General features: G+C 40.9%; 6 protein-coding genes across 7 annotated transcripts; all 6 read right to left on the minus strand.

Moving 5' to 3' along the window:
• Positions 1-1,883: 1,883 nt before the first annotated feature.
• On the minus strand, positions 1,884-11,436 carry cldn7a (claudin 7a). Its single transcript, XM_088912279.1, has 4 exons — positions 10,744-11,436; positions 4,173-4,337; positions 3,966-4,050; positions 1,884-3,755 (listed from the first exon to the last, which is right to left on the minus strand). The coding sequence occupies exons 1-4, from the start codon at positions 10,964-10,966 to the stop codon at positions 3,590-3,592; spliced, it is 639 nt and encodes a 212-aa protein (XP_088768405.1). The 5' UTR covers positions 10,967-11,436; the 3' UTR covers positions 1,884-3,589.
• A 14,737-nt stretch (positions 11,437-26,173) lies between these two features.
• Positions 26,174-46,348, minus strand: chrnb1l (cholinergic receptor, nicotinic, beta 1 (muscle) like). The gene is made up of 11 exons (XM_088911121.1): positions 46,282-46,348; positions 42,901-43,034; positions 40,795-40,839; positions 39,166-39,275; positions 37,354-37,462; positions 34,573-34,720; positions 33,348-33,533; positions 32,574-32,797; positions 31,966-32,138; positions 28,447-28,585; positions 26,174-26,314 (listed from the first exon to the last, which is right to left on the minus strand). The coding sequence occupies exons 1-11, from the start codon at positions 46,346-46,348 to the stop codon at positions 26,174-26,176; spliced, it is 1,476 nt and encodes a 491-aa protein (XP_088767247.1).
• A 6,501-nt stretch (positions 46,349-52,849) lies between these two features.
• chrnb1 (cholinergic receptor nicotinic beta 1 subunit) lies at positions 52,850-89,172 on the minus strand. Of its 2 annotated transcripts, XM_088912352.1 has the most exons (11): positions 89,035-89,172; positions 85,542-85,675; positions 74,012-74,056; positions 72,552-72,661; positions 69,020-69,128; positions 66,682-66,826; positions 65,819-66,004; positions 63,148-63,371; positions 60,784-60,956; positions 56,617-56,764; positions 52,850-55,840 (listed from the first exon to the last, which is right to left on the minus strand). In XM_088912352.1, exons 1-11 carry the CDS (start codon positions 89,084-89,086, stop codon positions 55,688-55,690), a joined length of 1,479 nt encoding a protein of 492 aa, XP_088768478.1. In that variant the 5' UTR covers positions 89,087-89,172; the 3' UTR covers positions 52,850-55,687. The 2 variants fall into 2 exon arrangements, with proteins under 2 accessions (XP_088768478.1, XP_088768479.1); XM_088912353.1 differs by lacking the exons at positions 85,542-85,675; positions 89,035-89,172 and adding an exon at positions 79,546-79,615.
• Positions 89,173-104,436: 15,264 nt separating this feature from the next.
• Positions 104,437-175,070, minus strand: fgf11a (fibroblast growth factor 11a). The gene is made up of 5 exons (XM_088911280.1): positions 174,878-175,070; positions 135,075-135,185; positions 125,727-125,830; positions 107,637-107,835; positions 104,437-104,688 (listed from the first exon to the last, which is right to left on the minus strand). Exons 1-5 carry the CDS (start codon positions 175,068-175,070, stop codon positions 104,558-104,560), a joined length of 738 nt encoding a protein of 245 aa, XP_088767406.1. The 3' UTR covers positions 104,437-104,557.
• A 30,920-nt stretch (positions 175,071-205,990) lies between these two features.
• On the minus strand, positions 205,991-219,596 carry tmem102 (transmembrane protein 102). The gene is made up of 3 exons (XM_088912367.1): positions 218,572-219,596; positions 214,664-214,874; positions 205,991-207,757 (listed from the first exon to the last, which is right to left on the minus strand). Exons 2-3 carry the CDS (start codon positions 214,863-214,865, stop codon positions 206,463-206,465), a joined length of 1,497 nt encoding a protein of 498 aa, XP_088768493.1. The 5' UTR covers positions 214,866-214,874; positions 218,572-219,596; the 3' UTR covers positions 205,991-206,462.
• A 7,649-nt stretch (positions 219,597-227,245) lies between these two features.
• Positions 227,246-235,461, minus strand: tmem256 (transmembrane protein 256). The gene is made up of 4 exons (XM_088912273.1): positions 235,351-235,461; positions 231,832-231,869; positions 229,703-229,783; positions 227,246-228,814 (listed from the first exon to the last, which is right to left on the minus strand). Exons 1-4 carry the CDS (start codon positions 235,430-235,432, stop codon positions 228,671-228,673), a joined length of 345 nt encoding a protein of 114 aa, XP_088768399.1. The 5' UTR covers positions 235,433-235,461; the 3' UTR covers positions 227,246-228,670.
• Positions 235,462-288,358: the final 52,897 nt, after the last annotated feature.

The raw sequence follows: 288,358 nt of genomic DNA on the forward strand, positions 1-288,358 counted from the left end.
AGACACGCGCAAACACCCCAGAATAGCCATGGATACCCCCAGAGCCCCACCCCAGTCCGACTCATGTGTATTATTATATTATGTGTATTAAGGCCACACTCCAGTGACCAGTTCTGTTAGAGGAATTGCGACCTCAATGGTGAAAAAAACACATTTTCATTTCTTTTTGATAATTATCAGATATCCTTCATAACCTTGGTTGTGTGAGAGTGAAGAACAGTTTTAAACTTTACACAAATTTAAATATTATACTTATAGTTTTACACTCTGAGTCTTTTGAATGAGGAGTGTATGATGTACGTACCAACGAACATGAAAGCAACAGAAAAAACTTTTTAATAAAACTTAAATAAGTAAAATACTCCATAAAGTTACGCTAAATACTGTACTGACAACACATAAGGACTGCTAATACAGTATAGAGTAATATTACTTAATTGATCTATCGATGTAGTCTGCTTGTGTATTTCGACGTTTCTCTTCTTAGGGTGCTTTACATTCAGAGGACATTAGGTCTCAAAGACATAAAAAATGTGCCATTTTTATATGCTCTGGACCTTTTCTGGTGGGGTTTCAGTGCTCTGGAGTGTTCCGTCCGCGTTTAGATAAATTGCGGAAATGTCAAGTAAGGCAGTGTCACGGATCGCGTGACCCCTAAATGAAGGAACTACACGTGCTCGATAGACAACTACGCCAATCACACAGGGTTCTAGACCCCTTCGTCCTTTCCTCTGCATCTCCCAGAATCACCGGCGCATATATATACCTGCAGGAGACACTGGTATGGATGAGGTGCCCCTTTCATCATCTAGTGATCACAACAGGTAACCGTCTACCCAGCACCTGGGGCACATTATCCAAAACCAACCCAAAAGACACATCAGACCAGCCACAAGCCCGCCACTGGACCCCACTTCCCAATGTCCCAAAAGTCTGCAGCCCAGCAGTTCTGTCCTCTGTAGTTCCATTGGTGGCTCCTGGGCATCGTCTCCGGATCTGGCTGTTCTGAACAATATGGTTCCCTCATGCTTGATTTCTCCCAGCCTAATGTCAGGAAGGGGAAGACGATGCTAGAGTCTTCCTCAGCTGCTCCCTGCTCCAAGCCACCTCCTAGGTCCTGCAAACCTTACTTCCTCCAGTCCTCCATTCTCTTCACTTCAGCACAGGCTCCTGACTTCTCCCCATCGGGATGAAAACGTCTCTCTCATGCTTTGCATGGGCGGAGCCAGCAGCCCGGGGCTCATTCAGGAAAATGGCCAGGTGTTACAACGCATTGTTCCACTATGTCCTGCTCTTAGGTCCCCCTCTTGATCACCGGTCCAGTCAAACCCACGAGTATGCTAACTGCCCAGCAGCTGTGTTAAGTGGGCAGGAAATACCGAGAAGGCATGAAACTGGATCAAGACTAGGGTGGCACTGGCCCAGCTGCTGAGAGAAAAGCTGCTGGTGGAGGCACTCCTCCAGCTCTAATGGAGATCTGAAGATCAAGAGGAAATATAGTTCAGTGTATTGAGCAAATGACTATTAAGAGGGGTGGGAGTGTGGAACAGCTATGCCAAAGAAGCAGACACCCTGGCTTTGTTCAAAAGCTGGGATCAATTAACTACCAAATGGCCTCCTCTTATTTGCAACTTGTGTTCTAACGAAGAAAAGGGAAAATATCCATAGTTCAATTTCTCTTGAACATCCCAATATTAAACATTTTACCATTTAAAACAGTTTAAGTCCAGTCTGAGTCTTTTTTTTTTTTTTAAATCGTAGAAAGCCTCCTTGCCTCCACAATAGAAGCCAGCAGACTCTTTATTTCATGGTTCCAGCTGCACACAAACGCAAAGCCTTTCACTATCCGAGAAGACAGCACGAGACACACAGAACAAGAGAAATGGCTTTTAGGCTTTATTTACACAATGAAGTTTTCACAATCCATCATCTAAAAATATAAACTTTAAAAAAGTTAAATAAATGGACTGAAGAGTTATTTTCTTAAAAAAAGAAAAACACCCCCTGGAATTTATCCAGACCCCTTTAGAAGACACCCATTTAACAGGATACAAACAATTTCAGAGCTACAGATATTTTTCAGGATACCCCAGCAAAGACCACATACTACTGCTGTATAAATAGCTCATGGTGCTCAGAGAATAAATGTTCCTTTCCATTTGGAATAGGTGTTGCACAAAAAACAGCACATAAGTCATCTTCCAGACCACACCAAATGGAATTTCACAGCACTGCATATTTTAAAGGCTAAGTGTGGGGGAAAAACAGATTTTGTGCCCGAAAGGGAGCATTTAATAAGAAGACTGAATACTCCCCCCCTCAGGAAAGGGATACTGAAGGTTTCAATTCCAGTTTAATAAAATGTATTCTAACACAATGAGCAGGTTTCCAAGATTAAAGACAAAGCAAAAATACATAGCTGCCAATCCTGAAGGTTTTGCCTTTAAAGATGGCAGATGTAGGTGTACTAGATCTAATAGAGTAGATTCTGAAGAGAGGGCAGGTTCCAAAGCACTACATTTCAGAAAATGGAGAATATCTATTATGTAAAATTATATCAAAATAACTTCAGCCAAAACTCAGGACTATATATTGGCAACATGAAATTGGAAGGAAATGAAACTTCAGCCACGTTCTCCAGAAAGTAAATGAAAAGAACGTTTGTGGCACAATATACATTTCAGGGCTTTCCCATCCTAGTCCTGGAGGGTTGACGCTGTTTTTTTTTTTATTTTCCAGCTCTTATAGAGCTAAGCCAGCTAGTAAAGGCCATTAACTGGACCAACTAGACGGCTTCGCCAAGATCTTCAGATGCAGCTGCTTAAACCTCACACCTGCCTTAAAGAGACCTAGAAAACCCACAGAGACACCAGCACTGCAGGAACAGAAGTGGAAAAGAAACATTTCAAACTCAGATTTTAGGATCCATTTGTAAAAGCACAGTGGTGGGGAGGCTATAATTTTATACAAATCCATTTCTAGTTACAACTTTGCAATACAAAGAAAAAAAATGGGTCTTCAGATGTCAAGCTAAAATGATAAATCCACATTTTAGTACAATGTATTCTTAAAGAACTACCTTCTACAAAATGAATAATTAATTATCCTTTTCTTTCTTGCCAGTTTTCAATGAGGACTCCAAGCACAGTGCAATTTCAGAGGACATAAGCACACTAGGGTAGCAGATTAAGAACAAGGCTCTAGTACAGCACAGCTCACAAAGTGCTCTCTTTCTCTTAACAAATCCAAAGGCCTTTTCTAACCTTTTGGGGGCAGATAAACACCTTTAACCAGACTAAAGCTGTGCTCATACCTGAAAAGGTATTAATTTTGCAATAAATACCAACTCAGTTCTATAATTGAAAGAACAGGGACAGGGGTACCAGATAGATTTTATCACTTGCCGCACATGTACCAGATTGGAAATCTTCACACTTGAATATACAGCAGGAGGGCACAATGGTTTAAAAATATTTAAATTTAAAAAAAAAAACACTAAAAAGTCTCTAATTGGTGTTGCACCCCACTGTGTGGAGCAATGCAACTCTCCTTCCTCGTGTAGTACTGGATCAAGGAGGACAGGGGACGCTCACACATACTCCTTGGTGTTGCTGGGTGGCCGAGAGCTAGGAACAGGGTATTTTCCCATTTTCCCCTGTTTTCCACCGGGACAGGAAGCCGACAGCATGCCACCGCCCAGGAGAACCAGGAAAGACCCTGCCCAGGCAATGAAGATGGCAGCTCCAAACTCATACCTGTAAAAAGACAAAATCCAAGCTGAAGCCAAAAAAAAAAACTTTATTCAAGCAAAATGTCCACTGTTCTAAGCATTTTCCAATGCAGGGCAACAAATGAGAAGTTGTTCACATTCGTAAAACTAAGTGAAGAATTAACTTCCAAGTACTTTTTAATAAAAAAAGCAGGAGCAAGCAAGATTCCGAGCACGAGACACAAGCACCACCTACTTGGTGTTCACAGGAGTGAAGGGGTCATAGAAGGCTCGGATGATTCTGTTTGCAAACCAGGAGCAGGCCACAATCGCGCACAAGCCTACAAAAGAAAGTTTTTTTTTTAAAATCTTACAGCAATTCTTCAGTGTCCTTTAAACTTTCTGAGCGCCACGCTATCACGGATCGGGACACGCAGGATGTCCACAGATGTATCGGACTCACCCCCGACCAGAAGGATGATGCCCCCCGCCATGGCGATCCGAGACTTGCGCGTCTTGTCATCGCCCCCACAGTTGGTGCACTTCATGCCCATGGTGGACACCCCCAGGCCGACCACGGAGACGACGATGCCGACAATCATGAGGGCGCGGGTGGCCTGCAGGGCCGCTGGACACAGAGAGGAAGGGAAGAGTTTAGCCCACAGAGCCTGACAAGGCCAACCAGCAGAGGGGGAGGAGGAGACTTTTTAAACCGACTCTGATAACTGCTGTAAGACAGCTGTCCCCTGCCCTTAGCCCTTCCTACAGCGGCCCCCAGTTATGGGATGCCTTCAGAGACAAACCTGAGAGCTTTGTCTCCCCTCAGCTGCTCCTAGAGTTTGCCAACTATATGCAAGTTTGACTATATGGCTGACTAGACTAGAACCAATGATCACAGATGGAAGATACGTTAATAGCAAAAGACCAGTTACATATCCTATTCAGTGTCCTCTGGAAACGTGCCATTGGCAGGGATGCCCGATTTTTCTTATCCTCCATGTGTACATTTTATACATTACAAAAGATGCGCATAGCTTCTGTACATTTTCTTTTGTGTTCCCCACGTGTGTGGAGATAACTTCAGCTTTCATTCTTGTGAAATGATTTTACATTTCAGTGTGCAAATCTGGCCCCATCACCCGATTTAGAAAGTTATTTAATGTGAGTTGGATAATAATACTTATTGTGAAATGTTTGATAGAAAAAAATACATGATTTTACATGGCTCGAAACCCTAGCAAACGCATTAAATATACCGAAAAAGCAATATAAATGCACTCTAACGGGCACCTATTTAACCCATCTCGCAATATGCAAAGACACAAACGTGCACAGCAGTCTGTACCGTTTAGCATCCTATAACGTTTTGTGCGGCACATGCGCATGACGACATGGGGGGGGGACTGAATAGGATAGGACGCCGGAACCAAACTGTGGTACAAAAAAGCGCTAAAAACGCTGTCTTGTCTTTATATCTATCTTTAGACATACTGAGAGAAGGTGCTCAAGGTAGAAATTGTAATATAACAAATGCCAGTCCAAAAGGTACAAGCAGTAATGGAAAAAGTAACTGAAGGAAAAACATTTCAGCGGCAGAGTGGCGTCCAGATGCGCGACTCAGTAGATTTTCTCAAACTAGGGGAAAAAAGTAATTCTCGTTATAGACTGTAGGCACAGAACCGGCCTGTTTACACTATATTTAATTTTGCATGTGGTGCAGTCAACAAATATGATTTCAAGGCAGATTAGTAAAATAAACTTGCACTAGAGCTATTTATTAACCAAGAATTAGTTTCTGTATGCCGAGTGATGTTTGGAATTATTGGGACATATGGAAAAAGGATCGCTTTACTGTTCTCGCTGCAGCATTTGTTGACGCTTAGTTTCTAGTATTGGATTCGGGGTGTATGGCTGTAGTTCGAGCTACTTTTAAATGCCCGATACCATGCTTTTATCGGGATCAATTGTTTTAGATATCATTATACCAGATTAATAATCGAAGTGGATTAAAAGAAGGTGAATAGTTTAAGCATACTGTACTTGAAACCAACAAAGAACACACTGGCGCCATTTCACGTCAGTTCCCACGCCTATTAGCCCTGCTACATATACTAACGAATTATTTCCTTTTACTTCAGGTGTTGTGCATTGTGCGATTTGCGGGTCTGGCTGAAACAGCTTCTAACGGAAGGACTCGCACAAAATATATTTTCAGGTGTTTTTATATATTAACAGCTGTGACGGACACGCTCATGACGATAGTAAAACTTTGTTCCAATTCTTGCTTTGCCAAAATATTTTAAAACGCGCCTCCTCCCTGAATTACCCCCCCGGGTCATAATACAGTTAACAACCCGCCATAAACGAATACGTAACCGACATTAACTTTAGCTCAAAGTAAAATTAAATACTGCCTTTGATATCGTTTTAGTCGATTTTACCTTTGAATGGTAAGGCAGGCAACGTTAAATTTTAAAAGGGTAAAACGTTGGTTTTAATTTCAATATTATCCATGTGAACTATTAACTTGAATATTCGTGTCACAGTTTAATTAGGTTAAAAGAGAAAAATACCGGCCTGTGTTTCGGGCGTTTTTTAAACAGTATCGTAGGAGTTTATTAGCTAATCCTAGAAGGTTTTCCTCTCAGGACAATAGAACTCCGGGTCACCACGCACATAAACGGGCCTACTCCGAAGTATCCTATACATAACTAGATCCGTGTATTGATCCTGCTCTTTATCGCAAATTAAAATATGAAAATCAAAAAGTTAATCAGTCGTGTCCGTTGGGGACATCAAGTAAAACAATTTGCGTTTCACAGCAATTTTACAGGAGGGACCATTTGTGCGTTCAGAAATCCACTGCGCCTGCAGGTTAAGTTCGGAAACATTTCCTTCGATACTGTACCACATTGAAGTTAATTTTTTTTTCCCCCCAGAAAGAAATATTCCGCACACAGCTTGTCTACAAAGGACATGTGGGGGACAAATACAGCTTCAAAACCCTCCTCCCCCAACACCAGTTACCATTGAACTGAAAGAGGCCGCGGCTGTACCCGTTACCAGGTGTATCAGGTGCAGCCCAAACCAGTTCTAACAAGAAATGCGCTTCGGGGAATCTGTGTGTGACGTCAGCACCCCCCCATCTCAGCAACACTCACTGAAACAACTGGCCGGGCAGGTAACCAGGAGAGCAGCAGGGTCGGGTTTCAATGCGCGATCCGCCACAGTAATTTACAGGAATTCACAGGAAAAAAAAGCACAGGAATTCTCTCGCTGATAAAAGAGCTAACAGATAACCCTCCCATATCTGCACTATGGTTACATGTTCCAATGCAATACCCGAGTAGTTTTATTCTGAAAGCCACTATTTGCTAAACAAAGCATAGTCCACGTCGCTTGCTTTCGTAGATGTAAAATAAACCGAAAAGCGTTGTGCAGCGTAAATAAACTGATCCTAAAAGCTAAGACCACGGGTGAGGGGAGTACCTATTCCTCATGATTTTCAAACCCGTTTTTATGAACACGGTCAGATCACAAGTTACGTCACTCCTCTCCAGCTTAATGACTGAAAGCCACAAAAATAAACGCGCAAACTTCAGGTGGCTCTCGTTTTGATACCGAAACATCTTTTCGGAGTAGAATTAACCTTTACTTGTTCCTTCGCAACCAATGGCGCAGCTCTCCACTTAAATCTCAAAGTTCAAATCTCAGGCAATAAGGCTCTTCGCCCTCGTTTCTTCGGTACAACACCCGACTGTACAAATGGATGTTTAAAAGTATCAACCAAAATGAGCAAATATGGATAGTAGTGCTTAGGAAAATTCGCAGGACAAAAAGAGGGGTGGAAGAATAATTCACCTTACTTTCTCTTTCCTAACCAGTCAGGTTACATACCAAAACATCCACGCTAGAGAAAAAAAAGTCAGGGCCAAACGAACTAGAAACCTCACCCTCTTTCATTTGCTGGTTTATCACAGTTTATTTATTCACAATTATGAAGAATGTTTTTACACTAAGATAGTGTTCATTGTTTTACAGTACTTTATCATAACTCGAGATAAGAAGGTAAACTCCGATAAGCTTTCAGTGGGCTTTTAAACAGGCTAATCATTTTATTGAAGTGTAGACTGTGCCAAATACACACCAGACACTGAGAATTGCAGTCATATAATGCCTATAACTTATCCTTACACATACAGCATAAATCTCCCCAAGAGTAGTGGATTGCCTTTGCTCCTCAGAAAAGAGAAAACATTGTAGATTTAAGAAAAATCTACAGACACAGTCCACCTTAATTTTTAATGCAAAGGCATTCTAAATATTCCAACCCTCCCTGGTCTACATTCTTCTGTAGCATAGTTCAGAAACCATACTGCTACATTGGTAACTAAGGTACAGTTTTAACAGACTTATGACCGAGTTTAAAAGATCACCCAAGAAATGGTGTTTATAATGAGCCAGCACTTTTTAAACTTTAAATATAGTCCATCTGATTTCCTAATATTATGGTGTATAATACATTTTGCACAGGACATTTAAAAACACATACTATAAAACATCTAAATCTTGTTTAATGTACATGACCAGAAGAACCCCTGTAAGATTTACAAGGTTTAGAGTCAGAGCGTGCCAGTGTTTGTTTTCTTACAAAATGAAAACCTCTAACAAGTTTCTTTTTTCAGCATCTTTATCACCAAGACAGACTCTCATTTCTCCAGAGCCATTGGATCAAGACTAGATCCCGGTAATCCAGAATGAGAACTCTGTTGCTTTACTGTCACATTGATTATATGAAGCAGTGGTTCCCAGTCTTGGTCTGGTGACCCACACACCTGCTGGTTTTCATTCCAGCCCACCTCCATTCGATACCTGAAGCCTTTTTTGATCTAAGACATTGCTTCAATTGAATATTTGCAGTTGTTTTCTAGTCAGATGTTTGGGTTTTTAAGGCATTTAGAAAATACAAAAATTAAAGCTCCAACATGATTAAGAGCTGTGAACAAACTTAATCTTAAATCAGTGAAGGTTTGTGTAAATGAGGGCTCAGTTGGAAACAAAAACCAACAGCTGTGTGGGTCACAAGTACCAGGACTGGGAAACCATGGATATAAAAATGTACTAAATGTAATGAATTTGTTGTACAATTCTGCAATTTCCTGCTTGTTGCTGGCAAGGATTGCAGCAATCCGGATCCCAGTCTGGAAGCACAGAGTTGTGCAAGACCACACGACAGATGGTGCACATGGACACGTAGGCAGTGACCCTAACCAGCATGAATGGGAGGCAGGAGCCTGGAGCACCCAGAGAAAATCCATGCGTGTACACAAGGAGAACATGCAAACTCCACACAATCAACCCTCCAAAGCTGTGGCACTGCTGTAGCCGCCCCGCCCCCAGCCAAAATGGGATGAATAACAATTTGAATTCAATTGAATAAACCACCATCTAGGACATCCTTAGATTGTTGACCAACCTGAAACTCACGTTCCCATTGAAATTATTCCGAGAAAATATTGAGAATAAATGTTTATGCCAATATCTCTCACCTGCTTCAGGTAACGGTTAACTAGAAGCGTGTGAAGAAGTTGTTGGTACAAGTTACAGATATTCTATACTACACCCTTATTTTGCCTTAACAGGTAGAGTTATAGGGGTGTGTTCCAGCACTGCGCAAGAGCGCATTCGAAGATGTGACATGTCAAAGCCACGGTGACAAACCCGCCTTTTGTATTCCAGCTCGCTCGTTAACACGGAAGCGCACCGAACCGGTACGTGCGGCCTCACAGTGTATAAACTGGATAATCTGTGAAATAAGCACAGCAGGCTAACCCACGGACTAGAAACTATCGCTATTAAACCATTTCTTGTACCACATCAATCGGTGCTTGGTCTCGCATTAACATTCCTCGATCGGCCCCCAAACCGGTCCTGGCGTCGAAGACAGGTGGCTGGGCGAGGTCGCGGAAGTCGCGAAAGCACGAACGGCTGGAGGAGGAGTCGTCGCAACTTCGCTTAGCCCACTCTCCCCACAGGAAAAAAAACACGGTAGAAAAAAAAATCTGAGCTCTTCAGAGTTTTCCCGCGTCACACAGAGCACACAGTCAATTGCACTCCCCCCCCCCCCCCCCCCCAACACCTGGCGCCACGGTGCGATTGAAAGATCCGATAAACTGGGAAAAGAAGGGACAGAAATGGGGGAGGAACCACTTCGGATTTCTTGAAAATCGTTTAAGGTTAATGGAAGAGCTATTTTAAAATGCCGATTAAACAGTGTACCAATGCCACCCCCCATACCAACTCAGTAACCAAGGGGTAAACACCCACGCACACCCAAACATCCACCTACACGGGTTATAAACGTAGAACTCCGGATTCTAATAGCATTAAGAGCCGATAGAAAACCACAGGTCCGACCCCCCTCTTGGGGAAAGTAGTCTCTAGTACGCTTTTTCTCTTTCTCTACGTTTCAAAATCAAAATTAAAAAAAAACTTGAGATTTTCCTATGTATTCCTACTTCTAGAGCGACGACGAAGACGGGGTGGATAAACTGTTGTGCCGGGCTTTGCAATGTAAATATTAAGAGATTGGCTTTAGGGTCAAACGCTTGGTTTGTCTCTCACCGCAGCGGAGACAATCGAAACGAAAAACTCGAACCCATCTACACACAGAGTTCACCTCGAAAGAGACTGGTATCTAGAGAACAGGGCAGTGGTGCTTTTCGACGACTGTGGGTTCAGATTCGGGCTTTAGAATCAAGAACCCCGCGTCTTTCAAGGATAAGAAAAGGCAACGCCAAAAATGGGCTACGAGTCCGACGCACCCAAAGGTGACCTTGCGCAAGAAAACGACAGTGGTTAAAATGCCGTCGTTTCCTCTTCGATCAAACTTCGTAAATTAAATCCGGAACGAAACAAGCGATTCCTAGTGAGGAGAGTCTATTCTGACTTATTACCACATGCTCTGTCCGTATCGACACTTTCCTTCCCTTACCTGAAGGCTTTAAAACAGACAAAGAGCGGTTCAGACTTACAGTCCAGCTGCAGGATGGAGTCGTACACCTTGCACTGCATTTGGCCGGTACTCTGGAAGGCACAGGACATCCAGAGTCCCTGATACATCGCCACCGCCGTGATGATATTGTCCCCCACGTAAGCCGACATCTTCCACTGGGGCAGAATGGTGCCGATAATCAGTCCGATCAGGCCGATGAGTGCCAGGGCGAAGCCCAGAATCTGCAGACCCGAATTAGCCATCCTGACGCAAACTTAAAAGTCGCACCGGCTGGAAAGCGAGAGAAAAGAAAGCGCTTCTGATGTGGAAATAACAAGCGGCTTTGTGCTTCTCGAAGGCCCCTTCCTTGATATCCTTCGTCGATCTCCAAACGCTTTCTCCTTCCAAAAAGCGGACTACAATCACTTCTTTTGACAAAAATCACCCACAACGTGCACTTTCTTTAAAGTTCAGGGGGAGCAATAAACAGGTATCTCCTTCCTCCCCGGTAGCGAATGAAAAGAAACTCCTCACCCGAGCTAATAACCACAGACCTTCCTGCTAATTCCTCTGTCTTACACCTGTTGGCAAAGCCGCACCTTGAATTTATAATGATGCGTCGGGGACGCGCGTTTTATCCGGCGGGGAGGGGGAGGGGGGCGAGCGCAGGAGTTTCGGCTGCCTCTTGCTCTTCTCTTTTCCTCCACACACAAACACGCAGTTTCGTGATGTCACTGCGGCAACGCTGGCTTCTGGAGTATGAGGGAGATCGTCAGTTTCTTGCCTGTTACGCTTAGGGAGCCACAGGTCGTACCTGCCCCGTTGTTCCGATTGGGTTAGAATTTATTTTCGAACCGTGAAAATGAGCTGTTTTGATTTTCCCAAACAACCGGAATGTCATGTTTACTGCCAAGGAAGCGCAAATTCCTTCCCACTACAACTGCCTGGGTTTATTTCTGTGTGGAGTTTGTTGTAACACAATCTAATAATATCCAGATTTAAGAATATGCCGAGGTTTGTAATTATCCGGAACCGTGTATGTGTTTATTAGATCTTTGGTTAGTAGCCGAGGGATTCCTTAGACCTGTTGTTTGAGGAAAAGCGCCTTGCTCTCACATGACATTACAGGTCTACGGCACACAACACCCCGTCTAGTTCAGAATGCATTAATATAAACTGTAAGATCCAACCGATCTGACGCATACAAATAGATAATAAATATTCATAAGAAGAGAATGGTTAAAAATGAGAATCTGTTTGGCCATTCTGGTGTTTTTGCTTGTACTAGCTATTTCACCCCAGGATCTCACCCAGCCATTTCTTGGTGTGTTAACAACTACAGTACATCTCCCTTGAACTCCTCAGCTTTAATCAGGACGAATTTTATTCCTGCCCACCTCCAGACCCAGGTCTAGAAACAAAAGATCAGGATCTCAATGGGACGACCTTGTGGAATATTTTTTTAAATTAAGTCTAATGAACCTTTTAGTCACGACAATGGCTGAGCACAGGACCATAGATGAGAAGAATGATCTGTGGTTCTTGCTGTCTAACCTTATACCTATCTGACTCATGTAGTTCTCTGTATCTTAATATTTATAGCACACTGAACTGCAGTGTTCACATAAAGACAAAGAAAAGGAAGTTTGTGTGTTGCGCAGAAAGAATATCATTGGTCTAACTATCCATCTGCCTGCCTTGAAGTCTGACAAACAGAACTTTCCAAAGCCGAACACACTTGGCATTTAAAAAAAAAACAGATAAATAATTAAACACATCCCTCAGAAAGCTCTTTGTTTTCCTCTCTTCCGTTTCACAGCCAGCCTTCCGCTCACGAGCACAAACAGTTCCACACAGTCGGATAACTGACCCACTCTCCACACACGGAGGCCATTGTGATTCACTGGGATAATGCACACACAAAAAATATAGCGCGTTTCACCACACAGAGCATCCCGAGCCAATTGAATATACAATGAAATACAATGTAATTTATGTACAGACAGATATTCTAAACATAAAGAGAATAACAAACGCACATTACATGTGAGTCATCCTGGCTGACTCAGTTGGTTTGTGCCTTGGTTGTGTCACATCGACATGTCAGGATTCCCTTGGTTCCTGGTGAAACTGAAACTTCCTGGGCTTCCACAGGTTTGTGGGGAGGTGTGTGTGACTTATCTCTCCTGCAATCAGAACGTGTCAGTGTCTGCAGTTTATTATTCTCTCTTCACTGGAAAAGGGGACATTACTGTCAGACAAGACAATTGGTGGCTTCACACTGGGTGGGACATTAACAATTCTATCCATCCACTTTCTTCAATACAGGGAGCCTGTCCTGGCAAGCAATTGTCACAAGGTGGGGTACACGCTGGACGGGATGTCAGTCCATAACATGGCAGACATACAGACACAAACAGCCACACCAGAGGCATTTTTTTACCAGAAGCCAAATAACCTGTGAGTATGTCTTTGCACTGTGGAAGGAATCCAGAGCATCAAATGGAAACTCATGTGAACATGGGGAGAACATACAAACTCCACACAGATAGTATTCCAGGAGTTGAACCCAGGGCACAAGTGCTCCAGTGCTCCAAGGCAGCAATACTAACCACTTGTACCATGATGCACCCACATAAGTAATTATGGATTCTATTTCTTTAACAAAAAGTATAATATTACTCTGTAACGTGTTATCGCTAACAATAATAATAAAGCAGGCTAGTAATAATGAGCAATGATGACTAGGAACAACCTTATACAGAATTTAAAGTGTAAACCATTTCCTGAATACCAGGTGTATTGTCATGATTTGTGAAGTAATTACAGTACATCTCTTTTCTTTGGGCTTGAACATACTGGGTTCTGTTTCTGATCGTTCAATGAATTTAAACTTATTTTGGCCTGGTCCTTTTCTTAATTGAACTATAACAGACTGTAAATCCCAGTGCAAGTTTTTTTTTTAAACTTTTAACATTTTTATCTTCAGGGTCTGTTTAGCCTTATTTTCCATTCAGGTCCACAGGTTACAGATCCTTGTTAGTCACCCACACACAGGTCAACCTTACAACTGTCTCACTAACCCCCCTGTGGGACAGGTTACAATTACATGGTTATCATTTTCCCAGTGAAATAAAAAGAGTTGTTTAGATACAAAGGAACAAGTAATAGGTTTATTCCCCCATAAACCAGCCATGAACACAGTGCAATATCAAGTAATTTCACTGTTATCTTAAAAAAGCATAAAGCTGAAATCCCTTCCGAACAAAGCGGTTTGAGTTAAGAAGTAATCAGGACAAAATTAGGACTTGATACCTCTTGGTGAGCACTTGATTAGTGATTAAAGAGAAGAATATTGACAGAAATTGAAACCTCAACAATTCAAGCCCTAATCATGCTTTTCAAAAAGCCCAAGACTGCCTGTATTATCATGTACAGTAAGCTGTGAACTGCAGTTATCAGTTCAGTTATTTTTTCTTAACAGGTAGCCAATGTCCACAAAATGCTTTCCACGAAATGTGCAAATTTGCATTGGAATGAAGGAGTTCTCAACCTGTCTTCTTGTTTGATTGAAAAATGCATACATTTCATAAGCGTTGTCACTTTTAAAAGTGGAAAAACACATAGGCTCATTGCACTGTATTAGATCCATCAGAAAACATTAGTTTCCATAATCAAACTGTACCTGAGGAAAATGGTAGTTCTAGTCAAAACATATAGAAACTATAGTGAATCACTCTTTTACTCTTAGAATCATGTCAGATGAGAAATATTTTGAATTCCATGAATGCAAAAAACAAGCATAGTGGCAAAAACGTGCACAAAACCAACATTCGATGTGAAAAAAAAAATCAGATAGAGTGAATATTGTGTATCTTTGGTAGAACTGAATGTTCCTCAGTCCCATCTCTTTTATCCAATGGACAGTAAAGAAACAGGCTCTGAGATGCACAGAGTCAGCCACAATGATCCAATTGTGAGGAACAGCTTCAGTGAAACAGAGGGAATTCAAGGAACACAATGAAGCCAACATGTTGTCCGAATGCTCTCGCAGTCTGCGAGTAGCTCTTGGTTACGAAATTTATGTGTCTGTCAGGGTTGAAGAGGAGGCAGAGGCCAAACTGTCTCATTAACCAGATGGGCAAAGAGACACAATCTCTTCGGGGATGCGACCACCAAGAACTGGGAGGACCAAGTCACAAATGTCACACTGATTTCAAAGGAGGCTTTTTTCTTTTCATTACAGGTCAGGCAACCAAAAAAAAGGGTGGTAAAATGGCAACTCTGAGATCTGGGAACGATATCTAAATATAAAAATGATCCCAAGCCCTGTGTGTAATCTATGGGTTGGAGTCAGTGCTCCAGTCTTCATCTCAGATTTTCCAGCATTTCTGGTTATTCCAATTTCTTTCAGTAACCCATCCATCCATTTTATAACCACTTCTTCCACTTTCAGGGGAGTCAGAACCTATTCCAACAAGCAACAGGCACAAGGCAGGGTACACCTTGAAGGGGATGCCAGCCCACTGCAGAGCAGACACACTGACACAGACACACTCACACCAGGGTCTTTGGACTGTGAAAGGAAACCCACATGAACATGGGGAGAACATACAAACTGCACACACATAGCACCCCAGGTTTGGAATCAAACCCAGGACCCCAGGCCTATAAGGTAGCGATGTTAACCACTGCACTGCTGATCCACCTTGAAAGGTTTAATTGAAATAGTGAATTCCTCAATTTGATCTGTTAGAATGTTATCATCTCTAAAACTTTACAAAGACAAGTTAGCTGTTAAGAGTTTCTAAGTTCTTAGCAGGTGAAAACAATTCTAAGTGAGTGCATGACTCTTATCGCCAGATTAAAATGAACACCCCATTCAAATAAGGGATCGTTAGCCCCTATTGCCTTGTGTGTAATTACAGAGATGGAAATTGAGAGCTGTAAAAAAAATCAGATCTACAATAGGAATGCCACGCACAGCTGGTACTTTTCACCAGAGGTCCAGTGGGGGGTCACTGGGAGCGTGGCCAGACTCAGAGCACCAATATTGTGAAGGTCGGTGTTTTGGAGGCAGCTTGTGAAAGCAAGGAGATGAGGAGACAGTTCCCCTGGCTCACAGGGAAGGTTTATTTTACTGTTATTTACAGTGGGGTGTACAAATCAGAGAGAGAGAGAGAGAGAGTAAAAGCAGGGGAGGAGAGCAGAGAGATACTGTAGGTTCTGCTCTTCACAAAATGGAGGGGTCTTTCAAACCTTATGTAGGGGGAAAAAGTAAGTAAAGGTGAGCCAGAGAGGAAAACGGAAAAGGCACAGGAGCTGTCTAACAGTCTATTCTGAGGAGGAGAGGATTGATACAATATATTTGTACATATCATCATCATATAGTTTAATAACAACTTTGCAGCTGTGTGTGTCTGTCAAGCATTAAAAAGCACAGTTATGGCAAAAAAATACAAGTCCTAGACTTAGATATAGCAACAGCTGTGTTAGTTAGCTCTTGGTGCTCTGTATTTATGTTGAGCCTATGTCCATATACACAGCTGAGTATAAATGTCCCCATTAAAAAGCCTTCTAGCTCATCCACCCTGACAGTCCTCCGTACTCCCAACATTTCATGACGCTGTTTTTTGGGGGGAAATCCTGGTCACAGGTGCAGAATGTGGAAATTCTTTAAAAAATATATTTTTTATTTTTCTGTGATACAAGAGTCATATCAGTATCGTCTCAACCAACAGAAATAATCTCCAGTCCAGTGGGTTGTGGAGGCTGTGAGTCATGAGAAATTCCTGTCTCAGTGACAGCAGGGCTCTAGGTGTGTCCATTTTGTGTTGCACCATAGGAAACCTTCTCACAGCGCTCTACACACTTGCTGACAGCTTTTCGAGTAAAACATACATCTGCTGAAAGAGCCTTCATACTTGGACACAGTTTGTGCTTTTTACAGTAATACTTGATGACTTTTATTTGATTAATGTTTTACTGTTCCATTAAAATATTCTCCAGCCCGCAATACCATCATATTAGTTACCCAGTAGTTAATTAAATCTCTCGAGGCGTGCTGCAATTATGAACTATTAATGAGATCTTTAGTACACCTCTTTCTAAGCAATGCTGAGTCCAAAAAGAAGGCTCTCAGGAACATTTAGGACTCATGATGATTTCTAGGTTTTGACTCTTCTTTTACTGAACTGTGTACTTTTCTTTCTGCTTTTTAAAGAGCTGGCATTTGTAAGTCCCAGAAATGTCATTGGTGAAACACCTGTTTTTTAGCTTTGTAAATTAAAAATAAACTGTTCCTGTGTAATGTGAGGAAATACAGACTGATCTCAAGGTGTGTGGTTAGCTGCTGTCCCCACGAGCTCCTTGAAAGGCAGTGTCTTTGTCCTGGAAGGGAAAGGCGGTTTGTTAACAGGGTGTGTCACACAAAAGGTAACCAAACAGGTTCTGAGAGGGCATATTTTGTTATTTTGTAGTCTTGCCGTGGAAAGAGCTTCAAGAACTTTTCTGACCCCTGTGAAACTCTTTTTGTTTGCTCATACTCTAAACGCTTGCACTTCTACTGACTACTGACTAAATCTGCATTTAAGGAGACAAGCATTGAAAATTGCAGGTGCCTATTTCACACATTTTAAATGGCCTTTTCAGTTTTTAATGTAAAAAACGCTTTCATAGTAACTGGGAGTTTCCCCCTTTACAGCTGGAAGTGGTATTTCATAAAAAAACAAGGCTCAGTCACCTCTTAACCAAAAACCGGTTAAGTATTTTCAGACACTTTGCAGTAAGCACCTCCAATTTCATCAAGTGCCAGTCGGAGAGCAGGGACTCTCGAGGTTTTGGTTAATGTTTATTTTGCTCCTTTTTTTGTTTCAGAAGCTCATTTGACAAAATGACTTTAAGCCATCAGTATAATGAATTTTGGTACAGTACAACTCAGTTTTGTTTTACATTACCAGTTGTATGCTGGTACATGTATTTGACCCAGGCACAGTGCTGTTATCACATAAACAGCTTGGCTTCAAATTATTATAGACCTGACTATTTTGCTAATACACATTCAAGGCACTCTTTTGATCAATTTCCTGATATTTCTATTTTTTCTTATTGCACATGACGTTACAAGTGTTTCACAGCCACCCAGAATTGCAGGCTTAGTAAAGCGTTCGAACATAGGATTTCCTCAAACCATTTCATATAACCAAGTTCATATAATCCAGTCAACATCTGTTTTTTGGAAGGTATCTGCAATAGACTGAAACGTTTCAGAACCACTTTCACCCTCCCTATCTGCCCCAACATGTTGTCCAGTTGCTTAAAATCGAGAAAGAGAGATAGGAAATTATTCATTTTTGGTAGACCCCCCCCAATTTAGAATCACTACTTTTTAACAGTTACGGCTCATTGTCCATTGCACCTTCCTACAAGCAAGGGGAAGATGAAGATGCCGTGCCCAGAGGAATGTCTTGGCACACTTGGCCAACTTTAGCTCACCCAAGCTTGACAGCAATACGCCAGCACAGGTAATGACATCACCATTTCTTCCTGAGCCATGTGGGAGCTTCACACTAGATAACATATGGCACTGCAACCTCCTCACCTTGCATTTTAACACACCACAACCCGTGTGATGCACTTCTTCACTGTGCGAGACATTTCACTTCTTTGGAATGTTGATAAAAAGACAACAGAGAAGCTCATTTAATATGAACAGCAGCCAACGCAAGGAGATCTTGATGAAAGCTGATCATAATAAGCAAATGGTTTTCAAAGAGGATACAAGGATACAAGCCTTGAAGCTGTTGATCAATTATTAGTCTGTCACCCGCTGTGCATATGTTAATGTTTTATTAGTGTACTTAGCATTATATATAATGTTTCAGATTTACATCTGGGACAGAGAGATTTCTGCATATCTTTCTTCCTAAGTTAATACTAGTTTATTGTCTATTGACTATTTTATTGACCTTTTTCACGCTGCTATTTTGCCAGCCTCAGTAAAACTAGGCTACCGAAACAAGGTTGATACGTGTGTACAACTCTGTATATAGTAGCATTTTCTATGTTGAGTCCGAAAACAGTTTTTCATAACGTCTCAATGCACTTCAGCTAAAGGAACCAAAAAAAAAGAAAAATCCCTTAAAATTTTGAAAGTCTGGAGTATGCCTGCTCCAAGCTGCTCTGCTACGTTTCGGAACCATTGGCCTGCTTTGTTTTTAAGTCCTGGTTCACTTAAAAACAAAGTCGTTGTATCTAAATTGAAACAAGTCCTTGTATCACTTTAAGTCCTTGTATGTAAACTGAAATTATGATCGTTGAAGCTAGAATCGAAACCAAAATTCAGTTGTGGAACTTTAGCAGCCGCTGTCTTCAGAGACCACAATTTATCAAGAGCCAAAGCAGAGACTTGTGCCCATCCCTAAAGTAAAGCAGTACAAATATTAGCCATTCTCACATTGTGCAACAAAGTGACAAAAGGGGTCACCTCAGCCTGACTGAGGCACAGACAAAGACTGACGCCTGAAGGCACACAGGTTCACCAAAAACCAGTTTTACTTCCTGCTGTGAGAAAGAGAAATGCAAAGTAAAGGATAGAGAGGGAGACACAGAGAGACACACACATCCTCCGGTGTACACTTTTAATCACTTTCAATACTGGCAACAGAGTGTCTTCCATTACTGTGCATTTTATGACATTAAATCAATAAATTGTACAATCAGACACTCTACTATGTAGATTTTAGAGTTTCAAAACACTGAGTTTTGCAGGTGAAGTTTGGTACTTTTATATCCAGAATATAGCATGCCAGAAGTACTGAGCAACCTGTGTTGTAGTCTATGCTATGCACAGTTATGAGCAGATCATTGAGTCAATGGGAATGATTTTAGAGATAATATATATGATTTTCGTTTTTTCTGAAGTAGTTTTCTCAAGAGTCTTACAGTTTGATTTCCTCTAGAACCAATAACCCACCTACTTGCTTGTGGGTGTGTCCCTGCCCTTAGTGTGGATTGCTTTCTGCAGCACAGCATCTCCAGCTCACATGGTGGAGCTATGCTTTGGCATCTCTGGTCCAGTACCACCATCCTGTCCCTCCCATTCTGCCACTGCTAGTTTCTAAAGAATGACACTTACTAACGATATTGGCTCTTCATTTTATTTCCACAAATTTCCATAAAGGTCTGGAAAATTAAATGTGTTTTTAGGGGTCTAGGCTCAGGAAAGAACTGGAGGACATAAAGGTTTTCTACATCTTACTGACATTCTGTTCTATATAGCAAACACAACACAACTATGCTCTGTTTCACAAAGCTCCCTGCATAATATTAAAAAAAATCTATCAACTAAAAAACAGTTGCCATCAGAGTTCAGCTTATTAGGAATCATCTAGAATGTTGGTGACTTCATGTTGTTTAAGACCATATCTAACATCCTTTCTCTGTTCCCTTTGATTCTGATGTGCCGTTTTTGACGTTGTATTTTAATGAATTTCCCCTTTCTGTTATTCTATAGTTCTACAATTTGTTTCTGGCTTATAGGGGTTTGACAATTGTGGATGTTCAGTTCAACATCCCTTCCCTTTCTGAATCCAGGCTGGCCATACCATCTGTTTTTGTAATAGCTCTCCCAATATACTTCTGTCTTTTTTTTAAATGCACCAGTTAGAGAAGTAACACTGGTTGATAGTTTCCTGGTTCAGTTCCGTCCGTCTTTTTGGAGACTGGTGTTACATTTGCAGCTCTCCAATCTGTGGGTACTGCTCCCTCCTAGTTAGGATGACATGTCCTAATTAGGGGGTCTATGAATAACATCCCCCATTCCCTGGGATCAATTATTGTTTATTAAAAATCCTAGTGAAGGGATTTGGGATCTTTTAGAAGTAAAAGTGCTAAAAACATGCAATGATTTCTTATTATGTATTATTAAACCTTAATTTCTCCTATAACTTCATAGTCCTAGTTCCTGTAGTAGCTTCAGGTTCTTGCATTGTATTCCTTATGCTTTAGGCATTAGGTATGAGCATGTAAAAACGGATCTTATTTGTTTGGAATTTGTTCTTGGTGTTGACCATGGCTATTCTGATCAGACCCGAATTGGGATTCTGAATCCCTAAGCCTCATCTTGTCACATAGCTCTGATCTGCTGTTCCTTCCCCGCTTTGCACTGGCACCACAGTAACTGTGACTCTCCATTTGTTTCCAGCCAAATGACTAAATTAGTTCTAAAAAGATAATTACCATTTGAAAGGGGAGCATCAGATCAGCAGATTCTGGCTTATAGATAGACGCAGTGACAAATGTGTTGACAACAGCAACCTGAGGAAAGAAAGACATTGTAAATGAGAGCCAGTGGGGTTCATGGAAAAAGTCTATTTACAGCAGTGCTGTCTCAAATCTTTGTCATAGCAAGAGAGGCTAGAGGAAAGAAGCCCAGCTCTTCTTCTAAAGGTATGATGTCATACCTGTGAATGAAACTCTCAGGTAGAAACCAGGCTCATCTCCTGGCAGAAGTGAAACCACCAATCGGATAGCCGAAACCATTTCCTTGGTAACAGCACTTGAGACTAGACTGACTTGCCCCTCACCCATCATCTCGCCTCTGATTGGTTACAAGTGCCCACTGTGGGTGGGGCCCACAGAATATGGGGGAGAGAGTCTACGTCAGCTCAAGTTTCTGTTAGGGTAGGCTGCCTGGAGAGACAATCACGTAGTATCATTGAAACAACACATCCATGAATGTTATAATAAAGGATGCAGTCAAGTGTGAGGCACTATGAGACAGGAAATGAAGTTTGTGTTTTTGTCTGTTATGTTTGTCTCAGACACTGGAAATGAACTTCAAATTATACCTACCGATACATTATTTGAGAGGCTCAAACATGTGTCTTATTGAATAAGTTTCTTATTAAACCAACTAATGATTGGACCCTACCTCATTTAAGTAGAGAAGTTATACATAGTCGATGAAGAGTGGTACACAGTTGAGGTTTTAATCCAGAAGCACATTCCAGATCTAGCCAGTTTGAACAACATGCAGAGGAACGGGACCCTTTCACACTTTCAAGCTTAAAACAGCATTCGGCCAGTGTCACAGATTCTTCTTCGCACTCACCACTCCTTGAACAACGATAAATTCAGAAACACTTGTTGTTGCCAATGGTTTGTCGGTGGAGACAAAATCCCCCAGTCAGGCCTCGAGCAACCAGAGCCATTAACATGAGTAAATCACTCTCTTTGCTAAGCATGCAAAATTGTCTCAGCCCAGCATGGTTACCCCTGGGAACTGTGAATGATCTCGAATGTACTGGCATAGACCAGTACCAGACACAAAGCCACACTCACTGAGCCTCAATATCTTGGAATAACAACTCTCTAGTTTTTGTGGCCCTAATAAACCATCAGGGGGTTCCTTATTCACTGATACAACCTGAAATAATTTTGAGAAAACCTTCAACGTTGTTAGAGGACATTTTGAAAATGCCCATTCTCAGTTTCTGAGAGACTAAAGAAGATGAGATAACCATGTCAGAGAAAAGTACCACCAACTCAGGTGGGTCTTTATAACATCCATCCATTTTTTAACTGCTTTATCCAAGTCAGGGTTTGTGGGGGAGCTGGAGCATATCCTGGCAAGCAACAGGCACAAGGCAGGATAAACCCTAGATGGGACACCAGTCCATCTCAGGGCATGCACAGACACAGACAGAAATACACACACCAGGTCTAATTTCCCCAGAATTCAATTAACCTACCAGCATGTCAATGGACTGTGGAAGGAAACCCATGTGAACCCAGGGAAAACATCCAAACTCCACATAGACAGCACCCCAGGAATTGATCCCAGAGCCTCAGCACTGCAAGGCAGCAAAGCTAACCACTGCGCCAGTGTGCCACCTATTCTTTATAGCATATCCAGGGAAATTATAATTGAAACACCACTGGAAAGAGTTCTGGAAAGCATACTACAGTGGTGTGAAAAAGTGTTTGCCCCCTTCCTGATTTCTTATTTTTTTGCATGTTTGTCACACTGAAATGTTTCAGATCATCAAACAAATTGAAATATTAGACAAAGATAACCCAAGTAAACACAAAATGCAGTTTTTAAATTAAGGTTTTTATTATTAAGGGAAAAAAAATCCAAACCTACATGGCCCTGTGTGAAAAAGTGATTGCCCCCTAAACCTAATAACTGGTTGGGCCACCCTTAGCAGCAACAACTGCAATCAAGCGTTTGCAATAACTGGCAATGAGTCTTTTACAGCGCTGTGGAGGAATTTTGGCCCACTCATCTTTGCAGAATTGTTGTAATTCAGCCACATTGGAGGGTTTTCGAGCCTTAACCGCTATTTTAAGGTCATGCCACAACATCTCAATCGGATTCAGGTCAGGACTTTGACTAGGTCACTCCAAAGTCTTCATTTTGTTTTTCTTAAGCCATTCAGAGGTGGACTTGCTGGTGTGTTTTGGATCATTGTCCTGCTGCAGAACCCAAGTGCGCTTCAGCTTGAGGTCACGAACAGATGGCCGGACATTCTCCTTCAGGATTTTTTGGTAGACAGCAGAATTCATGGTTCCATTTACCACAGCAAGTCTTCCAGGTCCTGAAGCAGCAAAACAGCCCAAGACCATCACACTACCACCACTATATTTTACTGTTGGTATGATGTTCCTTTTCTGAAATGCTGTGTTACTTTTACGCCAGATGTAATGGGACACACACCTTCCAAAAAGTTCAACTTTTGTCTCGTCAGTCCAAAGAGTATTTTCCCAAAAGTCTTGGGGATCATCAAGATGTTTTCTGGCAAAACTGAGATGAGCCTTTATGTTCTTTTTGCTCAGCAGTGGTTTTCGTCTTGGAACTCTGCCATGCAGGCCATTTTTGCCCAGTCTCTTTCTTATGGTGGAGTCATGAACATTGACCTTAACTGAGGCAAGTGAAGCCTGCAGTTCTTTGGATGTTATTGTGGGTTTTTTTCTGACCTCTTGGATGAGTCGTCGCTGCGCTCTTGGGGTAATTTTGGTCGGCCGGCCACTCCTGGGAAGGTTCACCACTGTTCCATGTTTTCGCCATTTGTGGATAATGGCTCTCACTGTGGTTCGCTGGAGTCCCAAAGCTTTGGAAATGGCTTTATAACCTTTTCCAGACTGATAAATCTCAATTACTCTGACATCTAGCATGATGTCTAGCTTTTGAGGATCTTTTGGTCTACTTCACTTTGTCAGGCAGGTCCTATTTAAGTGATTTCTTGATTGAGAACAGGTGTGGCAGTAATCAGGCCTGGGTGTGGCTAGAGAAATTGAACTCAGTTTTTCCAAAGATGCGATAAACCACAGTTGATTTATGTTTTAACAGGGGGGGCAATCATTTTTTCACACAGGGCCATGTAGGTTTGGATTTTTTTTCCCTTAATAATAAAAACCTTAATTTAAAAACTGCATTTTGTGTTTACTTGTGTTATCTTTGTCTAATATTTCAATTTGTTTGATGATCTGAAACATTTCAGTGTGACAAACATGCAAAAAAATAAGAAATCAGGAAGGGGGCAAACACTTTTTCACACCACTGTATATACAGCATATTGGACAGAGGAGAGAAATTTGTGATTAAAACTACATTATGTTATGTGACTCTAGAATTAACGCAAATGATTAAACTTTGCCAGACACTATTTTGTTTTTGTATTATATCTTTTTCTGTCTCTGTTTTGGTTTCAGGTTCTTTTAGGACTGTACTTGTGTCTCAGGCTCTTTGTCTCATTGTTATCTGTGGGTCTGTGACTCATAATGACTGAAATGCATAGAAGCCAGAGAGTTTGACAGAGTGCCTCAGGCAGTAGCAGGTGTATAATCAGGTAACACCCACTGTCACATAACCTGCAAATTCTGACATGCTGTATGCAAAAAAGTTGCAGTTCCAGCCAGTAGGACTCAGTCACAAACTGTGTCAGCTGACCTGTCCCATGGGCACTGTTGTTGACTAGATTTACCCATAATTCCTTTCAGGAAGTCTGGAACTGTAGACAGGAACAGATAAGGGAGGGAAAAGAATGGGGTTACCAAATTATCTCCATGAGCTGTTTGCTTTGTATCTATACCAGAAAAAACAAACCACACAACACTTGCGATCAAGCCTCACAGACAACCAAAACTTTAGTTTAAAACGATCCTTGTCTTCTATTTTTTAAAACCAAAGGATTCATTGGCCTTCTGACTTTATACACTTGGTATGTACTATACTACTACTATATACAAATGAATTAAATCTCTGTTGTTTTGTTTTTGCTGTAAGAAAAAGGCAGTTTAAATCTCATGTGTGGTGGAGCGCCTGCGGTGTTTAATAAAATAAACACTGATCCATCCAAATTAGTTTTATTGAAGCTGAATGTTAGTGAATGATGTCTGTTTTGAGAGAAGTCTTTGAGAAACAGCTGCAATAAACATACTCTTGAGTGTAAAAGCATTAGACGCACTCTGGGCTGGAAATGCCAGGTTACAATTTAATGGTATCAAGTTTAAAAAGTTGCATGCAAGTCATCAGAACACAGAGAACAGAGAGACATCCTCAGGACTGGGGCAGAGACAGAAAGCTAAAAAAATGTTTAGCTCTAGTGGACCCTGAGTGCAAAGCATTCAGAGAATGTTTGCAAAGCACTGCAACAGAAAAACATGTGACGGGCATTTGTGTCAGGCAACAGCTGGATACTATCAAAATGGAATCTGGGGGTGATTTCAAACTTTAAAAGAGCCATCCATAAAGCTACCAAAAGCAGTTGGAAAAAATGGACAGCTGTACTGCTGCTAAACTCTAATTAAAGTGTAAGGAGTACACCATGTGGCCACAATATTAGAAACACAAGCACAAATGAATATGCTCTCTTGTGTGAAGGGAATGTCTGGTCTCTCTGAAGGGCAATGAGAACACCTTCTTTGGGCAAGCATCCCAAGATCTGATATCTACAGCAAACCTGTGGAACCAGTAGAATGTGCCGTTCAGTCCAACACATTCCCCTTATCACCACCTCAGCTGAAGGCTAGAAGAATGGGTTTAGAAAATTTCAGATCTTCACAGGACACCTTCTGCTTCCTTCCCAAGGTGTTCTGTCTTCAGAGGCCTGACCCATTATTTTATAGGCATTTCTGGTATCTGGCACTGTGTAAATAGGACACTGAGGTACATATAGTGTCCAGCTATCTAGTGCTGCATGGGAGAACTTTGCTCATTTACTTCCAACACCCATGAGCCGAGCTCTTTAGCTCAGGAGACAACAGGACAAGTTAGCAGTATCTACATTGTTCATGTGCATTTTAAATTAGGGACAGAGTGGAGTTTAGGCAGACACACAGTATTCGGTTGGGAAAAGGAGTGTCTAGGCACTTTGTGTCCATCTGGACAGATGGGTAGGAGAGATGGGGATTACTTCTGTCCTTTGTCCCCTCCCTGGATATGTTGAAGATGATGGGAGGTCACCTCAGGAGAAAGGCTCCTCGGGGGTGTAGTTGAAGCTGGCATCCAGGAATATGGTCAAGGTGCCCAGGGAGGTGAAGACCACGAAGAGCCAGAGGAAGAGGCGATCCACCACCATAGCGATGTACTGCCAGTCTGCCGTTGTCTGAAATGAGAGTTGACCATCAGCTACTCAGCTTGAAATTTGAATCGGTTTCCTTTCCTCTGCTTGTGTTCATATACGTCCATCCTTCCTTTAACTGCATTACCCAGTACAGGGTTGCAGGACAGCTTACGTCTATCCCAGTAAGCAATGGGCACCAAGCAGGGTACACCCTGGATGGGATGCCAGTCCACTGAAGGGCACACACAGACAGAAACACAGACACCGTTTTCCCAGAACCCAGTTAACCTACCAGCATGTCTTTGGACTGTGAGAGGAAACCGGAACACCAGGAGGAAACCCATGTGAATACAGAATTTGAATCTAACCCCCCAGCTAAGCACTGCTCCTGCCCCAGTTCTAAAAACTAGTTTTGTCTTGTTGTATGTTTTTCCTTTCTCGTTATTGTTCTGTACAACATCCTGTGATTATGAAGGAAGCCTTCTGAATAAATCTTATTACAAAATGGGATTTTCTTTACAGTTACAGTGTCTGAGCTGCGTCGGAATGTGACGGAAAAATTAAAACATAGCATCCTTCTAGAACAAGTACACTGTCTCCCTCTAGTGGCCAAATTAAGCCCTACCCAGTACGTGATTTACAAAGAAGAGATGCACAGTACATTCCAGCACAAAGCAAAGCACCTCAGAGTGATTTGATATACATGATCCAACATTTTTCAGCCATGATCTTGGAGCTGTCCCAGTATCAAATTGTGCTTGATCCAAATGATCTCCTAAAGGTGTCCTATAATTGTTTCCACTTGGAAAATAATAATGAAAATATCTGGCTCAGTATGTACTGGGAGCTCGGGCAAGAAGAAAACTACACAGACTTGGAAGAACTTCCATCTGGATCTTTAAAACAACTGCAGGAAAGAATCATTTAGTTATTTTGCTAACAGCTGCTAAATGCTGGATTCTAATGAAATGGAATGACTGAACATTTAGAAAGGGAGATGCTGTAACTATACTATCAAAATCAGATTTACTGCATTTGGAAGGGAAGCTTTATTTTTATTAGAAACATCTTAGATGACATCTTAGTGAGTGCTTTCTTATGAAGAACTGTTTGGGTGATGGTACAGCTGAGACATTTACTGTAACTGTCTCTTAATTAACTATAAAAATGTTTGGTCGGATTGAATTGCACCTGAAGACGAAGACAACAAAGGCTCCAGGATCTGACATAGAAGCCCCAGGCAGAATTCATCTCCTGGAGGAAATGAGTCAACTGTGAGTACACATTATCTGGTAGTGTCTCACTGCACTAGGAAGCTGCTTTGCTGCTCTGCTGCTGTTCAGTCTAGTGTTTGCAGTTATGTTGCTTGCCTCCCCCACAGTGTATTATTCAGAGAAATCCATCCATCCATTTTCTAACTGCTTTTTCCGACTCAGGGTCGCAGGGGAGCTGGAGCCTAGGGGGGGGGGGGTACACCCTGGATGGGACAAGTAGTGCCAAGTTTCCAAAACTGGATGGAATGGATCGAAAATTACATACACAACAAAAGAGAATTTACAGTATTTTTCCTGTGTTGTTGATAGGCATTTAAGAGACCATTTATGCCGTAATAGACAGTTAAAATGATCTAACAGGCAGGGAAAGATTGAGAGAATCAGCCATACTAAACTGCAGTATGCGTTCACATGTCAACAGTACCATCCGTCCAGTTTCTAACCGCCTTATCCAGTACAGGGGACGCTGGTGAGCCACAGCCTGTGCAACGGTACCATTATAGCAGATATATACTGAACTTGAGAGGACAACCAGGAAGCTCATCAAGCTCCTTCTCGGTGAGAGCCAGCCAGTCGCAACATAGAACATTTTTTTTACCTCCAAGTTTTTGTAGAAGGAAGAGCCTCAGAAATGTTCTCATGATTTCAGCTCTGGTTGCTTTCAAGGGACAGAAAAGGTGCGTACCAAAAAGGTGGGTAAATCCAGCGAATGAAAAGCTTGCACCTTGGCTATTGTGAATAAACTAAACAAGATAAGAAGGACAGGACTACTGATAGGAATCCACATTTTCTGTTTGCATAAAACTGACTTTATTGTGCTCACCTACTACTCTTACACCTGAGAAATACTTGAGGGGGAATTTAATCTTAAACTTGTGCAACTGGGCCCCAAGAACTAACCGTGTCGTGCTCTTCCTGGCTCTTGAGCTGGTCCGCCATGTAGGTTACAGCAGAGACTGCCGATTTGAGGTCAGGTGGAAGAATGAGACAGTAATTCTGTCCATCCAAGTATTTCTGGAGTCGTACTGGACTGTCGCTCCTAAGTGGGCAGCAAAAAGAAAGAAGGACAAAGGTCTGGATTAAATCACAAGCTAGTCCACCTCCCACTGCTTCCATCCATCCATCCACTTTTTAACAGCTTTATTCAATACAGTGTTGTGGGAATTCTGAAGCATATCCCAGCAAGCAACGGGCACAAGGTGGGGTACACTCTGGATGGAACACCAGTCCATCACAGGGCAGATGCAGACACAATCTCGGATACCCAAACACTCACACCAGGGCCAGTTTTATAATAGTATTTAACAATAATTACTTAGCGTTACTGTTTTTGTTGTTTCAAATGTTTTTTTAAACATTTTTCTGTAAAGCGTTTGGATAAGATACTTTTAAAGGCGCTATATAAAATAAAGTGTATTATTATAGTCAAAGCAATCATAGCATACACCCCCTTCTTCCTAATTTTGCCCTGATCAGTTGAGGTCCTGCTGTTTGAAACAGAGAGCAGAATAACTGCCTGTCACCAGCCTGTTTCATGTTGCTTTTGTGAATGTGAATGTTTCCCTGTATTTTGGATTAACATCTCAAATTCTGTTTCATTGAATCAGAAATGGCTAGAATTTGAGATTTAAGAGTATTTTGTCTATTTATGGATTTTCTTAATCAAAACCTATTTGAGATATCATTGAGTAAACTATGTTTTTTCATTTCATACAACAAAGTGATCGTCTTCAAAAGGATCTGCTTTCTGCATAACTAAATAGCTAATGCACAAGATCAAATAATTCTAAATCGTGCGGGGTGATCTTGAAATTTGCAATTTGCATTTAGAAATCATTACACAGTCAGTTCAGTAACAAATGTCCCTCTCCGGTGCTTCTGTACAGGTGCAAATGTTTCTGCTTTTGTGAAAATAAGTTTGAAACACCATCAATATTCTTCCTCAAACACTCAGAAGTGAAAAACAATGACAATTTCAGCCCGAGATGACAAAACAAGAACATATAATTTGAGCACATATTAAAAACAAGAGGTCAATAGCTCATCTTTCTGGTCATGTTACTAAAAGCGTATTGATCCAAGATTGTTATGCATGTATTTTATGAATGCTCTGTAACAGGAACCGGTCCAGGCTCCGTCGAAGCGTAGTTCAGGACCCTATGCAGACGGTATAATCCGGAAGTAAGTGGAGGAGGACAACGGGGAGGAGAGGACGAGGATCAGGGCAGGTTGACAAACAGGGGGCCGTGACAACAGTGAACCAGTGCTCGGGGGGAGTGGCCAAGGCAGACAAGTCCAAGGAGTCCAGGGGGGAAATCTGGTGCGAAGTCCAATGTCCAATGATCCATCCGAGATGAAACAAGACAAAGTTAAAAACCGGAACGAGATCCATTACAGGGACAGGGAATAAAAACAGGATGACAAGGCCAGGCACTCCGAGCCCCGGACTCAGATGGTCAGGACGCCATGGTGAAGCCTATGCCATCGGGTCACTCCTGGACCTGCTAGTAGGTGGACTTCCGGGAGTCTATCTCCCAATGTTGAGCCCAGAATAGCGAGAGCGCCAGGCTTAAATAAGGAGGGGCAGGATAGGGGGCAGGTGCATGTAATCAACAAAATAAGAAAGACCCGGACCACCCTTAAGATGAGGGATTACAATTGTGACATGCTCTCAGTGTATCTGCTTGAACATTTTGACTGGAAGATCTCTACAAGAGAGATGCCTGTTTTCAAGCTTTGACTCTTTACTCACTCTTGGGATTTGGGTTCTTGTCTCAAAGCTGGAAGTAGTCCTGTTGGAAGACTTTGCCAATACCTTTTGGGATTATCAGTACTGCAGTCAAGCCCTGTCAAGTCAAGTACTGTCAAGTCAGGACTAAAGTGACTCGATTCCTTTAACCAGTCTGTGTGTGAAATTCCTTCAGGGCCAGGAATTCAGCTTGTTTGCAGCCATGTTCTTTTGTAAAATGGTGATGTGTAATAAACCTATACCAGGAGTATTGTTATTGCAAAGGTGTCTGTCAATCCAATAAAGGCCTGTTCCATTCTTAGCAGCTTTCATTGTCCTGGGCTGGACAATGTTTTGTTTGGCACTAGACCAATTCAGGAAGGGATGGCCAGGGCTGGCTCTGATTCAGGGATGGGGGATTGCAGATGATAACTCTTGTGTTAAGTCCATTGTCACAAACCTTGTTAGTAGTGATCCTTTGCCCTTCAGTGTGTTGGCATGTGCCCCTCTATCTCGCACTGCTACAATGAACAGAACTACCGGTATGCATAATGACTGGAATGCTACAGTGAGGACACACTGACTGCATGGCAGCTGTCTGCCGTTTCCAAGAGGGAACAGAAATAAATACAGGCAGGCTAGGAACTCACTGCACTTCCTCCTAAATGAGGCCACTGCTGTTGCCCATGGTGTGGGTGAAAGGAGGGGGCTACTACAGTAAGACTGGTCCAGAGAGCTCAGGTTACTGTGAACTGGAGTTCTCTTTGGTACAGAACACCTTGTGCATAAAGCAAGTTTCACTCAGAGAACGTTATGCAGTGCATTTAGTTAATGCACTAAAACATTATCAGCCTATGTTTAGTTTACTTTGGGCTAAAAAAGAAACAGAATTCGCATGACTCCTTTAAACCAATACTATGATGTTGTCAGACATTTTCAAAGTAAGGCTGAGCAACCAGAAACTACAAGAAACTAGAGACAAATTCTTACAGCTTAGGCATTAAATGAGAAAATATTTCCCCCAAAAGATTAGATGTTATTACTTACACATCCACTATTTAATGTGAATTAAGCTTCAGTCTTTGTGTACTTCTGGTCATAGCAAAGCATAGTTTCAGGTCATTTCTGAGAAATGTGCAGTTATCGAGCTTAGAAAGAGAGCATATCAGACTATCAGCAGTATCCACTTGATGTCTTTGGCCTAGATAACTTAGCAGAGCAAAGGCATTGACAAAGTCTTTCCAATGGACCTCTTCAGAATCTTCATTTTCTGCTTAACAGTGAAACACAAACCAGAGGATGAAAGTGGTTGCTGAGACTGATATGGCTCTGGGAAAATTGTCCCAGTTGAGAGTGTGTGCGTGTTTGTGTCTGTTTGACACAAGGTTGAACTGATCAGTAAAATGTCACAGAATCATGCAACATACAGGGTGCTTACTCATATACACTACCTTTATACTCTAAGTCTGCTTTTCACTGTGAACAGATACAGAATGTTACTAGATTAAAGCCAGAATACAATGATTCAGATGAAGAACGCCATTACATTCACAAGCTAAAAATCTGTAAATCATTCTTAAAAATCCTAGTGCTCCAGTGGATGTATCAGGGCTGTGTTGGTGATCAGAAAACAAAAAAGGAGGCATGAAAACAGGTGAAATGGATTAAAGAGGCCGTGGAGCACTGATCACCTGCCGTTCCAAGGAATAATGAGCTCTGGGTTGATCTTGCGGATAAAGTACTGATCAGTTGGGCGACCATCCATGGATTGAGATGGGGCGTCTTTCTTAGTGGTCTCCTCTAGTGGCTCCTCTGGCCTGGGTCGCTGAATTCCCAGATACCGAGGAAGAATGTGGATGAATACCTGCAACACATCCAAGGTCAGGTTCTGTAATCAGGGGATTGAATGTCGCCATTATTGAGCAATCCATGTCAGCTTGGCAGTACAGAGCAATGCAATCCTTACTCTCATGACGCAGGCATTAGGAAAATGCAAACCCTCATTTGGCTTGCCAGATGTCAGGGAACATGCAGCGTTGTTAAACATTATCTCTCCATTCAAAGCTTCTGTGCTGTGAAGATTTTGTGCTTGGCAAAAAAATGTAGGAGGCTTAAGAAGTGTTATGATCCTTACCCAACCATACTGGTATAAGGACTATCGACTAGGACTAGGACGATGTGAAGAAAGTCAAGATGACTTCTAATTCAGTCCAGACCTGTCGGTAAGCCAGTCACCAAATCATTTCCTGCCAAGCTCGTGGCACTCCCTGGTGCATGGGCTCTGAGCACGATGGCTCACCTTGCGGACCCACAGGGGCATGTCGTGGGTGCTGGAGGAGCGGTGGTGCAGGTTGAGCACCACAACGCTGAGGATGACTGAGAAGGTCACCAGGATCATGGTGAACATCAGGTAGTTGACAATGATGGGGATGCCCAGGGAGGTTTCGGGAACCTTGTCAGCCAGCAGGAGCAGGAACACAGTGAGTGCCAGCAGGACAGAAATCGACAGCGTCATCTTCTCCCCTGGGGCAGCAGACAGCCATCGAAAGTTAAACTTTGCAACCATTTCAGTTTCTATATAATGCCAATACTAACCTTTAATGAACATTCATGCAACATTTGTCTGTTCAAAGCAAGTTCCAGAGATTTGTGAGCTCTGGTGTCAAGGCAGGGCCAGACCTTGAACCAAGAACCTCTCTGAGACAAATCCTTTTTCTTAACTACTAGCTAAGTGACATCTCAGCTAGTGTAAGATGACGCAGTGCAGTGATTTCATTCTCCAGGACTCTCTAGCCTCCTGTGGTGAGGGGCTGGGTCCTTTGGCGCAGGGGGTTTGTGCACTGTACGTCTGGACTGGCCACTTGAGAGCACCTGAGAGACCCACATCGTCATCAACACTGGACCTTTTCATAGAAAACAGGAGCACGACCCCCGTGGTGAAAGACCAGAATTCAACAACTTTCAAAGGTGTCTTAATTGCAATCAGCAGGTACTAAGATTTCAGGAGGAAAGAGACCTGACGATGCTGTTTGCTGCCAAGCACTGGATGAGGAGACATTTTGTGGGCATTTACCTGCATCTGGCGGAAGGTAGAAGACGAATATAGCAAGAATACTGGTGAGGATACATGGCACAATGATGTTGATGATGTAAAAGAGGGGCTTCCTCTCGATGATGAGGTAGAAGGTGATGTCTTCATAGAGGCCCTCTCCAGTGTTTTTCCGAGATGGCTTGTGACAAATCTGCCACTCTCCGTTCTCTGCGAAGACAAATGCAGAGAAAAGTATAAAAGTATAAAGTATAGGCTAATTTAACCTCCCCTGATGACCTATTAGACAGACACCTATGGTACATAGGATAATTTTAGAAATAAATATCTATACTGTATATCTATAATTATTACAAGTATTAATTTTAAGTATTATAGATACATTAGAATCTATAATTATTATAAATGACCCTGTTTTGCCAAGATAAGTTCATTTCTGTATTGTTTACTCATTTAAGCCTGATTAGACACATGTAATCCACTCTTCCAAAGCCATTCTCTTCAACGTCTTTTCTCTGTGTTTCACTTTTCAAATGAAAACCTCTAAAACTGAACTTTTAAGGAATTTGCGTGTAATGGATATTCGCAAGACAGAATGTTCACCTTAACCCAGTTAAGAAACTGACTTCAAGCTCAGAATGAAAAATCAAGCTTCTTTGTGCCTGAAAGACCTTTTCATCTCAGGGAACAAGATCTTTACTTCTGGCCTCTTGATGCACTGGCATCCTGTTCACAGGAGAGCATCATCTGAACATGAGACATCCTTTCTTCTTGTTTCTTCTTGTAGCTACTTGCTCTGGCTACCAGTCTCTTACAGGATCGTTTTTAATATCCTCTTGTTGACCTGAGAGGGAGTACACAATCTATCTCCTGTGTACCTTCGAGAGCTACTATCCCTACACGTCCAAGTTCGGCTGGGTCTGAGCTTCTGAGCATTCCAAAACCTTTGAGCATGCTGGTGTTTTTAAATCTCGCCTCAGAAAGTACTTGTTTCTGATGGCCTCCAATTAATAATCTATTTCTTTCTTCTAATTTCACATCTATACATGGTTTTATTGTGACTTTTTGTGTACTGTCTTTTTCATACGTATAATTAATGTAAAGCACTTTTAGAATGCTTGGCATTGAAAGGCCCTGTGTAAGAATAAAACTGACTTTTTTTGAAGAATGAACTGAGGGAGGATCTTAGCTTGAGGTAGTGGCCTGAACTTTACCACAGGTGTGGTAAAGGATTCTTTTTCCCGCCCACCTGTGAATGCGTTTTCGTCGATGATGATCTCCTTGATTTCCTGCCCGCTATCGTCCAGTGCGTACTGTAGGTCGACCTCTGAGGCATCATAGGTGTAGGAACGGAAGACCATGGTGCAGTTCTGCCAGTCGAAGGGAAAGTAGGTTACCTGCAGAACAGGGGATACAGAAGGGTGAGGAAAACACATTTAAAGGTTGTGTGGCCAGACCTTCAAAGACCAGCAAAAACACTGGGATTCCATGAAAAATTATGATAGGAAAAATTGTAATACATTTTTTTGGAAAACTCAGTGTTTTCCAAAACATTAATCTAATAAATCATTTTCCAGTTTGGTATATTAATTACATTTTAGGGCAGCATGGTTGTGCCGTGGTTAGCATTGCTGGGGTCCTGGGTTGAATTCCCGATAGAGTATTTTTGGTCTCCCTGTGTTTTCTCCGGTTTCCTCCCAAAGACATACTGGTAGGTTGACTAGATTCTGGGAAAACTGGCTCTGGTATGAGTGTGTGTGTCTGTGCCTGTTCGTGCCCTGTGATGGATCAGCACTCTGTCCAGGGTGTATGTTGTTTTGTGCCTTGTGACCCTGAATTGGGAGAAGTTGTTAGACAATGGACAGATGGATGGAATTTAAATCTAGGCACTGTAGGGGACACTGTTTCCCAACTTGACTTTCAGCAGAGAGACACCCTGGGACATGAATGGCCGACCGATGGTTCCAGAGGTGGTTGGAACTGCTCGTTCCCCTGGTAACCTGAGCATTGTGCCCCTGGGGGCGGGACCTTGAACAGTGAGTGTCGAATAGCAGGCCTTGTCAGCATTCCTCTGGACTCTGAGTCATTCAGACCTGCACTTGACTTGTCTTTCTGTCTGGGCCAAGCCCCCATGTAATTAAGGACATAAAAGTTCGGTTCTCCTTGCACTGGTGTCCCAAAGTCCTTGTGGTAACCTCTTGTTACAAGACTTTCTTAGAGTTGTGTAGTTTCTTCTCTATCGCCAACATACAACCAAGGAGATTTACAAGGATTTTACTTCTTAAATCAAACTGAGCTGAGGAATAATAAGAACACAGATGACCTCAGGAAGAAACACGACCTGCTCTACCATGCTGAGAGAGTTGGTTAATTAACTGCAGTCCCCATTTCTCAGACCAGTTACTAAATCTCGGTAACAAAATAAACTCATTGACGGTATGGAAACATTTTACAAAATTCAATTAAGCACAAAATTGCGAACTTTCTGAAAGTATTGTGTCGCCATGTTGTCGCAAACTCCTGGTCTCGATACGGGTGAGAGTGGGTGTTCCCACGAATTGTGACGGGATGCGGCCTTTCCTGCTCGCTAGTCACTTTAAAGACTAATGTAATGGGATGTACGAGGAAATACGTACAGGTCAGACAGCAGAAATGTTCCAATAGGATCTGCAGGCAAAACCGTCTCAAATTCAAAATAATTATTTCTATTGGACTAAAAGAGATGTATTCACAGGCCTGCTTCTTTATAATGTAATAAGATTGCTTCACCTCACCAAAAGCTTTGTTGCCTTGTTCTGAATCACAGAATATGGCATTGCGCATACCTGGAAATTTTGTCTATTTTGTCATGGAAAGGTTTTACAAATTACTAAGTACATTTTATTTATATTGTAAATTGAAATGGACACATCAATGCTGATTCTTTCTAACCCCAAAATATAAAACTTTTCAGTTCCCCTTTAAACCTTTAACCATCTTAAGTGACAAACATATCACTGGAGGTCAATATAAAGTGATTATTTTCACTGAACCTATTAAAATGAATCATGATTTCTAAAACAAAAAATCACTATACATTGTTTGAGAAAGGATTCTTTATAGTACTGAGATTGTCCTTTCACCTTATTAAAACACAGCAGTGTAGAGTTGGGTGAATTATAAACATGGGAACAGCAATTCTAAGACTTTCTTTTAGACATGTTAAACTGTAACTAGTCTGTGTGCTGAGGAATAACTAGGATGCAGTTCTGATGAGCTCATTATGGCCATTTTCTCTAAGGTCTGGAACTGTATGTAGGTGTGATTCCAGGAAGCTGAAGATGCAAACCAGTCAGCCACCATCACCACAGCTGTCACTCAGCTAGAAACAATTGTGTGCAGTCATTGCCTGAACACGCTGGTGCTTGTCTAGGGAATCTGGTAAACTGAGATTATCTTTCCTGGCTTTAATCTTTGTTAGCTCATCTGTGCTGTTTGAGACCATGATAAAATCCTATAATTAATAATAACTGATTGCAGTCCTGAATGGTGGTCAATTCTTAGCTTCTGTGAAATCCAAACATTTGTCCCACTCTAAAAAGCGATCATAGTGTTCATACACATAAACATCAAAGAAATTCAAACACATCTGTTGAATTTCAATCCCCAAACACATCAATCCCATATTACAGTTAATCACAAACCTCTGTCAATCCCGTATTGCTATTAATTCCTAACCATTGTCAATCCCTAATCACTGTCAATCACAAACCACCATGCTGTCAATCCCCAGCCACTGTCAATCCCGTATTACTGTCAATCCCCAAATGCAACACTGTCCTTATAATACCAAGCCACTGTCAATACCTAATCACTGTCAATCACAAGCCCCCATCAGTCCCCAACCATTCTCAATCCCCAAACACTATCGATTCCATTTCACTGTCAATCCCCAAATGCAACACTGTCAGTCCCGTATTCCTGTTAATCCCAAACCACTGTCAGTTCCAAACCACCATAAAAGCTAAAGGAAATTCACAGGCCATCTCACCTTGATTGAGCAGGAACTGCGGTAGATGGCAGGGGGGAGCCAGTTCACTGTGCCATTGCTGTAAACCAGCACATTGACATTCAGAGCCACATCAAACTGACCATCATTACTGCAAAACATAAGTCACATACAGTATGTAGCAGGTCAGACACGCAGAGTATGACACAATGATTTTTGTTGTCATCGATCCATTTTCTATTCGCTTCATCCCATTCGTGGTCTAGGGGGTGCCGGAGCGTATCCCAGCAGGCAATGGGCACAAGCCAGGGTACACCCATAATGGGACACCAATCAGACACAAACACTGACACACTCACCCTGCTTTTCCCAGAAACCTATTAACTTCCAAGCAAGGCTTTGGACTATGGGAGGAAGCCGTGGAACCAGGAAGAAACCCACGTGAACGTGGGGAGAACATACAAACTCCATGCAGATAGCACCCCAGTAATTGAGCCCAGGGCCCCAGTGCTGTGAGGCACAATACTAACCACTGCACCACTGTGCACAAATATTTTAATACCTGTCCCCCTCGGATAAAGTTTTTATTTTGGTATATTGACTTTTTAGGAAACTTAAAAACTTAATCATTAAAATAACTTTTCTACTTCATTAGGTTTCAGGTGGCAAATGGGACGGATGTTAAAATGTTAAAATGCGAAATGGGAGGGGGTGGGGACTGACTGTCTTCTGAGCAGTGGGGACTGTTGGATCCTGTGAGCACAACTGACACCAAGTCCCACCAGAGTCTCCAGGTTACCCCAGAAGATTACAAACAGGAGACCTGAGGAGATGAAGACTATGTAGCACTAAATTTGTCACTCACTTCTCTTCTGCCTGTTTGTTAGAGCTTCTCACCTTTTTTAACTAAATTCTGTCAGTGTTTGAACAGGTTCTGCAGAACTAGAGCACATGTTATTCTGTGACATCGTCTGAATTTATGAGCAATGCTTCAGTAACAGAACAAAACATTCTGAATATCAGGAACAAGTACCGGTAATTTTCCAAGTTGATGAAAAGTAGAAAGAAAGAAACACTCGTGTTTAAGTGTTTCACTTTCCTATTTTGCAGTGTGAGAGTAACCTTTACATGCTCCTTTGCAGCCAAAGCATGCTGCCGCAGCTTCCCTCTCAAACAGCATTATGGATATTAGTCTTTTTAATAATCTAGGGCACCTGTTGTAACACCTGCATGTAATAAGACCTCTCTCAGAACTGTCGCTACAAAACCCAGAAACAGTTTTGTTGAGAACAATAACAGGGGAATGCAGATCTCTAATAGAAGTAAACGTATTTCTTCTTGCAATTACTCACATGCCAGGAATAAGGACACCCAACAGTTAGATAAGTTTATTAAGTATTTAGGTGCAGTGAGATTTGGCTTAAACATCCTGGCTGAGGGTCAGTCCCTGGCTGTAGGATGAGGAGGCTGGGACTCTCCTGTGCAGTGTGGAGTGTGGAGGGGGGGGTGCACAGTCATTGATGGGGTGGAAGAGGGATGCAGGAGGTAACATCTTAGATAGATAGATCTTACCTTTACCTGTAGCTTTGTTCCTATAGCTTTGAGAAATGGCAATGGGAATGATAACAGTTTAGAACACCTCGGGGGAAAAGGCTTGGTTGTTGCCGCCCTCCTCGAACTTCAGTTAAAAACGTCCTTCTGTTTCTGTTCTTTTTAAAAGAAACCTGCCTAGAAGACCATGTTGCAGAAAAACTGAAATTATTTTTTTTAAGTCTACTAATTCCCAGCGGAACAGCCTGTTCACAGCCTAGAGCTGGCTGCTGAGAAGTACATAGGGAGCGTGGCTCCACTTACTTGTTAATGAGGTAGATGTCAGGACGCCACACTTTGACTGAAGGGACTCTGAGGACCAGGATGTTGTCGTGCTCCTCCGGATCCCAGGACAGCCGGTAATCATTCCAGGCCTACAGTGCCGAAGGAGGGGCAGGCAGAGAGAGAGAGAGACAGTACTGACAGGAGGAAACTGGAAACAGGAAACTGAGGGACCTGACCGGGGTTCATTCCTGACCCGGTTCTAGCATGTGAAATTTCGGTAATAACTAAAAAGAGTAGGGACCATTATCAGAGGTAGCCATTGTGCCACCCATCCATCCATTTTATAAGCGCTTTGTCCAATTCAGGGTTGCAGGAAAGCAGGGTACACCCTGGATAGAATGCCATCCCATTGCAGGACACGCACAGACATACACACACTTACACACTCACACCAGGGCCAGTTTTCACAGAAACCAATCAACCTGCCAGTGAGTCTTTGCGACTACTTTCATCCTCTACAAAAATGTAAAACAAATATGGCAGATTCTCTTGCACATTGTTTAAAAAGCAAAATGATTCTTTTATAACGTACCAAATAGTTGTTAGATCTGTGTCAATTCTGAATTCATTCAAATGTTCTGGCTTATTATTGTTGCAGAGTTGTGCTACTGTTGCAAATATTTTTTTTATACAACAGTAACTAGAATTTTACATTTTAAACAAACTTTTTACATACCAATAAAACCAAAAATGACAGTTTCTGCATCTGACAGCATTTTCACAAGACAATTAAAAAGTGTGTTTTCACTGCAGATCTGACAAGGAGATGGTTGTTCGTCACCCACATGACTGATAATTCACCTCAGAAATAAAAAAAACTTCAACTCAACTGCTTTCCGTTCTAAATTCACCTGCTTTTAATTTACAAATTTAAACATTAAGTGGGACTTAAGTGACGTTGAGGAGGTTGAAAACCTGAATCAAATCTCCAAACAAAATCTCTTTATAAACTAAAGAGAATCAGTTCCTGTAGTCTGTGATTAAAAAGTTAGTGTGTTCCTTTCAGTCCAGGAATCATTTAGGCCTTTTCCAAGGAGAGATAACCAACATCGTACACGAATTCACACAAGACCTTACTTGTTCATTGTTCAATAATATCATTATTTCTTTTGAGGTCTGATGCTCATTTCACTCTATATACAATTATCTGAGATGTATTGAATGACTGGACAGCATTTGAAAAGTCAAGGATTGATGAAGATCACCAGTACAACTATGATACTGAGGTATTACATCAGTAGTATAGACCCATCCTGATTTGTATAGTGTTACGAAGACTGAGAATGCACTCATCCCTGTGGGAGTGGACACTGACACCCAGAAATGTTAGTACATATTTACAAAGCTGGCTAAGGCTTCTTGAAGAAGGATACAACAGAGTGACAGCAAGGAGAATTTAAAAGAAGCCGTGAATTGACAGTACTGTCCAACATTCAATAGCACCCATTAAAACCCTGACCAGAGAAATATTGTGCCACTCCTCTTGTAGTGCGGGTTTCGGTACTTGAATTCTTGCTTTATGAGGTCTTTTTGTAATTAACCACTCCAGCTCCCTCTACAGGTGCTCTGTGTTGTTGTGGTCAGGACTGAGTAATGTTCTGTACTCACCAAATTCATGAACACATTTGTTGTCATCTCCTCATTCTTTTCATTCTGTGGATTAGAAGAGAGATGTACCCAGTCAAGCAAATGCAGATATAGCTGTTGATATATGTTATGGTCCACAGCACCTGAAACAGGGTTGTTTTCAAATTTTAATATGCTGATTCTTAGGATGAATCTATATTGTTGTTTAAGCAGAACATTTTAAAGATATTTTCATTCATTTCCTATAGATTTTATTATTCACCTTCAAAATCTCTTTTCCTTCTGTTAAATATATCACATCAGACCATATTATAATCAGAGAGAACATGCACACTCCACACAGAAGGCACCCCAGTCCAGAATTAAACCCAGGAGTCTGAAACCATGAGGCTGCAGCACTGACTTCCATGTCACCCACAGATTTATACACCATATAGTAGAAAGAAAATAATTTAAAATGTGTAAAGTTTCTTTAAGGCATTGTATCAACAAGCCTTGAAAATTTAAGTTCCATTCACTCTAATAAAGTGATGAAATTCGGCAATTTCCCTCATGGGATCAATAAAGTGTGTGTGTGTGTCCGTCTGTCCATGACAACAGTTACTTTGACAGAGAACACCCCTAAAGGTAACAGGACACATCATAGGCCACCTTAATATTATCTAGAGAGTAGAGTGAAATACACTAATTATTCTAGAAATGTCAAAACATTAGAATCCATTGAGTCTGTGTCAGCCATGAATTTCCCTGGAAAGGATAAAAGTTATGTGTACATTTCGGTTGAACCCAACCATTTGAAAGAGCTGGATTTACAAAGAGAAAAGTTCATTTCACCAAGGAAATAGAATCTGTTTTTTGCCGTGAATTTTAAAATGTCGAATAACCCATCTTGTGGATTCTCCTTGATCTGGAGTGGACAGCTGGGAAGAGTTACCACACAGGAGGAGGTTGCTATCGGGCAGTCAGCTTCTTTATCACGCTAGTGTGAGCCTGCAGCGCCATCAGCAGAGCCCAGCATCTGACTGGAGGACTGCTGCAGCTCTTCGCCTTGCCAGCCCTCAGCTGCCTTGCCTGAAAGAGTCACAGCTCCACAGCACACGCCGAGGCTGTAGGCCAGCTCTCTGCCCATGAAAGCTTTGCCATAGACGGGCAAACATACAGCACCACTTGGAAAGTCCCGGTCGCATGTGGCAAATAATATAGCCGATACTGGAACCATCATTCTTTAACTTAACTATATTAATATTAAGTCATATTGATGAGGTCTTAGTTAAATAATTGAAAAATGCCTGCACTGGACAAATCTCTAAAGACAAACCCTGTCAAGAAAGCTGACAGTACTGTTTATTTCAGTATATTACAGAGATTATAATTCAGTTAGCACTGGCAACTTCAAGGCATGCCAGAGCCTAATTCTGAGACATAGAAATATTTGGAACAGGAAAACAATCCTATTCTTGGCAATGGACTACTCTTCATTGCTGGAGTGTCAAGCTGCCATTCTGAACATCCAGTGGGGCGATAGGGCACTTGTTTCAGCTGAAGCTTTTCAGTTCCTTAATTGACCTCATAATTTGCTCAGTGGTCCAGACAGTATTCACAGTCATTGCCTGTAATTCTCGGAGGAAAACCCTTTTTTTTTCTCCCAGCAAGAGAAATGGCTTTCCCCCTGTTTTTGTGTTGCTTCTACACAAGAAAATAAATCTAGGTTTTCATATGGGGCTGAGAAAATTGGACTTCACTGTGACAAGAATTTCAAGAATTTCAGCTTCTTAGTACATGGGCGATAACTATATTTCTTATTTTATATTGTACATTTTTTGTGGAGACAAAGGATTGATAGCATTGAGAAAATCCATTTTATTAGCATAATAGGTGCATTTTTACTTGGAAAATTTCTTTATCAAGATATGTTAAAGAGGGCACAAACACTTTCAAATTGATGCTGCATACTGTGTTATGGAAGTCTTATGGGCTTTTCCAGAAAGCCACACATACATGATAGGTTGGGATGATACCTGCTTCGTAAATGTGAGGAATTATTATTCCTTAAAAAACATCGAACAAGCACAGAGTACTGAACTGAACAGACAAAAACCAAAATCCTGGATGCTAAGGTCTCCTCACCAGGCCGATGAGTTGGGACAGAGTCATGCCTACTCGCACCTGGACCCTCTCCTGCACTGTTTGGGCTGGGCGGACCTTCAGGTTGTAGTTTTTAAACAGCTTCTCAAGCAGATGTCTCTCAGTCTGTGAAGCGCCTGTAGCGGCCAGGAGAAATATGTATGAGGCTGGACTGTTGCTAAGAAAGAACACAAAAGCCTTGAAAAGTTGCTGTAGATTAAAAGTTCCTCTTTTCTGCTTTTACAAAATACAGAATTGTGAATTTGTTTTGACAGGGCACCACGGTGGTGTAGTGGTTAGCATTCCTGCCTTGCAGCACTAGGGCCTTGAGTTCAGTTCTAGAAATAGAGTGCTGTCTGTATGGAGTTTGTATGTTCTCCTCATGTTCACATAGGCTTCCTCCAGGTGCTGCGGTGTACTCCCACAGTCCAAAAACATGCTGGGAGATTAATTGGATTCTGGGATTCCCATTGATCTACAGGGCTAGAAGATTAGAAATTGCATCTTAAAAACTAGTTCAAAAAGTGTGTCCCATTTTCATATAGTTTTATAGCTGGGAAAAAACTGCTTTGCTCCATGATTCTTTATAGAGTTTGTGTTACAAAGTTTTCCCTGCGTTAGGTGTCCTGATATGAACTCCTATGTCACTTCTACTCCCTTTTCTCACAGGCTTCATTTCTAATATTGGGTGTCTATTATTTCTCCTATCATCAGTGTTTTCCTTGGAAAGGTCTGGTTACCCAGTCTGATAACATGTTTTTCTTCACCAAAGACCATAATCCCTTTCAAATCTCTTCCCTTTTTTGGCAAAGCTTGCTGTGCCGTTTGATTCCATTTCCTTTCGTTGTCAGAGAATGGCTGGCACACAGACCCGACTACCCTGCACATGTGATGTCTGTTAATTTCCATTCTCTACCCATCAGCGCTGGCACTCCTGAAAGTGTCTAGTTTAGGGCTCAGCATCTGATTTGCTGTGCTGTCTGGGCAGGCCTATGATAACTAAACACCATGTACTGTAACCCTATTACAGAAATGTTTTCAAGGAGTCAAGAAAGCCATCCAGCCATTTTCTGTCAGCTTCATTCCATTCTGGGTCGCAGGGGTGCTATAGCCTATCCCAGCAAACAATCAGCGTAAGGCAGGGTACACCCTGGACTGGACACCATCGTAATGTGCACACAGACACAGTCACGTAAACACACTCACACTAGGGCCAATTTCCCAGAACTCAATCAACCTCCTAGTATGTTTTTGCACTGTGGGAGGAAACTGGAATTAAACTCAGGCAGAGAGGCAGCAACATTAACCACTGAAAAGTCCCTGCATTTTTTAACAAAAGCCAACTGTTCAGCATACCTCATCATGTACGTAATATATTTGGTGTTGTCTTCAAAAAGCAGCAATATTGGCCTGTTGTAGGCTTAATCATTGAGAAAGCTGAAACCTTGAGCAAGGAACCCTTTGATAAGGCATTAGGCTAACCACTGGACCAACTAGACAGAATGTAAATGAATATATATGTGAATCTTTTCTTTAGTGCAGATGTGCTCAGCCCTAGTCTTGTAAAAAACAGGGAATATTGGGAAGAAGTTACATTTTCAGATGTTAACAGCCAGTAGCTTGAATTTCAACCCAACTCTACAGAAGCAGATACTGTACAGGGAAGTTTACCTATCATGTGTGACCACTTCCTGGTAGGAGCACAGGGAACCTCCTCCTGCTGTGAGCTGTTGTTCTTTACGTTTACTAGTGGATGTATTGTTGGATTAAGAGGGGTGCACCCACAGAAAATAGTTGTAAGGCTCTATCGTAATTCTTCTTTCCTGTTCCTCTGGCTTTGAGTGTCCACGACAAGCAGAAATTATTATTCTGTGGCTTTGGTCGCAGAGTTACAATAGCAGTGTTTAAAAGTCGACAATGGATTACGCTGGACCTTAAAAATTTCCTGCTGGCTTCCACTACTCCATTTGCCAGTTATACACTCTGGTTACTTTTTATAGCCACCCCATTCCTGACATGACTGTCTTCATACACAGCTCTGGCCTATACCTGTGTTCGTATAACTAACAACCATGTCCTTGTCTAGTGACTGGAATGATTTCAATGTATGTGGTTATTTCAGTTTTCCACCTAGAATCTGATATAATTATGTTCCGAAGGATCCTGTGTTCTCAGTTTTGAAAAGACAGAACTCCGTAATTCAGTCTATAGCAATGTACTGTATATATAATACATACTTGCGGGTATCCGAAGCCTAACCTGGCAAGCAATGGACACAGGGCAGGATACACCCTAGAAGGGACGTCAGTCCATAGCAGAGCAGAGGGATAGATACACGCACACACACTCACACCAGGGTCAAATCTTCCAGAAGTCAATTAACCCACCAGTATGTCTTTGGACTATAGGAGGAAACCGGGGCATCTGGAGAAAATACACATGAACATGGGGAAATCATACAAACTCCATGCAGATAGCACCCCAGGAATTGAGCTGTTTACCCCTGGTCAATGGTTAGGAAACGAATTATTAGATCTGTTAAAACTCTATTTTAAATAGCATGTTTTATGGGAAAAAAAACATTTGACAGAGAGCTGCACATGAAAACCATAATACTGAAACACTAAATGTCACTACTCTTTAAAATTACTGTATTTCAATTAAACAGAATTACATTTTTTTATTAACAATACAAGACAAATTATATTCAGTAATAGAACATTCTAAGGAAAAGAGCAGAGAAATACATTCTGCATTCTAGTGAGATTTCAAGGACTGAAGGAGGAATTTTGTTGGGAATTTGGTTATTTTTATAACATTAATTTCATAATTTCCTTTTTCGGCTATGAAATGTCTAAAAGATTAACTGGTTCTGTTTTAAACAGTAGTTTGCAGTAAAATGCCTTTTTTGGTGTTCAAACACATTATACAAAAATTTTAAATATGAAATATGTTAAGTTTGAGCTGTGTCTTATAATTAAACATTTGTAATGAAACAATGCAAGCCTACAATAGTGTTGATGTATATGGAAATAACGTAAACCAATTAAATTAAATTAATTAAATTGCTTAATAAATGTTAACACTTAATAGTCCTAGTATGTATTCGCTATGACAACGTATTTCAGAAAGAGGCCCAAAATGTGTCTGTAAATACATAACATTGAAATTTAACCTTGTGTTTCATTTTTTTTGTAAAGAAATTCAAATTTTTATTTTGTTGTTAAAATACACTTTCTCTAATCAGAAAAAGAAAAAAAGACAACCTTCAATTAGTTTGCCCTTGGTGCCATATTTTTGTCAACTGTGTTAACAATGGAGGACAAAAATACTACTGTATGCTGTGGGTTCCACCAAAATAAATCAAATAAAACTGCAACTCACCTGACAGCATTACGAGACACAAGCTTGAAAGCAGAAAAAGCATGCCTTTTGTTTGTACCAAGAACATGGTGAAAAGCTTAAACTAAAAATCTTAAAGAAAAGTGTAATCGATAATGAATTTATAATATGAGAACTGTATTACAATGTGCATTTGTGCCCCTCAATGGCAAACTGCACTGGTCGCACTTTACCACATTAAAGCTGTGCCCAAGGGGAGGGTTGGTGGGTGTGACCTTGCTGGAGTGCCCCATGTGGATTGGCTACCCTAGGGGACCCCCCGGGCTGTGACTGGCAGGTCAAGCAGGGTAGGAGGGCTGAAATGTGGTTTGTTATTGCCTTGCTTACATTAGGCACCCCTCCACCTGTTCAGGATGGATTGAACCAGGAGAGAATGAACTATTTTGGGACGAGAACAAAGAGCTGAGTTCACCAAAGGGGTGCCGGTGAATTCCAAGCGGTGAGCTCAGCTTCAGCCTCGGAGAGACAGAGCTGTAGTGCCCAGGCGCCCCAGCTTAGCTCTCTGTCTCTACCCCTCATTTACACACAGACACGCACTCAACCTGACCACCTCATCCTTCCCAGAGCTGGGCCTTCTGCCTTCCCAATAAGTCCAGACCAGGGGCTCCAGATCGGCTCAGGAGCCAACAGATGACTCCTTCTGCTCCCATCGGACTCGTCTGTAATTCCAGAGCTCTGCCGTTCTTTTCAGGAAGCATTATGAGGCTATAACTAGAGCTGGCAACAAAGGCAGGGGTGGCAGTGAATGTCATCCTCCTCATCCCAGAAAACACGCGCCCACTTCCTAACTACAGCAGAATTCAAATTCCTTGAAGGGGAAACACAGGGTTTCCTCTGCCAGGCAGCGTCAGGAATTAAAGGAGGTCGATACAGCTGGCAGGTGGCACGGTGGCACCAGTGATGAGCATTGCTGCCTTGCAGTGCTGGGGTCCTGGGTTCAATTCCTGGGGTGCTGTCTGTGGAGTTTGTATGTCCTTCCTGTGTTTGTGTGGGTTTCCTCTGGGCGATCCAGTTAATTGGCTTCTGGGAAAAGTGGCCGTGGTGGGAGTGTGTGTGGCTGTTGGCCTTTAATACCCTGGCGTCCTGTCCAGAGTGTGCCCTGCCTTGCCCTCATTGCTTGCCAGGACGGGCTTTGGCTCCCCTGTGACCCACAATTGGGTAAACTGGTTTAGAAAATGGATGGAAACTATAGGAAAAGCAGGGTGAAGTGCAATAAAAGTATAGTTATGGCAAGAAGTCTGTAAAGCTTAGAAAATATGTAAACACGTGGCATGAAAGGTGGAAAAATGTGGCAATGGGATTTTAAAAGCAAGGAAGACAAATCTTTAAAAATATCATGCTAATTCATAGTGGTGAACTTGAGTAAGGGAGAGACCAGAGCCTAGAGGCAGATGAAAGGAATATCCTAGATTTAAAAGTTAATTGTGTGCTGGCAGCTTCATTAGGCTGTCATGCTGCTTGAGCACTTTATGGACAGGAAAGCCAATAGAAAGAAATTTAAATTTGAAGTCCCTGAAAAGACCCTCGACTGAAATGACATCCAGTAATCACAGGCTCATCGGATGTAGCGTCACATTTCAGCTGGGGGAAATATCAGGAGCGGGAAGCCAAGTCCAAGATGACATTTCTACAGGGGAACGGGATCAAAGCGGTTGGTGGCACATGGCGAAATTCCCCTACCCAGAATCCTGCTGCAGCCTTGCAGGTGGATGGGAAAGGACCAGAGTCACCTCTGGGAAATCTGCCAGCTGGAACGCAGAGGGGTAAGATTTCAGGGGGCAGCCTGCGCAGAGCTTGTAAGCAGGGTCTGTGGGCTGTAATAGACAGACACACCAAGAAACATGAGTCAAATACTGTTCTTTGTCCACGCATAGCAGTTTATGCAGCAAAACATTGTATTTTGGAGTTTTGTATTAACTTACTCTGTATTAATGTAATAGCAGATGGGATCAGAAATGAATAAGAACTATCAGACCCTGGAATCTCAGGAGCCAGGACTGAGAAGTTGTTCTTCATGACTTGACATGCTTTTAGATCCAAGAAAGATCAACTACTCAGTGAGTCAGGCCTGGACTCTTGTCTGAACTTTCCACAGAGACTACAATGAGGCAAGTGCAGTGGCTGCTCCTACTACGTCACAAGCACACATGGGGGAATGCTATAAAACATAAAAACAAACGTGTCACATTCCTCAACACCGTGACAAAAGATTAAAGTGTCTGAAAGCCCTTGAGTCTTTACAGATCCAATCTTTTTTTAATTTTGAAGCTGCTATTGACTGGTGACTGCGTGATGTTCATCTGAAATGTCACACTCGGAAAGATCAGGGACTTCAGAACGAAATTCCTGCAGCTGGGAATAGGGTGGCCAACTGGACCCTGGATTAATCCCATTACAAACACTGAGGCACATGAGCCTTTTCACACTGCATCAGAGCGAGAACTAACATCCGTTACTGAACATTGATTGCAGTTCCACACTCATCTGGTGTCAGCATAAACTATCAAGATCTTTTTTTTGCTTTAAAATGTTTCACCTAAAATATACACTTATGACCCCTGGTTTCAATCAGAATCTATCACTCAATTGATTGCTATGATCTTAATAATGTAAGAATTTATTTCTTTAAGCATCCCCAAGGAGCTGGCTCCAGACTCCTCTGGGTAAAATACAGTCTCTCTTCAGCCCCAACATTTGTGCCCGGGGTCCTTACCTCACAGATGATCTTGAAGAGGTCCCCTGAGTTAACTTGCTCAAGGCTTCTCATGCTTTTTAACAGCTAAATGAAGTCTCAACATCATCTTCTCTGCAAAGGAAGCCCAATAGAGATGGTGGAATACATTTCACACTCTTTTGTACAATTTTCAGGATCAAACAGGTTCCTTCTGAATATTTTTCTCCACCACAGATTTTTACTTTTTGACCAAAACCCTTGGCTTTCAATTTAAGAAAAGATTCTCAGCCTCCTTTCTACTGGTGATTTGACAAGAATTTACTGCTACTTATTTAGTTTCATTTTCTCATCCACTTAGAGCAAGACGGGCCTGCGTGTCTGAGGGCTGTCATTTAAACCTGACTCTGAATGAACTAAACCAGTCTAAACCAGACTTAACTAAACCAGTCTTCACTGGTCCGGGTTTAACAGCTTCTCCCAGCTGCTGTAAAGATTCCTTAAAATCCTTTAGATACACTGACTCTCAAGATCAGGACTGGACACCCCGGCACAGAGGGAACCTCAGACACCTGCCTGTCATGCTGGCCAACAGCGCGATCATTCCAGTGTTCTGAAATGTGGAGGCCTGTAACTTTCCCCGTCATTGTTTTGCACATTTAATTTGCATTTGGTCGGAGGTTTTCAGTTGACTCTCCTTGGTTTTTTAAAGGTATACAGTTTTTCTGGTGGATTTTGAATATATTCCTGCAACAGGTGGAATGCAAGGATTTGCTCTCTCCAAAGCAGCGCTGTTTTTCCTCACTTCTCTGCACGTCATTTTGGGGTTTTTTGTTTTAGTGTCATTGCATTACATAATGTGGAAGTTGTATTGTTATCAATTTGCGCGGTTGGCACTTGTATATCAAAGCAGCTTTGGGCCAATGGCAGGCGACAGAACATCAGCGAGCTATGGACCACAGGACAGTTCCTCCGGAGCCGAGACAGGGCACACAGAGTAGCGGAGACGCCAAGCCCATCGCCCCAGACTAGTGCTGCCACCCAGTCTCCCAGCAGCAATCCTCCCGCATGTGACTCTGATGGGCTGGCATCTCCACTATGTGCCTGCTGATCCCAGCAGATGCTCAGATTAAAGGGGCTGGCATGTGAGTGTATGTATCCAATTTGCTGCACAATCCTGTTCCCTGGCTCACATAAGCATCAAAGGATCATCCAAACATTATACCCTATTGTGCTGCAATGACCCCCCTTGTAACCCAGCTCAGACCACTGGAACTCCTCTTAAACGCTTTCAATTCATTGTGGCCAGGACTAAGAACTTAATCACTAACCACTCCATATTTTTTATTAATATTAACGCCATGCATAATTTGCTTCCATCCATCCATCCATTTTCTAACCTCTTTATATGATTCAGGGTTGCAGGGGAGCTGGAGTGTATCTCAACAAGCAACAGGCTCAAGGCAGGATACACAGGATGCCAGTCCATCACAGGGCACTCAGACACACACGCACTCACACCAGGGCCAATATACCAGAACCATATTAACCCACCAGGTTGTTTTTGGACTGTGGGAGGCAACAGGAGGATCTGAATGAAACCCATGTAAACACAGGGGAACATACAAACTCCACACAGACAGCACCCCAGGTTTGGAATTCAACTCAGGGTCCCAGTTGCACTACTGTTCCACCCCTAGTCGGCACGCATTCCATCCGTTTTTGAATATTAAAACACATACTGCAATCCACATAATTAAACACTGTTACGACCCCAAGTGTCTAGGGGTAAAGGGGTGTAACATTTAGGATAATTCTTTTGGAAGCAGGTGGGTTTTGGTGAGGGACTAGGAAGCGTGATAACAAGGGTAAGGAACTAGAGTGGTGCCAAAGAAAAGAAAATAACAAACAAAATGGAGCTTGCTAGGACAGTGAGGGAAAGCCAATCTGACTACAAAAGAAAACCCGAAACACACGGTCTTCGGCGTCTTCAACACCCTAGCTAACCTGCACTGACTACCCAAAACCATACAAGACAAATGGCACTCACCCGTACTAACTAGTGTACTAATACAAAATCAACTAAGTGTGTAAAGTGTACCCAACAACCTAAACTAACCTTATATACAAAAATTCACACAAAAACACAAGTGAACCAGGAATACAAATAAGGGAAAACAAGAGTAATCAACAGGATCAGGGTACAAAAGAACACAAAAGTTGAACATGTAACACTGGAGCAAGGTAATGGCAAAACAAGGATGAACACACAAACAAACGAAAATACAAAGAAACTAACAAAAAAACCAACAAAACAACAAAGCCGAAGCTATACGAAAATACACACACACAAAGCAAAACAAACCAACAAACGAAGCCGAAGCAATAACCAGAAGCGAAGCGAAGCGAAGCGAAGCGAAGCGAAGCGAAGCAATAACCAAAACCAAACGGGACCAAAGTCAAACAAAAGGCCTCTTCTTGCTGAAAACCTCCATGTTATATAGTGAATAAAATGAGTTCTGATTGGCTGAGGGCTGATTGATGATGATGTCATACTGAAAGTGTGGTGTAATGGTGGGCCAATGGGGAAGGGAGAACAATCAAGGGTCAGCAGTATGGACATAACAGAAAAAACACACACAGAACACACACTGGGACGTAACAGGGAGGCAACCCTGGGAGGCAACAGGAGGATCTGAATGAAACCCATGTAAACACAGGGAACATACAAACTCCACACAGACAGCACCCCAGGTTTGGAATTCAACTCAGGGTCCCAGTTGCACTACTGTTCCACCCCTAGTTGGTACGCATTCCATCCGTTTTTGAATATTAAAACACATACTGCAATCCACATAATTAAACACATGCATAAACACATCATTATGACACATAATGTACACTTGCCTTTTAAAATTTTGGAAGTGACTAGCTTCAGCACTTGCATGGCTGTCTTCCTTACGAAAAGTGTGAAGAGAGATATTGTTCACTTTAAAATACAATTGTATATAATATAACTTAATGCCTCGGGTCAGAGGCCCTGTTGTAGAAATAAAGTCCCAGATAAGAACCAGTGATCAGGACCACAGGATTTTAACTGTGTCAGAAAACTGCAATCACCTTTATTGAAATGAATATGACAGGTGGTATAAAAAGAAAAAATGTTACATCACTCTTTATATTGGACTGAGGAAAGGGATTTTTTAAGGTCCATTGGCTACCAATTGAAAGGTTTTGGAGTTATTTAGACTATTGTCCTGGTCCAACTAAGCCAATAATGATTTGCTTCAAATCATTGTAAGCCCAGCTGAAAGCCGATTCGGGTCTTCATGAGCCCAGCTGGACTGAAAACCTGTAGAGACACTGGCCTCTAGGACCAAGATTGAGGATTTCTAGGATAAAGAAGTAAATTAACCTCTTTTATAAATGTTTAGCATGGCATGTCATGGTAAAAAGCACAGCTATATCACTTTGGAATGGACAGCCTGACACCTTGTAAAAGAAAGCTAAAGATAAATACTGTGCAGACTTGCTATACTGTATTAAAGCCTAAGTGGAAATACTGTGAAGTTTCCCATAAATAAAACTTAATGACATGGTTCAGTAATAGTCACGCACCATGAAACATTAGGATTGTAAAGAACTCCTATAAAGGAAACCAATGAAGGCTTGCACCTTCGCTAATGTCATTGAACTGAATGTCACTGCTTCATCTCTGAGCCCACGAAACAGGAAATGCTGATCAGGCGTTCAGTAGTCCTCCTACTAACTAAATTGGGCACAAAGCTGCAGTTCTAGAGATTAACAGAAGATAAACACCAATTTTGAACATCTAAATAACAGTCAAAGAAACATTGAAAACAATTAAGAAATAAAAAATGCATGAGAAACATTTTATTATTATTATTGCACATGTTGCAAATGAAAGCACCACTGCTTTACAGAGCAAAAGTGTAACAAGTTGCACATTAATTTCTTTCTGCTTCAGGGCAGTTTCAAGACTGTGTCCCTTTCCCCCCTCTCAGGGTCAATAAGTACAGCATGCAGATTAGGGCCATGCACATAAAAAGTTATAAAAACAAAAACAATGATCTCACACGTGATGCCTAAAAGTAAAAAAAAAAATACAACCTAAGAAACCAATTTATAGGTTTAAAAATAACTACAACACACATTACCCATTCTGCTTATTAACTCTGATAGTTACTGTGCTTGGTATTTCGCATGCTGGCTATATACAGTACATTAGAAAACACTGCTTAAGGCTTGCTGGAAACTCCTATATGAAATATTTCCTGGTATGGCTCTCCAGCAGTAGCTTTTATCGCCACATTTCCAAATGTTGCATTCCTGGCGCTTGAGTTTTGATGATTTACGGATATGTAAATATCATTTTGTCTTATATAAACTATGCAATAACTCCATGGACACAAGTGAAAATAAAGGGCATTTGGAATTGAAAACACTAAACTCATCCTTAGACAAAGTAACTGATGTCTAGAGCAAATTAGGAAGAACAGTGTCACTGCCCTGAACATGGCTGTGCCTGGTCTGTACGAGAATGGGAGACCTCGAAGGAAAACAAGCTGCCACTGTACTATTGTGCACCCGTAGGTGTTGCTCAACCCTGTAGACCAGTATTTCCATATTTTATTGGTTATAAAAGATCCCATTCTGCAGAGTGGAGGAGTAAGGGATTAACCTTGCTGTCCTCGCTATAGGTTCAAATGGACTTGTGCCGTCTGCCCTCCTATAATTTCCTCCTTGTTTCAACTTGTAAAGTAACTTCTCCTTCGCTTTCTGGTCTGCTGTGTAGTGGGGCTGCTGGAGCAGAATAGTATCCGCATGCCACCCAGGTTAGAAGTGGATGAAATGGTTCCCATACTATATTTAGAGCACTTTGGGATGAAAAATGATCTGTTTGTACAATTAATTACTTAAAAGATCAATCGACTCTTTGGGATCCTTCAAGAAACATCTGAACGATATACTCTGGACTATTTAGCGACAAACAAGCAAAGGAAGGTGGGTCCTATGAAGCTTCACATATACCAATATCCTTCACCAAAAGCCCACTAGACCAAAAGGTTTGGAGAGGATCCCAGGCCTAACAGCATCTTATACCAAAACCTTGTTAGAATTGCTCTCAATTGCTACCACACAGGGGCAGTCTGGAGAACACATCAGAAGTGCTGATAGCCAGAAGTGTGAATATTGTAGTACCAACATATATTTCTAGAGCACCTTTTGATAGCAACTAACTTCAAGCCCTTATGCAAAGTGCTATAAGAAAAGTCACAAGCTGGAATATAAAAACAGGGTGGATTCTCTGACATGCCAGAGGAGAGTTCTCAAAAAGACCTTTTCAATAAAAGATCTTGCACTCACAGCTCTATTGCAGTCTATGATGGGACCGAACCATTTTAAGCCCCTCTCAGATCACTGCATTGTTTTGGGACCAGAGACGTGTTTGTGAGCTTGAAAACTGACGACAATACAAACTGCTCTTCAGCCTGGAAGCCTTGAGCTGGTCTAATTGAAGATTTTATGATTACTGTTCTCCTGACAGGGTTTGTACTCTACTCACAGTACATGATACATAAGCTCCAATTAAAACTGTATTTTGGACCCACTGGAACAGAGCTAATGGAGGTCAAGAGAAGAGTCAGGAAACGCCGAGAGCTGAGACAAGACACAGTTGGAGAAATTAATTGAAATCCACCATCTGGACTTATTAAAGCATTTCCTAAGAGCCATTATATAACTATTTAGAGTGGCCATATGGTACCATGGTTAGCAATGTGTCCCAGTTTCACCACTTAGTACTGTTCATTCATGGTGTATATTGGTGCATAGAATTCTATCTTTATTGAGTCCTAATCATTTAGGTTTATAGAGTTGTTAAATTGAATACTTTTCAACAACCATAATCAGTTTTCTCAAATGCACTGATGTCTTTCCTTAAGAACGATATAACACTTCTCAGAAACACAGGCCTAGTTTTGAATGAGTAGATGGTAAGGGTAAATTGAGACCTGTCTCTAGCTGCAGAGGACGCTGGGCTGTTTAGAGATTTGGAAGAGCCAGAAAACGTTTTCAGGAGAGAACGTGGCTGCTTTCTCATAGCACAAAACCCACCACTTGTAGGCGTAGGAAGTTGAGGACTATATTGCACCACATGGTACAAGTGAAACAAGTAGGAGAAATGAGCAGCTCTGGGGTCAAAACATTAGGTAGAGAGGATAAGTACATTATAAAATATAGGCCTCATTCCTTTACCCACCTTAGGAAATACAGCCTTAACAGTAATTCAGGTATAAAAAAATGCATACAAGCTGGAGAAAAGTGTATGTTGTAGCTATTGTGCTGTGGTAGCTCCAATTAATTGTAAAGCTTTCAGGTTTGGATGCAATTTGTTGGGTACTAGTGTCTCAAAGTGAAGACTTGAGGGTGAAAGACCATTAAGCCACCTCTACAATAGCTGCAGTTAATAAAGTGTTTCCTTTCTCCTGTGTCTTGAGGGTTATCTTCCCCACTACAAGGCAATTCTGTGTTTTACACACAGGCACAGTGTCGAAGATTACTGAGGCGTATACATCTGTGTGATTTAAGAACTCTTCAGGAAAGTGTGATGATACAGCAGTCCAGAGGTGATTCAGACTCTATGTCTCTGGGGGATGTCTGGTTCTCAGGAGTCTTTGATGGAGTTTCAGGCGCTCAAGGATAGGGATTCATAAAGGGATCCTGAGGTGTGTCATTGAAACTGGCATCCATGAAGATGGCCAGGGTGCCCACGGTGGTGAAGATGACGAAGATCCATAGGAAGAGGCGGTCTACCACCATTGCCACGTACTGCCAGTCCTCTTTCAGCTAGAGCACAGCCAGGTCAAAGAAAAGACAGAGAGAAAGGAGTGTATGGGAAGAGAGGAAAACGGAGACACAGAGAGAGAGGAGCAGAGGGGAATAGAACAATACAAAGACACAGAGAGAGAGGAGCAGAGGGGAATAGAGGAATACAGAGACGCAGAGAGAGGGGAGCAGAGGGGGTAGAGGAATACAGAGACACAGAGGAGCAGAAGGGAACAGAGCCGAGGAGGCATACAGAGACAGGAAAGGACATACAGGGAGAAAGAGAAGGACAGTGAATGAATGGCAGAGGGCAGTAAATGAGAAAGAAAACATAATCACAGAGATAAACATCAGGGAAAGCAAGAAAGAGAATGAGATCAGGAGAGAGAGAGAAGCCAGGAGATTTAAAGGTGGTGGAACAGAAGAAAAAGGATAGAGGGGAAAAACAGAAACAGAGTAGGGGTTAGAGTCAGGTAGTGGCCCAGGAAACACAACTATAAACATGAGGTGATGGCCCCTAAATTTTGAGCACATGCATTTTCCACATCAGTCATGCAACTGTTGCACAGCAAGCATTTACAGAAACAAAAGGAAATGCCAATCCAACAAATGAAAAAAAGAAGGCTAACAAAATGAAAGTCCAGAATTACAAGATGTACACATTTATTTTGGCTGAACATTGACTGCAGTTGTACATACTTAGGGAGGAGATACAATGAGAAAAGACAATGAGATCCCCTTTGGACAGGCCAAGCTTGCCAGCTCTGCCAGGGAGTCTGGGGGATGGTATTCCTTACCGCCTCGTAGTCTTTCTCAGCCTGGAGAGTCTCTGCAATGTAGGCGACGGCATCAATGGCTGACTTCAGGTCTGGGGGCAGAGTGAGGTAGTGGCTGGGTCCATTGATGAATTTCCGCAAATCCACAGTCAAGCTCTCTGGCTGGAATCTGAGAGAAGAGACAGGTGGGAAATAAAGAGCTTAATCATGGAAAGCATTGGGACATGATTGTAATTTGGGAATTTGGGACTGAGTGTGGTTTGATAAACAGCTTTAATATCCAGTGAGGGAAAGTGGTCAAGCCCTGTGTTTTAGAATAACTTTGAGTTACAGATGAGTGCAATTTACAGTGTAGTGTTCTGTGGTAATTCAAGCTGAAGTGCACTTGCAGAGTGTTTGGGAATTTTTTTTTAACTTTTCAAAACGATTTGTCTTTTTAATCAAAGAAGTATAATCTCAAGAATGAAACCAACAGAGAATCTTTCATTTATTAACCAGGGTGAGGATAGCAAATTACAATAAAATAGCACCAAATGGAAACAGCATCTGCAACAACCTCTACAATGAATAGCAGAACAGAGGTTACACACAATAAATAACCGAGAAAATATGCTGAAAGAAAATACAATTGAATAAATCCATGCATTTTCAGAATGTTTCTTATTCCTGGAAAGAGTTGCGAAAGCTAAGAGCCTATCTAGGTAGAACAGAGTTCAAAGCAGGACTACACTGGATGGGACACCCTGCGGGGAACATGCAAACTCCACACAGAAGGTGTTTTGTTTCGGTCTGGAAACAAACCCAGGAACAAAGACCTGTGACCCAGCAAACACAAAGTCACTATAGTACCCATTTTGAATAAATGGGGTGTTTAAATAAAATGTAACTTAAATACATATGAACTGACTCCTAAATAGAGAAGGTAATGGAGACAGGAATGGGATAACATGTAGGTGACATGTAAGTAGTAGCAGAAGAAGACTATAGGTTTACTTAAATGACAGTGGAGTTCTGCTGTGCTGCCTCCTGGATTTATTCTGGTTTCATTGCTACCACCAGGGGGAAGCATGTCACTGCTTTTCACTTGGTTTGGAATCTAAGGGATTTATCCAAATGCAAAGAAAGGATAAAACCTTCCTAAGCTAATAGCAACACAGACTCTAACCCATAATGCTTCATATACCACTTTATCATGTTTTTATTCTGTAAAGAATGTGAGAGTTCACACTTCTGGGTAATTTGAGTTCAAGCTGGGATGAAATTAACCCCCCCCACTGTTAATTACAAAATTAGAATCCAGTGCCTGATAATAGCTTGTGTGTTCCACAGGCGTAAAAACATCTGCTCAATGCAAACGTAGCTACAGGACAAGTAAAAGTAGACACTTTCAGGGTAACTTGACAGTTGTCAAGTTCAGGGTCGCAGGGGGGCTGGAACCTATTCCTACAATTAACGGGAGTGAGGAAGAGTTCACCCTGGATGGGACGCCAGTCCATCTCAGGGCAAGCTCGCAGAGACAGGCTCGCACACTCACGCCAGGGCCAACTTAACCAGAAGCCAATTAACCAGCATGTTTTGGACTGTGGAAGGAAACTGGAGCAACTGGAGGAAACCCACACCAACCTGGGAAGAACATGCAAACTCCACGCAGACAGCACCCCAGGTCCAGAGCTTGAACCCAGGGGCCAGTGCTGTGAGGAGAAATGCTATCCACTGTGCCACAGTTCTGACTATGGCAAAATCAATTGGGCAAATCACCACACTTGAAAAACCAGCACAGGCCTTAACCTACAAGAACACACTGCCAGACTATCATTCTAATTATCTGAAAGAATTTTCCCCACTGGCAGTGATTAATACTGTTTGAAGCGTTATCTTGGGATTACCAAGTTCTTAAGAAGGCTCCATGTTGTTGTAAATGATATCTGACACCTGATGTGAATTAAAAGGATTATTAGAAATCCTCTCAAATTAAAGTCTGCCTCATCTTATGAGACTCCTCTAGAGACAAGAATAATTTATTTGAAGGCATAAGAACCTCCCTTATTTATCTTTTTCTTTTGACATGAGGTATCAAAAAAGAAAAAGCCATTTAACTCCTAATTGGTAGCTTGCTGCTACTCATTCAAGGTTTTAGCAAACAACATGATGGGTCACCTGGTATCCTCTCATCTGTTTTGTTTCTGATAGTGAATGCTGCTCTGTTTGAAGAGAGGCTGTTTTAAATCTTTTAGCCAAACTTTAGTGGGATTTGTGATGCTGACCCCGATCTGGCACAAATCATGCTTATTTCAAGCTGCATTCCAGCAGCGGGTGACCAAACCAAAAATACTGGAATTGTAAAACAGATTCAGTGCAGATACAATGAAGGTGCTTTAAAGCATTGCAGTAAATGTTTCTGATGAGGTTGGAGTCATTTGGGTAACTTTTTGATCACAGGATGTGAGGGCAAGGTGTTCGATTGGTGTAATACAAGTGCCCGAGCTAGGGTTAGGGTTAGGGTTTGAATGAGAAGTAGACATTTACTGATGCCTTTGCTGGGCTTTTGGAGGCAGTTGAAATGCAGGAAAAGTGTTGTTTTGTTGTTTCCTTGACGACAACTTTTGGCCCACATTTGCGATTTTTGCTAAGCTGTCGCTCAAAAATGGCTAAAAATGCAAAGTTTTTCAAACACACTTTCTACATGCTAAACTCTTTCGTTTTTTGTATTGGAATCCAAATAAATTGATACTTTTAGCCAAACTTTAGCGGGAATTGTGATGCTGACCCCGATATGCCACAATCATGCTTATTTCAAGCTGCATTCCATAATAAACACAATCTACTTCAATAATAAATCTTCTTTAGGCAAATGGTCACTGTCATTTTTTCGTTGATGAATTGTCCTTGTAAATTGTTAGAAAAAGGAAATTATTTAAAGTAACTTCTGCAGTCTCAAGCTGTGTTTTCCTTTGCCGTTCTTTAAATATTTATGAACAACGTTCCTGCATTTTAAATTAGAAACCTGTGCAGTAAATGAAATGACTGTAGCCCAATCATTCACATCAGTCTGCCTCAAATAGTTCGAGTTCTGGGTCTTTCTGACTCGTGAACACCTCAGCTGCTGTTTCAGTGCTAGATTTTGAAGTTAATGATCGATCTGAGATTTTTCCTAGTTAATCCTACTAAGATGCTTCAGCAGAATGGGAAAAACCCATGCTTAAATTAATCAGATGGAAGAAAATATTGTAATATTATTGGCTTTCTTTTAACTTCCAAAGTCTTGGCACCACACTAGATAAGATTATATGTTCAATTTGATTTTTTGTGACAAATAATTATTATTTCACCAACATAAGATGATCAATAAAAAAATATATATATGATAAGACTGGCATCCAGTAATGTCTGTTTACATCTAATCTTCTGTTTTTCTTAAGGTAAAAGGAATGGAAAGTCAAAATAGTTTGATGTGTGCGACATAAGTAAGGCCAATATATCAGCAAATTGTCCATGTGCATCTCAAAATGTTCCAAACATCTGACATCATAAGGATGAAACTCCACACTGACAGCACCCAGGGAACTGAAACCAGAGCCCCAGCACTGCAAGACAGCAATGCCAACCACTGCGCCACCATGCCACTGTAATGTTAATAATGATGATAGTAATGTTATTTTATGTATATTATTTCCTTGTTGTTATTTTTATATTTCAGAAGATCCCTTTGAGGCAGTGATTAGGTCTCTTTACGTTTAGATCAAAGGTGTTAAAATGGGAGTGGGACACTCCATTGAGCTTATTTCTCTCATATTCATCTGAATTGGTTGAGCAGGCTTTTATATCCATCAATTTTCTAACTGCTTCTTCCAATTCAAGGTTGTGGGGGAGCCAGAGCCTGTTCTGACATGCAACAGGCATAAGGCAGGGTACACTCTGGGTGGGACACCAATGCAGACGCAGACACAGACAGACGCACATGCACATGAACCAGGGCCAGTTTTCCCAGGAGCCAAATAACCTGTTAGCATGACTCTGGACTGTGGGAGCAAACCAGAGCACTCAGAAGAAATCCACACCCACATGGGGAGAACATACACAACCCTTTCTCTTCGTTTTTATTTTTCCTCCTTTCTACAGGTGAGATTTCCCACAGTGCAATTCTTGGTTGTGCCCTTTGTGCTTGTCCAAACCCGGCTGAGCACTCACCGGTTGGGCTTGGGGAAAAGGAAGTTGGAGGTGGGCTTCCGAATGAAGTACTCGTCCGCTGCTCGGCTTACAGACACCGGCACCTCCCTCTTGGGGGACAACTCCAGTGACAGTGGGGTCTCAGTTTTGGGGCGCAGCAGTCCAAGGTACTGAGGCAGGAGGTGGATGAAAATCTGACAAAGAAAAGGAGTCTGCTAAGAGCTCAGTGGAAAACAGTTAGGGTTTAGTTTTGATCACATGTCAGTCCTGTGCTACTTTCATTGAGGTGTGATTTGATGATATTTCAATCTTTACCTGCATGGAGTTTGTATGTTCTCCCTGTGTTTGTATCCCGTCTACGTTGTGTCCCCCACCTCAAGCACTTTGTTTGCCAAGATAGCTCCCCCACGACCCCGAATGGGATGAAGTGGTTGGAAAACGGATATCTACCCACCAATTCACCCTGACACATTTTAACCAGAGACATCTCCTTCTTGGACTCCCTGATGCTACAGTATCTCAGTTCCAGAGCAGTGCTTGAACTTGACTCTGTTTGTGTTGCAGAGGCTTTTATCTGTGTTGTTAGTTGTGTTAATCACAAAAAAGAAGAAGACAAAGGTAGCTGCAATCCTCTTATCTCACCGTTGAAAGAGACAGAATGCTTCGCAGAGTGCCGTGGGCAGCTTCACAGGGAGATAACAGACCAATCGATTCAAAAGTCCAAGCGAGGCAGTCTGAGCAGAAATGTCTAGTCGCTACAGTCACTCCACCTGTACTGAGTGATCTCAACTCGTCTGCGCAGAGCTGGAATGATCAAGTCCTGGGACCTCACTTGCTATCTTGTTTTTCACAGTAGCCCGTCAATGACAAATGTTAATCAGCATAATGAAATTCCACATGTCATGTCGGTACCTACTGCATGCCACAAAAGAGATTTTTATACAGAAATGGCATTTACTGTTTTATTACACTCATGTCTGACATTAATTTGATGAGGAGGTTCATTTTAAGTTATATGATGAAGTCGGTTTACCATTTTATAGTTTAAATTAAACCATAGAGGAAATAAATGCTATTTTATTGTCCTTAATACAGAAAATTTCATTTCAATTTACAAGGTGCTTTGCAACTCCTAAAAACTGAATGTTATATATTTCCAAACCAAATGGCAATTTAGTTTGAGTAAAATAAAGTGCAAACCAATTCCTCAAGGTTCATTTTGTTATGTTTGCTCATTCATTTCCACTTTCAATGGATATTAACTAGATATTTTACTTAGCCCTGAGTCCACACAATACCAATGTCAGTGTAATAGAATAGATAATGCTGAATGGTTATTTTTTTAAAGTTGAGGGTATTGGATGTATGAAGATCAGAATTAGAAAGCTTTAAAAACAAAAAATGTGTTGTTAAAAGATGTTGCATGTTGAAATTGCAAAGCCAGAACTCAATTTGCCTATCAAAAGGGCAAATGGTTAATAAAATACCCTTTACCTCTTCAGCAAAGACATGTTATTAATTCTTTTGAGGGGTCATTTAATTTTTTTCAAATAGAACACTAAAAACTAAAAACAAAACTTATCTGGCTATTGAAACCTTAGCCTTCTAAATTAATGTATCAGATTGGATAGTCTATTACCCAATTATTCCATACACTGTGCAATTGAATATTCCACAACGCAAAGCAGGACCAGAAATATCAGTGAGTATAATCATCATTTCAATGTAAATCAACTGCCAAGAGACTTAGAGATACTAGCAATTAGAGGCATTTCTACCTGGTAAAGAAAACTTGCATAGAACAATGTAAAACAAATTGCAAGAAGAAAAATACCATTTACATTCAGGTTATTTCACATACTGTATATAAACATTTGTAGCTTAGAGCTTACACTAAAGACTGGAATCAACAGGTAAATTAGATTAGAGTTAAGATGTGAGTAATAATGAGTTTATAAGCTGCTGTGTTTTGTCTGCATTTATATAGTTTAGAATTCTACCCGCAGTATGGGTCTGCTGGAACATTTGATGAAGGCAACAGTGGAAACAAGAGGGAATCAAAGTGTGTTGGAAATGTAGGGACCCAGGATACAAAGGGGATCAAAACACATCCATTCTTCAATCAATATGCCATGCTGAGATCTGAGTCATTAATATAAGCTGGAAAACTAGAGACTACTGTCTTTACAGTATCCCATCAGACCATGGAAACCCTGGACTTTCTACACCTTTTCACACATGCAAATGACATCGGATTGTCTAATCAATCTGAGGATGTCAAACGGGGGTCTACTGAGGGAAACACACCATACCCTACAGCCTGGGAAGAGGGCACCCCCTGTCTGAACTCCTGCCTCCTCTAATTCTAATCTATTACTGGCTCACCTTGCGGACCCACAGGGGCATGACGTGGGTGTTGGGGGAGCGGTGGTGCAGGTTGAGCACCACAACGCTGAGGATGACTGAGAAGGTCACCAGGATCATGGTGAACATCAGGTAGTTGACGATGATGGGCACCCCCAAAGAGGTCTCGGGCACCTTGTCCGCCAGCAGGAGCAAGAAGACCGTAAGAGTCAGCAGCACGTTGATGGACAGACCCATCTTCTCCCCTGGGGACAGACGGAAAGCAACACACCAAAGAATATGCTTTTCAAAAAGGGTACCGTGTACTTTCATGTACTGTACCACCGTGTGCCATAATTTTCTGTCCCTTTTGTGTCTAGATATTTATAAAAAGGACACTCAACAACAGGTTACTTTGTTTCTGGATTCACACTGATTGTTTAGTATTTTACATCAAGTCGTTGATACTAAAAGAGATGGCAAGAAAGATGGCACTGCAATCCCCCTGTGTCCCAAAAGTGATGCATTATGACTCATTCTGACTTCAGAGATGATAATCATTCAATTTTGTTTGCTTGGTTTCTGATAGCTTAATGTTGTGAGGATCTCATTCAGCTGTTTCTTGAGGGATTTCAGGGGATGAAAAAACAAGGCAGGACAGTTCGTTCTAGTCCCTGACAAAGAGTGTAAATAAGTTCCTGCTGTTTTCAGTCCTAATTGTACCCATTCATTTCTACTGGTGCTCTAAGTTCCTTTTTTCACTGTTATAACCATTTCAGCCACCGTATCTCTCACCTGCATCAGAGCATGGTGGCACAGTGGTGGGCATTGCTGCCTTACAGTGCTGGGGCCTTGGGTTAGTTCCTGACCTGAGTGGAGTGTTGTATGTTCTCCCCGAGTTCACATCGGTTTCTTCCAGATACTTAGTTTCCTCCCACAATCCAAAGACATACTGGTAGGTTAATTGGCTTCTGGGAAATCTGGCCCTGGTGTGAGTGTGTGTGTGTGTGTGTGTGTGTGTGTGTGTGTGTGTGTGTTTGTGTCCGTGTGTGTCCAGTGATGGACTGGCATCCTGTTCATTGTGTCCGCTGCCTTGCACCCATTGCTTGCTGGGAGATAGGCTCCAGCTCCCCGGTGACCCTGAATTGGATAAAGCAGTTCAGAAACTGAACCTCAGGCTATGAGGCTGCAGTGCTAACCACTAAGCCACTGTGCCCTTTAATTTTAACTGTTCAAATTAAATGACTAATTGATTAAGGTATCACAATGAAATGATTGTTTAATTAGTGGCTTTAGATCAGGCTTTATTGACCTCTTGGTGCTCGATGGCTGAAGTACAGTGGAAAAAAAAGGTGTACAGAAAGCCCTGACCCTATTTATAGTCCATTACAAGCAATGCTGCATGTCAACAGATCTATTTTAAGAACAATCTACTATGTACAGTAAGAGTGCTGATTTTACCAACCATTGCGTTGTTTGCTGGACTGGAAGAATAAAGTGCATTTCAGTTTTGGGGATCCCCTGCACTTACTCTGAGGTCCCCTAGCCCTCTCAAGACACTGGTAGTGAATCACTGCTCTCGGAGATATAGAAATCATCTTCTGTTAATGTGATTCTTTCAAATAATATATTATTATAAAGGTTACCTAACAGTGGGAGCTTGTAAAATCCATATTAAAACAAAGCAATATCTGCACATACAAAATACAGGTAGTGATCATTTTATGCCCTGCTTTGCGCAAGAGGCGGTGCTGGCAAGTCCCACATGCAGTTAGTTATGTTGGAAGGCAGCCTGCAGTGGGGGTCTGACAAATAATTCTGGCTGCTGCTGCTTTGTTCCAATCGCTGGGACAACCAGCTTGTCAGCTCTGGCCTCTCAAAATGTTAAAGGAACATCTGACAAGGGGCTGGGCTTGAGACTACACAGAAACAGCACACATGTAAGCCCCCTGCTTTGTTTTAGCTTATTGGGTCTTTCATTTGCTTTTTTGCTGTATAGTTTAAGGTGCACAGTTCTTGCCCCTGCCAGGAGAGACCTGGTTTTGTTCATAGCATGGGATGAAATGTCTAAGTTTCAGCATGGGTGCTTGTCAGTTGGAAAGTACTGTCATCTGTGTGAACAGCAACCTGATCCCAAATGTAAAAGATATGTTTTTCTTTGCTAATGGTCAGCAGACAATGATAAACAGACTGTTTGTGGTTGCTACAGAGTGGAAGTCTTTACAAGTGCTTTTAATGAGTTTAGATGGGCTTCTGTTTGTAGTGTTTAGCGAAAGGAACAAAGATAAGGAAGTTTTCTTTTGGTTTTGAGCAGCCTTTTTTTTGTATGAAACAGCACAATGAAGCCAAGAAGCAATCCTGAATTTCACCTGTGACAAACGGTTTATATAGTAGATTCCTGTATGAAGGTTCCCAAAGCCAGAATAATACAAATAGAGCTCTGGTGCCAGAACCTTCTTTCACTTCTTCCTGAAATAAATCTTTTCCTCAAAATCTAACATTTGGTCTCTAAAGCATCATCTAGACAAGCTAAACAAGCTAAAAGTGTCTGTCCATTGGGAAAAGATTTTCATTTTCCTTAGGATGCCCTGCATCAGGGACAAGAGTCACACGATTCCCCGGAAAAAGAAGGCTCTTTATCTCAGGGTTGTACGAACCTGCTTTTTGCAAGTTCTCTCTTTCAGACGCAGGTGGTAGGAGTGCGAGAGAGTACCTGCGTCGGGAGGGAGGTAGAAGTTGAAAATGGCGATGATGGTGATGAGGATGCAAGGAATGACGATGTTGAGGACGTAGATGAGGGGCTTCCTCTCGATGATGAGGTAGAAGGTGATGTCTTCGTAGAGATCAGGCCCCACGTTCTTTCGGGAAGGCTTGTAACGGATCTGCCACTCTCCGTTCTCTAAGACCAAGAAGAAGGAAGACATGAGGATGGAGAATGAAAGGGGGTGGCTTCAGGTGGCTATGGGGAAAACACATAAAACTGCCATGTATATTTTGCCATGGTTGCACAAAATGTTCACAGTATTCATCTAATTTTCCCATGGGTATAACATGGATTGAGTTTTATGTCATGTTTTTCAAAAATATTCATAATCATTTCAAGGTGTACTTCAGTAAACCTTTCTTAAGGACAGAGTTAGAAAAAACATGATTTGGGGTTGTAAACAAGACCCCCACTCATCTCTTACATGAGCACAGCGGCACCTTTCACTAGCCACTCAGTCCACAAATCCCACTCTTCCAGCTATGTTATACAAATTTAACATGTGCTATTTTAGCTGACTTGCGGTTGCTTTTTGCGTCTACTGTCCTGGTGCTTCACTGCTCTGGGATTCTTTAACTCAAAGTCCATATTAATGCACTGAACCCGAATAAATATTTAACCAGTTCATTTCATAAGTCTCAAACACTCATGAGTACATGTTATCATCATCTGAGCCAGGTGAGCCTTTTGACTATGCTGTAGTTAATGGATGAGTCTAAATACTGCAGACGTTACTCATATGAAAGTCCTAAGGATTAAAAAGGAACAATTCAGACTGAAAAGGTTTGGAGGCATATGGAGTGGTCCCCCACCGCTGAAACTCTCGTCCATGATGATCTCATGAATCTCTTTGCCCTCCTTGTCCAGCGCGTACTGCAGGTCGACCTCGGAGGCGTCGTAGGTGTAGGAGCGAAACACCATGGTGCAGTTCTGCCAGTCAAAGGGGAAGAACGTCACCTGCCGTGGGAAAGAGTCACCACTGATGCAAATACAGCACTGGGCCATGACACACATAAGCAAACAGGGTGCAAGACTGTGACACATTATCTTCTAATAGTGGACCGGTAGTAGAGTACAAGAGTAAAAGAGAATGGGCTGTTTTGTTATTTGGAGTATGTAGTATTAATCGAGCAGTGCTGTTGGACGATCTGGTCTTTGCCCATTGTTTATTCCTCCAGTAGTAATGCTTTGTTCTGGTTTTCTATAGAGTACCATGATGTGTTTTTATTACATGTGATTCGGCAGTGAATTCTCCTAGGTTGTACAAAATGCACAGAAAAGTACTGTACATTCCCAGAATTATATAGCAGATAAGAGCTGCAGTCTGAGCCATGTCATTCATTGAAGATAATTGGGATTCCTCAATTCACAAACAAACTCTGCATGGTAGACAGGTAATGAGGAACAGTGAGGTCCTGATGTTTGGAGATACAGTACAGTAGTTGGTACCATCAAACAGGGGAAAAGTGAAGGAGAAAGAGTGAGGTGACTAAACCAGAGTTTGTGTCAGATGTAACAGTTTGCATTAAGACAACAAATCGCCCCTTTTGTCTTGTCTGACGATGTGAAAACCTATTGCCACATGTTTGCAAAATCACTTAAAGACTTTGTTACAAACCCCACTTGAGTATTTGTTATTAGTTTCGCAAAGCCCCTTGTGGGTTAACAAGGATATTGTTGACTCATAGGACATTTCCGCCTTTCTTGGCCACTGAACTCCGTAACGTCACGGTAGGCGGTGTCTCTAATCAGCTTCCGTCCTTGTCTGTCTGCTCAGTTTGGAGGGACAGTAGGTCTATGCAGCGTCTGGGAGCCTTCCACTTATTAATTTAATTAAACATCAGTGCTTTATACAGCATTATCCCCAAGTTGTTTTGAAAGCTCCTTGGTCTTCATCCTTGAATCTTGGCTTAATGATCTACCTAAAAGAGGAACCTAACAGAAGTACAGTAGTTACATTTATTCTGACATCAAGAGAACCACTATTACTGTACACAGGCAGATTCAATTAATCGTGTGACTCATTTAAGTAATTTTGTGTGTCTAAAATACTTCAGGTTTACCACGGCAAATGTTAGAATACGTATAACTTTATAAATTTCCATTTTCCTTTGATCTTAGCTATTAACATACAGTAGCTACTGTACAACATCGTGTCAAGACTGCATGTTGTAAGGCTGTTGCCTTTTACAATATGTAAAAACTATACAAGAGTTTGGATATATTTGCAAGGCAAAGTAATTGGGTGGATGCTGTGGGTTTGTGTGGGTTTTTATTGGCCAGGTTTCTTTGAGCTGTCAGGGCAATAGTGATGGGTGAAACAAGGGTGGTCTTTTAGTAGAGATTGTAGATTGACAGCCACATAATAAACAAAAGATCTGGCAAGAAAGACACAAAGATAGGGGACTTAAAAAGTTCTATTTAAACAGTTATTATTATTGGGGGGGGGGGGGGGGAGGTTTGGAATTAGTTTTGCCCTATTTATAGTTAGGAGAAAGTTTTCTAAAAGTATAATGAGGACTCTACAATACAGTTAGGTTTTGTTTTTGTTGTCTTGTTTTGGAATGGAAAGGATTTGTTAGACCAGGCAGGAAAACAGACCACAGATTTTATCCCCCCACAGGACAGACTTTTATTAATTGGCCATCTGACAGTATTATCAGGTGATATACGGCATTGACAGGAGAGCAGAGTATTAAAAGAGCTCATAAGTCAGAATTAAGTGGACATTCAATAGACAATAACACTTGAAACAAAATATTACCAATGATTAATAACATTTAAAGATGGCTCAGTGATTAATATCGCTGCCTCACAGTACTGGAACCCTGGACTGAATTTTCAAAGTGGGGTGCTATCTATGTCCAGGGTTATGGGGGTTTCCTCCAGGAGCTCAGGTTTCCTCTCTCAATCCCATGACATGCTACTGGGTTAACTGACTTCTGAGAAAACTGGCCCTGGTGTGCGTGTGTGTGCCCTGTAATGGATTAGCACTCTGTCCAGGGTGTGTCCTGTCTTGCACTCATTGCTTGGGGGGAAAGACTCTGGCTCCCCCACGGCCCTGGATTGGAGGAAGCGGTTAGAACAAGGATGGATGGAAAAACGTTTCATTACAAAGCAAGGATTCGTGAGTAAGACATCAGTGCTCACCTTGATTCCACAGGAGCTTTTATACAGAGCAGGGGGGCTCCAGGTTACTCTGCCATCACTGTACGCCTGAACGTGCACTTTCAGAGACACGTCAAAGACACCATCATTGCTGCAGAAATGAGAAGAATATCAACAGGGGCTGTCATGACAGATATCAACTGGAAAAGGATGTTTTCCTGAATATATGACTTGGGAAAAAGCTTGGTCTTTAAATGGATCAGTTTTAAAATCATTAGCCTCGTTGTTTTCATTAGCATGTGGTTGATGTGCAGAGTGATGGGGGGATTCTGGGATAACGTCAAACTTGGCGTGGTTGGACACATGGATGCCGTCCAAGTGATGTGACCTCATCCCAGTCCATCATACACTCTGCAGTATGTTGTTCCCATACTTTATTACCATGAACTGTTTCATTAAAAGTTTTTTTGCGTTTTTAAATTGACTTTTACTTTTCTTTTTGCCTAGCCTGAATACAGGCCAAATCTGTGGAGTGCTTGGGATATTGTAACATACACAGCTTGACAAATCTTGGTCATATAAGCCTGCAACTCTTTCAAAGTTGCAATTGGCCTCTTGGTAGCCTTTCTGATGAGTGTCCTTCTTGTTTGGTTATTCAGCATCGATTTAGGCAATATCCTGGGAGGTGCAACCCACCTTCCTCTCCTTAATTATTATCTTGACCATACTCCAATTCATATTCAAGGCATTTAAGTATTTTTCATACCCATTACCTGACCTGTGCCTTTCTGCAACTTTGTCCCAGAGCTCTTTTGAAAGCTCCTTGATGCTCATTTGTTGATTCATTTGCTTTTAACTGCACCTCCCAACCTAGAGGAACTGCTGACTTTTTCCTGAATTCATGTAAATCACTACAATTGACCACAGGTGGAGACCAATTAACTTGGTGTGCTATGTTTAAAGGTGATTGGTTACACCTGAACTAATTTAGGATTTTTATTATGACGAGGGGATAGGAATAGACTCTTATCCAAGTTATTTCAGTACTTTTTCTAAAGAAATTCTAGAAGGAATTGTGCAGATAAATCGAAATGATCATCATTACAGCCTTGCAATGAATGACCAGATCCTTAAGAAGCTGGTTCCTGATACAAAAATAGCTTAGAAACACTGTTCTAGAAAGTAATCATTGGTCATTGTTCTGGAGACTGGTATAGGGTTTTTTAAAAGGATATCTTCATCGTTCTCTCAACAAAAGGAACATCTATTTACAAAACAGGGGGGTTCCAGGTACAAGGAAAAACTTCCTCTTCATTTTGAGCACTTGACAACCACCACATTGAAAACAAACAAGATACTGTAGTCCAATTCAAAATGAGAACTAGCTGAAACAATGTTTTTCTGCAGTTAAATAATTCACAGCAACTTCCCCTGACAATAAAAACTTAAAAAATGTAATCAATGCATGTTACTGTAACAGAAACACAAACTTATTTATCCCACATGCCGTTGCATAATAGACAATCTGTAACTTCATTTGATAGTGACCAATGTAATTAGAAATGATCCATTCTACTGGGAAATTTTCCAGATTCCTGCAGATCAATTTCCTCAGTTGTGCTGAATCTATTTCAGCTTACTGAAAGTCAATTGTGTAAATAGCATTATGACTGGGGCCTTGAACAGTAATGACACCGACATTACAAAAACAGAGTGTACTGAACAGCTCACAGAGCCAAACCTATCCTCAGTGGGTTTGAAAGATTTCTCTCTTCTCCCATTAGCAAACAAAACTAAAAAAACTCTTACACAGTGGGTTGTTTTACCTGTAAGTGAATGACGCAGTACCCTGGAGAAGATGGGTTCAACAGCTGGGAGATATTAATTAAATAAGAGGACACCTTTCAGCCGATCTGTCCCATTTGGTTAGTTATTTGATCCCAGGATCTCATCCAACCATTTCTTGAAAGAAGTAAGAGTATCAGCTTCAACAACATTGCTGGGTAGCTTGTTCTACACTCCCGTAGCCCTTTCTATAAAGAAGTGCTTCCTGTTCTCAGTGTTATATGCACTTCCATGGACTAATGCCCACTGGTTTGGGGTTCACTGTGCTTGAAGTCCCCTTGGCTAGCTTTTATCAATACTGTTCAAGATTTAGAAATTTTGTATTTGCTCTCCTCAATATTGTCTCTGTTCAAGACAAGGCAGTTCAAGGGTTTTAACAGTAAATTATAAGACCATATAATCAATTTAGGAATATGCAGGTATATCTGGAGATTTTATGGAAAGCAGATATCTTAATAACCATATACCAAGTTTTCCAAAGCCACGTTTCAAGACAGGTGGACATTAATTTTCTCAGAAGAACCAAGGATTCTTTTAAAATCGTGACTTTCACACAACTTGTAGAATTGAACCAGAAACAGTTATGGAAATAATTCAGAAATTCGTAGCCTAGTTGGAACATACAGTATACCAGAGGAAACCATGCATTCCAGATCATGACAATCCTTGGAAAAGCACATGAGTTCTTTCCGTTTTGAGGACCACAACAATTCCTGGAACCTGCCGGGCATCTGGGAACTCGCAGGGAGAGATTCAACATCCCTCCAGTTGGCGCTGCTTTCCTGAAAGGCACTGTGGAACTCACAGCATGGAAGAAGGCATGAAGGACATGTTGGAGGTCTGAATGTACAGTTTCTCATCTGCTACGAGAGTTCTAGCAGTAAAGCCAAGCTGAGAAGGGAACCCATTCTTATATTGGCTTGTGTGGTATGAATGCGAGCTCAGACTAGATGGCAGCTCTTGTCTGAACTACATTTCCCAGAAAGCTGTGGGTTATGACCTGCCACCCTCAGTCACCTGACCAAGTGAAGGACGCATAGTTAGAACTCAGCTCAAAAAGCTGCTTAGGCTTTTGTTGTGTGTTTTGAATATTATACCTCGCTGTAAATATGGTGCGGTATTTTACCTTTGCAGCCATGTTTGTGTATCTTTTTTTCTGGGTTCCACCTATTTTAGAGCACCCTGTTACAGTACTTTGCCCCCGGGTGTGTCGCACTGGGGATAAATTTGAATTATTGATTTGTGTTTTTGACGAGGTGAAAACGAATGTGTACAGTTTTACTTATTATTTCAGATTATACAACCTTTTCTGACAAAACACAGATCCATTCATTACCAATTAGTCTCCTGCTTAGTTTAATAACATTTAAAAACATTTTCTGTTTTACTGATATTTACAGCAATGTAGAAAAAATGAACGATATGGGGTCGATATCAATAGGTGAGGTTGAAGTGTAATCTTTCCTCCAAAGAGCTCTGTGAAATTCCAAACATTTTTCACAATTATTTGTGGTTCAGTTCAGTACTGCGGCAGATGGCAGTAAAATCTTGAGCTCAGTCTGCATAAATAAATCCATTTGTTTATTTTTCCTGCCTGTGGAATACTTACAGTTACATGCTCCATTTGGGCTGAAAAACCTTAACCTTAATGTTCAGATAGATAGACGCTCTTAAAGGATAATTAGAAAACCCGGGTGATGGGGGGGGGGGGGTTGAATCGTTAACTCACTTGTTAATGAGCACAATGTCTGGAAGCCACACCTTCCCTGGTGGCAGCCTCAGGACCTGGATATTGTCGTGCTCCGCCGGATTCCAAGACAGCCTGTAGTCACTCCAGGTCTTTCAAGAGCAGGAGGAAAAGACAACAAAAGGCCTGGATTGTTTGCGAACTCCAGCTCACTCAACAACTGCACATTCCCGGCGCAGAACAAGATGGTGGTTTCTCAGCTGGCTAGGAACCAGCCAAGCAAAATGCCAACACAAATATTGGGCTTAGATTTTGCCATTCGGTCAGGGGTTTCAGTTTATTTCAGGTTAATGTTTCTACACAGGATTGAGGCATTTGTTACAGTCAGTTTTTAAGAGCATGGAGCACAAAGTATAATCAACCTTAACCTCTGATAAGACTAAACCCTAACATTGGTCCTATGGTATTCCTGTCTTCATTTTAACTCAGTTCTCAATTATGTTATTCAATTATCTTACTTATTAAAAATGAATGTGATCAGAATCATCTGCTTACAATTAATTAATAGATTGCTGCTTTCTAGGTGTTTGATTCTGAGACCTTCCTATGAAACTACTGGAGAAGAGTAACTGGAATGAGCTCACCTGTGAACTCAAGGATCAAGAGTAGAAAAATATAGTGAACTTTAAGACATGGTATTTCATGCAAGTGGACCAAGACTTCAGCTCTTACAACAGAAATCAAGTTCATTTTTAAATCTACAGGTTTTTAGCTTAATTTGATGGAATGACATGTCTATTAAAGACAAGATTAAACACAAAACTAAGACGTCTAGACAACTGTGCATGGACAATAGTCTTTTGAGATCTACTATATTATTAATAGTATAGCAGCAGCATCAAGTGTAGTTTTATTGCTAAAGAGATTTCCTTGCATTTAAGGATGGTTTAAAATCTCTTAAAGTACAGATTTAAAACTAAACTGTAATAGAACAGGAGATAATCCTGCAGCATGCTGGACCTGGGTATATATTCAACAGTGTTCCCATTTCTGTGATGACAGAGTTAATCCTGCCCTTCGTCTTTCACAAAACCACAATCTATCTCCTTAAAAATGCCCCATACTATGGATGGCCAGGTAAAATTCTCCCTTTAATTAAGGCTTATTCATAAATCTTTGAATCTTGAATAATTATACATTTTAGAACTATATAAGTATAAGTTATGGTGTAACAAGTTCTATCGTACATATTTTACAATATGCACAGTATATTTGCAAAATCAATGTTTGAATTTCTGACTGAATGTCAGACAGGTTTTTGATCTGCTTCTATCAGAAAATACTGAATGTACAGTACAACTGGATTTTCATGTTACATTATCTTTCAGATACAGTTGTTTAAGGGGGCAGAAAATATACATTTCTGAACAGATTGAGAGGCTACACAGCATTACACGGGCAAACACTCAAGTTGGGAATATAGTATTGTAAATTTAACTTACCAAGTCCATGTACACATTGGTACTCATTTCCTCTTCCTTTTCATTCTAACAAAAGCAAAAGCAAAAGTAATTAATGAACTGGTTGAAAACGATATATATTACACAGGTACTGTCTGAATTACGATTTGTGAACTGATGGCTTGGGTCCTTTACTGTTCTGGACAGTGATTGTGTCCAGCTATATCCATCCATTTTCCAGGGGAGCTGGACCCTATTGTGGCAAGCAATGGGTACAAGGCAGGATACGCCATGGACTGGACACTACTTCATCACAGGGCAGACAGACACAGACACACACACATTCACACTAGCACCAATTTTACCAGGATCCAATTAAGCTTCCAGTATGATTCTAGACTGTGGAGACTGAGGGAAAAACCCATAAACACAGGGAGAACATACAAACTCCATACAGATAGCACCCAAGGAACTGAACCCAGGGCCTCAGCATGGAGAGGCAGGAATGTTAAATACTCTGGCACCTTGCCACCCTTACACTTGTATCAACATTCCTACTTTTCTTCTTAAAGTTTGAGCACACCTTCTAAGAACCCAAGAACATAAGAAAGGTTACTCATGAGAAGAGGCCCTAAGGACTTTTTTTCTTTTTTGGTTTCTGCTGGGAGTTTGACTTCCTCACAGGGAACTCCTGTGCAACTCCAATGCTATGCATTCAAAGTCTTGATCTCCCAGAGTTTTTTATTAAATATATTTGGATATGGCTGTCATCTAATAGACTAAAATAAAAATGCTCTATGCTCACAACTCCCATTAGTCATCCAGTTAGCTGTAGTATGCATTCGTAATGGCTAGAAATGTGTTGAGACCCTAAAGCAGAGAAGATCAGTGGTCAAAGTACAGCTTTGAAGTGCAGTTGAGCAATTATGCAGAAACATTTACACAAACCGGCTAATTAGAATCCCATCAAGACATATCTTAATGCAAGGCTGCTCACACTGTGACTCTTCAATCCACTCCTTTCCAGAATGTTTCTACAACCAGATACTGATGATCAAAATAATTAAGGAGCTGGATGCAGCAACTTTCTGGAATGGTGCAGACAGAAATGGCCTAATGGAGTCAACTTTAAAAGCTAAAGTGTTAAAGTGTTGAATTGGCTAAAGTCTTAGTTCCAGACCTCCACAACTCTTTGTGTAAATGTCCTCTGTTTCAGGAACCAGTTGTGTGCTTGGTTCCTTTCATTTTTGATGTTGAAGACATCCGCTACATCAATGTTTTGATTGATTTTGATCACTTGAATCAAATCCGCACACAGCCTGCTCTGTTTTGAGTAGAAAAGATTCAGTTACCTTAATATGCCAGTACATGACATCCCTCTCAGACCAGGAACTCATTTAATTGCACTCCTTATTTCAAGAACACAAATGTTCTTTCTATGGTATAGATAGATAGATAGATGGATAGATAGATAGATAGATAGATAGATAGATAGATAGATAGATACTTTATTGATCCCGTGAGGGAAATTGCAGTGCAACAGCAGCTTAACACACACAACACAGCCACAGTGTAACGAATTATATAATAATGGTACAATACATACAATACAATACAAGAGTTACTCACAGTCCGGATGCACAAGAACAAACTAGAACAGAACAGTACACAGAACACAGAGTAACTATAGATATAAATATAAATGTATTGCACAGGTCCCTGGCATATATTGCACAAAAAGTGGTTGTAAACGGGAAAAAGAAAAAGAAAAAGAAAGAGAACAGATGTAGCAGTAGATGTGTAGATGCGTTTAGTCCAGAAACAGGTCACTGTCGATGTTGCCTCTGCCAAGACGCAAGGTGGATGCATTGTACAGTCTTATGGCAGACGGCAAGAATGACCTTCTGTAGCGCTCCCTGTCGCACCGTGGATGAATCAGTCTATTGCTGAACGTGCTCTTCATTCCTGCAAGCCTGTCATAGAGGGGATGGGAGAAGTTGTCCATGATGGCCTCTAGTTTGGACATCATTCTCCTCTCAGCCACTACCTCCAAGGAGTCCAGGTCAAACCCAATGACAGAGCTTGCTCTCCTGATGAGCTTGTTCAGCCTTTTGGAATCTACTGCTCTAATCCCAGAGCCCCAGCACACCACTGCGTAGAAAATGGCACTCGCTACCACCGACTGATAGAACATGTGTAGCATCTTACTACACACATTGAAGGACCTGAGCCTCCTCAAGAAGTAGAGTCGGCTCTGTCCCTTCTTATAGATGGCCTCGATGTTCTTAGACCATTCCAGTCTATCGTCGATGTGCACTCCCAGGTACTTGTACGAGTCCACCATCTCCACGCCACTCCCATGGATGTAGACAGGAGTAGGTTTGACCTTTTTCCTCCTGAAATCTACCACCAGTTCCTTTGTCTTTGTAACATTCAGTTCCAAGTGGTTCACCCGACACCACTCCACAAAGCTGCTGACCAGTCCTCTGTACTCCTCCTCCTGTTCACCCTTGATACATCCCACAATTGCAGAGTCATCTGAGAACTTCTGCAGGTGGCATGACTTTGAGTTGTACTTAAAGTCCGAAGTATAGAGGGTGAAGAGGAATGGAGAAAGAACTGTCCCTTGAGGTGCCCCTGTGTTACTCACTACCTGTTCAGACACACAGTTCTGAAGTCTCACAGACTGTGGTCTGCCTGTCAGGTAGTCAGTGATCCACGAGGTCGTGGAGGCATCGACTTGCATCTCCTCCAGCTTCCTCCTTAGAAGTAAGGGCTGGATGGTATTGAAGGCACTGGAGAAGTCGAAAAACATGATCCTTACAGTGTTGCCAGCCCTGTCCAGGTGTGAGTAGGCCCTTTGCAGCATGTAGATGATCGCATCCTCCACACCAACACTGGGCTGGTAGGCAAACTGTAGGGTGTCCAGTGATGAGCTGACCAGGGGTCTCAGGTGGGATAAGACCAGCCTCTCCAGTGTCTTCATGATGTGAGAAGTCAGTGCAACTGGTCTGTAGTCGTTGAGGACAGAGGGGCACCCTTTCTTTGGTACCGGGACCAGGCATGATGTCTTCCAGAGCACCGGGACTCTTTCCAAGCGCAGGCTCAGGTTGAACAGTTGCTGGAGCACTCCGCTCAGCTGATCAGCACAGGCCCTCAGAACTCTGGGGCAGATGTTATCTGGTCCTGTGGCCTTACCCTCGTGCAGCCTCTTCAGCTCCTTCTTCACCTGGTCAGCTGTGATGGTCAGCCTGGCCTGGGGGATGGTGCTCATAGTGCTTTCAGTGTATGGTGACAAGAAAGGTTACAGTATGTCTGTGCATTTGGGAATTCAATTCTATCAGTTTAAATTCTGTGCTTGTAACTGTAGTGCATACAGTAACTGAACATTCTGTTAGTCTGGCTTATTGCTTCCTCACACTGCCTAGATGACGAAAGGGATGTTTTATTAAGTCATTATTACCCTATAAGGGGGACCTTATGATCTCTTTGTAATGGTACCTCTGCTCGATTATGGGCATTTAAAAAGGATAAATTTAGTTCTCAATTATGGTGGTCAGGACACCCATATCAGCTGGTTTGCTGTCTAGTCAAATATCCACTTACAGTACTTAACCAAATCCTTCAATAACCAAAACAAAGCTTACTTGGAATCTTTTCAAGGTTTCTGTCTACTCAAAAATTGTGGATTGCAAAGTAATTATAAATTGTAATGATTAAAAATAGACGCCTCCGACGTGTTTATGAGGCAAAAATGAGTCATATTCCATACATACATTTTCTAACCACTTCATCCAAATCAGGGTCAGGGGGAGTCAGAGCTTTTCAGCAAGAAAGGGGCACAAGACGGGGTACACCCTGGACAGGACACCAGTCCATCCCTAGGCAGACACATACTCCCACTAGGGACAGTTTTCACACAACCCAATTAACCTTCCAGTATGTTTTTGGACTATGGGAGGAAATTGAAGCACCCAGAGGAAACCCATGTGAACACGAGGAGAACATACAAACTCCATGCAGACAGCACCCTAGGTCTGGAATTGAACCTAGGATCTCAATTGCACCACCTTGACGTATATGAATCCTATTATTTCTTCAATTTCTAGCGAATTGTAATAAGAATACACAAAGCACAGAAGTAACTAATAATCCGTCACTGTTCCATTATGATTACTAAAACAGGCTCCCAAAGACTCAGCAAAGGAAAAAAAATTAAGAGTATATCAGGGAAAAACTCTCAAGCCTTAACCAAAAACTGAAGAATAGTGTTCATATCACTAGAGAAGACATGAAGAAAAGTCTCCAGTGCCTGTGTCTTAGACTTTATAGCAGGATTGGTGTGATGAAAATGATCATCTGATCTTCAGAAACAAATCCAAAATTACAGAGCAATCTCTCTGCAGTCCATCATGGGAAAATCATTACAAGAATTATTCTGCACCAATTTCATAAAAATCATCAGCCAGAATTCCCATGTGGTTTCAAACCCTCTTGCAGTTCGTACATTACAGGAAAATTGCTGAGACAGGCAGCAAGCTCTTTACTTTGATCTGACAAAGGTGTTTGCCAATTATAAAGCACTTCTTTAAAGACCCCCCTGAATTGTGGATTAACTCCATCATGAAGAAAGCTGAAGAATGTTGATGTGTGCAGTAACACCCGTGGACCAATTACAGTCATTTGAAGTCCAGAAGTTCAGATAGGAGTCAAACAAAAAGGTTGTATGCCATCACTCCAGTTCTATTTTTAATATTTCTGAATGTCACAGTCTATTTAACTGCCTCCTTGCTGGGATGAAGCTGACTGACTGAACATACTGTACAGTAAATTATTAATTATCTCTAATAACTTCCAGTCCAAACTTAAAATCACCCTGGCTTCTGTCACCAAAATCCAGTACATTGAAGATGCTGCAATATGTACCTGGACAGAATGGCATCTCCACACAATTGTAAACATATTTGCGGAGATGTGTGAGACAATTGGATTTACGATTCAGAAGACCAAAATTTGATTGAGGTTCATAACTGTAGAATGCAGAACACCAATGCTCCAATGCTTTGAGCAATATCTGCCAAAGAAAGCAGATAATGATAATGAAATTCAGCATCGTTTGAAACATGCAAGTGCCTTTAACCAACAAGCTAAACTGGCCCAATTAGGTGCAAAGTCAAATCAGAATAATTTCTTCTTTCTGATCCCTGGGTGTAACTGTTTTGTTTTGAAAATAATAAAGGACGTCTTCACACTTAAGAGAGGAGGCCGAAATACCAGCTTCAGAATTGCTCAACTAGCACCATATTGAGCAAAATGGTCCAAGAGCTAAGCGTTCAGCTATATAATAATTCAGTTCAGTTGTATAATAGTATAATTGTATAATAGTATAACAATTCGATTAGTCATAACACAGATGAACAGATGTTGGGGCCACAAAAACTCAACCTGGGAACACCAGAATTAAGAACTGCTATTAACTTATTTCTTCACTTTTTCATATTGTGGTTATCTTTCTTACATTCCTAAAACATTGCCACTAGCTTTCCACATGACCGCTGAAGCCTTTCAATGCTTACCTCAGATTGAATCTCATCAAATAATCTTACGATGTCCCTGTGTGCAGTCTATCAATGTACTCCTTCATGTTTTTCATTCCTTAATGCACTTCAGACTGGCTCTTGTTATTGCCTGATCTGAGCTGTTGTAGCACAGATGATTTACTTCTAGAGAACAAGAGGCTGGCCTTCTGTTCTTTCTTTATGAGCAGGACGTGTTGGGCCACAAACATCACCACCATAACCCAGTGCAGATAGTCTCAGCCTTATTTAACTCTCACGATCCATTAAAACCTAAAAAAAAAAGCATTAAAACATTTTTGGTTTTACCTTAAAATAGAAAAACAACTAGGAGTGGCCCAATAAGCAGGTGCTTTTGGCACTCTTAGAAAACAGTGTTAGGAGAGAATGATTTCAGATAGAAATGGAAAACAGTCATGAGAGTTTCTTATAAAACTCTCTATATTGTCCAAGTATGTAGACACAGCTCTAGTGCCATGAGAAACAGTAAGTACATGATTCTATGGGACAAGCTGTCCATAGAGCCCATAGGCAAGCACACCCCTTACTAAACCAAACTTTTGCTGTTCTGTTTGACCAGGAGATTTTCTTTTACTACATAATCCCCTAAGTAGGGCCAATGCAAAGGCACCTGTTCTTCTTGTCAGGTTTATAATGCTGGCTGCACTGTGGATAGCATCAAGAGGTTACCTAGGAGGTCAAGGAGGTCTTTCTCAGAGCAGAGGTTGAACTCTAGAACCCATTCACTGTCAGGCCGACCCAGCTGGAGGCCACTAGCAACCTCTAACTGGGATTTCCTGGCTAGTAAAACAACTATCGGAGCCCTGCCAGGGCAGGCCAGGCTACTTCCCGGCTTTCTGCAGAACAGCTTCTCCAGAAACTTGTTGGGTTCTTGCAGGAGTTCATGACATGTCTCAGATGGCCAGATGGGGGGGGGGGGGGGAATATGTCTTTGAACTGGCTTGTGATGACAACTGTAAACTCTCGGATGCTTATTGCGGCATATTTAGAAGAAAAATCACAGGCATTGTTTGTCACCAGGCTACCACTGGTCTACGGTACATTCTTGGACGTCTGTTTAAAACTGTGGATTAATGCTTCTTGACAGCTGCAGGAAACAGGGGTGGGACAGTGACTAGTCATCTGTTGCTTCAGTTTCAACCCTGAAAAGCACATGGGCAGGTTCTGCTCTATGTGTAAGTGGGATCTGCTAGCCTGTGGTTAAGAGAGCTGTAAGTGGCTTTTTCAAAATTTGTAGAGGTTCAGTAACTCCTTTAAGAGCAGAGAGAAGGATGCGAAGCCAGAAGAGGCCTTTGATTTCAAAAGCATCAGCTCTTACTGTTAATATTACCCGTTTCAACATCATCATGATTTATATGTTCATGTGGTTTTACTTTAACATGTTCCCAGTTTAGAGCCTGAATCTCAGAGAACAAAATCAAAGGCTGAAAGGAGAAGGTGCTTTGCACACAGTTGAAGCAGCTAACATTATTTTGTGTCTGCCACAGCTCTTACCCAAAGAAGGATAAAAAATACTTTCTTCACCACATGCATGTTTGTGTAGGTTCCAATACTATTCCAATATATACCTATTTCATTGCATTTATTTTCCATTACTACTACATTGGAATCCCATGTGTCAGTCATATTTTAGAAATGATTTTTTATTACATACTTTAAGCTTTTAAACTTTTAGCATTATGCTTTTAATGAGTACTGGTTTTAATTCATTATGAAATGTTTTTTTAAATCTAGGCAGTAATTAAAATATGCCATACTGTACGTAGAGAAGGAAAAAGTACTGTTAATCCAACATAAAGCTTGCAGAGCAACACTGCATTCTATACTCTTTGTAATTGCTTTACAGACATCTGCATCTCTCTCGCTTGCATCTTTGTGACTTTGGATTCTGCCTCCACACTGAACGGCACTGGTAGGTCATTTGTTCCAGATGCTCAGCTCTCCTTGGCTGACATTGGAAAGATGTACCTCCTGTTTTCAAGCCTCAGTGATCCTGCTTACAGTTTCCTTACTGGAAGACAAGATAAATGTGTGTTCCTTGGACTGTCCAGATGAGGTGTATTTCAGACTAAGAATTAGCTTGTAACTCTTTGAACTCTTTCCGTGGTGGTTGTATCCTTTTAGGAGCATGGGGATGGAGCAGCAAGGAATATAATTACATTAAGCATGAAGTGCTATTAAAGATTTCTACTAATGTGTGGTCAAGGCAACAAACAATAAATCCAATACTTTAGGCTTTTGTGTTAAGGACTAGGGAAGGGAGTCCATTTTAGTACTTTAAATAACAGATGGCCAGTTGTCGGCATTTCTTTTTCTGCAGACCGTCACAGCTGGAACAGGATCCTTGCTGCGGGTCGCAATCAATCATTCAAAAGATGACCAACCAATAAGGAACTGCAGGGCGGAGAAGGACACTGCGCTCCCCGGAAACACAACCATTCACCAGCTCTGATCTGATCTTTTAAAGCTCTGGACTTCAGAAGTCAGAATGGCTCTCAGGTGAAACCTATCTGAAAACAAAATTAACTGTGTGATTGTGACCACCTTTGTCGGTCTGAAAAATAAACTTTAATCTAAGATGCCAAGCAAAGAGAGGGGGAGAGAGAGTCCACATGTAGCCAGAATTCAGCCCAAGATTCTGTCCACACAATTCTTGTGATTGGCTAGCCAGTTACATGTTTCATCTGATCAACAGAATTAATGCAGTCGGACCTTTGTTGTTGAAAGCTATCATTTTGGAGCAGTAATAGTACTATATCACTGGATGAACTAAGCGATCTCCACTCATCTCACTCAAGTCCGATTTTTGTGCACAGGCTGATAGGAAAGCCAAGCTCAGTAATGCTAACAAAGAATGCCTTCTGAGAGTCATTTCCTGCTCTTAGCTAAGCAAAGCTCTCTCCCCTTTTCCCCAACTGCAAAGGGTACAGCTGGCACCTCATGGAGCACAAATGCCAGTTTAAATGGTGATGGCATTCCTCTCTTCTCTACATGATCAGCTGTGCAGTGGGGCTGCTGGTGCAGGTTGGGGGGGGGGGGGCTGTACTTCGCTGGTGGACAAAATGGGTTCTCATGATTTTGAAAAGTGCTTTGTGATCCTCCTGGAACCCTAAGCTTTTTATAAACATAATCAATGTCAATTATTTGTAGCACTACTAGGCAAACTATGAAAGTTAGGAGTCTAACTATGAAGTTAGGAGTTTTGACAAAGATGGCAATAGGTGGTAAGCTGTTGTATGTTATTTAGCAAGATAATGTTATAACGTGATTCTGTGCATTTCTCACAACAAGTAAGCAGAACATTTTATTGAGCCTGATTAAAAATAATACAAATACTTTTGAACGATTCATACTTAATACCTAATTGCAGTGATGCCTAAGTCCTTTCCATGTTTATGTAAAGTCATTGTGTTATGACATGTAAAGAACATTAAGCTTACATTATTTTAGGAATGTCTATATTGGAGGGCACAGTGGAAAGTAGCTCTGAAATAAATCCTCTCAATCCTTGGACATCCATCTGTGTGGAGTTTGCATGGACTCCGTGCATCTGCATGGGTTTTGATCATGATGAGTTGGACTGGAATCCTATTCAGGGTGAAGCAGTTGCCCTTAGTCCTACCTTGCACACTGTGCTTAGGGATGGTCTTTAGCCATGACCCCTAACAGGACAAGCAACGTTCTGATAGCAGAATGTGATTCATCCCCTTCTATTGAAATTACAACCTCAACAGTATTTATTTTCTCAGACTAATGAAAAATGAGTTCAGTTAGGAAATTGCAATTTTTGCTGTAGTCCTACAAATCATAGCATTTGCTGAACATTAATTGGTAGTAACAAAGAATCATTAAATATTAGCCAGATTTGCAATAACATCTTAATTTATTCCATGCAGAAAAACTGAAAAATCTGACAAAAATGACAGAAACAAAATCACCTGTGTTAAGAAAATCTATTAGTATGCCATTTAAAAAAAATGCAATCAGAATATTTTCTGCCATCAACTTGTCCTATAGCACTCTGAACTGCTTCTATGCTGTCCTACTGGTCCCCAAGAACCACAGTTCTGAAGGTTTTTACAGTATTTAAAGTTCAGACTTTGAAACGCAAGGCGTTTAGACCACGTAAGTCAATCATTGTTTCAGGTAAATCATAAGAATGTGTTAACTGCTGTCACATACAGTACAGTATATAATGGTGTCATTCATGGCTCTATAAGAACTTGAATATTAACATCATATTATGGCTTCCAGCTCTCAGTGTTTGCAATAGACATGGACATAGAACTCCAGCAGGGCTGAAAAAGTGCACTTCAACAGCAAATGGTAAAAAGGGAAAGTATTGTGATCAGAATAAATTAATAGTGGTGACTCGTACGAGATGAAGTACAATAACCAAGTGCAACAGAAAGCCAGGAAATCCAGGCTCTGTTGAAGGTGAACTTGCAGTGTTAATGTGCCAGAGAGTTAAAAAGCCTTTATCCGCTTTCCTGCCCCGGCATGATTTCTCACCCAAGACACCTGACATCAGCCATGCCTCTCAGTGGCAGAGAGTGTCTCGTGCTGATCAGAACAGAAGGTGCATCAGGCTGGATGTGAGGCACAGTGTCACTGGAAACTGTATATTGGGGGGCAGCTTGCTGTATCTGTCTGTATATTTTATTATTAAGAATATGCTGCATTTTATTAAGGATTTTGCTTTGTTGGTCCTGGCACTGTGTATTGGAAATCCTTTATGCAAGCAATAAATCTCTAGGACCTTTATTGTAATTTTTGTAATTGACACTTTCAATCATAATTTATGCACATTTCTCATTCCACTTTAAACATGTTCGATGCACAACGGATTGAGAAACGTCTGCAGTGCACTTAGAATGTGCCATAACTGTTTTGTTAAGAAATATGACATCAATTCAGAAATACTAGATTGTGAGAGGAATATAATTTAAGGAATTGCAACAAAGCCAGCAACTTTGAATTCAGCAGTTTGGAGTTACTAGGGGAATCACTAATATGCTCTGCATCCAAATATTGTTGAATTTCTTTCTAAATTTCAAATAAAATTCAAATTTAATCTCCAAATAAATAGGTGATGTGTTGACATATTATTTTGGACTAAAATCTACAGTACATCTTCAAGCCTAAGGGACCAGAGCTCCGCTAATAGCACAGATTACTTGTTTGTTTCATCAATAGTTTACAGGTGATGCCAATGTTTAAAAATAGGTGACCTGTAATAGTAACTGGATTGGGACTCTCTAGTAGCGGATGCCTGCTCTATAGCAATGGGACTACAGTGAATATTTCCCCTATAGATGATAGACTTGGGCTGCTATCTGCCTGGAGCTTATATGTTCTTCCTCTGTTCATGTGCAACCGTTTCCTCCCACAGTCTGCCTGTGCCTTAAGATGGATGGGTGTTCTGTCCAGGTTGTACCCTATGCCTGGGTTGTGCCTGTTGCTTGCTGAGGCCGTGAATTGGAAGAAGCAGTTAGAAAATGGATGGATGGATGATGACAGTACAGAGTAGGGGGCATTAACAAATCCAGCATCCACAACAGACACTGATTTCTGACAACAGAAATTTTATATTCCACATACTGTACTGGCATTTTTTCGCATACCCCAACTTGCTCTCTATGAGACACAGACAGGGAGTCAGAGCGCAGGGTCAGCCATTTATACGGCGCCCCTGGAGCAGTTGGGGTTAAGGGCCTTGCTCAGGGGCCCAACAGAGTAGGATTCCTCTGCCGGCTGCGGGATACGAACTGGCAACCTTCCAGCCACAGGCACAGATCCTTAGCCACAATCCCAAGAGAATGTTTACTATAGTAATTTTGCAAGTGGTATTGCACAGTTTTCCATTCTTTGCATATGCCTTGGGTACATCCAGTTTGCCATGCTCTGTATAGGCTGTGCTTTACTGCACTTTGCCATCATTGCAGGCATTTTTGTAAAGGGGTCTGTGGTCTTACCAGATCGATGAGTGAGGCCAATTTCATCCCCACCCTGATGACCAGCCTCTCCCCCACGTTCTTCACCGGTAGCACTTTCAAGTTGTAGTTGGTGAACAGCTTGGCTATCAGGTTTTTCTCAGCTTCAGAAGCATCTGACAGGGGGAAGAAAAATCAAGATTTTGATTTACGATTCTCCTGCCAAAGTGCACTATTGAACACTGATAACATCAGCACTATCAGACCACAGGGTGAATGGATTGCTATAAAAAAATACGAAGGTAGAAAATTGCAAGGAACTATTAAACTGGACTTTTCTGCTTTTAACAGTAGAACATAAGGGAATTCTGAGTATTTAAAATATGAAATATGTAAAGAAAAAGACAATCCAGATGTCAACTACTTGACTCATCGGGATAGTAGAGAATTGTCTCCACTAGGGTGGAAAAAGGAAGCACTTCTATTCACAGACTTGCAACTGCAAGTCTCTAGAAAAAAGTGCCCAACCTGTGCAATAATATTAGGGTGCCACAGAGCAAGGTGACTAGCCCATCTAGATCATATTTAATCCCAGGATCTCATCCATTTCTTGAAAGAAACCAGGGTATCAACTTCAGCAACTTGGCTGGGCAGTTGGTTCCTGATGTCCTTTAGTTTTAAATATACTTTTCTACTTGCGTTTCAATGTCCAATCCAAACAACTCCATTGGGTTGGACTTTGTCAATGCCTTTGTGGATTTTAAGTACTTTATAATCATTTATATTCAAGACTAGGGTCTTAAATTCAATTCTTTTAGCCTGTTAGTCTAATACATTCTTAGGCTTTTAACTGACAGCAGATCAGTTAAAAGCCCAAGAATGTATTAGACTAGTACATGATATGTCCTATGAGATCTGAGCCCTGTAAAGTAGTAGCAGACCAGGCCAAGCCCTTCTATTCACTATTCTGTAGGAAAAGAGGTCCCATTGAACAGACAAAAGGTATAACTATGAACTTGCCTTTTGTGGCACTGCTGAAGGCAACAGCAAAACTGGCTAATGCATCAGTTCACATAACCGTATTGTCAGGTACTGTCAGATGCTGGTGGTTAAAAACACAGCCATTAAAATAAGCAGGATGCAGGTTTTAAGAAGTGAATGAACAACTATCCATAGCTCATGTAGATCTGCTTTAATCTGTTGTCATACTGTATGACTGAACCTGTATCTCCATGCACATCTATGAGGGGTGGGATCAATAACATGACATTTTGCATCTATAATTGCTGTTGAAGATAGACTGGTATGCCATTAAGGTATGCTGTCATGTGTCGGTAGGGCAGTATATTGGATCTATCCATAGAGAAACCACTTACGCCCCTTCCTCTACATTCACCCTTCAGACTTATGTACACATAAATTACGTAAATGGAAATTCTTTTTCTGGTACTTACAGGAACTGAGGTTTCAAAAGGACAGTGGTGGAAAGGAATTACTATGAGCATCTGCAAGCTTGTGGTTTAATATTGTAAATCCAAAAGCTGAAGCTGCAGTTTCTGCTAATAATCAAGTTTTTCGGACCAAAAAAACCCAAGGTTTTCGGACAAAAAAACACCCTCCAGATGCAGTTAGCTGAGCAACAGCTTGAGAGACAGGAGTTGCAGGAACAGCCGCTGACACAGACATTTTCCGTCCTGGATATGAATAATGAATATTCCATGAATTAATTATATCTTTCAGGAATTGCTCCCAGGAGTGCTCAGTAACGAAAACTGGAAATGTAAATCTAAAATGCCTAAAGACCCTGGAAAGGTGCTGCAGTTGTGCAAATTTTAGAATATGGCTTTTTGAAAAATGTATCAGCCCTATTTTCCTCCTCACCCCTGCTTGAAAATATAACCCTTTAGCTACCAGATGAGTAGTTTTCAGGTATTTTTAAACCCTGGGTAATCAAGAAATCTCCAAGAAATTGGAGAATGACAAATGTTTTAAACGTAGATGATAAATCTTACACTTTGTTTGAAAGCTGTTTCTTGAAGAAGCTTATGAATACTTTATTTTGGATGTGTACAAAAGACTGCAATGAAATAAGCCTTTTAATAGATTGAGTGCCGGTTTTATCCTGTGAGCTACACAACACACCCAAGGACTTTCTAGTTTGCAAATGAAGAGATGTTGAATGTGATAACAGGGAGGGGAGGGAGGAGGACAAGTCTGGTAAAAAAACCCAAATAAAATAAAACAAAAACATATGAGACAAACTGTAAGACAATCAGACATAGATCCCGATCAGAAAAGATGCATTTTAAGTTTACATTTAAAAGCAGTCAAAGACTCTGCCTCAGAAAGTCAGAGGAAGGACACTCCATCACAATGGAGCAGAGACATCAATGGAGCACCATCACCAAAAGTCTGATATTTAGTTCTAGGTACAGTGAGCCTGGACCAGGCCAAACTAAACATAGCCTATGGGAGGAGTGTAAACATGAAGGATCTCAGAGATAATGCGTGTGGTGGAGCCAGATTATTCAGAGCCCGCTGAGATCATTCAGATTATTGAGTAGAAGTGATATGCTGCTAGGGTCCGGTGTAAGAAGCCTTCCCCACATTATAATGTGGTTTTAAAAAAAATAAGAGCTCTCCTTTGTGAGCAGGAAGATCTACAACATTCCAACTACATTCTGAGTGTTGATACACCTGGAGCAGAGTCAGGGATTACACAGTAATGCATGGAATATGCATTTAAACAAAACCAAAATAAATACCCACAGGAATGTCAGGAGGAGGACAGGCAGGTGGGATATAAGAGCTGTGATCGGGAGGAAAATTGCACACCTCCTGCAAAAGGAGATCATTATTTGGTTTACCGGCTCTTTGATGATCATCAGTAAAACTGGATTTTGTCTGCTTTCCAGGATATTATACTCATCTGATAAAATGAGCATTTCTTAAATCAACTGGCCGGCTTTTCTGAATACTAGATGTTTAATGTTAAGTGGGTTTTTAATGTCTTGGACATGCACAAGAGTGGTGTAAAATGCATTTTTGTGGTGCAGTGACCTTGAATAGTGCAGATCGATTGTCAACAAGATTATAAGCATGGTGAATATTCATCCTCTTCCAATAATGCCTGATCACTGCCTTTTTGATGTCAAGATTGATAAACTAATATCAGCTGTGTAGGGAGTAGGGAATTAGTTGTTAATGTGGGAAGCACCTACAGTATAGCAGTTACACCCCTTGTTAAAAGCTAACAAACTCATATTTGTTCCTCCCAGAGTCAAAGACTGAGCTTTTGTGAACTGCGCAACAGCTTCAAGAATGATTATTATACGACCCATTGCATTGATACGTATTGCTGTAGCAAGTAATCTCCCAACAATATAACTTAACGGAAACTTGAACGAAGTGTGGAAAGCGATATAACCCCTAGTCAGTTTTCATGTTTATGTCTGAAAGCTCTACTTCTGCACCACCATGTCTGCATCCCTCACTTTCACGTTTCCTTAGTTTATTACTTATTAGACATCCTTACCAGCCACAGCACAAACGGAGCACATCAGCAGCACAATCCCCAGGCCTTTCATCCTTTGTTTAAAGTCCAAATGGGTCCGAATCTCTCCGGCTTGTGTCTCGGCCTGTGAGCTCAGTGAAAAGCAGGAAGTACAGTATCTCTAACCCCACTGGTGTGGGCCTACCTAGTGAAGCCTGCTCTTGTCACTCACTGCCGCCCAGGATCAGATTTCTCCCACTCACCCCTGCTGTGCTGAAATGTGAGAGAGGGGGAACAAGGCTTTTTGGCCCCAATGCCACCTGTTCCCATTTATTTAAATCTCTCAGTTTCTTCATTTCTGGTTTTGAAATCCATTAAAGAGAAAACAGTGAGCCCAGTAGACACTTCTCCTGAAATCTTCTGTAAAGAAAATAAACCTGTCCAAGACCATCTTTCTGATTTAACAGATGGCAGAAAATGTAGACATTCAGATACAACTGTATCCAACTGTATCCTTCCCAATAATACACAGATAACTGTGATGTTAGTATCCAGACACATTCTATAACAGCTCTTGGGTCCCAGGTAACGTGACGGGACATCCTCTATATGTGTGTAGTTTGCAAAGCCACCTATGGAAGTCTGCATATAGAATGATGTAGTTAGTGGCTCAGCTTTCCACACCAAATCCATTTTCCAAATCCTGCTTTTCCACTCCAATTATCTTAACCATGTCCTTTATAAAACATTTCTTACGGAGTTCAATAATATTGTCCTTCAGAAGCCTATGAAGCTGGGGGCAAAACTCACACTTCCCAAAGACAAGCTAATCAGCATCACTGAACTTCTCCTGTATGTGTATCCAGTGATGGACAGTCATTCCACCCAGGGTCTAGGTTTATCCTGCATTCTACATTTCTGGGTTGGACTCCTGCTTATCATAACCCTCACTTGCAGTTAGAAGCTTTATACTGAAATATTTTTTTTAATTACGTGCCTCATAGGTCATGGCAATGAACCATCACCCTCACAGGGAGAATGCGATAGCACACACAAGCTACTCTGACCCACCCACCCATTGAGCCACTGCTATTTTGACAGGTTACATCACAAGTGCAAAGGAAGTGGTTTACAATTTGAAAACTGAGCTGCAGGAGGGGCTCGTTCCTCATGCTAATGGGGTTTGGGGGTTTCACTTGCAGGGAGCCGAGAGACCTGACCCTCTAATTCCCTCTAACCATTTCAACAGCATCATTGAGCTACTGTAAGTGTGCACTGCCACATGAGGAAAACTGAAGCCAAATGATCTGAAAAGTTCTCAGATTGATCCACCCATTAATTTGCTAACTGCTTTATCCAATACTGGATTGGGGTAGGGAACTGAATTGGAGTCTGTCCCAGCAAGCAACGGGTGCAAGACAGGGTATACCCAGGACAGGATGCCAGTGCATCGCAGGGCACACACTCAAACCAGGGCTAGTTTTTCCAGATGCCAATTAACCTACCATTGTATCTTTGGACTGTGAGTGAACACTCACACAAACATGGGGAGACCATACAAACTCAACACAGTAGCACCCCAGGAACTGAACCTAGGGCCCCAGAGCTGTGAGGCAGCAATGCTAACCACTACGCCACCGCTGAAATTAATATTGAAGTGAACGGAGAGGGGTGCATTTATCATGTCATGGGGGACATCTTTGATGTTTTCTGTTCTGAACAGAAGGCCACCATAACAAAATCTCTACTTACTGTTATCTACAGACAAAATAAAATACGATACTTCCCCCTTTCTCATTTTGCTGCACTGTCTCCACCTGAACTCCTTAACAGTAAGATAATACTTTTTAGATTTCAAGCACAGCTCTCAGCTTTAAACAACTGAGCTGACTGAGTCCTTTTTTCCCCACAGAGCACACTTCGACAAACAAACTCCTCACAGGCTGAGACAGACCAATGCCATTATTCGGCATCGTAACATATTTTAGAGCCAACGCATCACTGCAGGGGTAAATGCAACAGCATCTGTCTTCATTAGCATTACAAGTGAAGACATCACTGCAGACAGCTGTGCTGGGGTGAATCTGTGTCCGCTACTTGACTTCATATATTTTTGGAACCTGGCATGAAAAAGCCATTCTCTGAGCTTTTCTAACAACTATTGACAAATTTGGTTTCATATAATTGAAATCGTCCTTAAACAATACATTATAAATGTTTTACATCAGTTAGCTAGCTATTAAGAGAAGAAAATGAGTACTCTGATTCCCCACTTACCATGAATCAGCAACGTCTAGGAAGGCTTCTAAAGCTTCTTTAGACCTGTCAAGAAATGAAGAAGTGTCTTAATACATTTTTTAAACACGCTTGCTTAAAAAAAAACTTTCTGTCCAAATACAACTACACATCTAAATTCCTGCAACAGTTTTTAACTCAGATCTACACTTACTGTAGCATTTTATTTAAATCTGTATGTTTTATGGAATGTCCCAAAGCACAGCTCAAAAAAGGAACATTCAAACAACTCAGTCCTTGTGTGATGACAAGGATAAAATCTGGCCTTAAATGAATGCATTACACATACAAGGTGAAAATTGAACCTTTGTAATCTGAGCATGGTGAAGACTGACCGCTGACTTCAGTCAAGTATTTGAAATCTAGAAGGGAGCTTACAAAGTCAACTGTGCATACTCTTTATGGATCATTTATGGAAACTGGAAGGTTTAAAAAGAGATTTGGACTGTCCAGGGCCCAAAAGCCCTCTCTTTTCAATTGGATATGTATTTTTCATCCACATACTGTACTGTCAGACCACTTTTCTTGTTGATACTTGTAGCATAGCTATAGTTATAGCAGCTATAGTAGTTTATAGCTATAGTTATCACAGCTTGGACTTTGCAATTAACACTCAAATTTTCTGTGATTCATTATAATTGTATAGAAGCAATTCAATGAACCAACTCCCAATCTCTACAGAATTATAATGATTTACTTACTTACTTACCCCTCTCTCTCTCTCTCTCTCTCTCTCTCTCCACCAGTCTCCTCTCCTCAAAGAGCCCCCAGCTCTTCTGTTCCTCCTGGTTTATCACAGCTGCCTCCCATCAGCTTTGTCAACAGGGGTACTTGCAATAATTGCAGTCTTTCAATGTCAGTTTCACTGACTGACCACACCTGATTCTTATCAAGCTCTGGAATCGCTTCTCTCTACAGCAGTGACACCTCAGCTGAACCCTCCAGTCAGAAATATAGATTCCCTCACAGAGCCATCTGACAAAGAATCCATTACACTGTGCCTCAAGGGAGATTTAAAACCATCATTAGATGCACAATATAATTCAATTATAATTATGATTAATTAAAAGTGCTTTATATTGGCCAACATACCCAACAGAAAATAATTATCTCTGCATGAGTGAAGTTACAGTATGGGTGGCATAATGGTGCAGGTGTTAACATTGCAGCCTCACAGTGCTGAAGCCCTGGGTTCAGTTTCTGGGGTGCTATCTAAAGGGGTGTAAATGCTCTCCCCATGGTAATGTGGGTTTCCTCTGGGTGTGCTGCTTTCCTCCCATAGTAGCCAGACTATGTGCTCTATGATGGACTGGTGTCCTTGTTTCTTGCCAGGATAGGCTCTGGCTCCCCTGCAGCCCCGTATTGGATGAAGCAGTTAGAAAATGGATGGATAGATTCCAGTTATTCAGATATCCTTTTCACCATCCATTTGTTTTAAAAAAACACATTCTGTACAGTTAAGAGCTTGATTTAAGAAAAGATGCTACCTCTAATATTGGTCTAACACATGCTACAATATTATTTTCTCCAGTCATAGAGTACATCCGATTTGTGGAATAAGAATAGAGATAAATAAATCAAATTAATAATGTTTATGATTTCTGACAATTTATTAATACCACATTTAAAATGTTTTAGTTGATGAAGGATTCTAATGTGCTTTACTAATAGGTCCAGTAGTGAAACTCTTGCTGGGTGAGATATGGCAGTTATGCAGCTCCCTGAAGTTGGTCTCCCTACAAATAGAACAGTGCCAGCAACAAAACCCACCTTTTGTGCTCTTTTTGTGTTGGTTTGTGCTGTTGAAAGTAGTGTTTGTGCTGCTTTCATTCCTGACATATAGCACCTTTTCATATAGAGATATAGCATCATGTGACCCCCAGAATGTTGAATGTTGATAATGGGTGATATTTTGTGTATCTGGTAGTGTTTGCTGTAGCCATCATATAGAGGGACAGTTTGCCTTAAAAAGCTCCCAGCAGTGCTAGCAAAGGGGTAGAGAATTTTCAAAGGCAACATATGGATACATACAAGGAATGAATCTTGGTGCACGTCACTGGTGCATTACTGAAAACAATGATGGACTTGGTTAATGCACCAATTATGATTTAGGATATAGGATAATCTAGGCAAAGGACGCTGCATCAGGTTACAAACAATGCTGAAAGTAAGCCAATTGATTACTTTTTTCAGTAAAACAACAGTGTCAATGTCAGTGGCTTCCATAGAAAAGAGCTGTGTTTCACAGAAATCTCAATAACAATAGCCCCTTGACATCATCACTGTCTGAAAGTTTAGTTCTTGTGCTGAATTGTCCATTTGAATTTCCAGGAAACAGGTTAAAAAAAAACTTGGCCCCTGCAGTTTTGTAAGGCACATGTTTTCTATTTACAAAAGTGTTCTGTCAAAACCAGCTGGCAAACTTAAACAGTGGGAATCAGTAACATGAATAAAAAGGTAAAACTGAAAATTAAAATTTGACACAGTAAGGGAAAAACTACATATACTGGATTTAGTCTTGAGTACAGTATCTGAAATCTCTGTAGTCCTGCACATGCAATTATTTAATGTTTGAGTGTTTGGCACACAATTACTCAAGTTAATGTGCTGTGGTTTATGCCATTAATATGGATTATAAATACAAATAACCGCTTGTTAGATTAGCTGTTACAGGAAATGTGATGTAGGGGAGTCATTAAATATAAGGAGACACATGGTGTAACTAGGCTTATCGCTAAGATCACCCTACTTGCCAAATGCAAATCTCAATGTCTTTCCATGAGAGTGGAACAGTGAAAAAAACAGAAGTAAGACTCCTTCAAGTGAAACATCTCAAATTCGTGACTGGTGTCTGAGTCTTGTAATTGAATGTAGGTTTTAGCAAATTGCACAATATTGAGTAAATAGCACTTTTACAGGCAAAATGTTACTGTGGTATAGTGGTTACCATTTTTGACTCACGGTGTTGGGGCTGGGTTGCAGACCTCGAGTAGCCCTGCCAGTGCAATTATTTAATGTTTGAGTGTTTGGCAGTGTACATGTATAAAAGCCTAGACCAAACCTTTTCTTCATGAGTAGGAGCTGTTTTACAGAGCTGTCACATTTATAGGTATATGGTCTTGGAAGGAGATGTTTAAAACAATAGCAACTGTTGCTATTTAACACTGATTCTGGTATTTTCAATTGGTATGGACAAAGTTATGCTGAAAGAAAAGCAAATACATTTGACATTGCCTTACAACCATTGGCTTCAAAAATGGCAGCTCTTTCTCGGACCTGAGAGATTTGAGACTAGTATATGTATACAGTATTATTGCCCCTGAAAAGCAGCAGCACAGCAGTGACGTAGCGACAGAAATTAAGTCAGACTTCACGCTGAATGTGATCTGATGCAGGGGGGAAATGTCAGTTATTCACTTTTGCACAATGAAAAGTCTTGAAAAGAGCACACAAGGGGCATACAGCAAGCAAACAGAAAGTGGGAGGAATGATGGGGCGATGAGGTCCCGTCTTCGGCTCCGCGCGCTCTTTAACGAAGGATGACATGGCGCACACGGCAGACAGCTGTCAGGAGCCAGGCTGGCCGGAACAGAGCCTGAGGGAGAAGATAGCAGATGCCACCTGCCCGCTGGGTCCCCTGCTGGGCCAGGCTGTTAATTTACGATCTGATGTCTTTATTGTGGTGATGGAAACCGTTTTAATTATCTAAGAGGGTAATCAGGCATGGCAGCAACTTCTCTAACCCGCATTTTGTCCTCACTGTGGAGCGGTTCAGCCTGGAGCTCTCCTGAAAAGATATTGCCATTGGTCACTGTATGAACAATTGGAGATCACAAATTTTATCAGGACACTGAGCCACTCTTATGTCCAGAACTGTGAGACCTAGACTAAAAGTCAAATCCAGATCACCCCAGGTTCTTTAATGACAAATCCTTCTGAACAAGCAGCTCCGCAGTGATATACTTGCTTGATAAGATCTGTATGATAATAAAGCAATGGAAATGCATCAAACATAAAAATAAACAGCATCACTACAGATATTGGTTACTACAACAGTGTATATATTGTATATGTATAGATAATGGATATTTGTACAACTACTTGGACACACATATCAAACAGATGCTTGCAGATGTAGTACTGTATATACAGTACTACACTCTTTCACTCTTTTTAGCAAAGGGGTGGAGAATTTTCAAAGGCAACATATGGATACTTATGAGGAATGAATCTTGGTGCACATGTCTCTGGTGCATTGCTAAAAAAAAAATAATTTGCATGATATGCCAGGAATGTGAAATTTTCCCTATGGTTCAGTGTTTAAGTGAACCAATTTTCACAATGTAATTTTTTAATAGCCCAACTTACTTTAATTACAACCTCTGTATACAAAGCTGAGGGTGATTGTTGCCTGTATAGAAAAAAACATTTAACATAATAAATACTGTTGTGAAACTATACTGGTCAATGGAAGTGGTAGTTAGGATGTACAAAGCTATTTGGTTAAACCAATGCAGGATGACAGTATAAAGTTTTCTTGTCCTGGTTTTTGGTCAGACCAGAATGATTGAAATGGTGGTAAATTTAGTTTACTACAGAAAAATCAACAAGCATATATACAATCATACAAATATATTTTTATTCAATAATATCCAATGTGACATCGCATTGATTTGTGTAACATTATTTAGAAATAAATACAGATCAGAGATCAAATGCAGTCAGGGGAAGGAGATTGGGTTCAATCATTACCTTGGACTGGTTTCTCTTGTTTTCTGTAATGTCAGTGCATGCACGCATCTCAAGATCATATAGATTGTTTTGTTCATTCTTTTATTCCTCTGAAAAAAATGTTCTTTGTTCATAGGATAGTCACTAAGTCAATGACAAATCTGTCAGCCTCTGTGTGGTTTTGCAGAACGATCTGCATTCAAGTCAAAACACAGAACATCCTTTGCGCACACGCGTTCGGAGAGATCCTGTCCCTTAGTTTGTGCCTCCAATAGGAGACTGGTATACTGTTTGGAAGACCTCAGAGTTTGGAAGACTTGATAGCAGTAACCTGGATTGATGAGTGCAGCATAGTAGATTCTGACTGTGGGAGTAAGTAGGGGCTGGCTGGAAGTTCTGGGGTTGTGGAATCCAGAGAAAAACTGAACCCCATTTATTCCTGTTTGCTGGTAATCAAGACGTCCTCACTGCAGTCAAAGCCATTCTGGTGATTAAGGTACAAAGAGGAGATTGCAGATAGTTCCTGTTCATGCTCAAAATCAAAACAAACAAACAAACCACCCAATATCAGTTACAGTACTTTCAACCAACTGATCCTCGAAATCATTTGTGTATATTAGGGACCGCATGCCTGTCTAGTCTGGTCAGTCCCAGGACTCATAGTTGAAGATGCCTGCTATTTATAACGGATCAGCCCCTGTGCATACAAACAATCTTGTTATTGATTTAAAATGTGTGCAGCCACCTCTGCGACAGTAGGAAAAGATCAAATTATATTTATATAGAAGATACAATATATAGATTATCTCATCACTCAGGCAATTGAGTATATGTGAGCTCAGACTTACATCCAAGTTCGTCCTACAGTAGTTTTTTCATCCCATAAACAATAATCGAATGCTGAACTTTCAAGACATGACTTGCAGGTCTTCTTCACTGTGTCCTACAATCCTACAAAGTATCCATTGGGGAAAAATAGCACTAGCATTAGAACCCAAATGAAATTATTTTGAATTCAATTCGTTTCTCCATTAATTGCCACCACATTGAATTGATTTTTGTGGCCTACGATCTTTGCTTGAACCTCAGAGTGTCTTACTGCACTGCCAAAACGATACAGCCTTAAATGCTGAAAATAGCACGTTTCTCGAAGCTTTTACTGCTCAACAAGACATCCAAACTCACTCAACAGCTGTTCCAAACATTTTAAAACAGGCTTTCACTTTGTAGAAATAATGGATATGTAAAGTCCATCTGAGTTTTCTGTGTCTCTCATCCATCTCGCAACCCCTTCTGGCACAGTGTCACCTGAACGAGTATGAAAGGTCTTTAAAAACATATTCAAGACCCTCATACTGAAGTACAGGCAGGGAGGTTTGTTTCGTTGAAGAACAGAAGAACATAGGTTCTGTGCTATTTCTACATAAACATACAGCTTCAAGGCCTCCTCTGTTGCTCATTGCAATTTAGCTGTTGTTAAATACATAAACAAAAACTGAACTTATTTAAATTATTGCTAGCCTTGCTCGTGTTTAGTTTTTTTTAGAAGCACACAAGATTACCAAAACAAAACAAATATCTTGCTATTTCCTCCAGCAATGACAATACTTAATTGCATTCCTAGTTTTGGGAGGTGGGGATGTCTCTCTGTGTTGAGGGTAGTTCATGTGTTTATACTTTTTATCAGTAAGATACAATATAACTTTTTTCTGCATTACATGGTTTCTAAATTTGCCTCTAAAATCCTAAAATTACCTCATATAACTTAAATAGTTAAATCAGGAGGGGAAAACTTTTAGTGTGGATGTCAGATACATTATGTTATATTAGTAAAAACAATATAATTAAAGTGAGTGCTGACATTTTCATATATATATAGTGAAAATCTTAATGCATTGCCGGCAGATGATAAGCTTTGAACAAGGGGCAAACATAATCTAAATTGTTTGGTGCTCTGATATTTTAGGTCCCACTTGTCTATCTGGAACTATGGACATGTCAGGTTAAACCAGTAACATGTACAGTAGCTGGAGGAAATTATGCAGTATGGAGTGTAACTGCTGTGATTTCCCTTTTCATTCCTTCCTGGCATCTAAAATATTATTACTGCCTTAAGCCTTCAGCAGAAGTCGACTGCAGTTATATTATATTGTCAGCATCAGTTTTCAGAACCTAGAGTTATTATTTAATAGTAAGCCAGATACTGTATGTACATGTATGTGGATTTCCATTATCTAAATATGTATGTTAATCTATATAAAACCATACCCAGACCTTAAAAGCAGCATTTATTGAAACTACTGTATTTCAATGGAGTTTTGCCATTAGTAACACTTATATAAAACGGTCAAATTAGCTATTGGTATAATCATGTTTTCTTTGTAGACATTGCAGAAAATACAGATTCCCAAGAGAGGACTGTGTTGTGTAAGAGTAATCTTTCTTTGGTGTTTTATGGACATATTCTATATCTAAACGATATGGGTATATATAATCAGTTCACTTAACAGAATCTCTTTAAGCCTCCAGGTCAAATTCAGTTCTTTAAATTATTGAGTTGCCCAAAATTAATTTTTTTTCTTATTTTAAAATATATAAAATAGGAACCTGGGGTGCTCTCGATATGAATTCTCGATGTAATTAACCTACGTACTGGGAGGTTAACTGGCTTCTGGGAACATTGGCCCTGACGTGAGTGTGCATTTGTGTCTGTGTGTGTCCTGCCTTTTTATTGGAAAAACCGGTTAGAAAATGGATGGATGTTCTTCTGCATTCTGCAACACCCTTGAAATCAAAAAGTACTCCCGAGAAAAAGTTAAGGGGTTTGATGCACCTTGTCACTGGCATATTAAAATAATGTCCATTTGGGCAGATTGGGCACTCAGAGGTTCAAATATGAATCAGCCACATACAGTATGGACCTAATAGAAATTCCAGGAATGCAATTGTTTTCTCATCATTCATTTGGAAAGTATGAAAGATGAACAAATGGTAGTCAAAACTGTGCAACAGAAGGGAAGAACATGGATAATTATCTGACCAAGCCTTCACCAGCTACAGAGGTTCATTCCGGGGAAAATTCACTGGTGATGGATGTGAGCCCAGTTAAATTGGGGCCAGTTCTCAAAGTGCCCCACAGTCAATCTTCTTCACATGACTTCTAGAGCACACAATAAACCACCTGCAGCTCCACCACGACATTCATCAGAACATTGCAAACCCATCTAACACTTCAAAACATCTGCACTTTAGCTGAATGTTAACAACCGAGAGACAGTCTCATAAATGGTGATGTGGATGTCCTGGGGCATGGTTTGACTTGAGAGGTGGCAGGGAAGTCTGCACTTGAGTATGGACAGACACCCTCCTGGGACTTTGTGCATACGTAAGAAAACAAAATACTGCTACTGTAAGACAGAAAATCTGGGATTTAAGAGGATCATGTTACACTAGTAAAACTATCAAAACTTTAAGCTCTTATTTTTTCAATTTTTTTTAGAACTTGAAACAATAATGGTGAATGTAACTCTAAACATGATTGTCTACTTAAAACTGTTACTGTAGGTCAGTGAGGCCTTTGAGCAATTTCTAATGTGATGGGAATCCAGATGTTTCTGCATGTGCCATAATGTTGGTTTTCTGCATCCTATCATCCTGACATGTATTTGATTCAAGATCTACAGCCTCACTCTTTATAAAATTGGTTAAAAGCTTTTCTGCTATAATAATCAAAGTGTATGGTACAAATGAAATTATAACAGTTCCTTCCAGAGGTCAAACACAAAACACATCCTATGGAAATGTGTGCCTTCAACAATAAAAAGTTCAATTTACATTTTTTCTACTGTATAATTATTATTGTTGAAGCATAATTTTCAGTGTTTCTAGAACATCATGCACAGTTGAAGCTTCTTGTTTTTCCCTTATCGAAATAAGAACTGGCATTACATTTTCAGCCTTTATTAGCACTATCTTAAGAAATGGCAGGGCATTATCAAGGCTGTCACAACCCGTCCCAACGCTTCTTATCTGAGTGTCGATGCGACCCTGCAGTGTGCGACTCCTCAGGTGTCCTCCACGTGTTTTTACTGAAACAAGAAACAAAATGTAACAGGCTGAGTGAAGCCTGCCAGCTTTGAAAGACCCTTGAACAAGCTCATCTTCAATGCTGTTTAGAGTTACAGTTACCAAGAAGAGCTCTGGAAGTTCTGAAAAAGTAAACCAAGAAAGAACTAATAATTGACTTTTGCTTTTGTTATTCCAAAGCACCTGAATGCGTCACAATGCCCGCAAGGCCACTTTACATCTAATACAGTATATACACATTCCCTTTGGACATACAGTATATAGGTATAACAGAATGCCTCATTTACTGTGTGTCGCCTGACACATAGATAGCCATTAATTCAAAACAGACTCTTCAACTAAATTTACAAGAAAAGGATACAGAGGTGAAGCCATTATTGTCAGCAGTGCTGGAAAAAAAATCTGTTCATCTGAAGTTCCAATTTACGAAGCACCAAAGGGAATGTTCCTAGCTTTCCACAAACAGGACACATTCCTATTGTTCAGTCTTCTGTATTGTGCCTGTTTAATATTCAATGGCTTCAAACCTGACTAATGGCTTTAACTGATACTTTGGCCTGGAAGGAATCAAATATGCACTCAAGCAACAAGCTACCACATTTTTTTCACAAAACACAAAAAGAACTCACTGTTACACATTCATATACAGTGTATATGCTGCCCTTATAATGATAGCCCTTTAATTTCATTCCCTAAACTCACTTTGCTTTGATGAAGAGGACCCCTTGATGGAGTCTTGAAAGGACATTAAAAGGAAAAGCAGATAGATTTCTAACTTTACTCAACTAGGACACACCTGAGTACAAAGGTGTGGTGGAGTCCATGCATGTGAGGGAGACGTGGTCATGATCAGATCAGTCCAGACTTTAGACCCAGATGCAAACTGAAACATTAAGAAGATTGGTACAAAATTCCTAAGATGGCACAGAAATTGCTATTGAAAGAGATGTAGTCATCCTGCTGTCTAACCAGCTACTTTTAATAACAAAAGCTCTGGGCTCCTTTCTTAATATAAAGTATTTTCCTAGGATTATCCTTCAATATATGGTGTGTCTGTAACATGTAAATTGATAGAAACAGATTGCCAAAACTAGGCAAAATAATCCAAGACTTATTTTAAATACAGTATAAATGCAAAGAGCCTCCACATGCATTATGGACAGTATGTATTTCATGACATGCCACTTTCACCTCTTGCACTTTATGTGTTACTTTAGTTTTCACAGTTTCCAGACTTCCACATTCACAGTGTAATTACAGAATGAAAAATAAGACTCTAAGTTCTAATTTTAAAATTTTCTTTCTACAGGAAAGCTAGTATTTACTGTGCTCGAGTACATGAACTATCTCTGGTCGGTTTTATCTTCAATAGTCAGATCCTGCCAGATCACACTGGGCCAAGCCTATGGCAAGTCATTAAAAATTAGGAGTTCAGAGTTAATCTTGCTTGGTAGCTGAGATGTTACTGATGAAAGTGATTCTAAAAGCATTAAAGAACAACATACAGTACAATGTTTCCAAAAACGAAACATATATTTTAACTCCAAATCTAAGACTCTGAACATGAGGTTAGCTAACATTTTGGTTTCTTGAACAGAGAATCTCACCTCAACCAGGAGTAGTTAGCAGTATTCTTGAAGTTGCTTATATAGTCTTCTTACAGTAGCCAGCTCATTCCACTAATACAATTAAGATAGATAAAATCTGAAGTGGGATATATTGGAGAGTTCTAACCTTTGATAAAACACGTACTAAGCTTACAAAAATAATTAACAGAACATCACTCTTGGAACAGGAGTGGCCTCTCTGTTTCACGAAAGCTCAGTGCACTATCTCCAGCACTGGTCCTGTGTAACTCGCACGTTTGCTGGATTTTGTGCGACGTTTCTGTCAATGTCTGTTAATGTGATGACAGAAGGCTTTTAATCGATCTGCTTGCTCGTTGAGATTTATGTCTGCCCATTTCAAGCATATTTTTAATCAACATGCAACATTTTAGGCAATCTCAGAGTTCACACCCTTATTTCTGTCTCAACAAGATCTTAATAGTTAACCAACCTATATTAAATTTACTAAGCAGAATGACAAGACATATAATATTCCCACAATAAGGGCCTTTTTATTGTCCTAAACATCCAATTGGTTTAAATTTAATTAACTCATAAGAACATGGGCAATTTAGAAACCCCAAAATTGGTACAGTGTTGATACCGATTACAAGTTGCTTTCAATTTTTTAAAAGCCCAGTTTGAAAATAGTGTATATCCCAGACAGAAAAGTTAATTCAATATAGCCTAGGACTAAGAAATTGTCTGGATCAAAAACAGAAGACACCATGTTCTTTTAGGAGCAGCAGTATGGATTATTGGCTTTTAGTGTAAGAATAACAGAAGTTAATTAAAATTTAAATTTTGTGGTCATAATAAATCTTTTTTTTTCCACCACATGTTAATACATGAAAGGCCTGTTGGAAGGTCAGTTAAATATCTTTAAAGTTAGAAGGACCAAACTCTCCATCTACAGGTTTACACTTTAGAATAAAAGTGAAAGACTTGAAAATCTAAATCAATGAGATGAACAGAGAGATTGAGATCACTGAGATTCTGTAATTACTGTAAATCCTTTTCAGAAAAGGACACATGGTTACCACAGAAACAAGCTCCTACTCATGTTATCGTTAGTATGAAGAATAACGAGCAATCTTCTGTTCCAAGGGAAAATGACTATCAAACACAATTTACTTTAGATATGAGTTGCCCACCCCAAAAAATGAAGCAGTATTTTCAAACTTCTTCAACATTATTAAAGAGTGCAGTTCTAAACAGAAAATAATGTAAAATTGTTATGTGACAGTAGTAGTTCAAGTGAAAAAAAATAATGTTTTCCACTATTCCACTATTTTCCACAAAAATATTTTTGTCTTTATAGTAGAACACAAAGCATTTTAGAATCAGTCATATATATGGAAGTGACACAGAACAGGAGCAAACAAGTAAAACTGGACATAAGTGGCATAAAAAGCATCATAATGACAGATGTTAGCAGTAGCAGTAATTCACAGAGGCTGTGTCAGAAAAAGTAGCCATTTCAATCAAATTAAAGAAACAGAAATGTCGACCACAGAGAGAACTGGAGTGCATAGTGAGTACCACAGCTATACAGAGCTATTCTATTGTGGATACTCTTTCAAAATTAATTTGAAGCAAGAATTTCTACACTAAACCTACACCATTATTCACATGTGTAGTGATGTGTGGATGATTGCTCTTTCATTCCTCAGAGGGCTACTTTTTGCTGGCTCACTTTGTAGAATTGATACTTCATAGTTAAAATTGCATATTGACCTATACTGTATATAAAAATGTGTAATCGCAGATGTTCCTTGTTGTTGTTAATGTTAAATAGCTGTTAAGTGGTGGTTCCAAGTCAACAGCTTTAGCTGTGTGAAATGATTTTGCAAAAACACTTGTTAATAAGGAATGGGTGTCAAAAGGTAAACTGCAATGCAAAATGCAGCATTGTTGCACTTTTTAAATCAGGTGTAAATACCTGCATTTGAATGTATTGTACTCTTTAGAGTAAGACAGTCTTACAAGATATCACAGTCTCTGCTCCCCATTAATATGCAGCCAGATTTCCTGATTATATCTGGTCTGTTCCCTACTGCACATCCATGAACTTAAAGCCACCTACATCAGCATTCCTGTTTTCCTTTGCCTACCACAAGATCTTAGTGACCACAGGTGAGTGTGACAATTTTCTTCCCGGTTTTCAGAAAATTCAAATTTGGATAATTTTAATTGATTTCATTTAAACGAATCTGTCCTCTCAAAATGCTGGAGCGGGCTTTTAATCTTAAGAAAAAAAGAATGAGGGAAGTGAAATTCATATTAAAAATGCCATCTCGCTTACACTGAGTCATCCTCTGGAGCATCCAAAACAATCCCATTTTATTAATCCATTGAACCACAGGAATGTGGTCTCCCCAGGAATGTGGGCCCACAGACAATAAAACGTTCCACATCCCTGAAAGGAAGGTGTTTTCTTTCAAAAACAGCAGCACGTGAGACATTTAAAGACCATCGAATAACATGAGTGGCCCTAATCGGTTAGGAAAATAAAAGATCTTTGGTGGATTTCCTCTTGGCCGTGTCTGTTTTGTGATGTTAGTGAGGATAGTTTAGTCCTAGCAAAATGACTTTTCCTCAAAAGCTTGGAGAAAGGTTGGAATTGTCCACTGGGCTGCTCCACTGGAACAGCCACCATTATTGATGACCCAGAGATTCAGTTTTAGCGCCTGGCCAACACTCCCTGTTTCAGGTTCCTTGGACTTTCACTGATGTACCTAATGCAGAGAGTGGACTGGGACTGGGTGGTTCTGATCACTACACCAGTCGAGCGCGGGTTATAGCCCCTTGTTCCTCAGGAAGACTGCCCAGCCCCCCTCTTGGGGCTACAACATTTCTTTCTTGGGCAGGTCTTTCCTGCCGTTCTGCAGCACAGGAGAGTTTGACGTTTTGGCGGTCTTCCGTGGTGGGCTCTGCTCTGCCACATCATGTAGAGAGGGCTCCCGGTACATGGCCACTGTTGAGACAGATGAGAGACGGTAGGGATGAGCATGGTTTTACTGGGTTAGTAGTAGCATTTTGTTTCATTCAGGAGTGAAGAAAAGTTTAGGGTTCTATGGCGGGATGGTGACTCTACGATTCCAAATTAAGAAAAAACTGTCAGTGTATGAGATAGACATTATGCATTCTAAAACAGATACATTAAAAAATAAACACAAAACAAAGGAAGACCGTGAGCAATTGGAAAGCTTTAAGAGTGGAACTGTGTACAAGATGGACCAATTCAATTAGAAGTTACACCCTGGCATCTTTCAGTGGTAGCAGAAATGGGGACAGTCAATAACATCTCGTGGCAAAGGAGCTTTTTCTGAGAGACAGCAAGGGAGACAAGGAGGCAAAGGACCACAGATTACCAGAAACGACAACTAGAATTAGTGCAAACCTACTGACAGTAGGAAACAGTGTTGCAGTGAAACTAATTCTTCAGTGTTGATCGCAACAGCACATCAGTATTGATAGAGTTCACAATCTGTCACTTTTAAAGTCCCAGCTGCTCCATTTAGTAGTTCCCAAAAAGCTAATGATGCAGAGGATAAGACACATGATAAGATAAACTTTAGTGTCTCCTAGGGGAAACAATGCACATCTGGATACATTACAAAATATTGCACATCACAGCTATTATAACATGCATAGCTCATTACAACCAGAAGAAGAAAAGAAGGAAGATGTATATACTGTAGTAGAAACCAGAATTACCATATAGTTAAGCCAAAGAGTGAAATGTATGATACCTCCTGTATGATAATGAAAAGAGATGGTAACACTATCCAACAGGACAGTAACCTACTCTGTCTGGTTTGTTTCGGCTTTAATTAAATTATTATGGATTTTAATTATTACATGAAGTGATTATAGTTTGTCTTTGTCAGGCTAGATGCTTGTGGTTTAAATTGTATGGAGAGGAAATGACATCTGTGAAAACCTGCATGGGAACTTGGTTTTTATGGAGGCCAGAATTTGATTAGTTTTGTGCCCAGCATTCGGAGTGCTTCCCATCCATCAGACTGACAGGCCCAATGGAGAGAACGTGGTTTGAGTGCTAACCTGGTCTAAAAAGGAGCAATACCCATGCAACAACGTATCTAGATTAAATCTTTCTCTTCTGAGGGATTGATCTGCTGAGCTCAGACTTAGTCTGGGAGTCTGCTCATCCCTAAGCCCAGTTTTTAGTTCCCTGTAATGACATTTCATGGTTACCACTCTCCTACGATGATGCAGCAACCCCTTGTTTTCCTTCAATCCTGTGGCATTTAAGTGAAAGAAAAGCTTCTTTTTAATATGTACACAACCCTATGTGTTGCAATCCTTTTGAACGTTTTAAACAAAAAATGACAGTAAGTACTGGGACACATTCACTTTACAGAGTATAAAACTCAGTATTTGGTTACATATTCCTTTGAACCAATACCTGTGTGAAGTTGGTGACCCATTGAGCTCATCGAACGTTTTGTTAGTTTTTTTTAATGATATCCCTGTCTAACTGATTCCTAATCAATCCTTTTTCACCATTTCCAGGTTCTGCCTCAATTCTTCACAGTCTGCTTTTCTTAAACTCTAATCCCTAATTTTAAAGATTTAAGATATTCAAAAATGACCTTAATGTAGATACAAACAGTGGTGGCTATTGGTTCTATCACATCAGGATTCTATCCTGATTGCTTGAAAAGAAGATTTTAAATGCCCTTAAAAGTTGTCTTAAGAAGCAATCATTAACATCCATCCACTTCCTGAACAATTACAGGGTCACAGGGGAGATGGAACCTTTGTTACAGACAGACAAAATTGCACACATTCACACTTGGGCCAATTTTCCCAGAAGGGGGAAAACATACAAACTCCACACGGATAACACAGTCTGGACTTGAACCCGGGACACTAGCACTACACAGCAGCGACGTTAACTACTGCACCCTCAAGCTGCCGAACACTGCAGTGGATATTCTCAAATTAGTATTTTTCCTTCTACATGTCCAACCCACACATTTCAGGCAACCCACCTAAATGAGAACAGTTGTGAAAATTAGAAACTGATACAGTGTTGATACCAATTATAAATCCCATTCTATATTTTAAGGGCTGAAAACAGATTTGCAAAATGAGATTCAAGGAGAAAATTCAAAGGTCAATTAGAACTCAGCTGAACTCAGCTGGAGTAAAAACCAGCTGAGTTCAGCTGAAAAAGACATAGTGTTCCTTCAGACCTTCTACAGTTCCTTCACTGATTTAGAGTTTTATTTCATAAATATTCTATTTCATAATATACCTGTCAGGTAAGTACTAATTAAAAAGATAATTAAAATAATTAAAAATTTGTTTGCTTCCTGTACTGTACACAATGTTAAAAGTGCATTAAAATGGTTCACTGGAGAAAGCTTAATGACATTTGTCAATGTACCCAAGATGACAAAATGCTGTGTATTCTTTACATTTGTTAAGCTGTTGCAGGAGAATGTGTTTTTTTTTGTGCTGAAATCTAATTCAGGGAGGAAATGAAAGTGAAAATTGTACTTCTGCATGGCTGGAAAGTTATCAGAGCTGAACACTGTATAATTTCTGTCTGCTCTCAGCTTCTAAAAAAGTACAACATGATGAATAATTTAAACAAATAATACTTGAGCGGCATTAACTTTGTGCTACAGGGAAAAAGGGAAAAGTTATTTGTACTTCTGCCTTTATAACCACATAATATGAAGAAAAACATTGCTTACGCATTCTTGAAAATGTACTCCATTTATCTTAATATTTTATTAATCATAAAATTGTCACAAGGTAATTGTGAGCAGCAGAAAATGTTTCAAACAAGCGTTTGTGCCAGTGGGGCGATTCTTTAAACAAGATTGTGTTCATGGCTTCTAGTACACAAAGATAAGAGAGGAAGAGAGCAAGAGGCTTCTAGAGTACCTTCGATTAGTTTGGGCAGGAAGTGAGCCGCGCCCTTAGTCTTTTTGACCCGATTGCCCTTCATGACCTGACCGTCACGGTTGATGCCGATGTACCAGGCCCGGCCCGACTCTCTCTGCCTGTACAATATGGAGGAGTAGGTGACGTAGTAGTTCTCAAACACAGACTCCTTGAACTTGCATTCCGGAGTGAACTGCTCCTGTAACAAGAGTCAGCAAAAGAAATGATTACGACTTGAGACTACGAAAAAGGCCCTTTATGTGAATGTGAAGGATTTGACATTTTTTTTATGATTGTTTGATCACATCTTCGATTATATCACTGATATTGGCCATTAATGTAAAAGGTAGGTGAAATGGCAGCCACTCATATTGCGTACTGAGGCCTAGAGTCCTTCCCATCTTCCCCAAAACAGGAAATAGAACTTAAAACAGGAAGTACAACTGTCTTGCCAACATAACAACAAAACATGAAATTCACCTGCACTTGAATTAAAAAAGGAGACTGTACCTCCACCTTCAAGTTATGTGTTCATCTTCCCCAAACAGCTCACAGTACTCAAATTACTCTCCTTTGTTTTTGTCTTGAAATGTGAAATGTGACATAATTGTGACTGTAATCTGTATCAGGTGGGGGAGAACCAAGATATTGGATCCTCCAGTCAGTCATCTAGAAACATTCAACATAAGCTAGATGGGTTTCCTTTCATTTGTTTGGTGGTCTGCCAGAGAAGCACCAATTCTGCATGTAATTAGGTTAGAAATATAAGTTTCTTCTCTACTTTTCCTGCTCATTTCAACATGTTGTGTTTGTAATTATGAAATCTGAAACAAGGTCTTTTCAATGAAAGTAGGCACAATATGCAGTAATGAAAGTGTACAGCATATGTACTGTGACAAATCACAAGCATAACACTGTCAGCTATGAAACCTTTGAAAAACCAATGTCAAGCTTTGGACCTGTATATTGCAGGAAAAGGGGCTCTAAAATTGAACCAGGTAAGTGTCACGCTCGTAAACCCCTCCTCTTAAGGACGCTCCAGCCCTTCCTTGTTCAGAACTCATTCGCTGCACCTGCCTCCGGTTCCTGCCCCTCGCCCTATAAAAGCCGGGCGCTCACTTTCTTCCGGGCTCCGCATTGGTTCCCGTACCAGGTGAGTCCAGGACCTGGAAGCGCCTGGCCCCGTCAAGGTCTTAGTTCCCGGTCCCGGTCCCGACCCGGTTCTTGTTTTTATCTTGTCTGTCTTGGATGGACCGCCTGGCTTTGGACTTTTGCCCCGTCTAGGATTCCCCTTTTGGACTCAGCCCTGGATTGTTTGCCTCGGCCACACCTCCCCCGAACACCAGCGCACCGTGGACACGCCCCCTGTTTTCATTCCCGACTCCTGCATGCCTTATTCCCCATGTTTTCCTCACTCGTCCCCGGATTGTGTCGTCTGCATAGGGTCCGGAAAGAACGCTTTCGTTACACTAAGACAGCTGGATCACTGCTACAATCTCAGACAGTTGAAGAATGCGAGATGGGAATCTAAAAAGAATGGAGCTGTAAGTCACAGGAACGTGTGGTAAAAGAATACCAAACTGTTTAAATTATCCCTTATTAAAATGTGCATTTTTTGTAGTTTTAATTTAATTTGTCATGAGTTGCCCATGGCCTTAAAGCTCAATGCTTTACTACACTTGCTGTTTATACAGTAGTATAGGAAAGGTCAGCTTTTATAAAGGAACTGGCATACAATACACATTAACTATGGGAACTTACATAGCATATATATAAGTGTCCTGGCTGCTGCAGGGGTCGGCATTGCTGCCTTGCAGTGATGCGGTCCTGGGTTCAATTCCTGGGGTGCTGTCTACGTGGAGTTTGTGTGTTCTCCCCATGTTCACATGTGTTTCCTCCAGGTAGGTAAATTGATTTCTAGGAATAACTAACCTGGTGTGCGTGTTTGTGTCTGTCTGCCCTGTGATGGACTAGCGTCCCATCCAGGGTGTACCCTGCCTTGCTCCATTTGCTTACCAGGATAGGCTCCGCCTCCCCTGCAAATAAAGGGTTAGAAAATGGATGGATGGGAATATAGTGAATAGTTTTGCAATTCCCTGTATATAATACATTTCTAATTATCAGTCTGCGTACTGTATGTGCACTATTATAAGGTGATCTTTACTCTGGTAAAACTCAGTTCAGAATTGTCTTCCATTGTGAATTACCACAAACAGAGCCTCATCATTAACTCCTGGGCTAAATATAAAAATGACGAAGCCAGCATATCCTCAGAGGCTATCTGTATCAATTTGCAAAATTGGTTTGCTTCTGACAACACGAAGAAGTGACAGAGGTTTACAGAGGGCTGGGCTGGATACATACATCCCAGTGAGAGGTTAGTATGCCCCTGATATTGCAATTGCTTTCTTCTCTGCCTCGTCCATATTTTATGTTTTCAGATGTAGCAGTTTCTTCATTGCTCAGAGTCACAATGAAATGCAAAGGCCTGTTTCAGGCTGTTCCTTGATGAGGCTCCAAATTGGAAGCTGCCAGCGGCGCTTGTTTATCACCTGCCTCATGACACCACTCCCCCAGAGTGAAATATTGAAGATCAAAGCTGTGGCAAGAATGGCTGTGCCTTACTAAAGCAAATAATTAATGAACTGGCTACAGAGGACACATAAAAAAGTAGTTTAAACAGAAAGTGGTAAGTGTAGAAAGCAGCACCTGACAAATAAAGTGTATTTTAAGGTGTTAGAATTAGAAATGTTTCATATTTCTGCTCTAGAGGTACATGTAGCACAAAGGAGAACAACCAGACTCATCCTAATCTGAGACGAGCTGCACACACAGATAGACTAAATAAACTGAATCACTTTGCCCTGAAACAGATAGCATAACGAAGTGATTTAGATTTGCAAGCACCAAAAAGCCTTGACAAAGTCAGTCCAGGGGCAAGGAGAAATTAGGTTTTGGTACATTCGGGACTGAAGAGTTGTGTAAGTCTGGAACAAACTGTCTAACCATGTGGTTGAAGCAGGCAGTATAGTATCCTTTAAGAACAGCTCTATCTGAACCTTGGATTTTTCCCCACTAGAAACCAGCAGCTAAGATGGGCCAAATAGTCTCTTCTCATTTGTAACTTTTCTTATATTAGGTGCTCATGAAAAGAAGCTTGGATGGCTACTGTCAATTGACAGAAGTCTCACAAAAAGGGACAAGAAATAAGACACACAAAAAAAATATGGGCACTTTTTTTCTTATTAGCAGAATTTGGTAAAGGCACTCATACAGAACTGGACACTGAGTTCTCTTGTCCTGACATCACTGGTCCACGTCTTGCTCTTTATTATTGGCCACCTATAGCACAAAGTCCCTGAGCAATGACGCAAACTTGACCGTGTGCAGTGAAAACTGAGTGCACTTTAGTTGGGTTGGTCAGGTTATCTGATTTTCTGTACAAGAGCACAGTGAGTGCGGCTGAGCTTCCATCGCTGTCGGTGGGAGCTGAGTTACTCCTTCGATCAGTTCTCCATTCTGCTGTGGGTGCACTGTAGGACTTGGTTCTGGGTCCACAGCAGTGAATTGAGTTGATTCACAACTGTCAGTGCTGCTGGGAAGCATACCAAGAAAAGCAATTAGGGGTACCAAAACTGTTAACAAAAAAGCATGTTGAGAGGGTCCCTGTGAACTTTGTACATACTGTTTCTGCTGAAGCTACAGTATTTTATAAGGTGGACATTCAGAACGGGTTTGAACTGGAACGGAAGAATGCTGGACAAAAGGGCTGCAAAGTAATTCTATACTGTGTTATAAAGGAACGCGTGCTACCAAACTAAGTAACCAATTGTATTAAAATAAGTTATCTTTGGCAAATAAGGAAGAGGAAGATGAACATTATCCTGGAAAGCTGCCAATTTGATAAGCACAGGGAAGTGTGATCGATAACAGAAAAATATTAAACGACAGTTTAGAAAACTTTGAGAAAAATACACCAAGCATCTCTGTGTGTTTCACTCCCATGCGCATGAAATAAAAACTTTAACTTCTGAAACAGACTCCTGACTGCCTTTTAAGGAGAAGCAGAAACATTTCTCCAACAAGTAATACCAGCAGATTTAATAAGTCCTGCATTTTAGTCGAGTGTGACTATATTTGAAAGTAAGGCATTGTTGAGTCCTGAAATAAGCAAAATGTTCTGAGAGCAAGATTGAATTAACTATAAAGAAAGGTTTAAAAGATGTACGTTTTTCTTGAGGAGAATGAAAGGCACATCAGCGAGATTTGACTGAGGATCCACAGAGTCAATGTTGATGCGGGAACTGAAAAAAACAAGCAAATGGAAGCAACACTGAGAGCAAATACTCCTGAGGGAGGAGAGTCTTAGAGTAGAATTTACACATCGATTCTGCGGAATCCTTGAAGAAACAGCTTGACGAAGTTCACAGATCAATAAACTAACAAGCAGATGAGCAAAGCAGACTGAACGACTTCCTACCTCTCACCTTCGCCTGTGCTCTGATGCATTTCCCACACCTCAAAGTGAGAAAAAATCCATATCACCTTAACAATCAGTTCTCAGGCATCACATCACTGACTCGTAGTGCTCAGGTAACTGCAAAGATGACTCATGCAGTAGCGTCTTACAGAAAGGGATTCCTTTAACTCTGCCTGTTGCGAGGCTGGCTGGGAGAACAGACACCAATTGGCAGTTCATTGCATGGCATTTTCTGTGAGGGGTTAGTATCAGAGTTAAACCATCGCTATCACTTTCAGTCACCGTTCCCTATGCAATTAAGGGTCACAGTGGCCCAGAACCTATCCCAGGAAGCATTGGGCATAAGGCAGGACAAACCCGGAACAGGACACCAGACCATCACAGGATAGACAGATACAAACACGCACACACTCACACTAGGACTTATTTTCCAATTAAGAAGCCAATTAACCTACCAGCATGTCTTTGGACTGTGGGAGAACACTGGAGCACTGGCGCTCAGGAAACCTACAGTACATGAACACAGGAAGAACGTACAGAACAAACTCCATGCACTTAGCAACCCAGCTCTGGAATTGAATCCAGGGTCCCAGAGCAGCATGGCAGCAGTGCTAACTACCGTGTCACCCACCGATGTGTGCATCTTTAATTTTTTTTTATTTCAAAATTTGATTGCACCTTCTGGTCACTTTTATGCATGCAGGAAGGTAAATGCCAGCAATAAATGCAAAGCAAAATCAGAAAGTAAAATTATGTTTATTGCAGAAGGACAGTATTCACCCTCCTTATGTCAGCTTACAGTACGGGCAGATGGAGATCTAAAGAAACAAATGCAATAAAAAAAGAAAATGGACAGGAAGGTTAGCTGAAAGTGACAAGAGAAGCTGGGCAGAAGCAATGTACCAGGTTCCCCTCTCCCTAGGGGAACTGCTGTCTTTCATTCCTCAGCTCTCCCTCCTGGGCCTGCTGAGCACCCAGCCTCTGCTACAGCCAAGCCAATTCAGCTTCAGTGAGGAAGAGACTTGCTCCACTCACAGGACTGCTTACCACTCAGAAGAGCTCTCCCCCTTACACAAGGATCTATTCAAATAGACTCCAATGGCAAAGTGCTTTAACAGCATAAGCACCTTTAATTAGGACAAACATTGCTCAGTTTAGATGAGCCTTTTGGCAAAAACATAAAAAATACAAGCTTTGTCATTTTAGGTTTCTGGTTCAGACCTGCATTCAGACAGGTATTGACTGCTTCACGGTCCATCAAGCTCAATATTCTCTGCTTTGGTACCTATGCATGATGACACTGGGAATGACGGTAAAGAGGTATGCAAGATGAGCAGGTATTATGGGAAATTTTGTTCCCAGGAAAACAAACTGAATTATTTATACTCACAATAATCCTGGAATAAATCATAGTTAAAACCCTGAGTAAGGTTAAGCAGAAAACCCTGGAATTGCAGGTGTGAATTTCATGAAAATCAATCCATGCACACTTAAGAATTATTAACTAGTGTCTGTGTTTTTTAGTTTTTGTAGTGTTCACTGTGCTTCCAAAGTACTTCACACGTAGAGGGGACACGCTTACTCAGCACTGAAGTGCAGCCCCGCCTGAGTGACACCTGGCAGCCCAACTACACTGCAGGTCAGGTGCAGACATGAGGAACTGCTTCACAAGTGGAATTTTAGAGGACATTTTAGGTAGTAGTTCAGGTGGGTAGCTGCGTCAGCATGCGTAGGCTGCAAAGGAACAAGTAATAGGTTTATTCCATGCTGAAAAAAAGAAGAAAGAGAACACAACGTTTCGGCCGTGGAGCCATTGACAGGGCCCTTGCCCGAGCCAAAAACACCCCCCGGACCATCAACCTGATCAGGAACTCCCGCCGTAACAACTGCATTCCTCTGGTGCTTCCTTACCACCCTAAAACACTTCCTATCCCCAGGACCATTAACCACAACTTTTCCATCCTACAGGATGATCCCTCCATTGGGGCCCTCTTTTCTGATCGCCCTATCATCTCATATCGCCGACCACCTAATCTGCGTAACCTCCTTGTTCACAGCTCCCTTGACCGCCCTCAACAACCATCCACACCAGGCACTTTCCATTGCAACAGATCTCTCTGTATCACCTGCAAATACACAGCCACCACCACACTCATTCAAGGCCCCTCAGGACAATTCCGGATCACCCAGACAGCATCTTGTACCTCCAGCAACCTTATTTACTGTATCTCTTGCAGTAAATGCCCAGCCATCTACATTGGAGAAACAGGAAGGAGACTCGGAGACCGTTTCAGAGAACACGTCAGGGCTGTAAAGATTAAAGATCTCTCCAAGCCCATTGTTTCTCATTTCACCTCTGACGGCCACGACCACTCTAATCTCTCCGTCTGTGTTCTCAAAGACGGTTTTCCAAACTCATACATCAGAAAGACCACCGAAACTAAAATTATTCTGCAGCTAGGATCACACCTTCTCCCTTCCCTTAACGACAGACTACTGTTCTTTTAAATTTTCTCCATTCATTGGAAGTTTCATTTCACACCTCTCTGCACCCATTCTGACTTAACACCTCTTGATTGGCCTCTCTTTCTGTCCCCTGCTCCCGCCTCTCACTCCTCCTCCCTCCCAACCTTTGTTCTCCCGCTACTTTACCTTTGCCTACTGCCCTGTCTCTCTCACACCTGAAGAAGGCTCCACGGCCGAAACGTTGTGTTCTCTTTCTTCTTTTTTTCAGCATGGAATAAACCTATTACTTGTTCCTTTGACATTTTAGGTAGACTAGGTTGAGCAAGCCTGAAGTAAAATTTTGCCAGGCTTCCAGGCTACTCTACTTAAAATCCGAAGGAAAGTTGAACGACCACAAGTAGCCATGACCATAGTCTGACATATCATGAAAGACTGCGCCTCTTACAGTACGGTGGCAGTGGATTGGACTTTCTGGACAAGAGGGAAGAGCTCCACCTGCTGATTGAGCAACATCACTTCCAGCAACAGCTTGGTTTTCCTTATACTGTAGGTCTCCTCTTTCAAGACTGACCACAAGATGGCACTGTGCGGGGGTGCCTTACAATTTCAGCATTTTTGAATTTTTCAAGGACACAATACATGCATCCATCCATTTTCTAAGAGCTTTATTCATTACAGGGTTGAGGAGGAGCTGGAGCCTTTCTCAGCAAGCAACGGGTGCAAGGCGGGATATAGCCTGGTTGGGATGCCAGTCCATCTCAGGACAGCCAGATACAAACATGCACTCACTCACACCTGGGCCATTTTTCCCTGAAGCCAAAGAATCTACCAGCGTGTATTTGGACTGTGGGAGGAAACCAGAGCACCTGGAGTACACCCATGTGAACACGGGGAGAACATACAAACTCCACACAGACAGCACCCCAGTAATTGAACCCAGGGCTCCAGCTCTGAGAGACAGCAATCCTAACCACTGCATCATCATAGCACTTAGCAGCATATTTCATATAAGATATCTAAATTTGCAAACTGTGTTGTGGGAAAACCTGTAAAATTATTTTTTTAAATCAAGGGATACCTCTATACAAACATTTGAACACATTTTTTAAAATCCTTTTGCGTCGGCAAGTTGAAGGGGCTGTTACAGCTAAAGGAATGAGGAAGTACCCATTGTTAACGTTATGTAGCCATACTTGTGTCTGGAACTGGGCCAGGAGAAAGTTCCCTCCTTTCTAGAGCAGATGGGCCTGTCCCTGCAGACAGCAGAGTCCCACAGCGGGAAGCTTGTCTGCTGCCTCAGGTCTCGTCAAACTCTCAAACTGTCCTGCTAACCAGACCACCTGGCCCTCAGGAATCCTTTCAACACAATATGACAAAGCATGTACAACCAGGAGCCCAGGAACTTCCTTCAAGAGAATAAATGGACACAGAATTAAGTAATGACATGTGTTCCCCACAGACTTGAATGACAGCTTAGTAGGAGGGCAGAAGGAGAAGAACATCTCTTTAGTCCTTTATTGGCATATTTACACTTTAAAAACGAATTAATTAAGTGCTCACACATGCCTACTGTATATTAGACTTTGAAGAGATACACTGAACCTAGACATATCAAGCAAAGTTTCATTTTTCTCTCAAGCAATTCACCGTTTCAACACTAGGTGTCATGTTGGTACATGTACAGAGCCCAGGCAGACTGTAATTATTTTCAGGGCTCTCAAAACGATAGCTTCCTTTTTCAAAATCACACCTAGTTTTGAAATTAAGAATGCTGCTCTGATTTTCCTTTTCTGTCGGACCAATCCCGCCTGCAAATGCACATGAGCAAAAGAGAGCTACGAGAGTTACTGCTTAGCGGACATTTGTAATCCACGAACAGGTTAAAGGAACTATCCATCAATTCTCAAACTGCTTTATGCCATAAACAAGAGCCAGAACCTATTCCAACAAGCAACAGGAAAAAGGCAGGACACTCTGGACAGGATACCAGTACATCACAGGACACACGCAGAGGCTCACACCAGGGCCCAGTTTTCCCAGAAGCCAATTCACCCACCAGTACGTCTTTGGACTGTGAGAGCAAGCCCATGTGAACATAGGGAGAACATGCAAACTCCATGCAGAAAGCACACCAGCCCTGGAATTGAGCCCAGTGTCCCAGTGCTGCAAGGCTTCAACAATAACTACTGTACCACCACACTGTTCAGTGGAATTTCCAATCAAATCAAAATGACCCAAAAGAGGTACAAGTACACAACAGTTTTACAAAACATATACACAACATGTCTACAAAACCAGACAATTACATTATGTAATAGCTATCTCCAGCTTAATCAATTAGTACAGCACCAGTCACAACACAGATTCTTGATATAATAGCAGCCTAGAAGCAGAGGTGCTTGCAGGTTTATCAAGTGTCAAAAAGTCACAGCAGTTGCACAGTGATGGGACACAGAAAAATAATATGTGCTTCTCTCTGTATGTAGATCTGCATGTATTGCAATATCAAGGCTGTGTAAATTAATTAGAAGCAGAGAGTGTCTTGCAGTTATTTCCAAAGCATCTGAAAAGAACATTGTGTTTATCCTTCTGTTCTTATGAAGCCACAAGCAGATGCACAATTGATTTCTATGGCTTTGCTAAAATAATGAACAATTTCTTCCACATTTGTGTTTACCAATGCATGTTTAAATAGGCGGAACAGTTGTTAGCATTCCTGGCTCAAGACTTGAGCTCTGGGTTCAGTTCTGGAACTGGGGTGCTATCTGTGTGGAGTTTGCATGTTCTCCCTATGTTCACATGGGTTTCCTCCCACAGTCCAAAGACATGCTGGTAGGTTCGCTTTTCTGAAAAGGCTCTGGCTCCTCTGTGACCTGGAACTGGAACAAGCGATTAGAAAATAGACAGGTTTCTGGAATGCATGCTTGATATTGGAAAAGAAAACAACCCGCAACGTTTTTCATTCTGATCATTGTGAAAAGTCCTGCAGACTGCTTTCCGTCACCATTGACAGAAAGCGAGAGAGACAGACAGTTGGCGGGGAGTTGGGCAGCTACGGCAGACAAATAGGTGAATAAATGAAAACTGAACTCGCTGGGCAGCTGCTCAACAAACAAGAAGATTGATTCCCTCCCTCAGAGATCTAGGTCGAATGACGCCCAACTGCGACGTTTCCAATTTTAGTGGATGGCAGCTCAGGTGTGTGTCCCTGCATCCATCACTCACGTCAGGGTGAACAATGGAAGCAGAGAGACGAGTCAAAAGATGAAAAACACACAACCCCAAAAGCCCAGGTGGGGTTTAGCCAGAGCCCACGGCCTGGCCTGTGAAAGGGTGTAACAGCAGTTCCACAAGCATTATTAGAGGGGTCAGTTTGTCTGTCTGCCCCAGGGGATCAAGGTTTCTTTTAATCAGTTAGCTCAAGTCATCTGAGGTGCACTGTTTCCTAATTAATTGGGTACCCTAGTTGCCACATACTGTATATACAAATCTACACAAGGGCTTGTAATTAGCTCATCAGGGCTCTCACAAGAAAGTATGAGCAGTACCTGGGCTTTTCTTGCTGGTAAAAGGAAATCCACACTTGGAAGAATAATTATCGCCCTAATGGTTGTTACATCAAGCAGAGCTGCTAATAAAGACCTCGTTTGTTGCTTAACTTTCTTCTACAACTCTGTGGATTAAAATGTAATCCTGATCAGAGAGGTTTGTCTTTTGTAAGCACACTTAGATCGATGATATTTGATGGATTGCAGTTGAAGAAATACTTGTAAAAGTTTGTTCTTCCTTTATTTGTGCTGCAACTACAGACTATAAACTGTTGAAGCTCAGCTAAGCTCAACCAAAGGGAAAGGGAAACATTATTTTCTTGTGAAATGCAAACACTGTCAATTTTTTATTATCTTCTGTTTTTTTTTAGTTTACTAACCTTAATTTGCTTGAGCTTACCCTGAGTATACTTCTTTCAGTTGTAATACAGACTCAAACAAAAAATCCAGGTGCGCTCGTTTCACAAAGCATGCCAGTGCTTGCTTTGCAGTGGAAAAGCTCATGGTGAACCGCAGACAGGTTCAAAACAACCCAGGCCAGGTTAAAGCATCTGTGCTTGTGAGTCTCCAAACTCAACAAAAAGACAAAAGAGACAACAAAGCACACCTGTCTTTGGAAACTGCAATGGGTCATGAACCGAGACTGCAGCCAAGAGAGGGCTGGGAGAATGAGAGCTGAACTTTGGGGCAAATACACTGTGTATTTAATATAGATATTAATTTTAAAACCACTCTCTCATGAGGTTATAACCTTTCTTGGACTTTTGGAAATAAATAATCGAAAAATTGCTGAGAGGGAAAACACAAGCGTTCTCAAATCCACAGTGAGCTGTTCATTTTTCGGCAGACTTCCAAAGACACGAGGCAGGAAGGAGGAGACATGAAGGAAAAGTAACTGGTATTTTATTTATTTGGCTTCTTTAAATGATTTTAAAACTGTTCTATCTCATCTGTTCATTATCATTGCAGATATGATTTCCCGTGATATTGGCAATTACCCCTTCACAGGCTTAGAAACATAACCATTTTCATAACAAAAAACAACAATGCTCAGCTGTTCGATGTGTCCTCTGTCCTTTTATGAGACACACTATGGACAAAATAGGATCTTGTCAATGACGGTCATCATGTTGTGCTGTATATGAGCAAATGTAAGCTATCAATGGTCATTGAAAATGAGAGGAAGCCATTCAGCCCGTGTTGCTTGTTTGATAGTTTACTGGTTAAACGGTGGTGCAGTGGTTAACATCTGTGCTGGGCTCCTGGGGTCAATTCCAGACCTGAGGTGCTATCTGTGTGGAGTTTGAATGCTCTCTCCATGTTCATGTTCTGAGTGCTCCAGTTTCCTCTCGCAGTCCAGGGTCCAGTAAGTTAGTTCCAGATAACTCTCAGTGACACTAGTGTGAGACATGCTGAATGTCCAATCACAGCTAACTCTCAGTGACATCATCAGTATGAGGCATGCTGAACGTCCAATCACAGCTAACTCTCATGTTAGGCACTATAGAGCTGGTATTACAGGTGTCTCAAAGGGTGAATTGCTAGGTGAGAAGAGAGCACACGCATATCTCCAATCTCCCTGTGTGCTACAGGGCTGACAACTGTAAGCCAAAGTGTTTAAGAATCAGGTGGTTATACACTAGAGCACTGTTGGCAATTCAACATTTCATGAAAAACAAGCAGGAAGGAGGCTGGAAGGCTGCAGTGGCAAATGGTGCAACCTTGCTTGAAGAGGAATCCTGGAAGTCATATCAGATCTGACTCGACCTCGAGTGCTCCCTCCATCTTGCTGTTCTGCTGTCCTGCATCTTAATAAGCTCATGGACAGGCAGAATGCTGAGGTAAAGCATTGTTATGAGGCCCTACGGGGAGCACAGGAAATGGAGCCATTCATCACCGAGCAGAAACAAGTCCTGCTGAAACTCCCGTACAGGCACTCACAGGTTGGGCTGTCAAGAGACAAGGCCAAATCAACACCAGGCTTCACGAAATACCAGGAAAGGGTGACTTTACACAAAAAAAATCCTTAGAGGAAAATTAAGGAAAACTTAATTTAATAACCTCTCCAGTACTGCAATAGTATTTCAGATGTGGTAGTGATAAGGTTTGGCAGTAATGTAGATGCTTTGGATTTGCCAAGACATTAGACACTAAGAAACCCCCAAATTGAGAAATTCAGTTGCATAAAATACCTCTCAGGTGTGCAAAGCTGCAAGTATGAACCTGTTTTCTCTTTATTTTGATATTAAGCTCTGTACTGTATGTTCAACTCCTTATAGTCTGGAACACTTAGGGGAAAACCAAGGGGGGGTGATTCAGGTCATTGTGTGCAAATGGTAAACAGTATAAGACCAGGACTCACATTAGGCCTTAAATGCTTGAAATGTCAACCCACTGAAGTGACTCAAGACGGAGTGGAAACTAAGGCAACTGAAAAGAGGGGGAACAAAAAATTATAGATGCCTAGAATGAGCATGTACTAGAATCTCAAGGATTCTTCAATAATAATAATAATAATAATAATAATACACTTTATTCTATATAGTGCCTTCAAAAGTTGCTTCTCAAAGCCCTTAATATAGCTCAAATTTGCTGGGTGAGATGTTTGGATATAACCTACTAACAATCCAGCTTTTCCCGTGTCTTAGTTAAAGAGTAAGGCCTGAATTGGTCTGGGTTAGGGTTAATCCATAGAAATGTTAGAACATCTAGGTTAGAAATTAAGTGTTCTCTGTCAGGAGTCTTAATTTGAATAATGCCTTTTCAGTGCTAACATGTGAGGGATTGAACTGTTAATAAGATCTTCTGCTTATGTACTTATATTATCCCACGGCAGATAATTAACAGTTAAAATGTATTTGTTATAGGGCAATCACGTGGATTACAGGAGTGCTTGGATGCTATACAACCCTGTGGTGTGTCCTCTCTTTGTGCCAGTGGGAATGCACTGCTTCTCTGCTGCAGACAAACTGTGCAGGACTGTCTCCTTGCTGCAGATTGGATGTCTGTTGACATAAAGATGCATTGCGTGTTATGCACTGGTGAGGTCGATGCTGTGCACATTGAGGAACTGAGGCAGGCATGGCAGAGGGAGATTAGCTGGCTAACTGAGAGAGTGTCTCTGCAGAAATGTTGCATCACTCCTCATTCAGTGGAGTACATTGAACTTCAGGTACCGCTGTCATTAAGTCGTTGTTCCTGCCCTGGTATTATTCTACAAATTCACAAATGTTTAAAAAAGATTCAAGTAACTTACACTTGTCCTACACTGACAGCCTGAAAGAACTCAAACTTAAACCCGCCAGACCTCTTCAGAATTGACAGTGAAACATGAAACAAAGGACACCAGAGAAAAATACACAGAAGTGCATTTAAAACCAAAAACAGGAAGCATGTCTTTATGCAAAGAGTTGCGGGAGTATATAACAAGCTACCCATCCTTGTTGGTGTATTCAATATCCCTGTACCTTTTTTCCAGAAATAAATAGAAACAGTGTCTTCTAGAAAAAGACACTCTAGACTAGTCTATAAAGTCTAGATATTAAAGATAATCTGTAAAATCAGACAACCACAAGGAGATGCGAGCAATCCTTGGTAGAATAAAGAAAAAAAAATGTTAGGAAACAGAATACTTGCTGCAAGAAACCGCTGACCAATGGGGTGTGTTTATACTGTAGATTCATACTCTAGCTGATTGCAATTACATTCATCCCCCTATCTTGGGAATTCTTTCTGCTTTCTTTCCCTTAGCATAACTCTGTGTGGAAAAGGCCTGGTCTGACACTACTTTACTTTTAATCAGGGGACATATCATTTGCTGGGACATCCATGTTACTCTGGAGTGGGTGGGTCACTGCTGTGGAACATGCCATTTCTAGTATCCTAGCAGAGCAGCATATAAAGCAGATCTGAAATTTCAAAAGTCATTGTTAGTATTTCCCTCACATTGTTCTCTTCCTCAGTGGTCCTGCTAGTTTAGAGGATCCTTCAGTTGCCCTGTTCTGATGCCTGCCTGGTGCCGACCTGATTCTGTCTGTACTGCGAGGACAAGTTCCATTCTTATTGTGTTTTATCGCCAGCCTCGCTCTCCCTCTCTGCCCAGGGGGGTTTCCAGAGGAACAATAAACTGGGTCAGGACAGGAACAAACCTATTTTTAAAAAAGCAATTTCAGGAGTGCCCACAGGTAGCAAGCACCTCAGACAATAGATAAATGAGACGGAGTTCCCTACCATTAACCTTTCCCAGTAGCTCCCAAAGGGCCAGTGCCTCCAAGCAATGCACTACGGCATTTTAAAGAAATAACTTGGAGACACTGAGAGATTTCCTTCGGCCAGTGATACCCACAGCATGCAGTCTCACAGAAAGTGACCTGTTTCTTGTAAAGAACTAAGTTTTCCCATGCACACCCAACAGACTTTAGAAATCTGATGTTGTGGATTACGAAAAGCAAATGATTAGCAAGAAGGTGGCACAGTGTTTAGCATTGTTGCCTCACAGCACTGGGTCCCTGGGTTCAATTTCAGAACGTACGTGCTATCTGTGTGGAGTTTGCATCTTCTCTTTGTGTCCGCATGGGTTTCCTCCCACCATCCAAAAACATACTGGTAGGTTAATTGGCTTCTGGGAAAAGGTGTGAGTGTGTGCCTGCCCTGTGATGGGCTGACGGACCGGTGTCCTGTCCAGTGTGTACCCCACCTTGCACCTGTTGCTTGTTGGGATAGGCTTTAGCCCCCTCCTTCCTACAACCCGGAATTGGAAGAAGCTCTCAGAGAATGGATGGATGGATTTCAATGACAACCTAAGGTCACTAGGGTTGCTGCGATTTTTGAGAAGTTATCTGGACTTGTATTTTTAAGGGAATATCATTAACCACATAGATGCATCTAAAACCACATCTGTTTGGCATTACAATTTTATGTGAAGTTATTTATTCAAATGGAAGTTTGATAGAACATAAGGATTACCACAGAAAACAGGTAGACGTACAGTACATGAAGTTTCAGAAGTTTGGTCAAATCATAATAATGTGACAAAGCTGACATGAGATGAAAGGAGCTCCACAACTCTGTCGCAGAGGTCATCAATGACAGAGCTTGTGGTACTTGAGGTTAGGGTGATTGGGTTAGTTGAGATACTGTGTATGTAAAGGCTTTAGAGGAACACTGGTATCAGGTTTGACCGGAAAAGATTAGGATTCCAGAAAAGCACGGTAAGAGATGACCATGCCGACCCATGAGGAGAAACTCAAAGCTATTGTTTTTATCAACTAAAAGGGCTGACTGGGCAATAGGAAGCAAGTAATAAGATTCACAAGACTTGTGGGGCTTATAGTGAAATTGAGTTTAATGTACTGAAAGTACGCACCCTGGAGGGTCTGGTCCATTTGCTAGTCTCGGCATGAAAATGCAAATGGCTTCCAGTGGAACCCCCTAAAACAGCAGCTATAGTGATGGTCTCTGAGGGTCAGCTGGAGTCTAGTACGCTTGAGAGGATCTCCCCTTGGTCCCCAGGTGTGAGCATAGTGGGAGGGGGGGAGAGAGAGTCAACACTGCACCCGATTGGATGCCAACAGGAGGCAGGGAAGCATTGTCACCTCTGCTGTGTGGGCTGAAACCAGGGCAAGGGCTACAAACCAAAAGCCCGGAGTAAGCACTAAGGCTGGGAAACCTCCTAGAGGGATGTCAGGAAAGGAGGGTTAGATAGGGAGAGAGAGAAATAGCCACAGAAAGACTGGAGCTGAAAGGGTGTTGGGTTGGACGCCTGATAATGACAGGGTGCAGGAGAGAGAAGGAGGGAGAGCAACAGGAAACACCCCCTTGGGGGTTTGACATTGGAGGTGACATCAGAAGGAGCTGGAAGAGAACAGCAGGCTCTACTGTGACCGAGGGGATTCAAGGCAGAGGTCGAAAAGCAGCTGGTTCAAAGGCGCAGCAAAAAGGTTGCTCCCCACCGTGGGGCAGTGGGATGTGCAGGAATGATGGAGGATGAAAGTGGAAAAATTGAGAGGTAAAATCTGTCCCTTGCAGGAGCAAACAAGGAGTGTGAGAAAAGATGAGCAAAGAGAGTGCTCAGGAGGCGCGATCTTTTTGCTTAGCAGAGCAGAAAGGGGTGAGATTAGAATGTGATCTTCTCTTTGTTGGAGCCCTATGGTCAATCCATATCTTATCAGAGTCCTTTAACATTTTTCTGTTTCATTCCTTCAAGACCAAGATGTTTTTGAACTGCTCAGCTTGGATCTCTTTCTGGTCCTTGTGCAGCGAGGTGCCCAAAGTGTTAAACATAAGTTACCAAATGAGATCAAGCAAGTGCTTTGGACAATTTTAGCATGATGTCCTTCAGTTTAATTTCTACTCATTTCACTGTATTCCTGATGATTCCAAAACCACTTTCAGCACTCTTGCTAAAGAAATGAATGAATCGATATCAGCACCCAAATTCTGCCTTTCCAACATAGCCATTACAATTATAGAAAAAATATATATGGCCAATTAATCCAAATCATCATAGATCAGTTGTGGTTTATTCTCATATTGGTATCAATTATTGAATTGACATCCAAATAAATTATTCTGTGTTGGCTCTCAGAGTTTCTGTTACTGTTTACACAATTATGGATTTTGGCAAACCTTTAAATAATGATTTATTCAGGCAGAAAGCTTAAAAAATTCATGACTCCTGCAGATCAATCATTGGAGCAAGTATGAATGGGAAAATCAATAGCTTAGGTATACAGTTTTATTACAGCTGTAGCAGTGTATTAAAGTATTTTATATTAAAGAAAAAGGTTAAAAAGCAAGCTTATTACTTTTAGGTTACAGAATTGTCTGTATTTTAAATCTCTGAAACACTTTACCCCGAACACCCCTCATCTATTTTAGCCTTCGATTATTTAAATCCTCACTATACACAATAACTCCAGAGCTTGAGTAAAGGTGTCAGTTCTTATTTTAATATAAAAAGCGATAGATTAAATCATTTTTGTGGTGAGGTTGCAAGAGGTGGCTTTATGAGAAAGCCAACTATTAAGGTGAAAACCAAATCATGATGAGAGACACCTGGGTAGCCTGAATACAGTAATTGGCACCCAGGGGCAGTGAGATACTACACAAGTGAAGGAGCAGATAGAACAGGCTCTGAGTGGAACTGGCAACTCCTCAGGAACAATAGGCAGGTATATCAGACCATCCAGGAGGAAAAGGCTTTTACCTTCTAGGTTCCAGCATTGAAGGAAGAAGAGTGAGAGCAATTTGCAAAAGCCTACACTCTATGGTGTACAGTACATGGGCACTGAAATAAATCCTTGTATCCTTTTACTGTAATTGCACTGAAGTAACTAACATCTGGGCAAATCCTTAATGGTAAAAGGCAATAAAAAGGATAATTGCCAATATGCCACTTAAGATAACTGGCTATGTATGAGGGCACTGTGGGGTTTACAGGCCTCATTTGGCTCAAATGTGTAATATAATAGTTCTCCAATAATTCGTTTTCTGCATATTAAGATTGTGAAGGTGTGGAGATAACATTGTTACGCCAAAGACTAGTAACACAAATGCAATGGAAAAAATAGTTGCATTATATTGATGCCAACTTACAGAGGTGTAGAGGTAGCCTTCACTGTTCATGCCAATGTAGAAGCCCGTTTTTGTTCCCTGGATGGCCACAATGCGAAGCCCCACTGGAATCAGGTTGAACAAAGCTGTGGAATTGAGAGAGCAAGCCTTCAGAGACATAAGAGTTACAGAGTTACAGTCTGTCACTTTACACAAAGCAGAGATGCCATTTGTTGAGGCCAAGAGAGTTGTGCAAAAGGCCTATAGTAAGTCTTGAACCATGGAAGACATCACTGTTTTTGTGCTGCAGAGAAATAAAAAAAGGTAGGAATTCAAAATGAGGCAAATAATGACAGGAAGGCAAAACAGAGCAGTGACAGCACAAAGTCATTGGTTCGGTTATTGTCTCTCTTTAACCTAAAATTGCAGAATTATCACTGATCATAATCCTGACTATTACAATTCCCCTTCCTGCAAGGGAGAGATGACACCTGAATGATCCTCCCAAGAAAAAGCGCCGTCAGAAGGGTCAGCTTCCATTTGTCATATTCTGAGCTCCGCTGCACCTACAGCAGGGTTAGTATTGGATAGTGGAGCGATGCAGCTCTTACTGGTGATCACTGCGAGAACTTCAGAAAGTAACAGGAATTACTATCTAGGACACCATAACAAATTCAAACCCATAGCGTACAAGAATATTGGATGGATCTTTTCAGAAATGTATTTGAGGTGCTGAAAGTTCAGATTGTCCTGGATGCTAATAAGTAGCCCAGCAATGCCTCTTAGCCTACGGTCTAATCATTGCAAAGAAACTATTCTTATGAAAAAGGTGCCCTCACTGAAGCTTTTGGCCACTGAGCTGACTAACACTGTGCACATACAGAGGATCAGATTTGTTGTGAAGGACAATATATTCTCATGAGTCTGAGAAGATATGGGACCCTTTAATTTCAGACGTCAAAAGATAATACAACTGAAATGTATGCAAAAATTTTATTTAAACCACTAGGCAGCACTTTTGGGGGGATCTAAAATGGTTGGGATTAGGTTAGGGTGTTTTCTGTATGTACTGATAACTTTTTCTATACCTCCAATGTACAGTAGGTGAATTCTAATCTGTCTCCATTACAATAATTGCTTATTTGCATGTGTTTTTGTTCAATGATCATTTTGTTTTACCTTGTGTTCCAGAAAATTGAACTGACTGAATGGTTATACTTTGAATCTGTAAAATCTTGCTTCACAATAAAATGGATCTGAAATAAGCTACTTATACGCCACTGTATAGGACATCACAGGACAGGTGGGTAACAGCATTCAGACCTGGCAAAGTGGTGGCTGCATGATTGAAGAGCTCTGGCTCATCAATATTACCTGGGAGCTTAAAATTCTTTATACCTCAATATGATGACAAACAGTTGTTATAATGCTCTTACAGTACAGTATATGTCCATTTGCAAACCCAAAGCTCTTGTGGAATTCGTATTTAGAGCTGCCCAGCCAACAGAATTACAATATCAAGTGATCAAGGTTACACAGGATTTACACCTCGTAGTGTAAAGTCCAATGGGCCCAAACTGAAAAAAACACCATTGCCTCATAATATACCCCCTGGGTATCATGTTATACTGAGGATTCCATCCGTACAATCATGTACTCAAAACAATTACTAATTTATATTGTTTGGTGGCATTGTAGCTTGACCCATTATTTGCCTATACAGTAAGCAGGAGTTCTTGGAAAGACAGACAGGTACTAGCTTTGCAACTGCCAGAAGGCACTTTGTTAATTACAGTAGCAATGAGTGGTGCCATACTGGAAAAAAAGCAAAAAAAACTAACGGAGTTAAATGCAGGAAATCTCTGGAATTTAACCCATTTTTCATGGTTTTTCTGTTCTTGTCAACAGACGTCTTCAAGCTGGGGGGGAGGGTTAGGAAATCCCATTAAAAGGAGCTTCCCCACTTGGCAAACTCGGGGTTCAAAACGCTCCTTGTAATAGCACAGAGTCCAATTTGATTCCCTCTTCAGTCTTCAGATTTACTCATTCCAAACATACCCAAGCTAGGAGATTAATTAAAGCGCCCGTGTTGGGCACAAGGATGAGGAATCAATTCTGAAAGTAATTCAAATCTGGACCATTCTAAAAATGAATAATGTTTTGAGCTGCTGTGCTGCACTGCCCTTTAAGAGCAACGGGATTGGCGTTTTTAACAAGGCCAGTGCAGAATATGCAGAGCTTTTCTAATGTCTAATTCACATTTGCTGCAGTACTGCTGCCAAATAAACCGTATTGAATCTGAAATTAGCCCCTGTTGTGCTATAAAGCACAATACACTCTCACAGCTGGCTTTTCTGTTACACTTTCATTTAAAACCTATTTTCTTTTTAAATATCTTACTGTAGTAGTGTGTTGGGACGCACTGGAGTGTGTGGTTTCTTGTAATTGACAAATAGACAACCTTCACAAAATATTTGCCCCCCTTGGATTCCTTCACAATTTATTATGTTGAAAACTCGAACAGAACTACATTTATATGGGACTTCTTGTCACCGATCTACAAAAATTACCAGACAATGACAAAGTGGAATGAAAGTTATGGAAAATCTTGTACACACAATTTAAAAGAAAATGCTGAAACAACATGATTGTCTGTATTTGCACAGTAGACCTGGAGAAAACACTTGAACTTGAACTTAACCCCTACTAGTAACAGGTATATAACGATGCAGAATCTTTGACACAAACTGCTAATTAGAGAACTAATTGCCAAATTAAGAAACATAACAGAAAAAATAACAGAAACTGAACTTGTGGTGTGTTAATGCTTGTCCCCATGTGTCAAATGAACTGTTAGAATCAATTTTTGATTAAGGGAAGAGAATTACAAAAGGTAAACTCAGTGGACCTAGCCATGGCCCAAATACTGTACGGAAGGAAGAAATTCAGAGGAAACACATTTAGGACAGAACATTAGGCACCTTTTTCACAACAAGCTGTCAAAACCAGTGCCCTGGGATGCTTCAACAGATGACTGAATAAAATGATTGGATAAAGAATCTCCTGACAGCAGAGAAAGTAAAGGTGAATTACTGCCTTTCATTTGCAGCCTTTCTTGTGTTTGTTTCTTACCAGTCCAGGAAAGTGGCATCACCATAGCAACAACAACTTACTCTATGAAACCTGTTGGACATGCTCAATTCATTTCTTGTTTTGGAGAATTCATGCAAGAACTCAGATTGTACTGCATTAAAGTTTTAAAATGCCATAGTATAAGCTTTCTCTCAAGATTACAGGATGAATCATTCAGTTTTGAATTCTTGATGGCTGGGCTTAAAATGGAAGAGTGCCTGTGCTGAACTCACAGCGCATAGAGAAAGACATCAATCTGAATCCAAAGAGTCATGCAAAGTGCATTTGTATATCTCCTCAATAAGAGTTGAGCTAAGAGCAGGATTCTGAAAAGTCTTCTTTTGTTCAGCTACAGTACATGAATCCTCTTTCCGAGAGCCTTTTTGTATATCTAAATCATGCTTCATGTTATTACGCAAGTTTTGAGATTAAGGGCAGGGGATTGTGTACAAGTAGCAAAAACAAACTAGAAATACAAAATAGGAAATACTGAGAAGGAAGATGCTATTTATGAAAAAAAACTTAGCTGTTTCTGCTGATACATTTGCACCTTCAAGACAATGTGAGGAAGCAATTAAAAAGGCAAAATGCTCGAATATGTAGCCAAAGGTGTAGATTTCAAATCAAGGAATGTTATGTTAAAATTATATGACACACTAGTAAGACCTCGTTTGAAATATTGTGTACACTTTTTGTCAGAAAATTACAAACCATACTGTTTGTAACTATTTTATGTTTTTATTGTTTCTCTATATGTAATGCCTTGGGAAGTAATTATTTTTATTTAGTATAATGTAATGTCTCAGACTGCAGCAAAATTATGGATTTAGAAAATGTGTTTGATAACCAAAAGAACACGTATCTTCTGTAATGGTATACAGGCCATGAAGACATTATTGAAGCAACAAGGCCCCTGGGACATTTGCCATTTCTCAATGACACTATGCATGTTTCAGGGACTTTAATCATTCATCAATTATAGGAAACAGAGTTTGAAAACAGTAACAGGCTTCAGTCAAAGTAGAAAGACTCTAATTGTGCTGAGCAGGCAATAACCACCTCACCCTATAGATTGGCTGTGAATAAATTGAGTTCAGGCTGATTTTACAGCCCTTTTGTAGTCCTTTCTGGGCCCACTAATTTATTTTTCTCTACCCACATTAAATTAGGCAAACTAATCACACTTTTTCATCCACTTTAACCATCCATTTAAATCTGATCCTACTTTATATTCACAAAACTGTACACCTCACAAGATTCACTGTTTGCAGACTTTAAATGCAACCAAGCTCACTATTCACAGACAAAGAATTATTTTAAATCATCTCTTCATATTCAATCCATTCATCACAGTGTATTTTTCCACAAAGCTGTCCATCTACACAAGCTATTCGTTTAAATTAACTTGGAATTGCTCTGGTAAGCACTGAGAACAGCCCATTGTAGGAACTGAAAGAAATGACAGAGAAACCCAAAGGTTGCTTTTATTTTCAGTGCCATTTGTGTGAAGACGCACACTTTAGCAGAGTTGCATTTGCTTGCTCTTGACTGCTAACGGGCCATTCACCTTTTGATCACCTTTTCCCTATGTGAGACTCACTAATGAAGCACACAGGACAGAACACACTGTCTGGATTCACTTTGCTTCCAAAACCCTCACTGATGAACTTCTCCTCTTTAATGGCACAATATAGCAGATCAGTACAGTACATAAGAATCAAGACACTTTGTTTCCGTAACCTGCTATATTTCAAAGACCATGTGCACACTCTTGATAGTAGGTGCTAATAATGACAAAAAAAAGTATTTCACCTATCGAAAAAATACATAAAGGTAGGTAGACCCATGTTAGATCTGTTTTGATTGGCACACCAAAGATTGTTCTGTCTCTTAGTCTCCAGATATAGTTTAATGCCTGAACAGCATTTATTTGCCAAATGCTAGGCTGAGTAATGAATGATACGGACAATACATAGTATACATAGTATAAGAAGGGGTTTAGAAATTCCTGATGGACAATCTTAGGCCTGCAGAGCAACTCTGCAGTTCTGGCAACTGAACAACTTGCAGGGACATTGCTAACTAGGGTTAATAAGCATAAATGGTATGGTACAGTACATTCATGGAACATGGAGAGAATTTTGTGTTTTTATTTCTAGTTTGAAGACCTAGGTATTTGCTGCTTACGTCTTAGGTGTCATACATATGCCATACATGTTACTCTACTAGTGTTATAATTATGGATTATAAACATCTGTACAATATTAATAGCGTTGAAACTCAAGAACAACCGTGTCTATTTTTTGGTACTTGGACAAGAAAATGTGAGTGAAAGTTCGCTAGAGCACTGGAGATGATACCCCTACACGTACAGTACAAACAATTCTGCGTGATCGGACTTTCAGTTTGTATTTGAGCTTTTCAAAGGACAGTGTAGACATGGAATTCAGGGTTCAGAAGGAAGAGAACATCACCTGCTGGTCCACAAAAAGCTCCAGCAGCATTTGTCCTGCAGGTGTCAGTGCAACTCAGGAGTTTTCCCTATTCATTAGGCCTTGGGATCTCTTCTCAAGCCATCATGTTCATCAAAGACACTCACTTGTAAGATAAAATTGAAAAGTTATGCTTATAAAATTGATACCAATAATTAAATATGACATATTGACTTGTGACTGTTCTGTATTTGTAATTCAATAATGACAGGTGCTGTGCACTTTACTGTAACGTGGGTGTAATTCAGTAATGACAGGTAATGTGCACTTTACTGTATCATTGGTGTAATTCAGTAATGACAGGTAATTTGCACTTTACTGTATTATAGGTGTAATTCAGTAATGACAGGTGATGTGCACTTTACTGTATTGTTGGTGTAATTCACTAATGACAGTGATCTGCACTTTACTGTATTGTAGTTGTTAGGATACCAAATTCTCCAAAGCCCCAGCAACAATCACCTCATCAAATGATCACCTCTCTCCCATCAAAACTACTACAGGACAATAAAATCCTTATTCTTCCAGTCAAGGCATTTCCCTTAATCAATGAAAAACAAATTACTGCGAGGATAAGTGTGTATTGGAGGTCCATAAAGGGATCCCAGGACCTCAATATGAAATCCTCACTCTAGTGAATGAACTCATTTAACATGCAGGGTGGTGATCCTCCAGTCTGCAGCTACAGCGATACTCAGAGTCTATACTTAATGCACTGACAGGCTGGACGCAGTCGGACTTGATATACCACTTTAATACCCTCCCTACACAAATGTGCAATAACTTTTGAAGAGCAGAATCCTAACGACGGTACTGGAAGGTGGCTTTACAGGAAAGAGAATAAACTCGGAGGGCATGTTTTATTTTCTAGCTGAAGGAGGCTAATAAACTTTCACTTCAACGAGCTGTATAATTACGGGGGGATAAAGTTCAGGAAATAAAGCTGACAGCCTTTATTGCTTTCCAATGCTGTTACATTGAAATGAAAAGTCAATTTTCATTCTGGAAGAAAAACAAGGAAAAGGCCAAATCCATTGACAGCCCCGTCGTGTTTATTCCTGCAAAGCAGACTGGCAGTTCCAGCTGGCCCAGCACTGCAGGAAGCTTTCCGCCCGCTCTCTGAAAAGAACTGAGAGGACGATGGGATTGATTTTTATGTGAATAGCTAAACGAGGCATTTTCTGTAATTTGCTTGGGCCCAGTCTGACTTTTTACAATTTCAAGGACATGGGAGAGATTTACTTGCAAGATAAAGACATTCGTTTCTACAAGTATTAAGGCACTGTGCACAAAGTTCATGCAGGTTCTGAAGAACCATAAACCGCAGTCCCCTTCTGAAAAGTTTGCTGTGGTTGCTTTCATCTGATTGTGCTATACCTGTACCAGACACTGACTGATGTGTGATTCCCTGCAGAGCCCTATTAATGGACTCTTGGGATAACTCTCAGTTCTTCAGGAGAGAGAGAAAGAGCTGCTGACACCCCAAACCATGGGGTTTCTACAGAACAAGGAATTATGGAAGTATCTGTCACTTGTGGACTTGCCAGCTGTCTATCACCTCCTGGTGTAAACATATTGCCGTCAGCCACAGGGATCAATACTACAGGATGGCTTTATTAAAATGAGATATTAACTGGCATCGCAATTCTGCGCACTGTTCAACATGCCTGGCTGGGCTCCAGCCCTTGGTCCCCTGCCAAAGGAAGGCTTTCTATTTAATTGTGTGGGAGAGGAGCTGTGTCAGTGTCCTTCCCAACTTCGACGGTCAAAGCACTTTTTGTCAAAAACCGGAGGAATAGATACCAAGGGGCAGTTAAGAACGAAGCCGGTGAGTATACAGAATGCTAAGTCTGAGTGTGGCTGGTGCCAAACCAAATCGCAGAATCCAGTAAACCAGTCTACTGGCAGACAAATAATGGCTTCTGAAAACTCAAGTGAAAACTGTCAAGTACAGTGATAGCAGTTTTCTAAACTGAAAAGTGTAAATAACAGTATATAAAAATGTATAATAGTTACTGGTACTACTTGGTTTGGGGAAAAAAATACAAAAGCATCCTATAAATAAGCTTACAGTACCATATTTTGTGGCTTCTAATACATTCTGGGATCTGTCCAGAGAGATACTGGGTCAGAATGAGTTGTCATGAAAGAAAAAATGCTATGATGGTCTAAAGAGCCTGTGCTCAACATAAAATGTTCTTATAGATTTGTAGTCAGCTAAGCTATTTGCAATTCAGTTTCTGAGAAGATTGTAAATCAAATTCATTTTAATTGCCAGATCTTTATGTACACTTGTCAAATCGTAAACCATTTTAATTCATGAAACAGTAACATCAAATTGAGCTCTGCATTACCTCATATTCCTTCATTTTCATTTGATCACCTTTTATAAGGCTTCATCAAATGATTTCTGGAATCTAAATATAGTACACCATGTCACATGTCTTAATGTGCTTGTTTCTAAGTTCAGATTTCTAATGTTCTTAGTGCTCCACAAATCAGCATTGTAAAGTAAATTTCTAAAGTGAACTAGAATAAATGTTAAGATTTTTTGTTTAGGTTTATTTCTGAGAGATTTTCAGTCAAAATGTTTTCCATGACAACCGGATGGGGATGCGCACAGCATTATGGGAAAATTAAAGACAGTGGTCAAGTTTATACAGTTTCCACAAAATCTGAAAAATAAAATGTCTCTCGTAAACAAAGCTTACCTCCACATAGTTTCATTTGGATCAACAACAACTAAAATAACTTTAGAAGTCTATGAACTGTTTCATAAGGTTCCACTGTAACAATGTGCAAGGACTATATTTTTACACACGTCACCTAGATAACTTCCAAGAAAAGACTTTTAAATGCATTACAATATAGAAAACATCTGCATAGCTTTTCTATGACAAGTTCTATGAAAATGTTGATTTTCATAATATCTGAGGGATTTTCACATATAAGCAGCGTTGCCATGTTAAAACCTTATAAAGATATACAGTAGCACAAAACAATTCGATAATAATTGTAGAGGCCAAAGTTCAATATACAATCATTGGCTGAAGAATAGAAAATGAAAAATACAATTTAATAAAATAATATATCCAAAAAATGTCCCTCTGTAATTGTCATGATATTCATCTCTACTTTTGGCTAAAGTTTTATCCAAAGAATTGTAGGTCAGAAAAGATGAAAGTTGTGTATCTGAATGTTGTGTATCATCTTGCCTTTGTATGGAACTTGTTTGGAAAACCATGTGTGCAGAAAGCCTTCTGCATTGCAGAGCTGTAAAGATGGAAACAGCCCCATAATCATAACTCAAGCCACCCAGCTGGAATGTATTGTAATCAATTGTCTGATTGAATCCTCAGTGGAATTTAAGGGATGCACAAGCTCTGTAAGCTCTACTTTGTGAGTGCAGAGTTCACAGCATTGGAATTCCCAGCTCTCAGAAGACATCTGCTCTTGTTTAAACTTTCCAACCCTTGAACAAAGGGCAAAGGTGGATCTTGAGAAAACGAACCCTTTGACGAGAAGATTATTGGCTGACCTGTGTGAAACTGTGTGAGCATTGTGCGTTGAGAAACCATGCTACTGTACGTCGTGGCCCTGATGCACCAGTGTTTGAACAGACCAGTGGGATTTCTCTCTGAACTCCAAGATGTCACCAAATATGCCCTCGGACAGCAAAACCAAGGTTATCCGTCTGGGATTCACCCTGCTGGACAGGAAAGTGGCAGATGGTGTGGGGGGGATATGCCAGTCACGATGGACTCACAGAAGGAGCTGGCTTCATCCTTGGTACCATCTATTGTCCCATCAGGCTGCAACTGGAGGTAGAAGCCGTGTCTGCAGTACAAGCGACTGACAATGCCTTTCAGCTGGGGCTCTGCAAAAGAAATGGAAAAAAAAAACAAACAAAAATCACCAGATGGGCCAGAGGCAGCCTGATGGCAACAATTCTGCATCAGAGGAAGAGTAGAAATTAGCTTCTGTCTGCAATAGTAAGATGATGAATACTTTAAAGCAGGAATCAGCTTCCCTGCTCCTGTGGAGCAGCTGCAGCTCTTGACAATGTGTTGAGAACATAAAGGTCATTGTCATGGAGGACAATGTTGTTTGTGAACTTCAAAGTTCCATCAGAAAACACTTACAAGTTTAATCCCAGGAGTCTTTATACAGTAGTCTGCTTATCTAATTTCAGTAGAAAAGGTTATACCGTTGTTTATTTTATGGGCAATTTTTATATCACCTATCCATTTCTCTAACCACTTTATCCAGGTCAGGGTGGTGGGGGAGCTAGAGCCTATCCCAGCAGGAAGCGGGTGCAAGGCAGGGTACACCCTGCACAGTGTACCAGTCCATCACAGGGCACACACTGTCACAAACACGCACACACTCACGCCAGGGCCAGTTTTCCCAGAAGCCAACGAAACAACAATTTGTTTTTGGTCCATGGGAGGAAACCAGAGGACCTTGAGGAAAACCACACAATATACTACACAGGGGAGACTATACAAACTCCACAGAGATAGCATCCCAGATTCAGAAGTGAACCTAGAGCCCCAGTGCTGAAAGGTGCACTCATAACCACTGTGCCACAGTGCCTCCCTGTGCCAGCAGCCATATCACTCTGCAACTCAAAACTGGGAACCCACTGAACTTAAGCAGGTGTGAGCCTGGTCAGTACCTGGATGGGAAACCTCCTGGGAAAAACTAAGGTTGCTGCTGCAAGAGGTGTTGGTGGGGCCAGCAGGGGGCGCTCACCTGGCAGTCCATGTGGGTCCTAATGCCCCAGTATAGTGACGGGGACACTATACTGTAAACAGGTGCCGTCCTTCGGATGAGACGTAAAACTGAGGTCCTGACTCTCTGTGGTCATTAAAAATCCCAGGGCGTTTCTCGAAAGAGTAGGGGTGTAACCCCGGCGTCCTGGCCAAATTTCCCATTGGCCCTTACCAATCATGGCCTCCTAATAATCCCCATCTATGAATTGGCTTCATTATTCTGCTCTCCTCCCCACTGAGAGCTGATGTGTGGTGAGCGTTCTGGTGCACTATGGCTGCCGTTGCATCATCCAGGTGGGGCTGCACATTGGTGGTGTTGCAGGGGAGTCCCCATTACCTGTAAAGCACTTTGAGTGGAGTGTCCAGAAAAGCACTATATAAATGTAAGCAATTATTAATAATGCACCGCAAGTGAACCTATTTACAAACAACAGAGACCGCAGTGACTTCTAGTTGCTGGTCAGCTGAAGCCACTGTCCTCACTACTGGCGGCTTGTCACAAGATGTGACCCCTGTCTTGTTTTGTTAACAGCCTGTGAATAGTATCCCATTTCCTTAGGTACACTCGTAGATATAAGGTTCGTGAGTTGCATTGCTCTCAAGTTATTCCTGTACCTGAAGCATTTCTGCCTCTTCTAAATTCCTCAGCCAGAAACACTTTTTTCTTAGAATTTTTCTTAGTATTCACATGAGTGCAATATTAATCTAGACCTTTGCTTTACTGCACCAAAAACATCAGAAAAGTACAGAAAAATGGAATAGTGAAAAATATTTTTTACCTTCCATTACCATATTTTTCATATTTTCTCTTTTGGCATTCTTTAATATCCTTTTCTAAATTTACATTTAATACCCCTTTTCATGTGTGCTCACAATTCCTTATACAGTACACTCAATTGACTTTTTGACTGAATCTAAATTTAAAACTCCTTTAACAAGGTCCAGTGTCCGATCGTTTTACATTTTGTCTCCCATATTTGTTGTTGTTTTATTCCTTTTCTTGAACTTTAAAGGAATTATTATCCCATTTTTTTATTGTTTTAGAGTGTTCAATCTGTTTGTTTGACTATTATTGACACTGCGTTCTCTACTTCAGTTGACCTTTTGTAAATGGATCAGTTATGAAGCAGGTAACTGCTAAGTTAAGACATATGGAGCCTGGCTAAAATGAAACTAATAAACCCTCTGCACTGCAGATCCCTTCCTGCACTAATACAGTATACCTTTCTCTGTACTGCAGCCTGATAATTTAACAAACTGCAGACTCAAGCTCTAGCAGAGCTGGAATCAACACAAATTGAAACATTCCTTATTTTTACGTGTATTGTTTTCCATAATTTATTTTACAATTTACAAGAACTCCAGGTGTCCTGGAGCCAAATTAATAAGCTCATACTTTTGTAGTCATCCACAACCTGACCAAGAGCAGTGCTGAACAACTAATAAAGCCACTCCAAATGTTATTATGCAATCTTGTTCCAGCAAGATACAAGTAAGAAAAACAAAACTCATTATATTTTTGATGGATGAATCAAAAATCAGTTCTGTCCTGACCATAAATGTACAAACATTGCCAAAGCATTGAATGGTGCCTGTTACTGGATCTCCAAACAGTTCGCAGGTGACACTTGCCCTGAGGGCACCTGTGTTGAAATGTCAGTGGCTCCTGTTTTAACAGCTAAGACACAGGATAGAATACGTCTGGAGGCCACGGAGTCGCCTTGGTGTATTTGAGCTCTTGCAGTTGTGTGACACAGAGAGAAATAAGCCTGTCACAAGCATTGTGGATTTCGATGGGTTGGCGTAACCTGGGCTGCTCTTCCCTCCGGTTCTGAAACATCAGCATTGATCTCATTTAAACCGATCTCTCATCAAGGCGGATCTGTCTCATTTGCGAAACGAAAGGATCTTTTTCTTTGTCTCCTGTGCTGTGTACTCAACCTTTCACGCACATAGTTACTGCACTCTTCACACTTTTAGAGTCACTTCATTCGTTTCATCATAAACTGGTTAGATCTGGTCTTTTTAAAAAAAAACACCAGTAGTTCTATATTTTACAGTCCAATTGTTAGCTTAGCTGTCGGCACCAATCCCTGGACCGTACAGGGAGAGAGTGGATGTGCATGATCGCTTCTCCAACACACGTGCCTGTCAGTCCCAGTCCTCAATAATGTGCATTGAGTTCAGTGAGGCTCTGCAGGAGAGTGAGCAAGCACAGGCCTGGGGTAGGAAAGGTTAGGAAACCTTGGCCGGGCACAGCTCACCTCACCCTTGTGTCTCCCAGTGAGTGGTTCCCCACTACCTGAGGAATCTAGGACACGGCTGGCAAAAGGAGCTCAGCCAAGAATTGGCAATATCTCTGATCAGCTCTGTTCCAGCTTCCCTCTGGGGGAAATGTGTCTTACGGCACACCTCAATACAACAAGGAAGACAACAAGGAAGATCAAGTACAGTAGGTAGCTACCTCGGCCTGCATAGGCTGCAAAGGAACAGGTAAAGGCGTATTCCACGCTGAAAGGAAAGGAAAAGAAACTCAATATTTCAGGTGTGGAGCCTTCTTCAGGTGTTCGGCACCTGAGAGTGGAGAATAGAGACAATAAGGAAGACAAATATTACCCACAGAGAATACGGTAAAATAGTGTTACAGGAGATACCAGAGTTACTTGACATTGTTGGAGAGGGACATTGCAGCAGGGGGGAGAGATTCCCTGGGTCTCCTACTTCACCTGGGGACACAGTGGGGTCTCCCAGATGGGAGAAGCGCAAATTTGCAATGGAGGGACTGAGACACACATTCCATAATGCTCTTTGCCTTCTTTACAACTCTCTATTTGTTGAGAATAGCTTTGATTTGACCTTCCCCACTTATTTTGCTACATATTTTCACAAATTTTCCCCACCTACTACAACTAACAGTACTGACACTGCCAAACCAACAAGTGAGGCAATAAGTTCAAACGCTTTCAATAAAACAACCAAGTGATCAAAATTTCAAAGATCAAATGCTTTTACTGTCTGAACCAAACAGTAAAAGCACCTCAGCAGTGGGAGCTAGTGAGTTATTGCACTGAGAATGACTGATCTTATTCTGGAGAGTTAATAACTGACATTGGTAAGAATTATATAGAAAGCCATTCTGTGGAGAGGTGAAGTGGATTAATGACTGCAGAGGAAAGCAAGACTACTAATTCATAATATATATTCTGTATGCTATACTTAGAACCCATTTAAAATGCAGACAAATTAATAATGTTACCAAACCAAACATTTAAACTGCCTGTTAGAGTCTTGAATCATTGCCTTGAAATATTTATGGGACACTTCATTTAGTTATTTTCTTATTAGAATAAAAATGTTGTAAAGTTAGTATGTTGGCAAAGTGTTTTAACAGCAATTTATTAGACAACGGCACATTATAAGGTTGTCTTTTATTATGAAATTGAATAGAAGACCCTTCATTTTAAGGATTGTTATAAAAAAACGTCTCTAATACTGTGTATGCAGCTGTTATGAGGGAGCTAGTTAAAGAATATAATATTAAAGTATCAGCAAAATCATAATGAGGGAAGCAAAATAGTCATGCATTACTATAATCCTTTTAGTCAGACATTAGTTAAATAACTTCATATTTGGGCATTTATGCTTCTGCCTACAACTTCATTAATGTAACTTATTAAAACCCTATGAACTAGCATGGTACTATGCTTAAGTGGTGCAGAGATTCATGCCTATTTAAGACATGGTATTAATAAGCCAAAAAAGTGAATCCCAGTAACCCACTGAAAATTAGTAATCCAGTGAATGTGAAATCTCACACAGTGGGTTTATAGGATGTGTGGTATAATGTCCAGTAATCCAGTATAATGTCACAGAAGTAGCCAAAACCCACCCAAGCAAGGAAGCAACAGGCACAGGCTTGGTACACTGGAGAAGACAACAGTCCATCACAAAGCACACATAAACACTAACACAGACACAGTAACACAGACACACTCTCACACTTAGGGCCAATTTTCCTAGAAGCCAATTAACCTACCAGCATATCTTTGGACCATGGGAAGAAACTGGAGCACCTAGAGGAAAGAACATGCAAACTCCACACAGACAGCACCCCAGGTGTTTAATTCAGGGCCACAGGGGAAGGAAGCAAGACTAAGCACTGCATCACCACAATTTCAGAATTTCAGATTCAAATCCTTTTAATTTGTTTTTCTACCAAGTACCACATTGGGCTTTCATAGTCATTAATCAGTACATCATCAGAACAGAGAGAACACGTGTTAGGAGCAGAGGAGAGAAAAAGTGGGAAACTACTGACAGAAGGCAGCATGAATAACACAACATTTGAATTTGAAAAAGGGAGATCCAAAGAGACCAGCTGGGAGATTAAAAACTTTCTGATCTCAGAAAACCAAACTGTTCCTACCTGGACAATGGCGTTTATACATGTACCAAAAAATACTAAGTGATAAAAGTAATCTGCCGGAACAGCTTTTGTTTTCCCCCCAATTAGCTTAAGCATACACGTTACAGAAATACAAATGATTTTCTTCACAGTATTTACAGTCTCTATGAAAGATTGCAGAAAATAAAGCAGAACTGTCTGATAAATGGTTATAGAGGCTGTATTTGTTGTGAGTGCTCCAGAAACATTTATTCAGCTCCTTATAAGAAAGGATTGGGAGGCCTCGGTGTATACTTAATCAAAGCACTACAATGAAGTTTTAATGAGAGAGTTAAATATTCATGAGAATTGGCTTGAGTTGGCACAGCTTTTAAAATGAAGGCAGTCACTTTGAGGCCTTTCTCAAGTGCCTCAAGGTAACTTTTTTTTAATTAGAAGCTGTTTTTGCAAGAAAGCCTTTTCTTCTTTGTTTTTATTGGAATAGTTGATAGGCAATTTATGAACACCAACAGATTTGGACTGGATTGGATCTTCTAGAAACTGGAGAACCCACATGAACAAGGGGGGAACATACAGTTAACTCGCTGGAATTGAACCCAGGGCCCCAGCACTCCCAGCAAGGCTAACCGCTGCACCACTGTCCAATTTAATGCAGCAGGTGAGCAGGTCTGCTTTCCAGGCGCCCTCCACTAGGGTTGTGGGAGAAAGAGCCCGTTATGGCTCAGCAGCAGCAGGAGCTGATGGCTGAGAGAGGTTTCCCCCACCTCCCACAGTATAATGCAGTTATAAATGTACTCTATTCTAAAACATTCAGGCCTCAAGTCTCCCTAAAGACTTACTAAAAACAAGAGTCACTGTTGCGTATGTAACAAAAATACACTTTATAAACAGAAATGGTATTATGTGTGCTCCACTTAGTACAATTGTACAATAATAATGTTAATTTCTAAGAGTCTGGAAATTATTTTTGAAGAGTTGGAAATTGGTCCAGATATCATTTATTAATGTTTTTTTGAGCACCTAGAAACAAAATATGAAGCCTTTTCAAATTGATTTAAATATATGCAGGTACAGTATTTTTAATTATTAAGCATTCAGGCAAATGTACGTAGAACATTTAGCTTATAAAGTGTGTGAAACCGCAGAAAGACAAATGTTTGTATATTTACCTAGAACAAAAAAAATAAAAATGTAAACATTTGTCTTTCTGCGGTTTCACACACTTTATAAGCTAAGTGTCACATAAAAAACCCTGAAATCTATTGCATACATTAGATGTTCAACAATATGTTTGACTCTATATGTAAGTTTTCTAAAGTAGACAAAAAACCTCATGTTGTCAAGGTTAAATCTGCAAATTGTACTGCAGTGTATCCGATTTGGCAGGGTGGAAACACAGGCAGGAGGACAGGCCAAAGTAAGCGCCCAGCTTCGATTGTCGTGCAGAGACACTGCTGTCAAAGCAACAACTGCTCTGTATGCAAAATACTGCAGAGGGTCTCGATCTCTGCAAGACATTACGGAAGAGTTATGGATCTTGGAATACAGGTGCATCTGAAAGTGAAACCCTGAACTACAGTATTCTGCTTAGTGCTTATCTGCACATTCATTTCTTACCATGAACAGTGTCTTCACACCTTTTGTTTGTGCAGGGGGGAGTTAAGAGAAGTAGTTATGAATTATGATATTCATTAAATGAATTATTATTAGTAACATTTTGTCTAACTGGGCAAGATAATGTGGCTTAATTCTTTAATGGATTTATTACACAAACTTAAATATGCTAAAATTTACACGGGGATGGAATTGTTAGTCTCCAGCATTTGACATCTGTGTTTCTCTAACATTGGCCCCTAATGCACTCAGAAGCAGACAGAAATGTGTAGAAGGTAAAGTAAGTAAGACTGCTTTTCAAAGATAAATAAACATTCACAGGCGAGCCTACTGCCCTCTAAGTTTCTGCTTGGAAGGAAATGACCTTTATTCTCTGATGAAATAGTGCATTCACACAATCAAAAGGCATGGCTTCTGCCCAGTAGATTTAAAAGGAAAAGTTAAAAAGTTTCATGAATGTGTAAAACAAGGTTCTTTCCCCAAAATGTAATCCTTTCTGGTCCCAGTATCTGACAGGTTTTGGTTCACTTTCATCAGAAGGAATCTGTTGGTGAAAAGAGGTTAAAAATCTGACATTTTGTTGCTGTCAGGAACAGTTCTTTCCGGGCCCTATGCGGACGACACGATCCGGAAGGTGAAGAAACAATAGGGAAAAATATCCTGCAGGAGTGGGTCAGGAGACAGGGGGGCATGTCCGAGGTGAGCAGGTGTCCAGGGGAAGTGAGTCCGGGGCGAACGATCCAAGCATAAATCCCAAAGGGAAATCCAATACGGGAGGCAGAGTCCAAGACCAGGGGATCCATCCAAAGTAACTAAAAACCAGAACCGGGTCGGGACCGGCGGGGCAGGGAATCAGGAACAGGAAACTAAAACCATGACGGAGCCAGACGCGGCAGGACCCCGGGCTCTCACGAAACGGGATTCAATGAGAAGCCTCGGGCAAACGCCTGCGTCTGGCTTTAAAGGTGGAACTGAAGAGGGGCTGGAATAAGAAACAGGTGTGGGGAATGGGACAGAACGAGGAAGGGTTGGAGCGCCCTTTAGAGGAGGAGTAACGATCGTGACAGTTGCGTGCCAATTCCTGTTGTAGTTTTGCACTTTTTTGCACATTTCTTTTAGTTTAACTTGCTGTTTTCTGCCTCGAGTAGATCATATACAGTCTGCACATGACATGCTGGTCATCTGGAATTTCTAGCCTGATAAGTTGTGGAGCCGCCTGGTCTCCATTCAGCTGGGGTTGGAGTCCACCTACCCTAGATCTCCCTGTGTTTATGGGCGGCTGATCTAATCAGATGCCTCAGCTGTCCGGACACCTCATCCTACAGCATATACTGGCACTCAGCAGCCAGGGTGGATCAATGGGATTAGTAAAAAAAACATAACCAGACTGGACATTCCTATTTGATCCAGGATACAATGATATAAACTCAGAGGTGTGTCATCTCTAACAGGGTCTACACAACTGGTGGGCATTCTGTATATTTGCTCAAAAAATGTATACTACGATACTTTCCTAGCATAATGAGGTTGCTGAGTGTATTCCAACAAAATTCAAATCACCGTGAAATGGCACAGAATACACAGCAAACAAAAAAGTGGCTGTAAGTACAAGTAGCTTCTGGAGTGAAAAGACAAGACTTTAGGCGAGTTTGGAAAGCGTTGATAGTCACAGAGTTCCTTATGGATCTGGGCAATAAGCTGTTCTATAGACATCAAGCTGCAATCCAGAGGCCTCTGTCACCCACTGTCTTCAGATGAATAAGAAGGTCTACATCAACAGACTACATGATTGAGTCAGACTATACTGATCTAATCAATTTAGTTCATTGCCTTTAGCTTGACCTCAAGACAAGCTGCAGTCAGACTATTCAGTCCCTTATACTGTACTGTATGTGAACAGGGGAAGGCTATTCTAACTTTCTAACTTTCACTGGTACCAGTGCAGATTACAGACTACTGATTACAGATTAGTGATCTAGAATACTGTTAGTACAGTGAACTGCTGAATTCTGAAAAAAATGCCTATTTAGCACCTTAGAAGACACTCCAGTAAGGTAAGATATTGTATTTATATACTGTAGTCTTGATGGGATGGAGGTTTGTATAGATATTTTAGTTTCAGGCCGAGAAAAGACTATACATGTGATGATTAAAAAAATAAACTTTTCTAATGGGAGCCTCTGAGCACAACCTCAGTCTTCCTCGGTTTCACATATTTCATACTCTTTGTTTGCCCCGTGATAAGAATAAATGTTTCCAGATTGTGAAACCATTTGAATTCTCAGCAGCTTTTCCCCTCCAAAAGACACTGCAGTGCTGTAGCTCTTCCCTGCCAGGATCTGAGCAATCAGTAAGGCTTGACGGAAGTACAGATGGTTACACTTGTGAGTTAGAGACTTCTTCCCAACTCTACAGGATGAGTTATGAAGGTTTATAGTCAACAGAATAACGACATACATCACCCAAACTATAAGCAAGCTAAGTCATTATTTTCCCCCTAGACTAAAAGATGGCATGGTTATTTCATTAAAAAGGTAATATTCCACCCTGATTCACTTGCATGAGCCTGCAATGGCCTCTACAGCTGTGATGTACTGTTTTTAGGAGCCAGTTACAGAATGCACCTAGTACAATACACACTGAGGCAGAGAGGAAACCTCCCTCACCGATAACGTCTTGGTGATTTATGTCCTTGAAGAATTCATTTTTGTTCCTTAAAGTATGGCTAAAACCGCAGTTCCAAATCAATCGGCATTCCTACGGATACTACCGGCACTGTTGCGATCACTCCCTTAATATTTTAGCATTGTTTGCTTAGCAACCACTCTCAGCCCGTGCTCTAAGTTTAATATTAAGGATGTGTACAAATAATACACATTATAGGTAAGTACAGTATAATAAAATATGTATACGATGAGGTAAGCACAAAAATGAGGGAAATAATACCTTTGCTATGCAAAAGCACATTACAACTACTCCTCCTATTGCCATTACTGTTAATGTCTCTGCTATGAACTCTCAGCTTTAGAGAGCTGCTACTGATATAGGTACCGTTGTTGCTTTTTAATAAACTGCCAGTGTTCTAATGTAGGATGAACGGATTCAATTTATGTAGTTTTGTTTGAGTATTCCACATCTCGAAAATGTGTGATATTTTCAAATACTTTCAATTTGTTACACAAGCCCAATACACTGAAAACTAGAGCAGGCTGTCTTTTCCTTTTCTTGACATCTACTCCTCAGGCATTGATATGTTCTGAGCTTTGGGAAGCACACGTCTGGGGCTCTGTGCACTCTCCAATCTATCAGCCTTGTCAGTTCCCATGGTGCAAAGAGCACAGCAGCAGACATTAGCTGCCTTTGTACAACTGCAGGGACACTTGGCAGGGCTCATCATGCTGATGCTGGCATCACCTTATCAGGTAAATAACCAAAACCAAAAGTTTTGAAGAGGAGAATTGAAGAGCATTTTTAAAACCGTAGCCCTTTGTAACTGGACGTGATTAAGCGAAGTGGTTACCTGACTGTGCTAATGCAAGAAGCCTCTTGTAAATACAAGGGGAAGATAAGAGTTTACAATTTATTCAAAGCAACATACAATACATATTGTAAGTTTGGAGGGAGGTCTTTTAAACTCGGCACCTATCACAGGGGCTGGAATAATAGGCACTGGTCTGGATTATTAAATAAAGCTTTGAAGCAAAGCAGGGTTCACAGATGTAATGGTCAGGCAGACACACAGATGGGAATTTGGACTAACTGTTCCCTGAGGCGTCTAGCCTCTTCACACTCAGTATTTGATTTCAAGGCCAGGACCGGTCAGTCAGTTAAAAAAAATCATCAGTTCACAAGGAGTATCCTGGCACAGCCCAGTTCATTCTGGGAGTAAAAGGCCCCCCAGTGCTGCTGAGGGGTACTGAAATTATAGTACTCATTATCGACACACTAAAGCAGTGGATTTGACCATTTACTGCAGTCCACAGCCCTTGATTTCTCCAAATCTGCACTCGCACCCCTTACAATTGTTAAAGTAGTTCAGTTCTTCAACTGAAGATATGGCACAGCTCCAGAATAAAAGAGTTAGAATTATGCATTTATTTTTATTTTGCAGTAAGATTAAGAATGCATGAAAAATGACTCGCTGACGTTTCCCTTAAAATACCCAGCTTTGATGTAACACAGTAGTTGTACTTGTGTGTCTGTGCTTGATTTGGGTTTTCCTTTCATTTCATTTCCTCCAAAAAAATCTGGCATCCCAAGAAAGGGCATCTCGCACCCCCAAGATGTGTGTGCACCCCAGGTTAAGAACCAAACACTAAAGGATGAAGCATGAAGGGGGAGTGACCAGAAAAGGAAAGCTTTGACCACACTTTCAATCTGCTGCTGACATAATTTAGAGCAAATTCAGGAAAAGTGATGCTTCCCTTGGGCCCAATTCAAAGGAAAAAACACTGGCCAAGCAGGCTTTTAATCCCAGCTCCTTCAGATGTTAAATACGTTAATGATCCGCTGAACAATCGCACCATGGTGGGACAAGGGCCAGAGCCTGAAGGAAAGAGAGAGGTATTGATTCCACTCCAGGAGGTGTATAACACTTCACAGTGCACTGGACAATGGTCACGATGGTTTGTAATCCTAGTCAGAGATGGACTGTGTCATTAATAACTGGGCAAATCCATCAGCCAGTCCATCGGAGGGCACGCACAGACACACGCACTCATGTCACAGCACATTTCCCAGAAGCCAATTAACATACCAGTACTGTTTATCTTCAGACTTTGGGGAGGAACCCCCAGCGGAAACCCATGTGAACATGGTGAAGACAAACAAACACCACACAGATAGCACCCCAGGAATTGAACCCAGGCCTCAGTGTTGCAAGGCAGCAATGTGAACTACTGTGCCATTGTACAATTTTATCTAAATTTTTAATGAGCTCTAACATGTGCATTGTACAATCTTAACATAAAATCCCTTGAGTTAAATTCTAAGCTTTTAACTATGTATCCTAATGTTTTTTTTTGTTATTAGTGCTTCTTCACATTGTCTAAAAGATATAATTGTGTCATCATAAATACAAGTTTTTTTAGCAGCTTGAGGTGCTTCCAATTTTCCCATTTTAAAACTATAGCTTCTGTTTTTTCTACCTGCATATAATATTCTGCACCTCTCTAGCCTACATCAAATTTAATCTGTCAGGAGCTTTCTCACTCTGGATCATTTATATACTGTTGGTTAGGAAGAAGATTTGACCTAGTACAGATCCTTGTGGTACTCCACTAATTACATCACCCCAATCAGAGCATTAACTCCTTATCTGTACTCTGTTGTCAATCAATTAAACACTTCTCGGTCCAACCACTTGCTTTACCTTGAATGCCTATTGCCTGTAATTGCAAAATTAATCTTTTAGGAGGAAGTTTATCACAAGCTTTCAGAAAATCTGCTGTAAATAAACCATATCATATTTGCAAATGTGATTTACTGCTGCAAATAGGTGTATCTAAGAACTCTGGTTAAGGAAAGGTAGATTTTTCTTAACTAACTTGTCAACTTGTACCCTTTTGGACCTGAATTATTTTTCTAAATATTAATTGAGTTTTTGCAATTTGGAAACACGAATTTGAGACACAAACACACACAGAGACACAAACGTCAGGCACGCACATCCTCATAGTTCATGATGAGACTGTTAAAGTGACGTAGTCCCCACGACTGAAGCTCCTTCAATCTCCAGGGACTAAGTCTAAAAACAGATCAGAAACCCAGGCTTGGCTGACATCCTTCACTCCCCAGTCAGGGTTAAAGGTCAGAAAACGTTTGCCACCATGGTGAATTGCCACCTGTTGTTTTCCCTAGTGAGAAAAGATCAAAGGATTTAAAAAGTGTCACATAAATCTCTCAGTGTACTAAAGCAGGAGCTTGCTAAATCAGTATAAAAGGCACTTCTCAATTTTGGGGTATCATTTTTAAGAGAAGAGGTGGTAAAGCTTACTCTTTCAATGAGACTTCATGGTTAAATTAAGACTGAAATTTTTTTTAAAAATCTCTCCCAATCTCATAGCCAGAAGGACTTGCATGTGACTATTCTTCTCTTCTCATATGATTATCTGCTAAGATTTTCATCTCATTAAAAATGAAACTATTGCAGATGACAGTATCAGACTGAAGCGAACACCAGGGCACAAGCCACAGTTGTGAATCTCAGTAGTGCTTTGTTCCAAAAATCACAAGATCAAAGACTAAGCCATCTGTCATCTTACCACAACAAGTAGATCAGATCAAATTGCTCTCTGCATGGTCCACAATTTTTATGCTAGTTGCTTCGAAAACATGGCTAAAGCTGTCCTGGACATCTTCGTATTGATGTTTCATTTGCATCAGCAGTAATGAAACACATGGAGTTTGTGTTGCTGTGTCCCAACCTGATGAATTCAAACAAGTGCCTTCAGACCCCTGCATTACACTGCATTACTGTGTATCTAACAAGAAAATAAAACTGTTTTGCATTCTATCAATCACAAAGCACAGTCTAAGGTGGATTATAAATGAACAATTTGCTGGACCACCATTTTAGGCGGATGAAAAAATATGAAATGCTAAACAGACTTTCTCAAGCAAAAATAAATCGCAACAAGTCCCAGAAGCTACCTTTTTGGTTCGAAACCATTATTGTCTTCATAACCATGTTATGCCACTGTCTGACAGATACAGTAGAGATGTAAAAGTGTATAAAAATTATGGTAAAAAACTTGCAGCTTTTCTAATTGCTTCGTACAAAGAAGGGTCAAGTTGGAAACCTATCCCAGCAAGCAATGGGCACAAGGCAGGATGCACCCTGGACAGGACACCAGTCCATCACAGGGCAGAGAGACACAAACACGCACACACTTACACCAGGGCCACTTTTACCCTACCAGTATGTCTTAGGACTGTAGGAGGAAACCGGACCACCCAGAGTAAGTCCACACAAACACATGGAGAACATACAAACTCCATGCAGATAGCAGCTCAGGAATTGAACCTTCCCAGGATCCATATAGCAGGCAATAGAACCTTCTCATACAGTATGTCACTACAACGGCAGTACATCTTGTTGCCTCAATCCATTAGAGACTCTGCGACTGCCAACATCTCCAAAAACTGCTTAAATATCCATCCATTCACTTAAGCTTTTAATGTATAATTCAGTTTTATTCCTGGTTTCATTAGGCCACTTTTATTTTTCTCTTTCTTTTTACTTCTTTGATGTGTCACTGAAGAGTGCTTTGATTTTTCTTGAAATGTTCTCTTTAATATCATTAAATATTATTCATTAGCTTTGGTGTACACACAGAATCGTTTGTGTCGTTTAACCATCAGTTTCTTTTTTGTCAACACAAAATTAAAAAATGCGATTTGTTTTATCTTTTCAGCTTTGAAACATTAGGTTAATATGAGTAGTCAATATAAATGAAATAAAGCTCCTGTACATGTTAATGTGAGCCTATGACTCTGTAAAAGCTGGGTTTCCCGAGTTTGTGCCTGCTTGGTTTCTAGATCTTAGACTGTGATAAATCAGACTTAGGCTGATGCTTCTGTTAGACTGTGCATTTACTAGATTTTGCCCAGTGTTTTGCGGTATGAGCTTAAAATGACAAGATTGTCTGGTCACTCCGTTACAAAAAGAACATGTTTTTTTTCTTTTAAAGACTGGCGTTATTCTAGGAATGTTATACGATACATGGACACATTAAAATAATTTAATCTCTTTAGTGTCAAATAAAATCAAGTCTTTTTTCAGTATTTAAACTGGTTCAAACTGTATTGCTTTTGCTAATCCAATAGACTACTTTGTGTTGCAATGAGAAAAGGTTTTGAAGGCACAATTAAGATGTCTATTAGACTCAAAACAGGAGGCAGCTGCTAACACAAACACTTGTGGCTGTCTGGGACATGTTCTTGAAGTCTGTTCCATTTGATACTCTAAGAAATATCTGGATGTGATCCTCTGATCAGTACCACAGTAACGTTCACCAACATGCAAGTTGAGTGTGTTGTTTGTAAGCTCTCCTGTGCTCTTATATTCTGTCTCTCAGTGAGACCTGCTCAGTTCTTATCGGTTTTGTTCGTCCAGCCAAAGGGACACTTTGGAGGAAAGTCTCGCCATGTCTTTTGGCTGTCGCTCCAAACTGCTTCGGTGACTACTGCTTTGTGGAAAAAATCATTTTCCCAAGCCTAAAAAACAGCCTCAGCCCATACATATTAACTCCTGATTAACAATAATTTGTTCAAGCATTGTGACATTTGTTTATCAAAGCCCAATTCACACCTCAATGTATTTTCTTGTCGTATTAATGAGGCGGGAGACCTTACATGTAGAAAAACATGATTCTGAATGTTTTGCTGGCATTGTAAAATGTTGGTGGTCACTGTAGCAGAACTACTCCAGTAAGGGCAAAACAGTTTATTCAAAAAGGTGATTATATTAGGAGAACATTATCCAGAGAAATATCTCAGCCCAATACAATCTCAGGACCCCAGAGCTACGAGGAAGGAGCACTAACCTCTACAACACCTGTGTCTGCTCTATATAAATTTGCTAATGAATCTCAATGTATCTTGATTTGATTTAACCTCTACAGGTGCTTACTGCAGCTTGAATTATGACTCACGAGTTTCAGCCTGAGCCATGCCAGTACCTGACAGTAACTAGGTTGCCCTAAGAGGAGGAGCCCCTTTGGGAGAGAACCTGTTTCTGTTCCTACAAACAGCGACTCCTGCCACTTTCCAGAAACCTTGTAATGGCAACAACAGCTCGTAGAGTTGTGCCACTCCTCCAGTTGGCGCTGCCTATCAGGTGCAGAGATTGAATCGTATTAAATGAGAAGTGCCTCTGCAAGGTATTGTGTGCCCCACCTTTTAAAACATTTACTGATTCGATGCTGGGTGAGTGGAACTAAAATACAACACCCTCCAAAAGTATTATTGACAGTGCAGTCTAAACTGGGAATTGCACTGAACTTCCATCCATCCATATGCCCACCACTTTTTCCAATTCATGGTCACAGGGGAGCAGGAGCCTGGAGGCTGCAGGGCAGGGTACACCCTGGAGGGGACACCAGTCCATCACACAGCACACACCTTTCCCAGAAGCCAATTAACCTACCAGTACTGTTTGTCTTTGGACTGGGGGAAGGAAATCCACACAAATAGAGGGAGAACATACAAATCCCATGCAGATAGAAACCCAAGTGCAGATTTTAACCCAGGGGCCCAGCACTCTAAGACAGCAGTGCTAACCACTGTGCCACCATGTGCCAGGGAGTGGAGGCTTGGAGTTAAAATGTGTTTGTATATGGATGATGTCAACCTTGTTTGTTCTGACAGTGTCGCTTTGGAGGAAGTAATTAATCCTTGGCCATTAGGCTCCCAACTGAACTGAGAAAAGTGTGACATGATGGATTATGGAAAATGTGAGAGTGGGTCTGATTATGGTTTGAATGTCAACATTACTTTTATTAAAAGTTTGGGAGTCAAATTCAGTAGGACAGTCTGGGGCTATAAACTGAAAAGAGTTCTAGATTGAGACTGTACATTGAGGTGCATGAAGACCTGGATAAAGAGTTTTGATGTCTGGTTTCAGCTGTGTGTAAATGGGAGATTGCGAGATGCAGTAACATATTTTTTGCAAATTTGTCTATAGTCCAAAAGGAAACCAAAAAACTTCCTATTAAACAAAAGCAGGTTATTGTGAAGGAAACATGACCTTAGCAAAGAAATTAGGCAACCAAAATCAATCAATAGGAAAATACTGAACATGAAAACCAGATTTATAAATACCAATTAGCCAAGTCGGCCAATTAAAAACTTCTGAAGCTGTTGACATAAAAATCAGAGCTCTTGAGAAAACCCCTAAGATAATGGTGAGTGAAATTGCCAACACATTCCCCCTCCACTCTGAAGGTTCTCAAAATCCCCAGTTTCTGAAAGTTGCACCAGTAGTCAATATAAATGTTCCAGTTTGTTCCAGTTCCAGTCTGCACCACAACATACAGTATAAATCCCTTCTGATCACCTGAAATCGCTGGGTTGAATATACTGTACATGTAAACTCTGATTTTGTTCTAGTATGATCAAGGTCTAGAATTCCCCCAAAATAATATGTATTGTACTTATCATTCACTTTAATTTCATGATCACTTGTACAAATACCTTGAGTATAAAACAAAGATACATTTTGATTGCATATTACAGGTCTAATAAAAAATTCCCCCCCAAAAAACAGTAAGACCTATCCTGCAACTATAGACTTTTCATATACTGCAGATCCTTGAAATAGCTATGTCCTGCCCCTCACTAAAATTAAGATTTTAAAAGTATCTTTTGAATTTATCAACAGTCCCTGGGTTCCTAACAGGCAATCTTATAATATAATTTCACCATAGGCTCCCAATCTAATCTCACGCATCAATAATCTTTAATTAATCTAATTTCCATTTTTTTCTTTGCTCTCTCCTGGAGAAATGTAACTAAACCCAAGCAAATGTGTTAAAAGACCTCTCAGTTTATAATTTTATTTTCATCTAAAGTCTTTTTTTAACTTATACCAAACAAATACCAACTGTTATATAGTAACAGACCCTAAATATAAACACTTTGTAGTTTAACATGAAAACTTTTGATTTATAAGACAGTTAACTCAACAGTAATTCATTGGGATCTTAAAGCTTTAAGGTGAGGTGGTCGTGGGGAGGGGGTAGAGGGGCGGATCTTTTTCAATCTGAAAAAACAAGAACTGATAGGCTGAGCAGAGCCCTGTGTGCCCGGTATGAGACAGCCATTCCCTGCAACTCATCAAATTTGGGAAGATGATGTTATTTCTGCTGTACCACGTGTGCAAGAGATATCAACCCTGCCTTTGATTATCTCAGTCCGCTTAATAACATACCACTTGCACGTTTTTTCCTGCTTAACCTAGTACCTTTGTAAAAAAATAAGGAAAGCAGAGAAGTTCTGCTTGGTTACTCTGATTCAAAGAAAAGCACGCAGATGAATTCCCTGTCGCCAAGCAAGGTCATGAACGAGCTACCCGAACGCAGTTTCAACCAAGAGACACAGGACTGAAAACAAGCAGCAGTTTTCCATACAGATTTCCAGAGTTTTGAACTAGCTACTGTACCTAGCAGAGCTTTAAAATAAAAGTTTAAAGTCACACTTTAATAGGAAAGATTTAGATTATGCTTTAATGGGGCCAGACTGCTTTCTCTGGTTTGTAACTACTGTAATCCCTCGGTTTAGTGGACTAACAGGTGGAAGAATGTCTGTTATTGCCGAATGCCCGTTAAATCACAGATGGTGTTTTTTTTCCAACCAGAAACAGACTATTACACAAGAAAAAATATACATATACAGTACTACAGTATACTGTATATTTATGTTTTCTGAATCTTTTGATTTTTTCTTTTAACAACTGCAATGACAATTGTTCCTGTGCCTTTTTATCATAAATAGACCAAATGTAAAATGTGAAATGCATTTACGATACGATGTTTCATAAATTGTAAATGCACTATTATAAAAATCCCGAAAGCATATGAAATACAAGGAACACATATCAAAAGCAATTGACCTACCCTCACAGGGCACCATTGGTTTTGATTAATTTAAACCTTTGTACTGTAGTATTTATTTTTTTCTTGTTTATTATTTGTGCATTTCATCGTTATTGCAGGGAAAGCCCGATATTTCTGAATTTGCAGACAAGATTCTCCTGTAGCAGATTTTTACCGTTAAATTCAAAGTCTGCTTAACCATGTGTCCATTACTGTACAGTATATACTATACTGTACTGTACACGTCAGGTTGGACAAATAGCATACTGTAACGCAACGGGGGCTCCGCGGGCGCCCTTGCCGCATCTGGTCGGCCCAAAGTATAGGTGGCTCGAACCCGGGACTTCCGCGTCTCTCTGCAGCGACCTAGCCCCGTGAGCTAAAGAGAGATCTCTCTACAGCCCAGTAGCTGTAGTCCTGCTATCACAGGGAAGGGCGGTGACGTCACCTGCTCTGGTACGCCGGCTCTTACACAGTACCTGTCGGCCGTAAGCGTTACACTCTCCCCCGCTTAAATCGCCGTCCCCGGCGAAGGGCTATCCCATCCCACTTCTGACACCAATGTAACGCAACGGGGGCTCCGCGGGCGCCCTTGCCGCATCTGGTCGGCCCAAAGTATAGGTGGCTCGAACCCGGGACTTCCGCGTCTCTCTGCAGCGACCCAACCCCGTGAGCTAAAGAGAGATCTCCCTACAGCCCAGTAGCTGTAGTCCTGCTATCACAGGGAAGGGCGGTGACGTCACCTGCTCTGGTACGCCGGCTCTTACACAGTGTCTGTCGGCCGTAAGCGTTACAATACTTTACAGTCACCTACGTATTCGAGTAAATTTTTTTTTAATAATCAGGATGTGTTCCAAGTTAAATTTGAGATCTTATTTATAACAGAGCCTCGACTACCTGTTATAGATAACCGTGTCTGAAAGTATTGCAGAGTGCCGGAATGAAGAGAGTAGACATGATACACTGAAGTAGGGACGACGCTGGACAGACAGTAATAATGCTGCAATAAGATCTGGGACGTTGCTAACAGGTAGAGTAATTATGGGTAACATGACAAACGGAGGACGACAGTTTCCTCCTCTGGAAATTTCACCCACGGGGGCCAAGTGATTATGATCTTATAAACCTTCACACCTCAAGCCAAATTTAAAGCTTTTGTGCAGATGTTGCCTGCTCCTTATTTGGAATTTACTGTACGTTTTCAAACATTAAGGTATTTTTCACGGGGGCCAATATCACTTTGGGATCTTGACTGTCTCATGTCATTGTCGTAGCTCTTTCTCATTGTCTGTCTCCAGAGAAATATTATCATACCATAATATATAAAAGTGTTTTTTTAGCCATAACAGTGCCTACTGCAATTTACAGAGATGACTTCCATTACCACCGCAGAAGCGCTAGTTTTCTGATATTAAGACAATTTGATGTTTTTTTTTCTGGATAATAAGGATTACACTGTAACGTGTTATTAAGCCTAACGTTTTAAGAGTGCAGCCTTAAAACTATTATCATATTAACTTTCTTCTTCAGAGAATGAAATAGTCTACTCTGGTAAGTCTTCCTCTGCTTTTCAACTGTATTATAATGGAATCCTTCAGTTTCCTGCAATTGCTGTATTTGCCTTTGTTTCTTTTACTCTATGATTTATTGCTACAGTACTGTATATGTTGTGTTCTATCACATCACACTACAATCAGTGTAACATTCACAATATATACAGTAGTTTTATCACATTCAATAGATACAGGAGGAACCAAATAAATATTCTGAATTTTTCACAATACTGAGAGTGCAAAGTTTTAATATAGATATACTGTAGTAAACTAGGCAACTATGGGTGACACAGTGGTAGACAGGTTAGCATTGCTGCCTCTCAGCCCTGGGGCCCTGGGTTCAATTCCTGGGGTGCTATCTGTGCAGAGCTTGTATGTGCTCCCAATGCTCATGTGGATTTCCTCTGGGTGCTCCCCATTCCTCCCACAGTCCAAAAAGTATGTGAATTGGCTTCCGGAAACACTGGCTCTGATGTGTGTGCCCTGTGATGGACTGGCATCCCACCCAGGACATCTCCTGCCTCATGCCTGTTGCTTGCTGGGATAGGCTCTAGCTCCCTCATTATGCTGTATTCAATTAAGCAGTTAGAAAATGGATAGATGTTAATATACTAGTAGCTTGTATAATGTCAATTTTGCTTTTACATTTTATGGTAGTTCTGCGAAACAAAGGACAACACTTACAGTATATAGGGTATGGAATTTTATTTTGTGCATTTTTGTGTTCTAAAATGCCAGATTGTAGGGATTTTTGGGGAGTGTGGAGGGAGAATGGAGGCATTGAGAAAACCGGATTGATTTACTGTTACATTATTATTCTCTGTAACCCCCCACCCCCCGTTGGCCTGGAAGGAACCGACCGCACTGTATCTGCTTATTATTAAAATTGTTTTCATTTATAAATGCCTGATTAAAATGAGAACGTGCTAAGAGCTTTTTTTGCATCATTTATACAGAAAATGCAGTATTATAAATTAATATTATAACATTAATGTATAGAACCTTCAGTAAAGAACTGTTCATTTTAAGTCCTCCACTGTTACTGACATTACAGATACTGAAATGCCACGTTACACAGCGCACATCAGGAGTTTGCCCAAATGAAGCAATTCAGTTTTCCACCCATACCCAAACATACTGTGTGGTCTCACAGTGTTGCATACAAAATTGCTTTGCCTTTCGCATAACAACATTTGTATGGCTCTAGGATAAAGACTTCTCCTGAAATGGCCAGTAACCAGGTTAATACATTTGTAACATCTAGCAGATGGGGGAAATTAAAACAAAACATGGCAGGCTGAGTGACATGGAGATCACTCACTGGTGATCAGGTCAGTATGAAGTGTGGTGAGAGATGGCTTATGATATTAGATTCTGGTGTAGTTTTCAGATCATCGGTTTTGATATCCTATCATTGCACCGGGTTATAAAACTATTTCTAACTACTTTCCACTGTTGTGCTTTTCTCACTGTGGTATTCACACTGCTGTCTCACTGTATGTCCACTGTTGTTTTTCATTGTCGTAACATGAACTACTGTACTTTTGCTCTTTGCATATTCATCTCCAACTGAAATTCATTTGTACATTTTATCAGACCCACAACAATGGTGTTCTAAGCAAAATTTACCATCTTTATAGAATCCTCACTTTACTTGAAGACCTTTACTATTTCTTCCCCTCATTGTAGAAGATGTAAATGTGTCAACAGAACACCTGCATCTTCTTACAGGTAGCCTCTTCAAGCTCTGCATTTCCCATTTTATATCTCATGGTTTTGCTGCTTACAATACATGTAACATTTTGCACTTGACATTAAATGTTAGGGTTCTGCTCAGTAATCAATTTTATCATTTTGTATTTATTTTACTGCTAATGCAAACATCTGTATTATGCTCTATGAACATGACTAGTTTACTGACTCGAACAATTTAGTCTATTGATTTAAATTAAGAAGGGCAAATGGACCTACAGTAGTATGGATCCCTGTGGTGCTCCATTAATTACTTCACCCCAGTCTGAGCATCAAAAACTTTCACTTCTCAATCAAAAAATATATTACTTTGCATGTCTAAGGCCCCGAATTTAAGAATCTTTTTACACATTTCTTTATACACAAATCTGACTATACCATTTGCATATTCAATTTGCAAATATTTATTTGCTGTTGCTTGTTCAAAGAACTCTAACAAGTTCTACTTTTTCTAAATTAATGCTGACTATTCCCAAGATTCTTACTCTGAGACAGTAGACTCTTTCCGCTTTAAGTTACAGGTGATAGTTCAAATTCCAGACTCTGTAACCTTATATGTAATAGAAATGAGATTTATTGGCATGTACTTACTTTTTACCCTTTTCATGGATGGGTATTTATAATTGCGATCTTAGCAATTTTGTTGTCAACACTATCTGTTGAAAGCCTTTTGTCAGTAGTCTATAAATAACATTCCTCATTTCCTTTACAATACAATCAGTACAACACCATTAGTAAAGGCATACGTCAAACCTCCCCAGAGTTTTTGTTTCATGTTGAAAAGATCGGTCTCGTATATGGAGAGATTAACTATTAATCTCATATTCATACTGCCATGCAAATCAGCTTTGACTGGAAAGCGCAGTTCATAGAGATTGCCATTTCTAATTTACACTACCATGAGAGATAAAGCAGTAGAGCAAGACTTAATCCACTGCCCTGTTTGTCAAAGCAACAGCAAAATGCAATTTGCTCTGCCGTGAATAGTAGAGAGAGCCATGCCAGCTGCATGTCAATGGCTTTAGAGGTAACAAGAGTCAAGTAAATTAACCCTACAACTCTGAACAAGAGCATTGCAGCAAAGCATTGCATTTAAAGTAAAGGCTTGTTAGAATAAGAAATCTTTTGGCTGTGTATTTGGGAACAGAAACTTACAAAAATTGTAATCTGTTTCCTTACTTCAACACCAAATACTTGTACCACTCTTTCTTCTTTTCATTCCCAAGATCAAAGTTACTGAGACAAAGCAAATGCTAATTATACTGTTGTGTTTGAAAAAATGACTGGGATTGAATCTTGGAAGAGGTAGGGAGAGCAGTGCTATTTACACATACTGTAATTCAATCTAATTACCGACAGATTACGTAAGGGTCTTTTAACACACTCAAAATCCCCATTTGATGTCGGTTTAAAATAACGTGGGGGTATTGAATGGAGCTCCAAGATGAATTGAAATAGCCACAGCTCCATCAAGACTTGAGTCCACTGAATTTGAGAGCTGAAAACATAACACACCTTGTTTGTCGTACAGCTGAATTGTGTTTCTACCTGTTGACTGGTGAGTGTACCCACAAAAAAAAAGAATGAATCACCCTGTGTAATGTCAGACTTCTTTTAATAACATTGCACCTGTATAAAAATGCAAAAAAACTTTATTAGCTCATGATATACAGGGTGTATGCTTCAGCTGAGCTGACTGCCCTTGGATAGTTCTTAATCTGCTGCAGAGTAAGAAGCATCTGCAGGTTAAGCGTTTTTGACTTGACTATAGTTTCCTTTTTTGCACTGAGTGACACTTTCAAAACCAGTAGATTAAATGCGAAGTGAAAAAGTAATTTCTCCTCCTCTTTGCCAACAATATGTACTGTACCGTATATCACTTTCAGAAAAGCAAACTCATAAAATAAGATTGTTGGAGGGAAGACAAACACAGATATTCTGGGGCAGCCTTGTGGGCAGAGTAGAAGCTTTGTACATTCCCAATGGTAAAATGATTCTCAGCTCTCATGATTAATCTGAAGGTGGTGATGCAGAATTAATCACTGACAGGGGATAGAAATACTTCACCACTCGTCCAGCTCTGCTCTTGTGAAGCAGGTAAAAGTCAGGAGCTGAGACGTCTTTTATCCTTGGGCTTTTTTTTTCTCGAACTGCAACACAAGCTTATTGTTTGATTTCAATGCCTTTATAGTGGTACAAGCTAGGAATCCCCAATTATATTATCATGTGCAAACAGGGATACCAATTATATCAATAAGGACGATAGCCATTGAACATTCTGTTTTATTTACCCAATAACCCAGGCTAAACAGGTAGCAAAGAGCTCTGGGTCAGGCTGGAGGGTTATCTGGTGGGTACAGTATGTTTTAACTACTGTAACAAAACAAAAGGGGCTGGGGTGATGAAGTTAGAACATGGAGCTGAGAAAAGAGTGTCATCACTCCAGCAACTGAATGAGCAGTGTCGGTATTCCGCACCAGGAACCAGGGAAGTCAGAAGCACCAGTGAAGAACTGAGTAGATACTGTAACTGAGTAATGCCGGTGAAGGGTGGTCACAGACATTAGACTGAAGACCAGTAAAGTTGCAGGTGTGATAAAGCTTAAAGAGAATCCATCTCAGTAGGAAGGGGACTCTCAGAAGCTGGAGTCGACAGTTATTGTGTCAGATTATTGGAGAAAGTAGTTATCTTTTATATTCCCATCCCTTAAGGAAACGATAGTTGCTGAACTACTTTCCAGTTAACGTTCAGGTTCTAAAACGAAAACCTTTTAGGTTTGAGGAATGGTTACTATCCAGCACTGGGTACAGTAGAATCCTAAGGGAGAAACTGATCCTACCAAAGCTGATTGTATGCCTGGCCAACTGGGTATTCGTTAGGAGGTCCTCTTAAACCATGTGACCCCAGGAAAAGATCTGCTCCAATCACAAGTCGGCTACTGTAGCATAACTTGAACATGAGATGACGTAAGAGGTCAGGTTGCCATGGGAATGTATTTTGTTGTTATTAAAATCACCATTACTCAAACTGCTTGTATAAGTAAGATCAGTTAAACATTCAAGGGTTGGGTAACAGTGGCTTTGGGCTATAGAAGGCATAGACTCTTTGACTTGCAGTCTTTATAAATACACAGACTGCTATTTACTGTATATGCTTGTAAATAGAAATTTACACTATTTATCATACTGTGCTGGGGAAACAAAAAAGGCGACTACAAGATAAGCTTGGTTGGGTTTAGTTTCTGATAAGGGGCATTTTATCTGCAGTTTTAACTTACAGTCACAGGAGTTTTACCTTTTTACGATTAGAAAACACAACCAGGCACAGACTCCAGTGTAATGTATAACAATATCTTTCAAAATATTGGCAATACATTTATCATGACATTTTAATGCGCCTCTGTAATTACATAAGATCAACACTACATAGAAACTATATACAGTAGAGTGTCAAATTTCTGTGTTTCGTAACTGATGTTGATTAAGATTGCCATGAAACAGTCTTAATACAATAATGTAGTGAGAATATGGCGATCTTAGTAATACAGCAAAAAACTGGGTTCCAAACTAAGCAGAGATGCAGTACGCACTAACACACAACAAACTACAGATCTGTAGCTTGTGTCCTCACCAATGAAAGTCAAATATACAGTACAGTATTCTACTCTCCAGGAGACTGCTGCAATCTCTCCAGTGCCACAGCATAATAATAACGTAAGAATAATTCCTTGCATTTTATTGTAGCATTTGTATCCCAGGAAGATTCCAAAGGAAAACTTCTGCAAGCAGGAGTTTGCTAATCATTGCAGTTTTACACTACATCTATGTCCTTCGGCTCAAGAGATCAAGGTGACCTGCCTTTTATGCTAACCTCAATGAGTCTAATCAATTGAATGTGTTTCACATGTACTGTACGTTATGGAAGGGATCCATTGAAAGCGGCCCCTACCTGGGCAACTCGAGGTAGCTATTCTGAGCCTGCAATCCCTCTATCTGCAGATCAAGTGAAGTAATGTGAAAACAACCTCAGGCCAATAAGACTGAATAATTCTGATCTATGTTGGAATGTCTTTATTCATTGCAATTTGGATCTCCACATTAAAAAAGAATATTGATATTTGAAGAAGGAATCCTTCGTAGAACAGCAAGCAGTTCTTGCGGAGTCTTCTTCCCTAACTTCTGTAGCTTCTGTTTTATTGCCAGGTGTAGAAATGCTCTTATTTTTTTAATCTACGCTAATTGTTAATTTGATTAACAAATAAAGGTCAGTCCTGAGTAGGTGGCGATATTAGAGTTAAGGGATGTCCTTGCCTGCCTGGGGCTCCTACTGTGCTGCTGGGACCGCAGTTTTTCAGTCGTAGGGCTACTGGAGCTAAGGAGAGCTGACGTTAATTCAATACTTCAAGCCTGAGAAATCTCACTGCTCCCTCTGCTCACTGGGAGGGGAAAATGACCGGGGAAAGAGGTGGTACATTCAGGGCAAGACCGAGAGAAGGGAAGCACGAAACAGCAACAAGGAGAAGGTGGCCAAATTGGAAACAGAGAGGGGAATGATGGAAAAGAAAGTGGTTTGGGGGAGGGGGTTGAGCAGGCAGGACCACAGTTGCTACAGAGACTCTGGATGACCTTGCGTTACCATTGGGCCTTCACAAGCGTTCACCACAGACTGCGCCTGACCCAGGACTCTCAGCTCTCCGGACCGAGCGCCACAAAGGTCACATTCAATTTAACCTCTTCAGGATTTAGTCACTGCATCTACAAATTCAAGTTAGGGCACGGCTCATGATCATGTCACTGTGAATACTATTGACAGTTTGGTGGCAAGGGAAAACCAAAAATTAAGGAAACCAACCTTAAAACCCAAATCTGGGAAGGGGCACTATGAAGTGATAGCAAGGCTGTGGCCCCCCTTCAGTAACCTTAAAAGATGGGAAGGATGAATGTACAGTATCTCAGTGGGAGTTTTCATGCCAGAAGGACTATGCAGTGGTTGGTATGTTTAACCTAGTACCAGGACAAAATTAGGACAGTGTCTCAGAAAATCAGAACAAATCTTAGTTTAAAAAAAAATCATTCTGGGGTTGTTAGGAGAAATGCATCCTAAGATAAATGCAGTTCTGCAGAAAACAGGGACAGATCTCTACTTTGTAAAGAAGGCATTGTTGTACTGGATACTGTATGTGTGTGAATCAGACAGTAACTCGTGTAATGTGAATTGCTCGATGTGATAGGCAGAGACTTATTTCCATTAGTGTGACCTGCTTAGACACAAATTCCTCATTTATATACCCTTGCAATCCTTTTCCTGGATGGTGCAGTTTAGACTCCAAAATTGGAATTTTACTTCTGCTTTTTGGGGACAAGACAACAAGTTTGTGCGGGATCTAAAAATAGAATACTGTATACACACTTTTTAAGCTAATTGTTTTTGCCAAGATCTCAGTCCAAGGGCTGGTGGGTCTGAAAGATAGTGTTTCAAAAAGCTTTCAGAAGACAATGCATTTATCTTATTAAACATTTAGAAATGTTTATGTTGCATAATGTGATAATTAAGTTTTCTCAGGATATTTAATTTCAGACATCTTTAGCCCAGTAAATTTTATAGTCACAAGCACGATCTCAGAAAAACTACTGTATCTTCTAAAGCAACTTCGCGTTTCCTAAATCGTTAAGGAAACAGATTTTTTTACAGATAAGGAACTAGTTTGTTTAATTTAATTTAATTTTATCGGACGTTTTAGAGCAGGTTTTGCGCCGATGCGACAAGTTCTTTATTGATTTCTTAAGGCGATCCCTGCAAATTCCCACCCAGTAAAAGTGAAATGTGTACCTGGAAAAAAAACAACTTTGTTATATACCATTTAGTGACACTGCACAACCATTCCCAAACTGCTATGCTTACAAAACGGAACTCCCAGTAGTTTCCTCTGGATAACAAAAACGCAGCGTTTAAGTTTCAGTTCAAAATTTCTAAATAAAATAAGCTTTTCAATTTCAAGTTTATTCACGGGTACCATACTACTTGGGAGAGAGTTCAGATCCAGATGAGGTTATCAGCCGTTTCTTCCTGTCAGTTCCATGTTAAGGATTATGCAATTCCGACAACAAGTATTGTGCTTTGGAAATAACTGTAATGTTTTAGTGGAAGACCGAATGAGTGAATGTACTGTAATGTAGTTTTGTCAGCAATTGCTCCTGTTTTATCTCACCTTTGAGGTCGGGGTTTAAAATAAATGAAGTAATTGTTAAAGTGAGATAACAGCCATACAAAAGGCAAGATTGTAATTGCAGGGCCTCTTTCTTAAACTGTTTGGTTTAGTGTATGAGTGATAGCCGAGGGATTTCGGGACAGATGATCGCCGTCTAAACGTTTATCCAGCGATTCATTTGCTGAGTCGTAAAGCTGCATTAAGAACAGCGTAGAGATCTTGCCTTTCTACACCAGTTTTGCAGCTGAGCAGGCCGTGCTGGCAGAGCGCCAGGCCTGCGCCTCTCGGCGTGGAGTTGAAATTGATTTGCTTGTATTAAAAATAAAGGACATGTCACGCACCTAAGGTTTTTACACTGCATTATGCAACACTATAGCCCGTGCGCTGCAAACAGCAAGGTGCCCTAACAATTCTTTTTTTTAACCCATGGTGGCACGGTAATGCTTTAAACTGGAGCGGAAGACTGTAAAAAGGACTAAGTTTTGGCTTGAAATGTCCGGTTAAGCTTTGATATGAAAAAGAATGCGGGGCTTAATAGACAAATATACAAACTCGCAAATACCAGCTTTTCCTGTGTATGGAAAATGTCCATGTCAAAATAAACTGTAGAGATACTTTGTGCAAGGTAGTTCCTCAATGTTTGCAGAATAAAGCAATCGAAACGAAGCAATGGGCTTGATTTCATACAGTATTTGTGTACATTCTGGATGTATTTTTTTCCTTTTGCCTTAGTGTTTTTTGTGTGTAGTTCAGAGTTCAACAAAAGCATTTGAAAGCTAGGTGGTCTAGTGGCTAAGAAATAAAAGTATTGGAACCCAGAGTTTACCAGCTCAGGTCGGTCCTGAGACACAGTCTTTATCTCTGTATGTACACTCCAGCAATTGACCAAACCTCTATCAACCTTTTTAGATGTGATATCAAACCCCTGTTGTCAGTGATGCTGAAGGGGTTGATGTCACAGTTACACATCATACTCTCTCTAGATAGCTTTTGAGTAAAGTACCTGCTAATTGGTTAATTAACATAACATGTGGGCTTGAAGTCTGCATGTGCTCATAGTTTGTATGTCCTTTCATCTGTTCTGCGTACTCTGTTCTGCTGTTTTCTGTGTAGTACTAACTGTTCCAGGAAAACCAATTGATTCAGCAAAGCCTCTAATGCAGTTAGCTGAAGAAAGAAAAGGTCACAATCAAAATTTAAAAGCCACTCTTGAGAATCTAAATCAACGGCCCCTTGGAAAATCTTTAGGGATTTGACTGGAACACATGTACAGTAGCTTGGAGAGAAGTTCTAAAGCCAACAGGGGCTGGTGCAGCTAATAAGTTAATAACCAATAACAAACACTGTGGCAGAATAAGGCAAATTGTTACACACTATAGATGAGCTAGACAAGACAAGAAAACCCCATGAACAGTGAAGCAGTAGAGAGAACAAAGAATCAGATCTTACAATATTTTACAACTGCAAACCCCTGTTTCCGATGTGTAGGGTTGCAAAAAGTCCCAGTGCAGTTCAGTGAAGTTTTGACATGAGTTTTAATTTGTTATGAAAAAGTGTCCTCAGAAAACAGACACATACTGTACAATTCTCTCTCCATAAATTCAGGACCAGTATGTATTGAGGACTAAAGATGGTTCAACATACAGATTACCTCATAGAGCACCATAGAATTTTTGACAACACTTATCTCTGCCTTCCAGTTCCAATACCATATACTCTCTCTAAACATACTCTACAACAGGTGTGCGTGTCTGTCACACCTGTTTCCAGAGTTTAAACACATTGAGAATTCAACAGATGGGATTTCACAACTACAACTCCCCTCAATCCCACACAGGGGAGAATAAGGAAGTGTAGGGAGACATCATCCACCCAGAAAACACTCACTTTTTGAAGCCACCTTCAAAAGATTGCACAGATCTGTTTAGAGAGGAATAAAAAAATAGTCTTTTCAATTTTCTGGAGTCAAAGGATGCATTCTATAAATGCCAGATACTGTATGCACTCAATATTTTTTTCAAAAAAATAATTTGCAAACAAAGCACTGTATCAGAAGAATTGTTTATTGGGTAAATATTTAAATTTACCCTACAGCGTCAAACTATGAAAGGTAATTTAACATCCTTTTGCTTTTTTGAAAATGCCAGCATTAGATTCTCAACCTCCCTGCCTCAGAATCCCGTTCCAGTCACCCACAACTCTATGTGTAAAGATGCTTTCCCTCATTGCCTTGATGAGGATTTTGACGTATCTACATAAAAAGTCCAGATCCCTTTCATGTGCAGCCCTGAATCACCCATTTGATTAAAAAAAGCAGCTAAGATACTAATTTAAGTATTAATAAAAAGATATTTAGTTTTGACTGGGATTTTGCTCCATCAGGAGTTACTAAATTATTATGAATGAGTCCCTCACGTCTGCAAGAGCAATGCAAAGATGCAATTTGGCCTCACAAACCAACATTGAAAATGGCTAAAAATTACACTTACACTTCATAAATATTTAGTTTCAAAGACTTGGCAGTTTTTTTTAAAAGGAAAGGTTTGGCAATGACTTCAAAAAGTAGTTAAAAATTACTACAGTAATAAAAACACTCACAGAGCCAGGGAGAAGCTGTGATCTTTCAAACTATGCTCAATGAGTTTGGGTTGGCTGGGGGGCGGTGTTACTCGTATGGCTTTGATTTTAATCCTAGAGGAAGAATTGAACACTTCTTAATCCTGGGATGAGTGCTGCTTTCACTGTATTCCACACTCTCACTGGAGACTGGAAAACTACTGTGCTGGCTTTTCCCACCTGCTGCCACTGAAGAGACACTTCACAGTGGCAAGTGCAGATACCCTGGCAGGGGCAGGCAAGCGCCAACCCTCTCCCAGCATCATTATAAGAGTTATAAACGGGCCACGCTGCCCACTGACGTGCCTTCCCAGAAACAGCTGCGGTCCAGCGATGCAGGAAAGGACAGACCTACCGCTTGTACAGAGACATTCCACACCCAGAAGGGGCAGAGGTGGGGTATGTGCGTGTGCATGGAGAAAAGAGCGAATGTTAATATTTAGCATTCAACCCACCCATCCTTTTTGTCCTGGGGAGGGTTTCAGCAGTTATTGTACACCCAGCTGGCACATTGTAGCCTGCATAGGTCTCTGCACTTTTTCAGTCAAAACAGCCAATATTACTGTATGTATCTTATATCAACCTATAGTAACTCAGCTTACTGTTTATAACAACAGACACAAATGAGAGGGGATCAGTTCATTCATTATTGATTCTTTTAAATTAACCTCAGCTAATTGCCTTAAAATGTGTCCCTTAAAAGGAAATTTACTAACACATTTTTCAGATTAGACAGTAATTACTGTACAATGCAATGGTGATGTGTAACTGTGGCAGACAGTAGGCAGCATGTTCATTCAACAATAAGAGTAAAAGCAAACAGATAAATGATCTGTACAAATACGAATAGCCAGTTGCCTCAATTCAGTCTGAAAAATTGCCTTTTTTGCTGTGATGCAGATATAACCAGGAGACTCTATATCAAGGATTAAAAAGACAAATCCATTGGGGTGGTGGTGGTGGGGGGTGTGGGCAGGTGATTTTTGGTATCATTTCAACACCACTTAGGAAATCAAGCACCTTCTCATTAACACTGATCCTCAGTGTGTAACAGGCAGTTTGTTAAATGTGACCTACAAGCTCCACAATTTCATTAATACACCAGCAGTGTGGGCTTGACCATCAGACACAACCCCCTTCTCCTCCTGGCAGGTGATGTATACATCTTGAGTGTGCAGTATGTAAAAGAGTTTCTGCAATATTTATTAGACGACAACACTCCCCACTGAATATACATCACCAGAATCAGAGGTACCTCTAGCAGTGCTGCCACTCTTTCTACAGCTAGGCAGATCACAGCAATCAGGGTAAAAGATATTGCTCAATGATGCAACAGCAACATCTGTAGCGGGGCTTTTAACACACAATAATCCATCTATCCAAATTTGAAACATTTTATCCACTACGTGGCTGCAGTAGAGCCAGAGCTAACTGGCTTGCTAACTCAGCAAGCAATGGGTGCAAGGCAAGGTACACCCTGGATGCACACAGACACACACACTCACACCAAGGCCAATTTTCCCAGAAGCCAATTAACATGCCAGTGTGGTTTTGCACTGTGGGAGAAAACCAAAGCATCCAGAGAAAACATACGTGACCACAGGAAAAACATACAGGTAGCCCCCCAGGAATTTAACTCAGATCCTCAGCACTTTTGAAGCATTAATATTAATCACTGCGCCACCATACCTCACACACAATCATTATCTTGGGAATACAGAGACTTACAGTAGATGTTACACTGTACACCCTCAGACCCAACCCTGGGCTTGTTATAAGATATCATTCCTGTCTGGAGGTAATAGGCCTCTGGTCTCAGTTATAGCTCTTGCCAGTTCCTTTTATCTGTGAAGCTTGAAAGTTCTTTCAGCCTCACGTGCCTACTTCCCGGTGTTTATTATGTCCTACAACCTCTCCCAAAGAGACAAAACTGAAATCTCGAAATGGCCCATTGCCTGACACGCTCTCCTCTTTTATAGCCATGCCCAGAATGTATGCACAGTGATGGACTTGTCAATTGCCTGACAAATACACTGATCCCCCGTGCAGTGTACTCAGTGCAGGATCACCTCATTTTCCACCCAGTGAGTTAGAGTACTGCCGAACAGTGATGAGTTACTAGGAATGGAGATAATTTTAGACTGTTGGCTTCCCTTCATACAGAAAACTTCCCTGGGGAAGGTAAAAATTGTGAAAACCAGTTCACACTTTTAAGCTTTTCTTTCCTGTTATATACTACTGTATATCTTATATAGGTATTCCTCCATACATTTTCTGACCAATTCAGAGTCGCAGGGAACCTATCCCAGCAAACAACAGGCACTAGGCAGGATACACGCTGAACACTAGCTTCTGTTAAAACCATAAGTGCCTTACAATCCATTGGCTCAGCACTCACTCATCCTTTGGGGACACTTTGTCAATGTGTTTCTGTGAGGTAGTGAAAAACAGCTTTAAGAGAAAGCCACTCGCCAAGCCTGGCAGATGAATTGGCCTTGCAGGCCACCTGTGGCGTCGCCCAGTACATTAATCCATTCTCTAACTGACTCTTCCGATTCAGGGTCACAGGGGAGCTGAACCCCATCCCAGCAGGCAATGGGCACAAGGCAGGGTACACTCTGGATGGGACACAAGTCCATTGCAGGGCACACACACAGACATAAAGGGACAAACACTCTGTAACTCAGTTACTCTGTTTGTAATTGTCCAGCATTAAGCTTCTAGATGCAATAACCAGGATACATGAAGTCTGTCATCTGAGTGCATTGGTACAAGGTGGTGCCGGGTCTATATCTCCAGCTACAAATCTGCTGAGCATGGACATGAGCAGTGACCTACACTAGACTTAGGCTAATATTTGCTTTTTATCCCTTCATATGTATGGGCATCAACTAATTCAAGATCTACAAAGGCTCTTTTTGCTTTTCCCATCAAAAACAGTGTACAGTAGCAATCCTCGCTTACTGGCCATCAGAGGTTCTCAGCAGGGACATATTACTGTAAATGTAAATCTCTAGTCCCCCTTCAGGGGTGATCTTTTGTAGCATACATAAGGGTTAGGCCAGATTACCAGCCATTCTCTTTATTTGAGGTCCCTTCCCTGAGCCAGTTCCCCATCTAACAGTAACATCATGGTTGGAAAAGCTTTCCTCTGGTGCCCTTGCTGATTCTGGACAGCTCCCTTCTGCAGCTCTGCTGTATTTAGACCTTGTTACCCTCTTCCAACCTTTAATCAGGCTTCTCTTGGATGCTCGTGTCGTACATCAAAGCAATCACCACTTCCTCCATAATACTATTCTCCTCTGCCCTTTGCAATCTATGTGTAAGAGGAATAACCCACCCTGCCACTCTGCGTGGGAGACACCATCTTTGGGACACATTCCATGTGTCTTATCTGCTTCTTTTCATTGGTCCCTGAAATGTTTCTCCCTTTGAGTTTGAAATCTCTTATTTTTTAACACCCTGTAAACCTCCTTGTTTTAGTTAGAAGCCTAAAACACTAATCTTAGATTTTAAACCTCTTCTAATCCATCCATTTTCTAAACACTTCTTCCAATTCAGGATTACAGGAAAGCCAGAGAGTATCCCAGCAAACAGGCACAAGGTAGGATACACCCTGGATGAGTCACCAGTCCATCATAGGGCAGATACACACTCACACCACTTTTCTCAGAAACCAGTTAACCTACCAGCATGTCTCTGAAATGTGGGAGGAAACCAAAGCACCTAGAGGAAACTCAAACACAGAGAGAACATGCAAACTCCACACACACTGTGCTCCAGGTGTGAAATTGAACCCAGTGCTCCAGTGCTGCAACACAGCAATGCTAATCACTGCACCACAAGGCCACTCTTACTTTGTCTAATAGTAAACCGTTACAATAAGGATATCCTGGGCATAAAACAGACCAAACTCTCATCACATGGGACTCTTCTTATCAATCAAAACCTACTACCCTTACAGAAATCTTCCTTTATTTCATCATTTGCTAACCTTCAGGCTGCATAGCAGTCTAGATAGGAAGTTTTTAGTGCCCTCTTGTGGATTTATGTGGGATTACACCAACAACAATGTAACTACCACACATGACTCAATTAGAACACAATGAACATCAAAAACTGGTGGAATGAGGCAAACATCAAGCTTTGCAGTAGCAAAAATAGATTTTCATGTATAAGGATGCTTCAGGAAGAGTCTTGTTTCATGCATCAATTTGGAATTGATTTTTCTTGAAAGTGAAAAGGAGCGATTTTCTTGCCTGTTGTGTACACAGTCGCCAGATCTTTCATTGATGAGCTGTAAATTAACACTCAAAAACAGCTTTGCTTACGATTAATCCAACAGTACTAAAGACATATTTTTTGTTATTCCCTTATTTCTACATTGATAGTTGATAATTATTTTCATTGTTTTAAACACATTGTTTTAGGTAATTAGAACCCAGACAATAATCCAAGTTTCCTTAGATTACTTAGCTAAAATTGGCCTGTATCTTGGACAGGGGTAGCACTGAGGGAGGATGCAGGGGAAGTCTGTATCTACAGTCTCTTTTCCCCATTACCATTCTGTGTTTTATGTGACAGTATGCTTACGGCATTATTAAAATGAAGAAATCCCTTGTTGATGGTAGCACAGCATTGCTGCCCAACAGTGCTGGTGCCCTGGGTTCAATTCCAGACCAGGGGTGCTATCTGCGTGGACTTTGGATGTTCATGTGGGTTTCCTCTGACTGCTTCAGTTTCTCCCTGCAGTCCAAAGACATGCTGGTAGTTAACTGATTTCTAGGAAAACTGGCCCTGCTGTGAGTGTGCATTTGTGTCCATGTGTGTGCCCTGTGATGGACAGGTGTCCCATCCAGGGTGTACCTTGCCTTGCACCCGTTGCTCACTGTGATGAGCTCCGACTTTCCTGCCACCTGAATTAAATGAGGTAGTTAGGAAATGAAGGGATGGAAATCCTCTATTGTTTGTGGACAAGGTCTTTACAGCAACTACTGTCTTTCCATTGAAACCTTTCCTGTATTCTACTCTACCCAGCAGAGCACTGAAGTCAACACAATTCAACAACTCAATTTTCCCTTCAACTGGTAATTTTGTCCCAGTTACAACATCCTTAAGGGAATAGTGGCTAGGATATCTGTTCCACAGATTCACATTTTTTTCTTTTTAAAGAGGTTTGCTATACAGTTTATATCATTATCCAACATTTTATTTTTATTATTTCAAGAATTGCTTTTAATAATTGAACAAGATCCAAACAAACAACTTAATATGCACAACACTCCTTAAGTGAAGGTGTTCAAATATTTCTCCCCTCCAGCTGAGCCTGGTTAGGCTCTGATGTGTGTTGGCTTTGCAATATGCGACGCATTGCCGGAGGCAAACATCGTGGAGATTTCAAAAACCAAATGACCCACTCTGGGCTTTAAAATGTGTAACATTCAACCCAAACTCTTCTGAAGGAATCATTTAATCTAGTTTGGAAATAGACCACTGCAAAGCAATTGTGTCCTCAGGTACGTATACTGAACAGAAATAACTTCAAAATTGAAATCTGTAATCCTAGTTACGTAATGTTCATGTACTGTATACTGTATATATTTTAATTAACTCAATACATCTCTAGGCATAAAAAGAAGAATATTAAATGCAACTGGAAGACATTTTGTTGCTTTTACTTTTGTGCATTACTCTTCATCTCACATGTACTATGCATACTGTAGTTTGGGATATTTTGGAAGAACTGAAATTCAAACAATCGATCCACATTAAATGTAGTGTTGATGGTTAGACAATCCATATAATTAAAAACAGACTAAGCTGTAGCACCTGCAAATACATTAATCCATGCACAGAGAACAGAAGCCTGAACATATCAATTGCCATCCATGTGTAAAATAACTTGGACATGTAAAGATTTTAGTTTACTGCAAAACTTGCAACCAACACACACATATATGCCTCCTACTCGAGCGCTACCTGGACCATTTAAAAAAGTTCCAATTGAACACATTCCATTCCCGTCAGTGGCATGAGTCAATGATATAGAACTAATGCCTCCAGCAAACAAAAGGAACTGGAGTTGATCTTCAAAGTGGGTACTTTGTAAACTCATTTGTGTGTGACATCACCCCTGAAAGTACTTAACTGAATAACTGGAGTTTCTGCACTGCTGAAGTACTTTAGATGTGAACACCCTGAAACAAATTACTTGTTAAAATCACTTAAGAACTGTATACAACTTAAAATCTGTATTTTCTCCTATGGTACAGACAGTATGCTTACTATATATCCAGTGGTGTCTGACCCTGGTTCTGGAGACCCGTAGAATCCTCTGTTTTTGTTTTGTAGTAGATTATCTCCAGATTGCTTAATTGGATCAATCACTTGCTTGATTAGAAGGTAACCTACTTTTCAGATCTCTGCTCATTGACCATTTAAGACTGTCTGTTAAAACTGCAGGACTACAGCACTCCAGGAGCAAGATTCGACAGCTATGAATGCATCTGCTTATGTAAGATTGACAGGCTTGGATGGGTTGTGACATGTTTCGCTCAGCATTTTGAAAGATTTAGAGCTCACGCTCCTCCCCTTCTCTCAGTAGGCTCACCTTCAGTGGCGGTAGTGATGGGAGTAATGATGTGTGGAACTAAGCTGCATGCTCCATTTATCCCACTACTTCCAACAGTTTTCAGTAGGTCTGGGAAGTGGGGATTGTGCTGGGCAGGAAAGGTAATAAACATCTATCTCCTGCTCCTCAAACCAGCCTTGCTTGAATGACACTGTCTGTTCTAGTCACCATGTTTTGATCAGAAATTCCATCCATCCATTTCCTAAAGGCTTTGTCATGGAGGAGCCAGAGACTACTCTGGCAGGGTACATTCTGGATGGGAGGCCAGTCCATCAGGGATGCAAACAGACACAGGCACATTCATACTAGGGCCAGTTTTACCAGAAGCCAACAGGCGAAACGTTGTGTTTTCTCTCTTCTCATTCAGCATGGAATAAACCTATTACTTATTCCATTGCAGCCTTCTAGTACTGTGTGTCTCTGGACTGTGGGAGGAAACCAGAGCACCTGGAGGAAACCCACATGAACACGAACAGAACATGCAAACTCCATGCAGACAGCACCCCAGGTCCAGGGCCCCAGCTCTGTTAGGCAGCAGTGCTGAGTACTGAGCTTGCAAGTATACAGTATTTACAGTGCTTTGCAAATGTATTCACCCCCTTCCAAGGATATTCCATTTGGTTGAATAGCAGATGATGTTTACACATTTTTAAAGTAAATATTAAAACAGGAATGCTTCAGACTTCTATGGGTGGAAGTCAGTAAAAACTGCAATGTATTTGTATATGTACATTTCAATTGCTCTACAAAAATGTAGCATTAACTACAGAAATAACTCTTAGCTTTCGGTTTGGATTCTGTTGCAATCTAATAGAAATTGAGCTGTTAAAGTAAAAAGATTTATTTGACGTATCAGAAATACAAAATCCACAAAGAAAAACATTCTTAGTGCAGCTCAACCTGTATAAGCTCACTGCAAATATGTATATACAGTAGATCTCTCCTTTTCAGTCTGTGCAAAACTACGGTATATAATATCATTTCTTCAAAGTCTACTCAAATCCTTCTTCCAAATCACATGAAACACCCTTTGACGTCCACACACACTTCCTGTACTTAATCAACAAGAATGAATGAATAACAGGAGAAAGAAGCAGACATTTGCTGAAGCATAATCCTGTATTCTGTTTTAATATCACTATCATCTGCACAGTAATATACTGTATATAATCTACATAACATCTACAGCAGGTCTCAACTTGTAACATGCAAAACCTTTAATTCAATGAGCACAAAATAAAGGAAGAAACAGGAAGTCTTAAACAGGAAGAACCATTACCTACTGTTTTACCAGGAACATCACTAGTATGTGGTCTGACCTGTACGCCTGGGATGAGAGACCTCTAAGGAAAACCTGGTTTCTTCTACCAGTGGTGTCAGTGGAACAGTAGGTGGCGCTCTTTCCTCTAGTCCAGAGTGTACATACTAATGCCCCACTGTTGTGGCAGAGGTCACTGTGCAGTAGGAGGTACTATCCTCCCGAAGGGATGTTATATCAAGATCACTAAATTACAATATTTCACCGTTGGCCTTCCTACATTCCCACCTTTATCCGAATTGGTGAAGTAGTTTCAGAGGCTAAAGTAGATTTTATCCTACGTACAAAATGCTTTGAGACCTTTCAGGATGTGAAGTGTGGTACAACTGCAGGAAATGATCAAAACTAATTTATTGTTAAAATGGTTTTAAAAGGTGCCCAATTATCTGCAAGCAACATTCCAGATAGAAAAGTTCTTACCCACTTTCTGCATGAACTGACTTACTGTATGTCATGCTCTTTGTTGTTTCTTACAACCTCTGTCATAGGTTCATACTGTCGGAGCCAAAAAAACTCCAAATTCAGTGGCCAATCCAAAAATGTATCACTTTTTGTCTTGACACAGATTTTTTCTGATTTGAATGAAAATCAAATCGTCTCATAAATCCAAGACAGAACACTGATTTAGCATCTTATTTAGACGCCGTATTGTTAAAATGCTGAAGTTCCTCTCAGTTATTGGTACCAAACACACAATCGGTGATGTAGACAGTGAGCATCTTAGCTGAATGACTTTTAAGACTCAGGTAAGAGGCAATTAAAACTTTCTAACTAAGCAACAGCATACAGAGAGCTATAAGGAAAGTAATCATTCTCCAAAGCAATCAGAAACAGCCCCACTGGGAGAGCTCCACCTAGTGGCCTGTGCCAGGTCACATGTAATTTTGAAAAAACAACCATTTTATTAGATTTTCAAAACTTTATCTATAACAATCATAATTCAATAAAGACAGGAAACAAAGCTACAATTAACATATATAATAGCTTCTAAAAACAAAAAAGAAATGAGGTTTAAGCAAACAAAATGAACTTCTTAAAGCCCTTTGTGGTTTTTCTATCGTCCACAAAACCATGTTACTTTAGCATCAAGACTTTGGACTTACCTGGTCTTTTCTCGAGTCGCCCCCGCCGACCTCCACACAAACGCACCTTGGAGATGAGGATGAGGATCTGTTTCTGGCACAGCGACTTGTTGCTTCGCGGGCAAGCTTTCCTCTTGGTGGAGATGGGCCGATTGGTCTGGGCCTCTTTGACTTCTCGTTTCTGCCGAATGAGGGAACTGGCGAGCGCTGCCATTTTTGGAGGGTGTTGGGGGGGGGAGACAAGAGCTCCCAAGGGCCTTTCCTGGCGGGCGTTGGGGAGGGAAGGAGGAGGGGAGAGGGGTCAGACAAGAGGGCAGCTGGACCTTTCTGGCAGATGGGGGAAGGAGATCTGAAAAGTCACATCACCCACAAAAAACCCCAAATCAAACAAAAGAAAAAAACACCAAAGACGCATGAATCCCTACATCCGAGCCCTTGGCATAGGAATCTGCCTAACCCCACACACTAAAGTTTTCCACAGGGTTTAAAAAAAAACGTTCTCTACTCCCCGGGACAAAAAGAAAAGCAAACAGCCAATGCAGTTTGGATTTTCTCCTCCAAAGGCAAATTCATCCTGTGAATTTGAATCCGAGGACGGAGGCAAAAATAAAAAGGTAATAAGATCGATTCCCCTGTCATGCCGTCTTTGTAAATTCCAGAGAGCTCAGGCGGAAGGTGACATTCTGAGGCAGTAGTGGAACTGGGTCCCCTCAGAGTCAGAAAAGCTTCAAGATATGTGCAACTCCGAGCCTGAAGCATCCAGTTGTCCTTCAGGGAAAGGAGAGGGAGGCTCGAAGCATGCAGCTCGGGCACCTACTTGGCTTGATTTAGTTGCCTTTCATTTCAGGCTCACTGAGCTGAGCTGAGCTGTGCATGGCTCCACAGTCAAAGTACAGCTCCTCATCCCCTTTGCAGCAGGCGCCAGGATCAAGCGGCTGTGTCTCTCTCAGCTGCTCACAGTACATTACAGCTTCACTTGCAGCATGCTTTACTCTCTCTCTTTCCCTAAACCCTCCCCTTCCTCTCTCTCTCCCTCTCTCCATCACTCCCAATCCCTCCTTGTTGCTCCTTCCCTGCCGTTTCCTCCACTCTTTTCCAGCTCCCTTTCTCTCCTTGCGCACACCCTCCCCCCCTCGCTCCACTGCCCCAACATCAGCATCAGGACACCGAGTGAAAGAAGAAAGACAGACTGCCACCACTGTGCACTGGTGACCAGCAAGAAAGAACAATGACAGGCAAGTGGACAAGCCACATCAGGAATGCTCAGGTTAAATAGATTCAGACAAGTGACGGACAAACAGGGCTTGAAAAAAAAATACAGAGCAATTACAGTTTGTCTCCCTCCTCCCCCCGCCTCTCTCCGATAGTGTTCGGAGTATCGAAACTGCCCCGCTCACCTGCTCTGAAACAGTGAGATGTGAACTCAGTCAGAGAAAGGGACTGGAACGCCGTCTCTCAGATTCCGATGAAGACCGTGCAAATGTCAAATGTGGAATTTATTCTGTGTGTGGTCAGTTACCCCCCAAACTGCAAAAACCATAGAAATTTTTAGTCAGAGGACTCTTACAGTTCTGGGCTCTCATCCATCCATCCATTTTCAGCTTCATTCAATTCAGGGTCATGGGGCAGTTGGAGCCTATCCCAGCAAGCAACAGGCGCAAGGCAGGATACACCCTTTACAGGACACTAATCTATCGCCGGACACACACAGGCATAGACAGACATGCACTCACGCCAGGGCAAATGTTCTCAAAAGTCTTGGTTTTCAATGTTAGCTCAACTAGGAATATTGCATCGTCACTGGCTGCGGTGGTTTAAAATGATTCCGATGAGCTCAGATGCATAACTGACGCCTCAACATTGGGAAACCGCAACACACATACAGTATGAGATTTAGACGTGTTCTATGCTTCCTGGAAAACAGGATTGTGCAGTGAGCAGCACATGCAGGAATTTTATGCTCATTGGAGCCAGCACTACACATTCCATAGAATTAATCTGTCTAACGTATTCAGCCAGCTGTACCCAGCTCATGGATCACAGTTGATTTCATTGGTTCCAGCTCTATAGTCAAATCTTTATCCCCTTTCACAATTCTCCAGTACTGTATATCCCAGCATATGCTTATTATTCATAGCTCCTTACCATAATGTATTATTAGTGCAACACATTTAACAGTTCATTTATCTAGAATGCCATCATTAATTTAATATTACATTCTGCATTTTATTTCCAAGTAATGTGTGATTTTGACTTAAGAAACAATATATTACTGATAGAATTATTCTGAGTAGCATATTGTTTCTAAAGATTTCTCCAGAAATCACATCAAAAAAGATCACCAGCATACATGCTCCTACTGTAAGAGTATTGCGAACCAGAGCCTACAGCAGATATTTAAATTGGATATTTAAGAGTGAACGCTGTACTGCTGGATAAACAAGTCGTTTCAAAATTGTTTCCCCAAGTTGGACTTCAAAAAGATCAAACAAGGTGATTCTTGCCAGAAATATCCCCATTGTTTTCATGTCATCAGTGGATAAGAGAAAAAAAAAACACTGAACTGATCCTTGACTGTTATTCATGGGTGTATTGTAGCAGCCGTGACAGTAAGTGTTGACTATTTTGTGTAACACGTCTTTGTTGAATTTAAGAATTTTAGATACAGGGCACCAGTGCTTTCTGCTATTGAACAGTGCTTGTACCCATGAGCTGGTATACATGCAGACAATGCACATTAAGGGATCAAATTTCTCCCACAATCAGATACACCTGATGAGGAGTAAGCACCCTTAATTGATTAGTTGAAAATATGTTCATGATCCCATAGAAAAGCAAAAGGGATTTAATTTGACTTCAGATTCCCTTGCTGCCACGGTTTTACATAAGATCACTCTTGTACATACAATGATAATGGATATTCTATCACAACTGTAGCAGTATAACATTGTCCTTTGGTAATTAACAGAACTAGTTATAGTCTAATATGAGAGTGAAGATAATATATTTAATATTTAACATATGTTAATATTGTAAGTGGAAGGTTGAGGGTTTATTTCCTACCTGGGATCCATCTGCTGTATCCTTAAAATAGTGTATTCATTCAGATTGTTCCAGCAAAATGCCCAGCTTTATAAAATATACACAAATGTAAATTGGTGTAGAAACTGGAGACAGCAAGATGAATTTCCAGCATTATAACAATAATAAAATCACTTGTGTGATTGTACTGTATTCAATTTACATATCACAGATAAGCAGATCTGAGAACATATGAGAATAAATCTTGCAGAACTTCTCATTTTTCAGTAAACTCAGTGTTTCTTATCAGTGCAAAGCTCAGTTGTGAAGGATATTTTTGCAACATATTTTCTAAGTTATAAAAATGAACCTGTCAGAATCCAACGGGCCATATCGAGATCAATTGTGAAGCAAGGCACAAAATTTAAGGAGCACTGCAACTGAGAACAGAGGCTTTCTTCCAGATGTTGGAATAAGTTGTTGAAGGTGATTTTATCAATTGATCTGAGAATTCAGCTTTGGTTTAACTTCCAGTAACCTAGTGAGCTTCATGGGTTAATGGTTTTCTCTGATTTCTTATCTTTCTTACAATCCTTGTCTCCACATCACGATTTGATAATCTGCTCTATGCTGTGCCAATTGTCTCTCTAAAGGAACAAGTAATAGGTTTATTCCATGCTGAAAAAAAGAAGAAAGAAAACGCAACGTTTCGGCCGTGGAGCCTTCTTCAGGTGTGACATTTACACTTCAGGTGTGACACCTGAAGAAGGCTCCACGGCCGAAATGTTGTGTTTTCTTTCTTCTTTTTTTTAGCATGGAATAAACCTATTACTTGTTCCTTTGCAGCCTACTCATGCTGACGCAGCTACCCACCTGTCTCTCTAAATTGACAGTGAAGTGAGGTGTTCCATTATTGGTCCAAAAAATGTATTTAAGACATTTTCACCTGGATCATATAGATTTGATCTACCATTTCACAACTCACAGATCAAACAAAAGTCATCCTTGGGACTTGACAGATGTCTAAAAGCTAAACAAATCGTGACCTTGTCAGTACTGACATGGTTGATGTTAATGGTACGGTATGCAGTGCTCTTCTTTCTGATCTGGGATTTCTAAAGCAATGCGACATTATGGAGACCTGGGACAATGTGCTGTAGGAGTTATCATTCATCAGACGAGAGACTAAATCAGGGTCTTGACTGCTGGGTCATTACAGATCCCAGTGCACTGTTTGTAAGCGTAGGGGTATTAAATTCAAAATCATGGCTATATTGTTCAGTCTGGCCCCACAAAAGTTGCCTCTTAATTCAGATGGTGAAGTAACTGAACCTGCTTGTTAATAATGGCTGTTGCACAATAAGTGGGTGCTGCTCTTCAGTAGTGGGTGAAGTGGATCCCATCCTCTATGTGTAAATTAAATGAAATGCAACTTTTCTTCTCATGGGTGGCACAGTGACTAGAAATGCAGGCTCGCAGCACTGGGGTCATGGGTTCAATTTTGGACTTGGGCTGATACCTGCATGGAGTTTTGTGTGTTCTCTCCATGTTCGCATGGGTTTCCTCCCACAGTCCAAAGACATGCTGGCAGGTTAATTGGCTTCTGGGAAAATTGGCCCTGGTGTGAGTGTGTGCATCTGCTCTCTGATGGACTGACGTCCCATCCAGGGTTTACCCTGCCTTGCACCTGTTGCTTGACGGGATAGATTCGGGTTCCCACTCAACCCTGAAGTGGTTAGAAGATTGGTGGATGGACAATTTCACTCTTGCCCCAAACTCTCCCAAAGGTGTCAAGATGAATAGAGTTGCACAGATAAAAACTCCAAACCCCCTGTCTCTCTATCCCATTTTACAATTCTCCCAATCAAAATGGAAATAGTCTTATTTCTGTGTCTTTTATTGAATCTTTCCATCTCTCAACATCTCTCTCTCCCTCCCCCCACATCAAGGGCTGGAAAAGCTAAATGAGGTATTCTCTATAATCCTCCCAGGATTATGTAATAAAGTAGCAACAGAATCACTGGCTCATAACACTAATTCTCCCAGCCCTCATTAGATTTAATACTGTCTCATATTTACACAAGTAAAGCTGGTGGCTGATCAGCACTTCAATTCCTCTTGTGCCATTTCGGGTTTTGCTTACATACTGTATGTAGCCATTTGTGTATAGTGAGTTCTTGGAATGCATGTTGGTTACACAACCCCCTCAATCCAGAGCGTAACATACACAGGCTCCAAACACATTTCATGTGCAGGCAGATGTTGCAAACACAGAAAAAAACATAGCAGGCTTGCTCTTACTTTCCTACAGTCTACTAGCAAGTGGTTACCAGAATAATCCAATCATTTTCTAACTGATGTTTCCAGTTCAGGGCCTGGGAAGAGCAGGCGTCTAACCTGATAAACCATGGGTGCAAGGCAGGTACGCCCTGGATGGGATGCCAGTCTATCGCAGAGCAGATTGTTTATTTTTATTCTCATTATGAATTTATTTGGTTGTTAAAGCCCAAGCCTCTTACATTAGTACACACTGGCACAGTTGAGCATTTAATAGGAGCAACCTGATGAAGAGCTGATCCAGATTCGTAAACACCACTTGACTTCCTAAATCATTCACCTGATTTGTATTTAAATTAGGGAAGAACAGGTTGCAAGAGGACCTCAATCTCCTACAAACTTCATGCAGTTGAGAGTTCAGTTCCATTTAGAAGTGAAACCATTTGCTCATCTTAAAAATAGTTCCTTTGAAGCACTGGGAGTTAATTTATTAAGGCAGACATGAATGGGAGGAATCCTAGGAGATTCCTGTTGGTAGGAAGTGATTTCTGGAATTTGGTCAAATGTAACCAATCTGCACCATAACCAGCTATCTTAACTCTAAGTTGCTAAAACTCAGCCAAATGTCATTGATCATATTAATAAATGATTACACTATTACCTTATTATTCATTTGAGTTAGTCTTTTAGGATGGTTTGATACCTCCCATATACTGTAAGGCGAGGTAGAAATTATTCTAAAGCTTTGACTGTGCTCTTTGTAAACTGCAGCTCTTTCTCTCTGTAATTTTATGTGGAGGTGAACAAAAGGGCTTTGTCTCAGGCTGTATTTCAAACTCAGTTTATTAAAAAGCTCACCGATATAGAGGTGAAGGATCACTTCAGCAGCAGTCGGTCTTCAGAATTTCTTTGACTCCATAATTAGAACAGGCAAAGAAGTGGCCCAGCTTTTCTTTTCATCATGCAAACTAAAATAAAATATTCTTCCTAACATCAGAGCATGTGTGTTCTGTTGCTTTTTCCCCATCCTGAGACACAGAAGGTTCAAGCAATAAATTAACTCATTGCATTTACTGTAACGAGGTGCAAGACTACGCAAGACTTGTTTGCCTCTGAAAATCACGGAAGAAATTGAAATGTCCACATTGTTGTGGAGGCAAATCTGCTTTTATCTGTTGTGATCGATGGGTGATTTAATTCAAGTAAAAAGCAGGCCACAAGGTGTGGTCAGTGGACAAAATGCTCAGAACCCAGAGCTACAGTTACTGCAGTAGACCTTCTCAGTAGCATAGAAGACGTAGTTTGATTGAAGAGCAGAAGCTGGACAATCATTCCTGGGCAAAAAAAAACAACTCATCTCAGTTCCACAAACCACTGTTTTCATCACAGCCTCAAATGAAGATGGTTCTGTTGTGAAATACAACCTACATCCTGTTCAAGCGGTCATTTACTGAAATATACTGTACAGTGCTGTAGTTTTTGGCTTAGGTTGGCTTGGGGCTAATAACACTTTAACTAAAGAAACATCTATTAAATATTACTCAGCTGTACTTAAGATCACTTAATTGGCCATATACAATTTCTTGTATTAGGAATTTGTCTTTTCACATACCCCAGCTTGCACTCCATGAGACACACAGGCACACAGACAGGGAGAGAGAAGCTTAGGGTCAGCCATTTATACAGCACCCCTGGAGCAGTTGGGGTTAAGGGCCTTGCTCAGGGGCCCAACAGAGTAGGATTCCTCTGTCAGCCACAGGATTTGAACCAGCAGCCTTCCAGCCACAAGCGCAGATCCTTAGCCACAGGCCACTGCTCCACCAAAACTTCTTGTTAATACTTAGAAATTCCTTACATCTATAGTGAATGTGTGGAGCAAATGTTTTCTTCACCAAAGAAAGAAAAAAATGGCACTTTAAAGCTGCTTTTATAGCATTCCCAGCAGGGAGAAATACACCATTTGGGTTCAGGAGGGACTGCTCAGCTGAACCCTCCGTGGAAGTGAAATCTCATGATTTTCAAATCAGCCTTGCAAGAAGTGGAGCGAACAGCCTGATTACCTTTCAGGCACAGAGCGCTCACATGCTGACAAATGGGCACACACTGGTGCAGCACATTCATGGTGTCCAAGTCTGGACAGACGTGTGATCAGAACAATCATGCAGATTCTGTCAGAACATCGCGTCATAGTGCGAAGCTGTCATTCATACTGATAACAGTTCATTTTCTTGTAGCCATATATAACGTAAGACTGTAATTTGACTTAAGTATCGCTTTAGGAAATACAAAATGGCTTTCAGCTAAGTTATAAGAGGTGAACATGTTTCCTGCTGTTATAACAGGATACTGGCTCTACATCATGTGTTTTAGCTGAATTAGTTTATTAGAATGTTAATATTATTTTGATCCAGTTTCACATGCTTTAATCAAATTTCTACCTCTTTAACGGGAGAGATACTCATGTTTTTGGTTACATTAGAACATAAAGGCTCCAAATTACTTTAATTTAGCCCATCTTGTTAATCCTTTTTTTTTAATGTAAAATTGTCATCACAAAATCCAAAGGAGAATACTAAGAGGTTTAGACACAAAACTCCTTACAGAGGAGATTAGATGTTTTAAAAACTAAGATTCAGTAGCCAGAGTGTCACCCCTGATCTGATCTTAGAGCAGAGTTGTGCAGAAAAGGATTCAATTGTATTGACTCCATACGGTAGGTTAGTTCAGTCTTTAAACGCCATGATCGTGTATTCTGGAGACTCACTGAACAAAACATTATATTTAGCATAAGACTGTTAAAGACTCTCTCCTTGGATCACACCATGTGGAATGACACAGATTTCAATGACCTTCTCTGCCCAGAGGAATCCACACATCAGTGCCGTTCCTGCTGTACACTGGTGGGAAGTACAGCTCGCTCCCACACTGCCACCCTCCCTCACCTGACCAGCTAGAAGATGATTGGCTGGGTGATAGGTTAAGAAGTGGGAAGCTGAGGCGTCCAGGATGAGAGAACAGCAGGAGAGAAAGAAGGGAACAGAGGACCCTGTGTGGGATGGTGGACGGATCCTATATGAGCCATCAGATTTTGAGAAAAGAACTTTGCCAAAAAACAGTCTCAGCGGAAGACCGTTTTGGAAGGTGGTAGTCACCCTTATCTGCCCAGTATGTACAGTATAAAGAGGGAATCAAAGATGAGTTTAGGCTTTTGTTTTGTAGAGTTGGGGTTTCTCCCTCACACTGTAAAATGAAGAGCACTAGTTTTGTACCTAAAAGCCAAGTTTGCTGTGGTTTCCCTGAGACTCACCTGTTAAAACAAAAGGTGCTACGGCACACCAAGTGCCAGGTGTCACAGAATAAGAGTAACACACAGTTACTCTTAGGATTCATTTTCATATCTCAGTCTCTAAAAAAGACAGAGCAGTAAGCTTGTGAAATTTCACCTATTAATTGTAAATAGGGGGGGATACCTCAGACACCTGAAGCTGCAGTGAAAAACCATCTATCCTTTAAAGGGAATACAAAACACAGGCTGCCACGTGGCAAATTCAGTTTAATTTCTGTAAAAGCAAAGTATTGCAGGTAGGTGGGGAGAAACATGTGGGTTAGAATGATAAAAATGTGAGACTCTGAAAGAGAAGGGAGACCACAGGGAAAAGACTCAGGTGTCATGGTGGATTTGTCTTTGTCAGCATCTAGGCTTTGAGCAGCAGCAATTATAAAGGCAAACAGAATGTTGAAGCTATATTTAAGATTGTACAGTAGATAATGAGAAAATATAATGAAGTCAAACACATTGGGTAGGCCTGTTCTGGTAAAATTAGTTCATTTCTTGTCAATATCTTATACATTGCACAACAGGTAATGAAAGACCATGATTTATACCGACAGAGTAAAGAGGATTGATTTAATTTTTTCTTTGCTCTCAATTCATTGAAAGTAATCTTAAGGCTGAAAAATCCAAAAACACTCAATTTTGCATAGAAAAGGCAAAACGCATTTTTATTTAATTAGTTTTCTCAAATCTACTAGAAAGCAGATTGAAAAGGGGAAGAACTCCTTTTTCTCTTTTTTTTCAAAGGAGACTAAACTTTTCATGTATAGTAAATGTACAATGTTTGTGTGTTTAAAAACAGGTATTAATGTGTTTTTTAAGTTTTACATTTTCAAAATATGTTTAACATAAAGTACTGTACAATACAGCAATACTCTCCCCAACTGTCCGTTGTACCCTCCTTCAAGTTTGTGATCAGAGTACCATTTGGATCAAAAAAAGCTGTTTGATAAGTATTTGACTTTGCCTCCTAAAGCACTACGAGCCTGCGCTGCCCCACCCTCAATGACACCGTGGATCTGAGCAGTAGAGAAATCCATATAGCTATCCTACAGCACCTCATGGTGCAAGGACGTGGAAGATCTAAGCAATGGTCTTAAGTGCAATGAGACTAACTACAGTACATTTCTGCTGTTTTAAGAGTCCAAGAGTGGAGCCATAATTTAATGTGTACTAGGTGAGAGCAAGGAATAGTCCTTTTCAGATAATTGGATAACTTCTTTGCTTCCAGAGATAGGGAAATGGATGGATAACGTCTTTATCGCAAAGACAGAGAGCAACAGCTTCACATGATCATTTAAAGATCAAGATTTTTTTAAAAGCCAAATAATGTAGAAAAAAAAGCACAGGAAATGTTTTTTTTGTAGCATTAAGGTTCCCGTTTCACAAAGTAACCCTTGCCAATGGTTTACATGAAGCCCATAACAGGAAAACACTTAACCAGTCACTTTGCTTTGCTCTTGTAGCCCAAGTAATTATACTTGAGGTTTGTAAAATCACCACCTAGGGAATAGGCAAATAAAGACAAATAAAGAGTGGAGGTTGAAACCTTGGTCCTCACTTATGACTTGAAATCTCAAACCATCTTCATTTAAATATCTTAGAGTTTCAATTCCTTTTTCAGCCCAATAATTGATTTACAAGAAAGAAACACTCTCTTTTTCAGTCACCCAGTTGTCCAACATAATGATAATCAACATAAACCAAGCTCCCATCTCTCTCCCTCATTTTTATCCATCGATTACTCCTGATTACTTCTAACTAGTAATTACTTTAAACCAATAGTAACCTGAGCCTTTTACATAACCACTATGTAAAGTAGTATGTACTGTAAATGCTACCAGCAGTAGCATTGTAAATCCTACTTGGCTGATCCCATCTGGGCAGTGAAGCTAAACATAACCTTTAACCACACCACTGTGACAACAGCCCAGATTGTTTCTACTTTACCATCAGCTTGTTTGCTGACAGGAGATCTTTCCTAGCTCTTTAACCCAAGAGACTTTAAGTCAGGTGACTTTTTTTCCCCTAACCAAGTGTACTATAAAGAGACTGATGTCAAACTGTGCTCTCGCAACTACTGTAATTATCCTGTGGTGGTTCACTCCTTGTATGAATTCGCACTCTTCACCTATGTAACCAAGTCCATCTCTGAGTCAACCTGTGTATAAAAAGACTGCTAATGAGTGTCAGTGGCAGCGGTGTATTGCCTGTTTTGTTTGTGCAAATGTGTGCCCTTAAACCACGACTGCCTATAAAATATATGTTCTGAAGCTTTGACAAGCCAGTTCAACATACCCTAAGTTTATCAAAAACACAACGTTTCGGCCATGGAGCCTTCTCCTCACACCTACTGACGCAGCTACCCACCTGTAGTATCTTCTCTGTATCATTCCAATTACAGTATATGTGCTGCAGTTTGTTAGAACTGAATTGGCAACAATGCATTTTCCCCAGAAGAAAAAGAAAAAGTATAAGCTATATTTGTGGTTCAAAACTTTGGGATGGGAAAGTCGAGGGCAAACACCACATTGGTTAGACACCAACCAAGGAGGAATCTGTTGCCATAGCATTCAGGGCTGTGAATGAGGGTCGAACCTGCTATAGACTGTTATGCACTTGCACCTGTGAGGTGGAATAAGCTTCAGAGAAAAGAAGGATGGGAAAGATGAAATATGAAACAATAAATATAGGCTGGTGCTGTTGGTGTGGTAAGTTGGAATCTCAAATGAAGAGAAAAGGTTGTGGTTGTTCAGAGCTCCTTTTTTGTAGCTGCTTGTTCAAGAGGTGAAAAACAGCCCTGGATAGTTGGAGGCAAACAATAAAGATAAGGTCTTAGCAATAGTGAGCATGAGAGACACCTGTCTCTGATAAGACCAAAAAAGCCAAGTGCTGGAAAAGATGCACACAATAAGTATTTGTGTGTATGGGAGCAGAGATATAGCATTAGATTTTAATGTCCTCCTAAACGTCTGTTAAATACATACAGTACCATTTGTCACAGCATCAGGAAAGAGTTGTGCTTATCAATGGGTTTACAATTTTTATAACATTCTTGACAAATTCACACTGTGTTGCATATATAAATTAGGTTTTGTTAACCTTTTGTAGTTCAGTGATTGCACTGTAAATTGCCAGAGCAGCACTGAAAAGGAAAGTGTTATTTTGACAGACTGTATTGTGCTCCTCGATTCATGCTATTACCTTAATGCAACAGGAAAAAAAGTTTGTGGATTCAGGGGGTATGAACTCTCAACTGTTTATGTAAATATCCACCTCCAATTTGCTCCAGCTTGATTAAGGGAGAACAGCTGGGTTACAGTGTTGTAAGAGGACAGAACTCACACTGTGCTTTTGAGTCCGATTGCTGCTTCAGATTTAGTCTCGATTCCAGACCATTAGTAGTAGAGTCTTCAACAAACAGTCACTTCCACCTCAATTGTCCTGGCTCAATCCATCGTGACAGTTTCCCAAAAGCTACAAATAACATAAGTAAGCCTCTATTTTCACATTTGTCAGATGCTTCCTTCTTCCACCCCCATCTCCGCCTAAGGTTGCAGCTAAACCTTGATTCACTCCTCACTCCACAGAAGAGTTCCAGCCCCCTTGTCCTATGCCCAGGCCTCGGCCTCAGGCGAGCGGATTAAGCACATCGCGCTCTACCCGAGCACTCAGCATTCTCAAGCCTTTATTTTCCTGGATATTATCCCTTGTGAATAAATGATACAAGTTACCTTATGCAACTTAAATCTTGACAAAATGAAGGTGAATGAAAGGAGTATTCGCTGTGCGGTTGTGAGGTCATTCTGCTTCAGTTTTGCTCTTTATTTTTCCCATCTTAGCTACAGTCATAGCTACAGTTTGTCAGTTGCACATCAGAAACATTGAGTGGCATTGTTGTTCAAAGCAACCTCCCATGTTACAAATACACAAATAGAGCTATTGTACATCACCTGCTGTACTGAGGCCTCCATCTTGTTCAAGCTACTGACATACAGTACTCTTGCCAGCATAGGAGGCAGACACTTTATTGAATTAAATAAAGGCAAATAAAACTATAGGATACTGAAACATCTTTGCACCTGTTCCCACTTCAGCCCAGAAGCCCAGTGACTCTATGTAATGTGCTGTGTGTAATCTGGAGATTAATTCTGGTGTAGTCGGCTGTGATGTAACAGGCTCAATCATACTAATCTAGTCCCCATTGCCCTTGGAAGCAATCGCAGAGAATGAAATAAGTAGACCCCCACCCCCTCCCCCTACCCATTTCATGAGCATACCATTGCCAAGGTCATTCTCAGCCCCAGTACATTAAGCTCCATCCCCGACGTCCCCCACTGAGCACATAACTAATTTTAAAATTGCAGAGAGTCTCATTTTCTATGTCGGTCAATGCCTCTTCCAACTCACAAACTTGTATGAGTTGAACCTATCCTGGTTCAATCGTCTCCTTCCTGGCACCATCACAGCTGTCTTTGGAATGTCCTGAGGAAATTTGTTGTCTCAAGAGCAAAACATTTTCACACAGAATTAAATCAACAGAATTCACACTTAACTCTCCCCAATGACAACTAGAGCGGCCCTTCATATCCCCAAATCATTCTATTCACCTCTCCCACCTGAGAACGTGAACTCTAAATCCTTCACTGATAATTAATCAACAGCCAGTGTGACTCTGTACAAAAACAGAGACCCTTAACTTTCCCTTGAAAGACTAGCCTAGCCCGGAACAATAGTCATTAAAAAATCCAAATCAGGGATATTCTCCCTATACAGTATATATACCTAGTCAAGTTACATTTTTAAATATTTTTTAGAATACGGAGTCTTTTGAAAGCATGTAAAGAGCAGTGACAGAAAACATCTGTTACAGTGGGCAGCAGCCTGAATGGGCCATGATATTTTTTGTCTAGGGGCATCCGGTCTTCATTTCTTTGAAAAACATCAGTGATTCAGTTTCTTCCTATAGGAACTAGGAGTGCAGTTCTTTGAACAGAATTGCAGACAAGACTACAGTCAGAAAAGGAAAGGTGGCCCCTATCCATCCTGTACAGGTGTGTACTGCACCAGAGCCCTGCTTTCTGATTTGGTCACTTAATTGTAGCCAAGCACACAGAAAGAAATTTAAGCGAACAGTACAAATGAACATCCTGCCTACTTTTCCCCCCTGATTTCACTTCACTGCTTTTAAGGCATAACACACTCCACTCTTACAATGGGAACAACAGTCTCATCCAAATGCTGACCAGGCCTTCTTCGTTTTCACGCATCTGACACCTCTTGCATTCTCCGCGCACAACCATTATCAAGAGACCTTTGGCAGAGGAAGAGTGCCAGCAATCGGGCTCAAGGTGGCTCTGTGCCACATGCTGAAGTATTACAGAGCTGCACAGGCATTGATCAGCAGAAGGATGGTGCAATTGGCAGCATTTTAATAAGTTCATTTTCGACTCAACAAGACAATATTGCAAACGGTTTCTCTACCCCTCTTGCACGGTCAGCAAGTTCATTGTCACACCCTCCCTTTTTTACACTTACTGTAACTCCTTTAGGACTGACATCTTTTCAGAATGAAAGAGATAGGGTGGGTCATAAATAAGTCTTTTTGTGAAATAGATGTTGTGGAAACAGTACACAGCAAATTAATCCCACCTGCTTTAAAAAATGGTACAATGCTATTTTAGAGCCGTTAAGTACTAAATCACTATGCAATGAAGATCGGTTAAGTGGCCTCCTTTCAATTTCAAGCTTTCTTTAGAACATGAGGAATTCAAGGAGAATAATGCAATTGTGTTCTTAATTGTGTGTGAATTCACTTTGTGAATTAAGATCACAAATTATCTTTGATTAAGACATTGAATACTTACAATATCAAGAGTGATCCAATTTATTTCGTGAATTAAGGAAATATTTTAGAAAGCTGGATTTTTTTCAAGCTCCATGTAGAATTTGTCTGGGATCCTAGGGTTGACATACCTATTCATTTGAAAAGTCTCATGAGGATCTTTAAGGAGATAGTAAGAACATCAGTCCAACACCTCATCCAAAGGATAGCATAGCATCTCCAGTCACCTTACTGGGAGAATGGTTTTGTCCAAGGTGAAATGCACCACAGCTGGGCCATCAACACCACTGATATGTGCAGTTTGGTCTTTCCTGCAGATCTCTCATGAGTATAACATTTATAGCTTCCAAAATCTTGGATACAATGTGATAATCCTGATGCCAAGGGCCCAAAAGTATATTCAAGGCTGAAGAAGCTGTGCATTTTAGCCCAGAATGAGAAGCTCTCTCTATATATAATGCGTTGTGGGAGCCTAGACTACACCACCCAACGACATTGCTGAAACTCATAGCTGGATACCTTGAACTGGCTGGACAGAGTCCACACACTTTGCTTACATTTGTAATCTCTTAGTATAAATTCTTATGTTCTCAACATGCTAAATCCAAGCTCAGAACTTATCACAGGATTTCTAAAACTGGTAATGTTATCAACTACGGAAGCCACGTAAATGAGAAAAAAAAGATCTGTATCCTTTCATGTCATTTTATCCATGTTCTATACTTCTGTGGTAATATTTATCTGATGAGCTTCCTGCCTTTTTATTTTTCATCCCCATTTCATCCCATCCGGTTTCCTTTAATTTAGATAGAAGGCTTTTCTTCAAATCAATTATGTTTGAGGAGGCATGACATCACATGTTCTGTCCAATCCTTCCCCCCAGCCGAAATTCCCATTAAACTAAGTGCAATAACAAACACAGGCAGAATTATTCATGCCTTGCTCCAGAGACTGGACCTGCTGCCTGCTAGGAACAGAGGAAAGAAACAGGCTGGAGATACTGAGGAGGAGGAGGGAGGAATCAGGAATGAAACAGAAAGCAGAAAATTAAGGAAGGAGAGTTAGATGAGGGAAATTAATCTCAGAATGAAAGAGACAGAATTACAGGAACGAAGAGACCTAAATAGAATTTGGAAGTTGGAAAGTGTTGATTTTCTGCAAGGTAACATTTAGTTTAAATTAAATAAAACCAAGTCAAGGAGAGCATGCTGTAAATATTGGAAAACAGAGACCAATGTGGGCTCATTTTGCTCATTTAACCCTTTAATTCAATGCATCATTCAGATGTTCATCCATATTTGATGGAGTCCAGGGTTTCAAACTTAATCCAGTTACAGAAGCGCACAAGGCGAAGTCAAGAAGCCTTAACCTGGGTAAAGCAGTTGTGAGAAATGTAAAATATCTATGATCCCTGTTAGCATCATATCACCTTTGTTATATACATTCCTGTCCTCTTTACACAGTTAAGGGTTTGCATCTGCAGTATGTATGAATTTGAGGTAATTACACTTACTGTACACCAGTCCAGGATTCCAAAAGTAATCTACAATATAAAGTTAAAGGCATCCCATTTATAGACAGTTTAAATAAGGAGATCAAGAAAATGTCAGGAAAGAAGTGAGCACCAACTGAACAAAAAATGAAGAAAGTCTGGAAGCATGAGACCATCTTCATAGAAAAGCAGCTCAGTTTCTTAGAACTTAAATGTTGATGTCATAACCAGAACACACAATGGAGTTTATTTTGTTACATGTGCTAGCAGCAAGAACATAATAAAAGAAAAGTTACAATTAGGAGGAGGAAAACCAGCTTATCCAGCCCATTTGGCAGTAATTAAAGAAAGTATATATTCATTGGGACACACTTAGGGCTAGGGTGTATTTTCAGGTATTAAGACCTTTGAGCAAGGCTGAACTATTACCTTTTCTAATAGTTTTCTGTCCTTGTTCCAGTCCGTGATCCTGGTTTCACCACTATGGTCTCCAAAACTCTTCTTCTCAAACATTCCTCGCAATTGTTTCATCTCACCACCTTGTTATTCATTTGAGAATCCCCTTATATACTGTACTAGATTCTATGATGTTTGGTTACAACTTTTGATCCAACCGACTCAGTTTTGAGATTCAATTACCGCGTGGTGAACCGCGCCTTCCAGGTCCCAGAGAATTTCCGGAAAAAAAACTTCAATAAGAACCTACAGTAAAAATCACTCGTCCTAAACTTGACTAGGGACCCAAAATCCAGAGCTGAACTTAAAAATTCTCTGCGTAGTGTGTGAATGCTAACCCTAACCCTAGCTGGGGAGTGAACTGAGCAATTCTGCGATCTATATCTGAAACTCTCTGGGCATCGAATTTTGTCAAGTTTCCAAAACCAAAAGGTATGAGTGGGAAACAATCAGAAATATTGAAAAATGCTCTTGCAAATGTATTAGATTCCATAATGTTTGGTTAGAACTGTGATCCGACTGACTCAGTTTTGGGATATAATTACCGCGTGGTACCATGCAATGTATCTTCTTTAATAATCTGTCTTCTTTAGGCAAATTTTCATTGAGGTGAAAAATGCTGTAAAATGGTACATACAGTGCCTTGCGAAAGTATTCGGCCCCTTGAACTTTTCAACCTTTTGCCACATTTCAGGCTTCAAACATAAAGATATAAATTTTTTATTTTATGTGAAGAATCACCAACAAGTGGGACACAATTGTGAAGTGGAACGAAATCTATTGGATTTTTGAAACTTTTTTAACTAATAAAAAAATGAAAAGTGGGGCGTGCAAAATTATTCGGCCCCTTTACTTTCAGTGCAGCAAACTCACTCCAGAAGTTCAGCGAGGATCTCTGAATGATCCAATGTTGTCCTAAATGACTGATGGTGATAAATAGAATCCACCTGTGTGTAATCAAGTCTCTGTATAAATGCACCTGCTCTGTGATAGTCCCAAGGTTCTGTTGAAAGCGCAGAGAGCATCATGAAGACCAAGGAACACACCAGGCAGGTCCGTAATACTGTTGTGGAGAAGTTTAAAGCCGGATTTGGATACAAAAAGATTTCCCAAGCTTCAAACATCCCAAGGAGCACTGTGCAAGCGATCATCTTGAAATGGAAGGAGTATCAGACCACTGCAAATCTACCAAGACCTGGCCGTCCCTCTAAACTTTCAGCTCAGACAAGGAGAAGACTGATCAGAGATGCAGCCAAGAGGCCCATGATCACTCTGGATGAACTGCAGAGAACTACAGCTGAGGTGGGAGAGTCTGTCCATAGGACAACAATCAGTCTTACACTGCACAAATCTGGCCTTTATGGAAGAGTGGCAAGAAGAAAGCCATTTCTCAAAGATATCCATAAAAAGTCTCGTCTAAAGTTTGCCACAAGCCACCTGGGAGACACCCCAAACATGTGGAAGAAGGTGCTCTGGTCAGATGAAACCAAAATCGAACTTTTTGGCCACAATGCAAAACGATATGTTTGGCGTAAAAGCAACACAGCTCATCACCCTCAACACACCATCCCCACTGTCAAACATGGTGGTGGCAGCATCATGGTTTGGGCCTGCTTTTCTTCAGCAGGGACAGGGAAGATGGTTAAAATTGAGGGGAAGATGGATGCAGCCAAATACAGGACCATTCTGGATGAAAACCTGTTGGAGTCTGCAAAAGACCTGAAACTGGGACGGAGATTTATCTTCCAACAAGACAATGATCCCAAACATACAGCAAAATCTACAAAGGAATGGTTCACAAATAAACGTATCCAGGTGTTTGAATGGCCAAGTCAAAGTCCAGACCTGAATCCAATCGAGAATCTGTGGAAAGAGCTGAAAACTGCTGTTCACAAACGCTCTCCATCCAACCTCACTGAGCTCGAGCTGTTTTGCAAGGAAGAATGGGCAAGAATTTCAGTCTCTCGATGTGCAAAACTGATAGAGACATACCCCAAGCGACTTGCAGCTGTAATCGCAGCAAAAGGTGGCTCTACAAAGTATTAACGCAAGGGGGCCGATTAATTTTGCACGCCCCACTTTTCATTTTTTTATTAGTTAAAAAAGTTTCAAAAATCCAATAGATTTCGTTCCACTTCACAATTGTGTCCCACTTGTTGGTGATTCTTCACATAAAATAAAAAATTTATATCTTTATGTTTGAAGCCTGAAATGTGGCAAAAGGTTGAAAAGTTCAAGGGGGCCGAATACTTTCGCAAGGCACTGTACATCGACATGCTTTAAATGCCTGGCTAGGGTTAGGGTTACAAGAACCACAGAATTTTGCAAGAAGTTACACTTCTAGCTGCACTTTAAATGACAAAATGAAGAGAGTTTACCCATTAGAGCAGGTATTCCTAACACTTTTCATCTGGCTCAGTTTTGGGATAAAATCAATGAATGGGGCAATATACAGAAAGGTGGCCAAAACTGTCTGAAAACTAAAAGTGCAGATAGGAGCAAATTATCACTCATCCTAAACATAACTGGGGGCCCGGAATGCAGCACTGACAGTAAAAAACTGCTATGTAGTGTGGGATCGCTAACCCTAACCCTAGCTAGGGTTTCAAATGTACATTCCTGCAGGGTGTCTCAGAAGCCATCCAATCATCAGATTTGAATTTTTTCCTCAAACCAAAAACTATGAGTCTCAAACAATCCAAACAGTATTTAAAACCTCTGGAAATGTATCTTCTTTAATAATCTGTCTTCTTTTGGCAAATTTTCATTCAACTCAAAAATGTTGTCAAATGGTAGGTACATCGGCATGCTTTAAATGCCTGGCTAGGGTTAGGGTTACAAGAACCATAGAATTTTGCAAGAAGTTACACTTCTAGCTTCGCTTTAAATGACAGAATGAAGAGAGTTTATCCATTAGAACAGGTATTCTTCACACTTTTCATCTGGCTCAGTTTTGGGATAAAATCAATTAAATGGGCAATATACAGAAAGGTGGCCAAAACTGTCCGAAAACTAAAAGTGCAGATAGGAGCAAATTATCACTCATCCTAAACATAACTGGGGGCCCGGAATGCAGCACTGACAGTAAAAAACTGCTACGTAGTGTGGGATCGCTAACCCTAACCCTAGCTAGGGTTTCAAATGTACATTCCTGCAGGGTGTCTCAGAAGCCATCCAATCATCAGATTTGAATTTTTTCCTCAAACCAAACAAAATGAGTCTCAAACAATCCAAACAGTTTTAAAACCTCTGGAAATGTATCTTCTTTAATAATCTGTCTTCTTTAGGCAAATTTTCATTAAGGTAAAAAATGCTGTCAAATGGTAGATACATCAACATGCTTTAAATGCCTGGCTAGGGTTAGGGTTACAAGAACCATAGAATTTCCCCAAAGTTACACTTCTAGCTGTGCTTTTAATTACAAAATGAAGAGAGTTTACCCATTAGAACAGGATTCTTCACACTTTTCATCTGGCTCAGTTTTGGGATAAAGTTAAATGGTAGATACTGTAGGGTTAGGGTTAGCATTCACACACTACACAGACAATTTTTAAGTTCAGCTCTGGATTTTGGGCCCCAAGTCAAGTTTAGGACAAGTGATTTTGAGGTCCTTTTTGAACTTTTTTTTTCTTTAAACCCTCTGGGGCCTGGAAGGCGCAGTGAACCACGCAGTAATTGTATCCCAGAACTGAGTCGGTCGGATCAAAAGTTCGAACTATATAATTGTCTGCGTAGTGTGTGAATGCTAACCCTAACCCTAGCTGGGGAGTCATCTGAGCATTTCCGTGATCTATATCTGAAACTCTCTGGGCATGGGTTTTTCTAATATTCCCCATACCAAAAGGTATGAGTGGGAAACAATCAGAACCATTGAACAATGCTCTTGCAAATGTATTAGATTCTATAATGTTTGGTTACTGCGTGGTGCACCGCGCCTTCCAGGCCCCAGAGAGTTTCAGAAAAGAACATTTTCAGATTGGAACAAAAAACTTGACTTGGGCCCCATAATCCAGCGCTGATCTTAAAAATTGCCTGTGTACTGTACCTGAGGCAGGTGTTTCCCAGGTGTAACAGATTGTTGTGATTGCTAATTCTTATTTAGAGGCCTTAGGCTCCCTGGGACTTGTTCTTTTACCTTCATGTTGGCAGTTCTCCACAGAAGCATATTCTTTAGTTTGGAGCTAGTTACGTAGCAATCTTCAGTACCTTGCCCCTTTAAAATTAATGGCGTGACAGTTCAGAAAGAGAAGGGAAGACCTGTGTTATGCCTATGATTGGCACACAACATTAATCCTGACGTGTATTAAATTCTGCTGCAGCATTCTAATCTAGAAATATTCTAATCTTGTAACAAATTAAAGTGAATTCTTCAGACTGCTTTACCCAAGAATACCATACGTTTGATACATTTCAGCTCCCTAATGAAATGTTTCTTTAGTAAATGTAATATAACATGTTTTGTACATTTAGGATGGTTTTATTAAAGCTTGGATATGGCTTTTTACAGTTTCAGCTGGCCTTCACTGTGCTCTTTACTGTACTGATACTTTGTTGTGTCACTGTATAACAAGGTAAATAAGCTTTAGGAACTGTTACCTTCGTCAGATACCAGCGGTGTTATACAGACAGATGCATTCTGGACAGAGACGATCTTGAGCAAACTTGGCCTAATAAATTTAAAATTGCAAGGATGAGAACAAATGTTCAAACAGTTGTAACAACAGGTGGTGAAACAGAATGAAACATTTTTTCAGCACCATGCAATTAGTCATCTACAGTATTTATCAGTGTATTATAAAATATAAAATTGCAGGCTATATTATTACTGTATAAGCTCACATATCAAAAGTTGTGAACCATTTCTTTTCCTTTTTTTCTTAGCAAGACGGAGCCCAGAGAACTGTAGCAATAGTTATGCCAACTGCTCAATAACTATATTATCGAGACAGAAATGATAAAAAAAACAATAAAAAGAAACAGATTGTATTTTCTCCATGAACAAGCAGTCCAAGATGTCCAAAGTAATAATAATAATTCCCAATTTAATTTTTCATTGCTAGGTGATTTGGTGTTCTGCTAAGATTCTTTTGGGGTCCTAAGTTCTTGCTCTATAGCCAAGTGGTTGGCCAAAAGTTCATATGCCTAACTTTGCAATAAACAAAAAAGTGCATAGTTTTAGTAGGTGATGACATTGACTGTGAAATGTAATCATAGCACCACTTTTTTTGTAATTTAACTTTAAAGATTTGGACAGTAGAAAATCCTAGCCTTCCTATTGTAAAAAGGAGAAACATTTGCATAAAGTTCTCATCTTTGAAATTAATCCAATATTGCATTCTTCACCACTGCTGTTATGACTGTAATGTAATTGTATCTTGACATCTTCTAAAATGGAATGTATTTCCATACAGTTGATTCTTTTTGAGCTAGTGAAGTTTTCATTTTTCTTGGATCTACATAAATAGATTACATGAGTTCACGGAGATTGTCAGAACTGTAATTTTGACATTTCTTATTCAGTGTAAAATTCTTTTTAACTTAATTTGGGAAAACCCAGACATAACCCAATTTTAGTTCTATACCTGCTGTGCACAGATAAAGCATACTGCAGCACTGTGAGACACACTGGTTTTCTGCGATACTTTTGATTGTATTGGAGTATATTAAGGTGTTTCTTTCTATATTTTACTTGGCCTGTGATGGCAAAAATGTGCAAAAATTAGTGAAACATTTAGAGAAATAATTTAATTCTTCTCTTCTTTACATATATTAATGTAAGAAAATTATTTTTAAAAATCTATCTTATCTAACAGATCCCCTTTTCAAAGTAATGAAAATATCAAGAGCTGGTTGTTCTCCACTGACCATCTGTGAACTGTTCTAATTTGAGCTTGAGTTTAGATCCTGAAGTCTTTCCTGACTTCACATCCTTCAAAGCCACTTGTGTTGTTGACGGTGACTAACATGCTGTAGAATTCAAGAAGACAGAGCTGTTATACGACTCTGGCTGAAACTATTTTAGCTGTTCAGCTGACTGATTTTTTCAGTCAGCTGGACATGAGAATATACATTCTATGACTGGTTCCATATCATGTTTGCAGGCTCTTTTGCATTCTGTGGTTAAATATACTGTATATTTTATCATTGGATTATTACAAGGTCTTTGAGAATTTATTTAGAGCGTAGCAGGAGAGTACATTTGTATCCCTAATTTGCTCTCCGTCCACAATTAAATTAATTATAAAATTTTAATGAGCTGCTCTGCAAAGTCTTGGATCCCTGGATTGCTATTCTGCACCTCATAATTAAGGTGTCCAGTTTTCTGCCTTGATTTTCTGCCAGAACCCCTCCAAACATACTCTGATCTATGTTAGTCTATTAAAACCACAGCAAAAATTAGTTCCAGAAACAAGATCAGGGGCACTTAACTTAATTTCTTCTCTGAAATGTCAATTATTTCTTCTTATTCAGAAGTTAGACACAGTGATGACACGTGACACTAATCGCTAATCTCTGAACCTGTTTGACCCTGCCTCTTACTTGACCAATTTTAATCAATTTAGCCTTTTTTTCTTATTTTAATCACTAGCCAAAAACAGATCTTATTACTGAAGTAAGAGACAAGATGTAAAAAGGGTTAACTTAAGTCAGTTCTGCCTGAAAATTAGACTTCTAAGCAACAGGGGTTTATGGCAGGAAAGGGGGTTAACTGATAAGGATTCCAGATGCAAGCTAGGAACCCCCCTGGGTGTAATCTTAAACTGACCATTTGGCCAGGACCTCATAAACTGGCCAAATACCATGACCCCCTCCCCTTACCATAACACCGAATGACTTTTGAAGCAGCAAGCAAGGACTATATAACCTAAAAGTTTGTACCGGCACATCGAACAATACTTCGGTTTTATTGTTTCTTGCGGGAAACAAGACTTCGGCTTTATTGTTCCTTGCATGCAATAAACTCATCTGTTTTACTTCATCTCGGGATCAAGAACCTTATTCTTTCTGTTACAACATTACTAATATTAGTTAAGTGTTACACACCCATCTGGGGCTATTTGCATGACGTACAGTACAGTAAGCACAGCGCTTAAAGGAAATGATTTCTCAAAACCATCCTGAACCAAAGGGAGATTATTTTTTCATCTTAATTACTATATAGCGATTGCAGACAAAGCATTAAACTACAGTTAAAACATAGGTGTGAAGAAGTAACATGAAGTCAAAAATGGAATAACTGCAAGAATCCTGCAATTCATTTATAGATTTTGATCAATAATGTTATACTAAGAAGGACATTTCATAGCAAGTACATTTCAGAACATTATTCCAATTGTGTATAGTATATGCAGTATATTTCCTATATCCCCTCGCATATGTTTTGCTCTTTTTCAGTCTTCCTCTTGTGGTATTCATTTTCCGCACGCTTCCTGTGTTATGTAACAAGAGGAGTTACTCTCACCAGAGTTCATGGACAGGACTCACACCAACACAGGCTCCCGGAAATCTGACAGATGAATCCTCTTACAGGCACTACTGGCACGTTGCTCTAGCAAATCCACAATGTTAATCCTAGCTGAGACGGCTCCCCTCAACCCCCCCCCCCCCCCACAAGATCACATCACATCTCCATCATTACACCGGCACAAGGGTGAGAGGGCGTCACCCATTAACGAGCTGTATAGTGGTGGTGCTATTTAACAACACGGCTATAGTGAGGAGAACAATGTGGTGTAAAACTGAACCACAAGTGGATTAAACATCATCCATTTTCTAACCACTTTACCCAATTCAGAGTCGGGGGAGAGCTGGAGGCTATCCCAGGAAGCAACACACGCAAGGCAGGATGCACCGTGGACAGCACACCAGTCCATTATAGGACACACACTCACACCAAGGCCAGGCTTCCCAGAAGTCAATTAACGTACAAGTCTTTGGGAACAAACCAGGGAACTCGTAAGAAACCCACACGAACATGGGGAGAACATGCAGTGGCACAGTGGTTGCTGCCTTGCAGTGCTGGAGCCCCAGGGTTCAATTTTTGACCTGTGGTTCCCCCTGCATTTGCATGGGTTTCCTCTGGGTGCTCTGGTTTGTCCCCCCAGTCCTGAGAAATAGTGATAGGTTCATTGGCTTCTGGGGAAAAATGGCCCTGGTGTGAGTGTGTGTTTGTGTCTGTCTGCCCTTTGACGGATTGGCATCCTGTCCAGGGTGACTCCTGCCTTGCGCATGTTGCGTGCCAGAACAGAGTCGTGCTCCCCTGCCACCCTGAATTGGAAGAAGTGGTTAGAAAATCGATGGATGGATATACATTTGTTTAATAAATAAAGATTGAAGTCATGGGTGTACAAAGGATTCTTTTAAGCTCTTCCTCTGTAGAGAGGGATTCATCTCTCTACAGGTCTTTCTGCTCTTTTGTGTCCAGCACAGAACAAGCTACTTATTTAACGTAGTTTCAAAGGAAGCACAGTCCAATAAAAAAAAAACAGTGCACTGTGCTCAGTTCCAGTCTCTCACACTCATACTGATACCAGGCCAGTTCAGTCTCCAATTCAAGCTGCCTATACGTCAAACACAGGACACAAGAGATATTAAAAACTATCAATCACTGCCCTCTACTGGAATAAAGATGTATTTCCATAAAATTGCTCTACAGAGAATGGGGAAAAGTATTTCAAGTGAAAACTGTTAAACACAGATTTTGTATGCGTTTTATTTTTATCAAAGCACCACAGCACCTAAATAGTTGAATATACATACAAAGTTTAAATAGGCATATCAAATCGTCATGTACACTAAAAAATTGAACACATTCAAAATTGCAGCAGGTGCAACAATTTGCATTTTTAAGTGACATGTAATCACAGAGGTAAATTGTTACATTCAGCAGACATTAATGGAGATTACATTCTTTTACATCGGAAATTGCCAGAAGTGTTTTTATTCAATTTAAAATGCCAGCATTAATTATGTGCAACAAGGGGCTTGGAATCCGAATCTGGGCTTTTGTAACAAAATTAGAGGTGCATTTTCCTAGGGCTCGTGTGGAATATATACCTACTGTTTCAGTAAAACAACAAAGCTCTCCAGACTGTGTCCGACACTGAAAAGGTGATGTTATCCCAATACAACACAAGCCTTGTGGTGATTTATTTCAATTAAATCACACCAGCCTTATGTGCTCTTTTAAAATTACTTCAGTTACTAAAACTAGAAATATTCATTTGCCACATACAGTAAAACAGTTTCTATGCCAGTTGTGAGCTGTTGAGGTGTGGCATACAAATATGTGTGAGTATTATACCAAGATGTCATCATGTGGTATATCCAGGCCATGACTTGGTTAAGTCTCTGATGAGGAGTGAACTAAATATCTGTCATAAAGCAGATGAAAGCTGCATAAACAGTATCTACAGATTTTACTGCAATATGCTGGTGAAGGAAAGCACGGTAGCCATGATTACCTTCAGAAACAATGAATGTGTCTTCCAATACAAAAACGTGAGGGCCTCCCCAAAATACAAAATAGATTTTGACTAAGCAAGAGAGGGTCTTTATAACAGTCTTCCTAAAAGATCAACTGTTCCATTTCTATCTGCTGTGCTGAAGGTGTGATGTGGCCTTTTGGGGTTCTGTCTGGGACATGAACATAGCCTTCCACATAGTTTAGTAATGCACATATTTGTTTTGGATTACCTATAAAAAATCACTTCAACCTCATTCATGTAATGAAGACAAGCTCATTACCCCTGTAGAGTATCCCCCAGCCAGGTTTCCAGACCCCTGTCTCTTTTTGTTCTAAATAATTGCAATGAAGTCATAATTTCCTCAGTAACGGTACATTTTGAGCTTTGTTGATCTCTCTCATTACTTAAAATTTAAGCGGTATCTTAACCCCCCCCCCCCCAGCTGTTTCTGAGCTGACAATCAAATTAAGCAAATTATTAGCTCGTTAAGACCTTAATTAAGCCCAGCTGGAACGTGAATAACAAGACACAGACCACCTTAGGCACCACAACAGGGGCACAGAGTCCTGTTGTTTCCTCCTTTTCAATATTTAACTTTTTTTGTGCACAAAACACGAAAACATTCAGCTGTTTTTATTGCTTTAACCAATGTTGACACTGGTATTTGACTTTCTTGGTCTGATCAGAGGTTGAGAAGCTTTTACATTTAAAAGAATCACAGTTGATTAATTAGCTATTTATTTTGTGAGTGTGAGTGGACTGATTTTGAAATCAAGGTTGCCTACAGTTACTTTAGTCACAGCGGGTCTTTTTGGCCTCTGAAACAAACACGCATTTTCTTGAAAGTATTTCATTAGCAATTTCAGTGCCTGTGCTATTAGTTTTCCCCTATGTGAGTCAATATGTGCTCATGTTGTGGAGACTAAGGCTACTTAAAATAAGCACATTTTAAGAGCACAGAAAGCCTTCAAACATTCTGACACTGGATGGATAGTAGACTTTTTATTGTTAATTCTGATGTGCAGAAAGCACCAATACACAGCAACAACTCTTTCCAGTACCTACTGTATCTATTCAGAAGACTACAACTCATAACACAGGCTGCAACTGAAAGGAGGCTATCTGACCCATCTAGCCAATGTAGTAGTTAGTACCTAACTGAAATGAAGATCTCATCCATCTGTTACTTAAAAGAAAACGAGGTGTTTGCTCCAACAACATGGCTGGGTCATACTGTATATTCTAGATCAGCACGACCCTTTATTTAAAAGATTGCCACCTATTCTTAGATTTTTAAATGCACAAGCAATTTCCACTTTCTGTTTTCTGAACATGTTGGGCAATCAAACCAGAGTTTGAGGATACCAACCCCTTGACTGCACAGAAGGGAGAATGAGGAAATGCAGACAGGCTCCCGTGACCCCCCCCCATTCCTTAACGCATCACAGGCACCGCAGCCCTGTAGTGGAGCCTGGGTAAGGACTGGAAGAGACGCATGTCCCTCCCCGATAGCACCTGTATGCCTGCAAGTGTCAGGGTACCTGGAGAACTGTATTGAGCTCATGGGGGTACCAGGTTACAGTGAGCTAGGGACACGACCCAGGCTCGAACCCGGGATCATGGAACCCAGCCTGCGCTCAGGAGCCTCTCAGGAGGCCCTCTAATGAATTACACCATCCTTTGAGTTTTTTTTTCTCTCAAGACCCCTCTCTGGAGCCCAGCTCAAAGCAGCGGCATCAAAGCCAAATTGTTTATCTGCACCTCTGTTCTGCCAGCAGCTTGCTTGGCACAGTTCTGTGGCCCTGAGCACCGAGAACCGGCTGCATCAAACATCTATCAATAGGGACAGTAATCCAATCAACGTGACTGACTAGGAACAGATGCTGCCACTATTAAATAATACTCATTTACATTCATCTGCGGGAATCAATTACCGGCCCAAAGTTTACGTCATTCCAAAAAAAAAAAAACAAGTGATCTAAGAAGAGATAATGGCATTAATTGCCGTTTTCTGACAACCAGCCTGCAGGAGGTATGTGACTGCACAACCCGTGTCCCAAAAATGGCCATAACAAAAGTTCTGGCAGACCTGGTTCACATTTTCAGCCTTGGTGTCAGACGGTTTGTAAATGTGGAAATGTACCTCTCTCAGGGGCCCTGTCAAACAGTCTGTAGCACGAGCCAGATTATATCCCTGAACCCATCCATCCAATTTCTAATCCAGCTTCTTCCAGTTCAGGGGTGCGGAGGAGGACAGGCAGCCGAAGCCTATCCCAGCAAGCAACAGGCGCAAGGCGGGATGTACCCCGGACTGGATGCCAGCCCATTACAGGGCAAACACAGACACACACAAGTCCGTTAGCCTACCAGTACAATTTGGACTGTGGCAGGAGAGCAGAGAACCCGGAGGAGGGCACCAGTGCTGTGAGGCAGCAACACTAACCACCGCGCCACCATGCCACACATCTCCGATTCCCGTTTTGCAGCATGTAGACCCAAGGAACCAGAGAGCTGGGGGCTGGAGTCTGGGACGCAATCAAATATATTCTAAACCAGGCTCTCAAACTCAGTTCCTTCAGGGACATGTGTCTTCTTTGTAAGTTATTAAATAATTATTTCTTCGACAAACCTAGAGATAGGGTCTTTCGTTAGGTTTTTTGCATTCTGAAGACCCAAAACATTCATTTCATTTACGGTACTGTTAGCTACAGTATAAAACTACTCAGAGCCTGGTTTGAAGTATTACAGTTATGTTGTAAAATTAACCAACTACTGTATATTACTAAAAGCTCAGGCCGTCCAGTAACTGAGTAGGACGGTCCTGGTCTAAACTGTTTGTCAGGCCTCCTAAAGAGGAGTATGTTCGTATCTACATATCATCTGAAAGTGATTTGCACAAATTAAAAAAAAAATACATAAGGACACACAATCTATCAAGGTCATTAAACTCTTTGGAATGACATTTAAAGCTTCTTGTACTGTACCTGTGTCTATAACAGCAGTCTCATACCCAGTCCAGGGGGAACACTGGTTGCTGTTTTTGATTCCAGCTGAGCTCTACATTACTAGTGCCAATACACTTAATACATCTGCTTGCTTCTTGGGACTTTTTGTTAACTTGTTTCTGCACTCAGCCCTGCTTTGCAAAACCTGAGCAGTCTCACCTTCATTACCTAACCTCATATTTCTGACTGAGCAACTCTTAATAGGTGATCAGACTTTCACAAAGGGCCTTTTTTCCTTCTACAGAGTGTAGTCCAAATGTAACCAATCAGGTGCAGAAGATGTGCCTTTGATTTTCAGTCCAAAAGTTCTTAACTTCCACTTGTTGTTGTTGCTTGTCCGAATTTCACTGTTGATCCTGGCAGAGGACCATGTGTTGCCTTTCTCAGCACCTTTCAGAATCTTAATATTTATCCCTCAGGCCCTTTAACGTCCACACTGTAAGGATCAGAGATGTCCTTCTTCCACACAAATCACCTGTGCTTCTATGCTTCTATGCAGGAAGCACATTTGCAACAGGCAACCACTCTTGTGTGGAGAGGGAAAGTGCTTTGATAGATGACAGGATACTAGGAGCTCAAATGACTGAAGATGCTGAAACAAGGTGGCATCTGGAGCTTTGTGCATCATTAAAGCTTGCTGTAGACGAATTAGCTGGTGATGAAGCGTTCTGTAATTTTATGAAGAACAACCCAAAGTGGGAGAATTTCTAAACTACAATACTGTCACATAAGTCCCTGACTTGTAACATTCTGAATTTTCAACTTAGCCCTTTCTTTTCCTGATATCTGCAGAGGTGGAAAAAAATTATGATTGTATGGTTGTACTATGGCCTGGATCAATTCACCTGAAAGCTCATTGCCAATAACAGAACCTACGGATGATAGCTTTCCATTCTCTTGTGTCTTATGACACTAACCCAGCAGATTCCCAAGGAAAAGCAATGGTTTTGTAATGTACAATTTGCAGCTGGGCAAATCAAATTGTGATTTGATTCAGGCACATTTAGCATCATCCTTCCCAAATTTAAGACGTGTCCATAATACACTGTTGTGAAAATCCTTGAAAATATTTTTAAAGTTTAAATAAAATTTAAAAAATGACAAGCAAACAACCTCATTGTACACAGGCCCAACATGATCATATAAGCAATACTAAAATTGTAACAAAACAGCCCTTGCTATAAGTACAATCTAAATGTGTATTTCTCAGCCAGTACACACACAAATACACAAATCATGCATTGGTTATCACTGTATCTGAACCTTACATTGCTGTTGCTTATTGAACTGCTGGGGGAGTCTGGAGTTCATCTTTCTGTGATCACACACATCTGTATTTTCATTGTTTACCTTTTTTGAGGTGGTTGTTATTAGCCTTGGGAATAGCTTACCCTCTCCGTACAAAACCAAAGTTAGCAATTGTAAGTTCCTGAAATGTGCCTGGAGCTGGCACTGCCTTTGTGTGCTGGGCATAGGCAAGCTGGGGCACAGTGCCAACTCCCGCTTGCTAATGCAAAGCTATGCTGAACCCATACAGGCCAATACGGAATTTTAAAAGAACCGTCTGTAGTGAAATTAACTGCATTGTAATGGGCAGTAACTGTTTGGTACAGGATATGGGCGGCACGGTGGTGCAGTGGTTAACCTTGCTGATTTGCAGAGCTGGGGTGCTCTCTACGTGGAGTTTCTATGTCCCCACAATTGTGTGAGTTTGCTGCCACAGTCCAAAGACATGCTGGTAAGTTAACTGGCCTCGGGGAAAACTAGCCCTGGTCTGTGTACCTGTGGCTGTGTGTGGCCTGTAATTAATTGGATGAACCCAGTCTCGCGCCCGTTGCTTGCTCCCCCACGGCCCCGCAGTGGATGCAGTGGTTAAAAGATGGATGGATGGTATACGGGATGCTTATGTAACACGTAATGGACTATACCAGCAAAAAGGATTTTATAGCCGAGACTGTGCAGGGATTCTTTGGTGTACCATTTAAAACAGAAAAGCTATTCATCTTCCTTAAAGGCTGGGTATGAACGCATTCTGTGGCTAACTGCCGAGTAATGACTTTTGATCGTGGCGCACAACCAGCCGAGGGGTAGAGAGCCTTTTTCCTAGGAGTTCACCCAGCGATACAGAGCTGAAAAAAATGGGAACAGGCCCCCGACACGCAGCTCGCCAGCTGCTGTGGTTAATTAGCCGTGCTGGGATAGGCGCCCACGAGATTTCTTCTGAACCCCCGTGGCGCCTTGTTTTTTTTTTTTCCCCCTTGTACTTAAGCACAAGTCACACGAGTCAAGAGCTCGGCAGAGAAACTGATGAAAAAAGAATGACGGCAAGAGTAAGAGAGGAGAACGGAAGAGAGGTCCACTTCTCTGTCGAAGTGCACTGAAAGAACAAAGCACCTTCTCCTTAAAAGAGCTGTGGCAGTGTCTCTTATGGAAACAACATTGATTGAAAAGCACTTTTATATGCATTCCGTCAGGCTACAAAAAACTCTTAAGAGCTGGAACCTTGGTAGCAGGCACAAAAATCACTGTTTCCCATTAAATGGATCTTAAACTCTGAAAAATATTTTCGCTGCATGAGTCATAGCTCGAAGACCACAACTCTAAACCTAAGTCAGAAGCCCTGTATTTTATTCGGTGCCTTTAGTGTGAACTAACTGGTAGTCTGCGGGTTTTCCACAGCGCACCGGGGGAGACGGGAGGGGTAACCGGTCAGTAGAACTTGTCATCGATGCGGAAGTGTGGTCGGCTAACGTCCTCCGGGTTGAGGAAGACCGAGATGGACTTGCCAGGATTTTCGGTTACCAGCTGCTGGAGGCGCCGGGCCAGCCGGTCGTCCTCGGGCTGAGCCGGGTGGGCCGGGGGGGACGGGCCGGAGGCCGGGGGGACGCCGTTGGTTTCCCGTTTCAGCCGGCCGGCCTCCCGCGCTTGCTCGACCGCCGCTCGGAGGTGCTCGGCGGGGTCGGCCCGGACGCCGGACAGCTTGCGGGCCAGGAGGAGGGCGGTGGAGTCCGGGAGGTGCTCCAGCATGTTGCACTGGGGCAGGAAGTAGTTGGGGCAGCTCTTGTTCAGAACGGAGTGAGAGAGGTCATCCAGGAGCCCCAGCAGCAGGCGAGCAGGGGTCTCGGGCTCCGGCGAGGAGAGGTACGAAGAGGGCAGGCGGTCACAAGCCCAGAACATGAGAGTGCGGAGGTGGTAGGGGCTCAGGGCTGCTTTCGGGCGCGCCACGAGCTTGCCGATGATGACGCGTGCGGCCTGGAAGGCCTGGCTCAGCGGCTGGGGGATGCACTTCTTCAGCTGCACCTCGCTGCGGGAGAAGGCCAGGCGCCACTCCTTGTCGGGCCGGCCCCCGGGGCCGCAGCAGGGCAGCAGGTAGAAGCCGCTGATGGCCTCTTCTTCCGTGATCTTCCCGTCCCAGAAGTGGTTGGCCGTCAGCCAGCCCTGGGCCACGGCCGGCCAGCCGCGGAAGGAGACGACAGGCAGCAGGTCGTAGAGGACGCGGCTGGTGCCCGCCGTCAGGATGAGGGTGGTGAGGGGCCCGTTGCGCTCCACCCGCTCCGGCACGGGGGTGCCCCTCTTGGGGTTGCACCGCAGCTCGCTCACCGCCGTGGCCACGGCCCCGGCGAACCAGTCCGCCACCAGCGCCGGGGAGAAGTAGCAGCCCTCCAGGGACGGGGAAGCGTCGTCGTCTCCGGCTTCGCCCGAGGCCTCGCTCTCCTCCTGGCAGCAGTGCCGCCAGCGCGCCAACGTGGCGGGCTCGCAGAGGCGCAGGCTGAGCCAGGAGTGGCAGGGCGCGGAGTGCCGCATGTCCAGGGTGACCGGCTGGTTCCGATCGTGCAGCTTGAGCGCAGGGACCAGCAGGGTGAAATCCAGGTCGTAATCAGCTCCCTTGACGTAGTCCCCCAGCTCCTCGGGGCTCAGGTCCAGCACGCCCTCTCTGGCGCCCCCGGACAGCAACAGGTACTCATTGGCAACGGGCAGCCTCTGATCAAGCTTTTGCACGAGTCCTGCATTGAGGAAAAAGAGGAGACAAGCAGAGTTAAAACAACTCATTCACAGCCTACTTTCAGTAAAGTGGCTTTGCTGATGCTTTCTACGGCTCCTGAACAGAGTACAGTAAGTGATGTTAAATGTGGAATATGAACACAGAGGAAGGACTATTTAACAGCGCGTACCCGGAGGCTGTGAGATGCAGAAGCTCTGCACTTTAATGCTGAAATTTTTGCAAGACTCATTTGTTATTCTGTGAGGTCTCAATGTTATTTATCTTATTACTGGTGTGTGTTTAGGACGGTATGTGAAGTTGTGCTGGGTGGATGCTGTCTATGTTTGGCTTTATGTTGTAGATTTGTATTGTATGTCTTTTAATTTGTATGAACCAAACCCAATTCCATGCAACAAGACCTTAAGTGCTGAACCTGAACTTGACACTTTAAATATACTAAACACCAAAGAAACATTACTTCAACACTACAAGTCACAGCGGGGGAAAACCACAATCTTTTTTTGTAGAAACTGCACTAATATTTTATTGACCAGATATGGCATAGATGAATTTATGCTGACATTTGTTATTGACTAAGCTTATCAGCGGGGTGTCTACTGTGAAAGTCACATGCCAGTTGTGTGTGCGTGAGACCACTGCCAGAAGCACATGCAAGCTGTACAATCTACGAAAAACATGCTTTGCAGTAGATAGCAGATGCTGTCTTGTTTCACCATTCCTCTCACAGATTCTGGGCAAGCACGTTCCCATTCACGGGACTCTGACTCCTAGATGCCATGTCATACCGGTTCATCCTACAGAAAGTTCAAAGGGGCTCAGGCCAGGTAAGTAGGGTGCTTATTATAACTGTCATATTGTCATCTGGCAAAAAAAGTGTTGCTGTGTGTGCAGCATGAGGGTGCATGTTGTCCCGATACAACATTGTCTTGTCAAAATGGACCCAGAATGTCAAGGTAGCACCATGCAAAGCAGACAGGATTCCATCGGTCTATCTAGTTAGCAGATGGACTCTCCTGCCCAGAAAAGCAGTGCATTGCTCTGCATTGTCTATATCACACTCACTTACTGTATGTTCATCAGAGCGGTCCACACAGAACTCTGTATCACTGCTAAAGCTGACTTGTCCTTAAGGCTTATGAGTCCACCTGAGGAGCTGCTCCAACACACTATTGGAATGAAGTTGTTGCTCTCTTGTTAAGTTGAACACATATGTTCCTTTCTGTGTTTCTTAATTTTTCACTTTCAGAATCACATTATAATCTGTGTCTATGCTACTTGGCTATATCATGATTTGTCTATATTATTATTATTATTAGGAAGCCATGATTGGTAAAGGTAAGGGGGGAATTTGGCCAGGATGCCAGGTTAACACCCTATTCTTTTTGAAAAATGCCCTGGGATTTAATGACCGCGGTGACTGAGGACCTTGGTTTTACGTCTCTATCAGACTGAGCAATCTTAGCTTTTCTAGGGGTCTCCCATCCAGATACTGGACAGGCTCACAATGTCTTAGGTTCTGTGGGCTGCCAGTTGTGAAGATGCAGGACTATCCAAAGGATACCACAAACATTTCATAACCATCCATCTATTTTCTAACCACTTTATCCAAAAACGGGTTCGCAGGAGCCACAGCCTATCCCGACAAGCAACGGGAGCAAGGCAGGGACCAGGCAGTCCATCACAGGGTACACACGCAGACACACACACTCATGCCAGGGACAACTGAACTGAATTCGAACTGTGGGAGCACCTGGAACAAAACTACATAAACACCGGGAGAACGTACAAACTCCACACAGATAGCATCCCAGGTCCAGAACTGAACCAAAGGCCTCAGTTCTGTGAGCCAGCATTACTAACCACTGTGGCACCATGCCTCCCCAAAACAATACCGTGTTATTCACTGTAAGTGGCACAAAAACCGAAAAACAAGACAGTCGGACACGCAAACTAACCAGGGAGTTAACACAAGACTGATGGTGTTACTGCCCTAAGAAACGTGTGTGGTGCTTTAATTGTATCAGTTTAATGGACAGGCCGTGGAGTGTAACTATCCTTAGATAATAGCACTAACAATAAGAGGCTGGGCTCCCTGGAGAGCCAACTTCCAGCTGTGATTGATGCATTAGGCATGGTGCAAGGCTGTGCTTTAATTCTTTTAACACGATTTCTTTGATACAATTACAAGGGCTGTCTCCTGGCCACGCGGGGATCTTGATAAGCCTCTTCGTCTCACAAAACACAAATCCTGGGAGAAAATAGAGCCAACAAAAAGCGATCTGCCAAAATAAGCCTTGAAGGATGATGAAAGAAAGCCAAAGGGTTAACATCATCTGCGAAAGTGAAAGCAACCTCATTTCTTTTGCTTTTTCACAACTCAGCAACTTGGCACACATCAGAGTTGGAGACGAGAGACAAAAGTGAATTGGGACACTGGTGGCTTCTTTTTAAACATTAGATGCCACAAAAAAAGAAAAAGATGATTGTAACATGAGTGGCATTTCACATCTGTATATTTTTAGCAATTTCAGACAACCATAGCCTTTTTATTAAACTACAGAAACCATCACAAGGGGATTCTCTGATACAGATCTTGTCAGCTAATGCTACAGTTCACTGTGTACCAGGAAACTATTTCTTGAGCACCCACATGCTAATTAGGGTCTTACAATACAAGGATAAAGCCATACAATCCATATCTGGTTCTACTGGATACAATTCTAAAGGAGATCATTCATCTTCATATCTACAGCATGTCAATCAGACTCCTTCACAAATTCAAAGCTTTGTCAGTCTTGGCGGTATGGAACATCCTGTCCAAACCCTCAGAACCCTGACACCATCTCACCCAGGATCCAACATATAACTACCACAAAGAGAAAGAAGCTCTCGACATAAGAACATCATTTGCCATCGTGGCCTGTAGAGACCAAATCATATTTAAATCAAGAAAATCTTATGTTCACTGCATGGTGACAGATCCATTTCTTATGTATAGCCCATCTTCAACTTACTGCTGCACACCAGCATGGGAGAGACACGGATTTTGCACGCATGCATGCTTTGCTTCAGTAATATACACCTGTCTAAACCAGGAGCCATACCTCCAACAGAAAGACCCATAGTGCCCATATAGGAGTGTTCTCATCAATTGGAGGAGTGATTTAGCTCTCAGTGATGACTCCATATTCTAATTGCTTCATCCAATTCAGGATCACGGGGCAGCAAGAGCCTATCTTGGCAAGTAATGGGCACAAGGGAGGGACACTCTGGACAGGATGCCAGTCCATCTCAGGGCACACACAGACACGCACACACTCACAGCAGGGAAGGACGGCATTGTTATAGTTTGTGGACTGTGAAATCTGGAGCACCTGGAGGAAACCCATCTCAACACAGGGAGAACATCCAAACTCCACCCAGATAGCACCCCAGGTCTGGAATTGAACCCAGGGCCCCAGCACTGCGAGGCAGCAATACTTACCACTGTGCCACCGTGCTGATACTCCCCACCAAGAAAATAAAAATCTTAATTCTTCTGTTACTCCAGTCCAAAATCTGGTATTTGTGCCACTCACAAATGCAACTTCATCCCCAAAAACATCATGGTGAAATGTTCACTTTCAACTTAGCAACTGCAGTATGCTAATGTAAATTTAAGTGTACAGCAATCATTAGCCTGTTCAAATTAATACAGTTAGCCTCTTTCTTGTACCAATGGATACCTAATGGCTCTATCAATTTAATTATTCCCAGGGACTCCACAACTTCAGACTCTCAATCACTTGAGTTCACTACAGCTAATGACTGGAACTCACTGTGACGGATTAAAACGAAGAATTTGAAGTCACAGAGTGGTCATCCTGCTAACAAACATGGCCTATGAAAATGCAGAGCTTCTGGAGAGTGGTAGGTGGTTATTCATTTAATGATTTACCATGCACAAGCTTTTAGTTCTAGAATCTAGCTGGCTTTCTCCTGCAGTGGCGCAAGTCACCTTATTAACATGAACATGCTCTTAATTACTGTAGCTCACCTCATTAAAATCATATCACTGATGAAGAATTGTTTTGGGCTTGCTCATCTATCAAAACCAAGGGCAGCACTCATAGAAGCTTAATGTAGCATTTTGAGAAAGAGGAAGAATCCCTATCTTACATACAAACATGCTGATTTTAATGCTCTTTGTTTAAACCTGACTCATAATGGCATTCTTCTGATCTAAATGGGGCCTTCTCTATTAAAAAAATCAATTTATCCTATTGATTAGCTTTTCATATATGAAATTATGTTTAATCCTCAACCTACAACTTTAATCAAAGAAAGAGAAAACTTTTCATTCTTTTAGTAAGCCCTGTTACATAAGTACAAAAGCCAGATCATTAGATCACAAACTCAGATTTGTGACTATATTAATTTACAAAAGTCTTACAGCAAGGATGTGCTCATCATTTTTAGTAGCTGAAAAGCAGATTAAATATTGCTAAGCACTCACATGTGGTGGAGAGATAGGTTTACATAAGCAATTTAGCAGAAACTGATTAAAAGGTCAGTGTTTCAATATGATATGTCAAGCACATCTAAAACCGAAATGTTAAAAAACTTACAAACCCTGCTCAGACATAATTGCAAAGAGACTGCAACATTTCAACTGTCTTTTTCCCCCAATCAGTTTTCCAATTATGGTGTTCTGAGAGAGTATTTAATCTTCACAAAGCTTCACTGTATCATATCCACAGAATATAGAAAAATCCAGGAAACCGATCTCGGTACATTAGCAATGGTTCTGAGTTTTCCATCATCTCGCAGCTCAGCACGACAGCAAAGTAATGGCCATGTCATGTGTGATCTGATTGAGAGAGATTTATGTGGGTTATGTAACAGAATGCGGTCTTCTCAAGAGGGTAGAAATAACAAAAACAGTCTTTTTTATTGTGATTGCTGACAACTGCGTTCAATTGCTTTGCTTGTTGGGTGGAATGGTGGTGCAGTGGTGAGCATTGCTGCCTCACAGCACTGGGGCCCTGGGTTCAATTCCTGGGGCTCTGTCTGTGTGGAATTTGGATGTTCTCCTCTGTACTCATGTGGGTTCCCCCTGGGTGCTCCGGTTTCCTCCCTCAATCTAAAGTTGGTTAACTGGCTGGAAAAACTGGTCCTGGTATGAGTGTGTCTGTGTGTGCCCTCTTAAAGCAACAAGGTACAGTCTGTGTATATGTATTTAATATTATTACTATGTGGCAGACACCCCCATTACGTCCAAACTAGATTTGTTTTAATCTCCTGGCCAAATCCCTACTGGAGGATGTAGAGTGTGATGTGATGTGATTCCTGGTGCAGATATGAGTGCTGTCACAAATCAGGTGCTTGACAGACCTAAGGCAAAGGTGACTTATTTCCCTTAGCGCTGGTTTTTCGCAACTATAGCATCAGAAACTGTCTCTGATTTGGGACTAGATATAAGATATCACCTTTCAGTCATGGAATTTGCTTTATTTAGCTAGACATCAATCATGGCCCAGAAGTGAATATACAGTATTTTTGCTGCTTTTCTGCAGCAGAGTTAGCACCCATCAGATCAGCATGCCAGTTTCTGCGGATTGTCACTAACTGCACCTTTCTGGCATTTTAATAACATGCTATTACACCCACTTCCTAGGCTACATAAGCGTTCAGTTCCTCAAGTCTTTATGTAACCCGAATATTATGAAAGTCAGTAGCGTCCCTTTCTTAACGATTGTGTGAACACATACAGGTATAGGCAATTACTATTCATCTATTTTCAGATTGCTTCTTCCAATTCAGGGTCACAGGGGGAGCCAGAGCCTATTCCGACAAGCTGCTGGTGCAAGGCAGGATACACCCTGGATGGGACACCAGTCCATCGCAGGGCACACACAGACACACACACTCAGACCATGCTATTTTTTCCAGAAGGCAATTAATGTACCAGTTTGTCTTGGACTGAGGGAGAAAACCGGAGCACCTGGAGGAAAACCACATGAACACTTAGAAAACATACAGACTCCACACAGACTGCACCCCAGGAATTGAACCCAGGGCCCCAGTGCTGCGAGGCCACAATGCTCACCACTGCTCCACCATGCTGCTCTTGTGATTATTTTTTAGTGCTCAAAATTTATATAATTGTTATAAAGAAAACAGAGAAATCATATTCTCATTTCCTCCATGTTAACCACGTTTGGTGCTGACTAGCCCTTGTAGAAAAAAGGTTAAAGAGCCTGGCATCCTCTCTCCCTTCCTAACCTTCCTTTTTCTCGTCGTCTCCTGTTGGGTCTGGGAGATGGCACAGCATAGAGGGGGCTTGCAATAGCTTGGTGATGTCAGTGGGTCACCGGCTTGATGCACTTATATGGGGAAAAGGGTTTGCAATCAAATATTATGTTTTATACTACTTTAATTTACTTTAAGTCAAGTTGGCCCAAAACTTATGCTCACCTAAAATGGTGGAAATCCTACCCTGGTTGCACTCAGGCAGCTGTGCGCCACTGCCTGGGAAATCCCAGTCACAGCTTGCTGGCGACAAAGCCCAGATTCAAACCATCCCAGCCAGGAGCACAAGGCACGACCTGCCTGATATCAGCTATGATCTACGCCACAGATAAAACAATAGCATTTCGAAAAAAAAAGGTTTCTTCAGCACCAGGACTGTAGATCAGTGGTTTGGAAAAAGTCTGGTTGAAAGGAAAAAGTGCCCTTGAAGGTTCACAAATATTATCTCCAACAACAATCTCATTTTCCTTTGATTTGTCTCTAATCCCATCATAAACACCCAGCTGTGCTGTGCTCTTGAGAGGTCCAGAGCCCAGGTGGTGCAGGAGCTCAGAGAAGCATTTAACAAATAGCACCTCTGTCATAAAAACCATGTGATGAATGGCAGCCTACGCACCCAGCATGTTGAAGATGAAGTCTTTGGCAGTGTGAACCTCCAGCGCGGTCTGATCCCCAAACTCCCGCTGCTCCAGCTGAACAAACTCCTGCACCAGCGCAGACAGCTGCTCCAGGCCAGCTCCTGAGCGGAAATCCACCTCTGGGGGCATCTTTATGGGTGCCGGGGGCCTCGGCGCCACAGCGCTCATTAGAGACTCCATAGCCCCTCACTGTGGGACAAGAGTGATGTGCTTGGTTAGAAGCCTCCCTGTATCCCCTCCTGGCTTTGTTCCACCATGATACAGCCAACTAGCCTACTGTCCTCTTCCACTCCACTCCCTCACTCAGCAGTGGTGTACCTGTTGTCTGCGAACATGAGAAATGATAATCACCCCCATTAAAGACACAACACTTCCCTGGTCAAACTGCACCTATTACTCACTCCTGCCTCAGTCCTAAAAGCAGGACTGCCTGCTTCTGTCCTGCTGCCATCCCATTTATTGTGTATATGGTTTTGTATTTGTTGAAATACAGTTCCTGTATAATTAAAACTGCTTAACTATAACACACACATAGCAGTTCCGACTTCGCCATCCCAGTACATTTGGAGCGCACTGTATGATAGTTTTGTTTTCTGACGAAAAGTGCATTGAACAGCTAGCTTAGCCCTTACAAAATTAAACTGCAGTGTTATGCTGGTATAATGCTACCTTAACTACACTGGAAGTAGACAATAAAAATAAGAATTAAAATTTTGTTTGACTTGCAATAGTTTCGCTCTAAGGAATAAAAACTGCTTCTTCTTAAGAATGGCTTCTACTCTTCAATTTAATAATATCCAACAGAGGGAAGCAAAGATTCATGGAAATAGTATTGCTTATAGTAATCTATACCACACAACAAGTATGACTATAGTACTACTAAAACATAAAAATGTAAAAAAAAATTACATTATTTAAAATACGTATTCCACATGGTTATTTTTACCAATTGCTGAGTTAACTAGCTAAAGTTTTCAGCCATAGCAGGCGACCGTTTAAGCAATAGTATGATCAATCCTGTGTGATCAAATTATTTTTCTACAAATTTAATTATGGCTTTTAAGTTTTCAAAAATTGGGCAGTTGGCTGGACATACCATCTGAAACACTATAAGCATTAGCCAAGACATAATTCCTGGAAAATTAACAATACTGTTAATAATACCTGAACAAACTTCTTCAGGACAACTGGAGAAACTAAAATCAATACTATTGGCCCATATATGACCCTAAGCTATTCCTTTCAGATTATAACATGTGTGTGGTAACATTAACTCTTATTTAACAGTGTGTTAAATAAGACAAACAGCATGTTAATCTCTGATGATAATAGTAACAATGTATATATTAAAACAATCAGGAATAATTATTGACTAAAAATAATTATGTCTGAATGTTACAGAGGGAATAACAACAGCCGAGTTCAATGGCCCATGGATGTGGATGTCCTAGATCGTTATCATGCCTGATGTCATTTTCTCACACTAAAAAAATTATAAATACTATATGTCAGCCATTTCTCTTCCTAGTGTGCTCCGCATCCCTCCTCCACCCTATCACCACCTGTGCCGCTGCCCCTGGTCACTCCTCACTCTGCATGGGGGTCCCAGCCTCCTCGTCCCACAGCCAGGCAGCTTAAGGCAAATCTTACAATGACTAAACGGTCAATTAACACATTCAATACACTCAATTCGTGGGTGTTGGTATTCCTAGTGAAAGACTAGATTATAGGACATTTCATTCATAAGATGCTTCACTTTCAGATATTTGCATTTGTTTGCAAGCACAGTCTCAAGCTTACAGGAACTATTTTCTCTTCTCTCTCATGGGACAGCAAGATAAGCATTTCCACAGAATGCTGGAGGGTAACCAGCACTCTCAGCTAACAAATTAACCAACTCTCTGATTGCTGAATATTGACACTCTGCAACACTATTGATTCTGCTTCAAGTCTGGCAATATGTCAATGTCTGGTTCTGGGAATTATGCTTGAAAAACAAATACTCTGGAAAGAACAAAGCAGATGAGCAAATACTTCACTCAGCCCCTACTGTCTACCACCATTTTTAACCACTGTACCCAACACAAACTAGAAATACCCAGTATCCAGAGGAAACCTACATGAACCTAGGGAACATGAACATGCAAACTCCCCAAAGATAGCACCACAGGACCTGAACCCAGGGCCTCAGTTCTGTGAGGCAGCAATGCTACCCAATGTGCCACCATGCTATCAGTAATCAAAAATTCCATATGGAAAATATTTGACCTCAAGAATGCCAAAATGACCTGACCTGTGTTGTACATCCACACTAAGGGATATGGAACATTTCAGAGTCACGATTTGCTTTATTAACTGGCAGTAAATTATACACTGCACAGGCACCATGCTGAATCCTCTGACTGCAGTTTTTCTCTGTATGCTTGACTTAATTTATATGTCCAGGTACAGAGAAAGAGATCATACTGAGAATCTGAGTTTCCAGGAGCACATTATTACAAGGGACCCAGCATGTTCTATTCTCCCGTTAAAAGGAACAGAATTGTATTCCAGCTGGGCTTGCAATTTTGATAAGGTAATCAGCAAAACTGGTCAGACTTCTCCTTAGTCAGGCCAAACTTGAAATTAGCCTTCAATACAAAGAAAATAAATGGTCCTGATAGGTACTTGTCCCTTCATGTACCTGTGTGTTCCTAATCACTAGCCTGCTGCGACTGCTTCATTTCAAATCCTTTGGTAGTGTTTTACGAGCTGTCTCCACACGCTGAAAAATGGCACCTTGCATTGTGTTAAAACAATTCTCAGGTAAGCACTCACTGAAGTAAATGGCTTAAGAGAAGAATGAATGTGAAACTTCTTTAGGACCATGTAGCACATCTTATAGACTATGCAGCTCCAATTCAGCGCTGTGGGGGAGCCGGAGTCTATCTAAGCAAGCAATGGGCACAAGGCAGGGTACACCCTGGACAGAACACCAGTCAACCACAAGACACAGAGACACAGACACAGACACACACACCAGGGCCAATTTCACCAGAAGCCAGCTAACCCGCCAAAATAGTTCAGGACTGTGGGAGGAAACCAGAGCACCCGGAGGAAACCTACAGGAACGCAGTGAGAACATGCAAACTCCAACACAGAACAACAACCCCGGTCCAGAAAAGAACACCAGAATTCAGCATCCACCTTAGAAATGCAACAGTAGCTTCATGAAATACATCAGCAACTAAATTATGGAGAAGGTTATAAGCACTTTTAATATATATACAGCATAACATTTCACTCTTAAAAAAATCAATGTTGTCCGATCTTCTTATTAATGGAAATGTCTTAATTAAGCCAGCTTCCTTCTACAGTCCAAAGACATACTGGGAAGATAATTGCCTTCTGGAAAAATTGGCCCTGGCGTGTGTTTTTGTCTGTATTTGTGTGTGCCTTGAGATGGACAGATGTACCCCACCTAGTGCCCACTGGTTGCTGGGATAGGCTCAGACTCCCACACGACCCTGTAGCGGATAAAGTGCTTTGAAAATAGAGCCATGTGTTCTAACTGAACTGTATCCTTTAAGAACATCAGAGAAGACGAAGGGATAGCTGCAACCAAAAAGAAAATACAGTACCGGAAAACAAAATGATCAAATATTTTTAACTGAGCAGCTGAATTCAAAGAAGACCCTTCTCCTCAAAAGACAAACAGATTCAGCTACAGTGCAAGATCTTCCTCAGGCCTGAGCTTCATGTGGATACTTCTCTTTTTACACTGTCCTCGTGCCAGCAGTGCTATTACACAAGTTTGGTGTAATTATGAAGTGGGTCTCCTCTGTCGAAAGGGACCGCTTGAAGTGGGGTTCCCCACGGACACAGCACACAGCTTTCCTGTCAGTACCTGCGCAATGAACAGAAGACTCCTCGATGAGCAGGAGAGCCGCAACAACACACAGCTTGTTGTATGAAAAACCTTCGATGCGTTCTTAACAAAAAGGGGAGAATCAAGCAGTATCCTCTGACTTTGTCTCTAGTTGCATCTTTTGAGACCACCTCTTAGCTCCAAATTCCCAAAGCAGGACAGATTTAAAAGCACATTATTATACCTTTCAAGCGATATTATCTGTGGGATAAGTTTACACCACTGCGGGTATTCATGTTGTCTAAAATAGAAAGCACCATTCCAGGTCAGTCTTAGCTAACTGTAACAAACTATGTACACTATATTTTTTTATCATTCTGTTCAAGATCAGAAAGAATAGTGTTCATATTATGATTAACATTTAAAAATTAAGATTTGTTAGGAAGACTGCTTTAAACGCCCCAGTCACTAGACTAAGCGTGTCATTCATAGTCATTTACAGTACCTACGCCTAAATGTGTGGGTGTGTTGACTAATATACACATTTTGGGCTGTTTTAAAAAAGTGACAGTTCAGCTTGTAATTAGCTGATTTGTCTAGGCTGTCTTGGATCAGCTTCTACACTATCGAACATTTTTTCAGACCAAGATCTCAAAAATACAGTCCGACTGGAATGCAGTATTTAGATTGATCTGCTTGTGATTAAACAAAGCAGAAAACAGAAAAAAATATGTGGAAGGAGATTTTGATTCTATCCCTTTACCACTTCGTATTACTAATTTGTCTTAAAAATCTAAACGTAACAGAGCCTCCATTAGCTTTTCGGAACCAGAGCCTGGAGTTAACGTGATATCCAATCGCCTGTTGCAGGTGCTGCAAAATACAATCACCTCTTCTACGATGTGGATCGTTTTAGTCCATGAGTCTTCGGATTCAAAGCTGAGAACAGTGTACTAAAACGACGACTCACAGAATTCCCGACGCACTTGAGGAATGTGTGCCTATGGGCGATATGTTTGCGGTTGTTAAAGCCGATCTTATCTCCTTTCCTTTCCAACAGGTCCGACTGCACACCTTCCCCCTAGCAACTATGACTCCGGAAATCAGGTGCCGAGCAAGAGCATGACGGGAGATGAAGTTTTCTAAAAAATACAACTAGAAATCAAGATTTTGTAAGTCGACTGATGGTGTAGAGCAACAGTTATGTTTTTAATTACTCGGGACATTATTATCTTGCTTGAATTTCCCATTAATACCGTTGAAAAATGCGATGCTTTGTTTTCATATTCTGTAGAAGGATTTGTAATTTCTGCAACAGAAAAGTTTGCAATGGCTTTTTAAACATTAACTAAACTGGTTCTCTGTTCATTTTCATCTTGTTACCAAAACTCTCTCACAGATCGTAAACACAAAATTAATACACCAACACATTAGCTCATTGTCAGGAGGTAAAACAATGCTTTTTTATTTCAATATTTACTGCTTAAAAGTATATAAAAGCAGTTGTCTACATCTAAACTTTACATTTACAGTAAGTTCTTTAGAACACCATCTTCATGTTTTGACAATATCCAAATTGCTAACAAGAAAGAAAACACCTCTTCTTCTGTGTCAAAATGTTAAAAAGCCCCAAAGTCAAGCACACTGTTCCAGCAAGCAATTTTAGGTTTTATTGTGGTATATTCCATTTTCTGAAACAGCTATGATGATCAAACAACCAACGTTTTGCAGTTGTGTCTTCTGTAGTTTTCTATACATGCTATTTGTTTTTTCTTCATCGTTTCATAAGAGCATATAAAAGGTTTTTTGCTTGTTGTTACAATTTTACTTACTATAATCACTTTGTATTGTCTGGATTTAAGTCCAGCTAATTGAATTCTGGGGAATCCATTTCGCTGAACACTGCACGGTATTGTTAGCTTCTTCGGAACTCCTTGCCTCACATTATTAAATTCCTCATGCCTCATTGGATACTCGAACCCGGATCTTACCTTTTGACCTCAATCTCGTCTAGCACTTTGGATTTGTCTGCCTTTCTCCATTTGGATAACCTTTGGTATCGAACCCAGAATTCGCCCTCGACTACGTCTCTGTCTAATGTTTTGGATTCGTCAGCAATCTCTCCTGTCTCGGCTCCCCAACTCTGCATAGGGTTCTCCGCCTGTACCCCCCATTGTCAGCTGTATATGTGTGGCCTCATAGGTTCGACTTGAAATCTCACGCCCTCCATTTTGCTATAAGCACTGAAGTGGTCCTATGGTTTGACTTTGTCAATAACCTTTCACAATTATAGATCTGTAACAAATCCCTCGTTGTTTTCTCTTCTCAGTACTAAAAAGATTCTGTTCATTTATCATGTTGGTGAAAACATTCCCTTGAGGCAACAAGCTAAACTTGTTTTCCTTCTTTGAACTGATTCTTAAGCACCACTGTCCTTTGTGTAACACGGTGAACTGAATTGCACACAATTATTCTCTAAGCCTTATTTGTTTCTACCTGCTGTTTCTGTGTTGCCACTCTGTAGTGGTGCTTATGGGGTCTCTCATGCAGTGTCGATTAAACTTTAATTTCTCTGTCTCAGGTTTAGCTGACGAGATTGTTTGATCACCAAGGGCTGCTGGGATAGGCCCTTTTTGCAGGTCTTCATTAAAAAGTCATATTTGGTACATGGTACAATTCCCTGAGGGATTCTGGCTTTAAAAGTGATCGTAATGTTGCTGTGTTACGTTTTTAGCTACCAATAATCTCCTATTCAGACTGTTGCAAAGAGGGGATTGACAGGGCTGTCAGACTACAGTAGGTTTCAAAGGATCCAGTGATACACAGGGATTTCACTACAACAGATAATGTACCATTTGAAACCATTTATTAATACAATCTCAGTTTTATAACGGCATCCTGTGAAAACAGGATCCATGCACAAACTATTTTAAAAAGTAACATTCTCGTAATATGAGAAGTCAATCAAAAAACTAAATTTTTAATGTTTTCCTTTACTAATGGGTTACTGGGAATTGTTATTGGAAACAGGCAAAAGATATGTAATGTGCCCTTTTTTCCGTTATCAGATATTATGTGTAATAAAGTGAAAATTCACTTTTTTGCTGGCATTGAATTGCTTTAACAGAACACTGGGCTTCCATTTTTTAACCACGTTATCTAATACAGGGTCACAGGGAAGCCAGAGCCTATCCCAGCAAGCAACAGGCACAAAGCAGGGTACACCCTGGATGAGACACTAGTCTATTGGAGGGCACACACAGACTCAGTTTTCCTAGAAGCCAATCAACCCACCACTTTATCTTCGGACTATGGAGGGAAACCAACATGAACACAGAGAGAACATACAAACTCCATGAGTATAGTACCCCAGGTCTGGAATTGAAACCAGGGCCGCAGCACTGCATGGCAGCAATGCTAACCCCTGCACCACAATGCCACCCTCATAATTAATGGATTAATATTCCCTAGTACTCTGAATACAACCAGAAAACATACTATCAGGCCCAGGTGGTTCCTTCAAGCACTTCTAAGCTTTGTAACTCCTCAGTATGTGCTGTGTGGAGATGATCTAGTGAAATACTCTTTAAAATATTAATCAAGAACATTTGCTGTTCCCCTTTTATCTTCTTCAATTAGTCCATCATTAACAATTAGTCTCCTATTTCCTTTGCTACCACTTCTTCTGTTTTGTATGTAAAAATCCTTTTGTGTTAGCACTTAACCCCTGGCAGTGTTCTCTAATCTTAGGTCTCTCCCTGTCTCAGCCCTCTTGATGTCTTTTTTGCCTTTTTTGCTCACAGCGTCATTTACTTTTTTACTTCTTTTGTTCTTAGATCTTTTATGTGCACAGCTTTCTCTCTTAATAAGATTCTTATTTGATCCAATAAGCCAATAATTATGCCACAGTTCCTTACGCTTGATATTGCGTACCTTGGGGACTAACTTATGTGCCTCTAGCGATACAAACTGAACATCAAAGAAACATCATTTTTAACTGAAACAACTTTATTAGGAAAATGTCCATCTTTTTTTTTCTAGTAGGTGCACTGCCATATTATTGTATAGACATGGCATTAGTAAATCTTTCCATCCATTTTCTAACCACTTCTTCCAATTCAGGGCTGCAGGGGAGCCAGATCCTCTCCTGGCAAGAAACAGGAGCAAGGCAGGGTACACCCTGGATGGGACGCTCGTCCACATACAGTAAGCATCACGTCCTCATCGTGCCAGAAAGCTGTCATTGCAAGAATGGCACGAAGATGTTCATTGTCCTGCTGGAATGACAGTGTCAGGATGATTCCAGGAAGGGAAGCCAGAGAGGCCCCAGGGAACAGTGTGGGCCTGTTCCCTGTGCTGTACAGTCAGGCTTGCATCAGTCACTGCAAGTGGAGTTCTGTAGCAACCAGAATCTACTACCCTGACCAGCCTTCCCCTCTCCAAAACCATGATTGCTCCCAGTCTGTTGAACACCATGATTAATGTGGCACGGGTGGTGCAGTGGCACAGAGGTCAGCATTGCTGCCTCAAGGTTCTGGGGACCTGGGTTCAATTCCAGACCTGGGGTGCTATCTGTGTGGAGTTTGTATGTTCTCCCCATGTTCACATGGGTTTCCTCCAGGTGCTCCAGTAAAAAGACATACTTGTAGGTTAGTTGGCTTTAATTAACCTACAAGTTAATTGATGCCAATTAACAATTAACTTTAACCAATTAAGAGAAGACTGACCCTCACATGAGTGTGTTTGTGTCTGCCTGCCCTGTGATGAACTGGTGTCCTGTCCCGGGTGTAAACTGCTATGCACTATTTACTTTGCAAGATCCCCAGCTCCCCTGTGACCCTGTACTGGATCAAATGGTTAGAACATGAATGGATGGAGTTCTTTTAATGGTGGCAGCAGTACAGGTGCTAAGCTCAGGAATCTATTGACCGTCTCTGGAAATGTGTATTTCTCTGGGCACCACCTTTGCTGAGAAGTGTAAATTGTTTCATATTGTACCCCTCTCCTCACCCCTTTAAGAGGAGATGGGGACATTTTAAATACATTGTTCTACTGTCTTCAGCTCCCAGTACATCTGCTTGCTGTCTTGATTTCTAAACCTTATCAAAAGTGTTTATATCTTCAAGTTCTGACATTTTATCATAATATTTCTTTAATTATGATTATAGTTTCTATAGGAACACGTTTCTATCCATTGTCTGGGTCACTTTAAATGATTGAAAACACTAGGGGGCAGAGTTTTTCCATTGAACAATATATATAGAAGCTAACTGAAAATATTAAATTCTCAATATGTACTATACAGGCATAAAAGCTCAAGTTTTGTCACCTGTATCTTACACATGGGTTCATCTCCAATGAGAATGAGATTACAGCACGGTGCCACCTGTATCTACTTCATGCCCATACGGTCAGCTCTTGATATATTCCATCCATTTTCCAACTGCATTATCCAATACAGCAGGGGAGCCAAAGATGAACCCGGCAATCAATGGGCTCAAGGCAGGGTACACCCTGGGCAGAACCCCAGTCCATCGCAGGGCAGATTGACACAGACGCACACACTCACACCAGGACCAGTTTTCCAAGAAGCTCAGTAACCTATCAGTACAGTATGTCTTGGGACCATGGCAGAAAACCGGAGATTCCAGAGGAAACCCTCGCACACATGAGGAGAACAAACATCCTCCATGCAGACAGCACCCCAAGACCGGAACTGAACCCAAGGTGAGACAGCAATCTTAACTACTGCAAACTGGGAAGACCTCTGTGGCAAGCTGTCTGAAGGGTACTGCAGCAAATGATTTATTAATTGATCTTGCCTTTATAGATCTCAAGAGTATAAACGTCCAAATGCGTCATTCTATATTTTAGGAGGCTGTTTCACAATCAAGACTGATTTACTCCGGCTGGTTTGAACAGGGAAGAGTGCTGTTTGTACAGCCATCATCTGCTTGCTCAGAAGCCCATGTGTGCACCCTATCTATCCTACCTTGTGACTTTGTGTGTAAAGGGTATGACAGCCCATCACCCCATTTCATGTTTCATGAAAAACAGGTCAGGTCAGGATGCAATACCTCAGATATAGTCAGGACAGACATTCAAACAGAGCAGTGGTCCCAGCCTTCCATAAATTAAAGGTTTCTGCATTGAAGCCATGATTAGGTAATATAAATGCTTAAAACCTGCATTTCTGACAATGAAATGCACACAAAACATTTTCTCTAGTGTTGTAGATAGCATCATCACTGAGCAGCTGGAGTATCACAAAGTGCCCAACAGCATAATTCACAATTTCACCTGGATGGGTCTCTCTCTCTCTTCAGCAATTAACATGTTGCAAGAGAAAGGTTTCCAGTGACGGGCCCTGTGGTCCTTTTAGATTGTTTGGTAATTAGTAGCTAATTGATCCAAGGATCTCACTCATCTTTTTTAAAGAAGCCAAAATATTGACTTTAACCACATGGTGGTTAGAGCTTGTTCCACACTCCCACCACCCTTTGGGTAAGGAAGTGTCTAGTGTTCTTGGTTTGAAATGCACTTGCATTTAATTTCCTCTGGTTCGTGTTCCACTTTTACAATACACAATGCAGACAGTCAAGCCCCACCACCCAAACCCTAACAACTCCAACCATGTCTCCATTGTCAGGTAGGAGAAGATCGACCAGCTTTACATTCTCTCAAAAGAAACACCTAAGCAGCACAAAATGTGCATCCAGGTACTTGTACGTGGTCCCACTGTTATACCAGATCTGATGTATTGTTGCCACATACCATTCATACACACACATACAGTAGTATTCACCACGTACTAAAATTCTCTCATTCATGAGATGATTTAAAGCTTATGCAACACTCATTTGAGGAGATCACAGCCAGTCATGAATGATGATCAAAACTAAGGCAATAATCATGCAATCAATATCTCAACTACCCAATTATTCATAAAATATACATGCATGCACAGAAGAGTAACTTTGCTTTGAGGCTCAGCACATTGATTACTTCTCATAAATCTTACTTCATCATCTACAGTATGTCGTTCCCTATTATTTTTAGATCTATTCACTTGAAGTTTGAGCATAAAAAAGGCAAATGTTTGTTAGCAAAAGAAAATGTAGAATTTCAATCAAGGTTTACACAAAAACCCTGTAATTCTGAATGATGTGTTCAATGTTGATCACCACCATATAAAGAGATCGCTGCCCTGTAACAGTTTAAAACCGGAACACAATGATTCCTGGTGCTAAAGAAAGTCACATGTTAAAGGAACAGGGTCCCTGTGGTCTTGGACAGAAAAGATTTTGAAAGGATCTAACTGAAGGGTTTTAAAGATTAAACAATGTTGAGCACTTGGGACTGGAACCATTAGCACTCCATTTCATAAGGAGCTGTGGATGTCTGTAACAAGCTGCCAAGCCATGCTGTTCAAGCTCACTCTCTTTCAAAGTCATGCCTTATTAGTTTTGGATGGTGAGGCAGGTGGCACAGTAGTTAGTATTGCTGCCTCACAGCACTGGGGTTCAATCTTCTAGCTGTTATCAGCATGGAGTTTGTTTGTTCTCCCCATGTTCACTTGGGTATCCTCCCACAGTGCAAAAACATACATTGGCTTCCCTCGTGCGAGCGCGTTTGTGTCTATATGTACCCTACAGCTTACGACTGGCGTCCCATCTAGCGTGTTTCCTACATTGCCACCATTGTTTGCCAGGATAGGCTCTGGCTCCCACATGACCCTGTAGTGGACAAAGGTTGGATGGTTTCAAATCACATGCCATCTTTCCTTATCTGAGGCTGTCTAAGTGTATCCCTGACCTTGGAATGATACCTATAAGACCTAAAATAACTTTCCAGGTCTTTGTTTTTTGAGTTTCACAAAATCGTTTCCCTTCCCTCACTCCATCCCAGGAGAAAAAAGCAATGATCAAAAGACATTCACTTCAAACCACACGACTTGCCCCACCCTCAGGCACTTCAACTACAATGTCACATTGAAACATTTCCTTTGAAAATGCCAGAGCCAGCTGTGGAGGCCAGGTAATTAGGGAAGAAGTAAAGACAGAGGTACTCCTGCCACCTCATGTTCCCCTGAGGGCTAACAATCAGTATTACAAAAGCCTTCCTGTTGCTAGGCATCCATTCAAACATACAGTACTGTCACCCAGTTTCGTAACAAGGACCCCATTCTGAAATCAACAAAAAGCCTAAATCCATCCTGCTATGGCCCAGGAGTCATCTGGCCTTCCACACATACACACACTCAGCTTGCATTTCCTAATTTAAATTTAGAGTTTGACCTCTATTTTCAGACAAGCCAAGCAAAGCAATGCTTTCTTCTGGAGCGTTTCCTGGGTGCATCCTCCATCCCATGAATTCCACATGGAGTTTGTACGTTTCCCTGTGTTCATGTGGGTTACCCTCTTGGTGCTTTAGTTTCCTCCCACAGGCCAAAAAGATACTGGTAGGTTAATTGGTATCTGGGAGTGTGTGTGTTTGTGTCTGTGTGGGCCCTGCGATGGACTGGCATCCTGCCCAGGGCGTACCCTGCCTTGCGCCCGTTTGCTTGATGGGATAGACTCTAGCTGCCCTGTGATCCTGAATTGGATGATGTAGTTAGAAATGGATGGATAGATATACGGCCAAAAGGTAAATAAAAGTCAGTGCAGTTACTTTTCTTACTTATTGATGAGCAACCAAGAAAAATATGCAAATATCAAAGTTTAAATCACTTTATTTGACAGTAGCTCTGGAAAATAAGAATCACAAAATATGGAATTAAAAGTGGTCTACTTAAGTGGAGGATATGAATGCAGATTCATGCATCTCAATTATTTGAAACACAGCTGCACTGATGATAACAGAGTGAAAAAAAACCCCTTAAAAATCAAATACACCATCAGAAGGCCAAACATGCCAGAACATGCATTTAAAAAATATATTTATGGTCTTAAAAAGTCAAAATGACGGAGTTTAAATTCACATTGAGATGTGGGATAGGCAGCAGACAAATAATACATTGACAGTACTGATCACCATAATAATAATATCCTACCAGCAGCCTGCAAAAACAACTTCACTGATCAGTAATAGTGTTTCAACCAAGTTTAGTGAAGTTTCAAAGAGCAAGTCTAAACTTATTACAGAGATTAACAAAACCTCACAAAAGAGTGTTCAGGATTAGTTCTTTGTGTTCTTTACAGCCATGAGTCTAATCTGAAATTATGGTAAATTCAATTACAATCTGCTCACAAATAAAACAAAGGAAAAGAAGCAGTGCACCAAAACCAGACAGACATAGAGGAAATAAGTACCCAGCTGTACAATGCTTAAATATCACTGCTGACTGGATTGAAATCAATACTGTCTGCCTGGGAGCCAGGTGTTAAAAGTCAGGCCAATCACACTACAGTCATCATACCAACACTCGCCAAAGCCTTTAAGAAAAGAAAACTGTGTGATGAGCAGATTACATTAAAATCAATATTAACAACACAGTCACCCAACACAGCACTTGCTTTTCAAGGTTTGTATTATTAGTGTATAAAGATTTGAATGGACCATGGCCAATCAAGTTTCATGTGATGTTTAAGCACAATACTGTATCTGTGGATAATTATACTTCAGGAGATCATCCATGTATCGCTCCACGATAAGAAACAGCAGCAACTGCACTACAAAGCTAATGTTAATCTGCCTGACACTTACCGTCACATTTCCAGTTATTCACACCCTATTCCTTTTTTATATTTGAAGCCTTTAATCAACAGACAAAAGAGTTCTTAATGCCTCCTCTCTGAAACACAAACTCACAGCTTTCAAATTCAATTTCAATTCAAACCAAACAAGTGTGTGTACTCTACTGTTATTAGCAGTCTCTCCTTCCAGAATAACCACTTCCTTTCCTTTATAAAATTAAACTTTTTTTAATGGAATTAATAAACAAACCTAATGCTCCCACCCCCCCCCCATCTCAAAATGACAAAGTTCTATCATTGAAAGGTCACACTTTATTCATTTAGCATGTGGTCTCCTTTAAACCAGACTGCTCTGGTATACCTTTTAGACTGTTTCTCTGTAGAGAGTAGGGATGTCTCACTCTGCCCCTCAGTGCAGGGGATCTTGGAATGTGAGGCTGAGGTCAGAGGGCAATTGCTGCCCAGCCTGCAATGAGAAGCGTTCCCCCCCAGGGCGCAGCCTTGCTGAACGTGGGGTCCCCTGTGATTGCATGGTAGTAGAAGGACCCACAGAACATTACCATGCCAGAGGTCAGCAACGTGCCAGCCTGGAAAGAAACAAATCAGATTACTTGGTCAGACATGCTAGGCCTTCCCTTGTGTTTATCCATCCAACCTCTAACCACATCATCCAATTCAGGGTCACTATAGGAAGAAACTGGAGCAGCAGGAGGAATCCCCATGCGGACATGGGGAGAAAACGCCGAATGCACCCCAGTTTCCCTCCTGGTACACTGGTTTCCTCGCACAATCCAAAGACATACTGGTAGGTTAATCGGCTTTTGGGAAAATTGGCACTGGTGTGAGTTTGTGTGTCTGTGTGTGCCCTGTGATGGACTGGTGTCCTGTCCAGGGTGTATCCTGCCTTGTGTGTATTAATTGCCGGGACATGCCCCGGCTGCCCTGCGACCCCGCGTTGGCAAATGAATGGATGGGTGTGAACTGTAGGACCTTGGATTAATTGAATCACCACCAGGTAAAAATCTTACACAATGAGTATAGACAAACTTGATCTGGTCTTACATGTACTGACTCATCCTCATGTACCATCTCAGCCAGTACAGGACAAATATTTTCAAGTTATATGCCAAAAACTGGAAAAAGCAAGGTTATTAGACCTCTGCAAATAGGAACAGGAAGTCATGGAATAAGCAGTATATCATTTTAAAATCTTTTGGGGGGGGAAGCACAGTAAAGTGGGAAAGTTGTGGGTCCCTGCTATGGGTGGGTCCCCACTGTTGTCCCCTTGAGCGAGGTACTTTACCCAGCTGTATAAGGGGGCAGCAGTATTGCTGGGGTTAGCCCTGTGATGGACCAGTGTCCCATCCAGGGGGAGGAGTCACGTGCCCAACGCCATGGCAGCCACAATGACCTCTTTCCTGATGAGCCACTCTGGTTCACATACAGACATGACCTTTTCTTCAGCTCCAACTTACCACAACTGGCTTCCTGCAGCGCGCAGCCCCCAGTAGTGCCAGGCTATGAAGGAAGTGGTACTTGTTGGCTGTTTCAAACATCTAGAAAAAAAGGCATAAAACAAGGACATTTTAATTGTAACAAACAGATGACTCCAGTTATATCTTCACATTCAGTGACTGTACACAATATGGGTACCTTTCACCTCCAACTATGTTATTCACTAAATTACCCCATACAAGCATTCAACATTTTGTCCAAGACGACAACTTTGCAATGAGCTGGGCTAAACTGAAGATGATAACTTCCTAGTCAGCAGGCATAAAAGACAAAAACAGATAGCAAATTGAAACAAAAGAATAAAACACTGAATGATGATTGTAACTTTCATAGTAGCTAACCAGTTTTCACTTAATAATTCAACAGGATAATCTAACATTCAATTGCAGAGAGACAGACCTGTTTCCTGACTGTACCTAAAGGTTTCCTCTTCAGACTGGAAACACCTGGCCTATCAGTACAGCATTCGTATCTTATTGTCCTATTTAATACCACATCACACTGGGGAACCAAAGCACAGAACACGTGAGGCACTTCATCTCAGAGACAATTTTTAGCTATGCAGTTCTACACGTGATGACAACACACAGTAGCATGGGATAACCACCAGTCAGAGAACTTACATCAAATGAGACATTTTCAGACAGAATGCTGGGTACTGACTTTTGACTTTAAGCATCGCGATTTCTTCCCCATCTGTATTAATTTATAATCGCATATTGTGAGATCTGTGTACTGTGATTTAGTTTACACAACAATGGATCTACTAACCACAATCCTTCATTAATTCTTAGAATTAATAAGAACTCCCTTAATATCTTGCCGCTGTAGTCATATTAATAATGCATTACAAATCAAAAGCCAGTGAGTCCTGCTGTAGTAGCTGCTTGATACTGTATTACCCTTTAACACAACAAAACATATTATGAGGCCATCATAACTGCTACTTTGCAGTCTTTTTTCGCCATTAAGTTTATGGCTTAAATGTCAACAAAGTATATTCACACAGAAAATATTGCTTCAATACAGGCAAAAGGCAGTCATTTTTAATGTGTGTGAAAGTAACTTAGTTTGCTTTGGGCTACATTGCAGCTCAGTAACTCCAAACCATAAAGGGAGAGGTTCTTAATCTTGTTTGAGGATCACAAAATAAACTTCAATTCTAAAAAATTGAACATATATTGCTCGTGTATTTCATAAACCATATATCTCACACCTGGTTGATTTAAAGCGGATTTGGCATTAGCAGTTACTCTCCTATGTGAAACCTGAGCATGCATGTTAAAGAATAAGAGTGAAGTTCTCATGATTTCACTCCTAAATAGCTTTAATAAAGCACTAATCATTTTAACTCAGGTTGATCTATTAAAAATGTCAGGTTGGAAAAAGAAAGGAATTAGTAAGGTAGATGATACTAAGGTTGACAACTGTATCAACCTGCATAAACAGTAATTAAAAATGTAATGTGTCAGCTCTGGGTACTTCATTTATAATTAATGTACTTTAATCATGGGCAGAGCAGTCATGCAGTGGTTGGTATTTGCTGCCTAGCAGTGCTGGGGTCTTGGGTTATTGCATGAAGTTTGTATGTCCTCCCTGGCTTTGCGTGGGTTTCGGCCCACCGTGCAAAGACACACTGGTACAGTAGGTTAATTAAGTTCAGGGAAAATTGGTCCTGGTGTGAGTGTGTGCGTGTATTTGTGTCTGTGTGTTCCCTGCACTGGGCTGGCATCACTTCCACGGTTTTCCCTGCCTTGCGTACACCTGTGTGTCAGGATAGTCTCCGGCTACTCCTTGACCTTGCACTGGGTAAAGAGTTTAGAAAATGCATGGATGGGTGGAACCTCACTCAGTGCTGTGAAGAATAAAATCACAATTAAGATCCATTGGTAGCTTAATCACCAAATGCCTACATTAAGGTGGCTGAAAGATTCCTGTGTCTCCCTATCAGAATGGCGACATCAAGTATTGGCGATGGAATTTCTCAAAAGAGCCAGAACCAAAGAGACAAACTACGCCGTACGGCAGTGTCAAGTCTCATATGATACAGAAGAGAGCAGAGAAGCAGGGGCCTGACAGATCAGCGTACCTCTTTCAGGTATTCATCGCGATCACTCCTCCGGAAGCCTAGACAACAAGGGACACACGAACAGAAGAAAGGTTACACACAAGAGAAGGACATTTAGTCCACCTAGCCTGCTGGGTAATTAGTAGCTCATTGATTTGAGGATCGAATCCAGTTGTTTCTTAAAAGAAGAAGGGTAATCAGCTTCAACAGCATGGCTCAGAAGCGTGTGCCATACTCCCACAACCCTTTGTGTAAAGTGGTCCCTGTTCTTATTTTTAAATGCACTTCCACATGGTTTCCACTTGTGCCCTCAACTGGAGAGTTTATTTTTCTCAGTCACACTACCCACTAAGAACACACAGAGAGCACATGAAGACTTGAAGCAGCTTCAAAACTTCAAAAATCAGTAGCGCAGGAAACTCTTAAAGAAAAGAAACATTTTACGGAACCTTACCATAATTATAATTCATAGGAAGATAAAAAAAAGTAACTCTCAGCTGTTTGGTTTTTTCAAATTAGGTTCAGTGAGCCCAGGGTTTAGGATAGATGCAATGATCATACAAAGACTGTTTTGACACAGATAATTAACAACAGAACAGAATTCTAAAAGACATGTTGGTAAACACAAATGCTAGGATTTCAGAAAACCAAAGTCTGATGCTGGTGGGTCACAATCGTTTAGTGCTTATTTTAATTCACCCATCCATCCATCCATCCATCCATTTCTAACTGCTTGCTCCTGGCAGGGGTCAAGGTGGTAACAGGCTGAGCAGAGCTAAGCAGGGCACACCAGACATCAGCAGTCTCCAGCTCCTCCTGGGGGGATTCCCAGGCGCTCCCAGGCCAGCCGAGAGATCTGATCCCTCCAGCGTGTCCCGTGTCTGTCCGTCGCGTCGAAGTCTCTTCCCAGTGGGCTGTGCCTGGTACCCCTCCAGCAGGAGACACCGAGGGTACAACCTCACCAGCTGCCCGAACTACCTGAGCAGTCTCCTCTCCATCCAGAAGGGCGGCGACTCGACTCAAAGCTCACCCCGGACTGCACGTCCGTCATGGAGAGTAAGCCCAGCAGCGCTATGGCGAGAGCTCGTTTCCGCTGCTTGTACTCCCGATCTCATTCTGTCAGGCACTACCCAAAGCTCATGACCACAGGCGAGAACAGGCCCCTAGATCGACCGGAAAACGGAGAGCTCGTCTGAAAACCCAGCTCCCGCGTCACCACCACGGTCCAGTACAGCATCCCAATGCGTTTTAATTGTTTCGTTTTCTTAGATTTCAATCTCCTCTTTTCTCTATGGGAAGGTTCACAAAATCGATGTTCTACCCAGCGATGAAAGAGCACACTTCCTCTGTCCAACATTTCATTTTTGAAAACACACTCATCGTGGTTTTTTTTTTTAATATACGTCTGACATTTCTGAAATGACCCACATCTTCTGGTTTACAAAACAACTGCAAACTCCCCTGAGCCTTTTCATGTAGTGGGGATAATAATTTCCTTCCAAAAAAAAAAAAACCCAATATTGTCATGCAATGAAAAGCCCTCACCTTGAATTTATTTTCCACGGCCAATGAATTTTAAAAGCCACTACATTTTCTTACTCAAATAGAAATGATCAAAAAGCCACTCGATATTGAGTTAAGCTAGACACATCCCGGAAATGAACACTCTCACAAGCTACAGGAGGGAACATGAAAAATGTATGAACTACACCGACTGCTTTTAATCCAAACCTCTTGTGTTGCTGCAGCCTGGCCCTCTTGCTGTCGATAAACAAAGCTCTTTGCCGTGGGACTGGGAGAAGGACGTTTGAATGGTTTTAGCAGAGAGCATTTTCAGACAGCGGTGCAACAAAAAAAAACTAAATGGCACAAGCAGTTCTGAAGGCCTGCTTCAGTAGACACCAGTCTGACTGCATTAGCAGCCAAGACTGTCATTTCAAACATTTGCAGGGACTGTATATTAAAACAAAATTATATGACATTTCAGGGAAGAATCCCAGTTTTCCATCCATTTCCTAACCGCATTATCCCATTCAGGGTCACAGGGAAGCCGGAGCCTATCCCAGCAAGCAATGGGCATATGGCGGGGTACACCCTGGATGAGACGCCAGTCCATTGCAAGGCACACACAGACACAAACACGCACACTCACACCTAGTTTTCCAAGAAGCCAATTAACCTCCAGTACCAGTACAGTATGTGATACGTACTGTGGAGGAAACCGGATCACCTGGAGGAAAACTAGATGAACCCAGAGAGAACATACAAAGGAATTAAACCCAGGTCCCCAGCACTGCGAGATGCCCAATGATGACCAGTGCGCCATCGTACTGCCACCCTATTTTTCCTTTGTTTTTTTGCTGAAAAACTGAAGCTGACTTGGTGGATTTATCACCTCCACCCTCTCATGAACACACCCCGTCAGGTATCCACCAGAGTGTTGACCACAGCACCTCCCTTACTACACAACTGACTCTCACTGCTCAGGCACTGAGCTAAGATAACAGTTTAGCCATTTTGGGGGTTGGGTTTTAAACCCAGCAATCATAGTAAGAGTTCTTGCTTGCTCTCCGTCAACAAACCCACTACCCAACTCTCCCTCAACAACTCCATTCTCTGCTAATGAATGGACAACTCCACACAAGTTTGAACTCAGTTCAACACAGTAGTGATTTCTGACCTCTGTGTGCTGGGTGAGCACACTGCTGCCTTCTGTAAGGCCAAACTCCACAGCATTAAATAAATCCTACTCTTAATTTCGCAACCCAGTGGCTGCTTTCAGAAAACGAAACTTAGTTATATCCAGGCCTGGACTGAACAACTGAATTTCTGTTTTGTATCTGTACTAACGTCGGCTACAAAGCTCGACACTTCTTAAAACTTTCTCTTCAGCTGCTCCTGCGTTGTGAAGTGTTACTCTTCGCCTCAATCTCAGTAACAATTCAGTTCTTAAGTTTAAAGGTGCCAAAACGTATACAGTTGTCACTTTCAACTGCATTGTGTTCATTAATTGGAGCAAAACTACAAACATATTTCAACAAACATACGAACACATTTCCGAACAGGAAATGCACAGAGTAATGATTTACTCAACAAGTTTCCCGAAGGAAATCGCTAAGACGAAGGGGTCAGCTGAACTCAGTGAAACAGCAGTTTTGTGGAGGACGTGTACCCTTAGTATTATTTACGCATATCGCTTGTTAATATCGACATAATTGAATGTCCTGCTTTATTTATTCATTTTAACCTCATATTCTGCTTCGAATCTGCGACGATGCCGTTCAAAAACCTTATAAATAGTTGTATACTATTATCTCGTTCTTGTGTGTAGTTAAACGCTTTATGTAGCGTCTGAATGAACCGTGGTGTAAAAAACGTTCTGCATTAGTGTTTTAAAAATCTTTTAAGTGCTCCCCCTGCGACTGAACTCTGAAAGACTCGGCCTCTCCTCGTGTAATTGCTTAAAATACAGATCGCAAACCCACCTGCTGTCTTCTGAAAGTAATCTTTTTGAAATATGTGATTAAAACATAGACCTACCGTGTGCTCCGTATGCACCTGCACTGACTGCAAGAGCCCCCGAAACACCCGCCAGTCTCTGGAAAAACAAAGTTGCCTTCATTCTGACACCAAATTCGTGACTGTCGAAGTGACGTCAGACGGATGCCATTTTGGCTCCGAAGCCGCTTGCGGGTTGAGTGCAAAACCAGTGGAAACGGAGCCAACATGGCGAATCATTATAACGCAGTTTTACAGCTGACAACAACAGGGATGAAGATTATGATTAAAATCCGAGTTTCACACCGAGTTCGCAAGTTTTTATTTTTTTCGGTGTGTTTAGTTAGGCAAGGTGTTTGACGATTACAATGATTGTTTTTTAGAACACAGCAATATAGCTCTTTGGGGTATCAAGCAGTATTCCATCTATTCTATTAAAACGATTTTCAAACCGTGTTCTGCTTTTTAAAGAAATTAAGAAAAATCTTTTTTTCCGTATGTGGATCTATCATGTAACAGATATAAACAAGCCCTCCTTCTCTTGTACACAGATGTTGGCCCTTCCCGAGGTTATAGGTTTCTTGTGGATTTTCATATTTCCGTCTTTTAAATGTTTGTTGGTGTACAGCCAGTAACGTTTCTCTGTCAGATATCTGACAATCTTTTGAGCACTTATGAACTCTTATCTCCTTTCACCCTTAATTTTATTACCAATTTCTTCATACGTCATCATTTCCTATAGTTGTTTTTTTACTATTTTTCTTTACAACCATATGACTATTGTACTGGTACTGTACATTGGTCTTCCTCGTATGGAACAATTATCCTGGCTGTTGATTGCCATTGAATTCTCTGTGTATGATAAAATAAATAATGCTCTTTTTTTTTAAAAAAAAAGATGCACTCTTTCTGTCTTCATGTTCAAAAATAATCTCCAGGACTGCAGTATGTAATCAAAATATTTCTCTTTGTCCACATGCAGTGCGCATCTGAGCTTTAAGACCCTGTTTCAATCAACCACTGACAAGCACCTCAGTCCAAAGTGAATTGATATGACTTCTTTGATTATAAAAATGCAACTGGCAAGTCTTGCCCTCCTTTCAGGAGAAGTGTTCATTATACCTTGAGGAAAAAGCCTTAACACTATTCCCACACTGAATAGGTGGACTTACCCATTACCCAGTTCCTCCACCAGTGTCCGGCCAGCTTGTCACTGATTCTTTGCTTCTTTGCTTCACACCAGGTGCTCCACCTGGTGGCCACCTCAGCCAGGTGCTTGAGGGAGCTCCCTGCTGTTTTTTCCCCCGGGACTGTCTTTGGCCACTCTCAGCCCCAACCTCGGCTTTTTCCCCAAAGTCATGTCAGCATGTCGTCTTTCTTGCATCACAGTCCAGGAAACAGTGACAGCAGCCATATCACCCTGCAACTCACAACTGGCAACCCACTGAAGCTAAGCAGGTGTGAGCCTGGTCAGTACCTGCATGGGAGATCTCCTGGGAAAAACTAAGGTTGCTGCTGCAAGAGGTGTTGGTGGGGCCAGCAGGGGGCGCTCACCTGGCAGTCCATGTGGGTCCTAATGCCCCAGTATAGTGACGGGGACACTATACAGTAAACAGGCGCCGTCCTTCGGATGAGACGTAAAACTGAGGTCCTGACTCTCTGTGGTCATTAAAAATCCCATGGCGTTTCTTGAAAAGAGTAGGGGTGTAACCCCAGCGTCCTGGCCAAATTTCCCATTGGCCCTTACCAATCATGGCCTCCTAATAATCCCTATCTATGAATTGGCTTCATTATTCTGCTCTCCTCCCCACTAATAGCTGATGCATGGTGAGCGTTCTGGCGCACTATGGCTGCTGTTGCATCATCCAGGTGGGGCTGCACATTGGTGGTGGTGGAGGGGAGTCCCCATTACCTGTAAAGCGCTTTGAGTGGAGTGTCCGGAAAAGCGCTATATAAGTGTAAGCAGTTATTATTATTATCTGTGCTTGTAGTTTCCTGTATCATGGGCTGTAATATCGCTACTCGACATCAAAATATTACATCCGGTGTCCAACTAGCCAAACAGGCTGTTGCCATGACAACAAGATATGGGCTGGAACCTGACCAGAACGCATTTGATACCTGGCAATTTAAGACCTGCCATATTAGGGAGCGTAGTCTTAGTGTGTCATCACCTCGTCTTAGCGTTTTCCTTCTGTGGTTCTTGGTTTGGGATTGTTGCTCATTGTTCCCTTTGATTTTGTATTTTCCCTTTGACTTCTTGCTCGAGTCTTTTGAGTTTCTTGATCCTTCACATGTGCCCCAGTTTTTGTTCTCAGCCCTCCTTTGCTGCCATTGCTTATGTTTTCATGGACTTGAACCCTGCCTATATCCTGACGGCCCTCTCGGATTGTGTTTGTTCTGCTTGTCTGTGCTGCAATTTGCTACTCACCTGCCACTGGATCTGTCTTCAGCTCCACAATGCTGCGCTTAACATAAGTGCTGTGCACTACATCCTGAATGGGCGTTTGACACATATCTCTTCTGTGTAGTAGCTTTTAAAACCAAAGTCCAAGTGCAGTGTTGCCCATTGAAATGTGACTACAATTCCTTTGGCCTGGGAAAAGTTCAAACAGTAACCCCAGGAGACCTGTGGATTTATTCAGCCAGTTCTTTGGGGGTGACTTTAACAGAACCATATTCAGTTGCCTTTGTATAGCATTGACATGCTTTTTGCTCTATCTCCTTTGCATACTTCTATTCCCTTAAAGTGGATGCAGTAGGAAACCCTGTCAGGTCTGCAGTTTTATAACATGCCAAGAACAATGCTCTAACTCTTGAGCTATGGAAAGTCAGTTATTAACAGACTGCGTTTTCAGAGCCCTATAATAGACATGCAGTTGGTTTCATGAGTCAGATATTGTGGCCTGATGGCCTTAATACACTCAGAAATATAAACAGGTCCAAAAATTGCAGGAGAGATTACAGAAACTAGGATAAACGTCTAGTTAATCTGTAGGTTTTAGATGGGCACTGTATAACTCTAATCAGGAAATGGAGGTGTTTACAATAGTTAACTTTTGTCCTTCCCAAATTTTATCTCTAAACTCCAGATGAGTGGTTTGGTACGAGTAAGAAATCTGCACTGCCAGATATCTCACCCTCTCAAAGTGAAACAATTCTTTTTTTTCTTCTTGGCACAATTTATTCAAGGCAGAAAACTGAATACATTACAGATTGTCTCCACTATCTGTGCTTATTACCTGGTCTGGATTAATAAGATTACTACAGGGCTTTTTTCTCTCTAATCTCTTGAGAAACCCAAACTCAGTCATACAGATGTCCCATTTCCTTTCACTTTCAATTGACGTCATCTTGGAAGCTTGTGTAATATGTATATATTCTATATTTATATAGTATTCTTCATATCGGGGGATATCAGTGTTCTGTACAGAGAAACAAATATATGCAGATACAAATCTACCTTTACACCAATGTCAAATAAAAGAAAGGTTTTCAGTTTAATTCCAAACTAATTTAGTCATTCAGCATTTCTGACTGGGGGGGATAGCAAGTGAAAGCCTTGAGTCTGGCTGGCCAAAGATGGCTCCTGACTTCAACCAGTAAATCTACAGTACATCCTCAGAACAGGTACAGTGTCATATATCTACAGTGAAAGCGCAGATTCAAGAGGCAAGGATGACACTCATATTCCTATGTCAACAGTTGCTAAAATGATGGATATCACCATTATTTGTTTCTTAGGGTTTAATTTCTGCTGCTTGTTATCCAGGACTGGAGTTTAGTTAGGGAACATGCTGCAATGATGTGAGTTGTGGGCCAACTCTGCACCTTGTGGACACCAGCAGGGGAGGGAACCCGTCTCTACCACAGTCAAGGCTGTGACTTGGCACAGGTGCCAGGGAAGGTGAGGGCTGTAAACAAGGAGAGTGAACATCTCTGTAACTGGTAGGACTTCTACAGGGAGAGGAAGAAAGGAAGAAACTTCTTTTTTAGAAAAAATAAATAGAAAAGAAACACCGGAGACAGGCTGGGTTTGAACATGCCTAAAGCTGAATCAAGGCATAACAGGGGGTGGATGGAGGAAGAGAGTGGATTAAGCCAGGATTGAGGCAAGGGTGGGACAATATGCAGCCCCAGGGGTGAGGTTGTGCCAGAGCTCTTGGAAAGGGTAACGACATCAAAAGGATCTTGTAGAGAAGAGCAGACATCATGATAACAGCTTGAGCTGGTTACTTTCCATGGAGTGTGGCAAGGCAGAGGTTGAAGAGTTGAAGCAAAAAGGCTTCAGAATGCACAGGAACAACACAGGACAAAAGGTGGAGATACTGTAGAAAAGTGGGAGGTAAGGTCTGTGTCCGACAAGAGCAAATGCCAAGTAGGAGAAAAGATGGGAAGGGGGTGCTCAGGAAGTGAGTGATGTATAAGCAGGAAGGTAGGATGGATAAGGCTAGAATGTGACTTCTTCCATATCTTCCAAATGGAAGAGATATCTTCCATATCTCTTCCATTTGGGAATAAAGCAAAAGTCTTCATATTATTAGGATAATAATATGGGTAAATCCATATTAAAGTGTATAAATGAGACATTCATTTCATTTCACTTCAGTGAATGAGATGTTTGAGGTGTACACCAAGTGTCTGAGAATGCATTTTTTAATTAAGACACAATGAAGATTTTAATGAAAAGTGGGCTTTCTGTCGTCAACAGGACGTGTCTCCCAGATACTGGCAAATAGAAATACTGTACAAAGTGGAAAAGCAGAAGATTGATTTACAAAGCAAAAGAAACTGACCAAACAGACAGGAACTAGGATACAGAAGGGAGAATATGCTGTATAACACAGAAGCACAACCCTAAAAAACGGCTAAAAATTATGAATTTGACAGAGAAGGCCAGACAAGGAGACAAACAGGAAAGCAGAGACACACAAAAACAGATTTTGTTTCAAGGCCTCTGTCACTGACCAGACTGACCCAGCTGTTTTGGAGCAAATGAAAATCCTGCAAGAATGAACAGCCTAGTCTTGCATGTTAAAAATATCTAGCAGTCAATCCATTATTCATGAACGGGCAAAATAATAGCAGAAGAGTAAATGAATTATTAATATTCCAACATCTTATTTCTTGAAATCAAGAAAAGAAAAAAAAATCCACCTCAGAAAAAAAAAAACACTGAGTTGTTTGTGGATTTTCCTTGGCCGATCTCTTAAAGTTTCCTATTCCGCCAACATTTTCCTGTTGTCAGGAAGTTGAATGAAGCAGTGTGTCGACACAGTGTACTGTATGAGGCAAACAAATGCGTTGCTCTGACTGTGGCGGCGGTAAGACTGCTGTTTTCTTGTCACAATACAGTAAGCACACCTGCAAACTCAATCTGTCATGAGCCACTTGAATCCGGAGTGATATTTTATTCACTATCATTTTTTTTTCAGAAGAAACCTATCGGGGAGAAGTAGGAAAAGGAGAGTTCAGTGAGCAATGTGTTGATAAGGCCAGCCATTGCTTTAATGAAGAACACAGGTATGTAAGCTTTGTGTCCCCCACCCCCCTTGAAACATCACTTTCTCTATTTTAGATGCAAATTAATGATTAGGTAACTCCCCCGCCTCCTAATTCTTTTAAATTCAAGAACAATTTTGTGGTCATCTGTTGTTCACTGCTATTCCAGCAAACAAAATAAATAGTTACTGTGAGCCAACCCACCAATATGGCAATTCAGTTTATATCAGTCAGTTAACTGTACTAAGGCACTTCAGGCTATTTAGATATAAATAATAAAAGCCAAACAGAATCTGTATCTAAAATCAAAAGATCGAGAAAGAAACATAAGCTATTATATTTGTAATTATGGTGTGAATGGAGCTGAACAAATGAGCTTTGTGAACTCACTGAAGTATGTGAAGTGGAAAAGGTAAAATTGATTAAAAAGCCACTCTACAAAACTCTGATTAAAAGCTGCAGCAAAACAGGAAAGTTTATTTTCTTTGTTTAATGTATACACCAATATATTTTGATCACTGCTTTCTCCACAGCGATAGAAGCAATTATTAACACGGTTGTATTTAGCATTCACTAAGGTCTGTACACTATCATCTTTAGGACTGTAGTCTGGATAGAGCTAAAGATCAGAACAAGTCATTAGTACTTCAAAATGTGTACATTGGTACTTCTTTATTTTTCCAGCAAAATCTTTCAAGAATAAATTCTAGTTTACAATGAGTGTGCTATATATCTATCCATCCATTTTTAATCTGCCTATCCAGTACAGGGTCACGGGGGAACTAGAGACTGTTTCAGTAAGCAACAGGTGCAAGAACACCAGTCCATCACAGGGCACACACAGACACAGACATGCACACAATCACACAGCAGGGACAATTTTCCCAGAAGCCAATTAACCTACCAGCATGTCTTTGGACTGTGGGAGCAATCTGGAGGACCTGGAGGAAACCTACGTGAACATGGGCAGAACATGTGAGCTCCACACAGACAGCACCCCAGGGATTGAACCAGAGCTCCAATGCTGTGAGGCAGCAATGCTGACCACTGCGCCGCCCCCGTGTGTATTATTAAAACAAATAAAAATAATAATGAAACACACAAGACTCAATGAATGAATAAATCATAATGGTGCACTAGAAATTTTCAACAAATATTGTAATTCCTGTTTTTCTCTGCAAATGCCCATTAATTTTGAGTTCATTCTATCCTACTACAGAGCACAGATGTATGGCTAACAGGAAAAACAAACATTAACTTGAGCATAATATTGTGGAAAAAAATACTATACTAAATTACTTGCATTTATTTGCATCATTACACCATGTTTTTCCATGTTCTGCTACAGTTTAATTATGCTCTACCACACTCCTCTACATAATACAGTACACGCTTTCCTCCATAGTTCAATAAAATATGTTCAGCGTTACTGTGCTTTTATCTTTGTAAACCACAGTCAGCTGCTAAGGTTGTGATGCTAAAAAATGGGGAAAAGATACGATCTCAAAGGTTTTGAAAAAGAATTCCCAGTTGCTGGGCTATGGCCCACTCTGAATGCCAAATGCAATGTGAATTAATGGCTGACATAGCAAATCCAGTAGGGGGAGCTCTTAAGCTGTGCCACTTGATCTGTGCTACTCATGCAGCCTTCCACTCCCAGCTCACTGGTGCACTGGTGCACTGGTCTCTCACTGCCACCTGAGAATGTGCTGAAGGCAATCTAGCAGGTCTTGTGATGATTTGGATGCTGCAGCTTTCAGTCAGAACATCACGACTTTCTGTCTCTGCTTTTGAGTTTTCCAGGAACGAAAACATTGAGGACATGCACGTGCAAAGCAAACATGTACAAAACAGTGGTCTCCACTGTCCTTAAGTCCTTGATGAGAGATGAAAAGAGAAAAAAGCCTAAAAACTCACCCCATACAGTATGTACAGGTATTATTTCCATGCCTGACCATCATAATCTATTGTGCTGGAAAATACAGTCTTCGTAATATTAATCCACCCATCCATTTTCGAACAGTTTCTTTCAGGCAGGGGATATGGAGCCTGTGCCATCAAGCAACAGGGGCAAGGTAAGGTACGCCCTTGACAGGACACCGGTGCATCGCAGGGGACACTCACACCACGGCCATTTCTCACAGAAGCCATTTTACATTCCAGTACGTCTCTGGACTGGGGGAGGGGCAAACCCACATGAACACGGGGAGAACCTACAAATTCCACACAGATAGCGCCCCAGGTCCAGTATTGACCCCAGGGCTGCAGAGCTATGAGGCAGCAAACCTAGAGATATTTTACTTAGGATTGATAGGTCTGATTTATCAGTTATTATAGTTTTTAAAGAATGCACAAAGTGTAATGCTTCACCGTGCAGGGAGACACCAGGAATTCTGGCGGTTACTTCTCAGCAGACTTCAGTAATGGTGCCGTGGCTCTGTGGCTAAGGATCTGCGCCTTTGCCTGGAAGGTTGCTGGTTCATATCCTGTGGCTGGCAGAGGGCCCCTGAGCAAGGCCCTTAACCCCACCTGCTCCTGGGGTGCTGTATAAATGGCTGAACCTGTGCTCTGACTCCAAGCTTCTCTCCCTGTGTGTTTGTGTCTTATGGAGAGCAAGTTGGGTTATGTGAACAGACAAACTCCTAGTACACTAAATTGAATATGTCCCATAAAGTGATCTTATTTTAACAAGGTGGGACGTGTATCTTTCACTTCCTGGACTGATGCGTCAGAGATTCAATGAACCAGACAAACATTTGCCACAGACTGTGTTCTCCTCCAACAGCTTTTCTGCGCACAAACATTGTTCAGGCTGGTCAATGAATCAAGTAACATCTGTTGTTCTAGCAGAATTCCTTGATGCCAATGTCCAGGGCGTGTTTTGCTTCAGCAGCAAAGAAGGAAGAATCAGATGTTTATTGTTTATCTCCTGCCTTCTCTTATGTTCTCCAACATTTGCAGCCATTTGAGACTATGGGTAAACCTTACCCTGGAGGAGAGCTCCTCTGTTTGAGCCACTTTAATGTAACAGGAACCTCTGCTGTGTTGTTGGAAGTCAAACGTGTTTGCATTCTGGTTGGATTGGCTGCAATCCAGATCTTCCCAGTCTTCTTTCTGCCTGAACTCTCAATTATTTAATAGCAGTTAATTAAAACCTTGGATACAATCAGATCATGAAGGAAAGCATGTAGTTATCAACGAACAATTCAAAGGAGGTTTCTGAATTTTGCTTTGATTTTACTCGTGCTTGGACAAGTAACGGTGTCAAGAAGCATTAGGCAGCTGTGTGTGATGTTCAGTGTCAAAGAACTCAGGCTCCACGTCTTTTTTTCATGTTGATGTGCGAGAGAGAAAATAAGCCAGCAAAAACTTGGAATAGCAATTTTATCTGGAGAGGCAAAAAGACAATGGATTTCTCCCGTGATTTTGCGAGAGTATAAATATTTACAATTGCCAATGCAATTTTAAGGCTTTGCCTCTGAAGGATAAGGATGCAAGCTTCAGATAATAAATGTAATGTGTGTGTGGCGTATTAAACAGCTGCTTTCAATAAATTCTTTCAGAGGTGTTACACAGTTCTCCTTACCAATGAGTGCCTGAGTTTTTTAAAATTCCTCTCCTACCAATTTGCAAAATAGCCCGAATAATGACATGCATGATGACTACTTTGGGGTGTTAAAACATCTTTTATTAAAATGTGACACATGATTGAATAGAGTGTTACAGAGTTATCTTTATTTTGAAAACATGTGACACCCTGGAACGCAGTTCAAAATGAATTATGCATATTTCCCACCGGAAAGTCTTTAAATATAGAAATATGGTATGAAACAGAAACAAAATCACGCTTGTGTCTCTTGTTCTAGATTGTAGTGAGACAGACTCAGCCATGAGATTTTCAACAGTCAATTCTTAAAGAATGTATTGGATTATGATGATCACCTGCTCAAATTAGACTCCAGAGCAACTGAGCTCATCTACAATTTACACCAACCATTGAAAACAGATCAGGTAAGACTATCTTGACAGTCTTATGAACAACTCATTATCTTAAATTGTAGTCATTTTTGTAATTAGCTGTATTTACACTTTATTTATTATACTGTTTCATTTTCTGTATAAGACCCTGTACTACATTATGTAAACTACCTACTACTGTTTATAACTTAGATGACTGCATTACATTACCACTACATTAAAGTACAATACATTGTATCTCTTGGATAAATGTGTCACTTAAGTAATAAAGATAATAACACTGTGGTCTGTCATACCGCCTACACTACATTTTCGCAGTTCCTGAAGAGAGTGTAGTATGATATTTTTAGGTGTAACTCAGCTTTTTTTCTTCCCAAACACCCCCCTTTAAAGGACTCTTTTAATTCTCTCTTTAAAAACATCAAAATCATCAAGAATATACAGAAAAAATAAACACAGATACAATAGTTAGTCATGAGAGCACGAGTGATTTTCTCTCTGTAAAGAATATATCAAAACAAAGACACACATTTACACAACTGCACTGTTAAACACCATCACGCCACCTGACCACATCTTCCTCCTCTCAACCTTATAAAAGACTGAATCTTTTATTCTAGCATAACTGTGGAAATATGTAGATTGCTAAATGGAGACCAATGAGATTATATATATGCAAATTATGAGTTTTGAACAAAAACTAAATAACAAGCTCTTGAAGTAAAATCTGCCAAGATAAAGTAAAAAAAAGTATTTTTTTAAAGTAAAAATGTTCGAAATTATAAGGGCTTGAATTAAGAATACTACATTCTGACAAAAATCCAAAACGAAAACCCGCACTACTTTAATGTAAATTTCTCTGCTGCATAAATGTTTGTGGTACTGTTGGAGAGGACAAATAGATCACCTTCTTCAAGTTTCTCCAACTTTAAAATACAGTTCATCCTATAACTGCTTCTTCTAATGCAGGGTCATGGGGGGGTCAGAGCCTATCCCAGCAAGCAACCGGCCCAAGACAAGGGACTACTTGGTTGGAACGCCACCTCCATTGCAAGGTGGACAGACACAGACATGCACATACTCACACCAGGGCCAACATTCCCAGAAGACAATCAACCTACCAGTATGTCCATGCCTTTCGACTGTGGAGGGAAACCAGAGTACCTGAAGAACCCCCATGAATATGGGGAGAAAAAGCAACCTCTACATAGGCAGCACCCTCAGAATTGAACCCAGGGCCCCAGTGCAATAAGACAGCAATGCTAACCACTGCTCCACAATGTTGCCCCAATAAGGATTTGTGTGGGATTATTAGCCATGCTGACTGTGATTTAGTGAGTAGGTGAAACAAATCTGAAAAAAATACTTAACAGGTCCATATGACAGGAATTTGCACTTTATGATAAAGCCACAAAAAATCATGTGTGAAAAGTTTATATATTTTCATGTTTTGTTGCATCTAAATTAAATAGTCAGGCGAAAGCAGATGGGCAGCTAGAGTTGCCAGCACCAGCAAGTGTTAATATGTGAAGTAAGTGATTCACTAGAGATAGTGCTGTTTAAACCAATAGATTTAGGAGTTTCACACAAAGCAAGGAAGAGACATGAAGAGAAAAGGAGAGAAATCCATTGTTGTTAAAAACAGCCTCTGTAATTAAATATGTGAAAAATAGTGTTATATCACAACTTTCACAGTCACTTTTTGTCCATTAGGCTGCAGAATTTAAAAGATTAATCTGCAGGAGATAAAGTGGGAGTTTGCCTAAATTAGTCACAATTCTTCTGAAGCTCAATGTTAGTTATAATTTCCAGTTGGGCATTGAGCCTGGAGAAAGAAATTCACACAGACTACATAAGTAGCTAGGAATGCATTTAGATATCTTTTCAGAATCCTCTGTTCATACTTGAATAGTATAGAAAAAAAAACTCTGATCAAATAAATTATATAAAAAAGGAATAACTAGTGTTTCCCTCCATTTTAGAAGTCAGTTCGGAATTGCTAAAGATTTTTCAGCCTGACTCATAAGGAACCACTTCACCACCACTACAAGGATTCAGGGCACACACTCTATCAGTCCTTTCTCTTGTCTCCAGATGGCAAGCTGGGAGCTCAAGCAGCAAGGCCTTGTAGTCAGGGCTAGGGAAGATAATGTTCGCGCTGATAATGCCACAGCCTCGTCTGAAGAAACCCAGAATGTGATGGACCTTGCAGCACGTGAAGCTACAGCGTGGACAAGAGTAGGCTTGTGTTAGAGATGGGTGGTGCGACTTACGTGTTTGATGGCAGGAAGTGCATTATTAGTGAAGCCTGGAATCTTATTGTAACGCATACGGCCACCATTGCAGGTTGTGAGAGCCGGCTTGCCAGCGCAGTGACGTCACCACCCTTCCCTGTGAATAGCAGGGACCGCAGCCGTTGGGCTGATGGGAGATTTCCTTTTAGCTGAACTGGCTGGGTCCCTGTTGAGTGATGCCGGAGGCCTGGGTTCGAGTCTCTGAAGGTGGGGGGCCGACTTGAGGCAGGAGAGGCGAGGGCGCATACCCACGTGAACCAGAGAGCGCTACATTATTAAGTGTCATGAACCGCACACAAGCATGCAAGCGTTCCCGCATTCCCAAAAGGTCAATTCACTCTGAGCGTCCACGCACCAATTAACACCGCACACTCTTTAAACCCTCACTCTCCTCTTGTACCTCGCTCACTATTGAGGTCTCCTCCCTGAGCTCCAAAACTAGTTTCAAGTCTCACCTTTCGTCGATTATTACTTTTTGGCTACCGACTCAGCGCTATCCTTTTGACCACGACTTCGCCTCTCATTTAGTACAATACTGTTTTGGAACTCTGTCTACCTCCCGACCTGACTCCACCCGAGTTTGCCACGCACAGGGTCCTACCTACTGCTGCTTCCTGCCTTACAACATTAAGCTCATGAAAATTAGGTTTGGGGTCGGAGAAAAGCTTTTGTTTTGAACTGTTCAAATTAATCTTAATCTTTCCGGATCCTCGATTTCGAGATGCGTTCGACATCGCCTCACCCAACACTTGTAATTATCCCAGAGAAGACAGAGCAGTCTGACCTTCTACCATCTCGGGCACCACCACACACTGGGCTCCAAAGCCTACCCACTTTGGGGCAGGGCTGGGCTACTCTTGAGAATCCCGGGACGGGGATGTCATCGTAAGAGTTTCATCTTCCACTATGAGACCAGTTTCTCCAGAAGTCGGCGATAAATAGCAATGCGCTTCTGTAACTGTCGTTCCTCTTCTTCTGCACTTCAAACCAACTCAACAAACGGAAGGGACATGGTACAGCAGGGAGGACCACTGCAGCCTTCCCTGACTGCACTACACTCTCTGGCCACAGGTTGGCGATGTGCTGCAGGCCAAGGTCACGTTGACTTGAAACCCAACCCCAGTAGCAACATGAGCAACTGTGTTCTTCCCAAGTGGATAGTTCCCATTATATTATAATGTAATAAATTAGCTAATAGCAGAGTACATATTACAATGTCTATGCTACATGCATAAACCTGCTCACTAAATGGGACAATAAACACCCCGCCCTCCTGGAAGGATGTGCTGTTAAACATTATCTGGGAAAGTCTAGACAGTACAGCCTGGCTCTGGGCTTGAATTCATGGTAATATTTTGGGTGTCAAATCTGAAACATCAGGTTTGTTATATGTCTTATTCCGCATGTACAGGAGGGAATATTCAAGAGGAAAAAAAATCAGAAAAAAAACCAAGTGATTTTCGTTGTCTGTCTTCAAAAATCAATTTTTCAAGTTGTAGAGCATGAAAACACACATTTTTTTTTCCCCTTCCTCCCCTTCCTCCTCCAATATGTCAATATGTACTTTGGTTAAAAATCTAAAACTGATAGAACAAGAACAAAAAACATTTCAGCACGAGGTTTTATGAAGCTAGGTCCTGACACAGTTTAAATAAGATCTCCAGACTCTAACAGCCAGACTGCTAACAGACTGGTACAGTCACAGTTTCTTTGATCTTCACTTGATTGATAGGCAGAAAATCAAAGGGAAAAAACCTGTATACCTCCCCTAAATCTCTGAATGGTTGGATTTCACTGAGTGACAGCTAGTTTCACCTAATAGAGCAGCAGACCTCATAACAAATAGCTAGGCACATCTTTTGAATCAAGATCTTAGATTTATGATTATGTTTTACTGTAAAAATGGCAAATTAGCAGTATGTGGATATATAACCATAGGGAAATTATCTTATATAAAAAGACTGGGATTTAAAATACATGAGTTTGAAGTAGACGTGGTCTTCATTCTTATGATATATAGTTTGTTGTGCTGTATCTTTGATTTTGCAGCTAAACATTGATGAAAACGACTGGTAGGGCTGTGTATTTTCATATTGTAGAGGTCAGTGCTGTTTCATTAATATGTTTGTTTTAAAAAAATCGTTTCGCTGCTCGGAAACCAAATAGGCAGTAACAACAGGATCCAGAGGATACCGGAGGACACTTACACATTCAATACTTTGTGCAAAGATTAAAATGCAGTGGTTACAGTGATGCAGATTTAACTTTAGGGCCTTGTAACTGGGTTGTCCAGAGGGCGTTCGTGAACAAGGCTCTCGGATGCACCTGCTATAATTTAATCACTGGCAAAAACACTTGAGTAATTTGCATTTGAAGAAGATTGCTCTTGTTTCGAAGAAATAGACTTCAAGAAAAAGTGCCTGGAAGTGCCTCACTTCTCTCTGCTGTTGTTCTTTTCTAATGGTTCTATACACCTTTGTAGCTTTTCCCTTTTGCTTGGTTGACTGGTTTGTCATTCAGGATCAGACTTTATTATCCGCGCACATGATTTCTGTTTGTCAGACAACAGACCCTTTTGGTTTAGGAAGCTGAGGCCCTTTCTGAGTACACTGTGGCTTTTTTTAGCCATGCATGGGGATTTTGTGATGAGCTCAGGGGAGGTATTTTGAGAAAGATTTTGTTCTGTGGCAGGTCAGCACTAAAGGCAGAGTGACCTACTGTGCCTACACATGCAATCTGCAGGGCAAATTGTAATGCAGACATGAAGGGATTTAAAGGATCTGAGAAACCCATCTGGTAACAAATTATAATAAACACTGGTGTATCAAAATGAAACGTTTTGCATAAACAATGTAATACATTATACCCTTCCTTATAGACTTAATTTGGTTATACAGTGCCCTACAATAGTATCAGAAAAGCAGAGGTAAAACTGAGTTTTCCTTTGCTGTCAAACAGTTTGTATTTGAGATCTAGAGATTTGAATGATAAGTACAATATAATGCATCATGTTTTATTTTTAGATTCAATGCATGCATTTGACCATATTAGAAGAAAATCATAGTCTGTGTGGTCATAAGTATTGGACACATTCACTTTAAAGGAACAAGTAATACTGTAGGTTTATTCCATGCTGAAAAGAGAAGAAAGAAAACACAGGTTCCACAGCCGAAACGTTGTGTTTTCTTTTTTCTCTTTTCAGCATGGAATAAACCTACTACTTGTTCCTTTGCAGCCGACGCATGCTGACACAGCTACCCACCTGAACTGCATTCACTTTAACACATTCACTTTAAGCAAATTTCAGCGTGGTCAGTATATGGTTTCATATCCTTTGAGGCAATGGCAGCGTGAAGTCTGCTACTCTCTGTGTGATCATTTGAGATGGTTCTTAGCCTTTGTTGCAGCAACTTTGAGATCTTGCCTGTTTTGGGGGTGTTGTGACCTTTTCTTCAGCTCATAAAATGCTGCTCTATTGGATTTCAGTCTAGAGATTGACCTGCCTCTTGGTTGCATTGGTGATATGTACAGTATGTATGGAAGCCATGCATGCCCAGGCCATGGCATTATCTCCAGAGTGCTTCACAGATGAGGTGGTGATATTTTTCTGCATCAGCAGGCCCCTTATCACCACATTTTAGGCTCTCTAGCACTGTGATGAAGTTTTATCTCAGTCTTATCTTTCTATAAAACCTTTCTATAAAACTCTCCTGGCTTGTATTTGTACTTCTGAGCAAGTTCTGAAATGCGGTGGTGGTACAATAATGTCATGGCATGGGAATGCATAATCATCTCTCGATCTGACTCACACATTTTTATTGATTACGTATCTTATGATGGCAGCAGAAAATTTGATTTTTCGTCTGCTTATCTAGACGAAAATGCCTAGTATTGGGCAGAGGCTTAACATGAAGCATAAGAATGACAGGTGAGAGAAAAGATCAAGAAAAACAAAGAAAAGGGTTGTGCATGATGGTGTTCTTCAAAACCTCTGATATATATATAATCGAATATTGATTATATATTCAGCTGAAACATGGGTCTTAACCTATACTGTACTTTTGCCCATTAATCTAATTAAGTAAAGGGTCTGTGTGACTTAACAGAACTATATCTCAGCTCAATTTATTTCTTCATCCTAACAACTTAAAAGCATTAACCGCTGCAGATTTTACTATAGCAAAGTGATCCAAATTCACCACATAAAACATTCAAGCCTTGAGAAAAAATAAGAGAACAGAGACTGGGACAATTATTTGAAACAAAGGAATGTAATAAACAGATAGGTTGAAAGACCCAAATGTTTTAGCTAAAGGTTGGGCAAATTCCAAGGTTTATTTGAATGTTGACGGAGATTATTGATAAATTCAACCCAAGGGACGACACTAGTTCGGGATAAACCTGAGGGAGTGTCCTATTCTGTTTCTCGGGCCGTGGAGTGTTTTGGTTAAATTATGCTTTAAGATGTGCAAGTAAGAAGTTTCAGTTAAGCACCATTTCACTCTGGTGTCTCCTGGGGGGCCGAAGTTGGGAAGTCCTGGGCAAGATCAGACCTCAGGGTAGCAAGGGGATTACAGGAGAAGTATTTTCAGTCCTCATTACTCAGTGACACGCCTGCTGGCGGTAACACAGACTATAGAATATTTGTGCGCAAAAATGACTTGTGAGATGCATGTGGTCCTCAAGGAGACAAAAGGCAATTTAAAAGTGATTCTGGAATTAAAATTTTATTGCTAATGCTACAGAGGTATTCTAAACAACAAGATGCAGTGAAATAAATAATACTTCTCCATTTCCTATGCTTATTGCATTAGTTGCAGCCCTTAAGGTTTCAGGGTCACAGATGCAGTGCTCCTCTATTTCCTACTTGATTAGAAACCTGATGGTTTCCCTGTATCTCCTCAAGACAGCACAATCCTTCACCTGCTGCCATTTCTGCGAAGGGCAGGTGAAGTTTGCACTTCACAACGCAAGGGCACATGGTTAACAAAGCAGTGGTCACATGCAGACCTTCAGTTCAAGCACAGCAAGAACTGCTTGCCTGATGAATACTTCATTAAATTACGAGTGGTGCATCAATGTCAGGAGTCCTGCCACTTATCCTCATCTATACAAAACAGTTTTTCCATTCATGCTGATATCGATCCCATTTGTCATCTATGCTTTATGGCTCTAAACAATGGATTACCAGTAACAATATACTGTTTCAAGCTACGCGTGATGTAATAGCAGACCTTCCATCCATCCAATCTCTTCGTCCAATTCGGCACTGTGGGAGAGCCAGAGCCTGTGCCAGCAAGCAACGGACACGAGGCAGGGCACACCCTGGACAGGACGCCAGTGTATCACAAGACAGACACAGTCACTCCAGGGCCAGGTTTCCCAGAAGCCAATTAACCTTCCAGTATGTTACAAACTCCATGCAGATAGCACCCTAGGAACTGAAGCCAGAGCTGAGACTGTAATGCTGGTCAATAATCATCATCATCATCAGCATCATCTCAATTGCAATCCGGTCTTATTAATAAAAAGATGTGTGTGCTTTTCTAAAAGTGCTGGTTGCCATAAACACCAGCAGCAGGTTTTCAAGTGGTTTTTTTTCTTCAGAGTCCTCCTACAGCCCAGGATGTAGCACTTTTTGGAAAATATTATCTGCGCATCAGCTGAGCCAGAAGGGAGCCTGAGAACGTGGGAGGCTACAGTTAAGAAAATTACTGCAATAGATTTTCTAAATTCTCAGTGGGGTGACACTAGAATTGTCTGGGGCTGGCATTGTCTTGTAAAAACTGGAATTCTCTTATCAATTTAGCCCGGTGATCAGTAAATGCAATATTAAGCCACTGAAACAATACACATCTCTAAACCAATCTGAAAAAGGCCAAACCATAGGAGAAAGATTATAGCGAGCAATTATTCCCTAGGAATGCGGTTTATTGTCAAAACAGCTTCCGCAGAAAAAAAAACATGTTGTATGGGTCTAAGTCTTGTGAAAAAAGCAAAACTGTGCATTAAAAAATACAAATCTACTACTTGTTTAAGTAAGCCTTGCTTATAGGTGTCAGTGGCTCAATTCCTATTGCCACACAGCAGTGAGTGAAAGGCAGGCTGTAGCTGTGACAGGACAATTACAATGAGGGTTTGTGGTCAGGCTGTGATTGGAGTTATTTTTTTTCCCACTAAGACGTTTGGGAGCACTTACCCTGCAAGTGTACGCAGTACAGCGCATTTACTGTGTCCCTTTCCTGCTGGAGAGAAATTACTGTGGAATAGAAATTCAAGTGCCAGGCGGCCCTTCACTGTAAATAACAGTGGTACCTCACAGCCATCAATCACAAGTAGCCTTTACTGCAGTGAAACACAAACTTCAAGGACACACCAAGAACAAAGCAAAGGCTAGATTCACCTGACAGTACAGTACGCACTCACTTCACCGGTACATGGACTAGGGGAGAAGGGGTGTCCAGTAAATTATTAATGAGATATTTGAGCCCAAAGAACACACCCATACTGCATATGAGAAAGAAATAAATAGTATATACTGTACATGTATGCAATTTATAACATAACCAATACACATTATTTCTTATTTTTATAGTGAACACATAAAAATCAGTAAACCACATGAGACCCCAACAGGAAGTGTTGTGCATTGAGATTCCTGCCTTTTCAACCATTTTTAGGGATTGTGATCAAACGAATAGGAGACACAGGGATGCAGCGGCAGTGCTAGGTTTAATTCCTTGAGTTCTATCCGTGAGGAGTCTTCTTGTTTCTTCATGTTTCATGTTCTGTCATGTTTCTTCCACGTTCATGTGGATTCCATCCCACAGTCCAGAGAGACGTGCTGGAGAATTAATTGCCAATTATTCCAGAAGCCTTGAGTGTTAACGTCTGCACTGAGACGGACTGGCGTGCCATCCAGGCTGTATCCTACCTTGTGCCCGATGCCTGCAAGATTAGGCTCCAGTTTCCCTGCGACTCTGGATTGGATAAAGCAGTTAGAAAATGGATGGATGGTTTCCTCTGTTAGGAATCCTCAGATTACAAATGTTCTCTCATAGTTGGTGATGAATTTATAGAATAGAGAGATTGATTCCCATTTGCTTTTGGACATCCAGGTTGTAGGAAGCGAGAATGACAGTAGTTCTACGTTTTAATCAGAATGAAATTATACTTTCTCTAAGACTGTCACGGTTTTCTTTTTATCTGGGTATGATTTGTTACTGCAAACCTGTACTAAAGACCAAACCGATAAAGTTTTTGATTTGATATACTGTACAAGTAGAATCACTTCCTGATGATCAACACATAATTTCCATATAAACACCTGATTCTACATACCCTCGTAAATGAGATGGTAGAACTTTTTTCACACAAGGATATTGAATGCTAGCAGATATTTTTAAAATAAACAATGATAAGTAGAATTTGTATGTATTATTTGTCAAATGAGGTTGGTTTTATCTACTATTAGGACTTGGTGAGGACTAGATGAAGGTTAAATATGTCTAAATATGTCGAACAATACAATCTTAAGGGGGAGGGGGGTGGTAAGTTTTCACCATATTATATATACAGTATAGGAATAAGTATAGTTAAAATAGGTAGCTGCGTCAACATGAGTGGGCTGCAAAGGAACAAGTAAAGGTTTATTCCATGCTGAAAAGAAGCACAACATTTTGGAAGTGTCCACACACCCGACGAAGGCTCCACAACCGAAATGTTGTGTTTCTTTTCTTCTCTTTTCAGCATGGAATAAACCTTTACTTGTTCCTTTGCAGCCCACTCATGGTGATGCAGCTACCTACTTTAACAATATACTGTATACAGTATGTCTTATAGTGTAACTGGTTTATGTTGTATAAATTGTGTAGGTGAGTTATATTCTTTTTTGTTCATTTTGATCATTTCAGCTCTGATTTTAATTTAATTTTTTTACCAAAACTGTGACAGAGAATAAAACAGAACAGAATATTAAGAGAACTCACATGCCTCAAATTATTGGTTACTGTCCATTTTTTAACACATTTAATTCCAGCTCCCTGAATTACATACCATTATCACAAAAAAAACTAATTATAACTATGGGACAATACATACAGTACAATACATACCCATCATATATAATCCAGTAATTGTTAATTAACACCCAGTGTGGTTATTTACAACAATAAAAGAGTGTATGGTGGCCTCTACTGGCAAGTTGCCTGCCGCTGCACTTAGTATCCTTGGTACCTCAACTTATTAGTATCTGGACTTTCATAACTGCTCCAGGAAATCAATTTAGCACTTGGCCACTTTCCTGGAGTATCAGACTTTAGTCAGAAAAATATGATAATTGGCTGCTCGTTTAGCTCATTTGCATGGGAATCAAGGCCAATCGAAGCAAACTGATAATGTTTTGCCACGGGGTCCAATTAAAGTGGTCAGATTAGAGCATAGTGCTTCTTTTGTTTCTGGGAGCGGAACATACTCTCTTCTGGTGTGGAATGCTTATTTTATTTCATCTTCACACTTGAAGCGTCTTTTTGTCAGGAAAATAATGCTTTCGGTCAGAATGTGTTACTCATGCTGTGGGCCAGCTAGAGAGCGAAAGGTATAGTAATGTTTTTACCTTTTTCTAATATGCTGTGTCTGTTTTTCTTTAGTTAAAAATATATTTTTGTCCACTATCTGGATATTTTAAAATTCTAGAACCTGTTTTACTGAGAAATAAAACAAGACTATATGATTCTATGTAGTACACCCATTAAAAAAACATAATTTTCATAATATTAATTCTAATAATAATAGTAGTAGCAGAAGCAACAATAGTAGGGCAGTGACCTACTAATTATCAAATAATACTTTCCTGGTAAATTGGGGGTCAGTTTATTTTCTGCTGAAGTGCAGATCACTGGGGTTCACAGCAGCTCATCTGCACTGCAGATCAGAGGCAAAAGAGATGTCATTATTATGACAGCTGTACTAGAAGTAGGTACGGCAAGACCTGAGCTGGAAGTCAGCTGAGATACCAGTGGTACCCCACTGTAACTTTGATCATGGGATTTTTAATGACCACAGATAGTCAGGTGCACAGTTTAATATTCATCTGAAAGAAACCACCCATAACACAGTGCCCCAAGTCACCACAGGGAATTTCTTTCAAACCAATGGAAAGCTCATCTTTTTTCTTTCCTAGATAAGTCTTCATAATGGCGGAGTTGCTTGAACAGAATAAGAGGTCAGTTAGACTCATTAGTCTGACAGGGGTGTTATCAGTTTTCCTATATATTAAAGGCAGTAAATCAGTGTCCTTTACACCCTCCACATACTGTACACACCTCAGAGTTTTTATTTAGACAGCCCCCACTGAAGTACTGTATTTCAGTACCTGCATGGCTGAACTGTGCACAATGCACTAACCTGACCTCCTTTATTTTAAAATGAGAGGTACTGTACATGCATGTTTCATGTGCAGTACACAGCAGTGCAGATATTAATGTGCATAATCAAAGGCTGGATGTGGGTGGCAGGGAACCATTTGCAAACAGTGGGTAAACAGCGCAGTATGGGCTTACTTGCCGAAATGTTTTTCTCCTGTAAAGTGATAGCTTGTACCCACTGGGAAGTCCCAGTTGCCTTGATCTTTCCTGTGTGCACTAGCAAGAGCACTAGCCTTAGATATTCAGCAGGATATTTACTCAGCAGACTTGCACAGCGAGTTGCAGCACAGGCTGCCCAAGCAACAAAAGATCTCCCTGTGCTCTACAGAGTGGTAACATATGTTAATTCATTATATCTGCAAGGGATCAGAGAATGACTATTAATCACCACGGCCTTCCCTCATGTTTTTGCATTGAATTGAGCATCTCAAAACCAGGGAGATAAAAAAAGCAGGTGAGAAACAAAATTGCAAAGGCTGGATTGTGCACCTTTGCCAAGATGCTCAGTATATTGTATTTTGTTTATGCACTAGAGGTCAAATGATTGATGTACAAATGGCGTGTCGATGGAGTGAAGCAGGGAGTGACGTATTGATCATTTGTCTTCACTCTAATCCCCAGCCTCCTCTGGAAAAACAGAAACATACTTAATACTTAACTTAAAGGAAGTTTTCTCATTAGTTTAAAGCTAGTCCAATGTACACCTTTTATCTGTGGGTGTTTGCAGTGTCCAGTTATTTGATGGAGGGTTCATTCAAATTAAGTGCATTAGATCTCGTAAGAGATTAATGTCTTCTCTCTCCAATTATTCTTCAGGATTTTTAATGAGTAATATCTCGCACAATTGCAGCAGTGCCTCATGTATGACTTGTTCATTATACAATAAGTGGGCAGGGAATTTCTTCTTCTATATTTTATCCCAGAATGGTGTACCTGACAAATATATTACTTCCATAAATGGTGCTGCAGTACCGAGTGCAATGCTGTTCATTGTGGATTTTCCCAGGCCATAATTTTTAAGAGGAAAATACATGTCTTGCTGCATTTCTTCATGGCTGCAATGGATTGCTATGGCGTTGCCTCTTTTTAGCGCCACAAACCTCAGCAGAGGGGAATTACATGCAGTGGCGACATTGGAGAGACCGGTGTCTGCCATTCATCAAAAAGATAAAAATGGGGGAAGATATCACACATACTATTCTCACTTTTGTTATTTGTTTTGTTTTTGCCCTTCCTGGCAACTCCTTAGTCAAGGAGTGTTATCTTAATGAAGCGGCGCACACTGTGATTGGCTGTGCTACACAGGAAGTGATGTAGTTAGGAGGCGGGCAGTAAAGAAAAGATGGCGATAACACGTTAACAGTCAGCACTGTGTGTGCTGGGTACCATATTATTACAAGTGTCAAGTTTCAGTAGTATACAAGAGCTTTCCTTCTAAGATAATGTTCAATTGCAGATTCAAGAAGAAAAGACACAGGTCCAGAGATCAGTACATAGAATGAATGAACACATTCAGTACATAGAATGAATGTACACAAGTTTTCAGTGGGCTATGTAAGACAAGACAAGTTTTAATGGAACTGGCTACTGAGGAATCTGAATTAGAAGAGTGAGAGAGGAAAGGGAGGACCTATTTTCAGACTTCAGACTATTTTCAGATTTTATGTGAAGTTGATCTTGCTCAGGGATCAAACAGGTTAGTGTTGTGGATCTAAAATTATGATACACATGCAGAGAGATTGTGATAAATTATACAATAGCTGCAAAATTACAAATGAGAAATTTCATTGACTCTCAAGGGAGCACATAACCAAATTAATACAAATAAAAATTAATAAATAAAATAAATCAAAATACATAAACCGACTAAAAAGGCTGGAGCATGATATAGCACTTCTGGAGGAGGCCCATTTGACAATCTTTTCTTCAGACTTTTTTTCTGAAACTATAATAGCAATGTTACCATTCAAAAAATGTGAAACAATGTTATCACTGCTATTCTGGTCCCAGCCTTCGTGGTTTTACTTTGCAAATTACCAAGAGCTGCTCTTGGTAAACATATGTGGCCCAGATATTGACTGACCACATTTAACAGAAGGCATGAGATACTATATTCTGACACTTGGTAGGAAGGGACATGAATCAAACATCAGATCTTATTTTAGATCTGGTCTGGTACTAAATATACACACTCTTCAAAAGCACAGACAGCTTTTCTAAGGTTGACAGAGGATTTAGGATTAATAGATATACTGTATGAAGAATACTACTCTCAAAGGTCAGATTAGATCTGTTATTCGCCAGCACATAAAAATCTATTTTAGATTGGATTACTTTTGAATACCTAAAGCTATTATCCCAAACATAATAAATTCAGAAAAAGATATTATCACAGCTCACAGTCCATTAAAATTTCAGATAAACTGGGGTTTGACTGCACCTAGAAGTTACAGACATGTTACAGTCAAATGACCAGATTTTACAGCATTTCTTGAGAAAGTAATAGTACAGCTAAATAAAAACAAGAATCACATGCCAGTTATGCCAGTCTTCAGTACTCTTCAAAAGCTAAGAGAACATACAGTACTACAGTACATAAAAGTCGAAAAAGCTGACAGTCAGCAGGAAAAAAAGAAAAGGAAACATTAAACCAGAAATAAAAATAACTAAAACATTAGAAAACTTTCAAATTGACCCTGGTTTTAGTGTGTGTGTCTGTGTCTGTATGTGCCCTGCGATGGACTGGTGTCCTATCCAGGGTCTATCCTGCCTATTGCCTGTTGCTTGCTGGGATAGGCTTTGGCTCCCCTGCGACCCTGAAAGGGATAAAGCAGTCAGAAAATGGATGGATAGATAATGTAATGAAATCACTATCTTTTTCAAATAATCTTTCCCACCATAACCGACTTTAACTACCCATTTTCCTCTTTCCGTCAAACCCATAATTTGGCTCCTTCAGTCCAAACCAACAACTGCCGATACTCAATCCGACCAAGAGCTGCCTTCTCCTTTCCCAGAAGAGCAAACTGTTCTTAGAGTGAGCTCCCTGGTGGAAGATAAACATATGTTTAAAATGGATTGTTTGAGTAAACTGTTCTTTCACTGCTGTGAAATGCCTTAACAACAGAACTGTATTTGTTTTAGCATGGACAATCACTGAACCACCAGCTCCTACTTTATCGTCAACTGCTCTTACCCCATTCTGGTCAGACACTTTGGAATGTGTCCTCTACCTGTTTTAAGACAAACTTAATTGGAATTAATATGTTTGGTGGATGCTTTCAACCAAAGTGACATACATGTGCACCCATTTATTCAACAGAGTATTTTATTGTCATTTTGGGTGAAGCACCTTGCTAGAGAGTTAAACAGCACTGTCTTACCTGTGATCTGAGCTCAAAACCTTCCAGGTACAAGTCCAGAACCCTAACCACTGCTCTAGTGGATCCCTTTGTTGTATGTACAGTTCATCGGGAAAACCTGCTCTTATTTTTCCTTTAAATTGTCCTTAAGCCACCCTCCAGCTGCTTAAACCAACATAAATAGCCAAGACAGGTGTAGCTGCTTCATTAAAGCAAGGAAGGTTTTAAATATCCCTTACCTTATAAAGTACAGTCCTTGAACACACTTGTTGCAGTCTGCTCAAGGACGCAGCAAAGACACTTGATTAAACAGGACAGAAGTACATGATATGGACCCTCTGACAGTTCAGTTTTGGGACTTTTGAGATGGAGATGTAGTATTTATAGCAGCTGGACCGTGCACCAGCAGCCATATCACGACTGGTAACCCACTGAAGCTCAGCAGGTGTGAGCCTGGTCAGTACCTGGATGGGAGACCTCCTGGGAAAAAACTAAAGTTGCTGCTGGAAGAGGTATTAGTGGGGCTAGCAGGGGGCGCTCACCCTGCGGTCCATGTGGGTCCTAATGCCCCAGTATAGTGACGGGGACACTATACTGTAAACAGGCGCCGTCCTTCGGATGAGACATAAAACTGAGGTCCCGACTCTCTGTGGTCATTAAAAATCCCAGGGCGTTTCTCAAAAAGAGTAGGGGTGTAATCCCAGTGTCCTGGCCAAATTTCCCATTAGCCCTTATCAATCATGGCCTCCTAATAATCCCCATCTATGAATTGGCTTCATTATTCTACTCTCCTCCCCACTGATAGCTGATGTGTGGTGAGTGTTCTGGCACACTATGGCTGCCGTTGCGTCATCCCGGTGGACGCTGCACATTGGTGGTGTTGCAGGGGAGTCCCCATTACCTGTAAAGCACTTTGAGTGGAGTGTCCAGAAAAGTGCTATATAAGTGTAAGCAATTATTATAATTATTTTTTATTATAGTAAGCTATCGGCTGTGGTGATTGCCAATATCTCACATAACTCTCCATTAAAGAGAAGCACTTCACAGGGTTGCAAAGCAGCAAGTAGGCTAATTGCATGCAGAAAGTAAATAAACAAAAACAATATTTCCAGTGTTGAGCCTGTGTCGGTGTGAAAAAACACCCAGTGTTTAATTTAGGGGTCATAAAAATTAACACATTCCCAAACTAAGGTGCAAAATAATATCCATTGAATAAAACAACAAAACATTTTCAGAAAGGAATCAACAATAAAATAGCCAAGACTACAACTTCCAACAGACTCACTGTGAATAAGGTAAGCAGGCAAGGAATACCAAGACTAGAAACTGAATAACTGATCGTCGGAGTAGCACAGAGGCAGGTTTAAATTTTCAAAACTACAGTATGAACAGGTTGACCCGATCTTCCAGCTGAGCATGTCATCACGGCAACAGGTTGATTGACTGACCCCCTGGTTGTAGCAATGTGTGATTTCTAAGTCTCCGGTGGGAGTAGGTGACATCCATCACATCAGACATTCCAGAGGTAGTCAAAACAAATAATGGAAAACACAATTAATAAGATTAATAATCTCTTCGTTTTCCATGTGTTCTGGGATGATGATCATATTGAATAGTGAGTGCATGTGAATGTGCATGAAAAACCTCAAAAGGTGACCTGATGAAAACATAAAGAAACTTTATTTCATGGCAGTCAGTTGTGAGAGAGACAGAGAAAAGATGTGGGGACCTAAAGCACAGGAGAACAAAAGACAGTTTATGGATTATCTTGGCTTGGCATCATTTGGAAAATTAAGTCCAGGAATCGCTACAAAAGGATGAAGACAGAAGCTCAGTGTAACAACAGCCAGGAGAGGGGAAAGAGGGATTTCTCCCCACATTGTCAGGACAAGTTTCTCCATTCTGATGTGTTCTAGCCCTACTGTATGTCCTCTAGTAGGAGATATCAGATCAAAATCAGATATTACTGTATACTGCAAGTGTTAGAATTAGAAGTCAACCTCATAAACTAGCCCTGTAGACAGATGTAGTCTTCCTCTGTATCATTTGCAAGGCCATTCCACAAATCCCATAATTTTCTGATTCCTGAGACTTACTTGGATAAATTGAAAATTAATATAAGACGTTATTTTATATCTCATATTAAGCGTTCTTGTAGAATAAGCCATTAGCACTTATTAATAAGAATACCATATGTTAGAAATATCAGGTATGGATAATGTGGACAACATTATCGGACAAGGTGAATTCAAGGGAAAAAAACACCTCAGGTGTTCTCTGCTAATTATCGAAAGCAAGAAGAAAAATGATACTTTAAGTTCAGTTTCTTCTGGTTAGAAGGCAATGGTAATCAAGACTAAGAAAGATTAGACATTGAAATTCCTAGAATTCTACCTTGGGGCTTCACAAACATTTTCTCTGCACTGTAGCATAACCCAAACAAAGTATACTTATAACTGCAGGCCAGAGCTATGGACTCGGTTTGTAGATATACAGTAGCTTTAAGTCCCAAAGAGAAACTAGAACACAAGTTATAGAACTTAATAGAACTTACTACACAAGCCAATTTACAGCTAACGTGTACAGTATAGTATAGTATAGTATAGTGAATACTGGAGATGTTCTCCAGCAATAGCAAAGTACATGCATATATCAGTAGTTCTCCTAGAATAATACTGGATTCAGAAATCTGCTAATTCCTAGTAAAGGTCAGGAAAACCCGGAGCCCATCCCAGAGGCATTGGAGATGAGCTGGGACCAAACACAAGGGTGGGACCCCACTCATTGTAGGATACACACAAGCACACCGGACCAATTAGAGTCTTGAATGAGGACCAGTTAAGCAGCTTGTCAGTAAGTGGGAAGCGATTAGATCACTCAAGAAATCCCTCTTGGGCCATGGAAGAACATGCAGACTCCACACAGAGGGTATCTTACTCTGAAATTGAGCACAGGACCCAAGATATGTAAAGCAGCAACACTAATAAATATGCCATCCGTGGATACTTGAACAACATATTATTAAAACACAGCGTGATAACTTTATATTAGTAGTGATTATCCTAGCATTTGGGCTTCACATATCAGGAAGCAGATTAATTTTTTACATTTATAGGTCAATGAATAATCCCGAGACACAACAGAAAGAAAAACCCTTATTATAGTGAAATAACTACAGATAGCAAAGCTTGACCATAACTTGATTTGAAAAAGCAACCATGAATCTCCTGTAGCAGCTTAAACACTTGAGGGCTGTGTGAAGATGTTTAACTATTATTGTAACTTCTCATTGTATGTAGCCCTTTCTTATTAATCTCACATAGTATTTCTTATACAAGATCCTTAAATATGAAGACATACAGAAATTGTGTTGGAAAACAAAAAATCATTTATTTACTTTTAGGTTTAGCTTTAAATTTAATTATTTTACTATTGCTGCAAATGTGAACCACAGTGTATTTTTTCTCTTATCTGAGGAGCCTGCTTCATTGTTAATTGCATTTACAAAAGAAAAATGGTATCCTCTGGCAATAATAAAATGAGAAACAATTATGTAATATCTCATATCCTCAACCTTTAATATTTCCTTTGGATGAAAACGTACACATTTTTAAAGTGACCATTTTTCATCAAATCGTGTTTCACACAGAACATTTCTATGGGCCTAAGTTGCTTAATGTCAGCAAAAAAATGAAAAATATTTTTGTCGGTCAGAGAGTGTGAATTATTAAATAATGTAGATATTACAATTCTAAAAAAAGGAAATCATTTAATATCAAATTAAGTCAATATCAGGCCCCGACACCAGGTTGCTATGCAAGCAAATTTAGGAAAAGTAACAATTATACACCCCCATTGTCAGGGAATACCAAGCAGTGACACGGCATGTTTTCCTTGTGTCTCCAGCACCGCATGGTGACAACATAATGACCAGGTGGCAGACTTAAAAAGGACTTTTTTTCCAAAACCTATACACACAATATGTTGACTACTGTTTGTAGAGATATTTACAATACTGCGATCTTTGGAATCCTGCTGTCTATAGACATAAGAAAATGGAATTCTTCCTGGAAATGGAGGATCAAATTCCTTATAAGGTGTCTTTTTAAATAATAAATCCCATTCGGGGCCATTTTCTTTCTGTATGATAAGCAATGGGAACATATTTCCCTATTCAAAATAATGCACCACTAAAGAAATGAGAGATTTAATTTAGATACAGGTACTGTAGATTCCCCAAATAGGAAATCAGTATTTCCACAGATATAAAAGCAATGATCCCTTATTTAAGGCCTAAATTCCTTTACTCCTTAGTGCTCAAATTACCTTAAGGTTCTGTAATCCTGGTTTACGAAGGTGGAAACCTACTCATAGTTCAATTTCCTGCCACATCGCTTCCTGTTTCTGGATGTTCTTTTTTGCTGCCTTGGGGCCTAGTTTTCTTATATCTAATCCCCCATTAAGGCTGACAGTGATTTAAATATTGATTGCATAAGAATTCACTCCCTTTTCCTAGGCAAAGTTAAATTAATTCAGGTGCACAAACTTACTTTGACAAGTCAAATAATTAATTGAATGGGTTCTGCCTGTGTGCTATAATAGTGTTTCACAAAATAAATATTTAATAATACAATAAATAAATACTGTAGGTTTCAGAATGCATCTTGTCTCTTTAGGGTCCCGCATTTGGGTAGTGAAATTTAAACAAAGATTCAACCATGAAGACCATTAAGCTTTCATTACCACTCAGGGATAAAGTTGTTGAAAGGAACTTAAAATATTTCAAATTACAGTATAAATATTCCTTTAAGCATAGTGATGTTGCTTGCCTGCCTCAGCAAGGAAAGGGCGCAAGGCAGGATACACCCTGGATGGGACACCAGTCCATCGCAGGGCAAATAGAGACATAAACACGCACACACTCACACCTGGGCCAGTTTTCCCAGAACCAATTAACCTGCCATCATGTCTTTGGACTGTGGAAGGAAACACATGCAAACACAAGGAGAACATTCTGCACAAACTCCACACAGAAGTGAGTTAGCAATGCTAACCACTGTTCCATCCCAAGAGCTATTTCAAGAAAAGAAATGGATATTGCTTTACACACCAAAGACCACTTTTTAGACAAATGTTATACAGCAGTTGCTACCAGTTTTTTTGCACACTGATTTGGATAACTTATTTTGAACAGCAAGCAATTTATCTCTGGATCAGCTTGAATAGGTTAGAGCAGTCTGACATTTAAATATCACAAAAACAAAATAACAAGTTGGTATCAAAATTGGCATGAAAATCCCAAAACTGGTAAGAGAATCTGCAGATCTGAAAACAACAAATATCATCAACCTCCCTCACACGGAGTTACCATGGAGTTACCAGTCACCACTGATCAGTGCGTTTCACATATCTGTGACCACTGTACAAGGGTAAATAAGGACTCTCTGAAACTGAGTTATTTTCACAGACACAGTTCGTCTGCAGACTGCTAATTTGCCAATCATTGTATACGGCTTTAATAATTTGGAGACAGATTTTAATTTGGCCCTGACAGTATCAGATGCATGAGCAAAGCCTGCAATTAAAATCTTTGAGGAATCCCTTCAAGTTTACCCCAATGAAAGCACTCCATATTATTACATTTTGCTGTCCACACGTGCATTTTTTTTATTCAAAATGTTTTGAATCCATCCATTTATTTTTGAATTTCTTCATCCAGTTCAGGGTGGTGGGAGACCTGGAGCCTAGACCTGTGCTAAACAATGAGCACAAGGTGGGGTACGCCCTGGATGGGATGCCAGTCCATCGGGGGCACACACAGACACACACACTCATACCAGGGCCAATTTTCCCAGATGCCAATGAACCTGCCGCCATGTCTTTGGACTATAGGAGGAAACCCACGCAAGTCCAGGGCGGGCATACAAACTCCATGCAGACAGCACCCCAAGTCTGGATCTGAACCAGTTATTATTGTTACCTTATTTGAAATCGCCAGTGTTGTGTTTTCCACATTTCAACTCCCAGCATGAGCCATTTGACCACACACCGGGGGGAATGGGGAAAACGTAAGCAGACTGCTCTGACCCATTCGCCGTTGAGCCACACGGCACCGCATCTCCATGCTGGAATTTCAGGGCTGCTTGGAGGAGAGGCATGCCCTCACAGACAGACAGACAGTGCCACTGGGGGAGGCCACAGGACGCGCTGTGTCCAGGGCAGGGCTCAGCCAGTTGAACCATATTGTTTATCCTATCCTGGTTACAGTTGGATGAAATGTGCGGAGTGACACGATCCAGGCTTGAACGGACACATGGATTTACCTTTCTTTGGCTTTGCCCCATAGTTTAGTTCCCATAGTTCAGGCCCTTCTTAACTGGACTTTCTTGTTTACATTTCATTAACCTGTGTGGCTGATACTTCTGTCCAAAGTGACTTGCATTTGCATCTGTTTATACATCTAGATATTTGAAAGCCATCTGAGTCAAGAACCTTCTTCAAGGGTGCAACAACAGTAACCTACTCGGGACTTAAACCCACAACCTTCAAATTAGGAGTACAGAGACTTAATCTCTGCTCCATAGTACTGTCTGCACTCTGCTGTATACCATGGTACCCTGTGGTAATTGTTTTCTTTCAATCTCTCTTTCTTGCCAATATTTGGGAACTAATTATTGGTTCATCAATCACAGCAGTGAGGGCGTCTGTGTGTGTGAGAGCTGTACTGATCAGAAGAAGATAGCGCTCTGTTACTGTTTCTTTGCAGTGTTTGGAATTATTTGGAACCTGCAAGATACTGTATATTGGAAAGAAAATACAAAATCTCCACCTACACACAATTATTGAAAAAGAAATCTAGAAACACATCCACAAATAATGACTAATAATTATATCAGATAACCAAAATGATTGCCCACTGCATGTAACAGGACTTTCGGTGCACAAAGGTCCTGTTATGTGCCATGGTCCGCTTCACTGGGTCTGTCAAGGACATTCAAATATTTCACCAGCTCAGCAGAAACAATGAATACCTGCAGAAAAGCACCTCCAGCACATTTTCTTTTGCATTTGACACCCTTCATTTTTACAGTTCCTTCCAGGAGAGTTACTTGTGGACTTGTGCATCTCCCCCTGATGTCATCACACTCATTCCCACTCATATCACACCTGCAGTCACCTGGCAGGACCCAGGAGGTGTTAAATGCCAAGGTGACTAAGCTTGCTGTCGCCCATTTGATTGACCAGGTACTCACCCACTCAAGCGCTGTCAGGAATGTCAGGGGGTTAATGACATGGTCCTGGCTTGAGTGGATGACATGTGGACCAAATCTGCATTCACAGGAAGTGCAATCACTGGCTCAGCTCTTCAGGAACCACCAGATCCTGTCTTTTGGGATAGCAGGCACAGCTCTTGTTTAGTCAGGTTTAGTCAGTGTGAAGGTGGGCTTGTGTGACAGCACTTTGGATTTGGAATCAAACTCCAGAGAAAAGAGCATGTGTCAAACCCGCCACTTAAGAGGCGTTTTAAACGTCCTTCAAAGAAGCACAAGAGGGGTGACATCCCCCCAAGAGGCTCATTCTAAAACCTGAATTGCTTTACCGTGGCTCTGTAGAGAGGGTTGAATTCTGTCATGTATAAATGAAGGGCGTGTCTGAATGTGACTATTCATATTTCTAAAAAGATAGAAAAGCAACTGCACTTTTTGAAGAATAATACTGCATAACCAACCTAAAAGAATACACTGCATATGAAGTGGAACTCCCGAAAAACAAACAAACAAAGAATGAAATGGATTAGGTTTAAAGATATGTAGCACATCATGATATTTTGGAGAACCTAAGTACATTTACTGCAATATCCCATGTATTACCAACTCAATGTTATATTCCCTAAGCCTCCCTAGTTTAGTCCACTACCTTTTGCTATTTTTGTTCCCAGATTAGGTGAGAACTCCCACTGAAATCCCAACTATTCCCGTTTGATCCGAAATCTAGATGTCACCTTAGCCTATAGACTCTCGAACACATCAGTCTGCAGGGTGATGTAATTTTCTTGTCCTTGTATACAACACTTCAGTAGCCTCAGTAGTAGATATCTCTTCTGAGATGTTCTCTTTTTCCTATTAAATTCTTTTAAATCACACTCTTTTAAACTGGCAGTTTACTAAGTTTGGCCCAAACACACATCTCCAAAAGTTCAGACACCACAGTTCAGTCTACTGTAGTTCTCTAAGTCTAAGTATAGGCAAGATTTTGTCATTTCATACAATAAATGCTGGTTTGTCTCACCTGGGACTTTATCTTTTCCCATTCTACCGTAGCTCTCTGGAAGTTAGACACTCTCTGTCTGTTTCAGTCCTCCTTTACAGTGAGAGAAATGAGCTCCCTGCAGGTTTCCTTTGATTTCTCTATCACATGCAGCATGCGCACTGACGTATCTTGTGTATCTGGAGTGATTGCCCGCTGCCTTCAGCGGTCTGAGCTGATTTTGCCACTTCAAAATCCTCTGCTGTGTCACAGATAAAAAACCCTTACACTTTTGTGACCATGTTTTCATAGTTTTTGCCCTCACAAATCGTGATCCCATGGTAATCCCATAAGAACGTTTTTTGTGAATGAATTCTACCAAGTCTAATTCAGTAATATTTCAATCTCAATTCAGACTCATACTGTATGATTGATTTTGTTTTAGCTTCTGTGAGACCTGCTAACCAATGTTGCCTTGCCTGAAGGCTCCTTGTTTGTTGAGTCATCACTGAGAAGGAGTAGTCAAGGGCTCAGCAAGGTAGATACTTTCATTTTACACACATAAAATTTCCAAAAGCACTTAATCACACGCTACAACCAAAATATGCATAGGCAAATGACACCTCTTCTAAAGATAAAATCGTTTTTGAGGTCTACCCATAACAAAATGCATCACACTGAAGTACTTTGACAGACTTGAAAACTAGACAGTACTATTTTCTGTTACGTTACACAGTCCTGTTCTATTGCCATTCTGTAGTACGGGCCGCTTAAGAAATGTTTTGTGGATTCCATGCTCGAAGGAATTGGCAGTTTATCCTTTCCCTTGACAGAGCCCTCCATCTCACTCAGACACTCTTAAATCTGCACACTCAGTCTCTTTAATGCAGGGGATGATTTGGAAGCATTAGGACAGTTCATAACGCATTTAAGCCGTCAACCGCAGTATCTCTGGTGCACAGTAAAACAGGAACATATACTGTACTTGAATGGGCTGAATTTTTTCACTTTGGGAGTTTAATGTAATTACAAAAACTTAAGGAATAAACAGTTAAGTGTGACACACTGTACTCATGAAGGATCTGAAATGCCTGATAAGAAAATCTGCTTTTCAAATTGTACTGTACGTATTGCACACAGAAAGCCAAAGTCTAAACAAGTGCTAGCAATGACCTCAGATATTCTGTTTTTTGTTCACATATAAAGTAGAAATCAGTAATGCAGCTTGTAGTTAAAAAAAAACAGCTCTCCAAATGCTTTTTCAGAGTGTATTACTTCAAAAACTACAGAGGTAACCGTTTGCTTATCATACAATACAACTCTGGAACAAGAAAAGGTTTAAAGAGCTGGCTTAATAAAATTGAAAACATTCAATTTTACCAGCATTCCTTTTGTGATGTTTTTTAATTTTGATTTTTTTTTTTTATTAAAACCTTGTTGCAATTCAAAAGTTATTTCAAGGCCAGCATTTACCCAAAACCTCTCCTTCCTGTTCCACATGAGAGCTTGGGGAAATTAAAAGTGAACAAAAGAATAAGAAACACGTTACAAATCCTATTGTATTACACACTAATAAGGGATTCGGACAGTAAATTCATTTTGTGGAAGATCAGCCTGTGGAGGAAGGTTTTTATATTTGCTCATTATTAAGCACAAGAAGAGGAATTAAAAGATATTCCTGCAACTTCATTTACATTAGTGTTTCTAAACACCTTTCTGTTCACTAGTTATTACTTTTTAAACCTACTTAAATCTGGGTAGCAGTCTAGCCTACGTTGTTTATCATCTACTGGTACTAACAATTACAGATTGAGGGGAAATTGGAAGGCAGTGATGCTACTAGTATTGACTAGATCTGAGATCTGACTTCTGTTACTGTATGTAAGAACATCTGTTAAACAAGGCAAGGCAAACAAGGCAAACTTTTGCCAATCTTCAGACTATGCAACTAGTCGTAGCTAAAGGTGCAGGCAGGAAAAAGAGGTGAAAGAAATTTACTTTATTTTGTGTTGTACATTTTATTTGGCTACAATCAGCTGCATGTTTGTAGCTGCATGTTATCGCATGTTTGGAGTTCGAAAGAAAATATTTAATTTAGAATAAAGACATCAGGGCGAATTAGTACACATTCTTTACGCACAAGAGTAAAAAGACTTCAAAACGTATTTGTTCTGGGTCTCAGAATTATGCCCCTGTCATGTGTCAGCTTTAATGAGTATTTTGTCTAATGCGAAAAAAAAATGTTAAAATAGTGTGAAGATTGTAAAGAGCGTAAAGCCCATTGTTAGTGTTTGTGCTAGTGAAGGTAACGGGATGACATGCTACTGTATGCTTTAATGCTATGTTTGTGCATACACAACTACCTAGTTAATGCTCATGAGGTGTGAGTGTTGCTGCTGTGCTGTGACTGGGGCTTGTCTTCATTAGTAGCCCTGATTCTGAGAGTTTTTATAAGCTTTGAAGCCACTGCTTTGGCAGAACGACCGATTTTTTCCATCTATCTTCTAACTGCATCTTCCAATTCAGGGTCTCAGGGGAGCTGGAGCCTATCCCAGCAGGCAACGGGCACAAGGCAGGGTACACAAAAGCCAATTCACTTTGGATATATGGTACCATTTTCCAAATCTCAAAAACAAAGAAAATTTCAAAACTCAGGTGAAACAAAACCACCTTTAGGAACAAGTAATGGTTTATTCCATGCTAAAAAAAAAGAGACACAATGTTTCGGCTGTGGAGCATTCTTCAGGTGTCACATCGAAATGTTGTGGCTCTTTTCGTTTCAGCATGGAATAAACCTTTTCTTGTTCCTTTGTATCTTATGCATGCTAACGCAGCCACCTAGAATGTTTTGAAGCCACCTTTAGTTTTTCAACCCTGAAGAGTGGGTAATTCAGTCCTAGGTTTCTTATTTTACCTACCCAATTTATTCATTGCAAAGTTACAGCTGCAGAGCCATTACAGTTTTGGGGTAGACAGGAACTCTAAAGAATATTAGTTTTAGTCGAGCATTCATTCAGATAGCAGCAATATTGTGTAATGAGTTAAGAAATTAATTATATCTTTAAAGACTTTTTAAAGTTTATCATTATTCTAGCTTTGGTTATACATTTTAAGAGGGAAACCCAATTAACATGCAATTTATTAAACTGCAAGAATGAAATAATTCCCAGATATTTCCATTCCAGAAGCATTTCAGAGAGGATCTTGAACTTAAACTGGTATAGTGGAACGGTCTGTGAGTCCAGTTAATTGCATATCCTTTAGAATGAATTAAATGCAATTACTGATGTGTCAGGATGTTGAAGAAAAATGTGTCCTGCATGCATGTTTGTTTTCTGGATTAATGTGTTGTTACAGCTTTGGGTGACTTGAGAAGTGTCTTTTAAGCCTTTGCCACGCTACAGGACTCGACATGACCTCTAGTCGGAGAGCACGTCAAATTTAACGACTGCAGTTGCTGAATCTCGTTGCCTTTTCTGTCCTAGAGGGTGTCAAATTATACGACTAGGAATCGCGGGGAATGACTACACAATTCCCTTATGACTTTTTATCAAAGTTCCAAATCTCCGCAAAAGTACTGCGAGGTTGCCTCATTTTGGCAGCCAATCAATGTGGAGCACACCGGAAGAAGAGGAGCAGCACGAAAGTAAACAAACAGCAAACACGACACGTCAAACAGACATCTGTGCTGGCTCCAAAGTTCGATGAGCCTCTCCTCCATTTACACAGTCCAAAACACTCGCTTTCCTTCTTTCCTTGCAGCCGAATTGCTTGCTTTGTACTTCCGGTTGAGAGCTCATTGGCTGTTGACTGTCGCCGACACAAGATCTCACCCCTACGACTTGCCACTCGCTACGAGAAAATCAAACCTGCGAGTCGCAGAGAGTCGTAGGGGCTGTTAAGAGCGCTACGGCTGAGTCGCTGGGGGTGTCACACTACACAGCTGATGGTAACGGGCGTGCGATGCGACTCAACAACTCGCTGTGATTTTCTTATGATTATGTCAATGAAGGCTGCGACTGAAAATCCTAGGAAAAGTCATGTAGTGTGACGCCGGCATTGGATTTTAGATAAAGTTTGTTTTGTTTCACTGGGAAGAGTTAACACTTCCAACTTCAAAGCAGAGAGGATGTCCCTTGAGCAGAAACAATAGTAAAGTTTATCTCAGTATGTGTAGGCAAGTTGGGAATTAATGGTTGCAAAGGAGCAGGGCAGAAACAGACACAGTATAGGTTCACCTTGAGAGCACAGAAGGCAAGAGGGAGGAAAGGAAGGGAGGAAGAAGGAAGAAACAAGGAGAGCAGGAAGAAGAGAGAGGAGTCCAGAGGAGTTGGGACTTGAAGCTTGTGCCAGGCGAGAGCTCCTACTGTACTTCTTGATCATCCAAATCAAACCTGACTGGAGCTAAGTATTCTAAACTTGAAAGACAGAGCATGCTTTTCTGTGTTTTTAGGGAACTTGGGTTTCCTGATAAAAGATACTTCAGTTAGAAACGTCTTTCCTGATTACGGTGCATTTTATGGGTAGGGATATAGGCTCCCATTTATTTTGATAGATAGATACGTACTTTATTGATCCCGTGAGGGAAATTGCAGAAAGAGGAGACGGGAGCGCAGCGGGCAGTAATCTGGATTATCGCCAGAGGGCATCCAGTGTGGCATCCAGGGTGCAGAGAGAGATTTAACTGCAGGTTATTTTTTATTTAGTCAGAAGGCAGCTCATCTCTTGTGTGGCCTCTGTAGGCATATTAAGAGTTTAGTGCTTAGTAGCAGTCTGGGGTTTTCTGGGTGACCAGAATGTTAGGCCTCTGAAACGCCTTGTCTGTATATAATGTAACTTTGTGTGTTGTATGTTTTGTGCTTTGTATAGTTTATGGTAATAAATATTTGTTTTAACCAAGTGTGCCTGGAGTATTACTCCTCTCAACAAAGCTGTACCAGAAAAGAAGAACTCACGTGCCTCTGGTTACACCAGCCACTCGGGTATATGGTTAGAAATCACGTACAAGTTGGGGGTTATGAATAATTATTTCACTGATTGACTAAACCGCTCAGCCAAATACCGATTTTCAACAATTTTGTAATCCCCTTTTGTAACATTTTGCGTTGTATCATCTGTTTAACCATGTGTCCAGCAGCATTTGTATTATACATTTGAATTATACAATTTCATACCAATGGCATGGTAATAAGTACCTAAATAATAAGGATAAGTGCATAAAACAAAAGAGGAGAGAGTGGACAACTATTTCTTGTGCCCTTGAAAAGTTAAATGGTTGGATTATTATTAGATTTGTGATTACCACCATACCTAATGTGATTTGGAATGGCACTCTTTAGTCTAATTGCCAGATGGTTAAAGAGACATAAAGATGCTTTCATTAGTTTACATGAAGTGTATGATGATTACAGCTAAAATTCTAAAAAATAAAATAAAATCAGTCCTGTATTTATCTGGAATCCATTACAGGGAATGAATAGCAGGAGTGATCTTTATTCGCAGTAGGTTTTCAGAGGATCTGTTGAAGGCAGAACCTTCAGCTTCTGAAATAAAGAGCATGGTCAAGCTGAAATTAGGTTTTGCAGCTTTTCAGATGAACACAAGTTGCGATAAAACCACATTGAGTGTCACTGTGCAGCTTCGCTTTGAAAAGCAAAATCCTTGGCACTTGTAATAGAAAAAAAATGGAATCAGGCCTCTCAAACTCAAAGATAATGTTTTTTCACCATCTGTGACTGGCAGTCGCCAGTGCTTTTTTTTTTTACTCCAAGATAAAGAAAGTCACAAACCATTTAAATTTTATTATCTTCACTTTCCGACAGACATTTTTCTTCTTGCACATAATGTACTGTACTCAACAATACAGTTTGTTCATGGAATGAGTCCAATTTTTCAGTTGCCAGCAAATGCAATAATCAACAGAAGGTTTCTATATTTAGAATGAAGTTAAATGTTCATGATAAAATAATTAAAGCAAAAGCAGAGTCCAAAAAAGTTGGACGTTAGACTGTTATCTGTATGACACAAACACACTTATACTGTGCGTGAAAAACACAGAAAACAGTAATGTAAGTGTAGAAATTGAATAATGGTATAGATGACTGGTCCTTGAATTTGAGACTTGAATAAGCTATTTTCTGAATCAGAAATGAGCATTACAATAATCCACTGTTTTTCAAAAGCAGGCAGACAAAGAGCTCCTGTTCACCCTTTTACGCAAAACCAATTTCTCTCTAATGTTTTGGGATAATTTAGAATTCTGCCTAACAAAAGCCATTCCAATTAATCCAAATTACTTTGATCAAACAGGAGAATTGATTTTGGATTAGGATGTTATTTGGAGGCTACTGGTGCTCAACGTTTGCACAGGAGATGATCTTTATCTCATTCACTTTTCCAGTGAAGCCAGAGAAAGATTTTTAGGCATTTCTTTAGCATTGTTATGCTCTGTTTAATTGGCAAATTTGGTCATTCATTGAAAAGTCCTGCATCTGAAAATGGTTTAAAAAAATGCCGCCATGCGTGTTTGAACTAACAAAGGAGTAAGGATTACATTATGATAAATGTTTAATTAAACTAATAATCAGAGAAATTCACCACAATATGATAGCCCCAGGGAAATTGCCAAATTTTGTAAATTATATGCAGTTACTAAATGATTCACTATTATGTTCTTTTTAAATAAAACCAGAAGAGAACTCAGGCTGCCCAGAATATGGCTGTGCCACTACAGATGCAGGCAGGCCTTGTGATGTTACAAATACTGCATGGAGCTTCATACTATAAGTCACAAGAGGCTGGCAAATTTAAGAGAGAAAATTGCCTTTGGCTGATAAACGTCATTCCTGCCTTTCCAGCAGCTGTTTGGTAAACGATATTGCCCCGTTGGACATTTCTTAATTCAGTGATTAGGAGAAATGGATGCACAACTTGGTTATGTTCCAAGAAAGAAAACAAAATAAACAAATTGAATTACTGTATATTAGAGCTAGAATTTCATTAAAAGACACAAAGGTAAGATACCATGTAGTAAACACCAAATATTATGAAAAGCCAAAGTGATGAGCTTGATAGAGTTGGAATTCGTTATTCAGGGCACATAGGCGATAGCCTATCCACTGAACCCGAAGAATAGGTTTGCCCTGTCATGTAAGAATAGCTGAGAAACTAAAGTTTTTTAAGGAAGCAAAGACAGTGATGATCATTGTAAATTTCATCATTGACTGAGACTTGTTTCCTTTCATAACAACAAAAAAACCATTATTTGTGCATGACATCGTGACTCAGCAATTAGCAAACTGTATCACTTCCAATTGTAGGAAATAAAACATTTGATGCGATAATTATTCAGCTGTGCTGACAAAATGCACAAGAGCAAAAGCTTTAAAAATTTAAACAAATTTAAACAAAATAATTGCTCAAATAAAAAAAGAATGATTCGCAATGTGTGCTGTTACAGAAAGCATTTAATAATCTACTAGCCTGAACAGCGTGGTGATTTTTCAGAAAATATTAAAATGTTGTGATTTAACTGTTAGGACACTTTACCGAGATAACATTTCACAATATCATGAAACATAAGTTAACAAATTGGATTTCTTGTATAAATTTTCCCATTTATCACGTTTTAACATCTCTCTATGTTTAACCACAATACACCATGTTCTATTTAAAAATGACTACTCTCACTTTAGAAATCAAACAAATTTCCATGGCCCAGAGCAAGGTTTGTCTGAATCAGATCCTCTGTGATTTATGATTTATGCATTTTTTGCAGAGGCCGAGTTACAGATGCAGCCATTCAAAATGCGCGGGCGATACCGCATTATTTTCCGGTACGCTGTACGCAGTCTACCGCAAGCTACCGGTAAATACCGCGAGTTACCGGTAAATACCGCTAGCAAAATAATAGTATCCGGAATTTCCGCAAGGTGGAGCTAATAAAGCTCAACCTCTCATGTTTGAGCTGTAGCCATCAAAGTCTTTAACGAAGATATTAATAATAGTATTAATAATAAATGACCTTGGACAAGCTGTAAACTCAAAGTATTGCCCTGGTCCACATTCTTTTTTTCATTGACCGTCTTTGTAAAAGTAACGCCACAGCATTTCGCAATCACGCATTTTTTTCCAATCATGCAAAGTACAGTGATTCACCATGCCTTTCACATGCTCATAAAAGAGATTGATTTAGGGACATAAACATATTACCGTATGCAAACTGTACTGTATACAGTATGTATATGTATATTTAATGTCTTAACTGTGCCCGTTTAAGTATTGAATATTCATATCTAATTTTACCACTGAAGGGAAATCTTAGTAGCTGAGCATAAAAACAATAGGAGCATACTGCAACGCGTGTGAAGGCCATAAACGATATTAATTTTGGAACATAAACATACAGTATATGGCTGGTCTCGGTACTTTAAAGAAAACATACACGAAACATGGTTTCATTATGACCAGAATCTTGAGATATTTTTAACTTGATTTACAGTATTTGAGAGGTATGTCTTAACACCGATACTACAGTGCTTAAGTACTACTCACGTATATGTTTCTAGGTTTATATTGTAACGCAACGGGGGCTCAGGCGGGCGCCCTTGCCGCATCAGGTCGGCCCCACACCGTCCGGGGCTCGAACCCGGGACTTCCGCGTCTCTCTGCAGCGACCCAGCACCGTGAGCTAAAGAGAGATCTCTCTCCAGCCCAGTAGCTGTAGTCCTGCTATCATAGGGAAGGGCGGTGACGTCACCTGCTCTGGTACGCCGGCTCTTACACAGTACCTGACGGCCGTAAGCGTTACACTCTCCCCCGCTTAAATCGCCGTCCCCGGCGAAGGGCTATCCCACCCCGCTTCTGACACCAATGTAACGCAACGGGGGCTCAGGCGGGCGCCCTTGCCGCATCTGGTCGGCCCCATCCCGACTGAGGCTCGCACCCGGGACTTCCGCGTCTCTCTGCAGCGACCCAGCACCGTGAGCTAAAGAGAGATCTCTCTCCAGCCCAGTAGCTGTAGTCCTGCTATCATAGGGAAGGGCGGTGACGTCACCTGCTCTGGTACGCCGGCTCTTACACAGTACCTGACGGCCGTAAGCGTTACAATATTATGCATTTCATACGGTCAAATTACTTTTGAGCAACTAATAAGAAGCGCGAAACGGTATGCGTTTTACTTTCGTTTCGTGCTGGGACCCGTGGATTGATTAGAGATATCAAGTACATACAAGTCATTTTTTAAATGTTGTAGTTCGTCTTGAAAAAATGTTACGAGTACATCATCTATCAACAATTACACAGGTTCTGTTTCCATATTGCGGATTTTGGTTACGTAATATTATTTTCTAGATTTCACGTTGTGAATATATGATTTGGGCAAACAGAGCCGCAAAGAAGTACATTATGGGTTGTTGTTTTTTTTTGCAGTTTTATCTAGAACAAGCGATGCTTAAACCTTTGTCTGATTCTTGTGAAACTATCCACACGACAGTTACAGTACCTAGGAGTTGACTTCAGTGATGTCACTGATGGGATGTTTCTAAAAATCCATCCTCTGTAAAACGTCTTCTCTAGTTGTCCTGCATATGTATTCGCTAATGAAGCTGTGTGTTCTGAGCCTGGATCTCTACATTTCTGTATGAACCACCTTAGAGGGCTAAAGACAGCTTGTGTTTAAATTGAGTGTAAGGCAATTTATGCTTCTAAAGTCATGGTCAGCATTTTTGTACTGTGCTGTAAACTTGTTCTGTGCCTAGTCACATTATTTTATAGCGTTTTCATAGCGTTATCAAATCTGGTGGCGCTGTGTTAGTTTCCTGACTCCCATGTCACATGGTCTGTGATTGTAACCTGTAATACCGGTTTAATTCGTCACAGCCAGCACTCCGGTTGTAAAGTAGAAGCAGGCGAGATTTCCAGCGAAAAACACCTCCCCCTTCTTCAGGTGTGAGGGTCTTCTGCTCAGAATGAAACGCTAAAATGTAATGTAGGCTCTGAATGGGTTCTGACTTGCTTTAACAAAATATGTTTACAAATCCTTTCACCTGGCATTTTCGTAGTTAGAAATTATGGAACGCTCTGTTAAAAGCAAGGGAGTTTTTATGTCCGTTGCAGTTCTTTTGCAACATGAATATAATTATATCGTTATTAATTTCTTGAGATACGCGATTCCATATTATATTCCCTTTTAATCAAATTCTAAAAGTATGCTTGTTGACTCCGGTATCGCGTTAGTTAAAGACTTCGATGCTTAAAATGTTTAGGAGAAATGGAATACTGGTGTGTATGTTTTCTTTAAAGTACCGAGACCAGCCATATACTGTATGTTTAAGTTCCAAAATTAATATCGTTTATGGACTTCACACGCGTTGCAGTATGCTCCTATTCTTTTTATGCTCAGGCACTAAGTAAAAGGAGATGCTTCATATTGCTTGACTAATTTTAAAAACTAAGTTAGAAATGCAGACGCTCCCTCGGTGCGCTGCTCTGGTGCGCCGGCTCTTACACAGTGCCTGTCTGCCGTAAGCGTTACAATATACATACCCAACACTGCTTGTACCCATCTGTCATGCAAATAAAACACCTTGAATTGAATTGAATTGAGGGGAGAGGGGGGAATACTAAAGGCAATACTGGCTCAATACCCTCGATGGGCTTTGACGTGCTAATGCGTTGGTTTAACAGTCCGGGTGTGGCAGGCTTCCAATGTCAACTCGACTCGATTGGAAGACAATGAACGTATTTTGTGATATTTAGAAATATAAATTTGTTTGGTGCGAGTGAGGTTTTATTTAATCTCTGACCAAGGGAAACGTTTCATTTTTTCAAAGAAATGTTTGTTAAAAAATAAAGTCATAGTTCTATGGGATTCAATCACAGACCATGTGACATGGGAGTCAGGAAACTACTGTAACACACAGCGCCACCGGATTTAATAACGCAATAAAAACGCTATAAAATAATGTGACTAGGCACAGAAAAAGTTTACAGCACAGTACAATAATAAATGCTGACCATGACTTTAGAAGCATAAATTACCTTACACTCAATTTAAACACAAGCTGTCTTTCTGTATGAACCTCTAAGCTGGTTCATACAGAAAATGTAGAAATGCATTAGCCTGATTATGATTAAAAAACACATAATTAAACACGCGTTTGCGATTTAAATCAGAACACGATTTAAATCAATATAAATGTTTATATTGTAACGCATACTGTCCAGCCTCCATTTCTCTATAAAAATTTACTCTGTTGCACACACACACACAATAGAAGGAGGAACCGCTGTCAGAAGGGAAGATATGTTCAAAATATCGCAAATATCGTTCATGTTGCGATATTTTGAAATATAAAAGTCAATTTATTGTCCATAATATCGCTATTCTATTTTTTCGAAGAAATGTTTGTTAAAAGAAAAGTCCGGCACCAGCTGGATTCGATCACACAACCTCCCAGTTGCTAGTCACGCACCTAGACCAGTCGGCTAGAAGACAGCTCGCATGAACAGGCAGGCGAAAAAGCCCTACACAGCCCTGTCGCAGCACACGAATACCGTTATTAAATTCTTTAGATACGCGATTCCATATTATATTCCCTTTTAATCAAATTCTAAAAGTATGCTTGTTGACTCCGGTATCATGTTAGTTAAAGACTTCAAAGCTTAAAATGTTTAGGGAGAAATGGAATACTGGTGTGTATTTTTTTCTTTAAAGTACCAAGACCAGCTACAGTATATACTGTATGTTTATGTTCCAAAATTAATATCGTTTATGGCCTTCACACGCGTTACAGTATGCTCCTATTCTTTTTATGCTCAGCTACTAAGATTTCCCTTCAGTGGTAAAATTCAATATCTACAACGGGCACAGCAAAGACGTTTTTACTGTAAGTCTTTCTACGACAGACCAACGGACCACGAGTGCCCCTGTCGGTCAACCAATCACGTACTGCGGTGCCACGCGTCATCTTGCGTCATACTGAGCGACGTCACCTGCGGTACGTGTCTGTGACGCGCACTTTGAATGGCTGCATCTGTATACCTCTGTTTTTTGTAATGCTGCTTACTTTTGTAAACAGCAAAATATTGGAGAAAGTACAAGAAAATACACAAAACAATGGGGAAAAGGATTTTAATTAAATGAGTTTTGAAGATGAGAGGAGGTTTTATTTTTAATGAAGTCATACTTCTATTCAAAACAGAACTGAAATTAAGATTCTAATTAAGGAATCCTAATGCTGGGGCTGTTCAGCAAAAAAAAACAACAATAAATCAGGTGGTCCTGATGTCCTGGTGTTTTTCCAGGTATACATAAGAGAATGAGGGATGGTATTTGTAAACCCCTAGCTAGGGTATTTCATCTTACTTAGAGAGGGAGCAGTACCCACAGGCTGGAGAGCTGCAAATGTAACCCCAGTCCACAAAAAGAGGGACAGAACTTAACCAGGAGGCTATAGACCAATTAGTCCTACAGTATGTGTGTTAGAGGTACATGTTTTACATATGAGAATTGTAGGTAATTTAGAAGAAAAAACATTGTCATTTTGAGAGATAGCCAGCATGAATTTAGAGAAAGATGATCCTGTTCAAACAGTGTGTTAAAAGTCTTAGTGTGACTGCCCCCACAGTGCGTGTCGCAAAAGGATCTTTAAAATGGGCAAGTACAGGACAACAGACACACACATGCATAGCTGCAAGGTTCAAACCACCAGCACAATTTCATTTACAGTGCAGGGAACAAAAAAAAACATAAACAAAGCAGCGGCCATCTTGTCTGGACCAGCTTTGTCCTCACATTAGAAAAAGCAACTGACAGATAAAACTAAAGCACACAATACGTCATATTCAGGCTTCCAGTAAGACTCTGATGGGGTCCCTCATAAAAGGATAAAGGGATAAATCTCAAATTAAAAGCTAAAGGAATCCAAGGTAAGGTCTGCAAGTGAATTGATAAATGACTAATGAACGCAAAGCTGAGCATTATCTTCAAGGTCTCAACTTCCTGCCTCAGGGATCTCTTTTAGCAATGTTGCTCTGCTTATGCTTTATTTGCATTCCCAAGTAGTGAGCAAACTTGTTAAATATACAGATGATAAAATTATTGTAGTAGTGGCAACCACAGAAACACCCATCCATCCATATTCTAACCTCTTGTAACATATTCCGAGGGAAAAGGGTAGGGAAAAGACCCTGTGTGGAGTCTGAGAGAGAAAACTGAATTTCGAACATAATCCAAGTCGTGAGGCTGGAGCGAGGTCGGAGATCAGAAGCGGTGGGTCGGAAATCCAGGGGGTCACAAGAACGAACGAGAAGTCGGAGTAAGTCGCTAACTGGATACGTAGCTCAGGCTGAGGAAACCTCAATAGCGAGCGAGGATAAGCTGCAGAGCGGAAGATTAAATAGACAAGGTGAGTGACGTTAATTAGTGGATGCTCGTGGGAATGCAACGGTGCCTGCGTGCGGTTTGTGACACATTTTTATCCAAAAGAGGGTCACATCGGAACTGGAGACTATCCCAGCAAGGGATGGGATACATTCTGGAGGGGACACCAGTCCCATCGAGGGAAACACTCGGACACAAACACATTTGCACACACTCGTATCAGGGTTAGTTTTCTCAGACGTCAGCTCATCTATCTGTATGTTTTTAGACAGTGGAAGGAAACCAGAACTCCCAGAGGAAACCCACATGAACACAGGAAGAACATATGCAGTACATAAACTCCACGCAGACGGCACCTCGGGTCTGGCTCTGAACACAGGGCCCCAGAGCTTTCATAGATTCTTCATCCTCATCAAGGTAATGCGTGGAAGCAATAAAAGATATCAGAAACCTTGGGTTTATAGCCATAGAATAGAATGGAATTATAATCCATTAAATTATTTGAAGATTAACAATGCACGAGTAAGGCCTCAATTAGGATACTGTCTTTGATTTTGGTCACCATACAACTAAATAGACATTTTAGCCAAAGAAAGGAACAAAAATGTTGCCTTCTCTAAGGAGACTGTCATATACAGAAAGGATAAGACAGCCATAACCCCTCAATCTAAAACAAAAGAGATCGAGAGATTTCATTCAGGTTTTTCATTTCCTGAGGGATATAGGTAGGGTGAACCCAGAGAACTGTTTCACACTCAGTAGTGAAACAAGGACACGGGGGTCACAATGTGGAAGTAAAATGAATGTTTTTTATCACAGAATTGCAGACCAATGTGGATAACAAAAACTTATAGTAATAATTGCATCTGTATAATTCTTTTTATCCAAATGGATCCCAAAGTGCTTAATATTAGGTGATCCACTTCTTCCATCCCTGAAATACAGCACTGATTGGGAGACACACAGCTGCCACTCTGTGCCAGCAGCCTCAATACACACTGTAGCAGATTAGGATTAGGTCGAAGAGTGAGTAGCAGCTTCACCCATTGATTTAAGGGGAGACTTTAATGAGGTCATGATGTTCCAGCTCAGAGTGGATTTTAACCAGGGCACCAGGGGTAACTTCCCTACTCCACAAGGCAGTACCCATCCTAGTACTAAACAGGCCAAGCCTCGCTCAACTTCTGAAATAGGTAAGAGAGAAAACTTCTTAAATTTGGAAGTGCTGCAAAAAATATGCTGACTTTTTTCCATGCATCAATATGTCATAGGATTGTCATATATGGCTGTCCTATATGACTATATCAGCAGGATATAGTTGTGCTGTTGTGAGCAGATTACAAAAGACCCTGGAGTCTAAGTAGTATAATACAATTGTCCTCAACTGAGTACCATGAGGCTGATGCCCTTGAATGTCCTAAAGACCCTGAGCTGAAAGGCCCAATTGGGAATTCTGTAATCATGGTGACAAGGTTTTTAAAAATCATTTTTCAGAGTGGCCAGTATGTACAAGTTTTTTAGTTGAAAGATTTGATTTATGTGTCTTTTGTTTTCAGATTAAGAACAAAAAAACAGTAACCACCCATAAAGAATGAGAGTTATTTAAGGATTTTTAATCCATTAAAAAGCATATTTAAACTCTGTGAGCAATAGATTAAAAAAAGTCTCATTCTGAAGTAAGAGAGTTTAAACACCTCCATTTAATGTGACTGATTTCTAGAGTCACATCAGTTAAGTGCAAACTGAGACATGATCAGATATAACAATTGAAAGTTGACGAGGAGATTCCTTTGTTGAGTGAAAAATGTTCTACACTATGCTGTGAGAGCAGAATGATACAGGAAGAACAACAGTGAAACTCCATCATGGTAAGGTAGCAAAAACATATCTCTGACCACCTGAAGAATAAGCTGGCGATCAGTATAGTGAAGAAGTATAAAGATGAAGATTCAAGATTCTTCCTATATTATATGGAACCTTCTTAAATACTCTGTAAACACATGACTTCAATAGGCCAGGTGGTGGCCTGGAGATGGAGGTTATTTAATAGGAATGTTGGTAAATTAACTATCAGGCAAGCGAATAAGACATTAGACATCCTGGGCCTTCTGGGAACTCAGCAGCTGCAATCCTCTCCTTGTGCTAAATGCTAAAGGAGAGACTGGGTGATCCCCAGGGAGGTCTATAATCAGTGAAAAGATTAGTTTTCAGAGATTCCCTAAGGCAACCCCTAACAAAATCCCTCAGTGAGTGGAGCTGTGTATCAGAGAGTCCTAGTGGTTTCTAAGTCCTTGAGGGAATTTTGCAGTTGTGGCCTCTACATTATGGTAAGAAGCTGCTTCTTGGATTTCTCCCCCTTGATTTTAGGAAATAGAATACCTGTCACTTCAGCTGATGAGTGACCTGCAGAAAATGGTGGAGGCATGAAAATTGCTCTGAACCTTCTGACAAAACTCACTAGAAGAAAAGTTATTTTAACATCAAGAATAATTGACCTAAATATGCCTGCAGTTCAAAAGGCTTAGTTTAAAACAAAAGCAGGTATTTCATTTAATACGTAGTGATATGAAAAAAAAATAATATTTAGTCAATTGGGGTCAGGGTTCACACAGAAAGAAAGCAAAAATTATATATCAGGCAGGCACATCATGTGTATCAGAAAGGCCCTGGAACACTGTCAAAAATGCCTGAAAGAATTTAGAGAAGAAAGGAGACGGTAAAGCAGATAATTCTGATGTTTCAAACTAACAATAATTTAAGAAACACAATCATTGGTTTGCGAGACAGGAGAGACAGGATTGAAGAAAAAAAACATGAAGAAAGAAGTACAAAATACTGTATAAATCATACTTAGCTGATTTAGAACTCTTGTTAAAAAGGCATATTTGAAATATGAAAGTGGAAAACCAAAACACAGGTAGAGTGCACCCTTAAAAATATTAGAAAAGCAAATAGAGGCAAAATTGCAAAAAGGAAAAGCTAATTTATCTGGTGAATTTCACTCTCTGCCCAGCCTTCACAGAAACCAACTTGTGGCTAGAGTTTTGAATAAAAGTCGAAATCCATTGATAAGGACTTAAACAGTCCTAATCAATGGATTACGAAAAATCCTGATATGAGCTGCACAACACACAAAGGTGGACCCTGGGTTTGAGTAGACTTTTTTAGGTGCAAACATATCAAAGCTGCCACACTAACGATCAGACTCTTGATATATGGGCCATGGACACTGCTCAGAGAAATAAAGTTTCATTACCAGAATAAGCTATACATTATAGAGTGCATTACAAGACTTTAAAGATGTGACATGGAGTTGCTTTGCAGTACAAATGTGAAATGATGTTTACAACCCTACTATGTAATGAAGAAAGCCAACAAATAAAAAGGATCCTCAGAACATCAGGGAAAAAAGCAACATACTGTAAGAAACTGCCACTTTCAATATCTGTAATTTGTAGTCTTTGTTTAGTATGTCCAATGTAAGGATTTGCAAATTTCTGTAATATTTTCATGGGAGCATAAAAGATTGTGGATATTCCTTATTGTATTTTAAATGTTAAACGTTTTTACAAATCCTTTTAGCAACATCTAAAACAAAGAAATTTGTATTATGTGGCCTAATATTGTAGTATTAAAGGCGTTTAACAGGCTACAATATTATCAGATATCACCCAGTGAATGTTCTGTGTGAATCGGATTATTGTCATGATTATGAAATGCCATCCATCTTTGTCCAGTGCTGTAGTTTAAAAGATATCACACTTATTGATTTGCATCCTCGTTATCTTTAAAAGGACATGACATGCTGTCCATAACAGTCCACTGCAGATGAACCTGCCTGTGAGTGCTAAATTACAATAACACCAATGTTGTTTAACAGAGAAATCATGACTGAAAGTGCTGGCTATATAATTTAACTGCTGGCAGATGGGCTGAAGTGTTGATTTAATCTGGTCCTATAAGGGAAGTAAGATTTTGCACTGAAAGAAATTAAGTTTAACCTTGCTTATTTTTTCACTGAGTGGAGTCTGGGATGTCATTCTTCAATCTCAGGTCCATATTTACACTGGTATTTTAGTAACATTATTCTTGTACTCTATTTACAACGCAGCAAACTGCAAAACTCATTAACACAGTCAGCAGTATGTCAGAGACAGGATAAGCCGGTTTAATAATCTGTGAAATTGTATGAAATTTACATTCAGGACAGATCCACAGGGATTCGCAGCATGTTTTGAATAGTGACCTGGGCTACTTGCAGGAGCCTCCAATGTTGTTTCAGGTGCAAAGACATTTAGAATCCAAGAAAACTAAAAATCCAATTTTGTGAGCATATGGGGTAACAGAGATAAATACTGAAAGGTTCAGTCTGCATAGAGGAGGAGGGACGATATTTTGTTCCACCGTATACTTGTATATGGCTGGAATGACAAATAAACGTGAACTTGAACTTGAGCCAGAGTTGAAGTGTCTCTGAGTTAATTGTTACTGTAGTGGATTAATTCAACAGAAGGAAATGATTACTGAGCGGTAAACAGTGGTTATAAAACCATACATATTACACTCTAGGACAGGCACGTGACTTTAAACATCCCTCACAAATTCCCAACATTCAAATTTACGTGAAGCAAAGCAATTATGTAGCTTCTCTGTACAAAGCTACTGAAGTTTTAAAAACTGTGTCAAAGAATTGGCAAGCTCTTTTTTTTCTGATACAGAACTCATTCATTGTAATGACTATCTTAACTACAAAGGTCGAAGACTTAATAAAGTGAACTGAAGGTATTAATTCAAGGTGGTTTAAAAATGAATATGTAATGCCACTCCTGTGGCACACAGTGCAGAAAAGTCCCCTCTGGTGAGCAACTGATTGGCACACACTTCATAAGAAAGAGCTAAAGTACTCAGGACAGGCTATAGTAAAACCCATCAGGTGTGCATGATACAGAAAATTATTTTACAGCACGTTACAGACATCTTAAATATTCCAATGAATTTGGTGGTTTAGGGTTAATGAATGCTTGTTTTCGGTATTGGTATGTAATAATTTAATGTTCTCATGCGTTCAGCTGAGAGTCTTTGTTTGCGGCATGTGATTACAGAATATACAGTTATTGCACCTAAGAAAGGTTACAAATGAGAGGAGGCCATTTGGCCTCTCATTCTCATTTGATTGCAAGTAGCTAATTGATCCAAAGACCTTGTGCAGCTGTTTCTTGAAAGAATTAAGGTACCAGCTTTGTTAACATGACTGGATAGTTGGTTTCTGACTTCCAGAGTCCTCTGCATAAAGAAGTGTCAGGTTAAGAGCTTCTTGTACATGGGATTTGTCTGCTTTTTCAATGAAAATATAATTTAATATAGAGCTTTGTCTTTGCTTAACCTGAGGCATGTTGTTGATTTCTTTCCTGATAAACACCACAGCGAAATTCTCTTTTAATACTTCTGCCATTTCCTTTTCATCAAATGTAGGTTTTCCATTATTATCTCTGAGACTCTTGACTGTTCTGTTGTGGTCGTAACAACTGATAATAACTTGTATTGTTTGTTTTAGTCTATACTGCAATATTCTTCTCACCCTCTTTCGCTGTAACATCCTTTTTTACCTCCTCTTGCAATTTGTAGCTTTTTCTTTCATTCTTTCATTCTTTTCAGGAACTGCTTTTTTCTACTTAATTTACTTATCAAACCATTTGGACTACTGCATTCTAGATTATATATTAAAACCATTGGGATGCATCTATTCAGTGCTTTTAGTGGAATGTCATTGAAGTGTTGCTATTCATTCTGTGCTGATATCTATGTGTTTCTGAAAAGTTGAATGGCGGCACTGTAGTTAGCATTGCTGCCTTGCATTGCTGGGGCCCTGGGTTCGATTCCTGGGGTGTTATCTGTGTGGAAGTTTTGTGGGTGTCCTCTGGGTGCTTTGGTTTCCTCCCACAGTCCAAAGACATACTGCCCTCAACTTTCCTTCTTCATGACCAGTATGTTCATCTTTTCACAGAGGAAAGAGGACCGTGTGTCATTTTTACAGTAGTCCTAACAGGAGTTTTTTTTTAAGATTCCAGCATTAAAGGATCATTCTAGTACACAGACTGGACATTATTTGTGTTAGCTGAAACAACTCACAACTAAGATAATATCGAAGCGCCCTCAGTAGGCGGTGATGGGGCACTGAGCGGACAAGCAATGGGACTGGTGATGTCAGCCTCAGGAATGCATGATGAGATAGATGGGAGCCTGTCTGGGTTAGTGGGGAGATATCGGGGATATTAACTCCAGGGCCTTGGTGGGGAGGACAGGGATTTATGTACATGTTGTGCATGTGTGACTGTTCCATGTTTCCCCATCCTGATTCGTGATCTCAGGTTCCCACTCTAACTTGTCCGGCCTGTATTAGTCAGGACCCTGCACCTTTCCTCCCTGTTACAGTGGTTTTAAGGATAGCCCCCCTATACCTTTCTGATCAAAAAAAGAGCTCTTGCATTATCCCTAAGATAAGAAGTTTTTTTTACAATGAGATCTTGGTGTTATGCCACTGTTTCTTGCTAGTATATCATTTCAATGATGTTGTAATGAACTGTTGCTAAATGTCTGCGATGCTACATAACCTTTGTAATAATAAAAATGTTCAATTATTATTGGAAAGTAACCTAAAAAAGATCTATTTTGCTTTTAGTGAAGTGCCCATGCAAGTAAACATGAAGGTCATGTGAATTGTCTCTTATAAATTAATATTAATCTTAAAACTGGAAGAGTTAGGCATCTGGGGGGGGAGGGAGTTCTGTGTGGCCATTGTTGCGGTCTAGGCTTTGACAGCTCAAGGCTCTTTCTCTGCTCGATGGCCCTTTTGAGGAT

This window comes from Atractosteus spatula, chromosome 3, assembly GCF_055471065.1.
Source record: "Atractosteus spatula isolate fAtrSpa1 chromosome 3, fAtrSpa1.hap1, whole genome shotgun sequence".
In the NCBI taxonomy this organism is placed as follows: Eukaryota; Metazoa; Chordata; class Actinopteri; order Semionotiformes; family Lepisosteidae; genus Atractosteus; species Atractosteus spatula.

Excerpts from the sequence above, each read along its gene's own strand:
- chrnb1l (XM_088911121.1), bottom strand. The coding sequence starts at position 46,348 with ATGTTCTTGGTACAAACAAAAGGCATGCTTTTTCTGCTTTCAAGCTTG. Across the intron at positions 43,035-46,281 it reads GTGTCTCGTAATGCTGTCAG|GCGCTTCACAGACTGAGAGA; the intron begins GTGAGTTGCAGT and ends TGGCCGCTACAG. Across the intron at positions 32,139-32,573 it reads TGCCCCTGTGGGTCCGCAAG|GTATTCATCCACATTCTTCC; the intron begins GTGAGCCATCGT and ends GATGTGTTGCAG.
- chrnb1 (XM_088912352.1), bottom strand. The coding sequence starts at position 89,086 with ATGAAAGGCCTGGGGATTGTGCTGCTGATGTGCTCCGTTTGTGCTGTG. Across the intron at positions 63,372-65,818 it reads CTACCTCCCTCCCGACGCAG|GGGAGAAGATGGGTCTGTCC; the intron begins GTACTCTCTCGC and ends GTCTGTCCCCAG. Across the intron at positions 55,841-56,616 it reads CTGAGAAAGACTACGAGGCG|CTGAAAGAGGACTGGCAGTA; the intron begins GTAAGGAATACC and ends GCTGTGCTCTAG.
- tmem102 (XM_088912367.1), bottom strand. The coding sequence starts at position 214,865 with ATGGAGTCTCTAATGAGCGCTGTGGCGCCGAGGCCCCCGGCACCCATA. Across the intron at positions 207,758-214,663 it reads CTTCATCTTCAACATGCTGG|GACTCGTGCAAAAGCTTGAT; the intron begins GTGCGTAGGCTG and ends TCCTCAATGCAG.
- tmem256 (XM_088912273.1), bottom strand. The coding sequence starts at position 235,432 with ATGAAGGCAACTTTGTTTTTCCAGAGACTGGCGGGTGTTTCGGGGGCT. Across the intron at positions 231,870-235,350 it reads AGGTGCATACGGAGCACACG|GCTTCCGGAGGAGTGATCGC; the intron begins GTAGGTCTATGT and ends CTTGTTGTCTAG. Across the intron at positions 228,815-229,702 it reads GCTGCAGGAAGCCAGTTGTG|GCTGGCACGTTGCTGACCTC; the intron begins GTAAGTTGGAGC and ends GTTTCTTTCCAG.
- cldn7a (XM_088912279.1), bottom strand. The coding sequence starts at position 10,966 with ATGGCTAATTCGGGTCTGCAGATTCTGGGCTTCGCCCTGGCACTCATC. Across the intron at positions 4,051-4,172 it reads CATCATCCTTCTGGTCGGGG|GCTTGTGCGCGATTGTGGCC; the intron begins GTGAGTCCGATA and ends TTTCTTTTGTAG. Across the intron at positions 3,756-3,965 it reads TTCACTCCTGTGAACACCAA|GTATGAGTTTGGAGCTGCCA; the intron begins GTAGGTGGTGCT and ends GTCTTTTTACAG.
- fgf11a (XM_088911280.1), bottom strand. The coding sequence starts at position 175,070 with ATGGCAGCGCTCGCCAGTTCCCTCATTCGGCAGAAACGAGAAGTCAAA. Across the intron at positions 135,186-174,877 it reads GCGACTCGAGAAAAGACCAG|AGCCCCAGCTGAAAGGCATT; the intron begins GTAAGTCCAAAG and ends TTTCTTTTGCAG. Across the intron at positions 104,689-107,636 it reads CCTGCCCAAACTAATCGAAG|TGGCCATGTACCGGGAGCCC; the intron begins GTACTCTAGAAG and ends CTGTCTCAACAG.